At 44.1% G+C, this 288,358-nt stretch overlaps 2 protein-coding genes across 5 annotated transcripts; one reads left to right on the forward strand and one right to left on the reverse strand.

The window, feature by feature from the left end:
• Positions 1 to 18,614: 18,614 nt before the first annotated feature.
• Positions 18,615 to 155,779, reverse strand: LOC147886935 (protein ENHANCED DISEASE RESISTANCE 2-like). Of its 2 annotated transcripts, XM_087394851.1 has the most exons (23): positions 155,084 to 155,779; positions 154,933 to 155,007; positions 102,042 to 102,095; positions 101,659 to 101,724; positions 101,392 to 101,498; positions 100,951 to 101,015; positions 100,643 to 100,762; positions 100,480 to 100,517; positions 100,012 to 100,112; positions 99,752 to 99,847; positions 92,176 to 92,240; positions 92,000 to 92,071; positions 91,511 to 91,669; positions 77,027 to 77,247; positions 76,900 to 76,945; positions 74,011 to 74,171; positions 73,826 to 73,927; positions 71,745 to 71,789; positions 39,116 to 39,259; positions 38,853 to 38,948; positions 38,514 to 38,615; positions 19,970 to 20,039; positions 18,615 to 19,821 (listed from the first exon to the last, which is right to left on the reverse strand). In XM_087394851.1, the coding sequence occupies exons 1-23, from the start codon at positions 155,261 to 155,263 to the stop codon at positions 19,799 to 19,801; spliced, it is 2,208 nt and encodes a 735-aa protein (XP_087250977.1). In that variant the 5' UTR covers positions 155,264 to 155,779; the 3' UTR covers positions 18,615 to 19,798. The 2 variants fall into 2 exon arrangements, with proteins under 2 accessions (XP_087250977.1, XP_087250975.1); XM_087394849.1 differs by having other exon boundaries at positions 18,615 to 20,039.
• A 17,730-nt stretch (positions 155,780 to 173,509) lies between these two features.
• LOC147886936 (uncharacterized) lies at positions 173,510 to 262,664 on the forward strand. Of its 3 annotated transcripts, XM_087394854.1 has the most exons (10): positions 173,510 to 173,742; positions 185,233 to 185,310; positions 246,814 to 246,944; positions 247,072 to 247,170; positions 247,366 to 247,516; positions 253,175 to 253,359; positions 253,538 to 253,655; positions 261,705 to 261,806; positions 261,940 to 262,044; positions 262,164 to 262,664. In XM_087394854.1, the coding sequence occupies exons 1-10, from the start codon at positions 173,587 to 173,589 to the stop codon at positions 262,167 to 262,169; spliced, it is 1,131 nt and encodes a 376-aa protein (XP_087250980.1). In that variant the 5' UTR covers positions 173,510 to 173,586; the 3' UTR covers positions 262,170 to 262,664. The 3 variants fall into 3 exon arrangements, with proteins under 3 accessions (XP_087250980.1, XP_087250979.1, XP_087250978.1); XM_087394853.1 differs by lacking the exons at positions 261,705 to 261,806; positions 261,940 to 262,044; positions 262,164 to 262,664 and having other exon boundaries at positions 247,378 to 247,516; positions 253,175 to 253,634; XM_087394852.1 differs by lacking the exons at positions 261,705 to 261,806; positions 261,940 to 262,044; positions 262,164 to 262,664 and having other exon boundaries at positions 247,072 to 247,161; positions 253,175 to 253,634.
• The last annotated feature ends 25,694 nt before the right edge of the window (positions 262,665 to 288,358 follow it).

Below are 288,358 nucleotides of genomic sequence, written 5' to 3' on the forward strand. Positions count from 1 at the left end.
TTAGAAGGATTGTAGCTTTTGACCCTGACTATTTTCCATTCTTCCTTTAACCATGGTGTTAGATTTTGCAAATTTTGATCCTCATTCATTAGTTTTCCACACTTACAACCAACATGTGAGACCCATGCCTAAAAGTGTACCTTACTTTCCATCTCAACCCTGCATATGGACTAGAAGACATGACCCATGCCTTGTTCATGCACCATATTGTCAACAATAGTTGCATTCCACTCACCTAAAATGCTAGAGAAAGGTGGAGGCCTCTCTCGACTGGCAAAGGATTCTACTCTGGTAGCAAATGCTATGAAGCCTCTTCTAGGACATACCATTTACTCATAGTTATTTGATGACTATCATGAACCTTCGATTCTTTGTCAACATGAATATCATAGTCATGATAGTGATGTTGATGACTATCATGAATCCCCAATTCTTCACCTACCTCTTTTTTTATAGTTTCAAGGTGTCCAAGGACATATATAGGGTCATTTGTCAACCCCTGTAACACCAATAGTAGATTTTACAAAGTTGATTGCCGCTGCCTCCTTTCCCTCGCCGGCTCTCCTCCCCCACCTCCGCTTCACTCCTTCGCTTCTCCTCTGCTCCCTCCTCCTCTCCTCCTTCCTTCTCTCCCTTGCCATCTCCTCTGCTCCCTCCTTTCTTTCACTGCCCTGCCACTTCTTCCACCTCCTTGCCTTCTCGTCCCCTCTCCCCTTTCGCCTTCTGTCGTCCCCCCTCACCTTCCTTGCCTTCCCTCCCGCCCTCTCCACCTCTCTCCCCTGCCTCTTCGCCTTCTCTTCCCCACCCCCCACCTCTCGTCTTCCTTCTTCCACCTCCTTTCTTGCCCTCTTCCTCCTTCACCCAGCCTGTCCTCATCTGCCGTGCCTCGTCTCTGCCTCCCCTTTGACATTCTTCCTCCTCACCCCCTCCCCTTTTTTCTTCTTCCTCCCTACAGCGGGAGCATTTGTGCTTGTTAAGATGAAAGAAAATCTTGGTGGTGACCCTTGGTTTGGCCAGAGGGGCTCTATGGCAGCACCCTCAAATCCCACAACCATTAAGGCTCTTCTTTCTCCAGCTGACAAGCAACAGGTATAGCAGGCAGTTCAGTCCCTTTAGGACAAGGCAATCATGGGCAGAATTGTGGGCCTCACTCCTACAAGGAGACAAGTTCGAGAGTGGATCCAGGCGAGCTTGGCATTAGAGGGTGACCACATCCACATCTTTCCTTGGTACCATGGCCCACATCTAGTGTACCTCTTTTCTTGGTACCATGACTTTACAGTGGAGGACATGGACATGACACACCATGTTCCCCGTTTTTCAATTACGCTCTACTTCCCAAGGCTCCCAAAGGAGTATCCAGCCACCCTCCCTCCATTGGTCGGGCATTTGACACCGTGCTCGAGTCTCTGCTAGAGTCAGTCACCTCAGTTGTAGCAGATGATGGGGTCCCCAGGATCAAACTGGTGGTGGAGAGCCCAGAGTCCCTCCCACAGTTGATCCTCCTAGAGACCCTCGAAGGGGGCACACTACGCCCCAGCAAGTGGAGATTTATGGGTTACCAGGCTAGTGTCTTCATTGTTGCAGACAAATGGGTCACCTAGAAGATTGCCCTCGTGGCCAAGGTCGAGCCCCTCCTCCCCCACCCCCACAGATTAGACAGAGTTAGCAGGCCAAAGCCTAGCACCCCCCCAGACAGGAGCAGCAGGAGTCTCAGACCCCCTAGGTGACCCCCTCAGAAGGGGACTGGACCGAGGTTAAAAAGAAAAAGAAACCAAGCAAATAGATCCGCAAGTGTCGCAGGCAGAGGGCTAGATGCAGAGAGAGAGACAGTGCTTTTCAAGAGGTACCTGAGAAGCAACAGCAGCAGGAGCCCTAACATGGAGATCCACTTCCACCAGCGAAAGGGGCCATTGCCTAGCCAAAGAATCCTCCCGTTGTGGAGGTTCAGCAACCGTACCCGCCCTTGCATCAGCAACGAGTCCCAAGAGCTCTTAATGTGACGAAATTTGCAGATGTTAGCCCGTCAGCAGCTAAGGAGGAATGAGTCCAGAGCCCTGATGAGCTTGATCAGCAAGGGGGGCCTATGGCTGCTCCTACTCCCCCCTGCCCCCCTCCCCCTCCAGATCCCGCTTCCTCTCCACTACCCCCCCTTCCTCCTAGTTTCCCCCCTCCCCCTCCCCTCGCCCCTCCGACTTGATCACCCTCACCACCCGCCCCCCTCCCTCCCTCCCCCTTCCCCCTTCACCCCCTCCTCCACCTCCTCAGCAGGTTCTTCAGCCTCCCACCCCTCCCCTACCTCGACACCCCTGCCAGCAAGCAAGGGTAAGACGACGTCCCCTTTCGCTTCCTCACTGCAGCATCCAGACCAAAGGAGCTAGAGGAAAGGGGCTCGGCCTCCTAGTCAGCAGCTCCCAATCTTCAGCCTGCGCGTCCCTTACCACAGGACTTTAGGAGATTGGGGCCTTGAAACTATCTTGAGATTCCAGACTCACCCTCTACCCCTGGAGATAACGCTAGTGCTCTTGCAGCTCTGGAAAGGAGGTTCGATCAGTGTAGTGAGCTCTTAGACACACCCAGTTTGCAGATTCCAGTTTGCATCCATAGGGTTGGAGAAGTGGTCCCCAGTGATGTTTGATGCTATTATGGGAGATCAAATTTCACGCATGATGGTAAGTTTTCAGCTGAGCTTCACGCAAGAAGAGACGGTGTGTGGTTTGGCGATAGGAGTTATCAGATTGTCGCTTGAGGAAAAGGTTAATCAGGCATACTATGGGCCACTCCAAAAGTGTGTGGAGTTGTTTGGGGTGGAACTCTCCTTCATGATGAAGTGGGCATGGAAGATCGGTATTGAGCCAATGTCTACTTTAGTATGTCGTCGTACAAACACGGACTACTCGCCCTCCAAACCCACGACAAAGTCACATAGGAAAGTCTTTATGGAACAGGCACCCACTCACAGGAGAGCCTTGTGTTCTACATCCCCGTCCTCATGAGTTGGACCATAGTGAGTTAGAACGTGCATGGGCTTCATGACCGTGCGCTCATACTTAACCGCAATACTTGAACGTTCGATAGGAGTTACAGAGGGCAGTGGTAGGACGGACAATGGACTTCCTTTTGATTCAGGAGCATATGTTCTAGCATTAGACATAAGACGACGACACCACCTCCTCCTAGGATAGGAGAGTCCAGGATTGGGATCCTGAACGTGTATGCCCCAGCATGCAGACAGCACCGTCTGGCTTTCTGGAGGCTCTCAGAGTGTCTTCTGGATTGTTGGAGGGGACTTCAACAACCTGGAGTTTGGGGAGGACAAGCAAGGCGATGCCGCCTTCTCTGAGATGCCAGTAGCAGACCGGAGCGCCTGGGATCAATTCATTTTCATGATTAGTGGCATAGGCCCGTGGCGGAGCTAGATTTCAACAGGATACCTGGTAGTGTCCTCTTCTCTTTTGGACAGAGGAGACAAGATGGACTGCTTGAGAGGCTAGACCGCTTCTACGTTGGGGACTGGGCACTTCATAGAGGCGGCTCTAATGGGATTCTGGTAGGTACCACGATGTCAGATCACTCTCCAGTAGTACTTCACTTAGAGCAGCCCCGCAAGGGTCTCCTCCAAAAGGGGTTTTGCATTCCAGAGGACCTCCTGTAGGACGAGCAGATCCAATAGGTCATGGCAGGGACTTGGCAACAACCAAAGACGGCACTATGTCAGGGCTAGGCTTCGTGGGTGGCCGATGTGATCCAAAGGAGTAGTGACAAGCTGCAGGCTTATGCCCTTAGGCGAAGGAGGGTTCTTGAGGAGCGTGAGCATGCACTAAGGAGAGACCTCGCCTCCATAGAGAGTCTCAAGGAGCAGGACTCAGGATCTTAGTGGCTTAGGGACAGGTTTGAGAGCGCTCGCCTTGAGCTTTAGGACACGGAGAATTGACAGGATGAGTTGTCCTATCACTCTTCTCAAGCCCGTTGGGTACAGTAGGGCGATAGGATGACGACGCAAATTTTTTAGACCACTGGGCCATGAACGGCAGGCATGCAACGTCTCTGAGATCCGAAGGGAATTATGCACACTGACTCGCACGAGATTTTAGACCTGACCACAGGTTTTTATAGCCAACTCTTTCAGACAGAGAGGATGACTCCAACTAGTCTTGTGACCCAAGAGGTAGTTTTGGATCACGATCCGATGGTAGTCTCGCAAGATTTGTGCAGCAGTCTGGAGGAGCCTTTCATGGATGAGGAGCTCTGGGAAGCCCTCAAGGCTCTCTCGACCCAAAAGTGTCCTGGCAAAGATGGCTTGACTTTAGCCTTTTTCAGGAACTTTTGGGAGATGATCTCCACCCCTTTCCGACTAGCTTGCCAAAAGATTTCGACACAGGCTCCCTCCCTCAGTCCCTAAGCAAGGGGTGGATTTGTTTGATCTCAAAAGGGGGAGATAGGTCCTATGTCTGATAGTGGAGACCGATCACCTTGCCAGGAGATTTTCGACACAAGCTTCCTCCCTCACTCCCTGAGCAGGGGGTGGATTTGTTTGATCCCACAAGGGGGGGATAGGTCAGATATCCGCGAGTGCAAAGCGATCACCTTGCTTGATACTGTATACAAGATCCTCGCCAAGGTCTTGAGTTTATGGTTACGGCCTCATCTTGCTGACATCATTCACAACACACAGACCGGGTTTGTCCAGGAGCATAGCATCCTGGACAACATTTTGAAGTTATGGGAGGCAGTGAATTGGTCCAGGGAGGAGTCACAGCCGTTGGCCATCCTCTTGGATTTCGAGAAGACTTATAAGAGGGTGGAGTGGTCCTTTTTGGAGGATACTCTATGGAGATTGGGTTTCTCAAGCACATGGGTCAGAGTAGTTTCTACACTTTATGCGGGGAGCTCTCGCCAGATGCTGGAGGACACACGACAAGGCCTTTCCTCTCTCTCGCTCGGTTTGCCAGGGCTACCCCCTCGCTCCCTTCGTCTTCTTGTTTGTGGCATAGGCTCTAGGCTACTACTTGAGATCACAGGTGGCAGTCCGCATAGGGTTGAGGCTCCCAATAAGGCAAGGGGAGGAGCTACTCGACTCTGAATTTGAAGATGACATGGCCTTGTATGTAGAGGGCACCACAATGAGTTTGGAGAGAGTCAAGGGAACCCTGGCTATCTATTGTGAGGCCTCGGGTGCACGGATAAACTTGACAAAGTCCATAGGTTTCTTCACAAGCTCTGAGGAGACATGGGAGATCCGTTGGTGGGGGAGCGACTTTGGCTTCAGATGGATACCACGGGGCCAGATAGCAAGATACCTCGGATGCTAGATCAATATCAACATTACAGTAGAGCAGTAGATCGCCCCGGTCCTTGAGAGTGTATGACGCAAGCTTCTCTATTGGAACTCGGATAAACTCTCCCTAGAAGGTCGTACCTTAGTGGCAAACTAGATCCTTCTTGCCACAGCCTGATATATTGCCTCTTGCTAGTGTTTTCACAGAGGGTGCATCGGGAAACTCTAATGGTTGGTTCGGAAATTTCTATGGGCAGGTTCAGACGACACGTAGAATACTAGAGCTCGGGTCGCTTGGCAGACAATGATCATGCCGCAGGCACCGGGAGGCTTGGGTATCATAGATCCAAAGATGCAGAGCAGAGCCCTCTTGGGCAAGTTGGTTGTTCGCGGCCTCACCCCAAGTGCAAAGCCTTGGAAGCTCCTCTTACAGCGAGGGCTTCTCAGGAACACCCCATGCACTGGGGGGCAGTGGCAGCTTTCAGACAGATGGATCTTCTTAGAGGCTCCCCTTACGGGGAGGGTTCCCACTTGATGAGGAGCCTCCATAGGTTCTGGCAGAGATTCGTAGGGGGCCTCATTCCTGCTCAGCCCAGATGCAAAGAGGAGTTCAAGCGTCAGCCCCTTGTTTGGCACCCTGAGATCCGGATCACAGGAGGGTTGTATGCTCAGATAGCGAAAGCACATTGGTTGGGCACAGTGGGACAATGGACTGGTCAGTTCCTTTGGCAGATGGAGCAGATTACCCATGGAGGCAGAGACGAGGCTTAGCGCCATAGCGCATCTGCGAGGGGCAAGGCAGCAGATGAGAGAGATTGACCTAGCCATCCCTAAGTCCTGGAGGGAGGGACTTCATATGTGAATGGACAACAGATGATTGGGCCAATTTTCTCTTACTGGTGTCCCCTTGAGGGCTTGCTCAAAAATCGTCATTAGAACCTAATAGAGTTAATCTCATTGGATTTTCTCATTAATTTCACTCATATTTGACACAGTATCTATAGTAGTCGAGGCAACATCAAAGTTCAGCACCTTAGCGACTCATCTGGCATAATGGTCTCTTTTGGCTATAGGACAATTGCATTCTTTTGCACTTCACATGCCGTCCATGTAAATTCATTTTGTTGGTTATAGGACAAGTGCATTCTTTTACACTTCACATGTCATCCTTGTAAAGCCATTTGTTGGCTATTTTGGTTACCACACATATCATCCTTGTAAAGGTCCTTGGCTATTTTTGACACATTATTTCCATATATTATAGCAAGTTTTGATCTTTTGCATTTGGTCATCCCATCATAGCTTCGATCAGACCTTACTAATAAGAACCTTTCTCATGTCCGCATAGGTGGGACTACGTTTTACAAAATAGCTTGTTTTGAAAAGCAAGTTGAACATAAGTCCCATAGAGGTAGCTCAGACTTCTTAACTTTTGGCCTTGCTTAGGTCTATGAATGCTCATAGATCAACATCCCTTATGGTCCAAATTTCAGCAACACCTTCCACATTGAAGCATCTCAATGTTCTCATGGGTAGATACTCTCAACAGGAGATGGGTAAGCCTCTACCATAAAGCCCTAAACATTCATGTTGATGATACTTTAGTCATGACTCTAGATGAAATTCTTCAAAGGAAAGAGAAACTAATTCGATTCAAAGCTCATAGGTCTTGAGAAAGCAGAAGCAATCCCTACTATCTCAAATGAACCAATTCAAATGCAACAAATTCATCTCATGCATGTATAGACTAGACCACTTTCTGATCATGCAAATTTGCTGATAAGATTTTAGCGTGAGGCCCTTCTATTTACATCACATGTATGCTTTTTATAGTTGCATATATAGACCTCAATGTTTTCATCAAGCAGGTTATAGATAATTCTTTAACAAGAGGCTCGTTCATCTATGTTAGGTTTCTAAGATTTATGCCATAGTGCATCATTCCAGTATCCAATTTTCACTACCATGTGTGATCATCATATCAATCCTCAGGATGAGGACATCTTAGCAATATCTCAATCCTACCATAGTACAGTTGGTATTATTAGTTTTTGCCAAAGAGTGAGTTGGGGAACGATCATGCATTCATGAATATTTTGAACAAATATGGAGAGAGGAGAGGAGAAGAGTGGAGATTTGGAGAGAGGGCATAGCTAGAGAGCACACCAAAATGACTAATTGTACACTAGATTTAGTTGAAAATAAAGAATATATACAAACCCCTTTAGGGTTAGGGTTTTTAACTTTCCTCTATAGCACTCTTTTGGATTAGTGCTATGCACATATCAAACATGATGTTGAGATGAATCCTCAAGATCAACATCATGAAGTAGGCCTTCCTTCAAGATGATAATTCTAGGGAATCGAAGAAGGATTGAGCATTGCATTCCATCACACCCCTTTAATGGGAATGTCCTTCGTCTTCATCAAACCAAGAGCTTTCGGTGCTTCTCAAAAAGCTCTTTCCCAAGTAGTTTAGTAAAGATATCTATAATATTCTCTTTGCTGTCACAATGTTGCAATGTGATATTGCCAACAAGTAACACTCTTTCTTTAATGAAGTGCTCTCTGACATCAATGTGCTTTGTCTTGGAGTGATATAGTGGATTCTTAGCTAATGCTTGAACCGATTGATTATCACAATATATTGTTGTTGGCTTTGATTCATCAAAGTAATCTGTTTCTAACAATAGTCTTCAGAGCCATATAGCTTCACATGCACTTGTTGTGAGTGCTCTATATTTTGCTTCTGTTGAAGACAAAGAAACAGTTGGCTGTTTATTTGACAACCATGATATAGCACCTTGACAACAAGAAAATGTGGATCATTGAGTGGATCTCCTGGTCTCAAGTCGAGCTTTGTATCTTTCAATGCTTCCATCTAGATTGTACTTCAGTTTGTGCCATGACATTCATATGGAGACTAGTAAGTGTCAGCAAGATTTGCATTCGTGCTCAACAACAAGAAGATAAATTTTGGAGTGTTTATTTAATTTAATATTTATGTTTGATTAATTAAACCTAGTGATTTGTTAACACTTCCTGTTGATAGGTTCTTCAAAGGAGAGAAGTACAATTTAATATAGAGATCATAATGGGAATATTGAGATAAATCAAAAATAATAATTACAGCTACTCAAAACTAATGATTATGTACATGTAAAAGATAAAGAAGTGGTATTTTTATACTCTATTCTAAAAGTCAAATAGAATGCTGATTCTCTGTGCTAATCAGCTACTTCTTTTCAGGCAATTCTTGAGGCAACAACTGATGCTATGGGGGTCCTGATATGGAAGCTAATTTGGGGGAATATGGTAAATAGACACTATCACTTCTTGGATGCAAGGTGATTTACGAACACAATGGACTGCTCATTCTTTGTAAACTCTATTGAAGAGCAAGAATAGCAAAGATCCCACTGGCACCTGTACAATGACTTTGTTAATATATGGATTTGTGTGTGGTAAGTCACTCTCTCATTGTAATCTCAACATTGTACATGCTTTTTAAATATGTTTCCATATTCATGAGTCAACTCTCTCTCTCTCTCTCTCTCTCTCTCTCTCTCAGGGCCATTTCAAAAGCATTTTACTTTATGATACATGTGTGACTGTCAAAAGAAGTTGACATATGTTAGAATCCAATATCATCCCTCAAGGGCGATTAATGTGCCATCTAACTCATGTTTCAAGCTGGCCCTTAGTCATATGATCATCTTGAGATGCAATTTGGCATGTCCTGAGGAAATTGTTAACCCTATGTTGGGTCCTTAGGTCCAAGCTCAGTATGTTGAAGTGGAATCTGGGTATCCTTATGTGGAGGATATGGTGCAGGGTCCTGCACATATACATGAGGCTCCTCAACCTGCTTTGGCTCCTCAAGTGAAGGATGAGAGTCTAGTTGTTAAGAGATCACGCTTAACATCCTGTGATCATATGTGCATAGTAGTAACCCAATAGAGTGCTATAAGGGAAAGGGTTAGATGCCCTAACCCTAACCCTAAATGGGTTTGTATATATTCTATATTTTCAACTAAATCTAGTATATAATTAGTCATTTGTGGTGTGCTCTCTAGCTGTGCCCTCTCTCCTCATCTCCACTCTTCTCCTCTCCCCTCTTCATATTTTGTCATGGTATCAGAGCTCCCTTGCCTTCCGCTGAAGAATTGCGACCCTTGAGAGAGAGATCGAGAGATTGAGAGATTGAGTGCTTTCATTCTTTCATTCCGTTATTGAAAGATTTCCGTTCATTCATTCTTGAAAAATTCCGTTCATGTAGGAATTTCCGTCCATTGAGTGAGAGAGAAAGGTTTCCTTGAGATCTCTTGTTCATTCTGAGAGAGAAAGAGAGACTTCTGCTGAGAGCAAGAAGAGATTTCCGTTCATCATTGGTTCATTTTCTATTAGAGAGAGATTTTTGTGTGAGAGCTTCCGAAGTTAGGGGGAGAGAGTTTTTTAATATTAGTCTATAGCTACTCAAGCAACATCTTCAAGGGACTACAAACATAGGCGACTACTACGCTCTACTTCACAGCCCCGAGCTACGACCTAGGCTCTAAAGCGACTACAACACATTCAAGTCAGAAGGGTGTATTGGCCTGTAGGATATCATCGAAGAGTGTCTCGTTTGTGGTACCCATGACGCGGTTAATGATGCAGCAAATCTGTGTCTACAACGACCAGTGAGTTGTGTAGTAGCTCAGCGACTGCCAATAGCTTCCACCAGAAAACACCCACGCGACTCTGCAGCACCAACGAGACTGCTTAGAAGCCATGCTCCAAACGCGAGCCCAAACAGCAGTGTCAACTGCAACACGTCGTACTGCTACAGCAAAGGCTCTCGAGACAAGGCGGCCACCCTCAACAGTGACTTCAGCAAACAACGAGCCACAACTATGACCCGCCAAGCTCCACTCCACTGTAGAAGCTCCCGTACACGCTACAGCCTCAACCAAGCCGCAAAACAGTTTGAAGCCAACGCCTTCCTCAGCAGCATGCGCCTCCAACTACTTCTAAACACAGCGCCTGACCACAGCACATAACGAGCCGATGGGAAACCAGCTCTCCAAACGTCTCCAAGTGACAGCGCCTCCATGAAACGGACCCTTCAAGCCCTTCCTGCCAAGCCCGAGCATATAGACAACCCGGTCTCCATCTACAACTCAGGCTATCTACAGACGATTGGCCTCACAGACAATTGGCAACTCCCAACTCACAAAGTCTAAATGACCATCTCGAGCGAAGGGCAGGCTACTGCAACCTCGCCGGCCCGCTCCATCCACCGACCTCGCCATAAGCCTCAACGACACGCCTGCGTGAGCAACCGGCGAACAGACAGCCCGACGGAATCTATACAATTCTGTCAGCATCTATCTCCTCCCTCTAAGGTCAATTAGGACTAACACGTGTCTCCCCTATTTGCCACATCAGCAAGCGGGCCTATCCGTCCACATCATTGTTGACCTTTGTCTGCCACATCACACCCTATCTGCCACATCATCTAGCACCTTGCGTGCCACATTAGCATCCAAAAGCTTATTTGCCACGTCAACAACCAGGTCACCGAGGCCACATCAGTTAGTCGAGTCAACTGCCTCGTCGATAGGTTGACCAATCAACGTGCCATCAGCCACATCAGCAGTGCCATGTCATCATCCCAGTCATCCTCAACTACTACATGGACCATCCACCTCAGCTGACCAGTCAACATGCCACATCATCAATTACCACCTCATCATTTGCCAAGTGGCACCGACCCCTGCAGGCATAGTCTTCCGCTACCAACTGTGCTTCACAGGCACACCTCTTCACAAAGGACAGTTTACATGTGATCCTCACTGCTACATCACTGAGCACATTTTCAAACTTTTTACCCCTCCAACTCGATCAAGTCATATCTCTTGATTCAGGAGGAATTTGAGGGTGCTACAAGAAGGTAAAATGATCAATTTTTTGTGCTCTACGCATTCATCACCTCATGCGCACATTTTGGTGCAAGTATGACTCACTTTTGAGCCTCACTGACAAATCCACTTCCTACACGCACATCAGCCTCTACATTGACGCATCTGACCCAGCACATAAAAAGAACCAAAGAAAAGAAATTATTTGATGTTCTTTCATCGATCTAACGGTTGGTATAGATCTAGATTAGAGTAGACTAGATCGCCATAGAGGAGACGCTTTGAATTTCTCTAAGTTGCCAATCTAAGCCATTTTCAAAATTCTCGACTAGTTCCTACTCGGAGTCAGCAGTCCCTATGCTCAGATACGGTTTCACATCATCACATTACCTTAAACTTGACGTTCATCAGTTCAGTGAGCAGACTTCAGATTGTTTAGAGGCATTACCGATTGATTAGTGGGCAGATAGCACATGATTTGATTTCACACACACACGCCATCATTGTAAAGCCTATTTAGCTATTTTCACGGCACTGTGCACTTTATTCTAGCCTTGTAAAGCCCCTTGGCTATTCTCGACAACAGCATTTGCCACAAGCCTTGTAATTCAGATCGAATTATATATTGCAGTTCTACCTTCACCGACAGTTTAGATAGTGATTTTCACGACAATGTTTTGTAGTTGATTCAGACAGTGATTTTCACGACACTTTGAGCACCATGTCTACAACTAGCAACCTCAATCTGGAGGCATCTGCTAAGCTAGACGACTCCAATTATGGCACATGGAAATACCGAATGGAGACCATTCTTGTACTTTAGGACAAATGGGAGTATGTCGATGGATCTACACCTAGACCATTGGATAGTCCAACCAGCAGTAGCTCTACTCCACTTATTGTCACAACACGAGTAGCGGGATCTACATGGGATAAGAAAGATAAGTATGCATATCTATGATCAAGCAGAATGTGCAAGATGTCATGCTAGGATAGCTCAACACCGTCAAGACATCAAAAGAAGCATGGGATAGCTCTCTACGAGTCCAGGAACACTTCGAGGATTCTCACACTGAGAAACCAAACCAACCAGAGTTTCCGCAACAGTAGCGAAACCGATCATGCTTATGTACTTCGGATCAAAGACTACAACAATCAATCGCAGCAGCATGAGAGACTATGAATCCAGCAGAAATGGTTCAAGTCATCCTGAATGGACTAGGAGAGGAATACGAGAATCTAGTAGATGCCAGTGCTTCTAGTTGGATGCGTTAGATCTTATAAAGGATGGTGGGAATTGCTATTCATTACCCTCTAAGGCCTCTTGTTGCTGTAGCTCTAGTCTCCTCAAGCCTCTTCCATGAGCCTTCTCTCCCTCTTGTAGATATTCTCTTATGTAGACTCTTGAGTCCATCCCTCATTCTCTCTATGAGTAGTCTTGGAGCTTCCACTCCCTCTTGTATGTATGAAACCTCTTCTTCTCCCTTGTGTTTGTGTATTTTGAGTGTCATTGGAGTGGAGTCTTACTCTATTGGTAATGGAGGTTTGTTCAAGTTCTCTCTCTTGAGTGTCTCTTCCCTTTTTCCATTGTTTTCTCTTCCAAGAATGATTTATTCATGTATTATAAAAACTATATTGCAGTATGGTCCTATGGGTGGAACTTTCATGTGGAATGAATTGATATAAATATCTCAAATAATTAAAAAAATTCATTTTAAACATATGTGGTCTTTAAAGTATGGATTATTTTGATTTGATATGGTTGTAGGTGGTCAAATTTCTAGCCAAAGTAGACTAACATTTGAAGATAGAAACTTCACACACCTCTTCACTTCTTATTGCCTTTGAATTGAGTGATAGAGATATTCATCAACTGGAAAACAAACATTAACTCGCCTGCCATCCAAGACAACACCACTCATCATTCTCACATGATCCCCACTGAGCTTCGACATTGGGAGGATATGCATTCTTTCTTGCATGCTGAAGATTTACGGCTCTCAACAAGGGATAGAGATATGGGTTATACATACCATCACAATGCCTTTACTCATTACTGGGCTCGACTTGACAGATGGTATTTGTTGCATGCTCAGCAGTATGCTAGTTTCACATGTGCACTATGGGTTGACCATTCCCTCTTGCTATCTGATCACTTTCCAGTATGCTTGACATTATCTATAGCACGTTTGACAGATGATATGCCTTTTTTTGGTCATCGCCTACTCCATGTTAATAGTGCTTAGTTGCTCCATCAACAATTTCAGAACATGGTGAGAGTGGATGTCCGCCCCCTCCTCTTACATGCTCAAGAGGACATGGATTCCGCTTGGATCAGTCTTGCCCATCGCTTGCAGGCTGTTATTCAAGATTATGGACGGAGTTACATGGAAAACCTCAGGCTTAAGCTGAAATGGGCTCAATCTCACAAGCAACAAATGGATGTAATCAGCTTTTATAGGCAGCTCACCTCCTCTGAACAGGATTCTTGCACTTATGCGGTTCATATCATCCATCAAAATGATCTTTGCAAATTAAAGAAGTGGCAAATCCGAGCTCGCATGAAACCCCTTTTGGATAAGGGCTGCTCCTCCAAAGCCTTCTTTAAAAGCCTGCATGCGAATAGGCGAAAGGAGGATATTTGCAGGATCAGGCAAGATGATGGCACCTGGACCACCTCCAAATCAGAATTGGAATCGCAATGCTCTAGTCATTTCCAACATCTCTTTTCTCCTCAGCCTGATCATTCGATGCAAGTGAATGCAGCTAGGTCTCAATTTCTTATGCATGTTCAGCCTGTATTGTCTCGGGAACAGGCTGATGCATTGGAGCAGCCCTTTATGCTTCATGAACTGGATGATGCTTTGAGTCATCTACATAAAGGCAGCTCTCCTGGTTGGGATGGATTGACTATTGAATTTTTTCGTGCATTTTGGGGTGATCTCAAGAACACTCTTCTTCTTATGATCAATCATGCTTGGGCAGAACAATCTCTTCCTCCTTCTTGGAAACATGGCCTTGTCAAATTGATCCCCAAAAAAAGGTTGTGTGAGACAATGGCTGATTGGCGGCCGATATCTCTTATGCCAGTCATTTACAAACTCATTGCCAAAATGATTGTCCTCAGGGTTCGATTTATCTTGCAAGCAGGACTTCATCCCAGGCAGTATGGGTTTGTTCCCAGAAGGTAGATTACTGACAATATCTCCAATGTTTTGAGTATGCCAAATATTCTAAACAAGATGTTCTCATTCTGTAAGTGGACATTGCGAAAGCATTTGATACTGTCCATTGGGATTTTATTTCTCAGACTATGCATAAATTGGGATTTGGCCCTCGGCTGGTCCATATTATTTACTGGTTCTATTCTCATGCCACTATGCAGTGTTTGCTTGGTAGTGGGTTGTCAAGGACATGGACTATGACCCATTCAGTGAGATAGGGTTGCCCTCTTAGTTCGCTACTGTATGCCATTGCTACTCATCCGTTATTGTTGCATATGGACCATCTTGCAGATATAGGGCAGCTTCATGGCTTGCAAATTCCAGGGGCACAGCCGTTTCTTGCATAGGCATATGCTAATGATTCATATTTCATGCCCAGGAATTCTCAAAGTGACCTCTCTCATTTGATGCATACTCTGAATGACTTTGGCATAGCTACTGGACTGCATATCAACTTTCAAAAATCGAATCTTCTAGCATTGAAAGAAGCTGATTGGAATGCACTTCTCTGGCCAGGCCACATTATTTCTTCCCATACTATTGTGAGGCATTTAGGGTATCCCATTGGCTGGAATATTACCCCTCAACAACAGCTCAAATGGGTGCTTCAAAAGATTAACAAGAAGATGGAATACTAGCACTTGTCCACTTGGCCTCTACATGTTCGACTTCGGATAGTACAGTCTATCATTATGGCATATGTGCAATTTTATTTGCCTCTTCTTCCTTGGTCTTTTAAGCATTTGGCTTCCTATATGTCCCAGGCTATGGAGATATTTAGGAAAAGCAAATCTCATAAAAAGGCTTTGCGACTACTTCCCATGCAGTCTGTTTGTTCTCCTAAGACTCATGGGGGAGGGGGACTGAATATTCTCAATCTTCAGTTTCATATGTTGGCAAGAAAGAGCACTATGATTGCTGATTTTTTTCAGCAAAAACAGCCATGGGCTATTATGTTAGCAGCTATGTGTGGAAACATGACGTCCCATGCATATGGGCATTGGATTACAGATCACTGGGAAGCAGTCATGACCACATTTCAGGGAAAATTCCTGGTTGTCCTGTTTCTACTGCTTTTATTCATGATTGGAAGAGAATTCTCTCTTATGCTAAATGGTCAGGTGCTTCTTCCCATCATGGTAATTCTCTTCGCTTGGAAAGCATCCATTGGAGCAAGGCGTTTGAATCGCCTCTTGCTTTACAGGCACCTATTAAAGCATATAATCTTATGAAATTGAGCATAAGATTTGTCAGAGATGTTGTGGATCAACATGGTTATGTGCTTTCATTTCCACAAGCTTGCAGGACATTCCCCTTGGGTCTGCATCATAGGCCCATTTGGAGAATACTTACAACTGTTGCAGCCATTTGTTCTTGTTCCTCCACTGTTGTATGTACAGGACAGATTACTGGACTGGAATCTGACTTCCTTATCTCCTGCTACCTGTTCACTTTCAATGCATAATTTGGCCTCCTCAATGGTCTACAGATTTCTTCTTCCACCGCCATGGATTGATAAGCATGCCAACACTCTTTGGAATTTGGATAGACCTTTATCTTGGTGGCAATCACAACTCAAGAAAATTTGGAAAGCTAAATTGCCATTGAAACAGAGGCTTTTCTTTTGGAGATGTATAGTGGGAGCTTTTTCCATTGGGGTGAAATTGGCAGCACGTCGTATTGCTTCCTCTTCCTGCCCCCGTTGCTCTCATCACCGTGAGACAGTTCCCCATTTGTTATGGTCTTGCCCGCACTCTCAGATATTGATCACTCATGTCTCTCATTTGCTACGGCTTCAGTTTCCCTCTATCAGATTCGGGAAACTCTTCTGGATGTTTGGATGCTTCTCATCTCAGATGTCTCCATTCCTTCTTTTCTTTCACTGGGCTCGTTTTTGGGTACTATGGACTATTTGGATACAGAGATTGCATTTTAGGATGGGACAACAGTTTCCTCAGGCATATGCTTTCTTCAGAATGTCCCTCAAGCAATCTTTATATGATAGTTATGCTGCGAGGGACTTGGATGCTACTAGCCTTGAAGTGTTTTCTGACTGTTTTTGAGTTCTTCCATTAGGCTCTCTTTTGGAGTCTAATGTCATGTACATTGATTTCATTTTAATTTTATACTTACTAGCCTCCATGGAACGGCTGACAAAAGTAAGGGCTCGTGAATCTCTCTACAAAGGATAGAGCACCATAGGCTCTCATACCATGTTCAAGGATAAGGTGAAAGAGAGAGAGAGAAATGCACAAACAAGATGTCTAATTGTACACTATTGCATTATCTACATGAGGATTTGCCCTTAGCTTGTGGATTCAAATGTTTTCTTCAAAGGCTCTTGAATAACTTTGCTTGCTTACTTTTCACCTAATCTCTTCAACCACAACACAACTATGCCAATCAATCGAAATTTATATTATCAAAATTGCATGATAACTAATTCTTCATCTACTACTTACATTTACTTGCTTATTTGATTAGCTTGTCTTTGATTTTCATGTAATCATCTATTAGTCTCTGTCACTTCTTTTAATTAGCTTTTGTCTAAAATCCATGAAATCTTGATGTTGACAACTTAGTTTAAAAAAACACTTTTCTAAAATTCATATAGGAACAAATGGCATGATGGATGTGACATCCATTGACGCTCATAGAACGATTGGCGTGCTTAATATGTTCAACCCTGCTCTCTACTATTCTTATTTATTTTTTCACTCTAGCTATGTTCTTCCTCATCTAGGAGGCAATGAGGGTTTCTATGTTCTAGGTTAGTATGGAGAGAGGGCCTCGTTGTGGGTGTGCCCACCCCCGTGTGAGGGCAAAGTAAGATAGAGGTCATGATTGTACTGTTGCTCTTATTTTCTAAGTCATGATTGCAACACATTTCCTTCTAAATAAATGTGATGTTATTCTCTCTAGATAGCATTATTTGTTATAGAATGGTGGTTGCAATTATTTACCTTTTCTTTGTTCTCTTGATGCATTCCATACTATTTACCTTCTCTCTTAATTTTGAAGTCATGATTGCACTACATTCCCTTGTAAATACATGTGCCATGATTCTCTCAATATAGCATTATTTGTTATAGAATGGCTGTTGTAATAAATGCCATGTTAGCCATAATAATTTTCAATTTTGATTATCTATATTCCCATTCATGATGGATGGTGCATAAACCATGATCCAACTTTCCATTGGAAAATAAATGACCAATTTCCATTTTGTAATGCTAGAGTAATAACCTTCTTCAAAAATTTCCCATATTTCACTCATCAATAATGTCAACACTTGCTAAATCATGTGCACTATTTTATGTTAGTTGACTTTTGGTTTCATGGATGGATGAGAACACATATCTAAACTTTGGAGTAACTTATATAGAATCACATGTCTTAAATTTGGAGTAACATATAAAAACATTGTGGAAGCCATTGTATATGGGTTTACACTTTATTGTGCATAAAATTTCTTCTTTAAAATAATATTTCAAATAATTGAAGTCTACTGAACTTGCCAATCAAACGTAGACACAGAAGCAAGCATGCACACATGAATCCAACCAATCATTTATACGTAGCAATTTGTAGTAACATCGATATTTGGAAATGCTAACAAGGACCTAGCCAATCATGACTGTGGACAGAACATAATCATCTATAGCTATTAATTTAGGGCTCAATTGGGTAACTATACTCAATGGCCAAAATTCATATCGAGACTTTATTGCCACATATAAAGATATGAAGCAAATCGCATTGTTATGGCTAATGGATACAACTTGATTGAGGAAATTATATTATTTAAATGTTGGCAGCCAAAATCTTGCAACTACAAATATTCGATATATATATGTAGGCACGTTGCCTTCACTTATTGATTCATTTATCTTTGAAAAGAGAGCTGGATTCAAGGCATTGCAAAATAGATGCATACTATGTTGACAATTGGTTTTGGTGAACTATGTACCACCATGTGAACCTAATTTTACCTTTGGATTATAATTTGTACTCATAAACAAAAAATGTCATTCATAAATAAGAAACCTTGCAACATTCCTTGATAGTACAAACACATCCACCAATTCCCTTGGACCTCGATGGTACTCACATTGATTAGCCAATGCTCCGAAGAAAGATTATGGATGTCATAGCCAATGCTCCGAAGAAAGATTATGGATAACATACATCACCCTTGCATATTATTAAAGTGACAAACATACATGCTTTATTGTAAGGACCGTGAACTTTGCCATACATCTCCATACAAATCATGGTAAGCTAAATGATTAATTGTTGTGAACATACATATTGCATTTTTGCCGATCCTGAACAGCTCACTCATGGCTTTTCATTCACAAGCTTTCTATTTCAAAATGTCCAGGTATCCTTTCACAAATGTAAAACACATATCCTCAATGAATTGTTTGAGGTTGAGCATGCTTGATATCAATGCATTTTCTTGTCAATTACTTCCTTGAGAAGCATTCTAAAACAATGTTCTTGACCTCGTTTTAGCATGCCCACATCCCATAGTAACATCGTCAAGCATGCTCCATATAGGATAACCCCGTAGTCATCAAAAATCCCAGATGCAGGGATTCGTACTGGATTAAAGATCCCTTGAGAGGCATTTCACAAGTAGGCATACAAAAAGCATAGCTCCCATCGGTTTTGTGAATTTTTATAGGTGAATTTGGGGAGGGAACCTGCAGGAAAGAGCTGTCTTGTCACAAATACAATGTCTACATCTCCATCCAAGGTCAAAGGTTTTGGCATCATATTAATTCAATACATTTTTGTCTTAAAATTGACCATTCCTTCTACCAGAGTAGCAAACATTGTCGAGTCGTGCATAGGCTAATGCAAAACAAGTTTGGCTTCCAGCTGGCTTTGTATCAAATCCAACATGCTCTCAAGGAAAATTTCAAAGGGAAAAAGAATTTGCAATAGATTTACAACTCATCTATGCCTCACTCGGCTAGACCTAATAACTTTTCACATGTGCATCTCCTTCCGTTAACAGTGTAATATATTGCAGAGAAAAAGCCACAGTTCTTGATGGCCAGGACCACGTGGTACGTCTCTTGGAAATGGTGCTTAACCTTTCCAAACACAGCACCTGGTTCCATACTCTGCACCTATCTACTTAAGGTCTCCATACGACCCATGCCTGCAGTCTATAACAAATCCTGCCAGAATGTTGCTTGATGTTTGACATTCTGGCCAGCATAAGCACTCACCCAGATCCAGGAAGTGAATATGGTGCTTACATCCTTCTCATTGTTCCAGGGAAGGGTTTATTTGAATGATAAAAGAATAGGAAAAATATCAGCATCGCCATGAGATGATAAGAGAAAGACCAATCTGTTTGGACTAGACAAGAAAAAGGTTTACATGTTGGAACCCTTGTATCCTGTAAGGTGAAGTAAATTAATTTTATTCGACAATCAAGGAGTTGCAGAAGCATCATTCAAATTGAAATTAAGTGTACATGAGAACTTCCTATGAGAATGGCAGAAACCAGTTGATTAAATCTCATTCAAGGCATGGAGAGACAGCACTTGAAAGCTCAAGTCGTGATATTCGGACAGTACCAATCAACCTTTCAGGTAGCTCTTCCATAGAATTTCCCTGCAAAGTAGAATCGAAACTTCCAGTTAAAAATGGACCCACCCTTGTGACCAACCATAGAGACTTGATACCCATAGAAATCTACAATTGGAAAATTCACATTGTACAAATGATGCCTACATTGCTTCATGTAAAATTATTCGGTGATAAGCACAAATAAAGATATGCAAGTATTCCTTACGTGAGATATACTACTAGCATAAACATTCTGATAGGAAAAAAATGGACAGATCATAGAGAAAGCATAACTGTTCCCCAAGAAATTGAAATGGATGTGAAGGAATATCATTAAGAAGGCTTCTAGATAAACTTGGATCAGCATAAAGGGACGCTACCACAACCTTTTAAGACATAAGAGAACAATTGCTTTAGAGGCGAAGCACATCAATATGTTCTATGATTCCATTTTCATCAAACCAAGAAAGCCCTATCCATCATATAAACTGGGTCCGCCCACTCTGTAGGAAAGGTGGGCTGTTTGGGGCGAAGCAACTCTTTGCAGCAAAGATTGATCTGACAGTCTTCATCAGAGGGGCTAGCAAAGGAAGACAGAATCAAGAGGAAGTTGTGCCTGACCATTGGGCTTCCTTCACAGCAGCAAGGAGGTCAAGCATCCACAAGCAAGCACTACCTTACAATAGGCTGTCCAGGATGAGCAACAGGAAGATGTGTTTGCGGGAGACACATATGAGGCCCACATAAGCTCTAGGAGAGCAACAAAGGCCAAGTGTTTTGACGGTGTCATGAGGAGTAGGAGAACAGTTTTGCCCCCCTCCAAAGAAAAGAGTTCTATTAAGTATGAAAGAAGCTCCAAGAGCAAGCTCAACGGGAAAGTACATCATGCGAGGCATGAAGAAAAATACCCTAGTAGGGTCAAATCACAACTCTGTGAAAGAGCTAGAGAAAATCCAAGGTTGAGGCTGAAAGTGCCACCTCAACCCTGTGGGGGGGCTCCGAGGACAATGGAGAACCGCTCCACTTTGAAAAAAACAATCCTCATGGTCACTCCCAAGGTCCACATCTAGTCAGCACTCTGTTGACTAGATGGTGGCACGCTGACTAGACGGTGGCATGCTGAGAACACCTTTTGTATATGATTTGGTCCACATTGGATAAATGTATATTGTTGTTTCTATACGACACGACCCTAGCAATCCTGAAACCTCTGACCTGCAAGAACAAACCAACCGTGAGGAATCTGAGCAGGCTGCTCACCACCCAACCATGACACCTATGGGATATGATCCCGAATCAGGAGATGTCCCCTCCGAGCGAACTACCAACCAGATCCTGACCAGCCTGGTGTCCCATACCACCAGGTGGCGCCTAGAGGCCTTGGATCTACTGCTGGGCCTTGGGCTACGCTAAGATGCAGGCCCACATCCACGACTTAATCCCGCATCACACCTAGCACTAGGGAACGAGACTTGCTCCCATCGGCTCTCTGAAAACTGAACCTCTGGGCCCCTTATATAGACTCGGCCCCAATGCACCAAAAATAGTGAAGATCTCTATCTGGTTCGTACCCTTGCCACTCAACTTGATAATCATGCCTGTCTAAGCCCTAAGCCTCCCCAGGCTACCTGAGCTAGTCTTGTGTACCCCATGGGGTACACTCCGATACTAATCCGTGCACATGACACTATCTCTCTATTGTGCATTGTTCATTTACTGTCTGCAAATCTACATAGTACACACTAAGCAAAGGACGTAAGATTTGAAATTGACACAGTGTGATCCTGGGCACTATCTTGTTTTATTTATCTTTCACTGCGGGGAGTATAGGCCTTAGCAAGCAGCCTCCACCCTCTGTTTTCTAACATCTAGCCAAACTCACCTGCTATGCTAGTCTATGCCTTGAGCGTAGAACTTTTGACATGGCAATTTATTAACAGACATATTCAGCATTCTAATCAAGTCCTCTACTTCTAAGCCACCATTTACAATGATGGATTTTTGTTCACTCTTAGCCAATTGCCATGATGCCGATCGATATTTGATGTCGACTTGGCTTGAATTCGAACCCCAATTAAAAATGGTTTCAAGAATGGCGGCTTGCATGCAAGATTGTGTCATAGTGGTTTGTAAGTTGGCAACCTCCGTGCACCCCTCGACCCCACCATTCACCAAGTTGCTCCATACTACTCTCTTAGACCTTGGTTCCACTGCCTTGGATAAATACGTTCACTGCCAATCGGTGCCATTCTCATTGAGGAAGGAAGGAACCTTTGATTTTCCTCCATGTCCTCACAATGGCTGCCATAAGCTGTGATGAAAGACTCCTAATACTTGCAGAAGTAAAGATCCACATGGTGCTCTCCTTCAAATCACCGCTCGAGAAAGGAGTGGAATAGCAATTGCACCGCAAGACAAAATCCTTCCACCGCTCTTGCCTCAGCATAAGCCATCTAAGCACCGGCCTACACTGAATATTTGAATCTATAATATACCTTCTGGCCTTGCCCTGGCATAAGCCATTCAACCATCGACCTGCAAGACAAGATACTTCCACCTCTCTTGCCCCGGTCTAAACTGAATATTTGGATCTATAATATACCTTCCTCCTCTGTGTGGGAAGTGTCAAGATCTCCCAAGCCAACCTAGCTCTAGTACTTGCAGATCCATCTAACCCACTCTAGAGGAAATTTATGATTGATCTTTTGAGCTGTGCAATAGACTAACCCATGAGTGGCACCAACATTAATAAAACAACCAGATGGTGGCTACAAGCACTTGGTTGACCACAAGCACCTGAGGCAAGATCTAACCACGCAGAGCTTCAAAAAAAGAAGCTTCCTCTTGATGCCCTCAAGTGATGGAGCCATTTGTTGCTTGAAGGAGATACCAATACCAACTTGACATTCCAAGTAATTAGCTGAAGTACCTATCTGAACCCAAGTAAATCCAATATCGGCTCTCAAATCAAGAGATGGCTCATAATTGACCCAAAACCTATCGATTTGTGCCAATTCATTTGGGCTCCTATTGCCAAACAAAAGACATCCGAGGTAGGTCTGAAAGAAGGAAGAGTGTGAGGTGAGGCATCCAAATAAATTGCAGAATCATCAGCAAGCTTCTTTTGCACAAAGCATGTCTACGTGTTGTGAATCAACTCTAGAAGGAAGGTCTACAAAGAATAGCTGATTGGCTTGGCCAAGATTTTATGAACTATGCTCAGTAAAGTGATCGGCCTCCATTATATGATCAAAGTCCTATTCCCTCCCTTGGGAATGAAATGAATGAGATCCTTAGAAAGTGAAAAAGGCATATTACTAAAGTCCCAAATGCCCGGGAGAGCTGATATGACATGATCTCGATATCATACCAAAAGGAAATAAAAAAGAAATATGTCAATCCCTCTCAATCAGGGCCAAGTGAAGCATCTTTAATTCTGTGTTGGTGAAAGGTGCATCAAGAGAAATCCTCATATGAAGACTCACCAACGACAAAATCGTCTCCACAACCCTCCTCTATCTGGCACCTGTCTCTATATCAATAGAGTCTTGGTGAGCTATGAGGAGGGAGGCATAATATCCACAAGCTATCTGTAAGACTCTCTGAGAATTTGACTGTAAAGTACCATCTGAGTCAAAAAGCTCCGCCACATTCCTTGCCATATTTGAGGCCCAAAGCAGAGAAAAAAACTTGCTTGACTCTCCCCCAATCTGAATCCAAAGAGACTCTTGTGCATGAAATGAGAAGTCAGCTCTTTGCTCCAAAAGCATCTGTTGATGAACCCTCACTGCAGCAAGATGCTCCTTACCCAAAGATCTGAAGGCCTCTTCTACTCTTCCGTCTGCAAGCTTGCTTGATACTGACGGATGACAACCTCCTCTCTAAAGAAAAGTAGGATCGTTGACTAGAGAGCAAAGAGTGAAGATCAAAGTCGTATTGCAGGAATGATAACTGAAAGTACAATGTATAACCATAATAACCTGTCTTAGGACTAAGTGTCCTAACCCTAGATAGGACTAAAAATACTAAATGTACTAATTGTCCTAAAAGGGCTGAATCTAGCCTACAAGGCTCATACCATGGAAATGTGGCAACAACCTCCCTCCATGGTATGGCTTAAGTATCCTGGAAATGTCACAGAGATATTTGGAAACTAAATCGTGGTTGCATATGTTCATCCACAAAGGATATAGCAACCTATGTTAGTACAGGGACAACAATATCACGTAACAAAAGGAACCAAGTGTAAAGCTTTCTGAAAAGCTTCAAACTTGGGCCACGGTAAAGCCTTCATGAAGAGATCTGCCAAGTTGTCTTGCGTCGGAACATAAGACAACTGTATATCTCTAGCTGATAGTTGCTCCCTGACATAATGCTAATGAACCTTGATGTGCTTGGTACACAGCCTGACACACTACACTGTGGCTGTAAAGGTTGCCCTATACTCAGCCTCACAACTCGAAGTAGCAACTGTGGGCTGCTTTTGGCTGAACTAAGATATGCATGAAGTCCCAAGCATAAAATAAGTGCCACTATGTGACACCCTAGTGTTATAACAACCGGCCCAGCCATTGTCCATGAAAGAATGCATGGTAAGTAAGGACTTGTCATCATATAGAAGTCCCTACCTCTGGCAATTCAAATAACGGAAAACACGTTTCACTACTTGCCAATGTTGTGTACTGGGTTGGTGCATGAACCTACTCAACTAGGAAATGACATATTGAAGCTCTGGCCAAGTGTGACAAATAAATCATGCGACCAACAGCTTGCTGATATAGAGTGGCATCAAACGGAAAAATGGAAGCCAGGCCCAAAAGTGTCGAAACCAGCTTACAATCCTCAAACTGAAAGCGGTGCAAGAGCTTGCTGATACAGAGTGGCATCAAATGCATCATTGCCATCCTCCGAGGAAAAACGGAAGCCAGGCTCCAGAGGTGTTGAAACCGGCTTATAATCCTGAAACTAAAAGCGATGCAAGGGCTGTCCAATATACTTAGACTGGCTCATCATAATGCCACACTGAAAGTGAGCAAATTGTATGCCAAGTTAATAGTGCAACTGACCCATATCGTTCATTAGAAAAGACTGCTGCAAATCGGCCTTAAAGGCTGCAATTTGCTGAGTAGATGGCCCATTTATAAGCATGCCATCCACATAAAGAATAAGAATGAGAAAATTTGCTGCACACTTCTAGGTAATCCCAACCACTATACCTTTTGATCAGCTTGTCACATTGCTGTTGCAGGAAGAGCAAAGCTGTGCAAATCGAAATCCCTCCATGAATGCAGATTAAGCATTTGCAATTGACCATAAAGGTAATCTTTCACTATATGTGCCTCTACGACAACCTCTCTCTCATAAGAATCAGTCCTTTGATAAGTGTTCCAATGAGTACAATGTTGTTGCTATTGTGCCTAAAGTCATACATACCACAAAGATAACCATCAAAGATCATTGTATAGCCAGCTGTAGCAAGGCTGAGATAAAATTGGATTTTTCTTAATATCTGAACATATAAAACATCCAATAGAGTGACTATATCACTCAAGACTGATGTGATTTCCACATTGTAAGTGCCTCTAACTGCATATGAAACATTGTTGGCACATGTAACTATGCCCCCCCCTTAGGTGCATTATCCAACAATATAAACAGATTCTTGCAAGATGTGATGTGCTTGGAAGTACCACTATCAAGGTACCATGTGGACATAGAATCGGCCGTAGATAAAAGTGCATCATTCTTGGAAGGATCATACTGGCATGTGACAGCACATGCCCAATCATCATGAGCAATACTTGCCGCCTCACTGCTCTTTTCATTGGTAGTAGGAGCATCGAAAACTGCAGTCGTGACTGCTTTTTCTGCATTCTGAAATATCATGCCCTAGCTTCTTGCAATAATTGTATGTCTTTCTTCTTGCCATCACTTTGCCTAGAAGCAGCTGTCCCCCTGTACCTTAAGGTCTAAGCCAAGTGTCTTTACATGCTTCAAGCGGATACTTGCCATCGTTGGAAATGAGAGTGGTCACAAGTACTGCTCCTTATGCACCGCACAAGAAGGAAGTTGCAAAGAACTAGACTCTAATCGAGATGGCCAGGTGTATGTTAAAGGGTAAGTCTCTGCCCATGAAACTTTGGTTGGATGCAATTATGTGTGCAAACTAAGTGCTGAATAAAGAACTAATCAGGGCATTGAAGACCATTACACCCTATAAGCATGGACATGCCGTAAACTAGTGATTTTACATATAAAGGTCTTTAGTTGATTGGCATATGCACATGTACCATCTCAGCTAAGGCACAAGTTGGATTCTGAAAGATAAGGAACTGAACTGTATTTTCATTGGCTATAGCTCAGAAAGTAAAGGCTATAGATACCACCCTAGCACTAAAAAGGTGATTCTCAGCAGAGATGTTGTCTTTCCTGAGCTCTCAGCTTTGCCTGGGCTTGACTGTCAAAAACAGTTAGATGTTAATGCCTCCAATGTCTTTCACACATTGCTGCCCCTTTTTAAGTCCGGTACAGATTTAGATAAGCCATTGGCGACCGCAAACGATTCTCAGGACAATGTCATTGAGCAAGCAGTTACCAAGCAAGTGGCTGTATTAGACAGCATAAAATGGTCCCGAGATGGTTCTTGGAACACTTAAGGACAGCAAGCAGGCTGAACCTTTGGCTGCCCATACTAGAGGTGCACACCGTTAGATGCATGCCCATGTTTTGGATGTTGCACTGACTGGCACAACTTGTAACGAACAACCTTTATGCCACAAGGATGCCTTTGATAGCAAGGAGTAGATGGATGCTATGCAGTCAGAGTTAGATTCCATTCCCTTTTTTTTTGTGAGAAGAATATTTTATTGCTGTGAAATAATTACATTCATAGGCACTCAAAAGAGGAGTAACTACTACTCAACCGAAAATCTCAATATAAGCCATATATACATCATGGTCAATCAAGTGAGTCTGAAAGCAATCATAAAACGATTGCCGCAAAGATTGTTTGAAAAAAACAAAAGATGAAAAAGTAGGATCACCAAAGACTCTATGATTTCTGTCCATCCATAGAGTCCAAAGTGCCCAAAAGCGCACCCAAACAAAAAAAAAATCAAAACCTTGTCTAGCTGGATGAAGACCAAATAACCAGAAGAACCTGCCAAAAGTAGCAGTAGGAAATCTCGCTCGAAGCCCCTGACGAATGAGAGTGAGGAAATCACAAGTATGTGGACAGTGCTAGAAAATGTGAGGCACAGATTCAACAGAATGTAGACATCGGTGGCAAAGATGTCTATGCGCGACTAACTGCCCAGATGGAAAAATGCCAAGTAGGACTCGTCAGAGGAAAACCTGTTGCCGAAGAGGGACTTTATAATGCCAAAGGAGACGCAGCCGCTTTCTCCACCACTTTGATGGGCGATCCATATGCCAAACAAAATTGGCTCTGTTAAAAACCCAAGATGGAGGTAACAACACTTTATATAGAGAAGGCACTGTGATATGTGACAACTTCAAAGGACGAGCTGAAGAAGAGGAAGAATGGAGAGTCCAATCCTCAAGCCTATCATGAAGTTTCAAACGAGGTACCGGCAAGAAAGGTTGAAGCATTTCTGAAATTTTGTGCCACAAAGAACCATAATGAGCTCCCAAACCATACTTGCTAGCAGCCGCTAAAAAAGATAAAAGACTGCCATCATCCTGAAGTACATCCGCCACAGAAGCAATACCTTTGAAAGATATAAAATAAGAACACCTGGGTTCTTGTATAGCCAAAGGAGGTGGAATACTTTGGACCAATAAATATTCTCAGCCCTCAAGGAATTTCCCAACAAAGAATCCCTGCCATTCCATTCCAAGTGGGATAAAATATGCTTCCAATCAAGAAGCAAACGAGAGACAAAAGGACAGACTCTGATCTTGCCTTGAATAGAGCCAAGTAGAAAATCCCACTATGTAGGCTGCCAATGCCCAAAAGCAGAATTACCAATATGCAACAAAAGAGAGCGGATCATGAAAGCCCAAGGTTGATCCCCTTGCATAAACTGCAACATCATTTTCCCCCAGTGAGCAAGTATATGCACTTGAATATCGAGTATGTTCAAACCCCCGTGCATCTTTGGAGAACAGAGATGATGCATAGAGACTAATCTGAGACTTTTCTTGCCATTTTTTGAATGCCAAAAAATCTCCATGATAGCAGACATAAAGGAAGCCAGATCTGCCTTAGTAAGCATAATGAGGGGCAGATAGAATTGTATGTATGCTATCAAAATGGATTGCGTTATTCACAAACGAACATATAATGGCCAAGTTGCAAGCTTCCAATATTCAAGTTTTTTCCTCAACTTTGTGAGCACCCAATTGGTTTGTTGAAAACGAGTGAGCCCCCAGGCCAAGTTGCAAGCTTCCAATATTCAAGTTTTTTCCTCAACTTTGTAAGCACCCAATTAGTTTGTTGGGAACGAGTGAGCCCCCAACCTAGAGGATAGTCAAGATGTCGAATCAATTGAGAAGGTGGAACAATTTTCCCAGGCCACAAAAGACTATGCCAGTGTTTAGCATGCAACGGCAAGAGCTTAGATTTCTGAAAATTCACATGAAAACCAGCAGCCAAGCCATATGTGGAAAGAGCCTGCATAATCAAGGAGAGATCGCTCTGAGTATTTTTCGGGGTAAAGAAAGAATCATCAGCATATGCTTGAGCGATCATGCTGCGTTTGCCAGAAATTTCCAATCCATGCAACATGCCAGTGTCCAAAAGGTGGTCCATATATTGAAGCATTGGATGAGTGGCTATGCCAAATAGTAAAGCACTAAGGAGACAGCCTTGCCAAACAGAACAACCAAGAGTCCAGGATGTAGAAATATCCCTTGAAAGTATGTAGGCAGCTTTACTATCTTAATATAGCCAATTGATAACTTGCTGCATTTTTTTGCCAAATCCCAAGGCCTGCATTGTTTGTGAAATGAAGTCCCACTGAACAGTGTCAAAAGCATTGGCAATATCAACTTGCAATAGCAAAACATCCTGCTCATATATTTGGCATATTCTATTCCAACATAGGCATTAGCAATGTTGTCTGTGATATGCCTACGAGGCACAAAACCATATTGCACAGGATGCAACCCATCATGCAAATAGCCTTTATCCGATCAACAATCATTTTGGTGTTGGTGAACTAAAAGGAAAGCATGAAGAATGAAGAATTCTTGCTTATAGAATGAAGAAAGGTGAGGTCCTTAAGTAGGCACCTCTTACATGATCACTGACATCACTGATGAACTCTGAGCTCCACAATCATCTCCTCAATCTGCTCCTAGATTCTCTCAATCATCCTATGTGGCTTCTACCACCACATAACAGTGCTTATGGGCACCTAACTATGCCTCTAGCACACACACATAGAAACCAAGGTGTGCCTGGGGCATACACCTTGAGATATCCCATCAGACCCCCCCTCAAGGGAATGCCTCACGCTATGTCAAGGATACATCTAGTCTCATAGTTTCTCATGCCATCTCATGGTGGTCAAGGATAAATCTATGGCTAGGTTCTCATGCTAGCAAGGGGTTCCCAAGGGTGCGAAGTAAACAAAAGGGATACAAAAGACCTTCCAATGGTTATCTCCCCTGCATGTACATGCACACAATGTCTGCAGGAGGTACCATGGAGCAAAACACATACACATGGCCTACATCATATGGTGACCAGAGGTGTTTACAAAACACACAATAGTTTATTTCATTCATTTTGGAGGACTATCCAGGCTGAGTACCTTGACTCAACATAAAAAAGAGAGATCTGGAGCATATATGGAGATGATTCAAAAAGCATAATCTTCATAGGATACCTCATCTTGTGGAGGCACATCAACTGAAAGTAGATTGGCAGTTTCCCACTTTGTAGTTGCTTCCTTTTTGGCAACCATTATCTTGGCAATCTGCAGCAAGGAAGCCATGTTGGCATTCTCTTTCATTGTAGCATAACAAGACATTGCTTTATGATTTGGCTTTCCACATATTTTGCATAAGCAAGCCATGAGAGGGTCTAACCCAAAATGGGCAGTGTCTAGTGCTTTATAAGATGGTACCATGATAAAAGAACAAGTGGATCTGAAAATCATATCCTTTGAGAGAACAATTATCTTGTCATCTCCATAGTTGTGTAGAGAAGCATATCTTAGGTATCTGACCTTCTTCTTGTTCTTGTACTTGGAGTCAAATGAAGGTGCCATGAGACGGTAGATATCTGTCAAACTGATCTAATACAGTCAAGCAATAATAAATGCAGCTTTGACAGTCAAATCTTTGAAGAAATGCTGACCTTTGACCACAATTTTTTTATGCATATGCTTGTAAAACTGTCAAACTGCAGGAAGGTGCTCCAAAGATGCAACTCAAATGTGCTCTAGATCGCATTCAATGATCAAACATCCTAAAGTGATATAATTTCAGAACTTTCTATCATGAAACCTCTGGAGATAATTGCAAGCGGAAAGAGAAATCACAGTTATCCCCAAATTGAGCAGTTCGAGGCTGGAGGCCGAAATTGGAGCAACAAAGTGAAGCACTCAAGGGGCTTTATCGAGCAAAAGAAAGCTCTCATTGAGGAGAAGATCCAACACAGAGGTTGGGCGAAATGGCACGCTGTTTTGCCCGGGGGAGTTGCTGCAGGCTGAACCTGTGTTTTGACGTTTTCTCCTTCGTTATTGAACCAAATGGGCTGCAAAGTGACTCAAAATGTTCGTCTTGAAGTCGCCCATCTACTCCTAAGAGGGCTCGAGCAATGGTGCAGCAGGCAGGGAGTATTCTGCAACAGAAAAATGACGAAAAAATGCGCTATTTGGGGAATGGCGACCAGCAGAGACGTCTTTTCTTTAATTGCTTGCAGGTGGAAGTTCGCCCAAACGAGGGGTATCTCCAGCAGAAAGGGCTTAGAGAATGGCGGAGAACCGAGGAAGAACAAGCTTTAGCAAGATTTGGGAGAAAAGGGAAGAAATGGTGAAGATGAAGAAGAAGAAGATGGAGAAGAAGAAGATGATGTGGCACAAATGGGCTCAAGGAGAATCAAAGGGCTCTGATAGCATGTTGGTGAACTGAAAGGAAAGCATGGAGTAAACACAAACTGAGAATTCTTGCTTATAGAATGAAGAAAGGTGAGGTCCTTAAGTAGGCACCTCTTACACGATCACTGACATCACTGATGACCTCTGAGCTCCACAATCATCTCCTCAATCTGCTCCTAGATTCTCTCAATCATCCTATGTGGCTTCTACCACCACCTAGCAGTGCTTATGGGCACCTAACTGTGCCTCTAGCACACATACATAGAAATCAAGGTGTGCCTGGGGCATACATCTTGAGATATCCCATCATTTGGTAGTAATTTTGTAAATAACGGGCATAAGCGTGATAGGTCTACAATCAGCCAAAGATTCACAAATTTGCTTTTTTGGAAGGAGTTTAACAAGACCTCTCTTCCATGTATCTGGCATTTTTTGATTTTGCCAAGCAGAATTCACCATATGCAGCAAAGTATGCTTCAAAAGAGGCCAATATTCTAAGAAAAACTCAACTGTAAAACCATCCCATCTTGGAGATTTCCATGTACCACAGGATTTGATTGCATCTGACAATTCCCTTTTAGTAAAAGGTTCCTCCAATTCCAAAGCCTGAGTAGTGGAGATAATAGGAGAAACAGGCTGTAAGAGCAAATTTCTTGCAGACAAAACCTGCTGTGAAGGAGGATCTGCATAACCAAACTACTGAGAGAAATGATGTACACAAACAGAAGCAAGCTGTGACCTTGATGTAGTCCATGAACCATCAGGCATAAGCACCCTGCAAATGTTTGTATTTAATCTCTTTTGATGCAAGCTTTGAAAAAATTGTTTGGAAGAACAGCCTTTATCTACGAAAGCTCTTTGTCTTGCTCTGGTCTCCCATTTGGCAAGTTTCCTGTGATCATTGATTTGGAGATAATGTTTAGCTTCACATAGTGTTGTTTGCTCATGCAAGAACAAAGGACAAAATGGACTGAGTTTAGTAAGGTCTTGGCAAGACAATTTAGCCTCAGCAACAGTTTCCCTCATAGTCTTCATGTAAGACTTGCCATAACCTCTAATTACAACTTGCATTTTGGAAACAAAAGAATCCCATACATTATCAATATCAAAGTGGGTTTGAGAAGACACAGATTGATAGGCATTAGTAACCATTGCCTTGAAAGTAACATGCTGCAAATGGCTATCAGATGTCGCCTTTGAGGCAGTCTATCATCTGGCATATCATGAAAAGATAGCCTCACCCATAACGGTGCATGATCTGAATGCACAAAGGCATAGTCAACCCACATTTTGCATGTGAAAGCATCATTTTGTTGCGGGGCTACGCTATACCAGCAATCCATACGTGCCTGGTAAGAAGAAAGGGCATTATGTTGAAAAGTGTAGCCAGGTGACAAAGGCTGCAATTCTTTCCAAAGATCAACCAAATCAAGATGAATCAGTAATTCGAAATGGCACTTGGGAGCTATGTGACTTGCCCTCTAGCAAGTGTGCCATTAGCACAAATTTGGTCTATAAATTGAAGCGAGAAGTTGATGGCAGTCTTGACCACTACAAAGCCCACCTTCTTGCTAAGGGCAAGGCTCAACGACAGGGCATTGACTTTGAAGAAACTTTTGCCAAGCATCACTACTATCCATTGTGTCATTGCTATTGCAGCTCACAGGCATTGGGAAGTGCATCAGCTCGACATTAAGACTGCATTTCTTCATTGTTGGTGATTTGCTTGAGGAGGTATATGTCAGTCAAACTCCAAGTTTTGAGGTTAAGGGCTCTGAAAATAAGGTATGCCCGCTGTGTAAGGCCTTATATGGATAAAAACATGCACCCTAGGCATGGTATGAAAATAAGGTATAAGGCCTTATAAGGATTGAAACAAGCACCCCGGGCATGGTATGCAAAGATTCATGTGCATTTGATTCACCTTGGTTTTCAGAACAACCCTACACAAACAACACTTTATGTCCATGTCCAGCAACCTCAATGTAGTAACAAAATCCTGATATGAAACAGGAGTCTACTTAGAGTAGTAGACATAGCTTGACTGTCTGGAACAATCTCATCTCATCAATATTAATCAACTACTCTCTATAGTCCTAGACCTTTCTCAGGTAGGCATCCAAGCTTTCCCCTTCTTCCATTTTGACACCATCCAACTGCTTACACAAAAAGGCAACACTGGCCTCGTTCCTTATCTGATATAGGGATTCGAGAAGCCAATTGATCCCACACAGCCTTTGCAGTCGTGCAAGACCCGATATGAGGGACAATAAATCTCTTCACTGACAAGGCGATCAAAGCATGTGCTTGTGCATCTCTACCATCCCATCTGATCTAATCATGTGTGGGGGATAGGGCAGCAATAGTGCTGGACGAAGAAGAGTTCACAGCATTTCTGCCACCTAAATTACCAGGTGCAGTAGTAGGCACTGATGGTGGAGGTCTCACCTCAATTCTTGCAACAATAGCCTACATGTTCTTGGCAACCAACACCTGGTGCACCATATATGACCACATAGCACAATTGGTGCCATCGAGCTAATCCTCAGCTCCAAGCATCCCAAATAAATGATTGCCTGCCATTGCAATTAAGCAACAAGGCAAAAAATCTCCAAATGCAAATGTATATTTGCCCAATGCAGCTGAAATAGCCTCAAGAATTTGCCTGCACAGTTTAACTGCACGAAAAGCCCACTTCTGCCCACTGAAAGTGAGTGCTTGTACCTGAAATGAAAACCTTCAGAGGCATGAGGGCCTATGCACAGCAATAGGAGCAAAGCCCCTAACTTTGCAAAGGAAACTTCACCAGAAATAGGGAGAAATCAGGGTCAAACCTTACCAGGAAAATCTCCATTGGAGTGAGCAGTCAAAAGAGGCAAAAGCCCGAATTTAGTTGACCAATGCCACTGAATGTCAAGGATTTTACTGAGAAGTCCTGTTTGCAGCAAGTACAGTCCATTGTAGTTGACCAATGCCCCAATTTTACCAATGCCACGGAATGTCAAGGATTTGACTGACAACTCCTGTTTGCAGCAAGTACAGTCAATTGTAGTTGAATTTTTAGTCAATGACAGACAATATACAGTCAAAGGATGAGTGCAGCCACAAAAAATTCAGTCGGAATCTCCTCAAGATGTGGGCAAAAACCTTCAAATCAATAGTGACAGCAGTGCCGGCCACCTGGTCAAAATAGCTGTTTCTAGACGTGGTTTTGTCAAACAGCACCAGAAGCCTCCAACTTGACCATGAATCAGCAGAATAGATCTAACCAGTGGCGGTTCTGAAGTCGACCAACTGTGTTTGCTGTGAGGGCAAAACCAAAATGATAGGGGTGTCAATTTCTGTGCAGGATTAGTCGTTTAGGATTGATGATGACCAGCAGATAAGGCATCGACTTCTACTGTAGAAGGCGGACTGTTTGAACTGATTTGAACTGAGCTGCAGGTTGTGCACAACCAAGGCATCTTGAACTGAGTGAGTCAACCAGCAAGAGGGCAGTAAATATGTGGCTGAGTTAGGCGACGATTTTAGGGAGAAGTGTCAACCAACTAGAAGGGAGTCGACCAGTACAGAAGAGGCAACAAAAATCTGATCCACCAACCAACAGTGGCACAACCACCTCCAACAAATGGGTGGGGCGACCAACTAGTCTGAGGCTTTAAAAAATGTGCCCCTCCTGAGGTAGATGGCGACCAGCAAGAGCTCGTGGGTAGGGAGAGGATCGATGGGTCTCAGCCAAGATAGCTCTGATACGACTGCTGAGTGGAGTGCAAGGAGACTGAGTTAAGCTCAAAGTCGGCTGATAATTGGAAGTACAATGCATGACCACAATACCCTATCTTAGGACTAAGTGTCCCGAGTGTCCTAACCCTAGATAGGACTAACAGTACAATGTACTAATTGTCCTACTCAATACCCTATCTTAGACTGGACTAAGTGTCCTAAGTGTCCTAATCATAGATAGGACTAACAGTACAATGTACTAATTGTCCTAAAAGGACTAAATTTGGCCTACAAGGCTCATACAAGGGAAATGTAGCACCAAGGACTATATATACCTTTGTAAGACTATCCAATCATACAAATTTAGACTTTTTGTTGTTCTAAAGTCCAAAAATCTATAGAGAAATAAACGAAAGAGAAGAAAAAAGAGGTAACAAAAACTTTTTGAAAAACAAAAGAAAGATATACTTAGCAAGCAAAGCAACACTTATGTTGTCATTGGTGCCCAAGGAGCAGTTCTACTGGGTTCCTAAAGACCCGCAGAGTCTCTTGGGCAAACCTCGTGCTTACTAAAATACGTCAAAGAAACAAAAGAGAAACAAAACATGAAATAAAAAAGAAAGGAAGAAGGTGACTAAGCAAAAATAAAATAAAATCAAGAAACAAAATCTTCCAAAAACCAAGAATAAAAGCTCTCTCTCTCTCTTTTACACTTATGTACCGCTTCCTACAAAGATGCAAAACTACAATCCTAACTTAGAAAGCACATGCATACTCAATCAAACTCTCTTTTGAAACTAAAAGAAAAGTGGGCTATTCAACTCCCCGCTTTTTGTTTTCAACCTATGTTCAATCATTCTAAACATGCCTAAGGCCGATACACCATAGATAAAAGACTTCATATCTAAGATTGTGTGTACTTTTTTCATTATTTTTCTTGGATTATCCTCTTGTGTATTAGTAAAGTGATCAAATTACTACATTAAGTGATGAAAGACTCCTTAGCTGTACAAAGGCGGAAAAATCTATGTAATTGGGAAGAAATGACTCCATATTTTGCCAAATCAGAAATGTTTGAGTCAATATGAGGCACTTCTATAATCTGTAAACCACTATATTCAGGTTGTTCATGTTTATCATATATATCAACCTCTAATCCTACGGAAGATTGAGAAAGTCTAAGATCTAAGAAAGCACAAGAATCCCCTCTTGAAGTGCAGTTCAATTCACAAGAGCTACGAGGATAGATTCCATCTCCAAAAGCACAAGTGTTTTTGTACATAAAGTCTTGAAAGTCAAGAACATCTGGTACAAATAAATCATCTATAAAACACCTAACTAGGCTAAGCTTATATAAAATGATAGGGCAGGTATTGATAGAAATAAGACGTTGTATAAACTCAAATTCATAAGTGAAAAGATAAAAGTTTGCTAAAAAGACAACATAATTAGTGCCTATGGGGATTCCTATAATTTGTTGAAATAAATTATAGGAATCCCCATGGACTTCCTAACTTGTATAATATTGTATACAAACTAGCCTTTCGAGAGAGAGATTAAGGACATATTTGTCAAGACTACATGTCCATCTAGACATGCGTAACATTCACTATGTCCTTCTAGACATAAATGAGGTCCACTATGTAAAGGTAAATCCTAACAATAGTATCTTGTCAATGTACTTTACTTTGTATGGGTACAAGACACGTGAAAGTAAGCCCTTACACTATGTCTTACTTGACAAGTACAAGTTCCTGGTCCGTATACTTTTCACCCTCTAGATACTAAAAATAGGCCAGACCTCACATGTGTTAAACTTGCATAGGTCCTCAATGAGGAACTAGAAGAGGGATAACCCTTAAACTTACCACTAGGTGTCCTTGCGATTAAGAAACAAACAAATTATTTTTTCTTAAATGGGTAATCCGGAACTTCCCACTGGGCTCTCTGCCAACATGAAACAAGCAATTTTCATTAAACTTGGTTTACATGAGAGCAGAAACTTGGTTACTTGACTGAGAGCAGAAACTTGGTTACTTGACTGCCATGCATAAAAGCATTAAATGGATTTCAGAAAAAAAAAAGCTGTTTTCCAAAAAACTCCCATAAAGGACTGAAGATATCTTTTTAAAGAGAAAATCCACCAAATACATAAAAAGTGATACCCCAAAAACGCTTCATCACAAATATCCACCCAACACATTAAAGGTGGTAGCCTTAACAAGGCTCCATCACAAATATCTACCCATCCTTCTAGAACTATGATAAAGTTGGCCTTCATTACATCAGTTTAAGACTGAGGGTCTTTGGCTAGCAATAAAAGGCAGCAGGGAGGACTCAGCGTTAGCAAAAAGGGGACTCAGGATTTGTGATCCAATTCTGTGGGGACATGGGCAGGCAACAAGTATCAAAATGGCCGTTGAGCAGCTGGGCAACCAGCTCTCACTTTAAACTGTCCATCCCCTCTGACTTGATAAGACTGCAAGCTATAAAAGCATTCCCTTGATAAAAAATAGTTCTCTGAACTGATCCTGGAACTCGCTTATCTCGAAGTACTGGCCTAACTTTGTCTTTACATTAAGGCTACAAAAAGTAAGTTCTGCTTTCCCTCACAAGACTGTAATGCCTGCCAAAAATAGCTCCCATGACCTCCTGCTTATCTCAGCCCATACTCAAGGGCTGGTATCGCAACAACTAGAAAAGCTTCCAGCTGCAAATCAATGCTGATACACTTACACCTGTGGCCCAAATCGCACTGAGCTGTAGGCTTACTATCCAATATTTTTACTGCAAATTCAGCCAGCAAACTGAAATTCGCTCCAGTCTCTTCCATGGCTTAGATAGCACCAAGACTTTAAATTTTGTTTGTTCAAAAGCTCAGTACCAGATATCATTTCATTGTCCATGAAGGACTTGATCACAATGAATATTCTATGCAATCTCCTTGGCTGCACCTGACTAGGACCTCTCCCCTGCCCTCTATGTCAAACGTTCCAAAGCTTGCAAGATTGATATGCTGCTCGAACGGCATCAAGCTCCTTCTGAGCACCAATCAATTGAATACTGATCAAACTACCATACTTTAGAACTACCTGCCCACACAGTCCACTCACAGTTCTGCCTCGTAAGGATCCACTCCTCACGTTTTAATTTGTTCTAACCCAGGCCAAATCATATAGGCCTCGAGGAAACTACCTGTAGATCTGCTAGAGAGCAGAGCTTATGGCGAATTCAATATAGTGCTGGCACATATAACCCTTTTGCTCTCAATGGAGAAAACATCCAGACTAGAAATTCCTTTCTAGAGACTTGGATGCAATCAGAGCACTTGCCCGTAGCTGGGGGGTGTGGCAGAGCTGTACACTGACTTGCCTTTTTGTTGATAGTAAAGAGGGTCACAGTTTTTTCTCTCACTTACAATGTTTTTGAATAAAACACACTTTAGTTTAAAAAATTGATGGGCTCAAACTAGTCCTTTAGTTAAACCAAAAGAAAGATGACAAATAGAGAAAGCATATACAGTTGATTGGCCAAACAAGCTTGAGCCTTCCCCATCCCCAAAAGGGCAGCATCTCTGATACATAAAAATACTTGCCAAGGGGCCAAAGGCTTATAATCATCATTGCCTTGCTGTTGAAGACTCTCAATGAATAAACTTTTTAGGCCATTTGAATCTGTTGAACTATGGCCTAATTGAACACAAATGTAAAAAAATGTAAATGTGTACCTGAACAAGGAATGCCATGTCCACCACCAAGGACGTTATCACACCAAACACTAATCCAAGGACTCCATTAGCTACAGTGGATGACCCGATGTCAACATCTACCTGCATGGCATCCCATAAAGAAAATATGCAAATAAGTACTCATCCGCAGATTACCATCTTGGATACCCAGATGTCAAGAACTAACCTACGCAAAACGTATCTACTATTTTAATGATGATCCACTTTAGAAACTTGGCCTGGAGGCTGGGTCCACTTCTAACGCCCAGGATTCATCAATTCAAGGACAACATACATCCGCCAAATAGAGCTGTTACTTGTTGGGATGGGAAACAGCACCTCTAGGTACTTTTTTCCTCGATAATAATTGCAATCCACAGCCTTTCCAAGTATGCAAGGTGTACTACCTACACTCTGTCTGACTATCCAAGATCCCTGAGGGTGCAGAATTGTTAGCAAAACTCTACAAAAAAAAATTAGATCCACACATTGAATTAGTAAATGATAATAACCGAGGACAACAGCTAACTTCAAGATTTCAAAGACTTGCTACAAATCTCGACAATATGCCAGTATACAGAACTGCATGCCTGCGAGATTACCTTAGGAACTGATGGGATAAGTTTTAATCTACTGTTTCTGAAACCGTCATCTCCATCCACAAATCGCTGCAACAGTGATGTAGGAGGAATTGGCCTCTTTGCCACAAAGTACAGAACCATGCTATAATGTGCAGAGGCCGGCACCTGTACCAAAGAAATAGAATTATAACACTATATGCCAATTTAGTACTTGCTCAGACACAGAACAAAGAAACATAACATGTAGTACACAAGCTGTAGTTCTTTAAAGCAAGCAAAGCTAACATGGTGCTCAAGAATGGGGTAAATAGATGGGTATCAAAACTATGCAAAGTTAGAATGATGACAAGTGCAGACTGATATTAACATTACAACTGAATGTAAGTGGTACTACTTATGCAGGATCAGAAATCAATGCCCCATCCCTTCCTCTCTGAAAAAGCATCTCAGAGAGCGCAGCTAGTGGCGTAGACATGGACTTGACAACAGACTGTCCAAAAAACTCTATCTAATTTTGAATTATGAACGCATCCCTATGTTGACCTAAACCAAATGTAGGCTAACAAAAGCCCTGCTGCCCACTTTCCATAACCTAGGACTACAGCTGTTGTATTAAGACCAAAAAGATAGCATGCTTGTCCCAAACATATCTATAAAACTTGATGCTTTTAGATAAAGACTTAGTGTGAGAATGTGAGCTGTTTAACGAGTTGTATCAGCTCTCAATTTTCTATCTGAAATAGCAATCATGGAAACTTCACCAATAAACCCATTGATTTTTAGTGGTTGGATACATCAAAGGTTGTTGGAAAATAATTAGAACCTGTATTTGGTGCCCAATTGCATTTAGAATAATGTACAAGGGCAACACTAGACATTTTATCAAGAACAAAGATGATAATATACAAAGTCACTTATCACCTCTAATCGATTCTCTTGTTTGCCCAGCTGGTATGCATGACAGGCCCTTCTAGGGCTCAGACCTATCAGAGGCAAACTGGTCCCCAGTAGAGAGAGGCTGCAGGTTTTATTGTTCGCATGGATGATCCACATATGTCGTTGGTCCCACATCAGATCGCTACCCCACAGCTTGTTGCAGCCTTTCAGTTGGCCACGTACCTCCATAGAGATAGGTACTTAAACACCACAACATCAGGATGGAACACGCTGCCCTGACCCTTGGTTGACCCTAGCATCGTCTATGGCACTAGCGGAGGAGGGAGACTTACAGAGTGGGTATGCTCAGACATGCAGATGGTTTGCAGACTTGGGGCTCCATATGGACCATTTTAGTGCAGCTTAGAGGCCCCATCTATTCCCACTCACCTGTCCTGAGGAGAACCAATCATCAAGGAAAATCTCCTACAGCTCCACACATACAAGAACATGCACCATCGTCCCCATGATTAATCCAACTACCAAAATTAATTCATAACCCAAGCATTGACTACCAATCAAACTGATACATTTCAACCAAAGCAACTTTTTCATTAGCTGAAAACTCCATCATCTTGCTTTGCCAGGCATAGCTTTTTTTTTTTTTCTCTGGCTAGTCACGAAACATATGTCCTAGTTGCATGCATGTATAACACATCTTCTTCTTCCTCCCAAGTCCCTTGCATTCCATTCACTTTTTCCACGTGGAACGCTTCTTAAAAAGAGAAAGAACATGAGTGGAAGATGAATCATTGCTGGCAACAAGTCATGTGAAACTTCGCTTTTTATATTTGGGAAATATTTCGAAAGGAAGTTGTATTTCCTTGAGATCTTGGACATAGTTACCGGAAGCTTCTCAAAAGACCTTTCAAAGTCAACCCATGTCTAGGTTTCTCTACCATGTGAATAAGTTTTCTTTCGGATGATGTTACACTTGTGCGCTTCTGATACTAATGCATATCCAAGTAGGTGGTATGGCCATCCATCAACATACTCCTATGTCTTTCACCAAAAAAAAGATTTTGGCCGAAAAGATGGATGTGTGAGCCCATAGAAATAGAAATGTAATTTTCAAGAGCAAGAACAGGATCCCTTTGAATATGCATTTTTAGCAGTAAAGCAACTCGGAAGGAAATCAGTGTCTGAGTCAATCCACTCTCAATGTAATTGCAGGCCACAAGACTCGTGTTACATAATCCCTTGGGTTTGATGATGAAACAAAAACAGCTCAGCCAAAGAGTTGGTATTCACTCCTGGGAACATCTAAACACAAAGGAAGTTGTATTTCCTTGAGATCTTGGACATAGTTACCCGAAGCTTCTCAAAAGACCTTTCAAAGTCAACCCATGTCTAGGTTTCTCTACCATGTGAATAAGTTTTCTTTCGGATGATGTTACACTTGTGCGCTTCTGATACTAATGCATATCCAAGTAGGTGGTATGGCCATGCATCAACATACTCCTCCTATGTCTTTCACCAAAAAAAAGATTTTGGCCGAAAAGATGGATGTGTGAGCCCATAGCAATAGAAATGTAATTTTCAAGAGCAAGAACAGGATCCCTTTGAATATGCATTTTTAGCAGTAAATTGTAAAGCAACTCGTACAACTGCTATGCATATACATACATGAAGGAAATCAGTGTCTGAGTCAATCCACTCTCAATGTAATTCCAGGCATCACAAGACTCGTGTTACATAATCCCTTGGGTTTGATGATGAAACAAAAACAGCTCAGCCAAAGAGTTGGTATTCACTCCTGGGAACATCTAAACACAAAGTTGTATCTTCTTTTCTATTAGTTTGCCTGTCCGTTTTGAGAGTTCTACAGTTCCTCTTCATGAAATTCTCTTAGTCCTGATTCTCAAATAATATTCACAGAATGACAGTTAATTGTTCTTCTGTAATTCTGAAGCTTTCCCTTGCCAAAGTATGCAGTAGTAGTTATCTCTATTATTATTATGAATTATATAGAAAGGGTGTTGGTTTCCCTTCAGTTTTTGTAGTTGTTTCAAGATAGTTGTTATCTTGTGGATCTGTGTACACAGGTGGTCATCTTCTATTATGCAAAGGTAATATAGTTGTGCCTTTAAATTGTTTGCTTAGGGCCAAATGAGGTGTCCTCGTTACTTTAAACCCTATTATGCTCTTGAAAAATCCAAGCAATTAGCTCGTCCAGTTAGTGACTACACTCCAGATGGGTCTCTATCGCAGCATAATACAGATCTGAATTTTGTTTCTGCAGCTACACAAGAAAAGAATGGAAGCATGTAAACAAGAAGTTTGGAGAAGAATTATGAATCAGCCCACCCTCATGCTCGAACCTATTTGAATTTGTGATTTTTAGCACAAGTAAAAAAGACTCTGGGATGAACCGAAAACTTTGCATATGTGGAGAGCAAATGAGTGACGACTTGCAATTCAGCAAGGTTAACACAATGGGTGATCGTCAGCACTGCAGAAGGAAGGAACTTTCTGGACAGAAATTTGCATCAAGTAAAGTTTACAACAACTTTAGATGAAATTGCACCATCTACACCATTCTGCTCTTGCCAAAAAATTCAATTACACACAATTTTTTTTGTGAAAACAAAGATTTCATTCCAAAAGAATGCATATTCATAATTGCCTTACAAAGGGAGCAACCACTACTCCAAAATTAGAAGCAGTGATTCCATCTGGGGCATAGCAAGGTCTCCAAGAAACTGAGCGAGACTGATGTAAAGAGACACAAAAGAAAGCATAAACATCGACCAAGGAGTGCCCGTACAGCCGAAGGTTACACTTTTTTTTTTTGGGGGTGAAATCATTGATTGATTATATTATATAAGTAGCAACCTCAAAAAAAGGTGCTACAATAAATTCAACTGAAAATTTCAGTATATGCCAAAAAGACCTCATGATCTATGCAGCGGGTCTGCAAGCAATCAAAGAAAGATTGCTGCAGAGAACGCCTAAAAAAGCCAAACAGAGAGAAAGTAGGATCACCAAAGACTTTACAATTCCTATATGTCCATAAAGTCCATAGTGCCCAGTAGCGAACCCAAACGAAGAAAAGATGAAACTCTGGTCTGGATGGATGAAACCCAAATAGCCAGAAGAACTTCCCAAACGGAACAAATGGGAATCTCACTCACAGGTGCTGTCGAAGCAGATCAAAAAACTCACGAGAGCACGGACAATGCCAAAACAAGTGAGGCACAGTCTCCGAAGAAGTAGAACATCTATGGCAAAGTGCAGGAGCAATGTGTCGATGAGCTAATAGCTGTCCAGATGGAAACACTCTCAAAAGAACTCGCCAAAAGAAAACCTGTTGCCGAAGCGGTACTTTATAGGCCAAAAGTTGCTGTAATCTTTTCCTCCACCACTTGGCTGGGCGATGCATTCGCCAAACAAAATCGTGCATGTATTGCCATGGTCTCCCACAAGGGATTATCAGGCTTTAATCCGACATAGATGCCCGGTCTGGGTTGAAGTTGTAGATTTCCCACAATGCATGGCCTCACTCTTGCCTAAAATTGCAGCTTCTTTAGGCAAAGTGGTCTACCCACCACAGCCTAATGGCAATTCAAATCGATTTTGCATTCTTTGGGATACTGATAATCCCAGACCGGACTCTTATTCAGTTACGGTGAATAATGTGGACATGGGAAGTGCCTTTTACAAACTGAAATGGGGATTATTTGCAGGAGCTTGTTTTGACTGCAAAAAATTTGGACACATGGCTTCACAGTGTCCAATGAATCAGCATAAAATGCCTCCTGCTGTTTTACCACTTCAAATGCCTACCAAGGATGCTCCTACTTCTATTGCAAATAAAAACAAAGAGAGTAGACAGCTTTCTGGATTTCAGGATAAAGGCAAAGCTCCAGTGGTTTCAAATGGGAATGTTTCTTCACATTCACCTCCTGCTATTCCACCCTCAACAAAAGGACAGAAACCTCCAATTGATGGATGGCAAAGTCCAAGAAAAGTTATTTCTGCTAGAAGACTTCCACCCCCTCGTACTTGGAATGGTGCGTCTTCCAGTGGAAACACCCCAGAGGTCAATACATGAATTGGGATCACATGGGCTGCAGTGACAGCCAGTAGAACACTCTTCCCTGAAGAAGAGGTTGCTACTCTGCTGTCTACACCTCAAGTGGATATTTCTTCTCAGGGGAGAAACATTAACCTTGAGATAGAAATGCAGGGTTGACATCATGAAATTTACTGTTGTACATAGTTGTTATATTACTATAAATATCTGTAAATATGACTGCTCATATCAAATGTTTTACACTCAATGTCCAGGGGATGTGTGACAATAGGAAATGGAAAACAGTGTGGCTGTACATCAATAGATTTCAGCCTGACATAGTGTCATTACAAGAACATAACCAACATGTCTATGCAGGAAAGACAGGACACCACTGTGGCTATGACATTTTCTATGCTGGAGAGCACTCTTTCTCAAGGGTGGTCATTTTGCTGCTGTTCAGCCTTGCCAAGCTCTTGCACAGGCTCGCGCCCTGTCCGTACAGGTGTACGGACGCCGTACGTCCACCGTACGACTGTACGAGCAGCCCGCTTCCTCCCTGCGCGGCCCGAGCGTATCCGTCCCTCTTCTAATCGTCATCTCCTAGTCTAAATCCCCTGCTGTATATCCATACCCCCCTGCCCTTTTCCGTACAGTTTAGTCCACTGTGCTCCGTCAGCATCCCCGCTCACCTTTGTTCTCCCGTACAGCTCCTGCGCACCCTAACAGCATCCCTATACGACTCAACCTCCTCCGTACAGCCTCTTCCGTACACCCGTACGGTCCGTACAGCCCGTACAGTCTGTACTGTCAGTACTCCTGTCCTGCACTTCGTCCGTACTCTTTGCCTGTACAAACCCTGTTGTACAGTTTCGTTTCTCTTCTGCAACTTCATCAATCCTGCCCTGCTTACCTCCATGGAGGATCAGTTTAAAAGCTATTCCCGCAAGGAATCGACCCGGGACTCCAAAAGACATCAAGTTGATTTCTCCACTGCAGCTTCCGTAGATGCTCACTATGTTTTTGACATGCTCAAAGATGAATTTCATCACAGCCGGAAGGAGTGGGCTAAAACTCCCCCAGCCCTCAAATATAAGTTGAAGCTGCCCTGATTGGTCGCTCCCCTTCGAAAGTTCTCTCAGCAAGCAGTTATCATTTTTTTCCCAGGGAAGTTACCTTCGGCAAATGATGTGGCTCAGTGGGTTCAGGCTTTGTTGGGAGGTTGCTTTGTTGAAGGAGTATACTTTGCTTCTCGAGGTTTTTATGAAGTGCACTTTTTGGATGCCTCATATCGTCAGCAGATATTGGAGATGTCACCTCTATTCTATGGCAGACAAATGGTGCATGTCATGCCATGGTCGCCAAATAATGATTATCACGGTCTCATTCGACATCACTGCCCTGTATGGGTTGAGGTAGTGGATTTTCCGGATTATATGAGAGCTGAGTTACCAAGTTTGGCAGCTACTTTGGGGCAAGTTGTATGCCCACCCCGTCCTTCGGGTAATCGCAATCGGTTTTGTGTTCTTTGGGATACACATCACCCAACCCCTCCTTCCATTGTGGTAGAAGTGGAGGATGTTCCCCTAGGTGAAAAATATTTTGACTTGAAATGGGGAGTATTTGCAGGTGCTTGTTTCACATGTCATAAGTTTGGCCACTTAGCCTCACAGTGTCCTGCATCAGCTCCCACCTACAGCTATTGCTCCAGAAAATACTTCCCCCCCAACTTATGGTCCGGGGCCTAAGGCTATGCCTACCAAGGTGGGTGATGTGGCATCTAAATCTGTCTCTCCCAAAGAAAATGTGGTTCAGGTTTCAGCCAACCAAAAGGATAAGGGAAAGGGCAAAATTTCAGAATCTCATGCCTCTCCCCAGGGTGCCTGGCAGCAACCCAAAAAGGTATTTGCACTCAAACCACGACCGTTACAATCTCGCCATTGGGATGCTTCAACTTCCACCCCTGGTCAGACCTCTACCCCTGCTGATAGCCTCACTTCTCAACTGTGGGTTGATGTGTTAAAGAGGGGCATCCCTGTATGTGACAATGATGAGGATCATAGAGCTAATGATCCAAGAGGCCAGGTGGATGTTGATGTCATGGCTGAGGCCTGACAGATTATACTTTTACTATGCTTTTTGGTTTGACTGTACATATCTTCTATGTCTACTTCAATTACTTGCATTACATACAATGTTCAGGGTCTTTGCAATGTCAATAAGTGGAGACTTTTCTGGCACTATGTACATAGAATGCACCCCGATGTAATCTCTTTACAGGAACACAATCAACACTTCTTGGCTGGCCAGCAACGCCACTATGCTGGTTATGATATCTTTTATGCTGGTACAAAGCATTTTTCGGGGGTTTGCATGCTAGTAAAACATGATATGCACCCCACGGTTGCTTACAATGACCCCCAGGGTCGATGGATGGTGATCAGATACATCTATCATGCTGATCTCTATGAAATAGCATCTGTTTATGCCTCTCAAACTTGTGCGACTAGAGCTAGAATGTGGGCCTCCCTCAAACAATATCCATGGTCGTCCAATGCCTTTTTGTGTGGAGACTTCAATAACTCGCCTACCATTCAAGACAATACCACTCATCGTTCGCATATGATCCCCACTGAGCTTTGACATTGGGAAGATATGCTCACTCATCGTTCTCATATGATCCCCACTGAGCTTTGACATTGGGAAGATATGCTTTCATTCTTGCATGCAGAAGATTTATGGCTCCCAACAAGGGATAGAGATATGGGTTATACATATCATCACAATGCCTTTACTCACTACTAGGCTCGACTTGACAGATGGTATTTGCTGCATGCTCACCAGTATGCTAGTTTTACATGTGCACTATGGGTTGATCATTCCCTCTTGCTATCTGATCACTTTCCAGTATGCTTGACATTATCTACAGCACGTTTGACAGATCATATGCCTTCTTTCTGTCGTCGCCTACTCCATGTTAATAGTGCTTATCTGCTTCATCAACAATTTTAGAACATGGTGAGAGTGGCTCTCCGCCCCCTCCTCTTACATGCTCAGGAGGACATGGATTTAGTCTTGCTCATCCCTTGCAGGCTGTTATTCAAGATTATGGACAGAGTTACATGGAAAACCTCAGGCTTAAGCTGAAATGGGCTCAATCTCACAAGCAACAAATGGATGTAATCAGTTCTCATGGGCAGCTTACCTCGTCTGAATAGGATTCTTGTGCTTATGCGGTTCATATCATCCATCAAAATGATCTTCGCAAATTAAAGAAGTGGCAAATCCGAGCTCCCATGAAACCCCTTTTGGATAAGGGCTGCTCCTCCAAAGCCTTTTTTAAAAGCATCCATGCGGATAGGCGAAAGGAAGATATTTGCAGGATCAAGAAAGATGATGGCACCTGGACCACCTCCAAATCAGAATTGGAATTGCAATGTTCTAGTCATTTCCAGCATCTCTTTTCTCCTCAGCCTGATCATTTCATGCAAGTGAATGCAGCCAAGTCTCAATTTCTTACGCATGTTCAGCCTATATTGTCTCGGGAACATGCTCATGCATTGGAGCAGCCCTTTATGCTTAAAGAACTGGATGATGCTTTGAGTCATCTACGTAAAGGCAGCTCTCCAGGTTGGAATTGATTTACTATTCAATTTTTCCGTGCATTTTGGGGTGACCTCAAGAACACTCTTCTTCTAATGATCAATCATGCTTGGGCAGAACAATCTCTTCATTTTGCAAGCAGGACTTCATCCCAGGTAGTAAGGGTTTGTTCCCACAAGGCAGATTACTGACAATATCTCCAATGCTTTGCTTGCAATTGAGTATGCCAAATATTCCAAACAAGATGTTCTCATTCTGCAAGTGGACATTGCGAAAGCATTTGATACTGTCCATTGGGATTTCATCTCTCAGACTATGCATAAATTGGGATTTGGCCCTCGGCTGGTCCATATTATTTACTGGCTCTATTCTCATGCCACTACGCACTGTTTACTTGGTGGTGGGTTGACAAGAACCTGGACTATGACCCGCTCAGTGAGACAGGGTTGCCCTCTTAGTTCCTTGCTGTATGCCATTGCTACCCATCCGTTACTGTTGCATATGGATCATCTTGCAGATACAGGGCAGCTTCATGGCTTGCAAATTCCAGGGGCATAGTCATTTCTTGCAGATGCATATGCTGATGATTCATATTTTATGCCCAAGAATTCTCAAAGTGACCTCTCTCATTTGATGCATACTTTGAATGATTTTGGCTTAGCTGTTGGACTGCATATCAACTTTCAGAAATCAAATCTCCTAGCATTGAAAGAAGCTGATTGGCATACACTTCTTTGGCCAGGCCACATTATCTCTTCCCATACTATTGTGACGCATCTAGGGTATCCCATTGGCTGGAATATTACCCCGCAACAGCAGCTCAAATGGGTGCTTCAAAAGATCAACAAGAAGCTGGAATACTGGCATTTGTCCACTCGGCCTCTACATGTTCGACTTCAGATAATATAGTCGATCATTATGGCATATGTGCAGTTTTATTTGCCTCTTCTTCCCTGGTCTTTTAAGCATTTGGCTTCCTATATATCCCAGGCTATGGAGATATTTTGGAAAAGCAAATCTCATAAAAAGGCTTTGCGACTACTACCCATGCAGTCTATTTGTTCGCCTAAGACTCATGGGGGGCTGAATATTCTCAATCTTCAGGTTCACATGTTGCCAAGAAAGAGCACTATGATTGCTGATTTTTTTCAGCAAAAACAGCCATGGGCTATTATGTTAGCAGCCATGTGTGGAAACATGACATCCCATGCATATGGGCATTGGATTACAGATCACTGGGAAGCAGTCATGACCACATTTTAGGGGAAAACTCCTGGTTGTCCTGTTTCTACTGCTTTTATTCATGATTGGAAGAGAATTCTCTCTTATGCTAAATGGACAGGTGCTTCTTCTCATCATGGTAATTCGTTTCGCTTGGAAAGCATCCATTGGAGCAAGGTGTTTGAATCGCCTCTCGCTTTACAGGCACCTATTCAAGCATATAATCTTATGAAATTGGGCATAAGATTTGTTGGAGATCTTGTGGATCAACAAGGTTATATGCTTTCATTTCCACAAGCTTGCAGGACATTCTCCTTGGGTCTGCATCATAGGTTCATTTGGAGAATACTTTCAACTATGTTGCAGCCATTTGTTCCCGTTCCTCCACTGTTTGTACAGGACAGATTACTAGACTGGAATTTGACTTCCTTATCTCCTGCTACCTATTCTCTTTCAATGCATAATCTGGCCTCCTCGATGGTCTACAGATTTCTTCTTCCACCGCCATGGATTGATAAGCATGCCAACACTCTTTGGAATTCGGATAGGCCTTTATCTTGGTGGCAATCACGACTCATGAAAATTTGGAAAGCCAAATTGCCATTGAAAAAGAGGCTTTTCTTTTGGAGATGTATAGTGGGAGCTTTTTCCATTGGTGTGAAATTGGCAGCACGTCGCATTGCTTCCCCTTCCTGCCCCCGTTGCTCTCATCACCGCGAGACAGTTCCCCATCTACTATGGTCTTGCCCGCACTCTCGGATATTGATCACTCATGTCTCTCATTTGTTGCGGCTTCGGTTTCCCTCTATCAGACTCGGGAAACTCTTCTGGATGATTGGATGCTTCTCATCTCAGATGTCTCCATTCCTCCTTTTCTTTCACAGGACTCGTTTTTGGGTACTATGGACCATTTGGACACAGAGATTGCATTCTAGGATGGGCCAACAGTTCCCTCAAGCATATGTTTTCTTCAGAATGTCCCTCAAGCAATCCCTATATGATAGTTATGCTGCAAGGGACTTGGATGTTGCTAGCCTTGAAGTGTTTCTTGACTGTTTTTGAGTTCTTCCATTAGGCTCTCTTTTGGAGTCTAATGTCATGTACATTGATTTCATGTTAATAATATAGTTACTGGCTTCACAAAAAAAAGTGTGTGTGTGGTGTGTGTGTGGTGTGTGTGTTTTCAACAAGAGCAGCCTTGGTCTATTATGTTGGCAATTTTGTGTGGACAGATGACCACAAATGCTTATGGACATTGGCTAGTTGATCCATCGGAAGTAGTACTGGGCAAATTTCAAGGTAAAATACCTGGCTGTCCATTTTCTAATTCCTTGATTCATGACTGGAAGCAAGTACTCTCGCACATCAAATGGTCTCCCCATCCTGCTTCTATAGCTTCCTCACTCAGAATGGAAAGTATTCATTGGAGTGCTGTGTTCTCCTCTCCCCTTGCTGTTCAACAACCCATCAGAGCTTACAATCTTATGAAAATGGGTATCCGGTTCATTGATGACGCGGTAGATATGCAAGGAAATATTCTCACTTTTCCGGAAGCATGTCGACAATACAATCTGGGGATGCATCATAGACCTATTTGGAAAGCTATTGCTGATCTCTTACTCCCTCTGGTTCCGATTCCGACATTGAATGTCAGAGACAGGCTTCAAGATTAGCACCTTCAGTCTTCAAATACAAGCATTTCCTCTAGTCCTTTGCATTTATTGACTTCTATACAGGCTTATCGATTGATATTACCTCCTCCTTGGATTGCCCATCATGCTAATTCTCTATGGCATTTGAACAAGTCATTAGCCTGGTGGAAAGGAAAATTGCAATTGATATGGAAGGTGAAAATGCCATTGAAGCAACGACTCTTTTTATGGAGATGTATTGTTGGTATTCTTCCAGTAGGGGTGAAATTGGCTCAAAGACGGATAGCTTCACCTCTTTGTCCAAGATGTCACCTTACATCTCAGAGTATTCCGCATTTACTGTGGTTTTGTTCATATTCCAGAAACCTTCTGGACAGAATCTCCTATTTCTTATCTCTCAGATTTCCAGCACACACGTTCTACAGGTTTTTCTGGATGTATGGCAAACTATCAGCTTCTTTGTCACAGTATTCTCTTTTCTTCCACTGGATCACATACTGGGCCTTATGGACCCTCTAGCTGCAACGCAATCAAGCATATCTGAATTCTCCCCTTCAGCATCCATATGAGTTCTTCCGAGCCTCATTGCGGCAGTCTTTATATGATGCCTTACATGAGGAAGATTTGGATGTTTCTTGCATTCAACTTTTCTTTTACTGCTTCTGATGGATAGGGCATTGGCTCTCTTTTGAGCACTGCCCAGATGTAAATGAATGTTTCATAATATAAGTATCTTGGTTTCACAAAAAAAAAGTGTGGGGTGTGTGTGTGTGTTGTGGTGTGTGCTGGTAGAGAGAGCTCGACGCCTCTGTTGTTTAGCCTCGTCAAGGATCGCGTGGCGCCTGTCTCCCCGTCCGTACATCTGTACGGCCGTTGTACAGTTCCCATACGGCAGTAAGAACATATGCGTCACATGTGGCTTACCTCTTCGCATCTTTGAACCGAGCTCCGTACCTACCTGCATCGCCGTACCTTTCCTGCAGACTACCTTCCCAACGTCCGACAGCCCGTCAGTATTTCCGTGTAACCGTCACCGTCAGTCTTCCTGTACACCCGTCAGTCTTTCCGTACAGCCTGTCAGTTGTTCCGTACAGCCTGTCAGTCCTTCCATACAGCCTGTCAGTTTCTCACGTCCGTACAGCCTGTCAGTCCTCACGTCCGTACAGCCTGTTAGTCTTTCATGTGCCCCGTCTGCTTCTCTCCGTTTGGTACCTGCTGAATCCCTTAGCCTCCATGGCAGAAACAAGCAAGTATTATGTCAAGAGAGCACTCTCTCCTGAACCTAAAAGACAATCAAGGGAAACTTCACCCCCCATAGCTCCTTCATCTGAACATGCTTCCTATGTGTTTGACATGTTGAATGATGATTTTCAACAAAGTAGAAGAGAATGGATTCTACCTGCTCCGGAACTCACTTACAAGATGAAGCTGCCTTCTCTTGTGCATCCTTTGAAGAAGCTCTCTCAAACTGCAGTTATCATCTTTTTCCCAGGCAAAATACCCTCGGCTAATGATGTGGGACAATGGGTGAATTCTCTCCTAGGTGGATGCTATGTAGAAGGAGTCTATTTTGCCTCCCAAGGATTTTATGAAGTTCATCTTTTGGATGCCTTGACAAAACAAAAGATGCTGGAAATGTCCTTTACTTTTTGGTCATCAAATGGTGCACATCATGCCCTGGTCCCCTAATAAGGACTACCAGAATCTCATCAAGCATCATTGCCCTGTATGGGTTGAAGTGGTTGATTTTCCAGATTACATGAGAACAGAGCTTCCAAGCTTAGCCATGACATTGGGACAAGTGATCTGTCCCCCTCGTCCCACAGGTAATAAAAATCACTTTTGCATCTTATGGGATACTGATAGACCAACCCCCTCTGCTATTGCAGTTGAGATTGAGGGTGTTGATTTGGGAAAAAAATATTTCACTTTAAAATGGGTCATTTTTGCTGGAGCTTGTTTCTCTTGTCACAAGTTTGGGCACCTAGCTTCTGAGTGTCCCTCTATCCTTCATCCGCCTCCTCCAGCAGCCATTCCTTTGCCATCTAATAAAGGAGGTCAGAAGACATATGTGGAAAAGACTGAAGCTAAAGGAGTAAAGCCTTCAGTTCATACAGGGAGCCAGGCCAATTCAGCTCAAAATAAGGATAAAGGAAAAAGAAAGTTAGTGGAAAATAATTCATCTTCTCACGAGGGATGGCAGACTGCAAAGAAGACGGTGCCTTTCAAACAAAGACCTCTCCAATCTCATAATTGGGATGCTTCTGCTCCTTCTCAGGGTCAACCTTCTACCTCTTCGGGCAACCCCATCTCAAAGGCATGGGTTAATGCAGTCAAGAAGGGTCTTCCACTTTGTGAAGAAGATGATCTAGTCAGGGAATTGGATTCTGAGGGTCAGCAAGACCCTGTGGCAATGGCAAAGGCTTGATGCCTCCCTTTCTTTTTGAGGACTGTTCATCTCTTGTACATATTTTCATGCGTGCTTCTCTTAAATGTATTTCTTATAATATACAGGGCCTCTGCAAGCAGAATAAATGGAGGCTCCTATGACATTATATAGATAAAACTCATCTAGATGTTGTGTGTCTGCAAGAGCATAATCAGCATTCTTTTGCTGGCCAGCATGGGTTCTTTTCAGGATATGATATATTTTATGCAGGATCTGAACAATTCTCTGGGATGTGCATTTTAGCCAGACATGATGTACAGCCCTCGATAGCATATAATGATCTTGGTGGCCGATGGATAATTATCCAATGTATAATCAATGGAGAGCTTTTTGAAATAGGCTCCTTGTATGCCTCTCAAAATTCAGCTTCTAGAGCTCAAATGTGGGACTCCATCAAGCAATATCCTTGGTCTTCAAATGCTCTCCTTTGTGGTGACTTCAATAATTCTCCTCACTGGAAGGACAATACCATGCATAAATCCCATATGCTGCCCTCTGAAACCCAGCAATGGGAACATATGACTTCATCACTTCAATTTGCAGATTTATGGACAGCAACTCACCCTTCAGTTATGGGATTTACATATCATCATAATGCTTTTACAGAATATTGGGCCAGGCTTGATAGATGTTATCTTATTCATGCTCAGCAATATGCTGAATATACATGTCAAATGTGGACTGATTATTCTCGACGACTATCTGATCACACTCCACTTTGGCTCACCCTTTCATTTGGAATGCCTCTGGATGACATGCAGCTCTCTTCAGTCAGACATTTACAGGTCAATCAATTATATCTTTCTCATGAAAAATTCCAGCAAATGATCAGACTGGCTTGCAGGCCATTGTTATCCCATGCTTAGGAGGATCTGGACTTTGCTTGGAACTCTTTTGTACATCGTATTCAAAATGCCATTAAGGAATATGGAAGATGGTACATGGCAGAAACCAGACACCATATCCAGTGAGCAAAATCATACAAGCAGTATTTGGTATAGATTAGCCATCAAAGGTCTCTATCTGCTTCTGAGCAGCATTTATTGTCTTGTGCTTCCTCCATAATTGATGCCAATGATAAACGCAAGCTTTCCAAATGGCAGACCAGGGCTAGAGTTAAACCTATGCTAGATAAGGGTTGTTCCTCGAAATCTTTCTTTCGGAATTTACATGCACATAGACAAAGTCAATCTATCATGAGGGTCAGGAAACCTGACGGTCTTTGGACCCAAACTTTATCTCAACTAGAAAAACAATGTCTGGATCATTTTCAGCTTCTTTTTTCTCAGCCATCGTCTTCTACACCTCAGGTTGCATTGGCTCGGAACAGATTTATTGAGCTTGTTTCTCCTATTGTTTCTTTGCAAAAAGCTTCAATCCTGGAAATATCTTTCTCAAATATTGAATTGGATGAAGCCCTCAAGCATTTGGGTAAACATAAATCCCCTGGCTAGGATGGTTTGACGGTTGAATTTTTTGTAGCCTTCTGGGCTGAATTGAAGGGTCCAATTTTGAAGTTCATTAATGTAGCCTGGCAGCCTCAACATCTTCCCTCAGCTTGGAAGCATGGTTGGAAGCATGGTCTGGTTAAGCTTGTGCCCAAAAAACCTCTATGTGAGACAATGGATGACTGGAGGCCCATCACTTTGATGCCGGTTATATACAAACTTATTGCTAAAATGTTGGTACATCCGATAAAGGATATCCTAATACTCTCATCGCAATGGAATATGCAAAATATTCAGCTCAAGATGTTTTGGTCATGCAGGTGGATGTGGCAAAGGCATTTGATATGGTACAGTGGGATTATGTCTCTCAAATCATGTTTAAACTTGGTTTTGGGCCAAAGCTAGTTAATGTCATATATTGGCTTTACTCAGATTCCACTGCACAATGCTTTATAGGGAATCATTTTTGTCTGAGTCTTGGACTCTGGAACGATCAGTTCAACAAGGATGCCCTCTCAGTGCTTTGCTCTATGCCATTGCTTCACATCCTTTGCTTCTTTATATGGATCATCTGGTTGATACTGGACAGTTAGTGGGGCTTCAGATTTCTGGTTCACGACCTTTCATTGCACAGGCTTATGCAGATGATTCATTCTTCATGCCAAAGAACAGTCCTTTGGAGCTTCGCCTATTGATGGATACCCTTTCAGATTTTGGGTTGGCAGCTGGTCTTAAAATTAATTTTCAAAACTCTTGCCTCTCAAGCATTGTGACAAGCATGCTATCCTGTGGCCCGACCAGATTATTTATCCGGAAAACATAGTAAGACATTTGGGCTATCCCATTGGCTGGAAAATCAGAAATAGGTAACAAATATCATGGGTGTTAAACAAAATTCAGGACAAATTAGAATATTGGAAGATCTCCACTTGGCCCCTGCATGTACGGCTTCGAATTGTCCAGTCCATTGTTCTAGCTTATGTCCAGTTCTACCTTCCTCTATTACATTGGTCATCTCGAGATCTCACTTATTTTATGTCTCAAGCCATGGAGATTTTTTGGAAAACTAAGCTTCATAAAAAAGCTTTAAGGTTGCTCAAAATGGACTTGCTTTGCTCACCAAGAATGCATGGTGGTTTGAATATAATAAACATCGAATTTCATGTGTTGGCAAGAAAGATCACTATGCTCAAGACATTTTTTCAACAAGAGCAGCCTTGGTCTATCATGTTGGCAATTTTGTGTGGTCAGATGCGCACAAATGCTTATGGACATTGGCTAGTTGATCCATCATAAGTAGTACTTGGCAAATTTCAAGGTAAAATCCCTAGCTGCCCATTTTCTACTTCCTTGATTTAGGATTGGAAGCAAGTTCTCTCTCACATCAAATGGTCTCACCATCCTACTTCTATAGCTTCCTCACTCAAAATGGAAAGCATTCATTGGAGTGCTGTGTTTTCCTCTCCCCTTGGAGTACAACAACCAATCAGAGCTTACAATCTTATGAAATTGGGCATCCGGTTCATTGATGACATGGTAGATACGCAAGGACATATTCTCTCTTTTCCGGTAGCATGTCGACAATACAATCTTGGGATGCATCACAGACCTATTTGGAAAGCTATTGCTGATATCTTACTCCCTTTGGTTCCGATTCCAACATTGAATGTAAGAGACAGGCTTCAAGATTGGCACCTTCAGTCTTCAAGTCCAAGAATATCCTCTCGGCCTTTGCATTTATTGACTTCTATAAAGGCTTATCGATTGATATTACCTCCTCCTTGGATTGCTCATCATGCTAATTCTCTATGGCATCTGAATAAGTCATTAGCCTGGTGGAAAGGAAAATTGCAATTGATATGGAAGTTGAAAATGCCATTGAAGCAGAGACTCTTTCTATGGAGATGCATTGTTGGTATTCTTCCAGTGGGAGTGAAATTGGCTCAAAGAAGGATTGCCTCACCTCTTTGTCCAAGACGTCACCATACTCCTGAGAGTATTCCGCATTTATTGTGGTTTTATTTATATTCCAGAGATCTTCTAGACAAGATCTCCTATTTCTTATCTCTCAGATTTCCTGCACACAGGTTCTTCACATTTTTCTGGATGTATGGCAAACTATCAGCTTCTTTGTCACATTGTTCTCTTTTCTTTCAATGGATCAGATACTGGGCCTTATGGACCCTCTGGCTGCAGCGAAATCATGCATATCTGAATTCTCCCCTTCAGCACCCTTATGAGTTCTTCCAAGCCTCATTGCGGCAGTCTTTATATGATGCCTTACATGAGGAAGATTTGGATGTTTCTTGTATTCAGCTTTTCTTTTACTGCTTCTGATGGATAGGGCATTGGCTCTTTTCTCGAGCACTGCCCTGATGTAAATGAATGTTTCATAATATAATTTTCTTGGTTTCACCAAAAAAAAAAAAGTGTGTGAATGGATCATTTCAAGTGTGTTACTCTCAATGTATAGGGAATGTGTGATGGCCGCAAATGGAAACTGGTCTGGATGTATATCAGGCAATTGCAGCCTGATATAGTTGCTTTGCAAGAGCATAATCAGCATATGTATGCTGGTCAAATAGACCATTTTGCTGGTCCACATCAAATAAATGAACAACAGTGGAATTTTGTGAGACTCATCCTCGTCCTCATCCTCATCATGCTGATCCTTTTGGAACAATCACTTATCATCCTCATCCTTATTAATTAATTCCACAAATACATCATTTTTCACTCTTAAATTAAAGACAATGGCTCTACTTAAGAACCTTGATTTTGATGAGAAGTTGTGAAGGCTCTCTAAAAAAAAATGTACACATTCCTTCACTTTTTGCACCTTTTGGAATAATTTTGTTTTAATTTTACAATCATCAACATATTTGAATTGATGCATGTTAGCAATTCGATGAAGGTGATCCATCTTGTGGCATATATTCGATTTTACTTGCCATTGATCATGTTCACTAAGGCAGATCTTACATCTTTCATGTCTGTCTTTATGGAAATCTTCTGCCGATCCAAACATGGCAAAAAAAGTCTCAGGCTACTTTCGATGCACCACATTTGTTCTCCCAAGATGCATGGTGGATTGAACATCACGGATATTCATGTGCATAATATTGCCCATAGGGTGAAAATGCTGCTGTAATTTCTGCAAGGTGATCAGCCTTGGGCTCTTATGATTAGGACTCTGGTCACTCATATCAATATTTTTGCGTTTGGTCATTGGCAACTTGATCACTGGGATTTCTTTTTTGGCTGCACTCATGGCACTTTGCCTAGCTGCCCTTTTGTCTCCCGCTTGCTTCTTGACTGGAAGCATGTTCTTTCTCATCTGGAATGGAATGGACGGCAATCTTTGCTTGGGAATTCTTTGAGAGCTGAAAGCATTCACTGGTCGAAAGTCTTTCAGCCTTTCTTGGCTTTATAGGAACCTCGACGTTCCTACTTTGTCTCGTTTGAAGGCATTACCTCGGTTGCTGATGTTATAGATGATGCTGATACTGTGCTCCCCTTTTCTCTAGCAGCCACTACATATGGATTGGGCTCTCATTATCGTCCTTTGTGGTGACAAATTACTTCTATGCTTTTGCCTTTTGTTCCGATTCCTCCTTTGGAACTCCAGGACCGGCTGGAAGATTGGACTTTGACTTCTCCAAGGTCCTCTTCTCGTCCTTTGAGGCTATCTCAATTTCTGTACCTACATTATATTAAATCCTTTTGCCTCAACCTTGGGTTTCAGAGAGAGGTGATTCTATTTGGCAAATGCATCGCCCAGCCAAGTGGTGGAGGAAAAGATTACAGCAACTTTGGGCCTATAAAGTACCACTTCAGCAACAGGTTTTCTTTTGGCGAGTTCTTTTGGGAGTGTTTCCATCTGGACAACTATTAGCTCATCGACACATTGCTCCTCCACTTTGCCACAGATGTTCTGCTTCTTCGAAGACTGTGCCTCACTTGTTTTGGCATTGTCCGTGCTCTTGACAGCGCCTGCGAATGAAATTTCCATCTATGCCATTTGGAAAGTTCTTCTGGCTATTTGGTTTTCATCCATCCAAACTGGAGTTTCATCTTTTCTTCGTTTGGGTTCGCTACTGGGGCAGTATGGACTTTATGGACATATAGGAATTGTAAAGTCTTTGGTGATCTTACTTTCTCTCTGTTTGGCTTTTTTAGGCGTTCTCTGTAACAATCTTTCTTTGATTGCTTGCAGACCCACTGCATAGAACATGAGGTCTTTTTGACATATACTAAAATTTTCAGTTCATGTAATTGTAGCACCTTATTGGGAGGTTGCTAGTCATATAATATAATCAATCAAAGATTTCACCTTTTAAAAAAAAGTGTGTGTGTGTGTTTAAAGGCATCACCTTGGTTGCTAATGTTATAGACGATGTTGGTACTGTGCTCCCCTTTTCTCTAGTAGCCACTACATATGCATTGGGCTGTCATTATCATCCTTTGTGGCAACAAAATACTTTTATGCTTTTGCCTTTTGTTCCGATTCCTCCTTTGGAACTCTAGGACCAACTGGAAGATTGGACTTTGACTTCTCAAGGTGTGGGAATAGGGAGAGAGCAAAGTGTGAGAGAAGGAGCAGGAGAGAGAGAGAGCTGAAAACGATAGTTGCAATTAGATGAGTGTGTTACAACTGAATAGAGTGATAGGTTTTGTCTAAGTGACAAAACCTTATCCTTTACTAACCGTAGTTAGTGAACTAACTGTGGTTAGGGAGAAAACCCTCTTAAGTGAGTAAAAAGTGCCCCTAACCTACTTATTACATTACATTGGTCACTGCTAAATTATAACAATAATTCTAACACCCCCCTGCAGTGCCAATGTCATGTACAAGGAAATGATCAATCACCAAAAGGAGAGAAGTTCAGGGCACTGCGAAATGCCTCAAACTTTTCACGTGGAAGTGCTTTGGTGAAAATGTATGCAACATTGTCATGTGTTGACACATAGATCATACTGATCTCTCCTGCATGCAACTTCTCTCTGACGTAGTGATACTGAACCTCAATGTGCTTCATGCGAGCATGAAACACAAGATTCTTTGCCACTGCAATAGCACTCTGATTATCAATGAGAGTTGGAGAAAGACCCTCCAATGAAAGATGAAGATCAGCAAATAAACGCCGCAGCCAAAACATTCAACTGTCGCTGTGAAAGCTGCCCTGTACTCAGCTTCACATGAAGAGGTAGCCATTGTAGATTATTTCTTGCTCAACCAAGAAATACAAGCTTTGCCCAAAGAAATACAAGCTTTGCCCAAAAAGAAACAATTGCCACTTATGGACTGCCTAGTGTCATAGTCTCCAGCCCAATCTGAGTCACTGTAGGCATGCATCTGCAAGTCACCCCCCCTGGGAAACATCAAGCCAAAAGACTTGGTACCTTGCAAATAATGGAAGATGCGTTTTACAGCCTGCCAATGCATAGTCTTTGGGCTGTGCATATATCTGCTCACCTGAGAAACTGCAAACTGAATATCAGGTCGTGTATTGCAGAGATAAGTGAGGCATCCAACAACCTGACTGTAGAGTGTGACATCAAATGATTCACCTGCTTCATGCATTGTAAGCTTCAGCCCCGACTCCATGGGAGTAGCTATGGGCTTACAATCTTGCATGTTGAATCTATCCAAGAGTTTTTGCACATACTTGGATTGAGACATACCGATGCCACTTTTCTCTTGAGTGCACTCGATCCCCAAATAAAAGTGTAGCAGCCCCAAATCTACCATGTCAAAAGTGGTCTGCAATTCAGCTTTAAAATCTGCAATATTATCTTCATTTGACCCTGTGAGCAGTAAGTCATTTACATAAAGAATGATGACTAAAATATCCCCCCCATCCTTCTTGATGTAGAGGGTGCTTTCAGTTGGACTGTTGTGCAGCCCCTTGCTAGTCAGAAAGGCATGAATTTTTGCATACCATGCACGTGGGGCCTGTTTCAGCCCATACAAAGCTTTATTCAGCTTGCATACCTGAAGTGCATTTCCTGAAATTTCAAAGCCTGGAGGTTGTTTGACATAAAACTCTTCCAACAAGTCTCCATTAAGGAAGGCTGTTTTTATGTCCAACTGATGAACATTCCATTGAAAATTTGCAGCCATTGCTATAACTGACCGGATGGTTGTCATTCTGGATGTAGGAGCAAAAGTCTCCTCATAGTCTATGCCCTTTTTCTGAGCATATCCTTTTGCGACGAGCCTTGCTTTGTACCTGTCAATGGTGCCATCTGGCTTTCTTTTAACTTTGAAAACCCACCATGTACGTATGGCATGTTTACCTGGTGGCAAATCGACAACTTCCCATGTCTGATTTTTCTGAATGGAATGCAACTCATCGTGCATGGCATTCATCCAATGCACATTATCATGTGCCTCTTCAAATGTCTCAGGTTCCTCCTCATCAAGAAGAGTACCTACATAAGCTGATTCAACTGAAAGAGCACCTCCCCCATGCCTTACAGCACTCCGAGTTCTGCCAGGTTATGGAGCATCAATTTTACTCTCCCTGAGAGTTTGTAACAGCCAATTTGGGACTGTTTTTGCTGCATGTATATCTGCAATTTCTTGCTAAACAACCTCTTCCACTGCTTGTGGCGGTGGTAAGACATCTTGTAGCTGAATCGGAGCATGTGGAGGTATCTGAAAATTCTGATTTGCATCAGATATATCAGCAGGGGAACCCAAGGCAATGGGTAGTAACCCCTCAAAGACATCATCGGAAGAAGAAGGCAAATCAAATTCAGCTTGAGTGTGAGCTGAATTTTCTGAAAATATTACATCTCTACTGACAATAATCTTGCGTGTGACAAGATTGTAGAGACGGTAGCCCTTGCTCTCTGCACTGTACCCAACAAAAATGCATTTGATTGCCTTATCAGACAACTTATGCCGAAACTCAACGGGCACATGAGCATATGCAAGGCATCCAAAGACACGGAAATGATCCACAGAAGGCTTTCTCCCTTGCCAAACTTCATAGGGAGTCTTGGTCTTCAAAGATTTTGTGGGTGCCCAATTCAAAACATAATTGGCACACATGAGACCTTCAAGCCAAAATTTGTGAGGCAATTTTTTGCTTTTTAGCATACATCTATCCATCTCCATAAGAGTACGATTTTTCCTCTCAGCTTTGCCATTTTGCTGAGGAGTTAGCCTCACGGTACTGATGTACAATGCCTTTGTCTTTCAAAAAAACATCAAAAGCTGCAGACAAGTACTTCCCTCCTCTATATGTGCGTAATGCCTGTATCTTGAGTCTGGATTCATTCTCAACTATGGCTGCAAAGTGTTTGAAAACCATAAACACTTCTGATTTGCGTTTCAGCCCATAAACCTAAGTGTAGTTGGAGTAGTCATCTATAAAAGTGACAAAGTAAAGATGACCACCCAATGATGGAGTCCTCATGGGACCACAGACATCACTATGGATAAGCTGTAATTTTCGAACAGCTTTTACTGATCCATCCTTTTTAAAAGGAGATCTGTGCATTTTACCAAGAATGCACCCTTCACAGGCATGTGGAGGAGGTGTTTTAAGAGGAGGCAATGCACCAACCATGGCATGTTTTTGAAGCGTCATCAAGCTGCCATAATGCATGTGTCCATATCTGGCATGCCATAACTCCGCATTCTGCATAGCAGCAGTAGGAGTGGAAACTGCAAGAGCATGTGGTGATCTTTTCTCATACATGTCAAGCTGAAAAAGACCACGTAACAAAGTGCCAGACAATCTCAAGGCATAGTCATGCTCTCTGTCATGGACTGCACACTTGTCATCTTCAAAAATGACCTGAAATCCAGCTCTATTAAGAGTGGACACTGAAAGTAGATTTTTTGTGATACTAGGCACATACAAGACATCAGAAATTCTGAATGTTGAGCCATCAACGGCGGTAAGTTCAACTCTCCCGTACCACGGACTGAATAGGAGGAGTTGTTGGCACATGTGACCTTTTTACCAACAGGTGGTTGATGCAGAGATGTGAAGAGACACTTCCTGGAAGTGATATGCTTTGAGGCAACGCTGTCAAAATACCATGTATTTTGTGTCTCATCGACACTGAAAGCTGATGCATCCTTGGAAGAATCATAACTGCATGTCAGAAAAGCATAAGTGTCATCATTACAAGTGGCTGCACTATCCCGAGCAGCCAACTGAGAGTCTGAAATGCAAGACAAGAAGGCATAGTCGTGCTCCACAAAGTTGGCTGTAGCTTGCTCATTGTCAGATGCATGAGGAGCTGAATCTGAGACAGCCATACCGGAGCTGTTTTTCTTTTCTTTTGCAAGCCTTTTCTTGCATTCTCCAATGTAGTGACCTGGCTTTTTGCAGTAATGACATATTCCCTTCATCTTGGGCTTACCTGCATCACCCTTAGCCTTTTCAGAAGGCTGTCCAGAACCACTGGAAGGCTGATTTGCTGAAGTCTTTGCCTGTCCCTTTACTTTAGGCTTGAATTTTGAAAGCATGGCATGTTCACCTGCTCGTGAAGCCATGTTTTTCCTGGTCTACTCTTCCTGCAACAGAAGTCCTATCAACTCATGAAAATTGGGAGGATTTGCACCCCCCCTCAACGACAAATTCAGCGAGGTATGAAAGCTGAGATAAGACTCAAGAAGAGAATTCAAAGTAGTGGTAATCATCTCTGAATCAAGAATGATCTCATCAATATTCAGCAACTGCTCTCGTAAATCCTGTAGCTTTGTGACGTGCACTGACATGGAGTCACCCTCTTCCATATGTGTATGAGACAATTCTCTTTTCAAACAAGACACCCTGGCATCATTCCGAGCTGCATCCATCCTCTCCAAAATATCCCATGCTACCTTTGAGGTCTTACACGACCGGATATGTGGAATGATGAATCTTTTCACTGAAAGAGAAATACACGACAAAGCTAAAGCATCACGTGAATCCCATCTCTTCTCCTCTGGAGTGGTAGGTATAGCTGCACCAATAACTTGTGCTACAGCTGTACCCTGTGCACGACCTCCGCCTCCTTGTTGGGGAGGGGTATTAGGTGCCACATTTGCTGGCCAGAACTCATCCCCATTTACATAGTCCCACAAATTACGAGAAATCAGAATATTGCGTACCATAAAACTCCAAAGGGAGTAGTTGGTACCATCCAGCTTATCCTCTTGTGAGAGACCACTTAAACTGAAATCATTCTGATTTTGCTGGGCCATGTCTGAGGATTTGCGATGGCTGTTGGTCTTGTTGGGCCGGGGTTGTGCTACGCTCATATTGTAGAAGCAAATATTTACATCATGCCCTGCAGCATTGCAAATGGGGCACCATAAGCGTGGGGTCTGAGCCACTTCAGATGGGTTGAGTTTGTTCCTCAAGATTGGGCATTCATTGGCTGTATGGTTGGCCATACAATGTGGGCACCAGACATTTTCTCACCGTGGATATGTCTGAGTTGGCAACTGAGACAAGTGAAGTTTTTGTTCCATGGCCTGCATCATGTCTTCTTTCAGCTTCCTGGTCATGGCCTCTAGACGATCTTCATTTGATGTTTCGGCAGTGGACTTTGATTTGCCCTTTTTTGAGCGCTTATCTTGCGCACTAGATCTGCTATCATCACTGCTAGTGTCTAAGTTGGTCATGCCATCCTCGATGTCAATGGTTGTTGCATGAGCAGCACTGAACGTTTCATAGCTGCTTATCTTTTTCATATCCTTTCGGATTTTCTTTCTTAGTCCTGCAATGTACAGCAAATGCAAATCTGAATTCCCTTGCTGAGAATGGAGTGCACAAATCCCAAAAAATACAGCCAAACATTGGCTAAAAATGCAACTCAAATCTCTGTAATGTCTCTGTCAGAAATCTGCCAGAGCATCCAATCTCTCCCAAAACCTGCCAAAAGTGCTTCAAAACACTCACAGAAAGGTAGTGTGAACTGAAACCTGCAAAATTGCTCTCCCAACACAAAAGCCCCAATTTGTGGCTTCAGATTGCAACCAGAAAGGGGCAAATGGTCTAAAAGCCCCAAATGTTGCACAAATTGCTCTCTGTCTGCAAAAGCCCTAAATTTCACTACGAAATTGCAGTGTCATTGCAAAAGCCCCAAATGTTGAGGTGAAATTGAGTTGAAATTGGGGCAAATCCAAGAAAAGCCCCAAATTTTGCAAAATGCCCAATTCAAAGAATATGCTCAAATCTGCCCAAAAAACTGCTCTGCCGAACAATGGCTTTCTATGTACCTGCAAAGAAAATAACATGCACAGCGAGTCTTCTCTAGCATAACACCTGCAAACGAAGCAGTCCCGTACTAGTTGTACGGACTGCTCCATGAAGATGTGTACGGACACAGAACGGCGCAGCTGGCAAGTGTACGGTCAAAATTCGTATACCTGTACGGATGTACGGACCTGTACGGCGTGGTGACCGTTTGTACGGATCTGTACGGAGGCTGTACGGCTGGCGACGAAATGGTACAGTTTGTACGGATCTGTGCAGCGAGCGACGACGAACTGTTCGGATTGTACGGATGGCGCTGTCGACGAGCTATACTTTGTACGTAATGGGGCTGCAGGCTATACGACGCCTATGTACGAAATGGAGCTGCATGCTGTACAACGCTGCAGTTGTACGGGCAACGAGCTGTACGGCTCCGCAGATACAATACGGGCTGTACGGAATAAGTCCGTACAAATTGTACGGACGATCTGTACAGACGACGAGCTGGGGCTGGAGGACAAGAGCTTGCAAGATGAGAGCTGGAGGCGAATGTGCAGCAAGAGCAAAAGCACGAAGAACCCACTCTGATACCAAATGTGGAAATAGGGAGAGAGCAAAGTGTGAGAGCAGGAGCAGAAGAGAGAGAGAGAGCTCAAAACGATAGTTGCAATTAGATGAGTGTGTTACAACTGAATAGAGTGATAGGTTTTGTCTAAGTGACAAAACCTTATCCTTCACTAACCGTAGTTAGTGAACTAACTGTGGTTAGGGGGAAAAACCTCTTAGTGAGGGAAAAGTGCCCCTAACCTACTTATTACATTACATTGGTCATTGCTAAATTATAACTATAATTCTAACACAAGGGTCCTCTTCTCGTTCTTTCAAGCTATCTCAAATTACTGTACCTGCATTGTATAAAATCCTTCTGCCTCAACCTTGGGTTTCAGAGTGAAGCCAAGTGGTGGAGGAAAAGATTACAGCAAGTTTGAGCCTATAAAGTACCGCTTCGGCAACAGGTTTTCTTTTGGGAGTGTTTCCATCTGCACAGCTATTAGCTCATCAACACATTGCTCCTGCACTTTGCCACAGATATTCTGGTTCTTCGGAGACTGTGCCTCACTTGTTTTGGCATTGTCTGTGCTCTCGTGAGTTTTTTTATCTACTTCGACATCGCCTGCGAGCTAGATTCCCATCTGTTCCGTTTGGGAAGTTCTTCTGGCTATTTGGGTTTCATCCATTCAGACCGGAGTTTCATCTTTTCTTCGTTAGAGTTCGCTACTGGGCACTATGGACTTTATGGACATATAGGAATTGTAAAGTCTTTGGTGATCCTACTTTCTCTCTGTTTGGCTTTTTTAGGCGTTCTCTGCAGCAATCTTTCTTTGATTGCTTGCAAACCTGCTGCATAGATCATGAGGTCTTTTCGGCATATACTGAAATTTTCAGTTGATGTAATTGTAGCACCTTGTTTTGAGGTTGCTACTCATATGATATAATCAATCAAAGATTTCACCCAAAAAAAAGTATGTGTGTGTGTCATCCAGTTCACTGCTTGTTTATTCTATGGACTCTACCCTACTGGTTTCCGGTCTTCGACAGGCTCAGCAATTTGGGGTCTGTCTCTACTTTATGGGCAGGGTTTAATATGTAGCTCAACTTCGTCATTGGGCTGAAGTTGCAGTGGGTCAAGATTGCCTTTCCTCCTTTGTCTTTTTGGGCAAAGGTTTTTATTATGCCCACTCCTCTTCGACTGATGTAGTGGAGCGACTTGTCAGTAGTGCTGGTATTCAAGGGACTGGTTTCTTTGCTTATGTGATGCCCTGGGATCCACTTCTTGATCCTTCTACCTCTCTTCTGACTCACTGTCCGGTCTGGATTACCCTCAAAGCCATTCAATGAGGCTGTTTGCCTTGGCTTCCCTGAAGAAGTTCAGGATCCGACTCATGTTTAGCATCAGCCTCCTTCTCCTCAAGATATGCATGTGCCCCTTGCAGAGGGGATCATACATAATGTTGCACATGCTTTTTCTCGGGTTGATCCTCGAAGTGAAGATGAAATGCTGAGTCCTGCTTTATCACATGCAACTCTTTCGTCCAAGGATACAGAGATTGATCTAGCTCCTTTGCCTATGATGCATGTGTCTCTGCGGGATGCAAATGTGCCCTTTTCACTAGATTCTTTTCATCCCATGTTACACCAAGTTTTTGAGCCTGTGATTCAAAAATTTCGGGTGCCTACCTATATTAAGAAGAATCACAAGGGCAAAAAACAGCTTGTTTTTATTGATGGTGTGGTTTCTAGTGGGGTATTTCACAGAAGAAAGCATTTACTACGCTCAAAGAGAAGTTCATTGCAGTGCCATCAGTTTTTACAAAGCAATAATTTGAAGCTAGAGAATGTTGTGTTTGATCCTCCTCCAGGTTGATATGTAACTTTTTACTTGGCTGCCTCATGACTTTTGCTCTGAGGCTTTACTTGTAAATTTTTTTCCTTATACTTATTGGTGGGTTTTTACGTCTTTTGGGGTTTCCCACACAGAAATATAAGATTTCACACCCCAAAAAAAATGTGTGTGTGTGTGTGTGTGTGTGTGTGTGTGTGTGTGTGTGTAGTGTGTGTGCAAATTTTGAGACCCTCATGTAAATTTTGCTGATAATATAATCATGGATTTACCAAAAAAAAGTGTGTAGTGTGTGTGTGTGTGAGTGATCTGAGTGTAGGTGAGATGCGGTGTGTGCGATGGAGATCTCCTCCTCTGCACAGCCAGCCTCGTCTTCCTCCCTGATTCCGTCCGTACAATCCCCTGCCACGCCCCTGCTGCCTCCTCCGTCTTCCATGCAACTGCTGTCAACTATACGGATTTCCGTACCTCCTTTGCTCAGCCTGCCTTCCGTACCGCCGCCCGTACAATCTCCCGTACAGCCTCATGTACTTTCCCCATTCGCTGTGGACCCTCCCGTACACTCCTTCGTCCCTGTTGTATGGTCAACTGTACAGCCCGTACAGTCCCCTGCACAGCCACCTCCCTCTTTTGTTTTCTCTGCTTCGGCACCTCCTTTTGCCTCTGCTCCTACTCGTGTGTTTCTTCGCCGAAAACATGGTGGTCTGCCTGCCTCTCCTCTCGTCAAATCCGCAAAGCTGGATGGTTCTGATGGCCCTTCTTCTTCACTCCAGCTGGATTTTCTTCGCCAATTATGCTCTGCCTCTGTCACAGAAGTTCCTTCATCGAGTTTCCCGCTTGTTTGCTCCTTGGATTCTACCCTTTTGGTCTCTGGTCTTCAACAGGCTCAACAATTTGGAGTCTGCCTCTACTTCATGGGCAAGATTTTATCCTCAGCTCAGCTCCGTCATTGGGCTGCTGTTGCAGTGGGTCTGGATTGTATTTCTTCCTTTGTCTTTCTAGGCAAAGGATCTTACTATGCCCAGTGCTCTTTGATTGAGGTGGTAGAGCGCCTTGTCAATGATGTTGGTGTTCCTGGAGCGGGTTTCTTTGCTTATGTTATGCCCTGGGATCCACTTTTTGATCCTTCTGCAACACTTCTGACTCACTGTCCGGTTTGGATTACTCTCAAAGTGCTGCCTGTGTCTCTTCTTCAGCATCTTCCAACTCTTGCAGCTTTTTTGGGAAGGCCTCTCCATATTCAGAGACAGGAGTTCTTGCAAGCCTCCCGTGATGTTCGTCTTTGCATTCTACGTTGGATCTTGATCTGGGATTTGCTCATCTGATGCGCATTAGGCTCCATTTTGCATCTTTCCCCACTGCATGTTATCGGTGCGTGCTTGCCCTTCCATATCTAGGCCCATACCACCTGCTCCTCCTTCAGCTGTCAAGGTTACTCTCCCTTCTCCTCCAGTTTCTGCTATGGCTTCTTTGGTGAAGTCCTCTACTGCTCCGAAGCACTACTGCAGGAAGGTTGATAAATCACAGGGAAATCTTCCTCTTGCTGAAGAAGCCCAGGATTGCACTCTTGTTGAGCACCATCAGTTTCCTTCTATTCAGGATATGGATGTAACCCTTGCAGAGGGCAAATTACAGGATGATATGCATGCTATCTCTCAGGATACTGACCCTGCTTTTATTCAAATTGATCCTCCGAATGAAGCTCAAATGTGGAACCCTATTTCATCAGATGTAGCTTCTTTATCGGAAGACACGGATGTTGAGCTAGCTCCTATGCCTTTGATGCCTATGCCAGAGTTTACTTCTGTCAGGGATGCAGACGTACCTTTTTTATTGGGATCTTTCCATCCCATGTTACAATAGGTTTTTGACCCTTTGATTCAAAAATTTCGGGTACCAGCCTATATCAAGAAGAATCATAAGGGCAAAAAACAGCTTGTTTTTATTGATGGTGTGGTTTCATCACTGCATCAGTTTTTACAGAGCAACAATTTGAAGCTGGAGGATGCTGTGTTTGATTCTCCTCCAGCTTAATATGTAATATTTTACTTGGCTACCTCATGACTTTTGCTCTGAGGTTTTACTTGTAAAAACTTTTTCCTTGTACTTATTGGTGGGTTTTTACCTCTTTTGAGGTTTCCCACACAAAAATATAAAGATTTCACTAAAAAGTGTGTTGAGTGATCTGAGAGCTCAAGAGCTTCAGCCCAAGCCCAGCCCATGTGATAGCTACCATGACCTCCTGCGTCTTTTTTCGGTTCCCGCGTCAGCCCACGAGTCCAAGTGCTGCCTCTGCTTTGATTTTCTCGCCCTTTTTGATCTTCGTTGTTTTGTTACAGGTCCCGTCAAAACACCGTACTATTTTCGTACAGCCTGTACGTATTCTGTCAGGTGTCCGTACCCTATCAGGTGACCATAGTGTGTCAGTCTTTAGTACTGTATCGGGCATCCATATAGTTTCCCGTATAGGTATTCCGTGCAAGTATTCCGTACAGATTTCTGTGTAGGTATTCCGTATAAGTATTCTGTATAGATATCCTGTACATGTTTTCCGTACTGTTTCAGGTCTCCATACAGGCTTCCGTATAGGTTTACGTTCAGATTTTCCGTACTGTGTCAGGTATCCATTACAAGTTTTACGTTCAGTTTTTCGTACTGTGTCAGGTATCCATTACAAGTTTCCGTGCCTTCTGGCCTTTTCCAGGTGCCTACTTGTAATCTTTTTAATTTTGTACTTCATGGTGGGTTTTCACCTCTTCTGAGGTTTCCTACAAAGAAATATAAGATTTCACTATTAAAAAAAAGTGTGTGTGTGTGTGAGTAAAATGGTGAGACTTTCTCATGATGTAATTGTGCTGCTTTTTTTCGGCTCTGTAATATAATTCGTCATAGTTTTCACCCCCCAAAAAAAAGTGTGGGGGTGAAAGAAAGAAAGAAAGCCTATTAACGTCCACTGGAGACCAAAAGGTCTATGGGACAGCAAGAAACCCTCTAGTACATCTGCCTTAGGGAGGGCACATGGCAGCTCCCAAGGAGTGCAAAAAGCAACCCCAATTATTTAGAGTACCTACATGATATTCTGGAGAGTAAACAGCCATACATCAGTTTAAGACTGAGAGTCTTTTGGTTTTGATTTAAAATCTCTGATTAGTGCTACCCCTTCACGGTAAACGGCCCATTTTCCATCCTTTCTGGCAGCCCTGACTTTAGCTGATTCAGTTGCCTTAATCTTGAGTTGATTTTGTGTAAGCTCCTCTACTATCCATACTTTGGTGCCCTTCAACTTGTAAGATTGTCGAAGAAGCTTGATCCGCATATCTTTTGACTTCAATGTAAGGATTGCATGAGCTCTATAGTGCAAAATAGAAGCTGGCCTGGAGTCGTCATCATCCTGCTCATCATCATTCACTCATTCGATGTTGGGCAAACTTGATTTGATCTTTGTCAATATTTCACTATATGTATCCTCCTCTTTGTACCAATCTTTTGGGAGCCCCCCTATTCTAATCTTCAGCGCATTATCACATCTAGCTTCGTGTTCTTTAATCTATGCTTGGATATCAGACTTACTTGCTTTGTTGTCAACTTCCACAAACACTTCCTTCCTAGCAGTTTGTACTTCAGTGTGAACAAGATCTTTGACTGTAGAGACTAGCTACGGGGTAGGGGGGGAATCCTTACAAGATTTTACAGCCTCATCAATTACTCCCTGCTTACCAGGCCCTTCCAAGATGTGAAGTCGGGCCTTTACTTCTGCCAGCTCCAATCGTAGCTCTCTCACTGCCTGCTGCAGATAAAAAATATGATCCTGTTGCCCGAGGATGGGCCGTTTTGAGCCTTCTTGTTGGTAATTCCGTGCGTATGGAGAGGGTGTCATGGCTGCAACTGTAGAGTACGGAACCCTGATGGATGTTGAAGGAGTTGAGGGGGTTGAGGGGGACTTGGAGGAGAGGGTAGGCCAATCCATAGTTGGCTAAGGGTGAGTAAAACTGATTTTGAACCTCCCAATGGCAAAGCTCGATATCAACCTCCTCTCCCCTCACTATGATCTCACCCTGAGCATCTCCCTCTTGGCTCTTGAGTCTCCCCTCTCCATCTCCATCAGGTGACAAGGCTCAAGCAATCTCCCCTCCCATCTCTCTCCCTCACCAAGCATCAAGCATCTCCATCTCTCGTCTCAACAAGTTTTAGAAGCTTGTACGACTACCTACTCTAAAACTCTAAAATCTGCCTTTTTTGTTGTATCAAAGTACCATCGGACGTACGCTGAAGATTTTTTAGTTCATTTAGTACCGCACTAATATCGAACAGTACACATCAGATGTGATCAAACATGTCTACCATGCCCCCCTTCCCGCATGGCTATAAAGAATGTACTTGCCCTATTATGATAAGGTGCAGGATGGCTGATCATGAAGAGAATCCTAACTGAGTCACCAAAAACCTCAACCTGAATTACATGTAAGCTCTCCAACTAAAATTAACTTAGTATCTAATTGCTCAAAAAAAGAATTGTCATTAAATCCCTCTCAAAGCCATGCCAAAATATCCATTCGTGAAATGGATTATAATGAAAAAGGCTAAATTACTCTTAATGACATATGCATAAACAAAAATACATATATAACACACTCTTGGAAAACTAATAATTATAAAATGAAAATAATCAATAAGGATGGACCTTTCATAAAGGATTGGCATTGTGAAACACTGGTACCTGTAAATTGAACAATAACGTGAAGAGACCTTTCTCGGCAGCCACCTAATACACACCACATAAAGAAATGAGATGAACATGTACAATAACTTAGAATTTGTGTCAAAGAAAGGAAGATCCCAAACAAATGAAGAGTTACAACAATCATAGAACAAGGAGCCGACATAATTACAAGACGAGAAACAAGGGCATAAATCTAAAAAGATCCACCAGATCATTAGAGACAATTTATGGTAAGTGTACATCTAGAGGATTTGGGTGACCCATAGAATCACATTACCCCAAAATGTCCTTTTATGGAGACCATTTCCTCCGCTTGACTGAGGATGCTTTTGTCCAAACATCAGGGATACTTGTAGCTCCACCTATCACATGCTGTACGTGTAGAGCTACAGGCTGATTCCAGACCTCATCTCATCAATTCCACATTGAAAGGAGGTGAGAGGTTGAGGGCATAAGATATCGCTAAGAGCTAAGACTCTGCACTCTATGTGAAACACAAGAAGTGAAGAATATGAACCATGTGCTATCCAAATGTCCCTGATATTATGAGGTGATACCATTGTCTATTCTGAGAAGCCCTTATCTGCATAGTGGATTTTTTGAACAACATAGCCCCCAATGTCCTTGTCAACCAATTTCCAACATCCGAAGCAACATGTCTGGAAAGAAAATGATCACAGCATTGTTTGCATACACCCTTACTGGATCAACGATCTCATTAACCTCAACTGATATGCCCACAGAAGGCGGAGGCTCTTTCCAATCGTTCCTGGTATCCTACAGCCCCTCGTGCATCACATCAAAAACCAATCTGGTTTCATCTGAGGCATGAACTGGGTGATCTGGACCCACAACCAATTTGAGAGGATTTGTCCCTGCTGTCTATTGAAGCTGCAGCCATATTGCCTCACACAACCACTCAGAGAGACCGCTTTAAAAAAATGCAGAGCAGCAAGCAGCAGCAACTGCGCACAGGAACAACGCAGACAAAGCAGCCCAAAACAGGGGGGCAAACACAGGTCAGTGTATTTTCATGAATAAATGAATTTGGGCACTTAAGAAAATGCACACGAAAAGGCCGAAAATAGGGCCAAAAAACACAAGGTTGCAGGAGCGGAAAAATGAACAGAGGGGCGCTGCAGACGAAGCTCTAAACTTCAAACCTTTCTCACTGTCACTGTCTCCTGAACATACATACACTGGGCAGAGAGCAAAGCAAAAGAGGCATTGAAGAGAAAGCCATCGGGGCAGCAACAAGCACTAGAGCAGCTGATATTGTGCGACAGAAAACCTCTCCTTTTGATGACACATGAGCATGGGATTCGCCAGGCCAAAGGGATGGGATGCCAGGGTTGTAGATGGGAGAGGGAGAAATCAGCAGGAGCTCCACCCACACACACCCACACCCAACCCAACCCCCTAAAGTTTTAATTTTAGTTTACGAGGGAAGATTGGATTTGTGCTTGATTTTTAGGCCCAAAACAAAGAACTACATCCCAAATCTGTTAAAATATGCAGTTTATCACCTAAAACTGCATCAAAACTATAAGCCTTTTTGTAGGTGCATCAAAACTATAAGCCTTTTTAGAGAAGTATAAATTATATAGGGGCAAGGAGTGGAGATATGGAAAAGAAGGCAAAGGACTGCAGGATTATACCAACATGCGCTGTCAATTCCTAACGTCAGTGTCCCAAAAAATTGTATGTGAGACAGCCACCCAGTACTGGCCTCTGCCCTTCTTATGCGAATCCTCAAGACCAACTAGGTCATTTATGCCTCATGCAGAAATTTGAGGGCAATTATCTGTGGATAGCATCTCTGTTCATTCAACTTCCTAGTAAGTATTTTACCTCTAGAACCTAAAAGCTAGAGAAGGAAAAAGGGTTCCCTCGGAACAAAAACAGTTGTATTTAGATGTATCTTGCCTCATAACCATCTGCTCCCACAAGTTGTGTTGCACACAAACCTACATGCATAATACATACGTCCATACACGCATACACGCAGTGCAACACGGCCTTGCACAAGTGTGCACATGTCTGTATATCACTGCTGAATCCCACCCCAAAATCGTTACCTGTGCAGCACATCCTTTGCGCCGAGCAAGATGATCCATTCGCTTATTGTCTTTGAACCAGTCTACTGACACTAATTGCAGCAAAGTTTCTCCCGCTGGCATCTGTGTTCAATTTCATCATGCATGCTTAAAATGAATAAAAAGAAAAGTTAGAGTAATCAAGGAGATCCATTAACACCACTAACCTTCGAACGATCAAAAGGAAATCGTTTGCTCCGAATACGAAAATTATTTCCATTAGGAATGCTCCAGCAATTTCGAGCATTGTCATGATCGTCACGAGCTATTGTACTAGGGAAAGCTGACCCATCCAAGGTATCCATTGTCTCCTCTGCAGAAGTTGTCACTGCAATAACCAAAAAGCTTCAAATCGCAATTTAGAACCAAATCCAATCTTAGTGTTGGTGCCAAGAAATAAATGTCAAAAACTCAGATGCATCTAAACCAACATCAACTTATCAAATGTGATTGGGTGTTAAGTTAGAAAAAGCACATACGATTTTTCAGCAGTTCTCTTCAGCCTTTCAACATTTATATTGTGCTTCAATGAGAAACGTGGGATTTTCTTCAAGTGATGCAACACTTTCATATTCTATCTAAAATGGCATCTAAACGGGTATTACAAAGCCATGATAGACAAACATCACATTGTCAAGTCAACATACCAAATGTGCAAATCTTTCCTCGCCCCTACTTCTAAAAGCTTGGTTTTTCCATATCATACCCATGGCCTGTGTGCTAAACAAGAAGAAAGTTGAGTGTGTGTGGTTTAGACTTATGATACAAAGAATGCTTTACCCTTGCTAACAAATCATTAACCAGTAGAACAGCTATGAGGATTTAAGCTTTGGAAGCCTTTTTCGTATAGATAAACCCTTCGGGTACACAACACAGCAGCAAAATCAAGACAACATCCAGTTGTCTAAAACAGAAAATATAAGGTATCACAGCCATGTCAATCTTGAAAATCTCATTTCAGTTTGAGAGAAAAGAAAGAAAGAAAGAAAGTCTACTTTGAAATTTTCTTCAGGTTTGTAAGCGAAGAGCTGTTATTATTCTTATTGTGAGCTTTGAGAAGCTTAGAAGGCTAGTGTCAAGCTTTAAGAAGCCTTGTGACTTGTACATTGTTAACACTATTCTCGAATCTCAAGGCTTTGTGACTTCTAAATTGTTAACACTATTGTTGTCAAAACTTAATCTTCATTCTTAAAACTTGTTGAACATATCCGCTCAAATACACATCAGCTACCAGGAGATTCACTTGTCTAAGGGCGTGAGCGAGGCCTTGCCTTGGTCACATGATTCTAGACCTGGGTCGACTAAACTCAAGTACAAGGAGTATGGCACATCTTTGCTCTAGGTAAGCGATGTTTCTGCTCATATTCATGTATCCATTGGTGAAAAAGTAATTCTGCCTCATAGTACCTAGGGCATTGTATTGACATGCTCCTAGGTCTCCACCTCATGTGTCTCACAAAGAGTATAGAGCCTAAGATCTCTATGGTGTCACGTGGTTACAATCTCGCATACTCCCTTGATTTGGAATCTGTGGGATGAGATCCATAGCTGACCCATGATGATATGTATCCCACTCTTACAATCGTCATCACACCAACTATATATACCTTCATAAGGCTAGAATATATCCAATCTTACAAATTAAGGTTTTTAGTTTCTAGGTGACTTTAAACAAACTTATGAATCAATGATAAAATAAAAATAAAAAATAAGTCAATAAGCAAAGCTACATTGATGTTTTCATCAGTACCCAAGCACAACCCACCATTTGGGTTCCAAAAGATTCCAAAATCTCTTGGGTAAACCCAATGCCTACTAAGTTTTGAATTCGCAACCCAAACAACAAAAACTTTGAAGCCAGAAAGAAGAACAAAGTAGCAAACAAGAGAAAGAAATGAGAGAGAGAGAGAGAGAGAGACTACTGGAAAATATGGCTCGGGGATGCATTATCGCCTTGTATGGCAGGCTATTACTCGTATGCTTCACTCTTTTCAGCCGGTTCCACCCCTAGCAATTCAAGACATGCTTTAGGATTGGACTCTTCTGCCATTAAATTCATCCATTCGTCCTTTGAAGTTGTCTCACATTACAATGTCTTCTTTATATAAAAGTCTATTGCCTCCACCTTGGGAGTCAACTCAAGCAAATCAAATGTGGGGATTGACTCGTCCTCTCAAATGGTGTCGTCAACGCTTGAGGCAGATTTGGCATTCCAAGCTTCCTCTTCGACAACAGATCTTTTCTTGGCGCATTTTATTGAAGGTTTTTCCTTATGCACTCTTGCTCTCATGCCGTGGTATTGCTCATCGTTGCTTGGCACCCAAAGTGTCTGTTTCTCATATTTCCTGGCATTGCCCTTACACATGTGGCTTCATCGGCATTCTTCAGCAGAGATTGCGATTACACTTTCCTCATACTACTTTCTGCAGGTTTTCTAGCTTTTTGGGATTTATCCTCACCGACCGAAGTTTGCCTTGTTCTTTTCTTGGGTTTGGTATTGGGCAATTTGGACTCTCTGGAAAGATAGGAGCCATAGAGTCTCTGGTGACCCTAGTTTTGCTAAATTTGTTTTCTTTCGCCACTCTTTGCAGCAATCTCTTTTTGATTGCCTACAAACTCGCTATATAGAGTATGATGTATATTTGTCCTACACTAAGATTTTCTCTTGATGTATTTTCCAGCTATGTATCTTTTAGCTTCCAAGTTTTGGGATAGCTTCTTTTCACCAAAAAAAGTGTGGAGAGAGAGAGTGCCCTACACAACAATGAGCGGGATCCACGGGCATGATAGATGGAGCTCTAGGGCAGGATGTGCTCAACGGAACTGGGTCTCACACACACACACGCACACTTTTTTTTGTAAAAGAACTTTCATTAAGAAGAATGTACATTCATAGCTGTCCCAAAGTAAGACAGCTAGTACTCATAAATTAGAAAAAAGCAAAGCAAACCATCAAATGTATACACACACGCACGCACGCATGCATGAGAGAGAGAGAGAGAGAGAGAGAGAGAGAGAGAGAGAGAGAAGGGTGCGCAAGGGTCTTGAATACTTACATGAGAATGCACTCATGTTGTCCTTGATGGATCTTTCAGAAAATGCCTGCAAAAAGAAGCCTAATGTCACCACATTACTACAAACTAGCACAATAAGAAAGCAGCACTACACAAGGCATGATCTCACCTCTGGATTGATCATTTGCCCATCATCCTCATCATCAGACTCATCTAAATCTTGCATATGGCTGTCGCTCCCACACATTTGACTCAAGGGAGCAACGGGCTGGGTGGCTGGTTGTCGCATCCTTCCTTTCCTCGTACGTGTGAGTTCCGAGTCCATCTTCATTATCTGAGTGAATTGAGGTATGATGTGTCCATCATTTTGGGCAAACCATTCACGCAAGCCTGAATTCCAATAAAACAAAAAGTAGTAATTTTCCTCCTTCGAGCGTGAATTGTTGAACAAATGAAATAAGAACTATATGTCCAGCCATGCAGATTTCTCATTAGATTATCCTCGTCACCAAATTTGAAGTTAGGCCTATCTCAAGCTGTTTCGACCTTTCTTAGATAACATGCACATTTGGCCAAAGAATACCAGCACAAAATGAGACTAAAGAAGCCATGTTGCAAATTTAATTTTAATAAGAAAAAAATATCCACCTGTCTACAGAGAAGCCCCCTGCATTAAATATCTAGCCAAAATCATACATGCAGAGAAGATAAACACTTTTCACTAGGTCAGGGCTGATACCATCACATTACCCTGGTGGTATGGAGGAGCATAGAAGGGCCCAACAACCCCAAAGTATAGAAAAGGGAAGCCTTGCAATGAAATAGAACATCCCCATCAATTACATTAACACAACTGGTCACAGCATCCAAAATCTTGAAACCCACTAAACCTTCCAGTTCCAAGTGAGTAAATTGTGAAGTGTGATGCACATAAAAGCACCGATCTGGAAATCAATCCAGCGATTTATTCTAATTCAATTTACCCAATGATGCACTAATAATGTGGTCCTTAAACTATCCTTGCCTATTCCTTAAAGTCTCCCATCATTTTGCTGATGATGAAAACTACTTTTTACTGATACCATCACGTTACCCTTGGTGGTACGGAGGAGCATAAATGGCCCAATAGCCCCAAAGTATTGAAAAGAAAGCCTTGCAATGAAAAAGAACATCCCGACCAATTACGTTAACCCAACTGGTCACAACATCCAAAATCTTGAAACCCACTAAACCTTCCAGTTCCAAGTGAGTAAAGTGTGACGCACATTAATGCACCGATCTGGAAATCAATCCAACCTGTAAAGAGTTTTATTCAAATTCGATTTAGCCAACGATGCAGTAATAATGTGGTCCTTAAACTCTCCTTGCCTATTCCTGAATTCTCCCATCATTTTTGCTGATGATGCAAATGCAATGTATTTCTTTCCCTTTGTGATCACAAATTCTGGTAAGAGGTGCAGCTGACATTATGACTTCTCTTGTAGTTGCATGCGTTTGAACTGGCAGGAATATCTAATAACTGATTTCAAAATGATACTTAATCTAAAATGAGGAAAACATCATAAATACTATCTTATGGATGCATTAATTTGAGCTAACAGGTCATTGATGTACCTGTGAAATTATAGAGAGGGATAGCATTGCAATGCCAAAAAAGACACTGGCGTGAAATTACTACAATATTGCAAAAAAGGAATCTCAATCAAAAGTTCAACTGGATAACGTGTGCAGTCACAATCTCACAATTGTCTTTTAATACAATGCATGGTGTCTCCTCAGAATAACAGATTTTCCTCCACATATTACCCTGACAATCAATCATTCACGTCTTGGTTACTGCTAGATGCACAGGGTGAGAGAACATGCCCCCCTCTGGATATAGAACTTCAAGAATACAATCAAGCCTAGCATCTCCATAAACCTAGCAAGGGGACCAACAAGAAAAACTTTAATGCAATGTAGAAAATATGGATTAGTGATCTGTTGAGGGAATAGATGATTCTAACCAACCATCCTTTCTAGCTATGGAGATAAGTGATGCTACATTTAAAGAAGTTCCAATCCAAGAGGAAAGGCTAATCACCTTTGAAAGCAAGAAAGTTTGACCTTCCTGTAGAAATTAGCCTACACATTAAAATAGTTATATATCATTGTCCTGCTTTGAAGGCATGCAAATAATATCTATAGGTCAAAATGTTTGTGCAAACATTGATGACATACTATGGGACGTTTTTGAAGAAGCATGACTACCAAGGTGCATGGGAAAATCATCCGAGAGTTTCCAATGCACATTCAATATTAAAGATGAAAAGTTGATGTACTGTCACACATCACGCATGTCATGAATCAAAAAGTTCTACAATTGCCAAAGTAAACGAGACTTAAAACTGCACAAGTATGTCCAAAAGCTTTAGTCTAAAGGTACATGGATTAGATCCCTGATAGAAGATGAGCTGGCATCCAAAGATGGCTGCATTATGAGAGATAAATCATACAAAATGATGTGTCGTAAGGTCATTTACTACTCTATAGCTATTACAAATCTATGGTCCACCCTATTGATGCACTCCTCACAATGAAGATGCTTCAATAGCTCTCATGTCGTAGCCCTCTGGAATACTCTGGTATCGGCATAGAGTCTTCTCCTGGCTTTTCAATCACTCGCTCCTGCTCTACCATGTCCGATTCTGCTTTCGCACACCAGTCTTGTATATAGGTCCATTTTTGGCAGCACCTGATGGCATGACCACCAGTCATGAACCCGCCTTCAAACTCAAGGTACCTGCATCCTCCAATTGTCCCCCTCATGATGGGTGAACAGCCTGGCTGTTTCAACCCATCCTTCGTCTGGCTAGGTCTGCAACCAAACAAGATACCAAAGACATCATATCCCAAGCATAAATCCACATTACCCAGAGAGTCAAGCTCCAACTGTGGTTTTGTGTTGCTGTCCCCCTCTAAGTCACGGCCTCCGTCTGACCTTAAGTCCTCAGGCCCTGTCAAAGAATCCCCCATTGCTCCAATAACACCAGTCAAGCACCCAGATGACTCAAGGCACTCATCATTGTCCATCACCTTCACAAAAGATCCTAACTCCTCTCCTGTCGAATTCTCAATGTCTAACATTCTAACAGTAACAACAGGGTCCATGTACCTAATCTCAGCAACACTCGGAGTTGCCACTACAAAAAGTACCTCTGTCACCAACTGAGTTGACCCATTTGACTCTGAGCTGGCACCCTTCTTCTTCTTATCAGCCTTCTTCTTTTTGCAATCTTTCACAAAATGTCCTAGCTCATCGTAGTAGAAGCACTACTTCTCTTTCTTTCTCTTTTTCTCGTTGTCTTCATCCGAAGAGTCCACTCCATCATCAGATTTGGGCTTGCCTTTACCAGGCTTACCCTTGCCCTTGCCTTTGCTCCTGTCTTGAGCTATTAGGGCCTTGTCATCCTTATCTGTACCATCGTACTTCTTTTCCCGAGCTTCTTGCTACAGCAGCAATGAAACCAGCTCCTCAAAACTATAGCTATGGGGGAGCATTCCCAGCAACAACCTTGCCATCCCGTTCGAGCTCGTCCTTTGACCAACTGCCGCCAGCTGATCCCGCACCACCTTCATCTTGGTGATGTGTTCCTATACCGATTCCCCTTCATCCATCCTCATGCCATACAGCTCTGTCTCGAGGTCTAAGATTCTCGCCTCATTGTCAAGCTCATATATATCCCTCAATGTCCTCCAAGCCTCCATCTATATGTGCAGAAGCATTGCATCCGCCGTCATACCCACAATGATAGCAAGGCTTCCGCATCCCGGATCTACCATGCTCTCACTAATATAGGGTCTATTGGCGTCAGCACCGTTGACGTGGCTGAAGTAGTCACCGGTGGCCTCGGGTATCAGCTCCATCCCCCGTCGCTATCCCCTTAACCAAGTGGATCCGAACCTTCATTTTCCACAACGGGTAATTGGTTCCATCGAACTTGCATGTCATCAAAATTTGGGATCTGATATCTATTGGCCATGATAATGAACTGAAACAAATAAGGAGTTTTAGAGTGCCGTACACCTATCTGAATCTCATCCTCCCACCTGAATACAATCCTTCAAGTGCTTGCCTAAACTCGAGCCTATCCTTTAGGTCGTCCTTCAGCAAGGTCCTTGCCAATTGAGGTTTTGATCCTAGCAATGTAGTCCAAAAGGGACTCATTCTTATTATGTTTCACCTCATATAGCGAGAACTTCCATCAGGGCTCTGATACCATATTAGAAAATGAAATTCTGCCAAAGGGTACCCCACAGCAGAAGACTGATAGATGGGCCCAGGAATTACATGCGGAAGTGTTTCACTATGGAATCAAGCTTCATCAACATGTGTGTACTTCACAACCATTCATGTGTGTGCAAGCCACTTATATATTTCCGTCCGTCCACAAACTGGACACAATACAATACCAAAATGTTCTCTATGCCTGGCACCTCTAGATCTCTGAGCCCACGTGCTCCACTGAGCTTATGTAGACTCTCTGTCCAAAGGATCCCTTCCAACTTGCTGTCTGGAAAGCCAGCCTAGGCGGGCAGTACCTTGAGCTAAGTTCCCCCCCCCCAACATGTGGCTAGATTTGTAGGTCTCCTTCACCTCCTATGTATAGGCCCAAGGATGATCCTCCGCTGCTCCTTCCTGCTCTTGGTTTTGCTGCTTCAAGTGATGATGAATGAGGCCCCTAGGGCCCCCTTTTATAGGGCTGAAGTCCACCCCCTACTGGCCGACTTGTTGCCCCCTACCAACCGCCTCAGCAGCCTGCCAACCGACTGGAGGGTTTGGGGGCTTGTAAATGCCCCTTTGGGCTCTCTTTGGTCTTTTTCTGGCCTGCTTGGCCACATGGCATCCAGCCACTGACCCAGGCAGTTCCATCCTTCGTTCTTAGCCCCAAGCCTGCCCATAGGGTCCCATAAACTTTGCTGAATTGGTTTCCCTGTGCACATCAGTCATCTTCATGTTTGGGCAGCATCTAGGCCCTTCTCTGTCATATCTGCCATCCATGGTGGATCTCCTTTGCCAAGTACTTGTCCTCTCTCTCTGTGCTGCCCACAAGGCAGCCCATGTGCTGCCCATGTGGCAGCCCCTGTTAGAATTATAGATATAATTCAGCAATGACCAATGTAATATAATAAGCTAGTTAGGGGCACTTTTCCCTCTTTAAGAGGTTTTTCCCCCTAACCGCAGTTAGTTCACTAACTATGGTTAGTGACTACTAAGGTTTTGTCACTAGGACGAAACCTTATCTTTCCTTCAGTGTGTGGTACTCTCACACTCTTCTATTGCAACTAAGCTTTTAGCTTCCAAGCTTCCAGCTCTCACACTCTCTCTTGCTCTCTCTCACTCACTCTCTACTCACATTTGGTATCAGAGCAGGTTCAAGAGCTTCGGGCTCCCTGCTCCCTTCAGTGCCAGCCCTTTGCCTCAAGCTTCAGCCTGCATAAACTCGTCCGTACAGTCCGTACGACTGTACGGAATCCCAACGTATAGTGCCGTACAGTCTCTGTACTGCCTCCGTACAGCTCCCGTAAAGCCTCCGTACAGTTTTTGTGCAGCGCCGTACAGCTGACGTACAGTTTCCATACAGCACCGTACAGATCGCCGTACCTACGTCGTTTCTCCCCGTACAGATTCGCCGTACAGATACGCCGTACAGTTTCGCCGTACAACGCAATACAGCGTGTATTGTACCTGTCATACAGCGTGTATTGTACTTGTCATCGTACATGCGTTCCGTACCTGTTGCAACCGTACTTGCGACACCTTCCGTACGTAGTTGTACCTGCAGTACCTGCTATCGGTGTACTTGCGTGTACACACTGTACAACAGGTAGTTGTACCTGTTTCCGTACAGGTTCCTCATTTCGTACACCTTGTCATCACCGTACGGTTCTGCATCATCAGTACTTTGTCGTACATCCGCACGAGAGGCATATTTGTACCTGCAGATCCGTACAGGATTTCCTTCATCTGCAGGTTCACAGTTACTTAATTTCAAGCACGAAATTTGGGGCTTTCAGTTCTGCAGTACAATTTCTTGAAGAAATTTGGGGATTTTGTGATTACACTGCAATTTTGTAGTAAAATTTGGGGCTTTTGCAGACAGAGCGCAATTCTTGCAATAGTTGGGGCTTTTGTTCAATTTGCCCCTTTCCGGTTGCAATTTCAGGCCTATTTTGGGGCTTTTGTGTTGGGAAAGCATTTTTTGGAGTATTCAGTTCATACTGCCTTTCTTGGAGTGTTTGAAGCACTTTTGGCAGATTTTGGAGAGTTTTTGATGCTTGGACAGATTTCTTACAGTGCAAGTACAGAAATCTAAGTTGCATTTACAGCCCTTGCTTGGCTGTGTTTTTTGGGAGTTGTGCATTTCATTCCCAGTAAGGGAATTCAGCTTTGTATCTGCTTCAATCTTTTTCTAAGAAATGGCCCATCAAAATCAGAATGAGTTCCAGTTTGGTGGTCTTTCACAAGAAGACAAGTTGGATGGTACCAACTACTCCCTCTGGAGTTTCATGATACGTAATATTCTGATTTCTCGAAATTTATGGGATTATGTCAATAGGGATGAGATCCGACCAGCAGATATTGCACCTGCTACCCCTCCTCAGCAAGGAGGTGGAAAAGGTCATGCACAAGGTGCAGCTGCAAGACAAGTTGTTGGTGCAGCTACAGTCAATACTCCAGAGCAGAAGAGATGGGATTCACGGGATGCCTTAGCTTTGTCATGCATCTCTCTTTCAGTGAAAAGATCTATCATTCCGCATATCCGGTCGTGTAAGACCTCCAGGGCAGCGTGGGATATCTTGGAAAGCATGTATGAGGCACGGAATGATGCAAGGGTATCTTTCTTGAAAAGAGAGTTGAGCAATACGCATATGGAGGAGGGTGACTCCATGTTAGTCCACCTCACAAAGCTACAGGATCTCAGAGAGCAATTGTTAAACATAAATGAAATTATTCCTGATTCAGAGATGATTACAACCACTCTGAATTCTCTTCCTGAGTCTTATCTCAGCTTTCACACTTCGCTGAACTTATCATTGAGGGGGGGTGCAAATCCTCTCACTTTTCATGAGTTGATAGGACTTCTGCTTCAGGAAGAGCAGACCAGGAAAAATTTGGCTTCATGTGCAGGTGAACAAGCCATGCTCTCAAAATTTAAATCAAAAACAAAGGGACAGGCAAAGACATCAGTAAATCAGCCTTCCAGTGGGTCAGGACAGCCTTCACAAAAGGCTAAAAATGATGCAAGTAAGCCCAAAAAGAAGGGTTTTTGTCACTACTACAAAAAGCTAGGTCATCACATAGCAGAATGCAGGAAAAGGCTTGCAAAAGAAAAGAAAAACAGCTCAGGTATGGCTGTTTCAGATTCAGCCCCTCATGCATCTGACAGTGGGGATGCTGCAGCCAACTTTGTTGGACAGGATCATGCCTCTTTATCTTGCATTTCAGATTCTAGGTTGGCTGTTCCAGATGCTCGGGATAGTACAGCCTCTTGCAGTGATGATACATATGCATTTTTGACTTGTAGCTCTGACTCTTCTACAGATGCATCTGCTTTCAGTGTTAATGAAACACTGAACACATGGTATTTTGACAGCGGTGCATCCAAGCACATCACTTCTAGGAAGTGTCTTTTTACTTCCTTGCATCCACCTCCCGTTGGTAAGAAAGTCACTTGTGCCAACAACTCGTCATATTCAGTACGTGGCACAGGAGAGGTTGAGCTCACTGCCATTGATGGCTCAATTTTCAGACTTTCAGATGTCTTATATGTGCTTGGCATAACCAAAAATCTCCTTTCAGTGTCCACTCTTAACAGAGGAGGATTTCAGGTCATCTTTGAGGATGACAAATGTGCTGTCCGAGACAGGGAAGCTGACTATGCCTTAAGGTTATCTGGTACTCTGCTGCGTGGGCTTTTCAGCTTGATATTTTAGAGAAAAGAGCAGCCCATGCGCTGGCAGTGTCTACCCCTACAGCTGCCATGCAAAATGCAGAATTATGGCATGCCAGATATGGCCACATGCATTACAACAGCTTGATGACACTTCAAAAGTTTTCAATGGTTGATGCATTGCCACCTCTTAAGATACCTCCTCCACATGCCTGTGAAGGGTGCATTTTAGGTAAGATGCATAGATTCCCCTTCAAGAAGGATGGTTCAGTTAAAGCTGTCCGCAAATTGCAGCTTATACACAGTGATGTCTGTGGTCCCATGAGGACTCCGTCGTTGGGTGGTCATCTCTACTTCGTTACATTTATTGATGACTACTCCAATTTTACTTGGGTTTATGGGCTGAAAAAGAAATCTGAAGTGTTCACGGTGTTTAAACACTTTTCAGCCATGGTTGAAAATGAAACCGGACTCAAGATACAGACACTGCGCACGGATAGAGGTGGGGAATACCTATCTGCAGAATTTGATGCTTTTCTCAAGGGCAAGGGTATTGTGCATCAGCTCACAGTCAGGCTGACCCCTCAGCAAAATGGCAAAGCTGAGAGGAAAAATAGAACCCTCATGGAGATGGACAGATGTATGCTGAAAAGCAAACACATGCCTCATAAATTATGGCTAGAGGGTTTGATGTGTGCCAATTACATTTTGAACAGGGCTCCCACTAAGGCTTTAAAAACAAAAACTCCTTTTGAGGTCTGGAATGACAGGAAGCCTTCAGTGGATCACTTCCGAGTCTTTGGATGCCTTGCCTATGCACATGTGTCAGTTGAATTTAGGCACAAATTGTCAGATAAAGCCATCAAATGCATATTTCTTGGGTACAATGCATAAAGCAAGGGGTACCGTCTCTACAATCCTGCTACACGCAAAATCATAGTAAGTAGAGATGTGATATTTTCTGAAAATTCAGCTCACACTCAGGCTGATTTTCAAATGCCTTCGTCTTCAGAGGATGTCTTTGAGGGGTTGCTACCCATTGCTTTGGGTTCCCCTGCTGATTTTTCTGATCCAAATCAGAATTTACAGCAACCTCTAGATGCTTCAGTTCCGCCACAAGATGTCTTGCCCCATCCACAGGCAGTGGAACAGGTGGTGCAGCAAGAAATTGCAGACATACATGCAGCAAAAACAGTCCCAAACTGGCTGTTACAGACTCTCAGGGAGAGTAAACTTGATGCTCCGTTATCTGGCAGGACTCGCAGTGCAGCAAGGCACATGGAAGGTGCTAATTCAGTGGAATCAGCATATGCAGGTACTCTCCTTGATGAGGAAGAGCCTGCCACATTCGAAGAGGCAAAGGATAATGTGCATTGGATGAATGCCATGCACGATGAGTTGCAGTCCATTGCAAAAAATCAGACTTGGGATGTTGTGGACTTGCCATAGGGTAAACATGCCATTGGCACACGATGGGTATTCAAAGTCAAACGGAAGCCAGATTCTCCATTGACAGATATAAGGCCAAGCTGGTTGCTAAGGGCTATGCTCAGAAAAAGGGCATAGATTATGAGGAGACATTCGCTCCTACATCCCGGATGACCACCATCCGATCAGTACTTGCAATGGCTGCACATTTTGAGTGGAATGTTCATCAGTTGGACATAAAAACAGCCTTCTTAAATGGGGACTTGCTGGAAGAGGTGTATGTCAAACCACCTCCGGGCTTTGAAATTACAGCAAATGCACTTCAAGTGTGCAAGCTCAACAAAGCTTTATATGGGCTGAAACAGGCCCCTCGTGCATGGTATGCCAAGATACATGCCTTTTTGACTAGCAAGGGGCTGTTATGTCTCAATCCAAGTATGTTCAGAAACTCTTGGACAGATTTAACGTGCAAGAGTGTAAGCCCATAGCCACTCCTATGGAACCGAGGCTGAAACTCACAATGCATGATGCAGGAGAATCAGTTGATGCCACACTTTACAGTCAGGCTATTGGATGCCTCATATATCTCTGCAACACTAGACCTGATATTCAGTTTGCAGTATCTCAGGTGAGCAGGTACATGCACAGCCCAAAAACTATGCATTGGCAGGCCGCTAAGCGCATCTTCCGTTATTTGCAGGGCACAAAGTCTTTTGGCTTACTATTTCCCAGGGGGGGTGACTTGCAAATGCATGCCTACAGTGATTCAGATTGGGCTGGTGATTATGACACTAGGCAGTCCACTAGTGGCAATTGTTTCTTTTTGGGTAAATCTTGCATTTCATGGCTGAGCAAGAAACAATCTACAGTGGCTACCTCATCATGTGAAGCTGAGTAAAGGGCAGCTTTCACAGCAACAGTTGAATGTGTCTGGCTGCGACGTCTATTTGCTGATCTTCATCTGTCTTTGGAGGGTCCCTCTCCAATTCTCACTGATAGTCAGAGTGCCATTGCAGTGGCAAAGAATCCAGTGTTTCATGCTCGCACGAAACACATCGAGGTTCACTATCACTACGTCAGAGAGAAGTTACATGCAGGAGAGATCAGTATGATCTTTGTGTCCACACATGACAACGTTGCAGATATTTTCACCAAAGCACTACCACGTGAAAAGTTTCAGGCATTTCGCAGTGCCCTGAACTTATATCCGTTTGGTGATTGATCAGCCTTGTACATGACATTGGCACTGCAGGGGGGTGTTAGAATTATAGATATAATTCAGCAGTGACCAATGTAAGAGGTTTTTCCCCCTAACCGCAGTTAGTTCACTAACTATGGTTAGTGACTACTAAGGTTTTGTCACTAGGAGAAAACCTTATCTTTCCTTCAGTGTGTGGTACTCTCACACTCTTCTATTGCAACTAAGCTTTCAGCTTCCAAGCTTCCAGCTCTCACACTCTCTCTTGCTCTCTCTCACTCACTCTCTACTCACAACCCCATGCCTGTTACTACTCTATGGTCCACCCCCCCAATGCACTCTCATATGGGGGCTCTCAGGTGGAGGAGACCAATCCTATGCGAACAAAAGGAGAGCAAGAGTGAGCAAGAGAGTGAACTGTACTCAGCCAAACACATTCAACTGTCGTTGTGAAAGCTGCCCTGTACTAAGCTTCACATAAGCAAGTAGCCAATGTAGATTGCTTCTTGCTCAGCCAAGAAATGCAAGCTTTGCCCAAAAAGAAACAATTACCACTAGTGGACTGCCCGGTATCATAGTCTCCAACCCGATCTGAATCACCGTAAGCATGCATCTGCAAGTCACCCCCCCTGGGAAACATCAAGCCATAAGACTTTGTGCCTTGCAAATAACGGAAGATGTGTTTTACAGCCTGCCAATAATTTGTCTTTGGGCTGTGGAATATCAACTCACCTGAGATACTCCATACTCAATATCGGGCCTAGTATTGCACAAATAAATGAGGCATCCAACAGCCTGGCTATAAAGTGTGACACACACTAATTCACCTGCATCATACATAGTAAGCTTCAGCCCCGGCTCCATGGGAGTGGCTATAGGCTTGCAATCATGCAGGTGGCTACACATGGGAGTCAGCCTTCAAGGATGAGACAAGGGATAGAGGAGCCAGGCAGGGTCACAGTATTGTACAGGTCTTCCCTCGCTGGAGCCATCTCCATTGAGAGGAAGGACGCACACTCCCGATTCATGTGGATCTGGATCCGACGCACAGACACCCGTGACCTTTTCATAGCAATATGCTACTTCCCGCCAGACACATCCCACTTCGCCAGAGTGGCACGAGAAGAGGGTGAGACATCGCCATATGCACCCTTACACAAGATATCCCACACCTTTCAGCCCGCGGGGAAGTTCTCCTTGTTGGGGACTTCAACGCCAGAATGAGTACGTGACAAGCACCACTCCTGGACTTCCCAGACGACTCTATCATGCTACCAGACATGGACCTAGACGGAGCAGGTATGACCAGGACCTCATCGGACCGACACAGGCCTGTTACACCATATGGACACGCGCTCCTTGATTTGGGCAGGATGCATGATCTCATCATCTACAATGGGCTCAACCTATGGCCCTCCTCAGGTGGTTTTACTTGCTTCCGACATGGGGGGGGCACTAGTGTAGTTGATTACATCATGGGATCCCCTGCCTTCACTTCATGTATCACCTGACTTCACCGTAGCACCACTCCCTCCAGGAGCTGATCACACATACCTATTCTTCACTATCGCCACCCCATGCTTAGCCACACCACACACACCCCACATAGGAAGCACGACACCTACCACGACATACACTTTGATCACAGCCTCTCACCGGCCTACTCTGGATGACTAAACAGACTCCTAACCTACATCGATCACATACCACTCATAGAGGACCGTGCTGCCCTGATTAGTCGCACACTTCATGAGGCTGCCCTCCAAATCTTTCCCCACACCACACGGTCCACTAGACCACCAACTCTTGGTTCTGTACCCTGCAACAATTGGTACGATGCGGAGTGCAAGGCATATCGCCGACAACTCCGACTTGAAACCAGATGCCACCTCCTGAGCACACAAGACACGGTACCCAAGTACCGACATCTCGTACGTCGAAAGAAGCAGGATTCACGAGGGAGTCCGACATAGAGAGTACTTACTCAGGCGACGGGGCTTGGCCACATCATCAAACACCTCTCACAGTAGGATCACAGAGTTCTTCCCATCGAGTGACATTGATCGTCCAGTCTCTAGCTGCAGACGTGACAGAGACCCCAACCCGACGATCGCAGCACAACACACGAGACATCGACGAGACACACAAATCACTCTGGGGGACCTCCCATCATTGTTTAGACCCGAGATACGTCCCACGGGAGTCACGGTTGTTCTGGTCTTGCGTCAAGCCTCGTCCAGGAGACCGTCGCACGGCACCCCTTGACGGGCACTAGCGTCCCATCACCGCATAGTTGCACGAAACGGCCGTTTCGTGGCTGGAAACGGAAACGGCGAAACGGAAACGGCGTTTCTTGAAGAAACGCCGTTTCGTAAAACCTGTTTTTGCCCTAAATCCCAAAAGTCGTGATTTCGCCGCCTAGCTCCATTTTTCGCCGCCTCCCACCGATCGCACTCCTCCTGTGCATCCTTGTTGCTCTCTCCACCTTCTCTAAGCTCTCTCCATCCCTCCATCCTTTGCTCTTGGACTCTCCATCCCGTTTTCCTCGGACCTCCATCCTTCTCTCTCCATCCTCTTCATCCTTTGCTCCATCTTCTCCATCCTGCAAAAGCTGCAGCTTGGCAGCCTGCTCTCCATCCCTCCATCCTTCTTCTCTCCATCCTCTCTTTAATCTTACCTGTAACCTCTCCATCCTCCTTCACTTCTACCTCTAGGCTCTGATCCTCCAGGCTCCTTCCACCTCTCCATCCTCTTTTACCTCTGAGCTCTCCATCCTCCTTCTACCTCTCCATCCTTTCTCACTTGTGACCTCTCCATCCTCCTTCTCACCTCTCCATCCTCCTCAATGCCGAGAGATGCTTATTGGGTCCATGTCTCCCTCCTAGATAGTTATAAAGGAGGCACTGGCTCCAAGAAGTATGAATGATGCATTGATGCTTGAAGGCTGAAGCTTTAAGTATAGATAATTGTATTATGTATGATTTGCAAATTGCACTCTATTGATAATTATATTATGTATAAAAAATAAAATTTTATACATAAATTGTATCATATTGCCGTTTCTTCCGTTTCCGTTTCGGCGGGGCCCGGAAACTCCGTTTCTTCCGTTTTTTCCGTTTCCGTTTCGACTGGTAACTATGCATCACCGGCTATGCACCAGCCAGGGCGACATGACATACGGAGGATTCCGCTTTGCTCCAATCCTTTTCTTTTCATTGTTACATCCAGATGTATTTTATTATGTATGATCAAACTTAGGATTCAGCACGGGTGATGATGCTCGTACCAGTAGCTCCACCCTTACTGTGATTTGTATCAGGTTTTCTTTTAGTCTCATAGACCCATCGGTCTTCCGAAGACTCTAATAAAATTTCTTTCTTTCTTTCTTTCTTTCTTTCTCACACACACACACACACACAAGTACTTGCTCACACCTGATGCTCAAATTAATCCAATCATGATGGCACACTTGCCCATTCTATTTCTTTGCTTTCAACTATTAGACATCTCACATCTTTTTTAATCCAATGATGGCACACTTGCCCATTCTATTTCTTTGCTTTCAACTATTAGAACCTCACAGCTTTTTTAATCAGCAATAAGCTGGTGTTAAACTAGTGTAAACTAACTATAAATACTACAATCAAGAGATACTCGAGTAATTTTAATCCTATAGATTGGTGATAAACTTCAGTTGTATATTACTAACATCTTTTTAACTACACTGCTCTCAGAATCAAGCCATCCATTCTCAATAAGGTTCATAATCCATCTTTGGACATGTTCCTATAAATCAAAGATCAATATAAAGTTCGATGAAAGTATGCTTTAGAAACTCCACGTTCCATTTTGTTTAGTTAGATATCAATGGAAAATTTGCAAAAATCATGGAATATCAATAATGCTCTCTCAAAAAAAATGCATTATGCCAAAACAAAAGCATACAACTGATACTAATTTTTAGGATTGATGATTCTATTTTTTCATCACATTGACCATCCTACGAATTAAAAAGTTTTCAAGAACAGTTCATACGTTATTGGCAAGATCTTGTAGAAAATGATCACGTCTAAGAGAAAGACCAAAGTTTTACCAGCAACACTATTGAGCATCTGTAACAAACAATGGTGTTGATAGAATGGGAGATACCCAACACCCCATCCTTGCAAATCAATATGGATTTGGTGCTCGACTCTAGCTCGATGCCCTCCTGAGCCTACACGTCGTTTTAATGGCGAAATTGTGAAGCCGCCTGACACCATGGCAAAGATGATATGTTCCTCATGTTATATTTTCAAATATATCTAGCAGATTTAAATAAACAAATAAATTATGGAAGGAACCATGTAAAATGAATAAGCGTGGAAATAAATTGAAGGCCTAGAGTTACTGCAGAATACTTGTTCTCCTCATTCATGTCTCTCGGCTTTAACCTTTTTTAAACAACAAAATCATGCATACATACTTTTGACATATTCGCATGCAGACAAATTGGCAAAATGAAGGAGTTGACATATTAAGAGCCAAACTCAACTACACCTTCACATGGCTCAGCTTTTGTTAAAAAGATTTCGATACATACTCTCAATCTCTGCACGTACACAGCCAGGCTGAGGAGGACAATGTGGATGCTCTTTTGAGCGGAACACAACAACTGCAATGCAATTTGGAAGTGCATCAATAGGACTCCCGACCATAGCTACCCAAAAACTGTACAGGAGGAAATTGAGTAAACATGGGATACTTTTACGTCCATACCATAGCTCCCATCCTCATTGCGTCGCCAATATCTTACATAGCACAAATCACGAGGCCATACTAACCTACAAATCACAAGCACAAACGCGGATAATTCTATCAAACCAAAGAAGTAAACCGTAACTCTTAAAGCAATTTATGATGCAAGAGTTTCTCATCACAACCAAAACTGATAGCAATAGAATACTCTAAAAGCACAGGGAAACACTAACTATGAAAAAAAAAACAGTGGCAAAATATAACATGTCATAACTTCAATTGAGCACGATGGTATAACCCTTCTAGCATCTAAATGACACACATTAAATTTTGCAATACATGTCAATCTCTTTCAAATCTAAAGACAAGTAAAGTAGAATAATTATTTACACATTAGCAAGTGAGTGACAGAGAAGGAGAGAGAGTTAACATCTATGTCTATTGAGACATAGAAAGAACAAAGACCCAAGGGAGAGCCTAATTGTCCCCCACCTAGTGCAAAAAGCAACAAAGAGGAATCCGTATCTTATGTGAAGTGCAATAGAACATGAAAATAGCAGGGACGCAAGAGGGACAATGTGCATAATGGCAACATGGTCAAAATGCATGGTCTTCCATCTCAAGAATCTCTACAATCTGATTTTTGCCGCTAGATCCCTTACCTGATGTAACTAGCTTGAGTTGGAATCAATCACGCTACTTTACAACATGAATGCAGCATCCTGAGCTACACACGAGAGAGAATCACAGCAAGGAAACCTAGACGCGTGTCTACCAATAGAGGATACGCTATGTTATAAGATATCTAATGAGGTAGGGAGCTAGTGACTACCACCCAGCCATAGGTTCTAGATACAGGAACCACCCTCAAGCCTTCCATCTTTCTCGGCCATGATCTGCCTCCCATACCACAAAAGCCCACAACCAAGAGCTGACTACTCCCAGGCCCATTACGTCTATGCTTGGAAGAGAACACTACCCAAGATCCCTAAACAATCAGTCCTCCACTTGGAACTATACGAGAAGCCTTCTTTTCACAACAAGCCCTTCTCAAGAAAACTAGATTTCGTGCACCTAGCTTTGATCTAGGTCTCAAGTTGTTTGTACCAACCACTGATTCAGACTATGCCCATATCTCTGGATCAATATAGGTCCCAGATACATCTGGCATGCCCTGAGCCTAGCTCATATAGGGTTATATCAACAGTCCTTACCCTTCAAGGGGTGCATCGTAAATTAGGACATGATGACTTAAGGTCATACACCCACTGTTGGCACTCATGACGTCAATGGGGATGTCATAGAAGCTAGTCCTTGCTATGCGTGATGGTTTTCAACCTTAGGAGTGACTATCAAGAGATTGAAACTGCATTATGTGCTGTGTTTTTAGAGGATGAGTTTGGGCACGTTCTTGGATTCATCTAGATTTATAACTAATAATGTTCTGGATTGAACCTTGGGAAATTAGAGCTTATTTTAATATTAAAAAGAGACAACTACATGGAGATTCTGTAATGGGGTTCAACATGGTAGGAAAATAGGAAGACAATATGCTCTCATACATACAAATCCACACACCCACACATACTTCAGCATCCATTTATACAACGGTCTTCCTACTGAGTTTCTGTCAGCACTCCAGAGGTGAAGGGCAGATTCAGCTGTGAAAAAGGCTAGCACTAAAGGAGAAGGCTAATCAAAAAGTAGTCCTCTTCAGAACATTGTTAGTTAACTCATATTCATCCTTAATATTACTAGTTATGGAAGCGTTTGATCACTTAAAAACAATCAACTCATAGAAACTATTTAAATAGAGTAATATCCAGCAGGAAAGAGAATCACAAATTAGAATCAATTCATCCAAAGAAAACAAAATACAAGCACGTATAGTGCTGAGTAGAATCGCCTCCATGAGAGAGAGCATCAACGCCCTATTATCTCACCATGAATGTTCATAACCACCTTGTCTCCATCTATGCCAAATAATTTGGATCAGAGAAGTCACAAAAAGTGTGCCCATGAAAAAAGATCAGGAAATTCATAAAAAGTGTGACCATGTCTTCTCCAAGTATCTCTATAAAGATATTAAGTGAAAGGTGCGTGAGAATTTTCTCCCAAGAATGCTAGCAATCATTGCTTAAGAGGTTGAATTACTTTTTATTTTTGCAATAAAAGCTCTCCTTTCAGCACACGAATCCCTCGTATTGTACCAAGGTTTGGTTGTCAACGAAGAGCCTTTGACCCTCCACATGCAAGAAACCCACACCACAAAGCTTACAATCTTTATTATACAAGCACTTTGTGGACAGTCCTTACTCAATGGTTGTTTGTAGATTTGAATCTGTAGAGGTAGGATTGACATGCGGCTGTGTGTAGAGCTTCTCTAACACCAATAACTTTGGCTTCTAATGAATGAAGCATGTGCACTTGTGATACAGTGCACAAATTGTTTTCATTTTTGGGCATGATGAGTGCAAGGGGGCGGGGGGGGATTTGACAACATGGGTTAGCTAATAAGGGTGAAATAGAAGCTTGAATGCAATACAACACATAGCCATGCTCTCCTTTGTCCTGGATGTCCATAACCTCCTAGCAATCTCCTAAATTGGGAGCAGTGATGGACAATCTGCTGCAGATGATGAGCACACACTTGAGGTCACTTGGCTGATGAGAGTAAGTGTCTAAGATGTGATGGAGACAAGGGTGTGACCCCTCCCCTTTACAGCCCATGGACGGGGTACGGACAGGCAGACTAGCTCTTTTGCTCAACAGAGCAAGGGCAGATTGCACCATTTTAACTATAAGAAAGGATCTTCTCTTTACCACCCAACCATAGGACCCCATGAACCCAACTTGCCCCTTTCTTCTGCAACGATAGTATTCCCAAGTGATCTCTTCCTCAATTGGGTTCCATTCTCAAATCCTCCCCCACGCTCAATGCCTATATGTAGAACTCCTTGTGGATGCCATAAAGGCCCCACCCTTTTATCTTTGGTGGTAAACCATTATCTGATGATCCCGTCATGTACTGTCCCACGCCTTAGACATTGCAAGCCTTCATGGCTCCCGCAGCCTTAGTATTATAGTTGACATAGCATTCCCTTCCCCTTAAGAAATATTTTACAAAAACCAAAAACAAAAAACCTTCTTTAGAGATCGCTTCCCTTCTCCAACGTTGAACTCTCTTCTGGTCTACCTTTCCACTTAGCTAGAGACTCAATATGTTGTGTCTTATTCTTTTTTCTTGTCTATCCAAAATTCTTTCTCTGAACTCTCTTCTGGTCTACCTTTCCACTTAGCTAGAGACTCAATATGTTGTGTCTTATTCTTTTTTCTTGTCTATCCAAAATTCTTTCTCGATCATGCAGTAAAAGATGATGGTTCAATGAGTTCAACTAGGACTTCTTCATAGATCAAATTATCATTATCACCCAACTAGGACTTCTTCATAGACCAAATTATCATTATCACCCAACTTTAGTTAAAGTCTACTTATATAAAAAATGGCATGAACTCTTCATCCTTCTACTAGAGCTAGTTTGTAAGTATGCCAATTCTCTTAAGGATTAGGAATGTCCACAATACTTAGGAGATAACTTTGAACATTTACCTATTTCAAGTTTTTGAAGATTCCGATACTTTGAGATACACTCTCCTCTTTTGCAAATTTGACCTTTCTACAGTATGGATCTACATAACTTCTTACCCTATGGCTAACTCCTTTCAATGCTATTTTTGGAAAAATCACTAGCTACCAGAATCTTTTGCTTTTAGAGGCCCATTGTAGTTCTACTTTTTGGTTGAAATCCATACATCATCTCATGAATAGACTAAAGCTTGGCATTGTTATATGCAACATCTATTATGAGTAGATACTCATCCAATTAGTTTGTCATTGACTTGCATATGCTCTAAGCATATCCTCTATGAATGTTCATAAATGTGATTAACGTAATTGGAGCATTCCTTACATCAAATGGCATAATATGATTAGTTTGTCATTGACTTGCATATGCTCTAAGCATATCCTCTATGATTGTTCATAAATGTGATTAACGTAATTGGAGCATTCCTTACATCAAATGGCATTACTTTGAACTCATAATGCCCATACCAAGTTCAAAAGTTTGTCTTCGACACATCCTTTGCACCTAATAGATACTTGATGATATCTCGAGCTTAACTTGAATTTCATAAGATATTTTACTCCTTGCAACTAGTCAAAGAGCTCATAAATGTGAGGCATTGGGTATTCATTCTTTTGTGAGTTAATCAATGCCCGATAATCTATGCGTAGGTGCATAGAACCATCACAATGGAGTTGGTGAAGCCTATAAGGATGAATTTGACCTTTTCTAAGATATTCAACTAATTGTTTTCAACCTCCTCTTCAGTTTTACTAGGCCTATAAGGGGCTTTACAAACAAGGGTAGATGCAGGAAATATTTCTATACTATGATCTACATCTCGCTTTAGAGACAAAATCACAAGCAAATCATTTGGAAAAACATCTTTAAATTCAATCTAATAACATATCAAGGGAAACTTGCCAAAACTTGAAAAATCCTTTTCCTTTTCAATAGCATGATAAAATCAACGTTCAAGATTTTTCAAATAAATAAGAGGAGAGTTTGGTATATCATGTGTGCCTTGAATCTGGACCTTGCTCTCTTTTTCAAACATGATTGAGTTATTGAGATAACTCTCTATAACATATTGATGGGCTATAGAGCCATTCCCTTCCAAGAACGACTTCTATCCTATCAACATGCATAGAGTTAGAAATGTTGGACATCGTTGTACCCTTGGATCTCCACTTTGACACCAAATAGAATGTGTCCCAAAACTTTGTCCTCCTTGCTCTTAGCTAAAGATACAGCATACTTATATACACTTGGGGTTTCACGCAAATTAATTTCTTAACTAATGCATAGTTTGAGAAATTATGGGCATACTTTATGCTCTCTTATGTTTGCATGCATTCCAAATATGCACTTTCACATTGCTAAGGACAAGCCACACCTGTGGATACTATCCTGGCGATAAACCTCCACTTCTTACCCAATAACAACAACGCTTGTACCATACGCATGTGCTTTTACAGAGATTTATCAAGAGTATCAATAGTCTCTACCATGCACCTAAAACACATTTTTCCTTGTTTTGCTTTCTTTAAATCGTCCCATTTAAAAAATGAATATCCTTCTCTTGATTTATTAGGTGGAGTCCAAGAAATCTCCTTTCTGAATGGCTCTTTACTTTTTTCCTTAGCGAAAGCAAGTGGTCTTGCATAAACTTAGTTTTGGTCATTGTTTGAGTCTACATCTTGTTTGACTCTCATTGAGCCCCGTTGGTTTCACTATGCCAAAGAAAAGCGACATTAACATCGAAGACAAAAGACAAAGGCAAAGGACAATGAACGAAGGTGGTAAGGTGAATGCGGAGGAAGGAGGCACGAAATACCAACAACAAAGGCAAAGTGGTGAGGCAACGGACGAAGGGACCAACGAAGATGAAAGGCCAAAGCACCAACCAACAAAGCAACAAAGCTAGCACCAATCCAACGGAGGGGCAATAGAGGCCAACAACCAAGAACAAAAGACGGTGGACCAGACCCGCACTAGAAGGCGGGATGGGAGGCGAATGAGGCCAATATCACAAGCACACATCAAAACTGAATCCAATGGATGCGGCTGAAGTAGGCCCAAAGACAGATCGAAGGAGATCATGGACCACACCAGCACAAATTGAGGAACCACAGCTCTGAGGGATGCGGCCTCCAAAACCAAACCATGCTACCTTGAAGCATCAACGAAGTGTACTTGACTACGCGAGACCAAGAGAAGGCCGCCGGCATGGACATGAACAAAAGGTGACTTTACAATAACAGGTTCATGAAAGAGAGCACCGAGTGAGGACCATGAGGAAATGGATGAAGTCTCTACTCTTTGAGAAGCTTCCGCTACGTGTACCCTCTATTATCCTCTGTTTTTATAGAGAAGCAATTGAAAAAATTGCCAGTTGTGATATTCGACTTTTGGGCAAAATTTTCTTTCAAGTGTTCTTTGACTTCCCAGAGATTGCCACAGCAATTTTGGCAACTCGCCCTCTATCCCTCAGTTTTTCTCCAATTGCTCCACCTTGGGATTTGATCTGGTGGAGAAAGACAGGTAGGTTCTCTCTCTTTTCATTCTGTTTCCTAGCGTTCGCCAAGCCTATCGTTGATTTCTTTCCACCATTGATGATCATATTATCCTTCAGTGCAAAGGATGCTCGAACGAGGGATTGAAAGCTTCAAACTATGAAGTGGGTGGGTTGCCCTACAAAGGCATGTAAAGAAGCAAAAGAAAGGACAAAAGAAGACGCCACCAGTGGAGGCTGAGAGAATTCAAAGGAAGAACCAACTGTACAAGGCCTTGCTGCTACTTGTACCCTAGCATAGCAAAATGTTTACGTGGCTGAGACTGCGTGGCTGACCCATGACATGGGATGTAGGATGCCCACGATAGTATGATCCCTTGTAGACGACGAATAAAAGAGGGAGAAACTTCCACTCAATCATTGCCAATGCCATTTGGAAAGTATCTCTTCTAGGGTTGCACGCATTAGTGTCCTGGAAAAGAAGTACCTCAATGAGAAAAATCTAACCACACACCAACCAAAGTTACCTGAAAGGGACTGATCAACATACAGATTGTACACCAACTGAGCAGCTAAGTACAAGAATGTCTATGGACTAAACAAGTGACATGATTTACTACTAGACTTACATGATTTACTATTAGATGGATCCCACTTAGACTTACATGACTTACTATTAGATGGATCCCACTTAGTACTAGAAGACTCGTAAAAATGAATTTACTCGTAATAGCTGTGTTTGAAATTCAGAGTTGCTCTTACGAAGAGAAAGCGGACAACATATTTGCTGGTTAGCAAATGTCTTAACCAATTGAAAGAATTCTGTAAAGGTCAAATTAAAAAAAAAATTTAAAACTTATTGCAATTTGTTCTATTTGATACAATTCTAACAATGTTTGGTGTGTACAGGTTCAAGTATCCTGCACTTTGGAACGACATTTTGTTTTGATATTTCAAATTTCTCTACATCATGCTTTAAGAAGCTAAAAGAAAAGATTTTGAGTTACTCTCGCATGTGGATGGAATGTTTTGTGAAAAGAATGAAAATAATCTCTCATTTCTTCGGTCTTGAAGTTGAGGATAACTTTTGCTTTTCAAGCAAGAGAGACTTGTCACTGCTCTGAAGACTTTTCCTTAACTGATGATGTCCAGAAAATACATGAAAGATTGTGATCGCAGTCTCAGATAGAGCGCAAGAAAAGAAAATTCAATCAAAACTATTAGTTTTAGACATCCACTGAATTTATCCATTTTTATATCATGCACAATAAGCCGGAATGTATTTCAAATACTATGTGAAAGAGGCATTTGTGGTACATAACTCTTTGTAAGCTTCTAAAGCTTGAAAAGAAGCCACCTTACCAACCATTTGGAGAGACATAAGGGCAGAGTTTGAGTACTCTGTCTAAGAAATTTAAGGAACAATTGCATACAGACTGATCCCATGGATACTTACCAGCTACACCAATCCAGCTGCAGACGGTGGTACAAAACTGCTGTGTGCCCATTCACTTCCTCTACCAACAACCCATTGTGAAACGTGCTGTCCCATCTGCAACTTCAAAGAATTGGCATCCAATTGCTAATGGTGTTTGAAATTTCAAGAAACTGACCAGACTCCAAAAGCACTTCGAATTGCTTATCTTATCAATGTAAACCAGTCCCCTCTCATTGACAAACCTCAACATGAAAGAGAGAGAACTCAGTTTGACTCACTCGTTCCGGATATCATCCATTCCCATGACCAAAGAAAATATGTCCTCACATTTCGCCTCTACCACACCAACTGCCTTCATCGCCCTGGTATAACCCTGCAACTGCAGCCCTGGGCTTTCTTAGCATGCATCCAGCCTTTCCTCTAGAACGTAACCAGCGGCTTGAAGAAGCACAAGAAATGAAAGCAGAATGGCATCCCTTACATTAGGAAGAAAGAGAGAGAGAGTTTATTAAAGTCTTCAAAAGACCAAAGGGTGTATGAGACTCAAAAAACAGATACAATGAGAAGAAACGTGAATGGGTGGGACCACCAAGTGGGCATCCATACAGAAGAACAAATACTAATATCTGAATCATGGAGAAAAAATAGGTATACAACGCAGTATCAAATTGACGGTCCTCTATATGCTGTTTGAGGAGCCAGATCCAACACTACAGCCATTTTAAAAGGAAAGTTCAGTAGCTTACACTATAATCATCTGGAATTTCTTCAAATATCCGTAACCCTGCAACTTGCAGAAAGTATTAATATGAGAGACTGCACTAAGTAGCATCCAAACATCTGTAGAAGAACTCAAACCTAACATGTTCCAATCATGACAGTATTCAAATTATGAAGCAACAAAATCACCATTCTGGCATCGGACCAGCCGCCAATGCCTTCTAGATCCACCACTTATTTCAGATAATGTTGGATAGGCAAACCTCGGATCTGCTCCATTGCTCATGTCCAGAGATACATCCCAAAGACCTGCCAGATCAAATCACCGCTGCAGCAATTACTTATAATAGCGTGGCCTAGAGAATGACAAATAGAACAATGGGAAATGAATTTAGCTATCCTTCTCTCCAAAGTCCAAACTCCTCCTTCCAGAATGACACAGAACTGCCTGCATCTGAAACATTTGAACATATACAGGCATTATATTTTTTTCGTACCATTTCCAGAATCCCTGGTCTGGGCAAAGTTTAGCTGCTTCTCATCTTCTTGTGCAGTAAGGCCCCTTCACAAATATTAATACCACATTTAGCATTGTTAAAGGGAAAATGGCAATCAGAGACAACACGTTTTCCTCCATCTAAAGAAATATAAGATCAGCCCATTCTTCCAGGCCTGGGGAGAAGAATGTCCACAAAGTATGCAACGTAAAAAATCCCATCATCCTGGTCAGCAATTAGCCAGTTTCAAGGCTTTAAACAATGGAACCAGGCCTAAACTCTCAAAGAATGGCATTATTAAGCTGTATCATACAGCCACTTTCACAACCATAAAACATACCAAACTCCATAACTCATACTCAGATTGAACTCAGTCCAAACATTCCCCGGATTTCAAAGCAGAAAAGGACACCAGTTTGAGATGTATAGACATAGACTTACTGGCTTTCACCATCAGATGGTATAGTTGTCCTCTCAGAAGCAGTGTTTCCTTTGGTTTCAACATGAGGGACTTGATTGTTCCCATTGTTGATTTGCAAGAGTGGATACTGCCAAGATTCAATTATAAGCCTAATTTTTTTGAATGAAACTCGAAAGTCCCTCACCAAATATTCTACTCCCATTTGTTAGGCAAAGCTGTGGGCCAACAGATCACCACGGAATATGCGCTCAACTGAAATTGCTATTTGGGGATGAGAAATAGTTCACCTGTTCAATCACTTGTTCAATGGATTCTTTCCACATGCAAGCCTCATTATATTTGAAAGCTGCCATCTGCAGATTGAATATATCCAGATCAAATGTGTCATCCCATGAGACCTAGGCAGTATCAGCAAAATGATTTGACAAGAAAACAACTGATGGTTTGAACATAGGCCTTATCAAAAGTCTGGACATTTAAAGGTATTGAAGGGATGAGTGTAAGTCTAAAAGTCCTATTTGACTATAGAGGCATAAAAGGAAAAACAAACACTAAGGCTTGCCTTTGATGGCAAGGCCAACAAATGATTTTTTTTAAAGAAGTTATCAGATAATATTCAAAGTTTGATGTCATACTTTAGTTTTTGAATTTTATGACAGAGGTGAAGTACCGTTATCTGGTTTGACTTATCTTTCTTGTTGTAAACACAGAGAACATAAACTCCCTGCAAGAAAGAACAGGATCAGTTTCGGTAAATAATTTGCAAAAGTTCCAGCATAACTATGCATGCTTCGAATTCCTCAGATATTACTCATCAAACCCATAGTTTTTTTTTTTTTTAATTGCAGTCCCTCTCTTTTCTTTGAGACAAATTGAGATCATTTTGGTACCATCCCTAGAATCCAAAGTATTCCAATGCTGATAACTCCATCGCATTTAACACTCACCCAACGAGCTTGCTGTGCCATGGGTACAGACTTATACATCAAAGAGCTTATGAGACAGCAGATTGCAATGAAAAATCCCATCTGAAAAGCGCAACCACCCTGCCAGACTCACTCACTCACACACTTTTTTTTTTTTTGTGAAACCAAGATACTTATATTACGAAACTTTCATTTACATCTGGGCAGTGCTCAAAAGAGAGCCAAAGCCCTATGCATCAGAAGCAGTAAAAGAAAAGTTGAATACAAGAGACATCCAAATCTTCCTCATGTAAGGCATCATATAATGATTGCCGCAATGAGGCTCGGAAGAACTCATATGGATGCTGAAGGGGAGAATTCAGATATGCTTGATTACGCTGCAACCAGAGGGTCCATAAGGCCCAGTATCTAATCTAGTGGAAGAAAAGAGAATACTGTGACAGAGATGCTCATAGTTTGCCATACCTCCAGAAAAACCTGTAGAACCTGTGTGCTGGAAATCTGAGAGATAAGAAATAGGAAATTCTGTCTAGAAGGTTTCTGGAATGTGAACAAGACCACAGTAGATGCGGAATACTCTCAGAAGTAAGGTGACATCTTGGACAAAGAGGTGAAGCTATCCGTCTTTGAGCCAATTTCACCCCTACCGGAAGAATACCAACAATACATCTCCATAAAAATAGACGTTGCTTCAATGGAATTTTCAACTTCCATATCAATTGCAATTTTCCCTTCCACCAGGCTAATGACTTGTTCAAATGCCATAGAGAATTAGCATGATGGGCAATCCAAGGAGGAGGTAATATCAATCGATAAGCCTATATAGAAGTCAATAAATGCAAAGGCTTAGAGGAGATGCTTGTATTTGAAGACTGAAGGTGCCAATCTTGAAGCCTGTCTCTGACATTCAATGTCGGTATCGGAACCAAAGGGAGTAAGAGATCAGCAATAGCTTTCCATATAGGTCTATGATGCATCCCCAGATTGTATTGTCGACATGCTACTGGAAAAGTGAGGATATTTCCTTGCATATCTACTACATCATCAATGAAACGGATACCCATTTTCATAAGATTATAAGCTCTGATGGGTTGTTGAGCTGCAAGGGGAGAGGAGAACACAGCACTCCAATGAATACTTTCCATTCTGAGTGAGGAATCTGTAGAAGTAGGAAGGGGAGACCATTTGATGTGCGAGAGAACTTGCTTCCAGTCCTGTATCAAGGAATTAGAAAATGGACAGCCAGGTATTTTACCTTGAAATTTGCCCAGTACTACTTCCGATGGATCAACTAGCCAATGTCCATAAGCATTTGTGGTCATCTGTCCACACAAAATTGCCAACATAATAGACCAAGGCTGCTCTTGTTGCAAAAATGTCTTGAGCATAGTGATCTTTCTTGCCAACAAATTATATTCAAACCCTCATGCATTCTTGGTGAACAAAGCATATCCATTTTGAGCAGCCGTAAAGCTTTTTCATGAAGCTTAGTTTTCCAAAAAATCTCCATGGCTTGAGACATAAAGGAGGTGAGATCTCGGGATGACCAATGTAATAGAGGAAGGTAGAACTGGACATAAGCTAGAACAATAGACTGGACAATTCGAAGCCGTACATGCAGAGGCCAAGTGGAGATCTTCCAATATTCTAATTTGTCCTGAATTTTGTTTGACACCCATGACATTTGTTGCTTATTGCTGATTTTCCAGCCAATGGGATAGCCCAGATGTCTTACTATGTTTTTCGGATAAATAATCTGGCCTCGCCACAGGGTAGCATGCCAATCACAATGCTTGAGAGGCAAGAGTTTTGATTTCTGAAAGTTGATTTTAAGACCAGCCGCCAACCCAAAATTTGATAGGGTATCCATCAAAAGGCGAATCTCCAAAGGACTATTCTTTGGCATGAAGAATGAATCATCTGCATAGGCCTGAGCAATGAAGGGTCGTGAACCAGAAATCTGAAGCCCCTCTAGCTGTCCAGTATCAACCATGTGATCCATATAAAAAAGCAAAGGATGTGAAGCGATGGCATATAGCAAAGCACTGAGAGGGCATCCCTGTCGAACTGAACGTTCAAGAGTCCAAGACTCAGACAAATGATTCCCTATAAAGCATTGTGCAGTGGAATCTGAGTAGAGCCAATATATGACATTAACTAACTTTGGCCCAAAACCAAGTTTTGACATGATTTGAGAGACATAATCCCACTGTACTGTATCAAAAGCCTTCGCCACATCCACCTGCATAACCAACACATCTTGATCTATATATTTTGCATATTCCATTGCAATGAGAGTGTTAGAGATATTGTCATGTATGTGCCGTCTTGGAACAAAACCATATTGCCGGGGATGAAGTCCATCATGAAGGATATCCTTTATCCGATGTACCAACATTTTGGCAATCAGTTTGTATATGACCGGCATCAAAGTGATGGGCCTCCAGTCATCCATAGTCTCACATAGAGTTTTTTTGGGCACCAGCTTAACCAGACCATGCTTCCAAGCTGAGGGAAGATCTTGCTGTTCCCAGGCTACATTTATAAACTGCAGAATTGGACCTTTCAATTCAGGCCAAAAGGCGTCAAAGAATTCAACCGTCAGACCATCCCAGCCAGGGGATTTATGTTTACCCAAATGCCGAAGAGCTTCATCCAATTCCACATCTGTAAAAGACATTTCCAGCATTGAGGCTTTTTGCACAGAGACAATAGGAGAAACAAGTGCAGTAAATCTGTTTCGAGCTGCAACAACCGGAGGTGTAGAAAAAGATGGCTGAGAAAAAAGAAGCTGAAAATGATCCAAACATAGTTTCTCCAGTTGAGATAGAGTCTGGGTCCAAAGGCCATCTGATTTCCTGATCCTCAGGATAGATTGGCTTTGTCTATTTGCATGTAAGTTCCGAAAAAAAGATTTTGAGGAACAGCCCTTATCTAGCATAGGTTTAGCTCTAGCCCTGATCTGCCATTTGGACAGCTTGCGTTTATCATTGGCATCTAATATAGAGGAAGCACAGGACAATAAATGCTGCTCAGAAGCAGATAGAGATCTTTGATGACCAAGCTGTACCAAATACTGCTTGTTTGATTTTGCCCAATGGATATGCTGTCTAGTTTCTGCCATGTACCATCTTCCATATTCCTTTATGCCATTTTGAATACGATGTGTGAAAGAGGTCCAAGCAAATTCCAGATCCTCCTGAGCATGAGATAACAATGGCCTGCAAGCCAGTCTGATCATTTGCTGGAATTTTTCATGTGTGAGATATAATTGATTGCCCTGTAGATACCTGACTGAGGAGAGCTGCAAATCATCCAGAGGCATACCAAAAGAAAGGGCTAGCCAAAGCGGAGTATGATCAGATAATTGTTGTGAATAATCAGTCCACATTTGACATGTATATCCATCATATTGCTGAGCACAAATGTATATCCATCATATTGCTGAGCATGAATGATATAATATCTATCAAGCCTGGCCCAATATTCTGTAAAAGCATTATGATGATATGTTGGGTGAGTTGTTGTCCATAAATCTGCAAATTGAAGAGATGATGTCATATGTTCCCATTGCTGAATTTCAAAGGGCAGCATATGAGATTTATGTGTGGTATTGTCCGTCCAATGAGGAGAGTTGTTGAAATCACCACAAAGTAAAGCATTTGAAGACCAAGGATATTGCTTGATGGAGTTCCACATTTGAGCTCTGGAAGCTGAATTCTGAGAGGCATACAAAGATCCTATTTCAAAAATCTCTCCATTAACCATACATTGGATAATCATCCATTGTCCACTAAGATCATTATATGCTATCCAAGGTTGCAGTTCATGTCTGGCTAGAATGCACAGCCCGGAAAATTGTTCAGATCCTGAATAAAATATATCATATCCAGAAAAAAACCCATGCTGGCCAGCAAAAAAATGCTGATTATGCTCTTGTAAACACACAACATCTGGGTGAGTTGTATTTATATAATGCCATAGAAGCCTCCATTTATTCTGGTTACAAAGGCCCTGTATATTATAGGAAAAACATTTAAGAGAAGCACGCATGAAGATATATACAAGAGATGATCATTCCTCCAAAAGAACGGGAGGCCTCAAGCCTCTGCCATTGCCACAGGGTCTTGTTGACCCTCAGCATCCAATTCTCTGATAATATCATCTTCTTCACAAAGGGGAAGACCTTTCTTGACTGCATTAACCCATGCCTTCGAGATGGGGTTGCTTGGAGAGGTAGAAGATTGTCCTGGAGAAGAAGCAGAGGCATCCCAATTACGAGATTGGAGTGGTCTTTGTTTGAGAGGCACCGTCTTCTTTGCAGTGTGCCATCCCTCGTGAGAAGATGTGTTATTTTCCCCTAACTTGCTTTTTCGTTTTTCCTTATTTTGAGCTGAATTGGCCTGGCTCCCTGTATGCAGTGAAGGCTTTGCTCCTTTAGCCTCAAGTTTTTCCACATATGTCTTCTGAGCTCCTTTATTAGAAGGCAGAGGGATAGCTGCTGGAGGAGGTGGATGAAGGATACACGGACACTCTGAAGCAAGATGCCCAAACTTGTGACAAGAAAAACAAACTCCAGCAAAAATGCCCCATTTTAGAGTGAAATATTTCCTTCCCAAATTAACACCCTCAATCTCAACTGCAATAAAGAAGGGGATCGGTCTATCAATATCCCATAAGATGCAAAAACGATTTTTATTACCTGTGGGACGAGGGGGACAGATGACTTGTCCCAATGTCATGACTAAACCTGGAAGCTCTGTTCTCATGTAATCTGGAAAATCAACCACTTCAACCCATACAGGGCAATGATGCTTGATAAGGTTCTGGTAGTCCTTATTAGGGGACCAGGGCATGATATGCACCATTTGTCAACCAAAAAATAAAGGGGACATTTCCAGCATCTTTTGTTTTGTCAGGGCATCCAAAAGATGAACTTCATAAAATCCTCGGGAGGCAAAATAGTCTCCTTCTACATAGCATCCACCTAGGAGAGAATTCACCCATTGACCCACATCATTAGCTGAGGGAATTTTTCCTGGAAAAAAGATGATAACTACAGTTTGAGAAAGCTTCTTCAAAGGATGTACAAGAGAGGGCAACTTCATTTTGTAAGTGAGTTCCGGAGCAGGTTGACTCCATTCCCTTCTACTTTGTTGAAAATCATCATTCAACATATCAAACACATAGGAAGCATCTTCAGATGAAGGAGATATGGGGGAAGAGGTTTCCCTTGATTGTCTTTTGGGTTCAGGAGAGAGAGCTCTCTTGACATAATACTTATTTGCTTCTGCCATGGAGGCTAAGGATTTTAAACCGATATCAAACGATGAGGATGAGTTAGGACTAAAGCACTGTGCGAAGGAATGGGGAGCTGACAGAACTGTACGGACGTACGGAGAACCTGAATAAACTGTACGGAATGATCACACGGAAGATCTGACAGAAAGGTATGGAACAGAGTTGCTGACGGGACACAAAGGGGCAAATCTATACGGAAGAGTCAGGGATGTATAGACGTACGAAAGAGACGGTGAACTCGTGCACTGTACGGACGTATGGATTAGCAGACGGAGCAGTACAGAGGTTTCACACGGAGTATCTGACAGGACTATATGGAGCAGAGATGCTAACACTAGACTGTACGGAAGATTCAAGAAAGTACGAACACACGGAGGAAACGTCAGAAGGGAAAAACGATGGCAAGGTAGAAAGCAGCGGGATCTGTCAAGGCTCTGCGCAGGGATGACGAAGTCTGTTTGCACCACCGTACGGTGAGCGTACGGCATCCGTACAGATTTTACGGACGGAGAGGGGAGCTGTACGGGGACCTACTCTCTGCGTCGACCTCCTCGCTCTCACGCTGCTTCACCTCTCACACACACACCGGACTCGGGGCGGACACACACACACCGACCACCACACACACACACACTTTTTTTTTGTGAAAGCACATTACTATATTAACATGAAATCAATGTACATGACATTAGACTCCAAAGGAGAGCCCAATGGAAGAACTCAAAAACAGTCAGAAAACACTTCAAGGCTAGTAGCATCCAAGTCCCTTGCAGCAAAACTATCATAAAAGGATTGCTTGAGGGACATTCTGACAAAAACATATGCCTGAGGAAACTGTTGACCCATCCTAGAATGCAATCTCTGTGTCCAAATGGTCCATAGTACCCAAAAGCGTGTCCAGTGAAAGAAGAGGAGGAATGGAGACATCTGAGATGAGAGGCATCCAAACATCCAGAAGAGTTTCCCAAATCTGATAGAGGGAAACCGAAGCCGCAGCAAATGAGAAACATGATCTTGCCCACACACACTTTTTTTTTTGGTAAAATCCAGTGCACTGTATTTCTTGCCCACACACACACTCTCACTCGCTCACTCACACACACACATCCACACACACACACGGATAATACCAATGATTTCTAGTCTAATAAAATCATGGTGCATACATACATACATACATGTGTGTGTCAATGTGCATACGCATGTATTTCACACAAAAATGTGTGTGTGTGTGTGTGTGTGTGTGTGTGTGTGTGTGTGTGTGTGTGTGTGTGTGTGTGTGTGTGTGTGACTTTTTTTTTTTTGGGTAAAATCCATTGTATTTATATGCTCATAAATTGTGTGTGTGTGTGTGACAGTATTGCTGCAAGGGATTTGGATGCTACTTGCCTTGAAGTGTTCTCTACTTGTTTTTGAGTTCTTCTATTGGGCTCTCTTTCGGAGTTCTTTGCTAGTGTGTGGGAGACCTCCCATATTGTAAATTTATGAGCATATAAATACAATGGATTTTACCAAAAAAAAAGTGTGTGTATGTTTTTCAGCACAAAAATGCAGCAACTCATTAATTGGCTATATCAAGATAGTGAAGCTGCCTGTATACTTTCAGGAGATATTTCTCCATCTTGGACTCTTGCTTGCTCTGTCAGACAAGGTTGTCCACTAAGTGCTTTACTTTTTGCCATAGCCACTCATCCACTGCTTCAATATCTGGATCACCTCTTAGACACTGACCAGCTGCACGGTTTGGAGATTCTTGGCAGTCGCAGCATGATTGCTCAAGCATATGCTGATGATTCTTTCTTTACTCCAAAAAATACTCGGGCTGATCTGTCCATGATTATGCATGCTCTTTCTACATATGGATTGGCTGCTGGCCTTCAGGTCAATTTTCAAAAATCAAAATTGCTGCCTTTACATGCACAGGACTGGCACAATCTTTTGTGGCCTGGGGAAATTGTCCCTGCTTCTCAATTTATTCAACACCTTGGTTATCCTCTAGGCTGGGGACTCACCCGTTCACAACAAACTGATTGGGTGTTAGTAAAGTTAAGGGCAAAACTTGAATATTGGAAGCTTGCAACTTGGCCATTACATGTTCGTCTGCGAATTACACAATCCATTTTGATAGCATACATACAATTTTATCTGCCTCTCACTATGTTCACTAAGGCAGATTTGGTTTCATTTATGTCAGCTATCATGGAAATTTTCTGGCGTTCAAAACATGGCAAGAAAAGTCTCAGATTACTCTCCATGCACCGTCTCTGTTCTCCAAAGATGCACGGGGGTCTGAACATTCTCAATATTCATATGCATTTGCTTGCTCACAGGGGAAAAATGATGATGCAGTTTCTACAAGGAGATCAGCCTTGGTCTTTTATGATCCGCTCTCTCTTATTACATCTTCATACATCTGCTTTTGGGAATTGGCAGCCTACTCAGTGGGAATTTTTATTTGGCTCTATCCAAGGCAAGATCAGAGGATGCCCTTTTGTCTCTTCTCTGCTTCTTGATTGGAAACATATTCTATCCCACTTGGAATGGAAAGGAAGGGACTCACTCTCGGGCAACTCTTTGAGGGCAGAGAATCTCTTTTGGTCCAAAGTATTCCATCCACCTTTGGCCATACAAGAACCCCGTCGTTCTTATTTTCTCTCCTTCAAAGGCATTTCATCTGTGGCGGATGTACTTCAGGATGATGGCACAATTCTATCTTTTTCTTTGGCTGCTCGCAAATATGGCTTGGGAGCTCATTATCGTCCTTTATGGCATAAAATTTCAGCAATGCTCCAACCGTACTTGCTGGTACCTCATTTAGAAATTCAGCATCGGCTTGAGGATTGGAGTTTATGCTCTCCTTCCTCATATGTTCGTCCTTTAAAGCTCTCACATATTACAGTGTCATCACTATATAAAGTGTTAATACCTCCACCTTGGATTTTCAACAGAGTAAATACTGTTTGGCATATGGATCGTCCAATGAAGTGGTGGAGGAAAAGGCTGCGTCTCCTTTGGCATTACAAAGTCCCTCTTCGACAACAGCTTTTCCTATGGCGAGTTCTCCTTGGCATTTTTCCATCTGGACAGTTACTCGCACGCAGACATATTGCTTCAGCTGTTTGTCACCGATGCTCGCACTCTACTGAATCAGTGCTCCATATCTTTTGGTCCTGTCCAAACACTTCTGCTCTCATTGCTCTCATCAGACAGAGGCTTCGACAACGATTTCCTACTGTCACTTTTGGCAGATTTTTCGGGTTGTTTGGATTTCATCCTCAGAGACAAGGTTTTGATTTATTTTTTGTATGGGTGAGATATTGGACCCTATGGACTTTATGGCTGGATAGAAATCACAGAGTCTTTGGTGATCCACTATTTTCATCCTTTCTTTTTTTCAAACGATCTCTGCAACAATCATTCTACGATTGTTTTCAGACTCGTTTGATAGATCAGGATGTGTATACAGCTTATACTGAGATCTTTTGTTGAGTAGTAGCTACTTCGTTTTGAAGCAGCTATGAATGTAATTATTTCATCGAAATAAAAGATTTCTTCTCACAAAAAAAGTGTGTGTGTTTTTCAATACAAGAAACATCCAAATGATGTTTCTTGTATTCAACTTTTCTTTTACTGTTTCTGATGGATAGGGCTGTAGCTCTATTTTGAGCACTGCCTGGATGTAAATGAATGTTTCATAATAAAAGTATCTCGGTTTTACAAAAAAAAAAAGTGTGTGTGTGTTTTTCTATGGGACTGTTTTTGTAATATTATGACTAATGGATTTCACTAATAAAGAGTGTGTGTGTGTGGGTGTGTGTGTGTGTGTGTGTGTGTGTGTGTGTGTGTGAGGGGCTTCAGATTTCTGGTTCACAACCCTTCATAGCTCAGGCCTATGCAGATGATTCATTCTTCATGCCAAAGAACAGTCCATTGGAGATTCGCCTCTTGATGGATACCCTTTCAGATTTTGGGTTGGCAGCTGGTCTTAAAATTAATTTTCAGAAATCAAAACTCTTGCCTCTCAAGCATTGTGATTGGCATGCTATTCTCTGGCCAGGCCAGATTATTCAACCGAAAAATATAGTAAGACATTTGGGCTATCCTATTGGCTGGAAAATCAGCAATAAGCAACAAATGTCGTGGGTGTTCAACAAAATTCAGGACAAATTAGAATATTGGAAGATCTCCACTTGGCCTCTGCATGTACGGCTTCGAATTGTCCAGTCTATTGTTCTAGCTTATGTCCAGTTCTACCTTCCTCTATTACATTGGTCATCTCGAGATCTCACATCTTTTATGTCTCAAGCCATGGAGATTTTTTGGAAAACTAAGCTTCATAAAAAAGCTTTACGGTTGCTCAAAATGGACTTGCTTTGCTCACCCAGAATGCATGGTGGCTTGAATATAATAAACATCAAATATCATGTGTTGGCAAGAAAGATCACTTTGCTCAAGACATTCTTTCAACAAGAGCAGCCTTGGTCTATTATGCTGGCAATTTTGTGTGGTCAGATGCGCACACATGCTTATGGACATTGGCTAGTAGATCCATCGGAAGTAGTACTTGGAAAATTTCAAGGTAAAATCCCTGGTTGTCCATTTTCTAATTCCTTGATTCAAGATTGGAAGCACGTACTCTCTCACATCAAATGGTCTCCTCATCCTGCTTCTGTAGCATCTTCACTCAGATTGGAAAGTATTCATTGGAGTGCTGTGTTTTCCTCTCCCCTTGCTGTTCAACAACCCATCAGAATTTACAATCTTATGAAATTGGGTATCCGGTTCATTGATGACGTTGTAGATATGCAAGGAAATATTCTCCCTTTTCCAGTAGCATGTCGACAATACAACCTGGGAATGCATCATAGACCTATTTGGAAAGCTATTGCTGATCTCCTACTTCCTCTGGTTCCGATTCCGACATTCAATGTCAGTGACAGGCTTCAAGATTGGCACCTTCAGCCTTCAAGTCCAAGCATTTCCTCTAAGCCTTTGCAGTAATTGACTTCTATACAGGCTTATCGATTGATATTACCTCCTCCTTGGATTGCTCATCATGCTAATTCTCTATGGCATCTGAACAAATCATGGTTAAAACTGAAGCTTCAACAGGGCAAGGAAACTCCACCATTGCCTCATGCTGCAAAAGGGGTATCTGAGGTGGATTATGGGACAAAGTGAAGGTTCAAGTCATGGACCGAATTCCACCCGGCCTTGGAGGTTTTACACAGTCGGTTCAAACATGGAGGGAATGGAATTTATACATAATGTGTACCAAGAGCCAATGGCAATAGGGGTTGCTTTTTTGGATGTAATGTATGGACCAAGGAGAAGTAGAAATTGGAATGAGGATCGCTTTGAGTGTTTGTTGAAAAGCTTGATGACAATCGCTTCTCCCCCAGTGCAATTCCTTCTTGTGGTGTTCTTGACCATGGATCATGTATCATGTCTGAAGAAGCATTAAATAAGACATGCGGACAATATAAAATACACTTTGGTTGCCTTAATTTTGAAACTGTAGATATATTTGTCACTGGATCTATGGATGGCTTAATTGCCTGTGTACTGGTAAGCAAGAAAAAGCATTTCAATGATATTGAGTGCTATACCAATGAACAATGTGCCATCAAGATATGTTGCAGATGAAAATCATGAAAAATCAAGTGGTGCAAAAGAATCAGGTGATGAGGATGATGATGATGAATTTGACATTGAATTGTCCTTGAGAAGAAAACGTTCAAGTATCATGAAAGACATGATCATGGGTTTCTGTCGAGAAGATGAGTATGAATTGGACTTGTTCTCTGAGGGGCTTGCTGCAATAGAGTCTCTTTCTTGTAAGAGGCGTGTTGTTTCAGTTGTTGAGACTTATGAGGAGTTGGCAAAGGTGGAAAGTATTTGTTGCACATATGCTTACAGTAATCATGAAATTCGACAATGGGCTGGCTTGCAAAAACCAATATTGGCAATAGAGGGGGTACCAAAAGAAGATGATACAACTGAAGGTGGAGGGGATAAAGAAATTGATACCAAACCACCCTTCAATGAAGAGCAGCGTGAGCATTTACAAAAACACGCTTCAAAGTTTTGGGAAACAGAAGAGGAAGCAACAGGTCCTTGAAATTGTCCCTTTATATGGTGTTCATGTTTTCCATATGTTATCTTGCTATATTCTCCATATGATGTATTAATTTCGTTCCAAGGATCTTTTAATATTACTTGGAAATTTCTTATATCTCATAACCATAATTCAAACATGAACATATGTATTCTTGAATATGTTTTGTGATGAATGAATTAGAGTAAATTGTTGTTTCTATCCTTATTCACTTCATATGAATGCTCAAATATGTTTTGGCTGCTTGGCCAAATCTTTTCTTAGTGGGAACACTTGGGCAATGCTAGATAATGTTGGACTCCACTCTATCTATTATGCAAAGGTTTTTGGCATTGTAAGGATATGTAGTTTTGGGGATTAAAATAACTTGAAAGGGTATAGATTCAACAACTTTAGGGGGTATACTATGCATATGAACATGAATGCTTTCTATCTTTTAGTAATCCAATTTTGTTTTGGAAAAGAAAAACATGAATGCTTTCACTGAAACAAATTTCATTGAGAGCACACAACCTAAAGTTTGATAATTCAGTTTTCCAACTCAATCTTCAGTTTGTTTCTACTTATGAATTTCATTTCCTTGTTTATCAACAGATCTTGGCCCTCTCAATTTCACATCGCTAGAAGCATTGCCTGTATATGTGACACCTGATCCAATGATTCGTTATGTGCCTAATTTGAACATTAGCATGCAAGTTCCAAGCTCAACATGGTTGATTGAAAATGTTGAGGCTGCAATGTCTGGAGTTAATGTTCCATTGACAAATGTGGATGCAAGCTTAGAAGGTAAAGGAGAAGATGCAATGTCATTGTATGAAGCCAAGGTACAGGAAGAAATCTTAGAAGGTAAAGGACAAGAAATAATGTCACCCTCAAAAATAATGTCAAAAGAGGTGATAACAAAAATAAGACTAACAGTGATAATAGATTTGAAAGGGTTATTGCTCGAGCGTTGTTTTTCGAAGTCAAACAAACATATGAGCTTGCACAATGGAAAGCATTGGTTTGTTCTCTATCCTAGGTGTTTAGAGTTTCTACAATGGTTGCTCGATCACTGCCATGTTGGAATTTGGTCCACTGGAGGAGAAAAGGGCATGGTGCAACACATGCTGGACACTTTGGAGCATCATGTTAACAGAAAGTTACATTTCTTCATGGTTTGGGGTGCGATGGCATGCCACAAGCATACAAAGAGTAGAATCATTCGACTAGATAGGATGAATGTGGAAGCGGAGTTTAAACCATTAATGAGAGTGTGGTGTTGTTTCAAAGAGGAATGCAAACCAACAAGAACAGTGTTCATTGACCTTTCGCCTTACATGGGTTGTGTTAATCCAACAGAAAATTGCATTTTCCCTACAAAATTCGATATAGATTGTGGTGATTCTATTTTGCTTCATGAGTTATTGCCGTACCTACAGATGCTAGATGATGCAATAGCTGTGCGTAGTGCCATCTCTTCTAACAGATTTGGTCAAGCTCCGATTGTCGAAGGGCATGATATGTTCTATTATTTTCAACTAGTGATCCTTGAATTCAAAGAAAGAAAACAAAGAAGTGCTTGAAAGGATGAATGTCGAATCTCATATGTCTACTCGTAGTTCAGAAAAAGACACAGAGAAAGGTATTTCTTCACCTATAACCAAAACTAGTGTAAGAGGGACTTGTCCTACTACAAGAAGTATGGTGCATGCTTAACATGTTACATTGAATGAAGAGGAAGAATGCATGCTATGAAAATTTGCCAGAATGGGGCCGTTGAAAGATAGTGAGGCAAAACGCTTTGCCATGGTTCTTGGATGCAAGGAAAGGGAAATCATTGCTAATGCTGCAAGGGCATTCTTAGCCAACTTGATTCAATTTTATTGCATAGACAACCCTTAGTGAATCTGTCTGATCTTGTTAATTAGAGTTGCAGACACAAATGCTCAGCTAAAACATTTGTACCTACATTTTGATTTATATTTGGACACTATTTGGTTAGATTCGATTTGCAAAACATTATGTTTCAATTTGTTTTGTGAAAGAATTAATAGACATTGAGTTAGTACCTTGTGCCAAAAATTCTTTGTGCTTTGTGATGTGAGTTTGTTTTCCTCCACTAAAAGAATGATTCTTTGATTTAAAACATATGATAGGTGTTGCAGATTGTCCTAAAAAGTTGAAGAGCTATCTTATTACAAATTTTGATCCTGCATCCAATGGTTTATGGAAACATGAATTGCCCATACCCATAGAGCACGTGTTCGAAATGAATGGCATCCATTATGAATTAAAGAAATCAACAATACTTTTTCTTTGAAGATGCATGACGGGCACATTGTCAGTGGGAATCACACTTGCCAAACGTCACATTGCACCATCCACATGTTTACGACGTCAAGCTCCTTCAACGACTATCCCTCATTTGCTTTGGCACTGCTCGGGTTCTAGGAACCTCCTTGGGAGAATTTCAGATCATCTTCGGCTCCGTTTCCCGAGTCACAGATTTGGGAAACATTTTTTGTTATTTGGCAGATTTATGCAGTCTTTGTCTCAATACTCACTATTTCTCTCATGGGTGAGATATTGGGCTCTTTGGACAATCTGGAGTGAGCATAATTTGGCATACTTGGGTCGGCAGATTCACAAGTCATATGAATCTTTCCGAGCCTCATTGCGGCAATCCTTATATGATGCCTGCCATGAAGGTGATATACATGCTTCTTGCATAGAGCTTTTCTTTTTATGTTTCTGATCTCTCGGATACTCTCCATTTTGGAGACTTCCCATCTTGTAAATTTATGAGAATATAAATATACTGCACTGGATTTACCAAAAAAAAATAGTGTGTGTGTGTGTGTGCGGCAATAGTTAAAATGGATCTTCCAAAGACTTCAACATAAATTGGAATATTGGAAAATCTCTACTTGGCCACTTCATGTCAGGCTCAGAATAGTACAGTCCATTGTAATGTCCTATGTTCAATTCTTTCTTCCTTTGCTACATTGTCCTCTAGAGATATTTCAACCTTTTGGCCTCAAGCTATGGAGCTGTTATGGAGGACAAAAACTGCTGTGAAAGCATTGAGACTGATGAAGATGGAAATGATGTGCTCTCCTAGGATGCATTAGGGACTCAATGTTCTCAATATAAGATATCATGTACTTGCAAGGAAGGCGACTATGCTCCATACTTTTTTCCGTCAACACCAGCCATGGACTTGTATGATAGCATCCATGTGTGTCAACATGAGGACATCTGCTTATGGCCATTGGACTACTGATCATTGGGAGGTTGTCATTGGGAGATTTGTAGGGAAGATTCCTAGCTGCCCTTTCTCTACTGCTCTAATACTTGACTGGAAACAAGTACTTTCCAAGGTCAAATGGGATCCTGATAATTGCTCGGGAACAAACTCAATGAGGAAAGAAAGTCTTCATTGGAGTGCCATCTTTGACATTCCACTTGCTTTACAGGAACCTGTTCAGGCATATAATCTCATGAAATTGGGAATTAGATACATAAATGATGTGGTAGATGATCAGGGCTATGTCTTATCTTTTCCTCAGGCCACTGCTTCCTATGCATTGGGAATGCATCATAGGTCGATATGGAAGAAAATTGCTGATTTGTTACATCCTCTTCTAGCTGTTCCTCCTGTGGCTGACACAGACAGGCTTATGGATTGGCAATTGCAACCCTCTGCTACATGCTCTCACCCTGTACCTCTGCCTGCCTTCACCTCCATCAAAGCCTACAGGCTTCTTTAGCCTGCTCCATGGATTCAGCAATATGCTAATACTCTGTGGCATATCAGGAAGCCCCTCTCATGGTGGCGGAAGAATCTCCGGATATTATGGAAGTGTAAAATGCCTTTGAAACAAAGACTTTTTCTTTGGAGATGCATGACCGGCACATTGTCAGTGGGAATCACACTTGCCAAACGTCACATTGCACCATCCACATGTTTACGATGTCAGGCTCCTTCAGAGAGTGTCCCTCATTTGCTTTGGCACTACCCGTGTTCTAGGAACCTCCTCGGGAGAATTTCAGATCATCTTCGGCTCTGTTTCCCGAGTCACAGATTTGGGAAACATTTTTGGTTATTTGGCAGATTTATGAGGTCTTTGTCTCAATACTCACTATTTCTCTCATGGGTGAGATATTGGGCTCTTTGGACAATCTGGAGTGGGCATAATTTGGCATACTTGGGTCGGCAGATTCACAAGTCATATGAATCTTTCCGAGCCTCATTGCGGCAATCCTTATATGATGCCAGCCATAAGGGTGATATACATGCTTCTTGCATAGAGCTTTTCTTTTTATGTTTCTGATCTTTGGGATACTCTCCATTCTGGAGACTTCCCATCTTGTAAATTTATGCAAATATAAATACACTGCACTGGATTTTACTAAAAAAAAAGTGTGTGTGCGGCCTCTGCTCTCCAGCCTCGCCAAGGATCCCGTACAGGCTCCCCTTTCGTCCGTACATCTGTATGATCGCCATACAGTTTCCGTACGACCGTACAGATCCGTGATTGTCTGCATCGCCGTACTCTTCTGACGTCCGTACAGCCTTGTTGGTACTTCCATACAGTACAGTCCTTTCCGTGCCCTTTTGCATCTCCGTACAATCCAAGCCTTTCCGTACAGTCCTGTTGGTATAATCCCCATACAATCTCCGTACAATCCAGGCTTTCCGTACAGTCCGTACAATCCCGTATCCTTTCCGTACGATTTCTGGGTCTTGCTCCTGTGCATTACCGTAAGTTCTCTTCCGTACAATCCAGGTTTTCCGTACAGTTCATACAATCCCGTATCCTTTCCGTACAATTTCTGGGTCTTGCTCTTGTGCATTACTGTACAGTTCTCTGTCTCCTTTTCTTTCCCTCTATACTTCTCCGTATAGTCTTTCTTGCCTTGCCGTATTTCAATCATGGCTTCAGCTTCGGATGTTTGTACATATGCTCGAAAAGAAAGACCCGCAGATGCCAAGCGCCGTCCTTCACAGCCTGCATCACAAGATGATGAACTTACTATGGAAGCTCAATACGTGTTTGATACACTCAAGGATGACTTTCAGCAGTCACGACAGGAATGGGGCAAATCAGTTCCAGAGATCATTTACAAATTGAAATTGCCATCCCTCGTGAATCCTCTCAGGAAGTTATCTCAAACTGCAGTAATAATTTTCTTTCTAGGAAGAATCCCAGCAGCCAGTGATGTTGCACAGTGGATTAAGTCCATCCTTGGAGGATGCTTTGTAGAGGGAGTGTATTTTGCATCTAGAGGCTTTTATGAGGTACATTTATCAAATGCTTTGTGCAAGCAAAGGCTACTTGAACTTTCTCCCCTCTTTTACGAAAAGCTGATGGTACATGCTATGCCCTGGTCCCCAAACAAGGATTATCAAAGTCTTATACGACATCATTGTCCTGTATGGGTTGAGGTTGTTAACTTCCTGGATTATATCCATGAAGAATTGACTGGCTTGGCTGCTTCCTTGGAACAGGTCATTTGTCCTCCACGCCCTATGGGAAACCGTAACAGGTTCTGCATTTTCTGGGACACTGATACACCTACCCCTCCTTCTATTGCAGTGGAAGTTGAGGGAGTGCAATTGGGAAAAAAGTATTTTGAATTGAAATGGGGTGTGTTTGCAGGAGCTTGTTTTGCTTGCCATAAGTTTGGGCATCTAGCCTCTGAATGCCCAATGGTTTTGCATCAGCCCCCTCCCAATGCCTTTCCGCCCCAGACACGGGAAAAGAATGAGAATTTGCAAGCTAAGACAGCAAATAGAAATGGAGCAAAGAATGCCAAACCAATTAATCACGTGCAATCACTTGCTGGAAAAGGAAAAGATAAAGAAAAAGAGAAGATGAAGGAATCTGCGGGAACTGATCGGGATGGTTTTCAACACCCTAAGAAGGTAGTTGTATTGAAGCAACGCCCCTTTCAATCTTGTCAATGGGATGCTTCTTCTCCCTCACCAGGACAGGCTTCTACTTCAGCTCCTGTCCTTCAAAATTGGGTGGGGGTTTTGAAGAAGGGCATCCCCATATGTGATTCTGAAGAAGGGGAGAATGCTATTTCTTTCATGGATCATGAGGGAATGCAGCCCATGCAGCCAGAGGCTTTGCCTATCTGACATCTTGTTCTATCCTTATACTTTACTGTATATACCTCTTTCATGCATCAAACACTTAAGTGCTTTACATACAATGTACAGAGCCTCTGCAATGTCTCAAAGTGGAGGCTTTTATGGAATTATGTACATAAAATGCAGCCAGATATTGTTTGTTTGCAAGAGCATAATCAACACTCTAAAGTTGGTCATCATGATTCTCAATTAGCCTTCAATGACAGCAGTGGCAGATGGATGGTCGTACAATGTAATGTCAATGGTGATATTCTTGAGTTTGCATCAGTCTATGCCTCCCAGACCTCTGCCATGAGGGCTTCTTTATGGGATTCTTTAAGCAAATATCCATGGAGATCTAATGCATTCATCTGTGGAGATTTTAATAATTCCCCTCTGCAAAGAGATAACACCACTTCAAGATCTCATATGCTATCATTGGAAAGGCAGAAATGGGATAGCATGCTTCTTTCTGTGCAAGCTGAAGATTTATGGCTGCTCCTCCAAGGGTCAGTGCCTGGCTATACTTTTCATCACAATGCACTTACTACCTACTGGGCAAGGCTTGACAGATGGTATTTCTTCTACCCATAACAATATGCAGATTTTAGCCCTCATCTCCTCGTAGATTTCTCATTGGGCTTGTCAGATCATGCCCCATTATGGATGAATCTGCACCTTGGTATGCCACTGGATGATTTGCCACCCCTTTCCAGTAGATTATTACATGTTAATCAAGCTTATTTCCGACATCGCTATTTTCAGCTAATGATCAGACTAGCGATTCATCCCTTACCTTTGCATGCCCAGGAGGACATGGATGTTTGGGACAGCCTTGTTTCTCGTATATAGAATGTCATTAGGGAGTATGGAAACTGGCATATGACTAAATGGAGGAATGAGGTTAAATGGGCAAAAAGGACAGCACAACAATTGACTGAGTTTTCACAATTGAGGCCTCTCTCTGAATCAGAAAATGATTCCCTTTCACATGCTCGGATTAAATTGACTGCTAATGATCAGAGGAAATTCCACAAATGGCAAATTAGAGCAAGAATGAAGCCCTTCATGGATAACGGCTGCTGATCAAAAGCCTTTTTCCAGGGCTTGCATGCGACTCGAAAGAAAAACTCATGTCTAAGGGTAAGGAAGCTAGATGGCTCTTGGACGCACTCTTTCTCTGATCTCCAAGATGAATGCCAAAATTATTTCCATAAACCGTTCTCTGCTCCTGGTTCCCCATCAAATCAAATGACTGATGCGAGGACTGAATTCCTCCAATATGTTTCTGAAATAGTGGAAATGGATGATGCTCTTACCTTGGAGAGGCCTTTTACCGATACAGAACTTGATAATGCATTGTTCCACCTCAGCAAATACAAGTCCCCTGGCTGGGATGGCCTTACGGTGGAATTTTATATTTCTTTTTGGGATGATTTGAAAGATATCCTCTTGCTGGGATGGCCTTACGGTGGAATTTTATATTTCTTTTTGGGATGATTTGAATGATCAATGTTGCCTGGCAAGACAATCAGTTACCGCACTCTTGGAAGCATGGCATAGTCAAACTTGTGCCCAAAAAACATCTGTGTGACCATATGTCAGATTGGAGGCCTATTACTTTGATGCCTGTAGTTTACAAACTCATTGCCAAAATGATTGTGTATAGGCTTCACGGGATACTGAATGCGGGCCTTCATCCTCATCAGTATGGGTTTGTGCCGCGAAGACAAATCCATGACAATATCTCCAATGTATTGACTGCAATTGAATATGCCAAGTACTCGCATCAAGATGTGCTCATATTGCAGGTAGATATTGCTAAGGCATTTGACACTGTTCAATGGGATTTTATCTCTCAAATCATGATAAAGTTGGGCTTTGGTCCAAAGATAGCAAATGCAGTTTACTGGCTTTATTCTGGCTCTACTTCTCAGTGCATTCTTGGGGGTCATCTATCTCGGTCATGGACATTGGGTAGATCAGTTAGACAGGGCTGCCCTCTTAGTGCTCTCTTCTATGCCATTGCGACCCATCCCCTCTTAATGTATCTTGATCATCTTACAAACACACGACAGATGACTGGTCTTAAAATTCCTGGGGCTGCATCTTTTTTGGCACAAGCATATGCTGATGATTCCTTCTTTATGCCACAGAATTCTCCCCGCGAAGTTCACATGCTTATGACCACTCTATCATTGTATGGATTGGCAGCGGGATTGCATGTCCATTTCAACAAATCCAAATTGCTTCCCGTGAAACAATGTGACTGGCATTCTATTCTTTGGCCAAGTCAGGTGGTGCATTCCAAAGATGTAGTCAGACATTTGGGATATCCTATAGGATGGCATATCACCAGGAAGCAGCAATTAAAATGGATCTTCCAAAGACTTCAACATAAACTGGAATACTGGAAAATTTCTACTTGGCCACTTCATGTCAGGCTCAGAATAGTACAATCCATTGTAATGTCCTATGTTCAGTTCTTTTTGCCTTTGCTATATTGGTAATCCAGAGATATTTCAGCCTTTATGTCTCAAGCTATGGAGATGTTATGGAGGACAAAAACTGCTGTGAAAGCATTGAGACTGATGAAGATGGAAATGATGTGCTCTCCTAGGATGCATGGTGGACTTAATATCCTCAATATAAGATATCATGTACTTGCAAGGAAGGCGACTATGCTCCATACTTTTTTCTGCCAACAACAGCCATGGACTTGTATGATAGCATCCATGTGTGTCAACATGAGGACTTCTGCTTATGGTCATTGGACTACAGATCATTGGAAAGTTGTCATTGGGAGATTTGTAGGGAAGATACCTAGCTGTCCTTTCTCTACTGCTCTGATACTTGACTGGAAAAAAGTACTTTCTAAGGTCAAATGGGCTCCTGACAATTGCTCGGGGACAAACTCAATGAGGAAAGAAAGTATTTTTTGGAGTGCCATCTTTGACATTCCACTAGCTTTACAGAAACCTGTTCGGGCATACAATCTCATGAAATTGGGAATTAGATATATACATGATGTAGTAGATAATCAGGGCTATGTCTTATCTTTTCCTCAGGCCACTGCTTCCTATGCATTGGGAATGCACCATAGGTCGATATGGAAGAAAATTGCTGATTTGTTACGTCCTTTTCTACCTGTTCCCCCTGTGGTTGACACAGACAAGCTTATGGATTGGCAATTGCAACCCTCTGCTACATGCTCTCATCCTGTTCCTCTACCTGCCTTGACCTCCATCAAGGCCTACAGGCTTCTTCAGCCTGCTCCATGGATTCAGCAATATGCTAATACTCTGTGGCATATCAAGAAGCCCCTCTCATGGTGGCGGAAGAATCTCCATATATTATGGAAGTGTAAAATGCCTTTGAAACAAAGACTTTTTCTTTGGAGATGCATGACAGGCACATTGTCAGTGGGAGTCACATTTGCCAAACGTCGCATTGCACCATCCACATGTTTATGATGTCAGGCTCCTTCAGAGACTGTCTCTCATTTGCTTTGGCACTGCCAATGTTCTAGAAACCTCCTCGGAAGAATTTCAGATCATCTTCGACTCCGTTTCCCGAGTCACAGATTTGGAAACATTTCTGGCTGTTTGGCAGATTTATGAGGTCTTTGTCTCAATACTCACTATTTCTCTCTTGGGTGAGATATTGGGCTCTTTCGACAATCTGGAGTGAGCATAATTTGGCATACTTGGGTCGGCAGATTTACAAGTCAGATGAATATTTCCGAGCCTCATTGCGGCAATCCTTATATGATGCCTGCCATGAGGGTGATATAGATGCTTCTTGCATAGAGCTTTTCTTTTTATGTTTCTGATCTTTGGGATACTCTCTATTTTGGAGACCTCCCATCTTGTAAATTTATGAGCATATAAATACAGCACTGGATATTACCCAAAAAAAAAGTGTGTGTGGAGCGAGACGACCTGCTCCACGTTTGCTTTGAACTATCTGAAGCCTATTCGAAGCCCTTACCTCTACTCGCGGGAGATTTCGGCCATCTTGTGTGCTCTCAAAGCCACCCTCAGTGCCTCGTCTTTAGTTTCCTCTCTAAAGCCCGCTCTGTAAGTGCGTAGGATACGTGTAAGTTGTGTGTGAGAATTATGCTGTTGCAGACACACTACATCTGGATGAGTTTTATTTATATAGTGCCAAAGGAGCCTCCATTTATTCTGGTTGCAGAGGCCCTGTATATTGTAAGAAACACATTTAAGAGAAGCATGCATGAAAATATGTACAAGAAATGAGTAGTCTTCAGAAAGAAAAGGAGGCATCAGGCCTCTGCCATTGCCTCAGGGTCTTGCTGACCCTCAGAATCCAATTCCCTGCCCAGATCATCTTCTTCACAAAGCGGAATACCCTTCTTGGCTGCATTAACCCATGCCTTTGAGATGGGGCTGTCAGAAGAGGTAGATGGTTGACTAGGAGGAGGAGCAGAAGCATCCCAATTACGAGATTGGAGAGGTCTTTGTTTGAGAGGCACTATCTTCTTTGCAGTCTGCCAACCCTCATGAGAAGATGGATTATTTTCCACTTGCTTGCCCTTTCCTTTATCCTTGTTTTGAGCTGAAATGACTTGACTCCCTGTATGTAAGTGAAGGCTTTGCTCCTTTGCCTTCTGTCTTTTCCACATAAGTCTTCTGACCTCCTTTATTGAAGGCCGGGAAATGGCCGCTGGAGGAGGAGGATGAAGTATAGAGGGACACTCAGAAGCCAGATGTCCAAACTTGTGACAAGAGAAACAAGCTCCAGCAAAAATTCCCCATTTCAAAGTGAAATATTTCTTTCCCAAATTAACACCCTCAATCTCAACAGCAATAGATGGAGGGGTTGGTCTATCAGTATCCCATAATATGCAAAAGCGATTTTTATAACCTGTGGGATGAGGGGGACAGATCACTTGTCCCAATGTCATTGCTAAGCTAGGAAGCTCCGTTCGCATGTAATCTGGGAAATCAACCACTTCAACCCATACAGGGCAATGGTGCTTGATAAGGTTTTGATAGTCCGTATTAGGAGACCAAGGCATGATATGCACCATCTGACGGCCAAAAAATAAAGGGGACATTTCCAGCATCTTTTGTTTTGTCAAGGCATCCAAGAGATGAACTTCATAAAATCCTCGGGAGGGAAAATAAACTCCTTCCACATAGCATCCACCTAAGAGGGAATTCACCCATTGGCCCACATCATTAGCCGAAGGTATTTTTCTTGGGAAAAAGATGATGACTGCAGTCTGAGAGAGCTTCTTCAGAGGATGCACAAGAGAAGGCAACCGCATTTTGTAAGTGAGTTCCGGAGGAGGTAGCATCCATTCTCTTCTACTTTGTTGAAATTCCTCATTCAACATGTCAAATACATAGGAAGCATCTTCAAATGATAGGGCTATGGGGGGCAGAGTCTCCCTTGACTGTCTTTTGGGTTCTAGAGAGAGCGCCCTCTTTACATAATACTTATTTGTTTCTGTCATTGAAGCTAGTCGATTCAATGGAGAGATTCAAAGCTGAAGTTGCAGTTAGGTTACAAGCTATGAGATAGAGGGGGATGAGGGCCAAGACGAAATAAACATGCTGAACAGAAAATTCAGTTGGGGCAGATAGCAAGCAGAAAGAAATAGACAAGCTAAGCACAAAGCAAACGAGAGAGGGAGTAACCAAACAGTATACGAACTAAACAGATTGTGTTGAAACCAAAATAAGGACAGCGACGCTGTAGCAACTGGGCACGGGACTTGGACAGAAAGGCGCAAAACCTGGACAAGAGGGCACGGGAATCTGTCGTGACTAAATTCCTTGTAGGAAGAGCATTCTTTTGCTGGCCAGCATGGGTTCTTTTTTGGATATGATATATTTTATGCAGGCTCTGATCAATTCTCTGGAGTGTGCATTCTAGCCAGACATGATATGCAGCCCTATGTAGCATATAATGTTCTTTGTGGCCGATGGATGATTATCCAATGCATGATCAATGAAGAGATTTTTGAAATTGGTTCCTTGTATGCCTCTCAAACTTCAGCTTGTAGAGCTCGAATATGGGATTCCATAAAGCAATATCCTTGGTCCACAAATGCTATACTTTGTGGTGATTTCAATATTTCTCCTCACTGGAGGACAATACCACACATAAATCCCATATGCTGCCCTCTGAAATTCAGCGATGGGAACATAGGATTTCATCACTTAGTACTGGAGATTTATGGACAACAACCCACCCTTCAGTTTTGGGAGTTACATATCATCATAATGCTTTTACAAAATATTGGGCTAAGCTTGATAGATTGTATCTTCTTCATGCTCATCAATATGATGATTATACATGTCAAATGTGGACTGACTATTCTCAACAACTATCTGATCACACTCCACTTTGGCTGAACTTTTCATTTGGCATGCCTCTGGATGATATGCAGCTCTCTTCAGTCAAACACTTACAGGTCCATCAATTATATCTTTCTCATGAAAAATTCCAGCAAATGATTCGATTGGCTTGCAGGCCATTGTTATCTGACGCTCGGGAGGATATTGACTTTGCTTGGAACTCTTTCGTACATCGCATTCAAAATGTCATCAAGGAATATGGAAGATGGTACATGGCAGAAACCAGGCATCATATGCAGTGGGCAAAATCACACAAGCAGTCCTTGGTACAGATTAGCCATCAAAGGTCCCTTTCGGCTTCTGAACAAAGTTCATTGTCTTGTGCTTCTTCCATAATTGATGCTAATGATAAACGCAAGCTTTCCCAATGGCAGACAAGGGCTAGAGTTAAGCCTATGCTAGATAAGGGCTGCTCCTCAAAATCTTTTTTTCGGAATTTACATGCATATCGACATAGTCAATCTATCATGAGAGTCAGAATATCAGATGGTATTTGGACCCAGACTTTATCTCAGCTAGAAAAACAATGTTTGGATCATTTTCAGCTGCTTTTTTCTCAGCCATCTTCTCCTACTCCTCAAATTGAATTGGCGCGGAGAAAATTTATTGATCTTGTTTTTCCTATAGTTTCTTTGCCAAAAGCTTCATTGCTGGAAGTGTCTTTTTCAGATATTGAGTTGGATGATGCTCTCAAACATCTAGGTAAACATAAATCCCCTGGCTGGGATGGTTTGACAGTTGAATTTTTTGTAGCCTTCTGGGCTGAATTGAAGGGTCCAATCTTGAAGATCATTAATGTAGCCTGGCAGCATCAACATCTTCCTTCAGCTTGGAAGCATGGTCTGGTCATGCTTGTGCCCAAAAAACTCAAATGTGAGACTATGGCTGACTGGCGGCCCATCACTTTGATGCCTGTTATATATAAACTTATTGCTAAAATGTTGGTTCTTCGGATAAAGGATATTCTTCATGATGGTCTACATCCCAGGCAATATGGTTTTGTTCCAAGAAGGAATATACATGATAATATCTCCAATACTTTCATCGCAATGGAATATGCTAAATATTCAGCTCAAGATGTATCGGTCATGCAGGTGGACGTGGCAAAGGCATTTGATACCGTACAGTGGGATTATGTCTCTCAAATCATGTCTAGACTTGGTTTTGGACCAAAGCTAGTTAATATCATTTGTTGGCTTTACTCAGATTCCACTGCATAATGTTTTATAGGGAATCATTTGTCTGAGTCATGGACTCTGGCACGGTCAGTTCGACAGGGATGCCCTCTCAGTGCTTTGCTCTATGCTATTGATTCACATCCTTTGCTTCTTTACATGGATCATCTAGTTGATACTGGACAACTAGTGGGGCTTCAGATTCCTGGCTCACGGCCTTTCATTGCACAGGCCTATGCAGATGATTCTTTCTTCATGCCAAAGAATTGTCCTCTGGAGCTTCATTTATTGATGGATACCCTTTCTGATTTTGGGTTGGCAGCTGGTCTAAATATTAATTTTCAGAAATCAAAACTCTTGCCTCTCAAGCATTGTGACTGGCATGCTCTCCTTTGGCCAAGTCAGATTATTCCTCTGGAGAACATAGTAAGACATTTGGGTTATCCAATTGGCTGGAAAATCAGAAATAAGCAACAAATGTCTTGGGTATTCAACAAAATTTAGGACAAATTAGAATATTGGAAGATCTCCACTTGGCCTTTGCATGTTCGGCTTCGAATTGTCCAGTCCATTGTTTTAGCTTATATCCAATTTTACCTGCCTTTATTACATTGGTCATCGCAAGATCTCTCTTCTTTTATGTCTCAAGCCATGGAGATTTTTTGGAAAACTAAGCTTCATAAAAAAGCTTTGAGGTTGCTCAAAATGGACCTGCTTTGCTCTCCAAGAATACATGGAGGTTTGAATATTCTCAACATCAAATGTCATGTGTTGGCAAGAAAGATCACTATGCCAAGGGTATTTTAAGAGCAGCCATGGTCTATTATGTTGGCGTTTTTGTGTGGCCAAATGCGCACAAATGCTTATGGGCGTTGGCTAGTTGATCCATGGGAAGTAGTACTTGGCAAGTTTCAAGGTAAAATACCTGGTTGTCCATTTTCTACTGCCTTAGTTCAGGATTGGAAGCAGGTGCTTTCTCGCATTAAATGGTCTCCCCATCGTGCTTCTATAGCTTCATCTCTTCGACTAGAAAGCTTTCACTAGAGTGCTGTCTTTTACTCTCCTCTTGCTGTACAACAACCAATCAAAGTTTACAATCTCATGAAGTTGGGCATCCGGTTCATTGATGCTGTGGTAGATACTCAGAAAAATATTCTCTCTTTTCTGGCAGCATGTCAACAATACAATCTTGGGATGCATCATAGACCCATATGGAAAGTTATTGCAGATCTCTTACTCCCTTTTGTTCCGATTCCATCTTTGGAAGTAAGAGACAAGCTTCAAGATTGGCAACTTCAGTCTCTAAGTCCAAGATTATCCTCTCAGCCTTTGCATCTATTGAATTCCATACAGACTTATCGATTGATTTTATCTCCTCCATGGATTGCTCATCATGCAAATGCTCTTTGGCATCTGAATAAGTCTTTAACTTGGTGGAAAGGAAAATTGAAATTGATATGGAAGTTGAAAATACCATTAAAACAGAGACTCTTTTTCTGGAGATGTATTGTTGGTATTTTTCCAGTGGGAGTCAAATTGGCTCAAAGGCAGATTGCCTCTCCTCTTTGTCCAAGATGTCATCATACTCCTGAGAGTATTCAGCACTTATTGTGGTTTTGTTCAAATTCCAGAGAACTTCTGGACAAGATCTCCTATTTTTTATCTCTCAGATTTCCAGCACACAGGTTCTCGAAGTTTTTCTAGATGTTTGGCAGATTATCAGCTCTATGAGACCCGCGATGCAGGCCCGCTTGAGTAGAGGGTATGCCTCATTGGCCAGGCTAGAGAGGCAGTGCTTCCGCTCACACTTTCAGGATCCACGCACCAAGGGGTTGCTTTTTGACTCCTTGGCTCGCTCAGCGGGAATGTACGGCAGTCCTTGTTGGGGGCCATACAGCTAGATGCTACATTTTAGGTCATCACATATCTGTACCAAGTTAGGGAATATGGGGATTATACCTCGGGGCGTAGCAAGCTACCATGGATAGCTCTATCCTCTTCTATGGCACTTGCAGCAGCAGGAGATCAGAGGTGCTGGTATGCACGTACAGAGAGATGGTTTGAGCGACTGGGGCTCCACATGGATAGACTACCTCCCTTCCAGTATAGCATGGATGCTCCGTTCTCTCCCCTCTTATCACACGAGGTCAACCAAGTTATCCATGAGGATCTACTACAGCTACACACTTTTCGGACCTGGTTGGAACCGAGTGAACTCCCAATGAAGCTTAGCTTCTACAGATATCACTTCTTACATATCACAGCGGAGGGTTTCATTGACCCACCAGGATACACACAGATTCACCTACCCCACTTGATGAGGATCTCTCTTGGGCAGTTCCGGGTCTCTTCACACGGACTTCGCATCGAGAGCAGTAGAGCAGAGCGACTACCCAGGGAGCGGCGCATATGCACACTATGTGACATACAGGAGGATGAGACAGAGGAGCATTTCATCTTCAGGTGTCCTGTGTACTATGAGATCCGAGGACGTTTCCACTGTCTCTTCAGAGATAGTTATGGGATTTTAGCCCATTTCCTCTCCTACCCAGACCAGCGGTGTTTGGCAGGTTTCATTCATGAGGCACTTGGACACCGCGAGAGGATACTCCAAGCACGGAGATAGAAGCAGACTTCTTCCTCGATCGATCCCTCTCAGAGCTCTATCACGAAGTTCTTTCAGCTAGATCACATGGACCCCAACGAGACGAGGCCTCGACATGACTGTGACCGGGAGCCCGTGACCCGATAGCTCAGACAGAGGGTCGACACGCAGATCACACTTGGAGACATCCCCTCCTGGTTTAGAGTTGGAGCCCGACTGACCGGGGTCACAGTAGCCCTGGTTAGACGCAGAGCTACGACCAGGAGACGTGCCCGAACCGCACCTCTGAGTGGCCGACAGCACTCTATTGCCGACTTCATGCCTCACTGCCTCATCCATCCTGATATCTTGCTGTTGCTGGGGATGATGATAATATTGATGATGATGCTGAGATTGATATATAGTCGACCATCGACATGACTATGTTATACTTAGGACTTAGTACTGCCATTCTGCATTTTTTGCATTTTTTGCATTTTGCATTTTGCATTGGTCTGGACGCTCGTTTAGTAGCTCCACTACCACAGCTCGTTGTATCAGGATTTTCACAGTCTCATAGACCCATTGGTCTTCCGAAGACTTTAATAAACTTTCTTTCTTTCTATTATCACTTTACAGGTACCCCCTTTTTGGGTTCCATCTTCTTCAGAAGACATGGCTGAATGAAAAAACTTTTCAAAAGGATCGATTGGTTCAATGCAAAAAGCAAAAGCAAGCTAAGGGTCAGCATGACCCAGTGCATGATTCTGTTGAAGCACAATTGGTTTATGATGTCATGCATGAAGGATTTGCAGACACAAGGAAAGAGTGGAAAGACTCTGTTCCATCGGTTGGTCTCATGGTTCAAGTGGATGAAATTGTGGATCCAGTTAGAGAATATGCCAAAAATGCAGTTACTTTATTTTTCCCAGGTCGGATGCCACCTGCTGCAGAGGTAGGCAACTAGTTGACCCACACACTGGCTGCCTTGTTCGTTCAGAAGATACACTATGCAGCCAGAGGTTTTTTGGAGGTCATTATGGTAGATGAGATTCACAGGCAAATGCTTTTGGAACATTCGCCACTCTTTTTTGGGCAGCAAATGGTGCACATTTTGCCATGGTCTCCCACAAGGGATTTTCACGCTTTGATCCGACACAGATGTCCGGTCTGGGTTGAAGTTGTAGACTTCCCGCAATGCATGGCTTCACTCTTGCCTAAAATTGCAGCAACTTTAGGAAAAGTCATTTGCCCACCGCGGCCTAAATCGATTTTGCATTCTCTGGGATATCGATAATCCCACACCAAAGTCTTATTCAGTCACGGTGAACAATGTTGACATGGGAAGTGCATTTTATAAATTGAAATGGGGATTATTTGCAGGGGCTTGCTTTGAATGTAAAAATTTTAGAAACATGGCTTCGCAGTGTCCAATGAGTCAACATAAAATGCCTCCTACCACTTTGCCCGTTCAGAGGCCCAATAAGGATGCTTCTGCCTCTATAGGGGATAAAAATAAAGGTAATAGACAGTTTTTTGTGAATCAAGATAAAGGCAAAGCTCCAGTGGTTTCAAATGGGATTGCTTCTTCCCCTTCGTTTCCTGCTATTCAACCCTCAGCAAAAGGACCAAAAACTCCAATTGATGGATGGCAAAGTCCAAGAAAAGTTATTTTTGTTCGACAACCTCCACCCCCTCGCACTTGGAATGGTGCAGCCAGATATAGTGGCATTACAAGAACACAATCAACATGTCTATGCAGGAAAGACAGGTCATTACTGTGGCTATGATATCTTCTATGCTGGCGAGCACTCTTTCTCACGTGTAGTCTTTTTCATTAAGCATGAGCTTCAGCCAGTTATTGCTTTAAATGACCAAGGCCCTTCTGGGCAAGCTGGTGGTTCGTGGCCTCACCCCAGGTGCTGAGCCTTGGAAGCTCCTTGTACAGAGAGGGCTTCTGAGAAACAATCCATGCATGAACCTTTTTGCTTCTACCGCCTCCTGGGCCTCTCCTCTTGCAAAGCTATAGCTTTCTGTTGAATTTCAGGCATGCAAGCCACAGCATATGCTCCCATGCCTAATGTTCAGCCAAGCATGGCTCTCCCTAGTGAAGGGAATGCTGCAAATATACAGCCATCTTTGGGACAGCCAATATCAAATGTATATAAAGAATTTAAGGATGGTGGTTCTCATGTCAAGTTTGATACATATAATGGAGTACAGGACAGGTACAAAGCCCTCACATTCCTTCAACAGTTTGATGCTGCATTTCTTGGGGGTTTGCTTACAGAAGCATCCAAGATGAGGAAGGTTGCCACATTTTTGAAAGGCAATGCACTTAAGTGGTACATCAACCTTATGCTTCATGGAGATGCACCTGCTACTTGGCTGGAATTTAAGCAAGTGTTCTCTTCTACTTGGCTTACTCCAACTTTTGAAGTTGAAGTACTTTCACACTGGCATGACTTGTCATACAAACTTTGCAAGAATCTTGATGATTACACCAAGAGGTTTTGGGATATTTTGCTGCCATTGGGCTCTTACAGGCATGTTTCTTTGAAAGAGCAAATAGAGAGGTACTGTTGTGCATTGCCTAGTGAGCTACGTGATTATTGCATCAAAACCAAGGTGGGTTCTATGACTCAATTAATTGAGAATGCAAGGACAGCATATGCATGGATGCAGGAGAAAAATTTGGGCTTTATGGACAGCAAGAAAGAAGACGACAAACGGGCTGCCAAACACCAGGATAAGGACATCAAATCTGAAAATAAAAATTATGGCAAACGACCGTTTCAAAAGGGAGGAAAAGCCCAATTAAAAGCTGGTCAAAGGCATGGACAGCCTAATAAACAGCCCCGTATCAAGTTATCTGATGAAGAGAAAAGTCACTCATGGAGCAAAACAAATGTTTTATATGCAAAGGAGAGGGACACCGCTCTTATGATTGCCCATTCAAGAAAAGAGACAGGTCAGATGATGATAAGAATGGTGATAAACAGGCTAATCGGAAGGGCAAAAAGCCTAAACCTTCCGCAGGACTTCTTCCAGATGTGATTGGGAGTTTGCCACATGCACATGATGAAGAGGAAATGAAAAAGACTGAGATGTGCAGAGCATGGGGAAAAATCAGAAATCAGAATTGTTTGTTTTTCTTTGATTCTGGGGCAAAGGCAAATTTCATAACTCCTGATATGGCAGGAAGGCTTGGCATCAAGCCTGAGGAAATGGGGCCATCCGGCATTTGTGATATGGCCAACCCTGAACTCAACACACCTGTCACTCCTATCATTGGCAAGTTGAGGATGCATATCCAGGGATATCAGGATACAGAGGACTTCTACATTATGCCTTTGCCAGAGTGTGATGCTTTGCTTGGGATGCCTTGGATGTACAGGGTGGGGGCTGATGTGCAGATGAGAAACAAGAAGATTTCTTTAACTCATAGAGGCAAAAATCATGTACTTGATGTAAAGTTGAAAGGGGAGTCCATCCCTGTAGTTTCAGCTTCTTGTATTTCCAATGTAATAAAGCGTCATATTTCAGCGTACTTGATTTTGAGGACAGCCAACCAGTTCAGGAAGGCTCTACTCTTTCTGCTTTAGATAGAGAAAGGGTTGCTTTTATTTCAGATTTTCAGGATTGTTTCTCAGATGCACTTCCTCAAGAATTACCTCCCAAGAGGCCCGAGGATCATCAAATTGATATAATTCTAGGAAGCTCACCGCCTAATATACCTCCCTATCGTGTCAGTAAGGCACAACAGGAAGAGATAATGTCACAAGTGAAGGAACTCTTGGAAAAGGAATTAATACAGCCAAGTAATTCTCCTTACTGTTCCCCTGTGTTGCTTGTGCAAAAGAAGGATGGCAGTTGGAGAATGTGTATTGATTATAGGGCTTTGAATAAAGTCACAATTAAGAACCGTTTTCCAATTCCACGCATTAATGATATATTGGATCGGTTGGAAGGTTCCTCAATGTTCAGTCGTATTGACCTTAAAAGTGGATACCATCAGATAAGGATACGGCCTGAAGATGTCTACAAGATTGCCTTCCGCACTTCATTTGGCTTATATGAGTTCCTTGTGATGCCTTTTGGTTTGACTAATGCACCTGCCACTTTCAATAGAATGATGGACAGAATTTTTAGAGCACACAGAAAGTTTGTGGGCACTTTCTTCGATGACATCATTGTGTTCTCTAAAAATGAGCAGGAGCACACGAAACACCTCACTATTGTATTTCAAGAGTTGAAAAGACACAAGCTATTAATAAACACCAAGAAAAGTGAGTTCTTTATGCATGAGATTCATTTTCTCGGTCATATAGTGTCAAAGGATGGAGTCAAGATGGATCTTGCAAAAGTTGAGGCCATAAGGAGTTGGCCAATTTTGAAAAATCTGCATCAAGTCAGAAGCTTTCTTGGGTTGTGTTCATACTATCGGAGGTTTATAAAGTACTTTGCAGAAATTGCTTCTCCCTCGCATGCTTTACAAAAGAAAGCTGTACCGTTTCAGTGGGGACCAAAGGAAAATGCAGCTTTTGAAGAGCTGAAGCAAAAGTTGTGTTCTGAACCCGTTATTATCTTGCCAGATCTTGCAAAACCCTTTGCTGTAACTTGTGATGCATGTGGAAACAGCATAGGAGGCACTTTGATGCAAGATGGCAGAGTGATTGCATATGAGAGTAGAGTTCTCAAAGATGCTGAATTGTACTTGCAAATATACGAGAAGGAAATGTTAGCAGTGATACATGCTTTGACCACATGTAAACATTACCTTCTTGGGGCTGATTTTTATGTGCAGACAGATCATCAGTCACTTAGATATTTTCTCACGCAGAGAAAATTATCTGAAAAGCACATGAGATGGGCTAACTTCCTCTCAATGTTTCATTTTCAAATTGTACATGTGCCAGGTAACAAAAATGTCGTGGCTGATGCACTTTCCAGGAAACCACAGCCTAAAGCAGTCTCCAAGAAACCTAGTGTTTCAGCAGTGAGCATTGCTTACAACAATGTGTTAGATGTGATGAAAGATCAATATGTTAATGATGCTGATTTTTCAACTATTTATGATCAGCTTTCTGATGGTCAAAGGCATGATCATATGTTGAAAGAGGGTTTCATTTTGATGCATGGACGACTCTGTGTCACTGATCAGATGCGACAGAAAGTCATAATGGAAAGTCATGCTCCTCCATATGCAGGACATAGGGGAATTACAGCAACAATTACAGCAGTGGAGCAATACTTTTATTGGCCATCTTTGAGGAAAGATGTGGAAGAATATGTGAGAACATGCATGGTTTGTCAGAAAGTAAAGTTTGACATAGGCAGAAGGCACCTGGGTTGTTAGACCCTTTGCCGATTCCGGATAGACCATGGCAAAGCATAGCTATGGATTTTGTGTTTGATCTTCCACGTACTCCTACTGGACATGATGGATTGTGGACAATAATTTGCAGGTTTAGCAAACAAGCCCACTTTGTGCCAGTAAGAAAGAAAATTACAGCAGATCAAATGGCCAAATTGTTTTTGCAGCATGTCTTCAAGTATCATAAGATGCCTGAATCCATAATCAATGATAGAGATCCGAGGATGACCAGCCTCTTTTGGAGAGGACTGTTTGAAAATATGGGCACTACGCTGAATTTTTCGTCATCTTTTCACCCTCAATCTGATGGACAATCGGAGCAGGAAAACTCTACCATCTTGGATATGTTTAAATGCTATGTCTCAGACCACAAAAGCAAATGGGAGCATTATTTGCCTTTGCTGGAATATGCTTACAATAATACGGTGCACACATCCACAGGTAAAGCACCTTTTGAAATAGTGGAAGGTGCCAGGAAGATACCTCCCATTTTGCATACAAAAGAGAAAATCTTCGAAGCTGATCGTTTTGTGGAAAGCCTTGAAGAGGCTTAAAAGAAGATCAAATGTGCCTTGCAAAGAAGTCAGGACAAGCAGCAAAGAGCAGCAGATAAGCACCGCAGGGAATTGGTATTCACAGAAGGTAATTGGGTTTTGCTGCATTTTCAGAAGGCAAGACTGAAAAATAAGAAAGGCAAGGAAAGGTTGTACACAAAGCTGAACATGCGTTACTATGGTCCTTTCCAGGTTTTTGAAAAGATAAATGAGGTAGCTTACAGGCTGAAGTTGCCTCCGCATTGGAAGATACATAATGCCTTTCATGTGAGCTTATTAAAGCAATATCATGGAGATATTCCCGAGGATTTACCTGATGAGGGGCAGCCTGAAGTGGAAGAACAGGATGAACTTCTGGTCCCAAAGCAAATTCTAGCACACAGAGATAGAAAGCTCAAGGGTAAAGTTATCTGTCACTACTTGGTAAAATTTCAAAATTACCCATCACTTGATGCGAAATGGATGGAGGAAGGTGAACCGGCAGATTCACCTGGGATATTGCAGCTTTACCTTGATGCTTTCCAATTAGAGCCGACTACGGTCCGGGCTCCTACAGGTAGTTCAGCAAAGCGAGTGTCTGGAGCATTACCTGATGTTCGAGAGGGAAGTAGCACCTCCACTCCCTTAGAACACACGGGCTCACCGTGATTTCATGAGGTCGCTTGATGACGCTGTATGTTTCATCCGAGATACTGAGCTGACGGTATTTCTGCTGTGAGACTTCATGATATTGATGCATCTTGACTATTGATCGCCGAGGATCACATAGATTTTCAGCAGTGTATATGGATGGATGCATGCCTCTCCTAGCCATATTTTAATTGTCTCTGTATACTATAGCTGCGGCTTTCTTGTATACTCTTTTATGCTATATTTCATGCTCGCTCCTGTGTTTTGGGGCAGCAAACTGTGGTTTGCTGTTTCAAGAGAGGGGAATATCACGGGGGCGTGAAATTCTAAGTACTTTAATGTACTACAAGACCGTGACAACTTTGGTTTTAAAAGTCCAAGCGCGGGCTTAATAATGTGTAATTAAACGCGGCATGGTGCCTAGCACATAAGCGTAATTAATCCCTAGGCCCAAAGGCATTCCAAGGAATTAAAAGAGTGGTTGTTGGGAAATGATGATGTAGCATTTTTAATGGGCCCCCCTAGAGGGCCATGTACCTTCAGTGGCCCCCCTAGAGTTCCAGGTGGCTCTAGTGCCTTCTACATGCTCCTTGGCCATTCCTTGACCTTCCTGGGCCTTCTAAACTTCACATGTGTGGTTTTCTCTCTCATCTTCTCCCTTTGTTGAGATTTTGGACTAGTTTTTTAGCCTCCTTCAGCTGAATTCCGTTTTTCTTCATAACTCCTCACCCGTTTGGATTCCTCGACTTCCGTTTGGCCCGATGGCTTCCCCTCTGCCTCCCCTTCGTAGTGATATGCTTTTCCCTCTGTGCGTTTGGTAGAACGGGCAGAGCTGAGCACTTCTTTTGCTGGTCGAATTTGCAAAAGTGGCTTTTTCTGGACCTTTTTTTCGAGTTTTCAGGGCTTGGTGAGTTGTGATTTTGCTACTGCAATTTCTTTTTGCCATAAGCTATTGGTTGGCCTCGTGTGCCGCCTCTTTCTTGGCTCACAGGTGCACAGGCAATGCTACATGAGTCATTCTTTGGTTGGGTACTTTGCTGATTTTCTTTTGGAGCTTTGAAAAGCTTTGTGAATGCCATCTGGAAACCACTCAAAGAGAGTGCAGCTGGGGTGCAATGTGATTGCATCTGGACAGCCAATGGAATTGCACTCGGAAAAGAGAATGCCTTTGGGTTAAGCCTATGGGTTAAGTGCACTTATGTGATGGTGTTCTATGCTTGAAAGCCTTGCGAAGGCTTAGTGAATTAGGGCTGCGTGCTCGGTTGCAGGGAAGGTCTCGCAGATGCAACTTGTAATCATTTCACTGTGAAATATAAAGAAATACCGAAAGGGACGCCACGGTGTTTGGGGCCAATCGGGTGCACTTGTCTATGTCTGTTGAGCAGGGGCATTCTAGCCTCCATCAATTTTTCAGTGGTTTTGTTTGTGAACAAATGGGTAAATGCCAAATGGTGATCATGCAATGGTTAATGGTTGTGATATATGCTTTGTGAGCCGTAAATAAGTGCTGAAGTGATTAAAGGTTTAGTTCCACTGCCCTCTGAGTGATTAGAGGCCGGTTTCAAGGCTTGACGCCGTAGCACATTCGAGAGGGACAGGGCAGCGGATGGGTGAGATCGACTTAGCCATTCCTGAGTCGTGGTGGGAAGGACTTCACATTTGGAGAGACAACAGATGGTTGGGGCAGTTCTCCCGTACTAGTGTTCCTTCGAGGATTTTGATGCAGCGCGGCAACACGCATCCCGGCTTCTTCCATGTAGGACCTGGAGGCCTACTGCAGCCCCTCACTGGGAGTGACCCTGAGATGGATGGCAGTCTTGATGGGATACACTGGCAGATGATCAGAGTGGTAGGACGCTTGGGGAAGGAGTGGCACATCGATCCTTCCAGTATCTCTGAGCAGGACGCCTCTAGATGGCGCATCTGGCTATGGGAGGGTAGACCCCTGAGGGAGGTCCAGTGGGACTCGAGGGAGTGGTTCTGGCCCTCCAAGGGCGGCCTAGCTTAGATGATAGATGAGGTGCCTTTCTTTTCCTACAACACACGGATTGGCAGGAGACTTTAGATGGACTCGTTGAGATGGACTCCCTCGAGGGAGAGACACTAGGAGACCCAAAGAGTGCCCCGGGATGTTTGCTCTAGGTTTTGGACGCGGTTGTGGTCCAGCTTGCGACCGAGGAAGATTTCTTACTTCTTCTGGCTGGCAGCCCACGGAGGCTTGCCCATCGGCTCATGGTAGGAGCAAATGCGAGTGGAGGGGCAGTGCCATTGCTGCTCAGATGGTGTCCTGAAGACTATCCCACACTGCCTATGGAGCTGTCGTAGCGCAGCGAGGATCTGGATGAGAGCCCTCAGGATCATGACACGCATGTAGAGTCTTCACAGTGACTACGCTTGGGGGATGGTGGCTTGGTTGACAGAGGGTGGACAAGCGTTCCAGATTGATGAGATCTCCCCAGCCTACCGGATACATGGTCAGAGCATTAAGAGGATTGCACTCCACGAGGCAACCCTCCCTGACATCCTAGCTCCTCCTTCCCCTAGGGAAGAGAGTGTTTGGGAGGTAGTAGCCAACATCACGGCTTGGAACATTTGGGTGGCCTACTGCAGTCTTGTGATGGGAGAGCACCCGACCCTCGGCTACCTTGGTTGATATCTGGCGGGATATCATTTACACTCTACGGCTCCACCTAGAAGCATGGGACTCCAGGCTCCAAGGCGACTATTGAGAGGCGTGCTTGTTTCTGCAAGGCTTGGCCTGCAGGTGTTTTCTACATCTCCACTCTGCGAGGGATTCATTGGCTATATAGTCCCCCCACTTGGCTGTTAGCCCCAATTCCCGAAATCCCTTAAGCAGTGAGCTAGGCTTCTCTGGAACAGGCCGGTTTTTCTTTCAACCTTTTTCGGTTTTTTCATCCTCAGCACCTTCGGGGCTGTTGTCTTGCATGAAATCTTTCAAGCATTAATAGAAGGTTGCTTTTTTTGAAAAAAAGAAAAGAAAAAAAAGCAAGAGGGCACTGAGAAGCCATGTGGCCAAACTTATTACATTCAAAACATGCCCCTGCAAACAGGCCCCACTTGAGCTTGTAAAAAGCATTGTCCATATCCACCTGATTCATCATAACAGAATAGGAGTCAGGAGTGGGATGATCAGTATCCCACAAAATGCAAAATCGGTTGGAGTTACCATTTGGCCGCGGAGGGCACACCACCTTACCCAACGATGCTGCAATTTTGGGTAAGAGAGAAGCCAAGCATTGAGGAAAGTCAACCACTTCCACTTATACCGGACGACGATGGCGAATTAAAGCCTGATAATCCTTGGTGGGCGACTAGGGCAAAACATGCACCATCTGCTCCCCATAAAACAAAGGGGAGTGTTCAAGAAGCATCCATTTGTGCAGTTCATCTGTCATAATAACCTCAAAAAACACCTGGGTAGCATAATGCACTTTCCGAACAAAACAACCACCCAGAGTCCAGGTGAGCCAATTTCCCATATCTGCTGCAACAGGCATGTGTCCCGGGAAAAAAATAACAATAGCATGCTTGGCGTATTCACGCACAGGATCAACGATGTCATCAACGTCCACCATGAGCCCAACAATGGGAGCAGAGTCCTTCCAATCCTACCGCATGTCTTCAAAGACCTCATACATAACATCAAAAGCCAGTTGAGCCTCAAGAGAAGCATGCATTGAGTCATCCTGACCCGAGTCAAGTTTCTGCTTCTTGTGCATGTAGGTCTTGACAGTTTTTATGGGAAAAAGAAAGGAGTAACAAGGAGAAGCTGAAAGGGAAAGACAAAAAGAAAACAGAGAGAGGCTGAGAACTCTTTCTACAGACAGCATGGACTGAATGTACCAATTCAACTGTACGGAAAGTACGGATTTTTGTACGGAAAAATCTGATAGTATGGAATTTCGTACAGATGTACAGCGGTTGACCCAAAATTTTTTTCCTCTGACAGAACGGATGTACGTACGGCTGACCAAAAAAGGACGGATGTATGGGATTCCGTACGAATGTACGGACAAGTGACTCAAAAAAAATTTTCCCCATGGCAGTACGGATGGATGTACGAACGTGCTAGCACGAAAATTTACAGACAAGCACCCGCAGCAGGGGAGCACAAGGACTGGCACGAAAACCAAGAAAAGGAGCAAGAAGGGGCGTGTAGGATGCTGGCTACAAGCTGGTCTCCTCCTCTCATTAGAAACTCACCACACCACACACACTTTTTTTTTTGTGAGAAGAATATTTTATTGCTGTGAAATATTTACATTCATAGGTACTCCAAAAGAGGAGTAACTACTACTCAACCGAAAATCTCAGTATAAGCCATATATACATCATGGTCAATCAAGTGAGTCTGAAAGCAATCATAAAACGATTGCCGCAAAGATCATTTGAAAAAAACAAAAGATGGAAAAGTAGGATCACCAAAGACTCTATGATTTCTGTCCATCCATAGAGTCCAAAGTGCCTAAAAGCGCACCCAAACAAAAAATAAATCAAAATCCTGTCTAGCTGGATGAAGACCAAATAACCAGAAGAACCTGCCAAAAGTAGCAGTAGGAAATCTCGCTCGAAGCCCCTGACCAATGAGAGCGAGGAAATCACAAGTATGTGGACAGTGCCAGAAAATGTGAGGCACAGATTCAACAGAATGTAGACATTGGTGGCAAACAACCGAGGCAATATGTCTATGCGCGACTAACTGCCCAGATGGAAAAATGCCAAGTAGGACTCGTCAAAGGAAAACCTGTTGCCGAAGAGGGACTTTATAATGCCAAAGGAGACGCAGCCGCTTTCTCCACCACTTTGATGGGCGATCCATATGCCAAACAGAATTAGCTCTGTCAGAAACTCAAGGCCGAGGTAACAATAGAGAAGGCACTGTGATATGTGACAGCTTCAAAGGACGGGCTGAAGAAGAGGAAGAATGGAGAATCCAATCCTCATGCCTATCCTTTTCCAAACGAGGTACCGGCAAGAAAGGTTGAAGCATTTCTGCAATTTTGTGCCATAAAGGATGATAATGAGCTCCCAAACCATACTTGCTAGTAGCCGCAGAAAAAGATAAAAGAGTGCCATCCTCCTAAAGTACATCCGCCAGAGAAGCAATACCTTTGAAAGATATAAAATAAGAACGCCTGGGTTCTTGTATAGCCAAAGGAGGGTGGAATACTTTGGACCAATATATATTCTCAGCCCTCAAGGAATTTCCCAACAAAGAATCCCTGCCATTCCATTCCAAGTGGGATAAAATATGCTTCCAATCAAAAAGCAAACGAGAGACAAAAGGGCAGCCTCTGATCTTGCCTTTAATAGAGCCAAATAGAAAATCCCACTGTGTAGGCTGCCAATGCCCAAAAGTAGAAGTATCAATATCTAACAAAAGAGAGCGGATCATGAAAGCCCAAGGCTGATCCCCTTGCATAAACTGCAACATCATTTCCCCTCCTGTGAGCAAGTATATGCACTTGAATATTGAGTATGTTCAAACCCCCGTGCATCTTTGCAGAACAGAGACGATGCATAGAGAGTAAACTGAGACTTTTCTGTGCACAGTATACTACGAGACAAAGGTCGATACCACTCCCTACCCAGTTTCTTATCTTACTCAGACCCGAGATGTTAGGCAGCATTCATTCATGAGGCCATATGACACAGGGAGCGGTTGCTCTCAGCAAGTAGGGGAGATCATGGCACACATCCAGACTCCACCTAGAGCATGATCACCGATTTTTCCAGCCAAATAGTACTGACCAGCTGGTGTGTGAATCTGCAAAAACCTTGTGGTAGGGCGCTTGTATTTGTCAGCACCCTTACTGGCTTCCACTCAGAGAGTTTTTCCCTTCTATGTACCAACGCCATTATGGGCAAGGTTATCGATTATGGATTTTGTATTTGTCCTAGGTGTTGATGCATGTTTAGTGGCTCCACCCATCAGTTTCCTTGTATCAGTTTCTTTCAGTCTCATAGACCCTTTTTGGTCTTCTGAAGAATTTAATAGACTCTCTCTCTCTCTCTCTCTCTCTCTCTCTCTCTCTCTCTCTCTCTCTCTCTCTCTCTCTCTCTCCCGTCCGTACAGCTCGTCGCCCATCAGCAGCAGCCCATACCTCTCCGTTCGTATCTCCGTCAGCAGCCCATACCTCTCCATTCGTATCTCTCCGTCAGCAGCCCGTACCTCTCTATCAGCAGCCCGTACCTCTCCGTCAACAGCCCCTACCTCTCCATACAGCCTGTCAACAGCAACCCGTACCTAGTCCGTACAGCTCGTCAGCCCTTTATCTCAGCCAGCAGTTACCTCGGCTAGTAGCAAACACACTAACCCTAACCCCGAGTTGGGCTAAACCCCCAACCCAACCCGACGGGGGTAGGTAAAGCTAGGGCATTCAATAGATAGCCAATTATGGGCCTACCCTCTCCTCCAAGTCCCCCTCAACTCCTTCAACCTCCATCAGGATTCGGTACTCTACAATTGCAGCCATGGCACCCTCTCCATATGCACGGAATTCCCAACAAGAAGGCTCAAAACGACCCATCCTTGGGCAACAAAATCAGATTTTTTATCAACAGCAGGCAGTGAAAGAGCTACAATTGGAACTGGCAAAAGTAAAGGCTCAACTTCACATTTTGGAAGGGCCTGGTAAGCAGGCAATAATTGATGGGGCTGTAAACTCTTGTAAGGATTCCCCCCCCTACCCCGCAACTAGTCTCTACAGCCAAAGATCTTGTTCACATTGAAGTACAAACTGCTAAGAAGGAAGTGACTGTGGAAGTGGACACCAAAGCAAGTACGTCTGATATTCAAGCAGAAATCAAAGAACACAAAGCTAGATGTGATAATGCACTGAAGATTAGAATAGGGGGACTCCACAAGATTGGTACAAAGAGGAGGACACATATAGTGAAATATTGGCAAAGATCAAAGCAAGCTTGCCCAACATTGAATAATGAGTAGGATGATGAATTTGATCTCACGACCAGACCTCCCTCTCACAACCAAACCTCCCGCCGGGGAGCCCATTGGGTTTACCTTGTCGACGTGTCGACTCTATTACAAGGAAAAGCGATCATGTGCTATACTCCAGTGATCATTTGCCAATCGGGGCACACAAAGACCCATTGTGTCCCAAATCACATTCCAGTTCATTCTTCGCCAACAGAGTGCCTATTGGCCCGGACGACTCTAGGCCAGCTTCTATTATGCACTATAAAGGTCATGCAATCCTTACACTGAAGTCAAAAGATATGCGGATCAAGCTTCTTCGACAATCTTACAAGTTGAAGGGTACCAAAGTGATACAGGTCCCCAAACCTCGAGGGCTTCTCTTTTGCTAGTCCACCCAACCACGAATTCTTTCTGGAGTCTCCCCCCACGTCTCTGAGGTTCTCTCCCCCCAAAGCTCCTTTCTTTTTTTGCTCCCTCTAGAATCCACCCCCCTAGCCCACTGCATGCCATGTGGACTTCTAGATGCCAAGTGTCCTTCTAGGGGACCTTAGTCTTTACCTCTTCTTGACATCCCTCTTTAATGCTAGGCCCCGCTTGTTCCTAGCCACATTTAATTACATCCACCGTTGCAATGTCAAGCCCTCTTGGTTTCCCGTCTCACCATAATCGCACCAGTCGACTCCGAGATTATGGCTGACATAACATTCCCTTTCCCTTAAGATTGGTTTACGTCCTCGAAAACAAAATTAGGAAACCTCCTCTGGAGATTGCTTACCCTTTCCTATGTTGAACTCTCTTCAGATCTATCTTTCCACTTAACCAGACATTCTTTCCATATAGTATGTCACGTTCTTTTTTCTTGTGTATCTAAAATTCTTTCTGGTTCATGTGGTAAAGATGCGGGTTCAATGAGTTCAACTAGGACTTCATTTCCAATGAGATTATATCCTAATTTTCTTTTTAGCCTACTAACATGAAAAACTGGATGTACTCTACATCCCTCAGGTAAGGCTATTTTGTAAGCAAGTTCTCCAATCCTCTTAAGTATTGTGAATGGTCCACAATACCTAGGAGACAACTTCGGACATTTACCTATCTTTAAAGATTCTGAAGATTCAGGTACCTTAAGGTAGACTTTCTCATTTACTTCAAACTCCAACTTCTACGGTGGGAGTTTGCATAACTTCCTGCTCTATCTTGAGCTCTTCTTATACTATCTTTAGGTAACTTAAGCATTTGATTCATATCCTCAAGAAAGTTTTTGGCCACTTGAACCTTCTCTTTTTCGAGTCCCATTGTCATTGGGGCTCTTGGTTGAAATCCATACATCATCATGAATAACCTAAAACCTATAGCTGAATGTTTGGCATTGTTATATGCAAATTCTAATATGGGCAAATATTGTTCCCAATTAGTTTGCCGTTTACTTACATATGCTCGAAGCATATCCTCAATGATCTGATTGACCCTTTCAGTTTGTCCATCACTCTGTGGATGATCCGTGGTGCTCATATTCAATGAAGTTTCCAACCTCTTAAACGCAGCCCTCCAAAAATGGCTGTTAAATTTGCTATCCCGATCACTAACAATACCGGCTGGTAGCCCATACAGTCCATAGATATGCTCCACAAATAGCCTAGCTAATTTTGGAGTTTTAACATCTTCACTGACAAGAATAAAATGAGCCATCTTGGTCAACCGATCCACAATTACCCACACAAAGTTGTGCCCCCTTTGTATCCTAGGTAATCCTACTATGAAATCCATGGAGGTGCTTTCCCATTTGCCAGATGGAATCTCCAATGGGTGTAGGAGACCTCCTACCTTAAGGCATTCAGCCTTGTTGATCTAGCATTTTTGGCACTTCAATACATAATCTTGGACGTCCTTACCTATTCCAGGCCAAAAGAATTGTCTTTTCAGAAGCACATATGACTTCTGAATTCCCAGGTGTCCAGCACTCGGACTATCATGACATTCAAAAAGGATTTGGCGCCTAATGTCATTATCTTCCGGGACACATACTCTACCCTTGTAGAGCAGGTAGCCATCTTCTATAGTAAATTTTTGCCACTTGAGTCCTTTATCACCAACCTGTGGTGTGTCGCCATTTCCATGCGACTCCTCAGTGAAAGCCTCTCGATTTGTTAGATCCCTATTTTTAATTGCTTTCCATATTTCAGAGAAGTGAGAATCAAACTCACATTTCCCCTTTAAGGACTCTAGGAAATCATTTTGAAATTGAGTAAAACTCAATTCATTAACAATTGGCATTTGGCTAAGAGAGTCTGCTACCACATTGAACTTCCTTTCCTCTATGTCAATTGTATATCAAACTCTTGCATTAACTCAGCCCATCTAGCTTTCCTACCTTTAAGCTCTGGCTGATTACAAATCCACTTATTGCTCTCCTGATCAAAGATGATCTCAAATTTTGCACCATATAAATAGTGCCTCCACTTTTTTAAAGCATAGACTATAGCATAAGTTCCTTCTCATATGCTGAGTAATTCCGTTGGGCACGATCTAACTTTTTGCTTTCAAAAGTCACTGGTCGACCTTTTTGTATAAGTACCGCCCCAACAGCAAAATCACTGGCATATGTCTCAACCACGAATTGTTCATTGGGATCCACTACTTTTAAGACAAGAGCTGCCACTATAGCTACCTTTAATTTTTCAAAACTTCTCTTTTGAGGTTCATCCCATATGAAGGTGCTTCTATCAAGCCCTCTTGGTTTCCCATCTCACCATAATCGCACCAGTCGACTTCGAGATTATGGCTGACGTAACACAAAGTATGGATAGCAGAGGAGCTTACACAAGCTCAACTCAAAAATAAGGCAACTGAATTAGCTAAAGTCAGGGCTGCCAGAAAGGATGGAAAATGGGCAGTTTACCGTGAAGGCATAGCCCTAATCAAAGAGTTTAACTCAAAACCAAAAGACTCTCGATCTTAAACTGATGTATGGCTGTTTACTCTTTCAAACTATTATGTAGGTACTCTAAATAATGGGGGTTGTGTTTGCACTCGTTGGGAGCTGCCATGTGCCCTCCCTAAAGCAGATGTACTAGAGGGTTTCTTGCTGTCCCATAGACCTTTTGGTCTCCAGTGGACATTAATAGACTAAAGTATTGCAGATACACAATAACCAACACCACAACCGGTGATCAAAGTCCAAGACTTGGTTACAACTCAACTCCAATCAGTGAAACAGGAAATAACAGCAACATTGGATACTAAAGTCAACTCTTCTCTTCTCTCTCTCTCTCTCTCTCTCTCTCTCTCTCTCTATGTAGAGGGTGCTTGGCATGCTAGTTATGGAGCCCTGTAGAAGCTTAGGTAGTGCCACGTCAGGAATAGACTATTCCTTTCAAAAGATGTCTCCCTCTCAAGAGGTGCCTCCCTCTCTCTGTCCCTATAAAACAGAGCTTCAAAAGCTCTCTACCTCTAAAGCAAGAAATCTCTCACAAAGGTTCTCTGAACAAAAAATCTGTGCGAGGTGAGGAGCTCCAGTAACTGACGTCCCTGATCTGTGGGCTGTACTGTGCAGTCTGATGAAGTCCGACAGAGGCTATCATTGTGAGATGCCGGAAGTATGACCGGATGTGTTGTCCTTGCCAACACATCCTACCAGAGCTTCAGCACTTTCAGACCCACCTCCGAGATGCCCTTCAGATGCTTCACAGGAAGGACGAGACCATTGCTCTACTTACAGCTCAGGTTGCATCTCTTACTGATCGAGTGACACAGCAGGACCGGGAGATCTTGTCTATTAGAACAGATCTTCAGGTCTTACAGGCGACCCATAGGACTCTTGCTGGAGAGATTCATGGACACACAGAGCGAGTGCAACAGATCGAGACTCGCGTTCAGCACATAGACACATCTCCCACCACAGCAGTAGCAGCGGTTGAGGAGCGTTTGACCTCCCTTCAGACAGAGGTCCAGAGAGCCACAGAGTGGGTGGATGTCGTCCGCCGTCAGCCATCACAGCCTCAGAGATCGACTGTATCAGCTACATTGGCCGAGTCACAGCAGAGGGCCACAAAGGCCCTCAACATTCGCATTCGTGGTATCTTGCCCTCGGAGACAGAGTCCACGATGACACAGGCTGTGACCTTTGTCTCTCAGACATTGGGAGTACAGGATCATGGCATAGTAGGAGCATATAGAGTCGGGAGAGATCGTACTAGAGAGCAGCCCCTCATTATCAGATTCAGAGATGCCCAGGCACGTCTAGCTGCCCTCAGGAGGAGAGGGACACTCAGAGACCACCCACAGATTTCCATGGACGAGGATCTGACTCAGATACAGGTTGAGGAGCGCAAGGCGCTCATGCCTCAGAGAGACGCAGCCCGAGCTCAGGGCAAGTGGGCAGTGATCAGGGATGGCAGACTCATCACAGGCACCTTGAGGCGTGCTCCCACAGTGCCTAGGGATGACAGACCAGCAGATATGGCCCCACCTCCACCTCCTGCTCCGACTGCCTGACGGGACAGGGCTCATGGGACACACCACCTGTCAGATAGTCTACGCATCGCTGTATGGAACTGCAATGGTTCTTTTACAGCACAGCCAGGCAATCTACGGGGGGCTTTCTTTGGGAGAGATATCATCTTTTTCACAGAGACACACGAGAGTCCAGAGAGACCTTTGCCACGAGTGACAGGATATACATGGAGATCTGCCTTCAGACAGCACACTCGAACATTTGGAGTGAGAGGATATGGAGGAGTGGCCATTTTGTACAGAGAGCATCTCGATCGGATCATCACAGTGGAGAGAGCGGATTCACATGCCCGATTCTTGTGGGTACGCATCCACCGCAGAGCCTCTCAGCGAGATCTCTTTATTGCAGTTTGCTACTTCCCCCCGGCGCAGTCGTTTTACTCTTCCACTGGACCAGGCCAGTCCATATTTGAGGATCTCTCAGCGGACATTGCAGATTTTTCACATCGCGGAGAAGTCATCCTCTTAGGAGACTTCAACGCGAGGACCTCAAACAGACAGGCCCTCACTTATGACTTCATGGAGGATCCGGTCATACTTCCGGCATCTCACAATGATAGCCTCTGTCGGACTTCATCAGACTGCACAGTACAGCCCACAGATCAGGGACGTCAGTTACTGGAGCTCCTCACCTCGCACAGTATGGTCATTTATAACGGCTTGTCCAGGTGGCCACAGTCTTCCATGCCTACATTCTCTTCTGCTTCTGGGCGTGGCACTAGCGTGATCGACTACATCATAGGTCCCCCGACTCTAGTCCCTTCCATCCATAGCCTTACTGTTAGCCCCTTCATGCCCTCTGCCGACCATGCACTCATCCACTTTACTTTGACTCATGTCTCCCATGACCCACCCCCCCCTCGTCATCACGACCGCCAATCCTATTATGAGGTTCATTTCGACCACCAGTTCGATGATGTATATAGCCAGAACCTCAGCCGCCTACTCCCTCCTCATCTATTAGATGCTCTACCATCCACGCAGGACAGGTGGGAACTTCTACATTCTTCACTCGTTTCTGCCGCCCACATGTCCTTCCCTGCCACGTGTCATTCGTCTAGTCCCCCACCGGTTGGTCTTGTTCCTTGCAACGGTTGGTATGACGAGGAGTGTAAGGAACTCCGCAGGAAACTTCACCTTGAGACCAAGGAGAAGTCTCCCCTCCTTACCGAAACCAAGAGAGACTACAAGTGGTTGGTTAGGCGCAAGAAACGCCAATTTCTAGCCCAGAATGAGGAGGAGCTAAGAAGCTTGCTTTTCAGCTGTGACTCCAAGGAATTCTGGAGAAAATTCCTCCGCTCGAAGTCTCAGAGCCCCCTTACAGATCCACGTGTCTGGTCTGCATATACTTCAGCTCTATACGATGTTCCAGATCAGCCAGCCATCGATTTATCCCATTCCCCTAGGCCAGCTTCATCTATTCTTTTCACACCAGAGAGTGTCCGTGCAGCAGTCCACCGATTGAAGAACGGGAGAGCTAAGGATCATGATGGATTGCAAGCGGAGTATGTAATCCATGGGATTGATGCCTTAGATTTTGTTCTTTCCCGTCTCTTCAATGAGTCTGTTTGTACAGGCCTACCACAGTCCTGGTTAGGCAATACCATAGTACCTATCCACAAGTCGGGGGACCCTATGGAGCCGTCGAATTACAGGACCATCATGATCGGCCACGTTATGGCCAAGATCTTTGCATCAGTTTTGGAAAGCCGTATAAATGACCATGCCGAGACGACAGGACTCAGAGCCAGAGGGCAGGCTGGATTTCGTAGGGATCATTCGACACTTGACCACATCCTCACACTTAGGGCACTGGTGGAGGAGGCGAAGTCACGAAGGCAACGGCTTTATTGTTGCTTCGTGGACTTCAGGAAGGCATTTGACACAGTTCCGCGATTCAGATTGTTTCAGAGGATTCGCCAGATGGGCTTTAGTGGAGAGATACAGTGGGCTATCATGGCTTTGTATGAGAGGGTCACTGGTCGGGCTCGGACACGTGAGGGGCTCTCAGAGGAGGTATGCAGCACGATTGGGGTGAAGCAGGGCTGCCCGCTCTCTCCCACTCTCTTTGGATTATATATTGATGAGCTAGAGATGTTTGTACAGATGACAGGTGGTGTGGGCTCTACTCTCTCAGGATCCTCCATTCCTATCCTCCTGTATGCGGACGATGTGGTTCTCATTTCCTCTACTGCTCAGGGCCTCCAGGCACATATTGAGGCACTCCACAGGTTTTGCCAGGACAGGGGGTTGACCGTAAACCTTGACAAGACCAAGGTTATGGTTTTCAACACCTCTGATCGTATTTACAGCACGGATGAGTTTTACTTCACTTATGACGGACAGCCCATTGAGCTTGTTAGAGAGTACACTTATTTGGGGGCAGTTTTCAGGGGACCGGTCTTCACCATGACATATGCAGCACGAGATAGGATTAGTAAAGGGTATGCTTCGTTGGCTCATCTCGAGCGTCAGTGTTTTCAGTCCCACTTTCAGCATCCCGATACGAAATCCTTGCTTTTTGATACACTGGTGAGACCAGCTGCGATGTATGCAGCTCCTTTCTGGGCAGGAGACCTCGGCGCTGCAGATTGGAGACGAGTAGAGAGGTTACAGATCATCATGTTCTCTCGGCTCATTAGGGCCAAGGCTACAGTTCCGCACGAGATCATGCTAGCAGAGTTTGGAGCTACTCCCCTTGCATTGGATGCAGCGTTTCAGTCGGTCATGTATCTGCACAGGGTCAGGCAGTTTGGAGACTCAGCAGCAGGCAGAGCTCGGTTGCCATGGTTAGCACTTGCATCTTCTATGGAGTTGGCATGATCAGGGACCCGATACTGCTGGTACTTCAGACTCACTAGATGGCTCACATCCCTTGGACTAGACATGGATAGACTGCCTCCGTTCCGATACAGCATAGATGCCCCTCATCTCGAGTTGACTCGCCACGAGCTTAGCCAGGTCACGAGAGCAGACTTGCTGCAGCTTCATACGTATCGCACTTGGATTTATCCCACGCAGCTTCCGGTGAAGATGGCCACATATCGTGACCACTTCCTTCGGATCTCAGAGGATGGATTTGTCATCCCACCAGGCTATACAGGTACCCACATGTCCCACTCACTGAGGATTGCCCTCGGCCAGCTTAGAGTCTCTTCGCATCAGCTCGAGATAGAGGCTGGTAGGATGCGACGCATGGAGGATGGACGGCGACCAGGCTGAGAGACCAGGATCTGCCCTTGTTGCACCATGGGAGAGGTGGAGTCAGAGGAGCACTTCATTTGCAGATGCCCGCTATATTATGAGATCAGAGGTAGATTCCACTGTCTCTTCACGGATGGCTTTGGACCTCTCTCACGAGTGATGGACTACGAGGATCAGCATTGCCTAGCCCTTTATGTCAGGGAGGCCACTATGCTTCGGCGAGACTACCTCAGAGAGCACAGACCGGAGCGTGATAGAGCCCAGCCTCATAGAGCTCAGGCACACGCCATACCAGAGGACAGAGACCAGGAGGAGCACGAGGACGGCAGAGCCCACACAGGACACATGCCTCCACCATGTGGATGTACATATGAGATGGTTTGTAGACGCCGCAGGATCTTGTTACATAGGGGACGTACTCGCCGCTTCATCTCCAGACGATCCAGGATGATGGCAGCATTTCGGAGGAGACTCACTCATGGAGATCTCGCCCCACCAGCCGCTCACCTCACCTTTGCCCAGATTTGTACTCTCATAGCAGGAGGCAGAGTCGATGGACAGGATTTCCAGTATTATTTTGGTTCTCAGACTCCGTGACACCTGGACTTGTATCTTTGCATTGGCATATTGTGCTCATCCCCCCCATTTTGCACCCGGGGGCGGTTTCCTTGCATCTAGTTTACTCTGTATTTAGGCTCAGATTTGACATTATGTACTTTCACTTGCATTATATTGCGTAGCACTTAGATGATATTCGACGATGCCTCTTCTTTGGGGCACGTTGATTTTGTGCTATCTTGTATGCAGAGTTCTTGATGTCCCATGGGCCCATTTTGGCCTCTAGTGGACAATAATACACTTTCTTTCTTTCTTTCTTTCTCTCTCAAAGAATGAGCAACTCACTCCCTCTCACAACCTAAATAAGTGGAATCCTCACAAATCTCTCCCACAGCAATCTCTCTATAGAATGACAGAAATTTCTCGCCAATGGACATAAATTCTCTCAACGGAAGCGAATAGCTAAACTCGCGAGATCTCACTCAAGAACTCTCAATCGTTCAATCTCTCACCCTCTCATACAGATCGCTCGGATGTATATGAAGAAGTACAAGAACAGGAAAAGAGGGTGGCTAATGCATGACTCATACGCATAGGGGGGCTACCAAGGGCTGGTTTGAAGGAAGTCAAAAGGAAAAGCTTGAAAATATCATAGAAAGAACCCCACAAATAGAGTGGGATGCCGAAGATGTAATAGCTGTCCTACAGGAGGGGACACAAGCCAAAGTATGCTTTCAGAACAAGATGAAAAGAAGCAAGATTCTCAAGCAAACCAATAAGTTGAAAGGTACTAAAATATGGATGGCGGAGGAGCTCAAACTGAAGGCCACTGAATTGACTAAAGTGAAGGATGCTCGAAAGGAAGGAAAATGGGCTGTGTACAGAGATGGAAAAGCACTAATCAGAATTTCAAATCCAGACCTAAAGACTCTCAGTCTTAAACTGATGTAATGCAGGCCGATCATCTTTTGTAGTAGACCGTAGTTAACCTACAATTAACTTTGTGAGTGCTACTCACTCCCAAGAGACTCTCAGTCTATAACTGATGTTTGGTATTTACCTTTTTGGTGTATATTTTGTCCCATAGGCCCGTGAGGCCTCCCGAGGACATTAATAAATCTTTCTCTCTCTCTCTCTCTCACACACACACAATGATTCATATGCTTCCAGCCGCTACTAGTCCATGGTGATTTCTCTCGAAGCCAAGCGAGTACACTCGAAAAGAGGTTTAAGAAAGAAATTCCAAAGAAAATTCTAAGGATCCAAGAGGTGCTTGAGGGCATGATCCACATCATCCAAGTGTTGGAAGACTACATAAGGCAAGCATTGCTTGCTGTCAGGAGGAATTTACAGCAAGGGGGGCAGCAAACCCTCAAGATTTACGGAGTCTTTTGGACAAGGAAAGGTGATTATTTAGTTGTTTTTTGGACAGAAAAATCTTAGTCCTAAGTTATTCTACTTACAGAAAGAAAGAGATTTCCGATGGCAGCAAAAAGGTATCTTCTCCTCTGTAACATCAGGAAGGGAAACCTAGACGGCCCTAACTGCCTATTGTAAAGAAGAAGTCGAGTGTCTTGAGATCATGGACAACAGAGGGTGACAAGCAGTACCTTTTGCAAAGCTCCAGCCAACCAGGACAAGCACCACAATAGGGGCCCCAGATCGAGCTGATGCAGGCGTTGGAGGAGAAGAACGCAGACACATTTGCCACGCTATCCCCGTTAATTGCTAATGTGGTGACAGAACCAGAGGATATCTGGTATGTGGATACCGGTGCCACCCTGCACGCGACCAAAAAAAAAGGAGTGGTATCACAGGTGGATCCGACATCCGTCAAACTAAGGAGCAACTCCAAGTGCCCTGTGGACGGCATACACAGTGCACCATTCATGACAAGCACAGATTATATTTATGTGAAAAGCCCCCTTCAAGCCTTCAAAGGTGTCAGTTCCAATTTTCAAATGCTTTATGAAAGTTCCGGCAAGACAAAGCTCGATGCAAAGCGTCAGGAGTTCATCTTCACTAGAAAGAGTGTCAAATCAAAAGGATATTGACTATACGATCCATCCACCAGAAAGATTGTAGTCAGCAGAGACGTGTTCCAGGAACACGACACCCAAGAAAGAGTTGAAGCCCCAATTGAAGCACCTGCTCTCGTGAGACAGGCTACAAGGGAGAAGACGATGACAAAGGGACGAAGCACAGCTTCCACGAGGCCCCTAGCCACCATGACAGACAACCCCACTCCTCAGAGGACACGGAGATGATGGATCTAGGAGGACCAATCCCACTTGGTTGTTTATAGTCTTGTGGATTTTCGGAAGCAGCTTGGAATAGACCAATGCAGTAGTCCAAAGATTTGACATTGAGGGGTAGGGCGAATCAGCCATCTGTCAGCAGATAGATGGACTAATGATGTGAATTCTCTTGCGTCCACTGGGCCTCAGACATGCTGGCTACTGACATGGCAGCGAGATTTGATGGCATGACATCATGCTGATGTGGTGGGGTTTTGCTGACGTGGCACAAGGTGCAGCCCTTAATCCAGATAAGTTTTTCGAGCCTTAACGACCATGATCCTCAGAGTTTGAGGCTCACACAAAGCGACGCCAACTAACCATAGTCAGATTGGTTCCAGTTGGGCACTCACACGCAGCAAGAAAAAGTTAATACAACATTGCCCCAAAGATGCCGCCGACGACAGGTATTCATTAATTTCTGCACGCCGGGTAGGAAACTCTCACCCCCTGCAGTCACTCTTTCGACAAGCAGGAGAGAAGAGATTCCGCATCTTTTACCCTCGTTAAAAGCGCCACCATCTGTTACAGATCTTCTTTAAAGACGAATATCGGCGTACTTAAACACATAAAAACGTGGGTTCAAAGTTGCTCCGCTAAAATGTCGAAAATTAGCGATTACATAGCCGGTACAAGGAACAAAGAATTTAAAATCATAGAGACGCGTATTTAATGGAGTCCACAATTTCAGGTTCGTTCTCATCAGAAGATGCACAAATGCCATTCTCTCGTTCCCGAGTAATCACCGATACATTTTCGTTCTCGAATACTCTATCCTCCAGTCAAACAGCGCACTCTCTCGTTTCCATCGTTTCGTTTCAAGCATCAATCTAAACCCGAAAAGCACTTACATGACCATGGTGAGTCTCGAATCCGCGGTCCTCAACCCTGTAATTTGGATCAATGGGCAGTGATTTGATGGGGACCTGCGCGAATAAGTAGCCTTGTCAATCTTTTGGCCAGCCTGAGAAGATTGAAAGCCCAAACTGTAGGACAACTCACCTCGTTCTCTGATGGCTTCCTTTTGTAATAAGCAAGCAGCCTCGGTTCCAAAACGAAGTATCGCTTATGAAAGAACGATCGGCCAGTTTTCCGTCGCCCATACCTAACCATATATCCCTCTTGCTGGATGGTTTTCGGCATTCCTGTCGCTATGCGAACCTTCCGATCAAAACAGGTCATTCGAATGGCGCCACTTGATTTACGATGTTCATCCTGTCTACTCTGTAAACCGTCCTTATTTTAACCGAACTGTTATTCCTATTGTCTAATCGAATTGTCGACTTTGACTACTATGGATGGAAGCTCCCCGCTTAGAATGGGGACTTTCCCAGCCTGATCTTTTGAGGGAAAACTGTAGCGGATATTCTGTGGAAGGCGCGAATACGAAAGGCTTGCTAAGGAATCGCGAGAGGAGAGAGAATTCGGTCGATCTTGCGATGCGAAAGCCTGAAAAGCAATAATCAGATATTGGCGCAGCAAGTCGAAAGACCGGCAGCGGGTTTGACGGGTTGAGGAAAGAATGACGAGGAGACCTGCGATACGAAAGGATCAAAACAGATCGAGTGAAGACAAAAATGCGGAAAAGGAGGCGAGTGGGTAGCAAGCGAGGAAGGCGAGAGCGAGAGCGAGGGCGAGGGCGACGGAGAGGAATGCGGAGAGACTCGGTAGGAGCTACTAAACAAGTTTCATATTTAAAGGAGGAGAAGAAGCAGCAGCCATGGCCAACCTCTAGGAGGACTCAGGAGTCATCACCTTGTAAAATTTTGAGAGAGTTTAGTGACCCTCCCCCTCTCTTTGACAAAAGCATCGCTCATCAAGACTTTTTGTTCACGACTAGTCATGGTTGAAGAAAAATCAACAGTAGGTTTGTACGAGTGCCCATGGGCTGTGGCCTCAAAGGGTTTGTCAACCCATACTACAGCACGAACACTGGTGCGGGGTTGAGGCTGCCCACGCTCATGATCACCCCCCATTTCGCAGAGGCCACATCAACTTCCACCCCTCTCGCCCACACTTGGGCAGTTGGTGTGTAAGTGCACTTCAAAACTGACTTCCAAGGTTCGTACGCGATGCTTGGTGCACCATTCAAATCTCCACTATCTTTGTCAAATCTTCGCTATCTGTCTCACATGTCTCTTTTTGGCAAGGATCCACATAATTTCTACCAAACAATCCAGACAAGAATTTGACTTTGCAACACCACAAACACTTATTCATGGATTCATCCTCACCTCAAACACTTCATCTTGGACATTCTAGCAAACACTCATGATAGCTTGAAACCACTCTACCTTCGTTAAAAAATTCAAAATTGCACTCCCAACCCAACAATCAATCACCCATTCCTAAATTTTACTCTTGAGAAACAGCTAAGCCACTCTCCACTTTACTTTTACTTAGGGTAGAAGGTAGGTTAGTACATTGTTTATTATAGTCATCCATATGTTGACGTCATTGAATTACCATGGTGTATTTATGATGAATGTAACTATGCAACCTCTCACACACTGATTATGATGATTTAGTCAAACAATGTAGTATATCGCTTTCTACCGACTAGCTTGTGAGATGGGTTCAGGAGTGGCACCCAAATGGCAAGGCCATCACAATGACATTTTTGCATGAATTAGGGTAACCACACCTACAATCATCGACTGATGCTTATCACCATCAACTACGATCTAAGATTGAAAACCATATAGTGTGGCCCACAGTGGAATGTTCACCTCCTTGAGTTGATGCTTGTGTTAAAAGGTCAAAACATGCTATCCATCATCAGATATGAACTAATCCCTAGAGGGATTTCAAATTCAGTACAATTCGTAGGAAGCCAGTTTGGGACCACTAGCCTCAAGAAGGACGTTGAAGCAAGCTTGCTACCATTACCTACCCCATCTCTGCATCATAGGTATGATAGGGATGCCACATAGGCCAAGCACAACACAAAGTTGAGAAACAAGACCCCACTATCATTAGCTTGAGTCTAAGGTGGGTTAGATTGATAAGCCATAGGCCATTGGTTCTACTTCAAATTATCTGCCTTGTACCTTGTGATGTCATTTGCACCAGGACCTCCCATCAAGGATCCATGTAAAGCATCCTTTACTTTGAAAAACCCACCATGCTACCCCATTCGATTCTAAATGATCGCATAGTGGGCTTGTTGTTTTTAATGCTTTTGCCACACACCACAAGGTCAATGCAACGCTCTCAAGATTAGAGTTGATTCCAAATAACTATCGTCTCTCCATCTTAACTACAAATCATCTTTCCTTCCTCCTTTTATACCTCCCATTATCCATCATGCATAGTTGCCCTCCTTTTCGGCTTTCCTTGTGAGCTCTTATAATGTCTACATCTAAATACATATCTGTATCTCGAGGGAAGAATACAAGACTAATACTTCTCTATGCTCGAGGGTTCTTAAAGCTTCTATTTTTCATTTAGGCATGCATAGACCCTTGTCAAGCTAGCCTAGGCAAGTCATTGTGAAGTGTTGAAAGTGCATGTTTAGGCTCACATAAATTGAGTAATTTTGAAGGTGCAAAATTTGGCTAACAAAACTTATGATGCCAATGCCTTGTCAAAGTCAAATGGCAAAGTAACTACCTTATCGTTGTGAGGAGGTCTAAATTGATAAATGCTCTATCATTGCATGTCATGTGATGTGTGGTGGCATTTGCACTTCATGTTCTCAAAATGTCATTCACTTGATTGCACGCACACAACAAGTCACATCCAATTTGAGGATGAATGGTTCTTACAATAAAGTTTTTGCACCCACCATAATCCATTCAATGGCGATTAAATATGGACCTCCTTCACCATGTCTTCAACTTCTCTTTTTAATAGCTACTATTAGTATCATTGTTTTCTATGAGAATCCTTGTATCTACATTCATCATCGTCAATAAACATCCAAATGTAGCTTTCATGTAATGATTCGAGTAGGCTATACAATAGCTCATGATAAATAATAGATACAAAGGAAAAAAGAAGGAATAACAAAAAATGGAAATCTAATACTCACTAGATGAGCAAGTATTGTAGATCTAAATGCATATAAGCGAGACTGTGGGTGGAAAAGTTGAAAGACGGTAGAAACAGAGTTACTATGAACATCCTCAATCGCAGTGTTAGGAGTGGAGGAACACCAGCCAGTCATGGCTACAACGACCAAAAAAGGCCAAGCGAGCAAAGTAAGAGTAAGCAAAACCAAACGTAAAGACAGCCGTCACTGTAGGAAGAAGAAAGCACTCACTACAATAAGCTGAAGAAGGAAGGGCATACCTTAGACTAGATGGTGGAAGCAAGTACGAAGTTGAAAGCACTGACCGGGGAATTAGTAGATGCCATTGCGCAATGTGGACACGAAAGAAAGGAGGCAAGCAAGTTGGAGACAGGCTACCACAACGAAGCGGAAGAAAGGCATGATAATATGAGCAAAAGAAGCTTGCCATGTGAGTATAAGAAGGTTAAGGAAAGTGAATGATGTGGCAATCATGGTTGGTGGTCCAAAAAAACAGCTCCAAAGTAAGGGAGGTGGCAGTTATTTGAAAGGTAAGGTTAAATTAAAAGGAAGGTAAGGTTTAGGGGGGATTTCATTTCATTAACGTAGCTTTCTTAAAAGTATTTTTAGCTATATAATCTCCTTAATTAAAAGCATCCACTATAGAGTTAGAGGCTTACAATTATGAAGTAAAAAGGGTGGGGTTTAGAAAAGAGAAACTCAATTGTAAGTAGTTAATCATAAACCAGTAGGAATTATTTAACAAAGTCTTATTTTTTTAATTTTTTTTAAATACGGTAGTCTTTAAAAGTATTAGTAACTAAATGGGAAAATTGTGGCGAGAGAAGTCCCGAGTGTAAAAGGAAATATATATAACTAGGTAACGATACCTGTAAATTTAGGGATTAATGAATAAAATCAAACATCTTTTTTACAAAACTTGGTTTATTTATGTTATAAGGGGGGGGGGGGGGGGGGGGGAAGAAAACATTGAAAGCTCGTTGTTCAATTAAATCTATAAAACAGTGGGTCCTAACAATATTGTCCTAAAAAACTATATGCTTAGAGAAGATTAATAAATAGCAGTTTAAAGGTTAACTAAAGACAAATTGAATGTATAAAGAAGGAAAAGTTAGTTAGGAAAGCATTTAAACAAGGGAATCAAACCAAGAAAGGTCAATTAATTATTTCACAATATAGATTAAGGGGACGAGCAATTATAATAACATAAGAAAGGCACAGGCGTAAGACTAATTGTATTATTGCAAGGTCCAAGGTAATGCAAAAAAAAGTTGTGAAAACCATAAGTTTAAAACTAAAACTGAAGCAACTATAAGAACTGATCACACCCAAAATTTTGGATCCATGTACAAGCTTTCAATCTTCCATCAAAGCGCAAGTTGCCATAACCACCAAAAAAGTAGAATCCATGATCTTGATAGCCATAAGATGTCAAACATCCATTAGAGAGATAGTTCCCTGCACATATAACCATAACAGGTTAAAAAAGAACTATTAAAAGGTTTTGTAAACAATGTGTGTGTGTACCAAATGCTAGTGCATGTGTGTGTGTTTGTGTGAAAAGCAGTAAACTTGTATGTGTGTGTGTGTGCATGCATACGAAGGTGTGTGTGAGTGTGTGATGTTTGGTGGGCGTTTCTTCGGTGGGAGTCACTTTGGGCAAATGTGGGATTGCAAATCCTTATTGTTTGAGGTGTTCTACTCCTGTTGAGATAGTTCCACATCTTCTTTGGTTTTGTCCTCACTCTAGAGCACTCTTGAACAGTTTTTCCTGCTGCCTTCGCTTGATATTCTCAGGTCATCGATTTGGGAAGTTTTTCAAGTTATTTGGTAGATTAGACTCCGGCACAAGTCCAATATTCTCTCTTTTTCCATTGGGTCATATTTTTGGCGTTTTGGACTATTTGGAAGGAAAGGAATCAAGTCTTCTTAGGCAATCCATTGATTCAGCTGTTTGAGTTTTTTAAAGCATCATTACGGCAATCTTTGTATGATGCTTTTCATGAGAATCACTTAGATGTATCTTCTTTAGAGGTGTTTTTTAGTCAGTTCTCCAGGCTGTTCTCATTGTAAAAGGTATTTCTTATTAAAAATTCAGTGGTTTCACAAAAAAAAAGTGAGTCTGTTATGAAATTTATTATCCATTATCATTTTCAATCGATAGAACGACACCAACCGTGGCAAGGCTAAAGGATGCATTATGCACAATATAATTGGGAATGCCTAATTAAATGTAGGTGTTTCCAAGCTAGATGATTGGTATTTTGGGTGATTCCATCTTAATGCTAAAGTGATTAGTGTGACTGATGTTATAGTAACTGGATGCATGGTTGTGCATTTTAATGGTTGTATATCGAGGGTAAGTTTGTTGGGAGTAATTGGTGTGATGAGTCACCAATTGTTTAATGTGTCCGTTGAGTGGAGTGGTCGAGGGCCAATATTTGTAAAGACTAGGAGGGTACCGATTGAGGTATCATGGAGTATCCCAACCACGTGCCACATTTTTTAATTTGTATTATAATGCGATGAGGTAGATTGCATGCAAACATGGAGTAGACTAGTGCATAGGATTGGGCAGGCATTGTTCACAAAATTAAAAGCATTTAAACTAGGAGACATTTCGCATTAGTTCTATTGGTAGAGGCATGCTGCTTGGAGATTTTAAACCAGTGATTATGGAGAACAAAAAGGCTAGTGGGATACTAGTGACATTTAATGGTAGAAACTTTCCTTCTTGGCAACTAGCAACCCGACTTCTATTCATGCAAAAAAACTTGTGGAGCGTGGTTGTGCTAGGACAAAGAAAAGACCGAAGGAGAGGTTGCATGATGCTGACAAAATCCTAGCATGGGAAACAAAGAATGAAAAAGTCGTTGGCTACATGGGAAGAGCCTTGGGTTTTGAATATTTTCATCATCTCAGCATGAAGCTGATAGCAGCTGAAAACTGGCAGATTTTGCAGTCTCTCTATTCAAAGTCCGATTAAAGCATTCAAAGGCTATTCTCAAACAAGACTTGTTCAATGGACCACTCACAGTCACTTGGAGTATTTCTCAACCCCATGCAAGCTTTGCTATGACAACTGAACGGGCTAGGAGCCAAATTTGAAGATGAAGACAAGAAAATGATCCTATCGAAGAGCATGCTAGTCGAACAATTTGGTGACACAATACAAATCACCAAAGTGTTAAGGGGAAACACTGTGATGTATTCACAATTACATGTACCAAAACTAAAGGAGAGTGAGAAGAGAAGATTCATGTGCGAACGGGAACTCCCACACATAGAGATGTAGAGTGAATATCATAGATCTCAACATGGGTCCTTTGATACAAGGGCTTCTTATGATGGCATAGGTGGATTCAAGCCTCAATGGTCACTCACTTGGCCTTCAAGCCTCATCAGCCATGGCTTGCCTCCATATCCTTTAAAATACCATTATTTCCCTCTTTTGGTTGCAACTATGAGGCTATCGAAGGGTACATACCCTTTATAGAAAACTTAAAAAAGACATGGATTTTTCTGAATGTTTATTCATCTTAGATCTTGATTGTAGATTTCATCCCCTTCAAAAAATGTACCAAAGTATTTTGAGAACATAAACATGTGAATCTCTACTAAATATTTGGATCAATGTGGTTCAACCCTCTCATGAGTAAGAAGAATCGTTGTCTCAAAAACCCTAGCTCTAGTGTTTTCATGATCTTGCAACCCACTCCGAATGAATTTTATATTGAACCTTTAAGCTTGCAATGCATCCTTGTGAATGGCACTAGCAAGAGCAAACAAACCAGAGGATTGCCAAATACCTCATTGACCACAACCATTCTAGACTACATATCTCCACAAAAAAGTTTTTTCATAATATTTTCTTAACAAGATCAAACTACTGCATGGGGTGGGTGTCAAATGTGGATATCACATTTCATAATACTTTACTAAGATGCCTCTTTGGATCATCTATTTGATAACATCATGTCTCTTGTTCCCAACAACTAAATGACAAAAATCAATGGTATGAATGAGCATTGTTGTTAGAGCAGGGGCGATATAAGCAATCACCCTATAAATAAGAAGCCTAAATCTAGAGAATAATCATTGTAAGCTAACTAATGGCTCTATAAAATTCTTAAATTCTATATCTTCACAACCATCCATCGAGTTCACGTAGGATTTTTTGCATCAAGATTGTAATTTTGATATCTAATTGCCTACGCATTCAGACATTGCATTGCATCTACCAAATTGTTTGGATTTGCAAGATTCCCTTTAAAAAATACTTGTTAACTTTAACCTAAGTTCCTAATGTAATAAATCTAATCTAACCTAATATAATCACTTTAACTAACCTAACTAACCCTCCCTCCCACTTCCCCTTTTGTCGATGTGGATCTCTCCCCCGCCCCCTGCGTCTACACCTACCTGCCCTCTCTAGACTTCCTTCTCCTCCATCTCTCCACCATGCTTCTCTGCTCCTATGTTAGCATGTGCCACGTACATTTGCAAGGCCTCTGGATACAAGCAAGAGTGAAGATGTCTGTTCTTTACTATAGATTGAGTGCCAAGGGTATTTTCTCCCAAGATCTGAACCAAAGATTTGGGCCAAACTATGTGAGAAGCTTGCCTTCGTTGGTGTATACGAATCAATTTACCTCGGCTCCACTGAGCACAATAGTAGGACTGAAGAAGATTGAAGTCCTAAAGAGAGGACGATGTGACATTCAACGAATTCTCTTCCTGTATTAGAGTGTAGACTATGCAGATAAAGAAGGGTCTCACCAATGAAGGTGAAGCTAGAGGTGCCAAGAGGAAGAGGGTGGTGGGGGGGGATAATGGGTTGTTTCTTGCTTGAAAAAATAGCGATAAACAAGAGGGAGGTAGTGGTGAGTGAGGAGGGTGTCAAGGGCCTGGCAACCCCTCTCCCCTCTCAAACCCCCTTTCCTTTCACGAAGAAATCCATGGAGGTTTTCGTGCAAACTCAAGCAAGCTTGTCTTTTGACTTCAGTGAATAGACACGAGATTGCTCCTATTGTGCAAGGTCTCTTGCATTGTCATCTCTGCTCATACTCTAGTCCTTGCTCCTTGCTCCTTGCTCCATGTCCACCATGCTGATTTATTCCATCAATACGTGAACCCCTGCTTTCATCCCCCACTCTCCTACATTCATGTGCCGAAACTGCCTCTGTCTCCCCCCCTTGCAAATCCGAATGCCAAAACTACCTCTTTCATATATAACGAAGGGCAAGGGAGGAACCTCAGCCAGCAAAGGATAGGGGAAAATCAGGATGGCAAGGGACGAACCTCAACGACCCTCAATGGCAGCGAAGAAAAGAAGGCAAATGCAAATTTATTGTTGACCCAAGTCGATGCAGGAAGTTCCAGAAGGAGCCAAGGGGGCCACACGTGGCACATGCATAGCCCCCCCAAAATACCACTCCCCTCCCCCCCTTTTCACCTTCCCCCCATGGGCTAATGGATTTTTTTCTCTCAAAGCCCCCCTATTTACACCTTTAAAGTCCACACCGAGCTGTTTAAGTTTGTGTTTAAGCCACTATTTTATTGTGACCCTGATAACAAGGCAGGGGTGTTTATGACACCTGTCTTCCCAATTAAAGTTAAGTTGGTTCTTACCATGTTTTCTTGCTGGATGGTGGTAGGTATGCAGACTCTCCTCTTCGATAAAAGAGATGCTTATGAGGACTTCACCAAGCTCGAAAATTTTTCCCAAAAACATTATTGTCATTTCTTGTCAAAGCTCTTATATACTTTTTATGCAATTTCATAGGTGCTTTACCTACATACTCAAACTCTTCCTTAATTCTATAATGTTCTCTTTTTGTCCTTTACCTCGACTCTTTTGTCTTTTCACTATGCAAAAGGGGTGGTTGTCTTGTCTTCCACACACATGTCCTTTTGCTTGCAACTTTGAATGGTTGCACATAGTACACTTAAGTCACTAAAGCTTTTTTTGGTTTCTTGACTCCTTTCTCTAACTTGTATCCTATTTTACTTTCAGGAATTTTCATGGGATTTTTCACTCCAATCAGAAGCTCTCAACAACCCTCTTTCGGCTCCTTCTCCCTCATCTCAAGCATCTTTGGATGGTTGCACTTATTACATTTAAGTTATCATGGCATTGCCTTTTAACTCAATTCATTGCTCGTTGAGCAATTTTCTCTTTCTTTTGGTTTTTTCTTCTTTCTAAGAAGTCTTCCACCCCAAACAGTTCCCAGATTTTCCCACTCCATCCCTGTTATGGCTTCTATATAAACTCTTTTTCCCTCTGGTTACTTGCAAACCAACAACTTTCATTGCTCCAAAATCGCATGTCTTACTCAAGCACTTCTCTTACTCTTTTTCCACTGCTTATTTGACACTTCTAAAACATTACTAGTCCTTTTTGGGTAGACAATTCTCATTTTTCTCTTGCATCCACTTAATTTTTTGATTTTTCCTTTTCCTACTTTTTCTAATTCTTTTTCCTTCTATCTCACAAACACTCCCTAATTTTTCCTAATTCCTCCTATTTTTTTTTCCAATTTCTTTCTTAAAGCTCTAAAATTTTCTCTCTCACCCCCCCGACATCTTTAACCAATTTTCTCCTATTTTCTTCCTTGTTTTTTCCTCTTCCTTCCCTCCCCATAATTTTTCCTAATTTCACTTAATTTCCCACCAAATTTTTTAATTAATTTTTTAAAAACTAACTTTTAAAATCCTTTTTCCTTTTTTTCAAAATTCCCTCTAGCCCCCTATTTTTACACCTTTAAAGTCCACGTCGAGCTATTTAAGTCTGTGTTTAAGCCATTATTTTATTGTGACCCTGATAACAAGGGAGGGGTGTTTCTTCCCAATTAAAGTTAAGCTAGTTCTTACCATGTTTTCTTGTTGGATGGTGGCAGGTATGCAAACTCTCCTTTTCAATAAAAGAGATTCTTATGAGGACTTCACCAAGCTCTAATTTATTTTGCAAAAATGTTATTTGCAAAAACATTATTGTCATTTCTTATCAAAACTCTTATATACTTTTTGTGCAATTCTTACCTACATACTCAAACTCTTCCTTAATTCTGTAGTGTTCTCTTTCTATCCTTTACCTTGAATCTTTTATCTTTTCACTATGCAAAAGGGGTTATTGTCTTGTCTTCCCCACACACACACACACACACACATTATTATTTTTATTTTTATTGTGAAAACAAAAAAGTTGCATTATGGCAACAAAGTTTATAGATAATAAAATAAAAGAAATCGGAGTATGTGACGAGCACAATGACTTTGTAGTAGAATTCTATACATAAAGTACAACTTAATTATTATTTCTTGTCTTAAGTTATAGCTATTGTATTCCAAAGCTATTTTTAGGCGTATAAGGACTTGTTAAGGGAAAGGGGATTATTGAAGATATCGACAAAGTTGTTCTTGTGTCAATAATGAATAAGGTTGATTTCCTCATTAATAAACTTTTCTCGAATGAAGTGATAATGCACTTCAATATGCTTAGTTCTAGCATGAAGTATTGGATTATTTACTAGTTGAATGCTATGCATATTTTAAAAATGTAGCATAGTGGGTTCTTTTGAAATAATTCCAATTTTTAGATGGAGTCTTGTGAACCAAATTGCTTCACATGCGGCATTGGTTGATCCTCTATGTTCCATTTCTTTGGAGATGAGGCAACTATTGGTTGCTTCTTACTTTGCTAAGACTAAGCTATTCAACCAAGATAAAATTGTATCCCCTTGTACATCTTTGTTCATCTACTTTGCTTGCCGAATCAACAGCAGTGAATCCATGAAAATTGATATTTGCTATTTTATCATATTTTACTTCATAATCCCATGTACCTTTCAGGTACTTGAGGACTCTTTCAACTATAGGATTTTTGTAAATTTTCATGAATAACTAAGTACAATAATTTAATAATAGATATGTAGCCTTGTGCTTGTTATATAAATATTATGTGATGACTGAGTTTAAAGGTTGAAATACCATGGCAAGAAATGATTGTGAATTCTTGCATTCCAAGCACATGGTGCTTTTCTCTATCCATAAAGAGAATTTTGTAGTTTGTAGACTTTCTTTTCCATATAATTGACAAGAACATACCCTTCAGGTTGTGTCGTGTGTATTTCTTTGTTTAGATGTCCTTTAAAAAAACATTCTTAACATTTGTTTGATGGATAGGTCAATCAAAATGTGAAATTAGGGTAATCACCATTCTAATAGTGGGCATCTTTGCAACTATTGCAAAGGTCTCTTCATATTTATTGCATACTCTTGAGCATATCCTTTTGTAACCATTTTTTCCTTTATATTTTTAAATTGCCTCTTCATAATTGATCGTGGCTTTGTGATACACATTTGCAACTAACGGGATTCTTTCAATTCGTAAATTTGTCAATGACCATGTTTGATTTTTCACAAGGGCATTGTACTCCTGATCCATGCTATGTTGCCATGTGGGAACGATGCACTATTGCTTTGAATGATGTAGGTTCATCTATCTCCATGAATTTGATGATAAAAGCAAAGTTGCTTTTGTATGTCCGTCTTTGTGGCTTTGTCTTTTCTTTGGATTATCTTCTCAAAGTGTTGATGATGACTATGGTTGCTGCAAATCCATAATTTCTTGCATTTTCTACTTACATTTGCTTTGTGTCGTCAAAGTGGACTAAAGATTTAAATGTGGTGGTAAAGCATAAATTTTAGTGGTTGGTATTGTTGAACATAGTATTGGACAATTGTGGGTTTACTAAAGTATGAGGCTATCTCATCAATGATCACACATTCAAAAAGAAATTAATGTTCTTTGAACTAGATCCCATAATCGATATGCTTTGGGTTGTCCAGTATATCATGTCAAAACACATTTGATCAATTTAATATCCAATTTGTTACTGAGTGTCTAGAAGGTGTGCATATGCAAGAGAGCCCAACACAGTTAAATGATCAAATAAAGGGTTTACACGTGTAATATCCCTCAAAAGTGATTTTCATCAAAATTGCAATTGGAATTATGTTAATAAAGTAGACTATAACTCTACATGCTTCATCCCAACATGGATGGGGAATTTCCTTTTCATATATCATGCATCTAGTGGATTCTACTATGACTCTATACTTTCCTTCTAAAACTCAATTCTGCCGAGGAGTATATTTGCAAGTAAACTTTCTTTGGATGCCATGATGTGTGTAGGATTGATTTAACTCATTTGATTTATAGCCTCCTCCATTATCACATCATATTATCTTTATATACTTTCCGTTGTGCTTCTCCACCAAAGCTTTCAAATCTATAAATCATACAATGCATCTGAATTTTGTTTAAGAAAGTAGATTCATGTTTTCTTGAGTAATCATTAGTGACGGTGATGAAATATAAAATTTTATTTCATGATAAAGTTGAGGCATAACTTGCAACATCCAAATGGACGATCTGAAGTAATCAATGCCCCTAAACCAAGAATTGGGAGAAGGTTGAATATGTTGCTTTCCTATGAAACATAATTCACATATAAAAGTATAATTGCAAGAAGGCCTTGAATCATATTTGTTTGATTGATTGAAACCAAGCTTTAAAATTTGAGGTGTGCAACTCTCTTTTGCCATATTGTGCTTAGGCATCATGATTTAGATTAGAAGCTTTTCGGGCTCTTTGAATGGACAAACATTAAGAAAGTTTAGACATTCTTTCAAATTTTGCACCTTTTGCTATTGTTTGGATTATACAAATCTTGGACTATGAAGCCTAACTTGTTGAATAATAATTTGATGTCTTTTTCAGTCATTTGACTAGCCCATAAGAGATTTTGAGCCATTATCTATACAAAGAAATCATCTCCTATTGTCACTATGACATGGGATATTCCCCTTTCCTTCAACCTCGTGAGGTGTATTGTCACCCATGATTATATTTTCTTTTGCATTATATTTGGATGGATTAAAAAAAAACATTTTTCTTCATAAATGAGTGCTTACACCTAAGTCAAATCACATTGAATATTCAAAGATAAGAACTTGATGCTGAACTTTGTTATCCTATGGCTAATCTTGATTTCGCTCATTGGCAAAGTCGGCAGATTGCTATCTTTGACCTTTATGGTGGTGCTTTTGTAGATTTTTGTTTGCAATATATTGCCAATTATCAAATTTCCTTTGGTTCTTGGTTCTCAATGGCTCAAAATGTCATAGTAAATTTTGTTACATGTACATCATTTTGGAAAGTTGGATTGATAACTTCATGTACTAAAGTCACCTCTTACATCTAGGAATCCATGTCCCCCTTTGGTTGGAAGACCATGGTGCTAATTTGATGAAGATGATGACCCGTGCTACTTGTCGAAGTGTCTCTAAGGTTTATGTAAATAGTTCCCTCTAGCATTACGTCATTTAGCATTGATTTGGCCTCTGCCTCCTTAGACACATTAGCCTCTGCTTGGGAATGCTTGCTCATGATTATTTAGTGGAATTTCTTATTCGCTCTTGCATTAAAATGGCAAACATGACTTCAAACATTGATGGAGGGTCTCCTCTGACCTTTCTATCACAAATTGTTTTATAACCCTTTCCAATATCATCTTGTGCAATTTGAACTGCTCTTTCATTCTTTGTTTTCTAGCCAATTTACGTCAATTGGTATGCAATATCTTTCAATAAACACAATAATCTATACTATTTTGTATTACTGTGATTATGGACATGTTCTTTGCATTGAATGCATTTTCTAGTGCTTTCCATCCATCAACTACTACTTGTATCTTTTCATGATGATTGGGATCACTGTCTCCTTGACATTGAACTTAATTAAATTAAGTTCCAATTGAGGTTCCCAATGTGTTTTATTTCATTGAGTTATCTTACTTGATCTACTATTAAAGGTGCTCTTGATGTTTTTGCTAGCCCTTCGTGTATTTTCTCTTGATTATTAACAATAATCCACAACTTCTTTAGTTGGAAGATATCTGACTAATATGAACTCTAATTCCCATAGTTATTGCTATTTTGGTCCAATAAAATTATGTCATTATCATTTTTGGGTACGATTGTGAACTTTGATGCTAAAATGTCAAGTTGAGGATTTCAAGGCTTTGAAATTGTAGCATTTAGTGTAGGGATACTATTTGTGAAAACACAAATTAGATTCTTATAGAATTGATCTTTCATGTCATGAGGTGTTTCTCTCTTTATTTTTTATTTGTACCTAAAAATGTGTGATAAGGAATTTCATCTTATGTGGTAGGAATATTTGGAGATGAGTGCACAACAAAGATGGCTAATTGTACACTAACATTATAATGAAGAAAACAAACATATATGCATCTTACCCTTTAGGATTAAGGACAAGGGTGTCCCCTTTTAGGCTCCTATCCATACCTTAATTTATGGTGCAATTCACAACACTCGCAATATACAAACCCAACATTGATCTTGATGTCTTACAATCTCACTCTTCTATCTAAAAAGGGAGACACCTAGTTGTTGAAGTAAAACATGGTTGTCCCTAATGAGAATTAGAAACAATGACTCTAACATGAGGCATCTACATTGATACCTCTAACATTGGAGTGATCATACCAAATAAGGCTTTAATTGTGGGGAGGAACTAATCCTAAACTTGTCAAAACCCAAGAAACTTTAGGAAGAGAGAGTGATCTTCCAGAGGGTCAAATTCTAAAGTGAGAGGAAAGAGAGAGCCATTTTGGAACTAAGGGCTAAATGGTCAGCTACTAACATTGTTGAGAGAACTTTAAAGAGTCAAAGAATACTTGAGAGAAACCTCTCCACAATAGGAAAAAATCCATAAGGTGCATATAGAGGCTATGGGGAAGGGTTGCACGCATCTAAGCTCTAGAGACCCCGGATGCAAGCAAAAAGAGTGGTTTAACTCTTAGAGAAAGAGTTGCTACAACTCATCTTTATTAAAAAAACACCTTTTGATGGCATGCTAAGAGGTGGAGTAGAATTGACTAGGGATGAATCTATTTTCCAATAAAGGTTAACGTAAAACCTTGAACATTTGCCTCCATCACTTATAAACCTCCCTATAGTGCATCAAGGCGAGAGGAAGTGATGGTGGTAGGGATGTGTGAGTGTGTGAAGGTATGAAAGTGTGTGATAGTATATGAAAGCATGTATGAGTGAGTAAATATAGGAGCAAGTATGTAGGTGGAAGGTGAAGCAATGTGAGTAGGACGGTTACAAAAGGACTGATGTATAGCTTTTAAAGGTATGCATGTGTGAGTGTTTGAAGATATGAATACGTGTGGGAGTATATCGATGCATGTATGAGTGAGTAAATATAGGCACAAGTGTGCAGATGGAAGGTGAAGCAGCGTGAGTAGGAGGGGTACAAAAGGACATGTGTATAGCTTGCATACACAATGGGGAGATCGAGGAAATAACGGTGGGGCAAGGTACAGCAATGATTGCAGGGACAACCATATAGCTTATGGAAGGGAAGGATATTAAGAGGTATGGAAGTGCATAAGGATTAAGGTGATGAACAAGGGGCATAGAGGGTGCTATTAATGGGACTGCATAGGGACTATATAGGGTGTATGGGTACACACCATATAGCTCTACAACAAGTGGGAGGTTGGGGAATGAAGAGAAGAGGGGATGGTGGGCAATAAGGAAAGTGGGGGGCTAAGAGGCAAAGGGTAGGGGAGGAGCAAGGTGATGGGAGGACAAACAACTCTCTCCAGCGCTTTCTTGGATGTCTTAACCACCTTTCTTCTTCCTATGAGCAATTGGCCTGCGATCGGTATGCCCTTCAACTCTGCCTCAGGAAAGATGGCCAAGCATGGAGCCAGCTCTAGACCCAAGCTATCCAACGAATCAAAGACAGGGTGCAGCCCCTTCTTGCCCTCAGCATTCCCTTAGAGCATGGTTTGCTCATCGTCAAAATGGATGCTTCCAACAATTTCTGGGGCACTGTCCTTCTTGAACACACTCCCACACAAGAAGTCATATGTGCTTATAGGTCTAGTACCTTCCAAGGCACTGAATAGAATTACCATTCCATTGAAAAAGAAATCCTGGCCGTCAAACGCACAATCCAAAAATTGGAACTCTTCATTGTCAACAAAAATTTTATTGTCTACACTGATAATCAAAACTTCAAAACCTTTTGCACATGCAACACTTTTTAGGAGAAATAGAACAAGAGCACCCTAGAAACAATATTTCAATTGAAATTAATGTAAAACGTGACATCTTATGGGCCCCTACATTAAAATTATAAAAAACAATTAATTAGTTGGAGGAAAGCCCAATGTGCGAAAATCTTTATCAAGTGAAAAGATCAGCCATATGCTAGAATTTTATAACCAAGTTGCCCATTTACTATGGATGGGCTTACATTGGATTTTTTGGATAGGCTTGAGTTTAAATTTGTGGAGATGGCCAATGCTTCTTTTGTGTGAGGGTCTTTACTTGAAGATATGAATGCCGGATTAATGAAGCTTTTCTAGAAACATCTAAATAGGTTTAAAGTAGAGATTGGGCAGCCTATTGCTATGCTCAATCATTTGCTACAAAATCGTGGCCATGTTAGTGAAGGAAGATGACAAGGTTAATAATTAAGGGAGGCATTGCTCCTTTTTTGTGAAGTATCAGGCTCAATATGTAACTTTGAGAAGACATTTGCATTGAGAATAGAAGTGGCTAGTAAACTAAAGTGGGCTAAAGATTTGCCCATCAAGTGGGAGAGGTGTGGTTGTCAGGTATTTGGGTGCCCCCTTGGTTTTGATATTACATTCTTAGAGTGGTCTAAAGATACGCTAAAGGAGAAACTTATGGTTGGCAGGCTAGATGGAATGCCCAAATTTTGTTTTCTCTTGGTGGCTACAATCTATGTAGCCTCCATTGGTGGGATGTGGCATCCTCTCTTAACCCTTTGCCCTTCCAGAACAAGAAAGAACCCAACACCTTTGATGGCATCAAACAGCCCAAAATTTATATTAGAACCCATCACCTTCAGTAGAAAAAGGAGTGCAGCCTATCATACCAATCCCTATACTGCCAAAGTACCCACTTTCCTTCCCTTGCCATGTTCTATATACTAGTTAGTCACCTCAAACCATCGGGCCTCGCATTCAAATAGTTTGGGAAACCATTTAGTTTATCAGGAAGCATAGTCCCATAACATCCATGATTTTCAATATCTTTAGGTTCCCACGGGAAGATCTATTCCTCAATCCTCGCCAACAAACAATGTGGTATCCATTAATTGGAGAGTACACCGATGATTGTTGGATAGTGAGTGCTAAGGAAAATATCGGCTAAAAATATGTGAGGATGCTTCTTAGAGAGGAATCTATGATTCTTGAATTCCAAATGGAACATGAGAAGGGGGCTTACTATTCTTTACTTTTCAAGTATCAAAAGGATTGTCCTTTTTGTTTTTGGGAATGTGTGATGGAAAGTGTAAGTCAAATGAAAAGGGAAAAGTCTACAGCAAGTGTCAAATTGAGTCAAGAAGGGCCCGTGATCTTCAATAGAATTTTTACAGTACGAAGTGAAACTTTGTTAGGCTATGGAAGATTAACTTTATGCTTTGGAAAGTTTTGCACAACTGGTGCATGTAAGAGGGAAGTTAGCAAAGCGGTTTAGTGTCAGTCCCTTCTATTCTTTTTTTAAGGGTGGGGGCACACCACCTGCCCGCCCATGGGGAAGGAAATAGGATTGGAGGATGGTTGCTAGGTGTAGTGGGTCACACCCCTTCGCGGTCATTAGGCTACTAATTTATATCACCAATGTGTGATTGGTGTAGCGGTTGGAGGAGATGGAATGGTTTCCAATCATGGAGTGGTTAGAAGAGTTGGCCATGGAGTGGGCGGCTTTTATGGGCATACACAAATCTTTTGTGTCGGCCCATCCCTCCTATTAGCCTGAGTAGGAGGTTAGTCCTTCACTCTCGTTTTTTGAGGATGGCCGCTCTGTGTTGTGAATTGGCCTACGAGAGTGGTCGAAGGAGGGTCTCGACTCTTCTATGAGTGTCTAGTTGGGTTGATGATGGTATTAGAAAAGCACCTTGCTTCAACAAATAGAGAGTTATTTTCATTGGTGTTCTCTTCAACTATGGTGACCGTCTAGCCGTATATAAGAGCTTCGGCCATCCTGAGAGTGAGAATAGGATGGTTGCCAAGTGTACATGGATCTTGGGTATGTTGAAAAACTCTCTCGTGGATATAAGTGTGGCAATCTCGGAAAAGGATTTCTTGAGGTGGAACTAGCCTAGAAAGTTGAAAATCGACTAGCCAATCAGCTCCCGGCCGTTATTATTAAGGCGCGGTCACATCTAGCATTACTGGAGGGTCTCACGGAGCCAACAGTTTCCATTAATGCTCCTGTTTGTGACCAATAAGAGCTCCCTACCTCCAATGAGTCATAAAACGAACTTTGAGTTCAGCCGAAGTCCTCTTTGTATACGTACCGAGTGCGAAATCGGTGGAGATCACATGCATCCACGATGGTCTCTGAAAGGGAGCCCGGCTCCGGCTCTATAGAAGAGCTGAAAATGCTAGCAGAAGACGACACTTTTGACGGGGAAGCGAGTGCCATGGAAAGGATCTCCGTCCGGCAGTTGCTTTTACATAACGCGGCGCTTCGTCGAAACTTCGAGCATGTGAGAACTCAAGTCTTACCCTTCAGCGAGATTTGTGACGATGAATCATTCTTTGGGTCACGAAAAGGCCATCAAAAGCGATCGCTTGCTCCAGATCCATCTCTGTTTGGAGGGTGAGGAATGCAGAGTAATAGTAAGAGAATGTTGAACGGCATCAAGTCGCACAGGATAGTATTTTCAACGTAGGGCGATTATTCCTTCTTTTGCCAAGAGAAATCTCGGAGGTACACACCAAAGCCGCCCAAAGATGGGCGGCTGATGTGCTAAATCAAAGTTTTTAAAACCTGACCCTGTACACATCTACAAACCTCTTTTCAAGCTGGCAGCTGACTGGTAAGTAAATTATTGGGTGACTATCGCGTGACCACGGGCACCCACTTACCACTAAATCAAATTCAAAGTTTCGGTTCTCCATTTAAAATTGTTAACTACAATGCATTGAATACCAACTTTTTAAAAGATTCCTGGTTGGGCCGTGTGCAAACAGCCTGCCCTTTGAAGATTACCGCCTCTTGCTTTCCATTGGGCACAGATTGGGCGGTGTGTACTGAGCTTTATCTTCAGCCTCCCAATGGGCATCATACATACGCACATATGTACGTACATTCGTGTATAACTTGAGCCTGTAACAAATTATACCATAATTAAAGACACAAACCCCTGGCAACCCCCCCCTCTTCCCCAGCCCCCCTTTCCTTCTCCTGCCCCACCTCACCCCCCCCTTCCGCCTGCCTCCCCCCCCCCCCCCGCTGGGGAGCTGAATTTGAGCTTGTAACGATTAAAAAAAACTCACCACCATTTTGTTAGAATGTAGGTAAGAATGTATGTGTGGGAAGAAAATCCACAGCCTCTTCCACAATATAATTCGCGTGTTGTGTAAAGGGTGACATTTTTTCAATTCAGCTGTATCTCTACCGCTGTCTCTGTCACCATTTAGTTTTCATCTGTCATATCAAGTATTTCACATACCTTAATGGTGGAAATGCCGATGTTTTACTATGAGCAACTCCTCTTTACTGATCTTTCACAGCCCTGATCACACGATGTCCAATTCTGTCTCTGTGCTGAGGTGGATAGCTGAGACCAATTCCTGACAATTGAACCATTGGTGCATTGGACAATCTCTCAATGTCAGAAACTAAGACAATTACACCTAGGTCTGCATACTTGGTCTCAGCAACTCTCGGAGTCCAAGAAAAGCTTTCCTTTTTTCACATTTGTTACCATGCTTGCTGATGATTTTGACGACTCTGGCTCTCCTTCTTGAAGCCAAGACTCTCACAATGAAAGTATATGCCCGGGAATCAGACAGTGCATCTGTCTTGTGCACAGTGTTACTGAATTTGACACATGGATCTAGATGGATAGAGAGCCATGTAGACAACCAATAGAATGTATACTATGTCCCAAGAGAGACAGAACTATATGCAAAATACCTTGTTCAAAGTGTGCCACGCCAACAGCTTGCTGCTGCCCCACCGTGCACCAAGCAAAGGGCTTCACCTCCTGTCCTATTGCTGTTCAAATACCTTCAGATGCGTGTCCTATTGCTGTTCAAATGCCTTCAGATGCATGGCCCAAAAATGGCCATTATTGTAAAAGGATTTCAGGGAAGGACTGCGCTGCTCCTATGTGTGCACTCCCTCTCCTTTCTAAAGGATTGCAGACACCACGAGGGTCACACTATATGCTGGGCTCCTAGGCCTCCTTACTGCTCGGCTATGCAGGCTATGATGAGGCACACAGCAAGTACCAAGACCCCCCCAGTGGAGCCCTTTTTATAGGCCTTGATGCCCTCATAGATCTGGCCGAGCAGATTGTCTAACTTCCAAGCAAACAGGCCTACTGCTGACTGGTCTGCCAACCCTGCCATATGGCAGGCTCCTATTGGCCCCTCCTGCTGTACTGCCAACCAGCCCTGGTGGGCTTGATTGTACCTGCAGTCTGCCGACCAGCAGAGTCCTCTCATGTCCTATAATGTGTTAGAGACTCACTGTGCCCACCTGTGAGCCCCCGTTTTGAGGGGACAAGGGGCAGTGAGAGGTAGGAGGGATGGGAAAGAGAGACCCAGACAGACATCATAGGCAACCAGCACACGGGCTGGTTGCTGTCTGCAAACAGCAGAGAATTAGGGGGGGCCCTGTGCCTCCCTGGAAGCGTCAACAGTCCCATGGACTGGCTGCACAGGGCACCCTTTTATAGGGGCCTGTGGCAGGGCCAGTTGGCCCAACCAGGGCCACCGACCAGGGCCGACCCTGGTCGGATTTCCAGAACATTCTGGTCGGCCACCAGTCAGGGGACCGACCCTGCTGGTCGGCCAGTCCAGAAGGCCTGGGCAGTGCCTATAAAAGGCCCACTCTTTCCTTCAATCCAGCATCCAGTGCAGGACAGAAAGCCTCAGTCATAGGCTGTGCTGTGCACTCAGAGCTGGTCTAGTCTGACAGAGAGAGTTCCATCAGTTCTCCTCAGCACTTGGCTGAGTTTTGTATTGCTCCCCTGGAGCCAGTTTTCTGCCCACCATCCGGTGGATGAATATATTCTCTCTCTCTGTTTAAGTTATCTCTGAGTGAGTGTTTATTGCATCTGTGATCAGTTATCTGAGTTGGGTGTCAAGAAGAGCGGGAGAGATCTTGGCTGGAGGTTTGAGTGATTCATTCCCTTCTATTTTTCAACAATATGCCCATCACCACTTTGTGGCTGCAATCAGCCCTGCATGAGCCTTTAGGTTCTGCCCATGTGGCAGCCTGCATTGCTGCCCACATGCTAGCCACCATAGGATCCTGTGCTCCTCTTTCTTTTCTCTCAGATCTGATGCCGTCGTAGCAGTTTTCTTCTCTGGCCATGTGCATCTCTCTGACCTCTTCGACACATCTCTCAGACCACTTCTGCTGCTACAAGTCACCCTCCCCCATGTCCTCATTTGGGTGGAGGTGACCAACAACTTCTTGTCAAATTAACCAATTTTGTCTTTGTGCCAACCTCACAATGTCAGAGGGTTTGTCCTTGGCCTTGCCTTCGTCATGACATTTGAAGAAGGATACGAGATCAAGGGCCGTGAACATTTCAAGAAGCAATACGAATTGCATAAAGGACTTAATTAAACATCTTAAGTGATTACGATTCAACAACCATGCAAAATCAATTGAAATCGAAGTCACAAGTTAATCCAGCCATTCCTGTGGACATTAATAGCCAAAAGACTCAATTCAAATATAATTTATCAGCAACTTAAATCACAGATTGTTTTTGAATCTCCAAATAAACATAGACGCTGTGCTGGAAAATGGTTAGATGATGGAGGTCCATCCATTGGTAATCTGGGACTTCTCTGTTGGCTTGTAAGCTCAATGTCCAAATAAATGGTCTTTCTCTTTCTGTACTGCTTGGTTTTTGGTAGCTCAATATCCCTGATTAGCCAAGCTCTGTCCATAAACTTAGAATTGTACAACTTCTGCTCCACTTAGGTTCAAGCCTTTTTGCAGAGTATTCAAAACGATTTTCTTCCTCAAGTTATCCATGTACCCTTTGTCTTTCAGGACATCATCTGTCACCATCAATCTACGTTCTTCCTATACAACTTTTTCTTGTAACTCTAGGTTGTGGGTATCAAAAAGTTCATGCTCTTATTGACTTTGATCAAAATGCCCTTTTCCTTCCATGGGTCTGTTGGCTATGAATTGTGGCCAACAATAAACTTTGTGTCGCTCAGACATGCATTCAAGCTGCATGCTTTGGGTTTTGTGAAGGCAATTGCTCCCTATATTTCAGAGTCCTTGGGATATATTCATTCATTCATTTAATGAAATTTTCAAAAAGGAAACAAATCATGAGTAAAAATCTAGACACAAGACACGACACAGGGTCCATTACAACCCCATCCTCCTTGCAAATGTCAGGGCAATATTTTATTTTACTGACTTGGTGATGTGCAAAGATTTGTGCCGTTTAGGAATTAAAGCTCAACAAATACATGAAGAAGTCCATGCTCTACAGGAGCTTAGAATTTGTCCTTGGTTGCAACGTATAAATATTGTGACATGGACTATCAGCATATGAATTGTCATCCTTCAATCGTGCATCCAACTTGGTTGTCTTTTCTCCCTCACATCGAGAACATGCATTAAAAGAGAGGAATGCTGTAAGAATTTAGATGAAAATAAGAAGTTTTGTGTGAATGAGTAATTAAACATATTTGTATGATAATATATAATAAAATTATTATAATCATACATAGTATGGGTAGGGAGGCCAAGCACTTCCTTCCCCAAAGAATTATAATCTGAGGGAAAGGGCCCTTCCCCATGCATCAAGATTGAGAACATCGAGAATATTACATCGAGTAGAATCACAAGTAAGTTTCGTGAATGGATAAGATATCGACACTAGTACCAGATGGCCCAACTGTCATGCCGTGTCCACAACCCCATTGAAGATTGTCACGGGCTCTGCAGCCCCTTGTATGCTGCAGACAGTTGGCAGCCGACAGCCACTATGTGGCGAAATAAGTGCCATGCCACACAGCTGCCACATGGCAGTTGAATTGCAGGTCGGCTGACAACAGACCTGACCTTGGGTTGGCACAGTTCCTGGCCTCTTGGTACAATTCCAAGCCCTAGGGGGCCTATAAAAGGAAACCCTCATGGGCTCATTCTTCATGCACATTGAAGGATGGAGTTGGGCAATTCTCTCCTCAACCAGCAACAGCATATTCTCACAGGATTAGGCCGGTTCAGGCAGCCGCAAATCAGCTTCCCTCCTGCAGCATCGATAGTTCTACAGTCAAGTTCAGGCACAAACTCCTGACAGCAGCAGCAAGGCGGCTTCATTGCAGCCCCTGTCTCCATCAGTTCACAATCTTCTACAGGAGGGATCAATGCCCTCCATGCAATACTTTTCTCCATCCTTTTTGCAGTGAAGGATCCATCCTTCCATGCAGTCTTTATTCTCCATGCTATTACAGTTGTACTCAGCCCTTTAGACAACCCTAAAATACAAGATAGAAAGTACACAGGCTGGTCGACAAGTCCATGGATCTGGTCAGTTAGATCTGCGAGGCATTGGCCTTATAAAGGCATTGGGGGGGTCTTGGAATTTAGTTATGCCTCACTTGTGGCCACTAATCTTCGCCAACGAAGAAGAGCAGCAGGAGATCTCCACCAGGGAGGAGCATCTTGGAGCTCTTCTGAACTGGCCGACTGGCCAGTCTGTCAGCTCACCTCTCCAGGGTTAGGCCAACATGACCTAGGGTATAATGGCCCCTCTTGTTGCCTAGCCTGCTTTGGACTGCCGCCTAGTAGTCTGTAAGACTACTGACTAGCTAGACAACTTTTCTATCATATAATAGGCCATCCATGTACCTGTGCAATCTTCTGATCTTTTCTGGCCCTGCACACCAGGCCACCGATCTACCCTTACTCTGGGGCCTATAGCAGTGTCTGCGTAGTTTTGCATAGCAGCCAACGTGGCAATGGATCCACTGCTCTTGTGGATTTCCCAAGAGGGCCCGCGATTGCTCTCGTACTACTTGCACCTGCCCACTAGAGTTCTGTACTTACTTTCCCAAGAAGTGTGTGATTGCTCTCATGCTACTTGCACCTGCCCATTAGAGTTCTGTACTTACTGCTGCATCAGACATACTGTTCCAGGCTGCATACATGCTGCTGTACCATCGGTATCTGCAGTACTATAGTCCGTATCTACTGCATGCTGTGCACAAGTTTGCCCTAATCTATAGCTCCTTCCCACCTCCAACAATGGACTATGTAGCAGCCCATATGGCAGCCCATTGTGATGCCCACATGTGATATAGGCGCTGGAATGGGTGTGTCTGGTCTGCACAAGGTTGGCAGACTACAAGTATAGGCCAGCTGTACAGGGGGGGTCTGCAATACAACTCGGGCCAGTGGCAGACTGTCACATCTCAGTTGGCATGCTCAAGATAGAAAGTACACAGACTGGTCGGCAAGTCCATGGATCTGGTCAGTTAGATCTGTGAGGCATTGGCATTATAAAGGCATTGGGGGGGTCTTGGAATTTAGTTATGCCTCACTTGTAGCTGCTCATCTTCACTGACAAAGAAGAGCAACAGGAGATCTCCACCAGGGAGAAGAGCATCTTGGAGCTCTTCTGAACTGGCCGGCTGGCCACTCTGTCAGCTCACCTCTTGTTGCCTAGTCTGCTTTGGATTGCCAACTTTTGCAGTCTGTAAGACTGCTGACCAGCCAGCTAGCTTTTCTGGCCTATAATAGGCCATCCATGTACCTGTGCAATCTTCTAGTCTTTTTTGGCCCTGTACACCAGGTCAGCAATCTGCCTTTATTCCGGGGCCTATAGCAGTGTCTGCGCAGTCTTGCATAGCAGCTAACGTGGCAGCGGATCCACTGCTCTTGTGGATTTTCCAAGAAGGCCCGTAATTGCTCTCATACTGCTTGAACCTGCCCACTAGAGTTCCGTACTTATTGCTGCATCAGACATACTGTTCCAGGCTGCAACATGCTGCATCAGACATACTGTTCCAGGCTGCATACATGCTGATGTATCATCAGTATCTGCTGTACTATAGTCCGTATCTATTGCATGTTGTGCACAAGTTTGCTCTAATCCAGAGCTCTCCAACAATGGACTATGTAGCAGCCCATGTGGCAGCCTATTGTGCTGCCCACAGGTCTGCCTTGTGGATATCTTTCTCCACCTACATTGGTACCATGTCCTTATGTCCTCTCAGATGGGGAGGTAGGACAATGGACCTCTTTTTCCAAACTGTGGTCCCACAATGACCCAAAGATGCATCCACTCCATCAGCTTCCTTCCAGAAATTCTTAGGAATAGATTGAGAATTGTGTCAAAATCCAATCTCAATACCAGTGTATGATGCACCTTCTGCTTTATCCTTGCACTTTCAGAACCAAGCCAGTACATAGGTAAGATCATAGTACCATCCTTCAATGGAGTCATCAAACGTCGTCAAGAATTGATCAGGTACAATAAACCACTCAGGTATCCTCTAAACTTGGGAACCATCTGGGCCAAGTCTCCCTGTTTGGTTTTGTTGACGGTCTTTTCCCTTGTTCCCGAGTTGACTGGCTAATCACTCTTGGCCGAGTTCTTGTGCACACAAGCTCACAAATGAAGATGCTCACTCTTGCAATCCACGGGTTGCTGTACAGGGCTAGAAGTCATCACAGAAACAAATGAAATAGACGTCGGAAACTAACATAGGGTGACACACTGAGTAGGCAAACTATATCAAGACATGCAAAGAATGCTCAAGTGGAAAGAGACAGCGAGTTGAAGAACCCAGCATCAACTATATTATCAAATAGTGTTCTGTTTACAATAGCTCATGGCTGCACAGTCACACAACAGTTCTACTCAGTCATTCACTCGCATGGACTCACCTTCCCTACGCCTCAATTGGGCTAGTAGCTCTATGAGCCCTTTTACTACCTAGACCCTCTCCAGCACATTACAGTGTATCTCTGTCTCTCAGATCATACACCAACTTTTGTCTCTATTACGACTGAATCCTCTATCTAATAAGAGCTTGCCGACTACCTAAGGCGAGTCCACTGCCTTCTAAACTCCTTCTAAACTGGTTTAGCTAATTCAGTGGACCGCACTCCACCATTGGTTGGCCTTGCTGGAATCTTGCCTTCGTCTTGAATCTTTTGAGCTGGTCCATGTCAGCACCACTTGGATCCTTGCTGCTTCCTCATTGCCTGCCACCTCAACTTGATAGTCCGATTTTTGCATTCCGAGTTCACCATGGTTGAGTCGTTTGTTAACCAAGGGTTAACACTCACCTTGACTATCCTTCAAGCCTGGCCCTCACTGCTCGTCTCAGTCAACTCGTTCTAGCTGTTGTTCAAAGGATAGGGTACCCCTGATAGGGCACCTTCGGCTAGATGAGTGTCGTCGTCGTTTCCTTGGAGGATCTCCGCGTTCTCTATGTGGCTTGGGCGGAGGAGGTCTTCTTAGTGGAGGTCTCCTTTGGTGCATCAATTCAGCGGAGGCCAGGACAGCTTGCCCTTCGACCTCCTACTCAGGTGGATCCCGTGGAGGTGACTGTCGAGGTGGCGTGGGCCATGGGGAAATGGCAGGGATCTGCCAGTCAATCTTCGTCTTGTAGCTTGGAGACTCTAGAGGCCATGGGTAGATCCCTATAATATCTACTGGTGAGAATGTCGAGTCCGGCCTATCACATCTTTCCTCAAGGGAGGCTGACAAATATGAGGGGTCACTCTGGACATAGTTCAGTAAACTCCGCATTCAGACATGGCAGTGGAAGACCAATCAACAGCCCCAATTCTTCTACTACGAGATCCCGAGCACTAGGTGGGAGAGGCACCATATCTTGTCGACGCCAGCACTCAAACGTCTCCCCCTCGGTTAGTGGAATAGGAGTTCGTGCCTGCTAAAGATTTTGTATGCAAGGAGGAGTCACATTTTGAGGACGTGGATCTGTATGCAGAGTACACCCGAGTACTACTAGAGCACGTCCAAGTTTTGACACGAGTAGCTCCCCCTCGGCCTTTATTCTTTACAGAGGAAGAGTGGGTGGATATGCCAGCCCATGATATATGGTTCTAGTCAACATTTTTTAATCCAAACTGTGATCCGGTCAAGAAGGTCTCACATTATGAATGGGCAACTAGTGCCTTTGACAACACAGTGCTGGCATACAAGCAGCAAGACGCTTTGCAGCTCAACGAGGAGCAATCGTGCATCACCTTGTCAACAACCCACCTCTAAGCATGTCCCTGTTGCCGTCCTATTTTGCCCAAGTTTTGCGCCTTATTGAACAGTTTCTTGGTAATTCCGTAACATAGGCTGAAACTTATTTTTTGCACATCAAGCAGTTATGCCATCCCTCCTTATGAGAAATGCATCAGGCCAAATGATAGGGCTTACTGCCAGTATAATACAATGTTTGAGAACTGAGCCTGAATGCACCCTGACCTCAAGCTGGTTAGAATATAAACAGAAGCGTGGAAGCATAGTGTGCTCTGGTTGCTCCCCATCTCACGTGCGGTCTCTGAATCCCTCTCTTGGTGGCACCGTGTCATCTCTCTCTGCTGATCTGGGCTTCCCTCATATCAGCTAGCTCCTCCTCCTCTACTTTGTTGTACTGACTCAAATGCAAAGAAGTATGTGACTCGTCGCTGTGCTTGGTCAGCCTCTGAATCCTGTGGCCTAGTCGTCCCTTGCTGCTCTCTGATCTGTCATAGTAGTGTCTCCTTGTGTCGGTGCATCTCTATCAGATAGAACCCAATGCAAACCTGGTCATATAATTGGATCAGCCGTGAGAGTGGGCCGAAGCTGCTCCCCTCCAAGTAGAGGCAGTGGTAGCGTCCTCGGATCTCATAATAGGTTGGGCAGGCACAAAGAAAACGCTCCTGTGTCTCAACCACCTCCAATTTGCATAGCATGCAGATCCGCTGCTCTTTGGGTATACCTACTGCTCTCTTTGCCTCAATCCTCAACTGATGGGATGAAACCCGCATCTGTCCAATGGCGATCCTCAGTGCATTTGAGACTCCTCTGTCCTTGAGTTACTGGGTCTGATGATGAATCCCTCCTTCGATACTCTTAGGAAGTGGTCACGATAGGATTGGCCCAAGTCCGAGATGTATGAAGTTGGAGGAGATCTAACCGTATGATACGGGTGAAGTCATCTCGTGCAATCGAATTAGGTGACGCGTCCATGATGTATTGAAAGGGGGGAAGTCTCTCTATCTGGATACCATGCTTGGCAAACCATGGGGATATACATGCATACCATGTGTCTGCTCCACTCTATGCTAGTCGTCTGGATGACTCGGGCCAGCCTCGGTAGTCTCCAGTGAGGTAAGTTCTAAACTTTGTGGATGAATGTCACCGTTTGAAAGATTGCATCAACCTGGAGAGGTGTTATGGCGAACTCTGCTTGTACTATCTCATGTGGGACTGAGGGCTTACTCCAAATACCTCTAGGGCGTCTAGATGTCTCTGCAACCCCTCCGCTAAGGATGATATGAGGATTATGTCATGAGCTTATAGCAATATATGTATCATGAGGTTAGCCAGTAGTGAACCCTCGCTCCCTAGGCGGTCTATGAAGGATGTGATGTAGAGTCCGAAAAGAATCGGTGAGAGGGGGCATCCTTGGTTCACCCCTATGGCACTCTTGACCCAATCCGATAAACCTCCTGGGGCACGAACTCTCCCTCTGACAGATTCATATAGGCTCATCACACCCCAAAGCAAATATGCATCTCTTGTAGTCCCCTAATTATGCGGGATCACGGGACAGTGTCAAAGGCATTCCGAAAGTGTACAAAGCAAGCGGAGACTTTCTGGTGTATGGACTTCACCTCCTCTATGATAGCCCTCAAAGTGAAGATGTGATCTAGAGTGGAATGTTGCCTCTGGAATCTTGCCTGTCGTAGTGCCCGCTGCCCCTGAGCCTCTGTATGACTGCTGATCTCCCTCTCTAGTAGCGATCCATAAATCTTGGCCAATGTGTGGCCAATCATGAGGGTGCGATAGTCCCCAGTATCCATGGGGTCTCCTGCTTTGTGTATCGGTACAATAGTGGTAGTGCTCCAAGCAGGTGGGAAGCCGTGGCATACATCATGGTTAAACATCTATGCTAGAACTGGGGCTAAGACCTGCCCATGTGCAAAATGCGCAGTCCGTAGGCCCTCATGATCCTATGCTTTCCCGTTGTGTGGCCGATGGAGAGTAGTCCGTACATTCTGTGCAGTGAACAAGTGACAAGTAGTGGGCCTGGGCATAGAGGACATGCCCGTTGGTGTCTACATTGGAACATCATATCGAGAGCATGCATAAGTGTGCCACACATCCGGATCAGTGATGGGAATAGGTGGCTTCCTTTTCAATTGAAGCTTCCATCTAGTGGTCAGATCTCCTCCTCAAAATGATCTGATAATCTCATCCACCCTGTGTGTGAGAAAGGTTGCCTCTTACGATGCGTCAATTTTTGGAAGATCTGTTGTGCCTCAGATTACGTCAAATGGCCTAGGGCTCGCTTCAGTGTGAGGTGGGCTCTTGCCGCTCTGCACTCGTCATCAAACCAAGGGTTTTGAGGCATCTTCCCATCTCGGGTCTGTGTGGATCAGGTCGTGAAGACGGATCTGGTGGCAATGTCTTGTATCACTGAGACAAGGGTGTCTGAGGAGTGGACGGATCTGGAACTGCCCTAGGCGGTTGGTAGTAAGTGGCATAGATGCAATGGCGGGATCTAGGGAGGTAGGCGACATGAATTGATGGGAAGAACTATGAAGGCTGACGAGAACATTACCGTTTTTCTACATGGGATAATCCTTGAGGATAATGTGTTATCTTGCTTGCAGGTGTCATCATTTTGCACAGCAGAAAGAGTGCTGCTCGATAAATTTGAAATATTGAAATTGATTTTCAAGTGCTAGTCTACCACATGTTGATACATTGCATACAAAATTATAGTGAGTTATTGCTTTTGTCTTGCAGCTCAAGGAGCTTCATTTGAAACTATCACAAGCCAACTTAAATTTGAAAGATACATGTAGGCAACTTCAGTTAGAAAAGGTGAGTTCTAATTTCCACTTTGTCTTATTGTCAATTTTTCTCTCAAGCATGACAAACTATGAATGGCGATAAAGTTCTCGCTGATTTTTTATATTGATTTTTGTTCAATAGATTCAATCACAAACAATAGGGTCAGTGTTGGACAACAACGAGCATGACAAAAGGCATGGTACACAACGGTGTCTTTAAGAGTGTACATTTTTGAATTTCAATGGTTCAAATCGATATAATAACATTCAAGTTGGAAATTAGTTTTAAAATTTTTTGGTTCAACATAGATTCCTATGTGATATAGCTTGACATATCTTGGGATCACGCATCCAAGATTGGGAGCGAAATGTGGGCATCTAACTGAGTTGAGCTCTTGTAGAACACAAGATCCAATGGGGTGCCCATAAAGTCCCAATATTGTCAAAAGGAGATTGGAGAGAGCCATCTTATTGTGGACGTTTTGCAATAGGAGGGCCTTCAAGGCCTCAAGCAGCTCATCATTTATAGAAGGGGGCCTCAAGCTGACTGATCATGGGCGGTGAGACGATTGAGGGGATTTGAGGCCACACTTCCTCAACTTGAGGCATGGGCTCTTTTGCACAGCATAGTTGACTGTAGAAGGAAGTAGCAATGTCCAAAATCTCTTAAGGACCCTTCTTGTATGCAAGGATATTGTTATATCTACACATTGTTTCAGCTTTGCTATGTACTAGACAAGTGTATGTATGTTTTTCAACAAATCTACATCAGCTTGGTTGAAGACACAACAAGGAAGGGCCCCAAGATTTAGGAGGCTTGACTAGAGAAGCTGATCTACATCAGACGGGACAGCAGGACCCTCTAGACCGAGCCGGCAATTTAGGAGAAGAAGCTACAGCAAATTAAGGGCAGCAAGCCCTAGATCCAGTTGGCCATTTGAGCAGAGGAGGTATTTCAGTTTGCTGTATTTTTTGGACAGCAAGCTTCTAGCCTTTTGTATCTAATTTTTTGTAGCAACCAGAAGATAAGGAATGGCATTAACAAAGTACCTTCTCATCCCTAACGTTGGGGAGGGTAAGCTTGATGGACCTTACTACCCCTTGTAGAAGATTAAGGTCAAGAATCTCCTCCCTTCTTGGAGACTATGGAAGGTTATAGACGGTACCTTCACAAAACCTAAGGCATTAGGGACAGGTGCTATAGCAATAACTCCAAGTCCAGCATTGTTGCAAGCATGGGAGGAGTAGGATACAAACACATTCGTAGAGCTCATATAGATCACAAAGGACAGTGTGATCCCGTTGACGTATTTGGTAGGTAGTGCCCATGCTGCTTGGATCATACTGATGAGTTGGTACAAAACTGACAATCTCATGAGGATCTTGAATCTCTAGAATCTAAACACAAAGAGCGAGAGGCTGAAAGAGTTCCTCAACAATTTAAGGTGCTTTAGGACCAGTCAGCCTCGATGGGGAGGACATGGACACTTAGAACTTGGCAAGGCTTGTGAGCAAGTTGCTACGAAGTTACCAAGGATTTGTTTTACGGCACTGACTACAGTGAGAGGAAAATCTAGATCACATAGGAACTTGAAGTCATGATGTTTGAAGAACTTTGGATGACGATGTATGATTGCATGGACATTGACAAATCTCTAAATGTCTAAGGTAGGGGCGGAGCAAAGGAAAGTCAGCATTGAGCAAAGAGAGGACAAGAGGATGGATCTTTTGATCAAAGAAGAAGAAGGTTAAGTGCTTCTTTTGTGGTAAGACGGGGCACCATGCCAAGGAATGCAAGAAGAAAGCGACTGATAAAAAGGAAAACAATGAGAAGCCTAAGGAGGAGACAAAGAGTAATAGTGACATCATCATCGAGAATCATCGATAATTATCGAGGAGATGCCACTAATAGCCAAAATGGTAACAAAACCAGAGGATGTCTGGTATATTGATACCGGTGTCACCCAACACATGACCAACAAGAGGGAAGGGTACAATTCCATAAGGCTGGTGAATTCTATGTCATTAGTCACAATTGACAACTCGAAGTTCCAGTGGAGGGATACGTAGTTTTCCCTTCATCATAGGAAAAGGAGAGACCAAGGTATTACGTATGTGCTTTTTGTTTGTAAGCTTTGCACACATCTTCTCTCCGTTCATGATGATTATAAAAACTGGAATGAAGGTAGAGTTTGACCATCAAATAGTTAGGATTCTTGATTAGAAAAGGAAGTTGGTTGCATGGGGAACATCAGACAACTATCTCTATAGAATAACAACCTTGATAGCTCAAACAAATACAGGCTTTGGCAGGCCGTGGCATGGGAGATAAGGGCAAGTGCATATGGACGTGCTCTGCAACATGTAGAAGAATGGTCAGGTGGATGGTTTATGTGCAATCCACTCATCTACTGATATTGTGCTTCTTGCGTAATGGGCAAGCAAGCAAGGCAACCTTTTCCCAAGGAATTCACATTTAGGGAAATTGGTGTCCTCCAACTTATACACTCAGATATTTGTGGAGACATGTGTACATAGTAAATTGGAGGTTCAGTATATTGTCTAAGCTTTCTCAAGAAAAAGTTTAAGGCGTTTGACAAATTTAAAGAATGGCTAACAATGGTGGAAAATGAAACTAGAAAGAAAGTGAAAGCTATGAGGATAGATAGGGGAGGAGAATTCTTGTTGAGAAAATTCAATCAATTTTGTAGCTCAAGGGCATTAAGCCTCAGCTTACTCCATCTTTGAATTAACAAGAGTTTTTTTCCCCTCCAAAGACAAGACTTCTATCAATTATGAAAGAAATTCCGAGAGCAAAGCTCTAGAGAAAACTAGGGTTGAGGCTGAAAATGCCACCTCAACCCTCTGGGGGCCTCCAAGAAGAACGGGGAGCTGCTCCACTCCTTGAAGGAAGCAATCCACTTGGTAGAGGCTGACAATGAAGGCTTGGACTTGTTTTGTATTACATCAGGTGCTCACATTAATTAGCACAAGTCCAATTGCTTTTGGATCAATGACGATGACACCTAGGACTGGGGGGCTGATTTGGGGTTCACTTGGATGTGTCAGTCAGATACCTAGATGCCAGGTCGGTAAGGGTATCTCCCCTTCGCAACAGTTTGCTTCGGTGTTGGCGAACATTAGGAGGAAACTCTTTTTTAGGAGTTCAGCCAGGTTGGAGCTTGCATCTAGGGTGGTGGTTGTTAACAAGATTTTGCTGGCCACGGCTTGGTATGTTTGCTCTTGTTGGTGCAGCTCCAGGGATTGCATCACTCAGCTCATAATGCCTACAAGGAATTTTTTGTGGAGTGGGCTAGATGGCATAACAGACAGTATTGCCAGGGTGGCGTGGGAGACTCGATCCTTCCCACGCAGGAGGGGTGTCTCAACATCATAGACCCAGATTTGCAGTGTAAGGCCTTGCTTTGCAAATTTGTGGTTAGAGGTTGTATGCCTGGGGATGAGCCATGTAAATTTTTTCTAATTCATTGCATCCAAACCTGCAGTTCCTCCTCAGGTGGAGACTGGATAGACAACACCAGATGGATTTTCACTTCAACCCATCTCAGATCTCCTTGCTCCCCGCTTTATGGTCGCCATTCTGAAAGCTTGGGCCGGCTTCAAAAATACCCTTTGGAGAGTTTTTCCCTCCTCTCTCGAAGAGATTGACAGGCAACCTATCATGGAATAGAGACTGACAGGCAACCTATCATGTGGAATGACAATATACTTGATGAGCCTTCAAGAGGCTTCTAGAAGATCGCCGTTAATAGTATTTGGTCAGTCGCTTCAGAGGAAGTGCAGGGAGGATACTTCAGATAGATGCAGCCTTACCCTTGATTGGGTGGATATAGATGATAGGCCTATAGTCTGTTCACAGTGGATGGAGGCTTTTTCAAGTACAGGTATTCCTTTTCAGGTCATTGCTTTTTTGGGAGCACAGGAGGATGCCTTGGTCTTTGATGTACAGTCAGGTGTGTACAGTCAGGTGACATGCTGTCTATTTCTTCAGATGATATTCTTTTGGGCATTATCAAGATCATAGGCTATGTGGAACAGGGCAAGGACTCTACTTGGCATATAGATTGGACCCCGGAGAGTGGGAATGGATTGTTGTAGGGAACCAAGAGAAGAGTCTCCCTTTCTTTGGTTACACGGTCTGTATTGCCAGGAGGTTCCAAATTAGTTGTAGAGGTTGGAGACCTTCCAAAGCCCCTCATTGGGAGAGTGATCAGGTTTCTTTTGGAGGAGACTTTGGAAATCCGAAAGAAATAGAAAGATCACTTTATATTTTCTAGCTTTCTATTCACAGAGGGATTGCAGTGAATAGGTGGAGGTCCAGGTTTGGGGCAGACTCCACTTGTCCTAGGTGTTCGTCTGTGGAGGAGTTGGTTCATCATTGCTTATGGGACTGCAGACATGCAAGAGTCATATGGATCAGTACTTTTGTTCCTTCTCGTTTCTTCATGACTTGGGGATCAATGGCTTTGTCACATGCACTTCTGCACTTGGGTGCAATGTGATACAATGGTTACATCGACAAGTGCGTTATAGTTCCCTAATAGGAGATTTTGTTGTATGCTGTGACCCCTTTGTGAGCCTTGTCCAGGGACAGTCAAGACAAGCTACGTAAGTCAGTCTCTCAGCCTTAGGTCAAGTCAAACAGATCAGTCCTTGTTTAGTGGTACCCATTGGAGAACAGTAGGTTAGTGTTTCCATCTTAGGATTAGAGATAGGTCTAGGTCCTAGGTCTAGGTCCAGGAGCCCTTCGGGGCCCCCTCAGGGCTGGAACAAGTGAAGGAAATGGGCTGGGGAGGGGCTGCCTTTATAGGCTGCCCTGCACTCCTCCCTAGGCCACCTTATGGGGCCAAAGGCCCAACCAACCATCCCAAAACAGCTGACTGAAAAGTCAGCCAGTTTGGGAAGGTTGGCTCAGCCCTCCAGCCCCTATACATAGGTGCCATCCATGCCTTCATTCCTCACTTAGCCTCCCAGCCTTCAGCACTCCCAACAGATCCCCTCCAGCCGCTCTTGTGGAGCCCTGACACTTCCAGAGTTTGGCCTCTGATCAGCCTCAGCTTTTGGCCTCAGTTCAGCCCTCCTGGAAGGTGCCTATGCAGCACAACAGTCGGGGAGTTGGACCAGCAAAGGGAGTAAGGTTTGGGTACCGTTTCAGCAGCTCTTTACAATTCTATTTACAATTTTGCACAGTTCATTTCTCACCTCTATATTTCAGTCATCTCTCAGCTCTCTTTTAGAATCAATTACTCCTAGCTTTCACTCTCTCACTCACACAGTAACCCTGCATATCGGTGGACAGCACAAGCCTCTTCCTTGCCTTGCAGAAGCGCCCTACATCGTTAGCATCGACAGCATCAAGGTCTCGGTATTGGTTGGCGTTGCCTCTCAGATCTTTGGGTCTACAACACGTGTGCATAGTGTACTCTTCAGAAGCACGTCTCCGTGCTCTCTCAAAGAGTGCTATTTGTATCGTTCAGTTCTCCAAGTATAAATCAAATTCTACCCTGATTGGGGGAGGGGGCCGTCAGTGGGCACAGGGGCCTAATCGGTTGTCGTCTCCATTCTCTCTCTACCCTCATCTCTGGAGGATGTGCCTATTTCCCGCTATAGACTAGTACATGCTGATGTGGATTCTGCTTGGGAGATACTGGCTAGTATTATGGCTTGGCTAGATGCATAGAGGCCGTAGATGGATCTCAAGTCCACCCTTCCCACACCTTGGCTAGTATTTGGGCTGATAGCATTCACACATCGATGGCTGGTTGGCCAAGCATGCAAGGATCCTCTTGGGTAGCCTTTGCTAGGAGGGTCATATTCCTTACGGAATGGAGGGGCTCCCCCTTTTTCTCAGAGGCTACAATAGGGTCGAGGTGGCATTTTCAGCCTCAACCTTGGTTTCTTTCCAGCTCTTTCTGAGTTTTTAATTTACTCCTCTAGAGTATTTATTTTCCTCATGCCCACATCACGATGTATTCCACTTCGAGCTTGCTCACGTGGGTTTCATAGAAGTCTTTTGCATGGAAAAATAAAAACAAGGACCTGCTCTATTTTTGTTTTTCCTGCTCCAGTGAAAATGCCCTCAACAGCTCCAAAAATGGGTTCTATTTTGGCTTCTTCTGCTTGACCAAAACTCAGTGAACAGCTCCAAAAACGGGATTTTACAGCTTCATAACTTGCAACAAGTTCCAGCCTTAATAGTTCCTTTATTGAAATTCTCTTGCTCAAGATTCAAGCCTCAGTTCCACGACTTGTTGCTGCTTCAATTTTTAATTTACTGGTTGCTCCTAATCGGCGATTTTCTGCAAGTACCTCTTCAAGTCGGCCTTTTCTATTATCAGCCCTGAACCCTACCCTCTCAGCCCCTCCCTTTCAACCCCCTCAGCCCCTCTCTCTCCCCTTTCAACCCCTAACTCCGCTTCTCCTTCTAGGTCTCTCTCCTTGGAACTCCCTTAGATTCCCTACCTCTCCTCCTAGCCCTTCCCCCTAGAATTGCCTTAGGTTCCCAGCCTTCCTCCTCCTCGCGTCCCTCTCATTCGTCTCCAAATGACAGACAGATCATCATCTGTATGAGTCAGCCTCCCATCCTTGATTGGCGAATGGAAACCCATCCAGTCAATCCTCCTCCACTTTCACCGTCCATGAGAACGTGTATGTTTTCGAAAGACGAGCTGCTGCAGTTGCAAAAGGACATGGAGCTTGAGAGATCTACCACTCTGTTTGCATGAATCCATAGGTCCCACCCCTCCAGATCACATGCTAGGGACTGGATGCTTTGCTGCCTTATCTAAGGACGTCGCCGCCATCTAGGGGCATCCTGCTCTAAGATACTCGGAGGATCAATGTGCCACTCCTTCCTTAAACGTCCCACCACTCTGATCATCTGCCAATGAATCCCATCCAGACTCTGGGTCTCTCTCAGTGAGTTCCTGGAGTAGGCCTCTAGATATTACACGAAAAAAATTGGGCTGTGTGCTGCCTCGCTGCATCATCATCCTCAAGGGGACACTAGTCCGAGAAAATTGGTCCAACCATCTGCTGTCCATCCACACGCAAAGTCCCTCCACCCAAGACTCAGGGATGGCAAGGTCAATCCCTCTCATCTGCTGCCCTGCCTCTCGCAAATGTGCTAAGGCGCCAAGCCTCATGTTGGCCTCCATGGGTAATCTGCTTCATTTGCCAAAGGAGCCGGTTGGTCCACTGTCCCACTGTGTCCAACCAATGTGAGTCCGCTGCCCGAGCATACACCCCTCTCGATCTTTGATCTTTGGGTGTCAAACAAGGGGCTGATGCTGGAACTCCTCTTTGCATATAGGTTGAGCACGAATGAGGCCCCTTGCTAATTTCTGTCAGACCTATGGAGGCTCCTCACCAAGGGGGAACCCTTCGCTGTAAGGGGGGCCTTTGAGAAGATCCATATGTATGAATGTTGCCACTGCCCCCTAGTGCGTGGGGTGTTTCTGAGAAGCCCTCGCTGTAAGAGGAGCTTCCAAGGCTCTGCACCTGGGGTGAGGCCGCGAACAACCAACTTGCCCAAGAGCGCTCTGCTCTCCATCTCCGGATCAATGATACCCAAGCCTACCAATGCGTGTAATGCCAAGCAATGCGGGCTTTCCTTGTGCCATCCCATCATGCCCAAAGGAAGTTCCGAACCAACATCTGCAAACTTAGAGTCCAGCAGCTCCTCCTCCTGTCTGATTGGGAGCCTCAACCCTGTGAGGCCCATCAGGTGTGATCTCAAGTAGTAGCCCAAAGCCTCCGCCACAAACAAGAAGACGAAGGGAATGAGGCGACAACCTTTGCGGACCGAGCAAGAGAGAGGAAAGGCCTCGCCTGTGTGTCCACCAATAAGCATCTGAGTAGAGCTCTCCACCTAAAGTGCAAAAACTTCTCTGATCCATCTATGTGAAAAACCCAATCTTTGCATAGTATCCTCCAGGAAAGACCACTCGACCCTATCATAAGCCTTCTGAAAATCCAAGAGGATGGCCAATGGCTGTGACTCCTCTCTGGACCAATCCACTACCTCCCAGAATGTGAAGACGTTGTCCAGGATGCTGCACTCTTGAATGAACCCGGTCTGTGTGTCGTGAATGACGTCAGTAAGATGGGGCCATAACCGCAAACTCAAGACCTTGGTGAGTATCTTGTATGTAGCATCAAGCAAAGTGATCGGTCTCCACTGTCAGATGTTTGACCTATCTCCCCCTTTGGGAATCAAACAAATCCACCCCTTCTCAGGGAGTGAGAAAGGGAGCTTGTGTTGAAGTGCCAGAGATTGCTCAAAGTCAAATAAATTACTGTCATGCTCAGGAATTCTTTGGATCCAGATGGGAGGAAGAGTCAATAAACCATTTTTCTCTACTCTTGGCCCGAGACATGGTAGAAAGAAAGTTTATTAAAGTCTTTGGAAGACCGATGGGTCTATGTCAAAAACCTAATACAATGAGCTGTGGTAGTGGAGCTACTAAATGAGCATCCACACCAATGCAGAATGCAAAAAATGCAAAATGGCACTACTAAGTCCTAAGTACAACATAGTCATATCCTGACTATATATATCAATCTCAACATCATCGTCGGCATCATCATAACCATCATCATCATCATCATCATTAACAGGACATCAGGATGGATGAGGCTGTGGAAGTGGAGGCATGAGGTCAACAATAGAACGTTGTCGCCCCTCAAGGGTGCAGTCCTGGTATGTCTCCTGGTCGTAGCTTTGCGTCTAACCAAGCCACTGTGACCTTCGTCGGTCGGGGGCTCCGACCCTAAACAAGGAGGGGATGTCCCCAAGTGTGATCTGTACCGAGTTAGGGAGTATGGGGATTACCCATCCGGGCGTAGCAGGATACCATGGCTAGCACTATCCTCTTCTATGGCACTTGCAACAGGGGGAGATCAGAGGTGTTGGTATGCACGCATAGAGAGATGGTTTGCAAGACTAGGGCTCCACATGGACAGACTACCTCCTTTCCAGTACCGCATGGATGCTCCTTTCTCTCCCCTCCTATCACATGAGGTCAACCAGGTTATCCGTGAGGATCTACTACAACTACACACATTCCGGACTTGGTCGGGCCCGAGTAATTTTCCAGTGAAGCTGGGCTTCTACAGAGATCAATTCCTACATATCACAGCGGAGGGTTGCATTGATCCACCAGGATACACGCAAATTCACCTACCCCACTCGCTGAGGATCTCCCTTGGGCAGTTCCGGGTCTCTTCACACAAACTTTGTATAGAGAGCGGCCCAGCAGAGCGGTTACCCAAGGAGAGGCGCATATGCACACTGTGTGACATGTAGGAGGTTGAGACAGAGGAGCATTTTATTTTCAGGTGTCCTGTTTACTATGAGATCCGAGGGCGTTTCTACTGCCGCTTCAGAGATAGTTATGCGATGTTGACCCATGTCCTCTCCTACCCAAACCAACGATGCTTGGCTGGTTTCATTCATGAGATGCTCAGACACCGCGATAGGATACTCTGAGCACGGAGACATGAGCAGACTTCTCCCTCGACTGATACTTCTCAGAGCACATAGACCCCCACGAGGCGAGACCTCGACATGACCGTGACCCGGAGCCTGTGACCTGACAGCTTATATGTAATGACCTGAAATGCAGCATCTAGCTGTAATGGGGGTGACCCAAACTCTGCCTGAATGATCTGGTGAGGGACAGATGGCTTACCACGGATCATCCATGATAACATGAGAACCTGTAGCCACTCCACCCTGGCCCACTCTGTATCCGACAAATCTGGTCCCAGCATGGGCTGCCATGCATCCCTGCAAGGTGGACCAAGGAGTCAAAAAGCAACCCTTTGGTCCATGGATCCTGAAAATGAGAGCGGAAGCACTGTCTCTCTAGTCTAGCCAATGAAGCATATCCTTTGCTCAGGCGCGCCTGCATTGCTGATCTCATGGTGAAGGTGGGTCCGAAAAAGACGACCCCCAGATAAGTGTATGATGAAACTACCTCAACAGGGGACCCATCAAATGTGAAATGCTCATCGCGCATGACGACTCAAGATGTATTGAAAATCATAACCTTGGTTTTACACAAGTTGACCTTCAAATCATGAGACTCACAAAAGGACTGTAGTGCATCCAGGTGTCTTTGGAGCCCCTCTACTGAGGAAGACAAGAGAGCCATGTCATCTGCATAAAGTAATATTCGGATCAGCGTGCCCGTGAAAGAGTAGCCTACCCCACCCTGTGCCTGCATCAGTGTTTCGAGCTCATCGATGTAGAGGCCAAACAAGGTAGGTGATAATGGGCACCCTTGTTTGACCTCGATAGTCCTCATGATCTCGTCTGTCCATCCAGATCCTGTCCGGACTCTGCCTGAAAAACTCGCTCATAAAGTGTCATGATAGCCCAAATGATCTCCTGGTCGTAACCCAGATCCTGTAGGCGTTGTATGAGGCGGGCTCTCGGAACGGTGTCAAATGCCTTGCGGAAATCCAGAAAGCAATAGTAAACCCTCTACAAGATTTTGGCTAAATCAATCAGTTTGCGTTTGCATCCCATTCTTCCTGATCTTATTCATGATATGCAGATTGGCTTCATGCATGGTAGAAGCTTTTTTTATAATACTATTTCCTTCTGGGAAGCTTCTAACTGGGCTATGCAGAGTGGCTAGTGTCTTGCCATTCTACTCTTGGATTTTGAAAAGGAATATGACAGAGTAGATTGGAAATTTTTGGAAGATACCTTGCACGTTTTGGATTCTTAGATACATGGATTAGATGGGCTTCCTCTTTATACGAAATAGCCCACAGCCAGGTACTCACCAGAGGATAAAGGGGAGAGAGATTTCAACTTTCTAGATCAGTCCTGCTCTCTTGTCCTTTCTTGTATTTATTTGTGGCTGAAGCAATGAGCAGATTTTTGAGATCCTAGGCGGAAATTGTTGGGCTGAGACTTCCTCTCAGACCAGATGAGGAGCTCTTGGATAGTGTGTGGAAGGGGAGAGTGGGAGCACACCGACACACACAAGCAGGATAAACACAAGAAGTGTGGGGATAAAACATATGTGTGTACCTCCCCTAGCACACAGTCAACCTTTTATATGAAAGGATAAGGTTACAACACTAAGTACGGTGTACTTAGTGTACTAACTGTACTTGGGTGGCCATAGTGCCTTTACCCCAACAACCTCCCACTTAAAGGCAATATGCCCTCAAGTGAAAATAAATGAGGCTCAACCTATACCCATCAACTGTCGGCAATGTGCAAACCGCTCTGCAGGCAAGCCTTTTGTCAACAGATCTGCTGGATTATCATCTGTGTGAATCTTGACAAGCTGAATCAGCTTATCATCTATTACCTCCCTGATGAAGTGATACTTCACATCAATGTGCTTTGTCTTTGCATGAAAGACAGGATTGTGTGCCAACTGAATAGCACTCTGACTGTCACAATGCAACAATGGAATATCACTTGTAATACCCAAGTCTCCCACTAGCCGAGATAACCATAAGGCCTCCTTGCATGCCTCTGTGGCTGCAATATATTCAGCTTCCGTGGTAGACAAGGCTATGCACTGCTGCATCCTTGACATCCATGACACTGCACCTCCAGTGAATGTATAAACATAACCGGTAGTAGACTTCCGGTTATCCGGATGACCAGCAAAATCTGAATCCACATAACCATGCACCTTTGCATCTCGCTTGCCAAAGCATATGCACAACTCCTGTGTGCCCTTCAGGTATCTCATGATACCTTTCACTGCATTCCAATGCTTCTTGCCTAGATTTTCCATATACTTGCTAACCTCTCCCACTGCAAACGCAATATCAGGTCTGGTAGCAACCATGGCATACATGAGACTGCCACAAGCTGAAGCATACGGAATCTTGGCCATTTCAGCCCTATCAACATCTGAGTGTGGGCTGTCCATTGCACTGAGTTTCACGTACGGAGGCAATGGAGAACTAAGGGTCTTCCCCCCCTCCATATGAAACCTGTGCAATACTTTGCCAATATATTCGGTTTGAGACAAATACAACAAACGCTGTCCCCTGTCTCTTCGTATCTGCATTCCCAGTATGTGATTTGCATCACCAAGGTCCTTCATATCAAAGGCCTCATGCAATATTTTCTTAAGGTCATCAAGCTCCTTACGAGCTCTACCAGCAATAAGCATGTCATCCACATATAAAATGAGAATGATTAAGCTGCCATTTGCAGCCCTTTTGGTATATAAGCAGTGATCGTCATCACTTCTCCTGAAACCTTGGGACTTCATGAAGGTATCAAATTTCTTATACCATTCCCTTGGTGCCTGTTTCAGCCCGTAAAGGCTCTTTTTAAGCTTGCATACAAGTGACTCCTTGCCCTTGACTGCAAATCCTTCTGGCTGCTGCATGTAGATCTCCTCATGAAGATCACCGTGAAGAAAGGCTGTCTTCACATCCATTTGGCATAATTCCAAATTCTCACATGCAACCAAAGCAAGTACAATTTTGAGTGTGGTCATCTTAACCACTGGAGAAAAGATCTCATCAAAATCGACACCATACTCCTGCTTAAACCCCTTGGCAACCAACCTGGCTTTATACCTTGGCTTAGCTCCAAGTGTGACTTTCAATCTATACACCCACTTGCATGGCAGTACTTTCATGCCCTTAGGCAACTGCACCAATTCCCAAGTGCCATTTTTATGGAGACTGTCCATTTCAGACTTCATGGCTAGTTCCCATAGCCTTTTATCATGCATTTGCACGGCTTCCTTGTAACAGGAAGGTTCTCCACAATCTGTAAGCATAATAAAATCTGCTCCTGGAACAAATCTGTCTGGCGGTTTCATTTGTCGAGTGGACCTTCGGACCCATTGGTCTTGCTGTCCAACTTGCTGCTCACCTAAAACAGGTTGCTGTTCTAGTAGATCAGGCTGCAGAATTATGCTTGGGAGGTCTTCCAAAGGTGGCATGTCCCGTAGTACATCTTCCGCCACTGCGGGCTGTCCATTTGGATCTGCTGCAGCATCATGCATTGGCTGATTACCCTGCTGTTGTGGCTGATTCGCAGCCTGCCCGAATTGTACAGGATGTCCCGAGTCATCAATGTCAACCTTTGAAGCATCAGAAGGCTTATCTGCTGCCTTAAACATACATGACTCATCAAATAAGACATCATTGCTGCGTATTAGCTTCTTATTCACAGGATCCCATAGGCGGTAACCCATCTCACCACTGTCACCATATCCAAGAAAAATGCATTTAAGAGACTTAGGATCAAGCTTGCTGCGATCTTCTCTGCGTATATGCACGTACGCAGTGCAGCCAAAGACCCTCAAGTGTTTATAGGAAGGAGGTTTTCCTGTCCAAAGCTCCTCTGGCACTCTGCCATCTAGTCTTTTATTTGGTGACCTATTGATGAGGTGTACTGCTGTTTTTACAGCTTCAGCCCAAAATCCATGAGGTAAAGCAGCATGTGACATCATAGAGCGAGACTTTTCCTGTATGGTTCTATTCATACGCTCTGCAGTGCCATTTTGCGCTGGACTGTAAGGAGCAGTGAGTTCTCTTTTAATACCTCTAGCATCACAAAATGCATTGAATGCATTAGACATATACTCCCCACCGTTATCTGACCGCAAAGCCTTCAGTGTTCTGCCTGTTTGGTTCTCAACCATAGCAAGCCATTTCTGGAACACTGGAAAGACATCACTCTTCAATCGAAGTTCAATCGAAGAGGATACACCCACACCTTCCTTGTGGAATCATCTATAAATGTGACAAAGTACCGTGCACCTCCAAGTGAAGGACTAGGCATCTCACTCACGTCTGTATGCACAAGCTCAAGTTGAGCATCTTTATGTCCTAATCTCCTTTTATGAGGACACTGTAACTGTCTACCATATATGCAGTGCTCACAAAACTTTAAATCAGAAAATTTAAGAGACGGTAAGTAGCCAAGGCGAGCCAATTGCTCCATTCCACTTATGCTCATATGTCCCATCCGGCTATGCCACATAGAAATATTCGGCAGCTCGGTGGCATGAATATCAGCATGATTACATACTTTAGCATGAAGAGTATACATTGTGTCAACCTTAGAGCCTCTGGCAACAACCAGGGCACCTTTGGTGACCTTCCAGAAACCATGACCAAAGCTGGTCACAAAACCTTCGTCATCCAACATGCCAGTAGAAATCAGATTTTTCTTGACTTCGGGTACATGCCTAACATTGTGAAGCATAAGCTGAGTACCATCAGCAAATACAAGCCTGACATCTCCAACACCAACAATACTGCATGCATGATTATCCCCTAGAAAAACGACTCCATTACTGCCTGCTGCATATCTTACAAACAATTCTTTGTAAGGTGTAACATGGAATGAGGCACCTGAGTCAATGATCCAAGAGTGCATGTCTGCAAAATCTCCTGCATGGAGAGAATGAGCATCCAAAGTAGAGAGAAATAGAACCTCTCCCTCACTGTCATAACCGTGTGTAGAATGAAGCTCTTCAATCTTCACACTGCTCTTGCCATTGCTTACTGGTACAATTGCTTTTGCATCTGACGCATTAGTGTTTTTGGCTTTGTCTCTCTTATCATTTTTCAGTTTAAAGCACTGCTTTTTGGTATGTCCCTTTTTGCCACAGTAGTAGCACTCAACATCTTTGTTGGAGCGGGACTTGCTCCTCCCTTTTCCCCTTTCCTGAGATTTGCCTCTTTGCTGACTTGTCCCCCTTGCATTTAAGGCATTGTTAGGCTTTACTGCATCTTGAGCTTTCAGCTTCTGCTCTTCTTGCAAAATCAGCCCTGTGATATCTGAAAAACTTATGAAAGTGTTTGCATTTGTTACAGCTGTGGTGAATGTATCCCAACTTTCAGGAAGAGAGATCAAGAGTGCCATACCCTTGGTTTCCTCATCCACCACATATTTTTGATTTGCAAGTTGAGTGACAATTGAATTAAACTCATTGAGATGTGCATCCATGGAGGTCCCTTCCTTCATCTTCAGATTGAAGAACTTGCGCAGCCAATATATCTTTCTGGCTACACTCTGCTGCTCATATGTGTCGTGTAGCTTTTTCCACACACCCCAGGCTGTTTTTTCACCATCCACATTCCAAACAACACTCTCATGGAGTGACAATTCAATTATGGACTTTGCTGACAGATCAGCTAGTGCCCAAGCATCATCAGATGTGCCAGTGGGCTTCACACCTTTGTGTATAATAGGAGCATGAAACTGCCTGAGAATTAGCACATTCAGGACCATCTTTTTCCACATTGGGTAGTTAGCAGCACCCTGCAACTTTTTAATATTGAGAAGAGAAGATTCCGAGGATGAAGCTATTACAATCAGCAAGAAATATAACCCACACTTGGGTGCCTGACTCCCTGCAAACTAAGTGCACAGATGCACTTGTAGTTGTGCTCAAAAGTTAATTCCTGCAATGGAACACAGGACCTGCAACTTTCTCCCACTTAACAGTAAATACTGTCTGTTTCCTGCCTGCTGCAGATCCAGAACAGCAATACTTAATGCATTAATTGATGTTCTGTAGTACAGTACAGCAGTACCTTTATTTGACACAATGTATGTCCCTGCTGTAACAGTGAAAACAGCACTATTTTTATGCACTTTAAACTTCAGTAAAGTGACTGTTTACAGTCCAAAAGTTGACTCCGGACAGCACCTGACTGTACTTTCTAGTACAGCAACAGAAATTGACTGTATAACTGTCCAAAACTGTCAGAATTAGACTTTCTCTTGCCTCTATAACTGTGTTACACAGTTTAGAACTTGAATGAGGCAAAAGCCTTTAGAACTTGAATGAGGCAAAAGCCCCTTGACTGGAAGCCAATTTTTGAAGATTTTAGTGCATACACCGCTTTCCCAAAGCTCCACTGATCACATAAGGCATCTAGGTGTTTCCCCCAACACTGATATGCATAACAATGTCAAAAGCCCCAATTCATATGCATCTGCCACTGTCCCGTAAGTCATAAAATGCATCAAATCCTTGCACAAATCAACTCCAATCAGGAGGATATACGCAAACAAGTGCGTGTATAAGCCAATGCTTTGCTGTGGCTACAAAAGCCCCTTGATTCCGCAATTCAAAGAAAATGAGAATTTCTCTCACATAGGAGGCATAGATCTGCAGATCTACCTCACTGACAATACATCTGACCCACAATGCTCAAGTATGAGCTCGGAAATTGCGTTGGGACAGAAAATAACTGAAGGCTGAAGGAACCAAAAAAAAGAAGCGGATGAAGCGGGCTGCTCTACGATGTGTTGCGAATCGTGAACGTCTCCGAGCTCTCCGGCGATGGCGATGGCGAGGACAAGCTCCTGTGGCCACTTGTGGCACTGATGGCAGAGTTGCTGGCGCCTGTGGCGCTGGTAGCGCTGCTGCTGGCGCTACTGGCGCTGGTGGCGCCGCTTCTACTGGCGCTGGTGGCTGCTGGCGTCGCTGGTGGTTGCTGGCCGCTGGCGTCGCTGGTAGCCTTGGCGCTGGCGACGAACAGCCTCAAAGGCTGATAGCGCTGGTAGCGCTAGCAGCTGAAGGCGCTGCTGACGGCTGCTGCTGCTGGCGCCGCTGCCTAGCGATGGCAGTGCTGCTGGCTGCCTAGCGATGGCTCTGATGCTGGCTGCCTAGCGATAGCTCTGATACCAGTTGTGGAAGGGGAGAGTGGGAGCACACCGACACACACAAGCAGGATAAACACAAGAAGTGTGGGGATAAAACGTATGTGTGTACCTCCCCTAGCACACAGTCAACCTTTTATATGAAAGGATAAGGTTACAACACTAAATACGGTGTACTTAGTGTACTAACTGTACTTGGGTGGCCATAGTGCCTTTACCCCAACATAGTGAGCTGGCTGGTGATAATGCTATTTTTTAGGATGCCATCACACAGAACCTCACATCCTTTAGAGCAACGTTTTGCCTTGTCACAGGTGCACATCTTTCCATTGGTGGAGATTATAATAATAGCACCAGATGAATCTTTACCGCAACCCATCTCAGAGTTCCTTTCTCTCCTCTTATGGCTACTATCTTGAAAGCTTGGGCCAACTTCGAGAGCACCCTTCAAAGACTCTCCCCTTCCTCTCGGGAAGAGATTGACAAGCAGCCCGTCATGTGGAATGATTGTATACTTGATGATCATGGCAGACCACTAGGTATCTCCCACTATATGTAGTGGTCCTCATGGGAGAGAGGTCATGCTTCCTCTGTAGGTTCTTGGAGGATCTTTAGATGCCTTTTAGATGATCAGAGATTCCCTTTAGTAAGTCACCTCATAGGGAGTGCAAGGAGAATCTAGCAGATTGATGCAACATACCCTTGGATTGAGTTCTTTTGGGTGAAAATTTTCACTCTAGTGACACATGGCTAGGAGTTTTTTCGAGATCAGTGGTCCCCCTTTAGGTTGTGGGATTATGGGGACCGGATGGGGATGCCTTGGTATTTGATGTTCACTTTGGGGTTAGGCTTTCTAGATCAGTGGATGATATTATTTTGCATATTGCGTTTTTGACTGTCATGGTCATAGGTCATGTGAAACAATGTTTTTTGGAGTTAGGATGATACTTAGACCCTAACCTAGGTCATGTTCCCTTGGGATGATGGAGACATTGGCTCTATGGAGGTGTGCCCATAAAGTACTTGCAGGGGGACCCCGAGAAGTGGAAATGGATCGACATGGTTAGTAATGCCTGGATTGGTATAACACTGACATGCTAGAATTCACAGGTTGTTCATATGGCAAATGCCTCATGGAGTGTTGTACGATGATGATGTGGCTATAGGTGTTGCTACTGACATGGCAAACTACCATGTGGCATGTCAATAGGTCGATGTGGTGGTCGATTGTTGCTGATGTGGCAGTCAGCTCGCCACATGTCAGTTGGCTAGCTGGTCGTCAATTTTGCATATTCTATTAGATTCATAGACATTATACTTCCGAGTGTAGGTATTTCAAGGTATTGAGGAAGTTTCTACTAGAGGTTTCTATGGGAGAACCACGTCATCGCTATCCAAAGGGCATCACTATGATGGCACCAATAGTTATTCAACTCATCAAAGTCACCTATACGCTACTCTTGCCCCATCCCCCTCGACTCCAAGCCCTTGCAACTAGTCATGTGGTACACCTATTCTATTACCCTCATCCATCTTCTCCACCTATCAACCATAGGTCCAAAATGTGGATTGTAGTACCTTGCGGCATACGCGGGGTCGATACCTGGGAGGTCGAGGAGGACTAGGAAGAGGTACAAATCTTTGATGCCTATGTGCTCTATAGATGCTAGAGAGTATGGCCACTATCAGGATGAATGCACTCAACCTTTTGTAGGACCATCTTGTACGTATTGCAACAAAAATGGTCTTCATAGCATGGATTGTTTTAATGCAAGATTAAAAATCTCACTGGAAGCTAGCATGTTTGATAGTGGTGGCAGGAGGTAGACACTCAACCTATGATCAGAGACACGATGGGTGCACTAACCAGCTCATAATCAAAAGAAGCTATATCAAGTGACACTTGTCACCTCATTGAAGACCTTATCCACCTCCAAAACTAACACCAATGAGAGGACAACTCATCCAAGAAGGCATAGTATTCTTCTTTAGCAAACAACTCACCTAAGAAGACATTCTGCTTTCGTTCTGGAGAACACGTCTGAGGGGGCAATGCCGTTAAGCCTGGAGAATATCTCTAAGGGGGAAAAGTCTTTTGCTTCTAGCTTGGAGAAATTGTCTAAGGGGGCAAAGCATGGGGAAGACATCTAAGGTGGCAAAGCCATCCAAGCCCATGGTGACTTCCAAAAGAGATACTTCCAGAGGTGATTAAAGTATGCCTTCGTGATTCTAGACCATGGTCAAGGGCATCACACGAGACATCCGATTCATCTCTAAGGAAGAGGGAAGCACTCGGCAACTATCCTCTTGGAAAATTCTTAACGGTGAGATTTGCACTTGACCTAAGAAATACAAAGGCAAAAAGAGAAATTATGGACAAAGAGGTGAGCACAATGCCTTCCAATTGTACAAACAACATGTGCTAACGTGTCCTTGTTGTTGGAGCATAAAGTGGGAGAGGCCTTCATGGGGACTAAGTGTTAGGTTTAGTAACTTGGTATGGCCTCTTGTAGGCTAGATCTAGCTAGTTCTAGTTATATTGGGACTTAAGTCCACTTACTTTAGGACTATAAGTCCGAGGGTTATTATAATTGTAAGTTGTACTTTCACTTCAATTTATTGCTGCAATACTCCACATACGAATTATTGCTCCATTGTGTGTCACTTTAGTGTTTGACTTCTTGCGGAATCTATCAGTGATGTTAGAGCAGGTTTTGCTCTATTCTGCCCTGACCGTGACATCCTCTCAAGCCATCGCTCATTCACGGGTCATCAATCTTCAACTTCTCCTGTCACGCCTTCACTTAGTCTTGGACATAGTCAATCACGCTTTCACCCGAGCAATGACGCGTTTGCTATGCCTATCGCTACCGGCCGTCGCCTCTTTTTTGAAGTGCATTTTCTATTGTTTGCTGCTAGTCAAAGCCATTTCTAACAGCATGTAGTGGAACTGCTTCTATGAGTCACGTTGAATTAGACATGCTTGTCAACACTTGTCCATACAATCCGTACAGACTATATGGAATCTGGTAGGTACTCTTGATAGCATGCTGCACATAGTTTTTTTAAAAATAATTTGCAATTGTTTCAGAGTAGTTCTGCTTAATGTGAACTTTAGCTTACATTTGCACAGTAGTCATCTATTATAGTCAAAGGTTGACTTCAATCAACTTTGTTGACTTTTATTTTCCCCGTAAAAAAGACTTCTATTAAGTATGAACAAACCCCGCAAGAGCAAAAGCACAAGGCGAAAATACATCATGTGGTGCATGAGAAAACCCTCCTTAGAAGGAGGTAGAAAACAACCAAGGTTGAGGCTGAAAATGCCATCTCAACTCTGTAGTAGTCTCAGAGAAGAAAGCGGAGCACCCCTCATTCTCTAAAAAATATAGCTCTCTTGGTAGAGGCTGCACATGAGAACCCTTGCATGGTTGCGCAGATGGCCATCAGTGTATGTACAGTGTCTGTCCATACTAGCCAAGATGTGAGAAGGGTGGACTTGGGATCCATCCAAAGCGTTTGTGCATCTGGCTCTCCAAATATGCCATGCTGTAATACTCGCCAGTATCTCCCAAGAAGAGTCCACAGATGGATGTACAACTCAAAAGGTGAAGTAGGAACATAATCCAAAGAGCATAGCTCAACTAAATAGCAACGAATTGATCAAGCCCAAGATGAGTCATGTCTCTCATAGAAGACCTGGGGCCCTGAGAGAGAGAGCCAAGCAACTGAGCCCCAAGTCATGAAAGATGGGTGATGAATAAAGGTATTAAAAATCCTGGCTGTCCCCATCCAAATAATCTTGGCCTTGGATGGATAGTACCAGATGGACCCATCTTAGATCTCTTCCTCCCCTCTCATGGCAGCTATCCTGAAAGCATATGCCAGCTTCAGGAGTTCTCTTATGACATCATTTTATATGAGCATGGTAGACCACTAGGTGCCTCTCGTTACATGCAGTGGTCCAGTTGGGAGAGGGGACCTACCTCCACTATGGGTGCCTGGCTTTCAAAAAGCTTCCAGAGGATAGGAAAGCTCATATGGTTAGTCATCTCAGAGGGAGTGCAGGAAGATTCAGCAGATCAAGCAGCCTTGCCAATGGATTGGATGGAGACAGATGATATGCCTATCAATTGTTGCACTTGAATGGTCGCATTCTCCAGTACGAGCATTCCAATTCAGGTTATTGCAGTTCGAGATGTACATGCAGGATGCCCTAGTTTTTTATGTGCTTTTGAGAAGCAGGCTGTCCAGATCTTCTGATCACATCTTGCTAGAGAGAGCACTTCAGCCAGCCAGGATTGTAGGCTATGTGGAGATTGGTTTTGACTTCAATGGTATTTGGATCCTGATCCTCATTTTCCTGCGATCTTGTTTTATGGAGGTGTACCCATAAAGTTCCTTCAATGGGACCCAGGAGAGTGGGAGTGGATCGACGAAGGGCACTGAGAGAAGAGCCTCCCCTTCTTTCGTACATGGTTCGTAATGCTAGGACATTTCAGCTCAGTTGTAAAAGATTGGAGGCCCTCTAGAGCTCTTCATTAGGATGCCCTTCATATTTCTGCAAATCTGAAGAAAAGCTTTTGGAGGAGACTTTGGAAATCCCATAGGAATAGAAATATCACTCTCTTTTTTTGGCTTTCTATTCATGGTGGGATTGCAGTGAACCTATGGAGATCGAGCATATCAGCGTGGCATATATGGAGAGCCAGATACACAAAGGCATTGGATGGATCCTAGGTTCACCCCTCTCAGACTATGGGACAGATACTATGCAAACACTAATGGGCATTTGGACGGGCATGCAGGGGCCGTCTCGAGAAGCTTCTGCTAGGAGGGCTGCTTTCCTCAGGGAATGGAGGGACTCCCCCATCTGCTGTGAGTCTTCCACAGGGTTGAGATGGCATTTCTAGCCTCAACCTTGGTTATTTTGTACCTCTTTTTTAGGATTCTTTTTTTCTCATGTACGGCATGATGTATCATCACTTGCTCTGATGGGTTTTATTCATACTTAATGGAATCTATTTTAGCCCAAAAATAATAATTCTGGCTTGTTTGCAATTCCAAAGGCAATGATGAGCTGACTCCATAATATAAAGGCGTCGCGTACAAGTATGGTCAGCTCCGAACCTGGATCTCCAAAGGTTCATGGCAATCTCTCCATGAATAGAAAACAAAAAGGATAGAGTGATTTTTCAATTCATGCGGGATTTCCAAAGTCTCCTCTAGAAGTTCTTTTGTATGTCAACTAAAATCTCATAACACTCCCAATGGGGTGCTTTGGAGGGCCTCCAATTACTATAGCTCAACTGGAATCTCTTGGCATTACTAACAGTGTAACAAAAGAAGGGAAGGCTCTTCTCTTGGTGCCCTTGATCAATCCATTCCCATTCCCATTCCCATTCCTGGCATCCCATTGCAAATACTCCATGGGAACACTCCCATAAACCCACAATCTCCACACTCCGAGAGTAACAAGACGTTGAGGGTCTAAGTACCACTCTGTATTTGAGCCACGACCCACGAATCCAACAATCCTGACTGGCTGAAATGGGATATGTAATAAAACATCATCTGTCGATCTAGACAGCCTGCCACCCGAAAGGACATCCAAGACTAGGTCATCCACATCCGCACCATAACCTGTAGAGGAATGCCTGCTCCAGTGAATGCACCCATCCAAGTGGAACACGAAATAGGCATAGCATCTATTTCCATCCAATCCACTGGAATGACTGCATCAATGTGTTGAATTCTGCTTGTGCTCCCTCTGTGAGGCGGCTAACTATTTAGGCCTTATGGTCCTTTGGAAGCTGTTTGAAAGCTTTCTAGGACCCCACTGTGGAGGCAGGGCCCCTCTCCCACTTGGACCACTGCATATACCAAGTGGTCTGCCATGATCATCAAGTATGCTATCGTTTCACATGACAGGCTGCCTATCTCTCTCTTCATGAGAGGAAGGGGGAACTCTCATAAGAATATTCTTAAAGCTAGCCCAAGCCTTCAGGATAGCAGCCATAAGAAAGGACGAAGGAGACTCGAGGTGAGCTGAAGTAAAAATTCATTTGGTAATATAAGTCCAGTCTGTGGGAGAGGAGAGCACACACAAAGGGGTAGGAGACACCAAAAGTGGTGGAGCAAAAGCTACTCCAGCTTATTCCTCTATCATATAAATATGAGTATACATGGGCACTGTACAAGTGGGTGGGCACACTGCCCTTTACCCCAACAACCTCCCACTTAAAGGCAGTGTGCCTTTAAGGGAGTATGGTACACATATAATACAATCAGCCATAGGCTGAAAAACAAGATGACCAGACCGTCATCCTATGCCCATCGGCACTTTACAATGTGCAAAGTGCATAGAGGATAAGCTGCTAGCAAACATCAGGTTTGCAGGATAGAAAATGACAAGCTGTAGATGCCTGTCAACCAAGATCTCATGCCAGATCTCACTGGGAGAGTGAACTCTCACCACCACGTGCTCCTGTGCTAAGTCCATAGCACTCGAACTGTCACTGTGCAGAGAAAATGTCTCTATACCACCTGTGACCATAAGCACATAACCTACAATAGACCTCTGTTGGTCTACCCAACCTGCATCACCTGCATGCTGCTCCTGGAAGCATAAGGACTTGATGTCCACAACCGCTTCCCTACTGCCAAAATCTACCATAATCATGCTACCAACTCCCACTGCAACGAAAGCAAGAACTGGAAGTGTAGCCCCAATGGCAAACATGTGAGAACCAAGTCTCAACACAGTCATGGATGCATGAAGTACTATGGCTGCCATATCAACCATAACTTGCTGCTCAACTGATCTGTGATCGTCAAACCTACTGTGTTTCAAGTATGGAGCCAATACAGGCAATGGAGTACTCAATAACTTCCCCCTCTCCATACTGAAACAACCAAGTATCTGACAAGCATCATCAAGACCATGCAGCTCCCACTGCAAAGCATCCCTGTCCATAAGGAACCATATGGCAAGTAATCTCAGAAGGATAGCAACCTCCTGAATACTAAGACCATAACCTGTCTCACTGCGCATCACATCCTGAGCTCTCATAACGGTATCAAACCTATGAAGCCAAGCTCGAGGGGATTGCTTCTGGCTATGAAGGCACTTACGAAGCAAACATATCAATGATTCCTGCCCATGCGCAATATGACCCGAGTCAATAACTGCAGAAACCACATCTGTCCTGGCATAACCAGCCAATGGATCATACCGGGCATCATTAGCCAAGGTATCCTCCTCACCATGCATAGCCTCATCCTCATCTGCAAGAGGCACTCCGCATCCTGGGAGTAAACTGTAACTGTCCATAGAAGATGCATCAACAATCTCCATAGGAGTATAAACCTGTGGAATACTAGAGACATCTGATCGTCTCTGACCAAAATCAGAAAGTAATCGTGGCTGTCCCAACTTTATAACCTGCTCACCGTGGGAAAAACCTCCCACTCCAAGGGATATGGGCTGCCCCTGCAAAGAATTCGGAGGTATCAGTGTACTTACACCCTCCTGGAACACCACTCTCCTGCTATCCACAGTCTTGGGCTGTCTAAACATAGCATCCTCTCTGAAATAGACATTATGGCTGCGTATCAACTCTCTAGTTGAAGAATCCCATAACCTGTAGTCCCTACTGGACTCACTGTATCCAAGAAAGATACACCTCCTCAATCGGGAACCATGAGCATAAGCCTCGCAGCCAAACACACGTAAATGCTCATAACATGGTGCCCTGCCTGTCAAGAAGTCAAATGGCACTCTACCATTCAAAGATCTCCTGGGTGACCTGTTAAGCAAGTATGCAGCTGTCTTACATGCCTCAGCCCAATAGCATTTGGTAAGACCTGCATATCGTAGCATGCTACCAATCCTGTCCAATAGAATCCGATTTATGCCTTCTGCCAAGGCATCATGAGCAGAAAGATGAGGAGTGGTCAACACCCTCCTAATACCAAGTGTATCACATAGATGCTGAAATCTAGAAGAGGTAAACTCTGCATCACCATCAGTCATCAAGCTCAATAGCTTCTTTCCTGACTGATTTTCAGCATTACCCAAGAAGCGCTGAAATGTATCATATACATCATGCTTCTGCCGAATCGGATATACCCATATGTACTTTGTAGCAGCATCAAAAAATGTCACAAAGTAAGAGGCACCACCTAGTGAAACGGTAGGCATAGGCCCACAAACTGCACTATGAACCAACTGCAATGGCTCAAGATATCTCTCACTGACTATCTTCCTCACAAAGGAGGATCCTGACTGTTGACCATCATCACAATCATGACATAAAATTTGAGAGACATCCATAACAGGAATGTATCTCAATGTTGTAAGGGCTTCCATACCTGCAGTAGACATATGTCCAAGTCTGGCATACCATAAACTAGCTGATGGCTGCTTACTAATCATAAGCATCTTATCCTGGACACCTGATACATGCAATGCATAAGAGAATCCAACCCGTGATCCCCTAGCCATAACCAGATTGCCTCTAGCAATCTTCCATGCATGATCACCCAAAGAGACATGATAACCTGCCTCAACCAACTGTCCAGTACTGATCTTGCTCGTAGCAAGTCCTGGTATATGTCTAACCCTATGTAGAACAAGAATAGAGCCACTAGGCATAACAAGGTGGATATCCCCATAACCATAGACATCCATAGAATGATCAATGCCCATCAAACCACTCTCCACAATGCATTCCTGATATGCACTGAACCATGACCTATGAGGGGTCATATGACATGAAGCACATGGATCTAACATCCAATCACCGAGAATGGGTACATCAGTGGCCAAGAAGGAGGTGTCAGACATAGACAAAAGAATGCCTTCATCACTGCTACTGTCAGTGGAAACCCTGGCATCCATGCCTTGAAGCTCAACATGCTTCTTCTCCTTCTTCCTGTCATTCTTAACCTTGCTCTTCTTCTTGCATTTTCTTAGCCATTTCCAGCAATACTTTCTCATGTGGCCATACTTTCCACAATAGAAACATTTAACACAAGTCTGAGAGCTAGACTCGCTCTTAGAATTCCCCCTTGAACATGACCTGTTTCTACCAATTGATCTATCTTTGGAGTGCATATCAAGGCTGTATTTCAGCCCATCAGGACATTTCAGCCCATCATGCTGTAACATAACACTATCATGGTCATACATCCGGCATATACGAGTATAAAACTCATATGCATGGTAGTCTACACCCTGTACACCATCCTGTACCTGCAAGTAGACTGACTTCGAGAGTGATGATTGAATGATAGAGCATGCTTGCTCATCCATGTCATCCCAATCACTCTGTTTAATGCTATTAGGCTTGATACCTTTGCATTGAATGGGCTTATGCTGCCTCTTCTGCACTAACACATCATAAATCTGCTCTTTCCAATACTAAAAGTTTGATCCATCCAACCTCTCAATATGAAAGAGGGCACTACCAGCTGTAGATGCCATATCTGTGGCACAATAGCTCACAACTAAAGAGCAGTATAGTGTAATAGGCAACCCAAATGACCAAAAAATATAGTGTTGTCCAAACCAATTAGGTCTCCAAATAAATTGGCTGATCCAATGCTCAAAAGCACTCAGCCATAAAGAGGCATAAACAAGAATATATGCAGCCCAATAACCTGCCAATGCCTAGCAATCCAAGTAAGAAATGCACTAAACCAAATGAGCAATGCCTGCTCAACCAATGGCAATAGGAGCCCAGCTCAACTATCCATAAACATCAGTGCAGCATCCACCAATGCAAATCCGTAATGCATCGAAATGGCATTTACTGCATCACCAATGCATCACCTCAAGCGCGCAATTGTTTGGCAACAAAATCAAGCATTCACCACTTGCCAAATGTGCCAAAGTGACTTGCCAAAATGCCAATAATGCCCTTGGACTGAAGTGAGATTCCAATCACTTTCTGTAATTTACTGTGAGTTCCCAATTCACTGTTGTGCAAGAGAAATTCCTACAACAATACCTCACAGCCACTTTGGGCAAAATAACACGCTGTCCCTGTTTTTGAACAGCGATATCTTTTCACTGAAAGATCGGATGCCAAAGCTGTAAACAGCAAAGTTGTAGCTGGTAGAAAGATCTACAACTTATCAGTTGACCTCAAGAGCCAAATCCTTGTGGATTCTCAGATATTCTCACCTGAAAAACAGCTTCCTGCACATTGGTCACAAATACACAGCAGACTGCAACTTTTTGTGGTTTTGCAGAGGCTGTAACTCATGCAGCTTATACCGGATCAACTTGCTTCCAAAAGCAAAGTTGTAGTATGTTCTGTGAACTACAACTTTCCAGTTCGGCACAAAGTGCAATTCCGCACCAGGAAAGAGATATTCAGTCCTGAAAATGACTGTTTTGTCATAAAAACAGCAACAGCAGCTTCCTTGAATGTTTGCTGCCCTTTACAGCACTCATCTGCTCCGGCAAAAAACAGCCCCAAAAATGGTCAAAATACATCCAGTAGATCACCCAGTATGTCAACTGCAACACCAGCAAAATGGCAAGTACAATGCCCAACCAAATCAGCCCCAAGAATGCTCACAGATCAGCAATAAAATAGCCCAAAAGCACTGGCAAAACAGCCCCGAAATGTGCTCCAAATGATGCTAATCTGACAGGATCTCAATACATCACCGTACCACCATATGTATCCAACATAGGCAAACAACCATGCATCCAACGAACTGTCAATGCATCTCAACCAGGCATGTACCACTGTCAAAGCATGTGTCAATGCCACTGCCAAAGTGATGTACAGATCGAAAGCTCCTTGTGCAAGACTGCAAAATGGCATATGACCAGTCCCGCAAAGTGCCCAAGCAACAGCCTCAAATCAGCCTATCCACAGCTAATGTCCACAAGGCGTACTTCTACAAAATGTCCAGTGCAAGTCGTGGGAGGGGGCCGGAAAACAACGGTCTCCATATTCGACATTGTGGTCGGAGATATTGTAGAGCTCCGTATCGGCGATCGAATCCCCGCTGATGGATTGTTAGTCGCAGACGCCAATGCCCAAGATCTCCCTCTACAACTTCGTGTTCAGAGAGGCTTCATAGCCTGCGCCGGCCACGAGCCCATTCAAACTATAGGCTAGCCTACTTCGTTGCAATAAATAGCAGCGTGGCGATTGCTCCACCAACCGTGACTTTTTCTAATAGCCATAGTCCACCGCCATAGTCCAGCGCTCAACGTAATGCTCTTGCAGCCCGACAGCACGGTAGAAGTTCGACACAACCTTTAGCTCGTAGCTAGAAGGACCGCGCCTTCAACGCCAGAACATAGCAGCCTACTCCCGATGGACTCCATTACTCCAGCCTCTCCCCAGCATACATAGTACCTCTACGGCTCCATCGACACCCACGACTCATAGCTACGACTCACAGCCACGAGCACCACTTCGCTCACAAGGCCAGCCAGCTGCAACACTAGCGACCTCCAACAGACTGCCAACGTCAAGCGGCTCTCCACACGCCTTCAACGACCAGTGCCCGGCAACTTCATCTATGTACATGCTCACCGACTGGGCTCTTTGTAGATCGAATACCATGGGCTCTGATACCAGTTGTGGGAGAGGAGAGCACACACAAAGGGGTAGGAGACACCAAAAGTGGTGGAGCAAAAGCTACTCCAGCTTATTCCTCTATCATATAAATATGAGTATACATGGGCACTGTACAAGTGGGTGGGCACACTGCCCTTTACCCCAACACAGTCTCCTCTTGAAGTTGGCGTAAAGGTTTGCATGCTGCACATAAAGACATCCTTCCACTGCTCTTCTCCTGGCATAAGTCCTCTCACAATTTTCTTGCAAAGCAAGGCCTTGCACTGTAAATCCGGATCTATGATGTTGAGGCCACCTTCTTTTGTGGGGAGGATCAATGTCTCCTAAGCCACCCTGGCTATGACATCTGCCATGCCATCAAGTCCACTCCATAGAAAATTCCTTACAGGTCTCTTGAGTTGAGTGATACACTGACTAGAATGGCACTAGCAAGAACAAATTAACCAAACAGTGCCCAATAGAACCTGATTGACCACTACAACCTTGGATGCAAGATCAAGCTTGGCTGAACTCCAAAAGAGGAGTTTTCTCCTTGCACCCTCTAACACATGCGCAAACTATTGTGATGAAGAGATACCCATACCGATCTGGCATTGCAAATACTTGACAGGAACACCCCTCTGAACTCAAGTGAAACCAATGTCATTCCCCCAATTAGGGGTGTCCTCATCATCACTGATCCACAAGCCATTGGATTTAGGCCAATTGATGTGTGCCCTCGCAGAAGTGCAAAATATATCCAAGGCTTTCTAGAAGTGAGCGTATGTGTGGTGGCATCCTGAAAAACAGCAGTATTGTCTGCGAGCTCACTGTCGAAGTTCTTCATCCCGTTTGAGGGAAAGTCTCAGCCCAAAGATATCACCTTGAGATCTGATATAGATGCTCATCGCTTCAGTCCCACGAATAAAAAGAGGAATGGAGCTAGAGGGCATCCCTGGCAGACTGATCTAAAAATCTGGAACCTCTCTCCCTTGATCCCACCAATAAGCACCTAGTTGTGGGCTGATCTGTATAAGGAGGGTACCTCTCAAATCCGTGCATGTGAAAATCCAAAACAAAGAAGGGTGCCTTCCAAAAACCCCAATCAACTCCGTCATAAGCTTTCTCAAGAGTAGAATGACCAATCTCTGTTTGATTTGCATAGCCTACTCAGAAGCCTCCCAAAATGAGAAAATATTATCAAAGATGCTCCTGCCATGTACAAAGCTCATATGAGTATCATGAATAAGATCTCGAAGCATGGGCTGCAAGCATAGGCTGATCACTTTTGCCAAGATTTTGTAGCAAGTGCCCAAAAGAGTAATCGGTCTCCACTGAGACATTAAGTTCCTGCTGCCTCCTTTTGGAATAAGATGAATGAGACCATCTGTAAGTGATTTTGACATCTCACCAGACCCCCAAATGCCGTGTAGGGTTGAGGTAGTGTGATCCCCAATTGTATCCCAAAAAGTAATAAAAAAGGAGGGGGTAAGCCCATTCGAACCCGGGCACTTGCCCTTATGAAGGGCAAGAAATGCAGTCCTAATTCTATGTTGATTAAAGGTGCATCTAGGGTGGCTTGCACATCTGGTTTCACCAACATAGGAATATACCACCATACAACATATCTAGCATCATCTCTGGCCTGTGTGTCCGCAATATTTGTCAAAAGGGAGGCATAAAAATATATAGCTATGTGCATGATGGCATCAGAATCAGCCTGTACAACCGTGTTTGAGTCAATAAGCTGCGAGACACATTCCCTACTATGTTGGGGGCCAAGAGTAGAGAAGAAGTGCTTATTGACTCTACCTCTCGTCCGAGTCCAAAAGGAGTCTCATGCATGAAGGGCATACTCTGCTCTCTAATCTACAGTGTCTGCTAATGAGCCCTACAACAAGGCGCTCTTGAATCCAAGCATCTGTTGGCCTCGTTTGCTCTTCCCTCTGTAAGGCTGCCAACTGTCGGCGAACTCCAATCTCACATATGATAATGTCACGTCTCCTAGTGCTAGCAACCGAATGGTAGAAATCACTAACACCAGTGAGGGCTGCAACAACATGTGAAGGCGACGACTGTCCACCTTGAGTGTGAGAAACGTAGATCTGTAATGCTGTCTCTGTGAGGCCCTTCTCTGCATATAATGCATCTAGAATCCTAAGATTGGCAGAGCGTCCTCTCAAATGAGGCTTTGAAATCATCAATATAATTGGAAAGTGATACGAGATGGACACCCCAACTAAATCGCATACAGATCCGCCTCTATCCAGAGCTCAATAATCAACTATCAATCCATGCATGGATGGGCTCCTATTCAACCATGAAAATAGGAGAGAGTGTGTCTGTGTGTGAAAGGCATCATCGAACCATGTATCTTTGCCACTGAACGGAACAAAAACGCATCCTGAGCTGCTAACTCCAATGAGGGAATACCACCTTCTCTACCCCTTTCTTATCTGAAGGTAACTCCACCATATTGAATCACCTCCAATAACCCATGAATTTGCAATGGGGGCCTAGGAGAGAAGCTCCTTCCACATAAGGACACAATCCCCTCTATTGTTGGGGGCGTATAGGTTGAGAAAACCAACCTTACGTCCTTCAATCAATAGAAGCATCCATTGAGCTATGGAGGGGATAACGCCTTTGTGTCCAACAACCAAGGGAAGAAAAGATGCTAAAACTGAAATGCATGTACCACCCCTAGTGCCATGTGTACCATGTGTAGGTGTGTAGCCTTAAAGCATCTTACCTGACTTAGTACAATCCTTGGCATCCAATTTGTGTTCTTGAATAAAGGGAATACCAATAGTGCTCCTAGTAACACCTGGAAGAAGTCCGGAGTGCAGTAGAGGTAGGTGGCTGCTCGAGTAGATGACTAGGAGTCCGTGTGTCTGGATGCGTGCCATCACTGGTCCTAACCACGGCTAAAAATGAGGTATCTCTGGCAGGAGATGTGGCATTAGAAGGCCTCTCATTAACTGTAACTGAAGGAATGGGAGCCTCGGTCACAACCAAGACAAGAATGTCTTCTATTGCAATCGAAGGAGACCCTAGGCCATAAGAGGTGTCCTCTTGTGCTGGTGGAGTGACAACCCTAACTGCAACTCAACGAGGGACGATAGGTGGAGGACGCGAGGAGGGTCTTGGACGTGCTAAAGGAGCTGGCTATTTGGTAGCACGCTTTGCAAGACGAGTAGGGCATACCGAGGGAGCGGGATGAGGAGGAGCTGCACTCGAAGACTTCTCAGGTCTTTTTTTCCTCCTTGGGCAGTCTCTAGCAAAGTACCCATGGTCCTGCATAGTGTGCACTGATCTTGTCTACCCTCACTCTGTATCATTTGGAGGATCCATTTGGTCGCTAAAACATTATGTAGTCATCCATGATGTTGGGGTTAGAGACAATGATCCTAACTCTAGGCACCCCATTGGCCTTTACCGCCTCCACAACTGAGGAAGAAAGCATGCTTGTAAGGGGAGGATCTCTGTGACCACTCCAAAGGAGGCTCTAATAGTAGCAAAGGTGTTGATGGTACACTTGAGGAAGGACACGTAGTTTGATATAAAGAGAGATTTGACCCTATTGTTCTCTTGAACAGGATCAAAACCCAGAGTGAAAGGTGATAGAAAAATCCTCGTGGAGGCTAGCACCAAGGGATTAGCCTCGAGCAGCGAAGTCGTGGCCTCAGGAGAATCTAAAACCACCTGGAAGAAGCCTCGACCAAGTAAGCATACATTTGACAGGTGAGGACCGAGGTCTTCCGATAAAGCCACAAGCATCCAGTCCCTAGCTTGCAATCTGCAAGGATGGGACCCATGGATGCGAGCGAAGAGCGAGGTAGAGCTTTCTATCTCCACATACTTTTTGAGCTGCTGTAACTCGTCCTTTGAGAAAATATTTGTTTTTGCGGCCGGCGGAAGCCGACGACGATTGACTGAATGTGTATCCATCAATCGAGGTGAGGGGGATGACTCGAACACGGTGAAGCTCTATCCGACACTCCTTGCTGCAAGAGGGGCTAGAGAAAGAAGATGCAAGAAAGGAGGAGGGAGGAAAGGCAAGGGGGGAGGCTGAGAGTGAGGGTGACGGGAGGGGCTGAGAGGAAGGCTACGGTACGGGGGAGGCTGAGAGAGAAAGAGGAGAGGAGAGGGGGAGGGAGAGCTAGTAGGGGAGGGACGAGGCAGCTAGGGGGGGAGGCGGGATAGGTAGGGAGGAGTGATGCAGCTAGAGGGGGAGGTGGGATAGGTAGGGAGGGGGCGAAGCAAAGGAGGGGGGGCAGAGCAGAGCAAGGTGAGGCGGGGACCAGTGGTGGCAGATGGTCCCTTGATATTTCAATATTGGAAGGAGATGTCGAATGACTATGACCTTGCTATATGTCACAAATATCTTTGTGAGAGAGAAGGCCTCTAGAGGCCAAAGATGAGGAATGGTAGTGGCCAGTGGCAGATGGTATCGAAAAGACATGCACGGCAAATATGTTGGTTTATTGCATTTCTTCAACTTGGTGGGTATATGGAAACATGACAGTCGAACAAATGCACCTGTTCATTTGTTATGCCTGTTGATGTCAAGCTGTGCAAAATTGTACGCTGCTTTGTCGGTCATTTGAGTGTGCGTGTTGTTCTTACTTTTTGAGTAGCCTGTTGTAATGATGTAGCTTGGAATGGACACCTTCCAAAGCTAGCTACATCATTTGGAAAGTAGAATAATGAAAGCCTGCTTCTCCTTGAGAAAGCAAATTATTGACATGACGGTATAAAAAAGAGGCATGTAATGGAGAGACGTGGAAGCATTGATGGAGATTGTAGCTACAGCATGGGGCAAATGCAAGATTAGTAGACCTATGGGCGATGATTTGTAGCGATATGCATGGCGATTGTAAGCTCAAGGGTCTTTCAAAAGCTGATGGAGCAGACTATACAAGAAACAAGGGCAGTATATACAAATCAGCATCCCTGACCTTAGATAAGCTTTGATCTGTGAGCGGACTTTCACCAAGGTTGTTAGATCATTGTAGACCACCATGCAATCATATTCCTTGATGGAGGATTTGATGGAGTTTGGACCCAAGATCATGCTAAGGCAACTATGCTAGCATGCCTACAAATCAAGGGTAAGAGACCATCACATTTTTGAAAAGGATGTTAGGAGGTTGACAAAAGGTACATGCTCAAGATGAGGATCATGAACACGGTCCCATGGTGAACCATTGTTTAGCTTATGCCTCTCTCACAGGTGAGCAAACTATGGATGTGGAAAAAAATGGGGTATGTTTGAAGAAGGTATTCTTGGATGGTAGAGAAACAATCAACATCATGTCCAAGAGTACCATGGTATAACCAGATTTTAAGTCCCACAAAATCAGTGCATTTTTAAGTCATACTAGCTGTCCAACGGAGGATTGTGCCCTTGTGAGCCATCAAGGGAGTTCCCATCCACATTGATGGGGAGCTTGTAAATTCTTTGATGGACAAGAAAGAACCTTGTGGATTATGCAAAAGATGTCTTATGCTTGTAGACCCACCTTGAAAATGTCAACTTGCTAGGCCAAGAGGAGATGCAAGAGGGAGATGGAGACAATTATTTTGCTTATCATAACTATTATATCTTTTCAAAGCATTCGTCATTGATATATATGGTACATTGTTCACGAAAATGTGATCTTGTTAGTTTCCAAACGCACAAAATAATATGTCATATGTATTTATTTGTTCATGTAAATTATTTAATCGAATACATAACCAACCATTGCTTGAACTAAGATAGTCAATGAACTAAGATAGTCAATAAGTGTATGAGAACATCCATTGTATCTACTTGTGTTGGGATATTGAGAAAGTGGTTTGTTGCATATTTGTGGAAGACGATGAGAATTGGCTCTTTCTACTTGTTACTTTCATAGTTATCATCTTGAATTACTAAATTCACATGTGACTCTTTTAATACTATATAGCCTATGCATATACTTTTCCTTTTTGTGTTAATAGTGTTTTTCTACAAATGTTTGGAAATATTCTCAATTCAAAGAACGTACAAGTGTTTACTTCGATAATTTGATGTCATTTGTTAGTGTTATCATATAGTTTTTGTATATAGTATCTTAGAGATACCAAGCAATCATCAGCCATGAACTTAAGTTTTTTGGTGTCCCAGTAGCTCTAGAAGAGATGAAGCTAATGCAAAAAAGGAGTATGTTAAAGGAGAGTACTCTGACTTGGTGTCATTAGATGGAGAAGACAAATTATTTCGAGAAAAGGCTGAGGAACTTGCACATAAGGTATATAGGCAATAGAATGGTATTGATTTATATCTTGGATTTCAAAGCAAAAATTGTAGAATCTTAGCAGATGGTGCAATTTTGATTTATCTTTCTTGGATTTGTTTTGCTATTACCCAACATCTAGGAGTTGACTTCTTCAGTACATGTACTCATAGGAAACATTTTAATAATCATCATGAATCAATAATCTTGCATTAAGGAAATTTCAAATGCCTCAGCTACTTGAGGCATGAGAAGTAACAAGTTAAAATGTTATATTACAAATCCGAAATATCAAGATTCATTAAAGCCTTGAAAAGTAATAATAACCTAAATAGTGTGAGTCCAAGACCTAAGCCATTAGCCAAGGGCAAGAAGGTCCCATAGAATATGCTACACCCAGCAACCAAGTGAAATACTTATAGTAAAGACATAATAATAAAGTTGAAACTGCAAGTAATGCCCGCCTAAGTAGGAATACATGTATGATGCTCGTTGCTACTGTGTAGTAACAAGTTGATGCTCATGATGGACTTCATCTCGTCCCATCACCATCATGTGAAGAGTGACTAGCAAAGGGTGAAGAAAACCCAAAGTCTCCCTTACTAGCCATGTTTCCCTCACCAACATCCTAAGGCTCTCGCTCTGCCACCTCTTCAAGACCCTCCAATGCCTTCACCTCTACAGTCTCCTATGGCACGGGAGCAAGAAGAAGATCAGAGAGGTGATCATACCCACATCCACACCCTCGGTCGTGCCCATGCCCATGTCCACGTTCACGTTCTCTGCCTCAACATAGTGGACATCACCAGCTCAAAGATTAACATGTGTACTCATATGACCATGAGTGCAAGTCACACACCTATCCATAGTCTCTAGATCCCTATGAAGCTAGGCATATCTCCTCGTGCTCCCAATCGACTTTGAGCAAGAGCATCATCTGGGGGGTGAGCTTGACATGGTACGGTTTCAAGATCTGGGTTCACCTGCATTGTTGCAAGTTACAAATTAGCATTGGACATACCTTATTTAAACAAATAACCAGCCAATAGCATCGTTTGGGGTGAGTTTGACATGGTCTGGGTTCAAGACTTGGGTTCACTTGCATTGTTGCAAGCTACAAGCTAGCATGGGCTATACCTTATTTTAAAAAACAACTCTCAACTTACGTGTTAGCATTGGTTATATTGCATTGGTCCATCTAATGACCTCAGCTTTTGTACACACCTAAGGTTTGTCCCATAAAGTAACGTTGTTGGTTGCTCAATCAAATTCTGCTCTTTGTATTCATGAGCGTGTAAGCATTCTACTTTCTCTCACAAGCTCCTATAGAGCAAGCCAATTGTGCACAAATAGACCAGGTATTCACGGGGATGGGTATTCCTTTACAGGTTATTGTCTTGCAGGATGCACATGAGGAGACCCTTGTCTTTGATGTTCAGTCGGGAGGCAGACTTATTAGATCTTCAGATGATATTCTTTTGGAGGTTGCCTTCCAGCATGTTAGGATTGTAGGTTACATGGAGTGGGGCACGGACTCACGATGGTATCTTGATCCTGACCTTGTTCTCCTGGCAGTTGGGTCTTGGAGACTAATAAAGACTCTATCTCTACTGAAAGAAACTCTATTCCTTTGTTGACACAGATCACGGGCGATGGCATGTGTATTTTCCTCCCAGCCTACTCTCGTAGATCACATGTATTCTCATTAATTCGTTCCTTTCTTTTCCTCATGCATATCCACGAGACCCTCATTTCCCTAGATAGTTTCCCTTGCCAAATGTCATCATTTTAGCCTTTCCACTTGGTGCACCTTTTACCCCTCTCTTGGGACACATTTAAAACCACTTGCCCCTTGGCATTATTGCACATTTAGGTGCACCTAGGCCTTAGCACTCAGAACTACCTAGTCAATGCCATTTCACCCTCACCTAGGACCTTGGCAGTTACTTCTCTTGACCATTTCATTTACGCACATTAACTATTACAAAAGTTGGTCATCTAAGAGAAAATGCCCACCGATGTTTCCGAGGTCATGCTATCTCGGCTAGAGCATAACATTCCTTCCCTCTTCAAGCATCAGCGTCCTCGATGATGAAATCTGGGAACACTCTCCGTAACTGGTATATGGATTCCCAGGTAGCTTCCGATAGAGGCTAACCATGCCATGCAACCAACACCGTGGGTATCTTCCGATTTCGTATTTGCATTGTTTCTCGGTCCAGGATTCTTGTTGGCTTGCGCCTTGCAATATCCTCTATGTCCTGAAACAAAACCACACCTTCGATTAGTGAGTCACCTGTATGCAAAAATTTCTTTAAGCGCGAAACATGAAAAACCGGGTGCACCTTACACCCCTGTGGCAATTCTAATTTATAGGCTACACTGCCTATTCTCTTTAGAATTAACCACGGCCCACAGTATCGAGGTGATAACTTAGCACACTCTCCTGCAGTCAGTGACTTCGAGTGCGAAGAAGGAACTCTGAGAAAAACTTTTTCTCCTTCCTTAAATACTCTTATAGACCGGTTTTCATCCGCATACACCTTGGCTCTATCCATAGCCTGGCGGATATTAGCTCTCGCAAGTGCTAGCATCTCCCGCATCTGAACTACAAAGTTCGCGGCACTAGGCACTTTTTGAGGTACTCCAACTATAGTTGGATTTGCTGGTCTATAACCATAGTTCAGTTCAAACGGACTGAACCCGGTAGAGGAATGTTTTCTATCATTGTAGGCAAACTCCAACAATGGCAACCACTTGTCCCACGTATGTTGCCTAAGTGACACATATGCTCTCAGCATATCCTCTAAAGTCTGATTGACTCTCTTCGTCTGACCATCCGTCTCAGGATGATCCCCACTACTCATTCCCAACTCAGTCCTTAGTGTCTCAAATACCGCCGTCCAAAAATGACCGGTAAACCTGACATCTCGATCTGACACAATGGATCTAGGCAATCCATGCAGACGAAATATATGTCTAATGAACAAATCCGCCACTTGTGGGGCACTAACAGACTCTCTAGTCGGAATGAAGTGAGCCATCTTGGTTAGACGATCAACCACCACAAGGATAGAATCATACCCTCCTTGCGTCGTAGGCAGCCCTACTATAAAGTCCATGGAAATGCTCTCCCACTTACTTAGTGGTATTTCCAAGGGCTGTAAAAGTCCGGGTGGCTTCACCCGCTCGGCCTTACTTACCTGACACGAGAAACACCGTGTCACATATTCATGAATATGCTTTTTCATCTTTGGCCAAAAGAAATCTCGCTTCACGAGATCATATGTCTTCTCGACTCCTGGGTGTCCCGGACACGGGCTATCATGGCACTGTCGAATGACTCTCTGCCTGAGATCATTCTGACTAGGTACTACAAGTGGCCAAACCAAGCAGGTGAAGCCGGTTGAGGGACCAGTAAAAACAAGTACCACCGTTGGGTTGAAAAGGAAAATAACTCCAATGGCAGCCCGGGCTTGGTCAAAGTTCTCGTTGACCCCTGAACAAAAAGAGAAAGCTAGAAAAGAAGGATTGTGCTTCGGCTGCCTTCAGCGACATCAGTGGAAGGATTGTCCACTGAATAAAGACCGTCGCATGGCTAATATGATAATATCTGAATGCGAGCGACGTGGAAATGCATGAGAGTCCTAATGCGGAACATATGCAGATGCAACTGGCGAGACCTTCTCAGAGGTTAGTACCTTGTTTGTTATGTGTATCTGTTGCTAAGTTAGTGACGAGTGCACCTGATAACATCCTATCTAAGCCCGCAGCAACGGGGTATACGGCCTTTAATGATACGGAGTTAATTAAAATGAAAGGGCAAGTGGCCAGTCATGATGTCATTGTGTTGTTTGACTCGGCGTCAACTCACAATGTGATTAACTCCAAGCTCGTGAAGAGGCTGAAATTAAAAACAAGCCCATCTGACTATGCGTATATAGTCAGAATGGCAGATGGAAGTTCAACTGAAGTATGGGACCAAAGGGTTACCTAGTTGGAGCTTCGGATTCAGGACTATGCTGAGAAGCTTGATTTTGAAATGACCAAGCTTGCTCATGCAGATATAGCCTTGGGTATGGCGTGGCATTCTAAGAAGAATCCAGCCATTGATTGGAAAAAGCACGTATATCAATTCAAGATGGATGATGTGCTTTATGTCTTGCGAGGTGAAAAAGATATACCTCAGGGACCGTTGGTCTCCGTGATGGAAATCAGAAAAGCTCAAGTTTGGCCAAGCTGGCTAATCTCATAACAAAGGAGTTCTCTGAATGTTTTAGGGATGAACTACCTTATGGGTTACCTCCAGAGCGGAAAGTTCAACATAAGATTGAACGGGCAGAACCTGTAAATAGACCTCCCTATAGAATGAGTTTTGCTGAAGAGGCGGAGGTGCGTAGACACTCCCGTGTGTGGGACACCCAGGAGTTGAGAAGACATATGATCTCGTGAAGCGAGATTTCTTTTGGCCAAAGATGAAAAAGCATATTCATGAATATGTGACACGGTGTTTCTCGTGTCAGGTAAGTAAGGCCGAGCGGGTGAAGCCACCCGGACTTTTACAGCCCTTGGAAATACCACTAAGTAAGTGGGAGAGCATTTCCATGGACTTTATAGTAGGGCTGCCTACGACGCAAGGAGGGTATGATTCTATCCTTGTGGTGGTTGATCGTCTAACCAAGATGGCTCACTTCATTCCAACTAGAGAGTCTGTTAGTGCCCCGCAAGTGGCGGATTTGTTCATTAGACATATATTTCGTCTGCATGGATTGCCTAGATCCATTGTGCCAGATCGAGATGTCAGGTTTACCGGTCATTTTTGGACGGCCGTATTTGAGACACTAAGGACTGAGTTGGGAATGAGTAGTGGGGATCATCCTAAGACGGATGGTCAGACGGAGAGAGTCAACCAGACTTTAGAGGATATGCTGAGAGCATATGTGTCACTGAGGCAACATACGTGGGACAAGTGGTTGCCATTGTTGGAGTTTGCCTACAATGATAGAAAACATTCCTCTACCGGGTTCAGTCCGTTTGAACTGAACTATGGTTATAGACCAGCAAATCCAACTATAGTTGGAGTACCTCAGAAAGTGCCTAGTGCCGCGAACTTTGTAGTTCAGATGCGAGAGATGCTAGCACTTGCGAGAGCTAATATCCGCCAGGCTATGGATAGAGCCAAGGTGTATGCGGATGAAAACCGGTCTATAAGAGTATTTAAGGAAGGAGAAAAAGTTTTTCTCAGAGTTCCTTCGCACTCGAAGTCACTGACTTCAGGAGAGTGTGCTAAGTTATCACCTCGATACTGTGGGCCGTGGTTAATTCTAAAGAGAATAGGCAGTGTAGCCTATAAATTAGAATTGCCACAGGGGTGTAAGGTGCACCCGGTTTTTCTTTCTCCTGCGCCCTAAACTCCCAATTATAAAATACTCTGAACGTTCCTTTTACGGTGCAGAAATAGCAGGACCATATAGAAAAACTGTATCGAAAGAAGGTGCTCCCTGATTTCTTGTTACACCGTCAATCAACTAGGATCTCTGTAAGCTATAGATGACAACGTTCTGATGGAGGGAGGCCTGCGTAAATGAACGTAAGTGCTCGTCAACCATGATCCCAGGCCTTCATTACGTTCCACCTCCTAGTATCTGCACGCAGTCGTTCGTCAACATCCCATGCACGCAGTCGTCCGTCAACATCCCACGAGGTAGATAATGCGCTGACTAGAGGAGGTCCCGTAACTCGTTGACGGATCACGTTCCTGCAGCAAAGGTGCGTCGATCCTACGCCTTCGCAGACGAACGTCCACGTCACGATTGCTGTAGCGCCCAGGCCATCACCTTCCCGTGGCTTCGTATTTATCTGGTCAGCCACCTTGTACCGACGTCGAAGGACTACCCAGGAACCTTCCGCTCCAAATTCAAGGACATCGCAGGTTACTAGCCGCTGCCTTACGTGACCCCCAACCTCTAACCACAAAACAGAAGCCTCGTGCGTCGTAGATAACGTTCGAACTCGTCAAAGGCCCGTATGAGATCTCCGTCCAGATAGTCTACACCAAATGATACATAGGCCAATTTGTTCGTCGTCACCACGTTACACCGACAGTCAGTCCATCGATTTGGCGCTGAGGTCGTTCGACGATCCCACTTCCATCTCCTTCGTAGCCTCGACTCTGATACCAACTGATAAAGACTCTATCTCTACTGAAAGAAACTCTATTCCTTTGTTGACACAGATCACAAGCGATGGCATGTGTATTTTCCTCCCAGCCTACTCTCGTAGATCACATGTATTCTCATTAATTCGTTCCTTTCTTTTCCTCATGCATATCCACGAGACCCTCATTTCCCTAGATAGTTCCCCTTGCCAAATGTCATCATTTTAGCCTTTCCACTTGGTGCACCTTTTACCCCTCTCTTGGGGCACATTTAAAACCACTTGCCCCTTGGCATTATTGCACATTTAGGTGCACCTAGGCCTTAGCACTCAGAACTACCTAGTCAATGCCATTTCACCCTCACCTAGGACCTTGGCAGTTACTTCTCTTGACCATTTCATTTACGCACATTAACTATTACAAAAGTTGGTCATCTAAGAGAAAATGCCCACCGATCTTTCCGAGGTCATGCTATCTCGGCTAGAGCATAACAGAGACTCTGGTTATTTGGTGGTTCCCCCATTAGGTTCTTGGAGTGGGACCCAGGGGAGTGGGAATGGATTGATGAAGGGCATTGAGAGAAGAGCATCCCCTTCTTTTGTTACACAGTCAGAAATGCCAGGAGATTTCAGCTTAGTAGTAGAGGTTGGAGGCCCTCCAGAGCTCCTCATTGGGATAGTTTTCAGATTTCGGTAAAGGTGCATAAAAACTTTTGGAGGTGGCTCTAGAAATCCCTCAGGAATAGAAAGATCACTCTTTTCTTTTGGCTTTCTATTCATGAAGGGATTGTAGTGAACCTGTGGAGATCTAGGTTTGGGGCTGACCTACTTGTCCTCGATGCCACGCAGCAGTTGAGTTAGTTCAGCATTGCCTCTAGGAGTGCAGACAGGCGAGGACGATCTAGAAGGGTGTTGCTAGGATATTTAGCATATTTCATAAGCACCGTTCTTCATGACTTGGGGATCAGTGGCATGGTTATCTCTTACTGGCCCTCAGGTGTTTTTTGAGGGACATGACTCAGACTCAGCCTTGATTATACGACGACACTCTGTGGAGTCATGTTCTCTCTAGGATGTTCCCTTCACTCTTTCCAGAGCTGCTCATGCCACGGTAGACACATCATGGGAGATTTTGGCTAGCATTACAGCTTGGCATATTTGGAGGGCCATGTGTACAGAGGCGATGGAGGGTTCCCAGGTTCACCCTTCCAGTCTATGGTCAATATATGGACTGATACTATACACACATTGATGGCCATCTGGGCAAGCATGCATGGAACCTCGAGAGCAGCTACAGCCAGGAGAGGTACTTTTTTCAGAGTTTGGAGAGGATCTCCTTTCTTCTCTAGGTCTCTTTGAGGGTTGAGGTGGCATTTTCAGCCTCCGCCTTGGATTTTGTTAGCTCTTTTTTAGTGGGTTTTTTTTCTCATGCATGGCATGATGTACTTCCGCATTAGAGCTTGCTCTTGCGGTTTGCATTCATACTTAATGAAGTAATCTTTATGGAAAAAAAACAAATAGACCAGGTCGCCACATTCCCAAATTATTTTCACAATCTCAGTCTTTTGCCAAGCTAAGAATAAGATTCAAGGGGCAAGTCTCTAAGGCTTATGCCACATGGTAATGTCAAATGTGCTCAATGGCAGATGTTCACTTGGGAAAGGATGTGGAGTGAAAAGTCCCATAAGTTCAGAGTGCCATGGCCATATGTGTCCCACCAATCATTGAAGCACATGTCTCTCCTCTATGAGGTAGCTCGAGAGAAAGCTGAACCAAAAGGGAATTTTGACAGGTTGAAAATTGTGTGTCTATTAACATCTACGCTTCTTCACTGAAGACACAAGTCACGTAGCCGTCTCTATTGGACAATAGAGATGAATTAATGAATGACTTTGGAATTTGAATAGTGGATACAAAAGGATAGCCATCCCATGTATGGGATCTTTCATCCATGTCCGTCTTTTGGCAACGCGGACCTTGATCTTTTGCAACCTACATATTTTAAAAGTCACAATAGTAACATGTGAAACTTAAAGCTATTCTAATCAAGACTCAAGAGTTGGATTGCAGCTTGCTCTTCACTAAGCATGAATCTATTAAAGTGATAGGAAAGACTCAAGAGTAAAGAGAGCTTGGACAAAATACATGTCCACCTCAAGTTTTGTACAATTTTGCAACTCATTTTTTATCTTCATCGTAAATTGATGAAGAAGAACCAAAGGTACATCCCTCCATATCTGTGATATGTAACATGATGAAGCCAGGCCATAGAGCTCTTAACATGTGGCCAAAAAGTGTCAGTAAGGCATATCCTTTGGACAGCCCTGGGGGGTTCACTTGCTTTTCACATGGCGGTGGGACAAGCACATGGACTACCTATTGGGCCCATTAGCTTTTGCCTTGTGGATACGTGACCTCACAGTCCCTCGCCCACCAGGAGCCAACCACTCATATACAGCCTTTTGTATCTCTGCTACTACGCTAGTCACACAGGGAGAGCTCTTGCCACACCTTCTGGGTAGAGCCATCCTCCCCTCCATTGGTCGAGCATTTGGCACCGTGCTTGAGTCTCCGCTAGGTTCGGTCGCATTAGTGGTGGTAGATGACGGGGTCCCCAGGATCAAACTGGTGGTTGAGAGTCTAGAGTCCCTCCTAGAGACCCTTGGAGGGGGTACACTTCACCAGCGAGTGGAGATTTCTAGGTTGCCAGGCTAGTGTCTTCGTTGGAGACAGATGGATCACCTAGCCAGAGATTTCCCCCATGGCCAAGGACGCGAGCTCCTTGCCTCACACCGCCGCAGAGTAGGCAAAGTCAGCAGACCAAAGCCCAACACCCCCCAGACAAGAGTAGGAGGAATCTCAAACCCCCTAGGTGACCCCTTCAGAAAGGGATTGGACCTAGGTTAAAAAGAAAAAGAAACCAAGCAAACAGGCTCGAAAGCACTGCAAGTAGAGGGCTAGATGCAGAGAAAGAAAGAAAGAAAGATATATTAACGTCCTCGGAAGACCTCGCGGGTCTATGGGACAGAGTGATACAACATCAAAAAAGATCTCATACAAGCCTCTGTGGGCTGGGGTAGGGGGTGAGCTAAAGCCCCTGCCAAGTACTAATCTAGTGTCTAAATAGAATAGAATAGAGACAAAATCAGAAACTGAATCAAGAGTCAGGATTGTCCAGATCAAGTCAAGTTAGGTCTCTCCGCTAGGCCATGAAGATGTTGCGTATCTGTAACTATCGAGCCGTCTCGCATCTAGGTGGTGGCTGCGATCGCCTCGATCACAGTACCCATCGGGCTACGTCGATCGTGATCCCTCGTCTCTGGCTCTAGCGGTCCCCTACAAGTAGTGCTGTGATGGGACGAACCTCAATGGTGTGTGCTCTAGTAGTCCGAAGAGTCTGGTGTGACCGACTACTGATCCAGTCTGCTCTCATGTCGACAATCTCATCATCCTCAACTCCACTGTGTCCAGGAGTCGCGTCTCGAAGGCATAGAAGTCTATAACCTATCTCTGACTTGGGTTCGGCTCTGTATCCTGTAGTCTGTCTGATGCTGATAGTGCTCTGGCCTGTCTCAGTAGTGCCTCTCGGTGTCGACGCATCTCCATCAAGTACAACCCTACACAGACCTGGTCCTGGAAGTGTATCAACTGAGAGGGCGGGCCGAAGCTGGTCCCCTCCTGATAAAGGCAGTGATATCGCCCTCGTATCTCATAGTAAACCGGGCAGCTGCATAGGAAGTGCTCCTCAGTCTCAACGGTATCCATGTCGCATAATAATGTGCAGATCCTGTGTTCTCTGGGTAGACCTGCAGCTCGGCCCGCCTCAATCCTAAGCTGATGGGAGGAAACTCGCATCTAGCCAATGGCAATCCGGAGTGCATGTGAGACTGCTGTGTCCTCTAAATAAGGATGTTGGATAATGAAACCGTCATTAGAGACTTTGAGGAAGTGATCATGATAGAACTGCATCTTGGTGGGGAGCGGCTGGTCCCTCAACCAAGTCTGGGATGTGGTGAGCTGGAGGAGGTCTAACCGTATGATACGGTTAATCTCATCGCGCGTCTGTCCATCTGAATGCCATGGCTAGTCAGCCATGTGTCTGTGCGTGCATACCAGGTGGCTGCTCCCTCACTTGCTAGGCGTCGGGATGATTCTAAAGCTACCCTTGGTAGTCTCCAATGAGGCAGAGCCCATACCTTGTGAATGAAAGTCACTGTCTGGAAGATAGCATCGACATATAGTGGCGTCATGGCAAACTCTGCCTGTATGATCTCATGTGGAACTGAGGGCTTACTCCGTATCATCCTGGATCCCATTCAGAATTGTAGCCTCTCAAACTTCCTCCAATCTACTGTTGGAATGTCACTCGCCAAGAAGGGCGCTGCATACATGGCGGTCGGCCGTACTAGAGTGTCAAAGAGCCAGCTCTTCATCGGAGGATCTTGGAAGTGTGCCTAGAAGCATTGTCTCTCTAGTCGGGCCAGAGCGCTCCGGCCTCGTGTGAGTCGTGCCCTAGCAACCTGGGTCATCGAGTGAAGACCGTGCCCAAATATGTATAGAATTGTACTATCTCAACTGGCTCCCCTCTGTATGTGAAGTTGTGTCGAAGAAGCGCTGGACATGAGGTATTAAAGATCATGACCTTGGTCTTGCCAAGGTTGACAGTTAGGTCCCTCTCTCTGCAGAACACCTCAAGGGTGTTTAGATGCTTCTGTAATCCCTCGGCCGATGAAGATAGAAGAACTAGGTCATCGGCATATAGTAATATCTGAATTAGGAGGTCAGCCAATGGTGAGCCTCTGCCCAGTCGGGGTCTAGGAAGGATGTGATCTCATCAATGTAGAGTCCAAAGAGGGTCGGCGAGAGAGGGCAACCCTGTTCACCCCAATTGTGCTCTCAACCCAATCTGATATACCTCCTGGGGCTCGAACTCTTCCTCTGACCGACTCATATAGGCTCATAACCCCCCAAATCAACGTCTCTGGGATTTGTAGCTTGTGCAATCTCGTGATGAGACGGGCTCGTGGGACATTGTCGAAGGTCTTCCGAAAGTCTACAAAACAAGCGTAGACTTTCCGGTGTTAGGCTTTGGCTTCCTTGATGATGGTCTGCAAAGTAAAGATATGATCCAAAGTGGAGTGCTGTCTCTGGAAACCCACTTGCCCTAGTGCTCGCTACCCATGGAGCTCTGTGTGGTTGCTAAGTACCCTCTCTAGTACTGACCCATAGATCTTGGCCAATGTGTGGCCAATCATGAGAGTGCGATAGTTCCCTGTGTCCATAGGATCCCCTGCTTTGTGTATTGGGACTATGGTGGTGGTGCACCAAGTATGTGGGAAGCTGTGGCATACTGCGTGATTAAACATCTGTGCAAGATGGGGGTAAAACCTCATGGCCATGTGCAAAGTGTTCCGTCCATAGTCCCTCATGATCTTGTGCCTTCCGATTATTCAGCCGTCGCAGTGCATCCTATATATTCCGTGTAGTGAATAGATAACAATGTGTGGGCCTCGGCATAGATGACATATCGGGCTGAGCCTGATCGGGGACATCATATAGGGAGCATGCATAAGTGTGCCACGTAGATGGGTCCATGATAGGGATAGGCAGCTTCCTCTCTATCAGGAATCCCCATTCCTACATCTAACTTTCACACTAGTACATTCAATGCTTTGCTATGCTGTCTCTTTTCCTCCTCTAGGGTTTCAGAAATTAGCTCCCTCTTGGGGGCTGTTGTACCCTTTTTTACCACATCCTTCCATGCTAGCATGTCAGCCTTCCCCTTTGTGATTTGCTGTGTAATTTCAGTGTGTTTTCCACTAACATTGGCCTGTAGTGCCTTCATTTCTTTCCATAGTTGGGCATTTTCAGATTTCAGCTCAATGATGAGTTTATCATTCTCCCCCAATGATCCTGCATGGTCCTCCTTTTGCTTCTCTAATTTCTTGATTTGTCCCCGGAGTGAATTCAGCTCATCATGGATAGATGATTGAATCTCCCCTTCTTCCATTGTATGCCTTGATTTCAGTGACTCATTTTCCTCTTGAAGCTTTTGGAGGTGTTCTTGTAATTCACGTATTTTTGAGGCATTCAGGTCTATTTCAGTTTGCATATTCCCTATCATAGTTTTCATGAATGTTTGCATTTCAGTGTGCCATTTGCTCATCCGGAGCTCATTTTCTGCTTCATATTTTTTGCCTTGCATTTCCCAATCAGCATATATGGATCCCTTCTGTTGTAGTGATTCAATATCTCACTCTCAAGCATTTTGACAACCTCCTTTATTGCGTTCATGCATCCCTTTGTATTGGCATCTGAAATGTTTTGTCCCTTGGCCCAAATGGCATTGATCTTTCTGTCCGGGCTTTCCATGATGTATATACTTCTTCACATGAATCAAATCAAATCAAATTAAATAAGATGAATGAATCAGTCGACTTAGATTGAGGGGGGGGGGGGGGGTTCCTGGTGATGCAATCGGTGGCGCTGTGGTGGCGTTGTTGCGCTGCTGTAGGTGGCGCAACTGCTGCTCAGTGGCGCTGATGTTGCTGGCGCAGCTGCTGGCAGCGCAGGGCAGCCGTGCTGCCTTAGGCAGCTGTCTTGAGCAGCTGCTAGCAGCTGCGGGTGGAGCGACATGGACAGCAGCTCGGCACGGGATGGACGGCCCACTGGGCGGGCGGAGCAGCAGAACCGGCGCAACAGCTGCGGCACATGCAGGCAGCGCAACCCCAGTGGAGAGAGAGAGAGAGAGAGAGAGAGAGAGAGAGAGAGAGGCAGCGTAGCTGAGCGGAGAGGCTAGCGGGTAGAGCAACGTAGGTTCACAAGAGGGCAGCGTAGGCTAGCGGGTAGAAACGTAGGTGAGCGGAGAGGCTAGCGTAGGTGAGCATAGGTGAGCGGGAGAGCAGCGAGGAGTGACGGACGTCAGATAGGCAAAGGCGAGCAGCAATGAGCAGAGGGGAGACGGACGATGACGATGAACGACGGACATGACAATGTGAGAGAGAGAGAGAGAGAGAAAGAAAGAAGAAAGAAATTTTATTAAAGGTCCACGGAAGGCCATACATGGCCTATGGGACACAAAATCATCCGAAAGGAAAATACATCATCAACGATGCGCCAACTAGGTGGCCTCATCGTAATACCGCTAAGATGCCAAAAATGGCTACAAAAATCCTAGATACAAAATGAAATGAAATGAGAGAGAGAGAGAGAAAGAAAGAAAGAAAGAAATTTTATTAAAGGTCCACGGAAGGCCATACATGGCCTATGGGACACAAAATCATCTGAAAGGAAAATACATCATCAACGATGCGCCAACTAGGTGGCCTCATCGTAATACAGTAGGAGAGAGAGAGAGAGAGAGAGAGAGAGAGAGAGTATTTTGAGAGGCACCTGAGGAGGAGCAACAGCAGGAGCCCATACGTGGAGATCCACCCCCCCAGTGGCAGGGGCCATTGCTGAGCTAGGTGATCCTTTCGTGATGGAGGTCCAACCTCCGCATTCACCATTGGATCAGGAGCAGTAGTGAGCCCTAGGAGCTCTTGATGCTACAATGGCAAAAGCTGCGCACGTTAGCCTGGCAGCAGTTGAGGAGGAGTGGAGCCAGAGCCCCAACGAGCTTGACCAGCAAGGGGGGCCTGGGGTCGCCCTTACTCCCCCAGCCCCCCCAGATCCCTCTCCCTCTCCACTCCCCTCCGTTCCTAAAGGCTCCCCCCGTCCCCTCCCCCCCCCCCCCCCCCCTCATTCCTCCTGCTATGGTCATCCTCACCACCCGTTCCCCTCCCTCCGCCTCCCCCTCCCCCTCTGCCCCCCCCTCCACCTCCTTAGCAACTTCTTCAGCCTCCCCCCCTTCCCCTGCCTCGACTCCCCTACCAGTGGGCAAGGGTAAGATAGTGTCCCCTTCCGCTTCCTCATGGCAGCATCCCATCCCCTCTCTCCATTTGGGGGGCCACAGGGAAGGGGCTCGTCCTCCCGGTCAGCAGCTCCCAATTTTCAGCGTGGGTGTCCCTTACCATGTGACTTCTGGAGATTGGGACCTTGGAATTATTTAGAGATTCCGGACTCTTACCCTCTACCCTTGGAGGTAACGCTTGTGATCTTGCAGCCCTGGAAAGGGGGTTCGATCATCGTAGTGGGCTCCCAGACACACCTAGTTTGGAGATTCCAGTTCGCCTCCATAGGGTTGGAGAAGTGGTCCCCTGCTATGCTTGGAGATCAGATTTCACGCATGATGGACGATTTGATGGGGCCACAGGGACTGGACTTTTGATACGCCCATGGTGCTGGGGTGGATTTTCAGTTGTGCTTCACGCGGGAGAAGCCGATGTGTGGTTTGGTGGTAGGAGTTATCAGATTGCCGTTGGAGGCAAAGGTTGACCAGGCATACTACTGGCTACTCCAGAAGTGTGCGGAGTTGTTCGGGGTGGAAGTCTCCTTCATGATGAAGTGGGCATGGAAGATTGGCATTGAGCCGGTGTCCACCCTAGTACGCCGATGCATAGACACGGACTACTCGCCCTCCAAACCCCTGGCAAAGTCACATAAGGTAGTCTTTTTGGAACATGCACCCACTCACAAGAGAGCCTTGTTTTCAGCATCCTTGTCCTCATGACCTAGACCATAGTGAGTTGGAATGTGCGCAGACTCCATAACTGTGCTCGTTGTCAACCGCAATACCCGATCCTTCGGCAAGAGCTGTAGAGGGTAGTGGTGGGGTGGGCAGTGGACATCCTTTTGATTCAGGAGCATATGTTCTCAGCATCAGACATTAGATGGCGACACCACCTCCTCTAGAGGCCCGGAGGTGTGGTCCCCTGTAGTAGGATGGAGCGGAGGGGTTTGCATCTCGGTCTCACAGACCGTGGCTCCAAAGGTTTATGATCAGGGCGGGCTTATCCCAAGACGAGCAGTTTGGATGGGAGAATCCAGGATTGGGATCCTGAACGTGTTTGCCACAGCATAAAGATAGCATCGTCTGGCATTTAGAAGGAGGCTGACAGTGTGTCTTCCGGATGTAGACTCCTGGATTGTTGGAGGAGACTACAACAACCTGGAGTTTGGGGAGGACAAGCTGGGCGGTGCCTCTTTCTTTGAGATGCTAGCAACAGGACGAAGCACTTGGGAGTAGTTCATCTTCATGATCAGTGGCAAAGACCCGTGGCGAGAGCCAGAGTTCAGCAGGATACTTGGCAGCCTCCTCTTCTCTTTCGGACAGAGGAGACATGATGGACTGCTTGAGAGGCTAGACTACTTCTACGTTGGGGATTGGGCACTGCACAGAGGCCGTTCTACTAGGATTTTGGCAGGCACCACGATGTCAAACTTGCGACGGGAAACGCTCGCGGAACCTGCAAGTCCTTGAAAAACACAGCAACACTCTTCGAAAATATGCACAAACTCTCAAAACTCACAAACGGAAGAGATAGAACAAGCGTGCTGGGTACAATCTCCCCCCATAGGTGTGGTGCTCTCCTTCCACCTCCTATGTATTTATGTATATTTCTCAAAAAGCTTCCGAGCAAAAATCATACAAAAGCCTCTGTGCTTTCCTCCATGCACCCTTTTTACAAAAAGCCCATCCACCTTCTAGAATAGCTGACTTTTTCTAACTTTAGTTTATACACTTAGCCAAGCCACTAATATTCCAAAATTCAAGTATGTACATAAGCTTTTGTAATATCAAAAATTAGGCATAAGCCTTATTCATCCCCACATCAGTGGAGTTGCACCTACGCGCTCAAAATATGGCGGATCATGCTTGCCAGATGCCATCGCCCGATCAATTACTCTTTCCCTGGATTCACACGATCAATAGTAATAAAATATTTCAAGCATAAGATAACCTTGGATTTAATCACCACAATCAATCAATCTTTCAGTATTATAGTAACACGAAATCAATAAATCACAGATGAATGGTGCACACATGCAACACATACAATCTCATGGTGCACCTGATGCTACACATGAATAAAATCGTACGGATGGTGCACACATGCTACACATACCATCATCGCGTAAGTGGTGCACACAATGCTACACACTCATACACAGCCGCAGCTGTATATCCAACCATGTAGGAGCACACATGCATCACTATGGAGCAGCGAGCACACATGCATCAGCTGTGCGACAAAAATGCTAGATCTCACTAAACTAAATACTGAAGGATTAAATTAATGGGATAATTCCAATTCTCCTAACATCCCTCTTGCTTGAAATCGCAATTGCCCTCAATTGCGCGACAAAAAAAGTAGTCAATAAATCAGGGAACTGGCGAAAATATCGCTCGGACATCTACTTTGCATCCTCAACGGGGTGGTTCTTAAATGTAAGAAGATAAATAGGATACGAGTTTCCACGTCTCGTTTGAGTGATTTGTTGATCAATGATCTGGTCTGGCTCTAAGAGCTGGGTCTCTCCTTGAAGCAACGGTGCATCGTCTAAAATAGGTCGAACTGGTGGGTCTCCATGGAAAGGTTTCAGGAGGTGCACATGAAAAGAATTATGAATTTTCCGATCGGGTGGTAATTTGAGCCGATAGGCATTGTCATTAATGCGCCTCAAGACTTTATAGGGACCATAGGATTTAGGAGCAAACTTAACTACAGAGTGTGTCTCAATACTCTTAAGTCTGCGCTTCTCAATATGTAACATGACTAGGTCACCTTCAGCAAATACAACTTTCTTTCTATCCTTGTTTGCACGTGCAGTATACACAACTTGAGCATGCTCGATATTCTTTTTGACAGTAGCCAAAATGCTAGAGAAATCTTCAGTAAATCGATCAACAACCTCTACTTGGTGCTTAAGGCGGGTCAATGGAGTAGGAATGGTCTTTTCATAGACAATTTGGAATGGATATTTGCCTGTAGCAGAGTGCTTAGTGTTATTGTAGGCAAATTGTAATCTGTGTATAAATTTGTTCCATTTGCCTGGCTGACCAGACACGTAAGCACGTAACATGTCACAAATAGTATTTTGTGTGACCTCGGTTTGGCCATTAGACTCGGGATGAAAAGCAGTGGAAAAATCTAACTTCGTACCAAGATTGTCAAAGAGTGCGGTCCAAAAGTTACTATAAAATTTACTATCCCGGTCTGACACGATTACTTTTGGAAGGCCATGGTGTATAAAGATGTGCTTGATGAACAAATGAGCAGCCTGAACTACGGTCAAGGTCTTCTTACAAGGAATAAAGTAAGCCTGCTTGCTAAATCTATCAATGATAGTCCAAATCATATCAAAACCTGAGCTAGTCGTAGGAAATCCAGTAATAAAGTCCATAGAAATCTGCTCCCATGGGCCATCAGGAATTGGTAAAGGCATAAGTAAACCTTGATATTTACCCTTGTAGCTCTTGACTTTTTGACAAATAAGACATTGTGCAACAAAAGTTGCAACATCAACTTTAAGCTTAGGCCAGAAAAAATCTTGAATTACAGTCTGATACGTAGCAGCAACGCCTCTATGTCCCATGTAGGGTGGCTGATGTATCTCTTCTAGTACCAAGCGTCGAAATGGTGCAGTGACACACAAGCGCTTTTCGTAGAATAGATAGCCATTATGAATGGAATACGAGGCCATAGGAGTGCTATTAGCTTGCTTAAACTTATGCCAAATTTCTGAAAAGTCTCGATCAGTAGGATAGTCCACCTTCATAGGCTCAAAAGGGTCTCCCTCAATGACTAAGATATTATTTTTTATGCTAGGTCGACGGCTTAGTGCATCGGCAACTACATTGTCTTTGCCTGGTTGATATTGGATCATCGGTTTAAAGTTGTCAATAAAGGCAGCCCATTTAATGTGCTGATCCGAGATCACCGGCTAAGTAAGTTCTAAGACTCTGGTGATCAGTCTTAATGAGTAACTCGGAACCCATAAGATAGTGTTTCCAGAGTTTAAGGGCATGTACCACAGCGGCTAATTCTTTATCATACGTGGAATAGTTTTAATTTACGTGACTCGAATGCAATTGGATGGTTATCTTGCATGAGCACAACCCCAAAACCCTGTCCACTAGCATCAATAACCATGACAAAGAAGGATCTCGTAAAGTCCGGCAAGGTCAAAACTGGTGTGAGCGTCATTGCACCCTTAAGTCATTGAAAAGCTAAAGTGTGCAGCTCACCCCAAGAGAAAGCACGAGTCTTACGCAGTAGTTCGGTCAATGGATGTGCCTTGTGTGCAAAATTTCTAACAAATCTGTGATAGAAACTACATAGACCTAGAAAAGATCGTAACTCATGGATATCTTTAGGCTGTGGCCAGTTTACTGTCACTTCTATCTTCTTGGGATCTACTTGAATGCCTTCAGCTGAAACAATGTGTCCAAGATATTCAATTTCAGGCTGGAAAAAAGAACTTTTCTCCGGGTTGGCATACAGTTGGTTCTCACATAAGAGAGAGAAAACAAGATCCAAGTGTTTCTCATGTTCCTCCCGACTCTTGCTATAAATCATGATATCATCAAAGAAAACTACCACAAAGTCTTGATAGGGTAGGAAGATACGATTCATCATCCGACTAAATGTGGTAGGTGCATTGGTCAATCCAAAAGGCATAACAAGAAATTCATAGTGACCAGTTTGGGTTGTAAAAGCAATCTTGAAAATATCGGGCTCGATCACTCTCACTTGATGATATCCTGACTTAAGATCGATCTTGCTAAAGATTGTGGATCCTTTCAACTTGTCAAGTAGATCATCAACTCTCGGAATGGGGTATCGATTTTTCACTGTGATTTTATTTAAGGCACGATAATCAATACACATTCGGAAAGTTCCATTTTTCTTCTTGACAAGAAGAACGGGTGCCCCAAATGGTAAGCTACTAGGTCGAATTGGGCCTCTAGCCAAAAGATCTTCTATTTGGGATTGAATCTCTTGCTGCTCAATAGGATTGTGTCTATATGGTGATTTACATGGTGGTGCGCTACCTGGAATAAGGTCAATCTTATGATCCTCATGTCTAGATTGAGGTAGGCCAGGGGGTAAGTCTTCCATAAAGCAATCGTCATAAGTAGCTAGAAAAGGATCCAAAGTCTCTTGCTTAGTTTTTCTTAGTCTCACGACTAGCCTCAATCTTATTGACCATAACCAGATATGTCTTCTCATGTTTAGGCAAAGCTCATTTAGCTTTGGGTATGTGACAATATAGGCCAAGAGGGAAGATTCTTGTTGCATTCTAGAGTCATGGTCTCAGTGGCTTGAGTCACAGTAATGGTACGTTCAAGATAATTAGGTCTGGCATTATGATCGACGCGCCAAGGCATCCCTTGAATGAGATCTTGCTCAGGCAAAGGAGCGACTAAGAAATCACGGCTCTCAACTAATGGCCCTAAAGTCACCTCAAGATCCTTAACCATTTGCAAACAATTTTAAATCGATCCTTGAAAAGCTGATTTGGCTTTATATTTTGTTTTGATGGTTGCGAACCCTAGCTTTTTAACTAAACGTTGCGAAATGAAATCATGGGTGCTTCCATCATCAAATAAGACACTATGCTCTTTTTCGTGCAATAGTGCAGTCATATGTAACAAAGAAGTACGAAAATAAGATGCACTTTTACCTGAATAACACTTACCTAAAGAGGTGTAGTCGGCATCTTCAGTGTCGTTGTGCTCATCCTCGCCCTCTTGCTTGAAAGATTTATCATGGGATCCATCATCAATGTAGTTGATCCGTGCGGAGTTGTTGTGTTGACTATTTCCGTTGGTACGTCCATTGGTTCTCCCTCCATTGCCTCCGTTGTTGTTGGTAGCATTCTTTGCTTGGGTACCTGTCTTGTGTGTAGCAAATGGAATCTTTGTACATTCATAAGAGTAGGGTCCCTTCTCTTTGCATTCGTAACATGTGACAAGTTCTTTGGTTCTTCGATTCATACGTGACTTAGCAGGTTTTCAATTAGACTTACTATTATATCTACCAACTTTACCACTTACACCCTCCTGCTTGAAGTATGAAGTACGCTTCTTTGTTCGAGAGGTGCGAGTAGCAAAGCTTCTTCTCTGCTTTCTTTCTGACTCTAATGCCAAATCCATAGCATCAGAAGCTATAGATGGTCGAAGCATACGTACATATGAATAGTAGGGCATGCACCCTCAACAAAGGTATGACATTGCTCCTTTTGGGACACTCTCAATGGTTTGCAATTGAAGTAGAGAGGAAAGATATTTCTTGGTGTATGCGTCCACACTCTCATTATCCAACTGCCTCAATCTTCACCATTGCCTGCAAGTATCCTCTTCAAACTGTGTACCATTGCCTGCAAGTATCCTCTTCAAACTGTGTAGGAAGGAAGCGCTTCTTGATTTTATCTTTGAATGCTTCCCATGTCTTTGGAACATGAGTGCGCTTTTGGCAACCACACTCACCATAATTGTGCATTGCTTGTCATGCGACTTGCAACAAGTTTTACCTTCTCGATCTCTTCGTACCGTTCTTTCAAAAGTATTGATTGAAAGAACTAATCCACACAAGTAAAGCTTGTCCATCTCTTTTACCATCATATTTTGGAAAAGAAAAAGTTTTGCGATTAATCTTACCAGACTTCTTCTTATCACGAAGCTTGAGTGCTTTCAAGATGGCCTTTCCCACATTGTCTCTATCACTGGACTCATGTGAAGGAGTAGTATCATGATGTCGTCGCACTGAAGTCTTCACATGTCACTTCTTCTTCCTTTGATGTCTCGTCTTGCTTCTTCCACGCTTACTATCGCTGGTGTCTGATGATTTGTTGCTTTCACTTTTTTCATCATCTCTATCCTTCATACGCTTCTTTGTGACTTCAGTCATCTCTTTTAACACTCGATTTGCGTGTTCTTCGTTGGCTTTATGCGTGTCGCACATTGTTCGCACTTTTGCCTTGAAGGATATCTTTATGACTTGGAACTTCAAAGAATAGAGCAACAAAGTGACTTGACCTAGTGGATAGTCACCAATTGCTAAGCGGACTTGAGCTAGAACAGTACCAGGATGGGGGACCTCCCGGAAAGTTTTAAGAGCAATCTCCCAAGGCTTCCTCACGCGCAGCCAACGGTGCCAAGTATGCCAAGGACTATGCCTTGGTCGCTGCCTTTGTCGTACGCTTGGAGGAGCTAAGGCGCAGGTGTGCGTTCATAGACTTCGACCTATCTACGTACGGCCTACTTCTTTTGCTGCGATTTTTTTTTCTTCGTCGCACGTTTTCCTGCCTGTGAGCCGTTCTGCGCTATTCGCTTATGCTGCTTCGAACTTCATTGCACTCTTGTACGCGGTGTCTGCAATCTGATGTGTGCTACGGTTTCTTGTTTGGGGACGTGGGGTGCGTGTGCTTCCCGTGTTATGGACGACGAAACCTTGGCTCTGATACCACAAAATCGTACGGATGGTGCACACATGCTACACATACCGTCATCGCGTAAGTGGTGCACACAATGCTACACACTCATACAGTCGCAGCCGTATATCCAGCCATGTAGGAGCACACATGCATCACTACGAAACAGCGAGCACACATGCATCAGCTGCGCGACAAAAATGCTGGATCTCACTAAACTAAATATTGAAGGATTAAATTAACGGGATAATTCCAATTCTCGTAACAAGACCACTCTCTAGCAGTAGTCCACTTAGAGCAGCCTTGCTGTCGAGGTCTTCCCAAAATAGGTCCGCATTCCATAGGACCTCCTGTAGGATGGGGAGATTTAGCAGGTTGCAGAGATTTGGCAGCCGTTAGAGACGGCACCTTGCGAGGGTTGGGCTTCGTGGGTGGCCGATGCGATCTAGAGGAGCAGTGAGGAGTTGCAAGCTCATGCCCTTAGACGGAGGAGGGCTCTTCAGGAGCGCGAGTAGGCACTGCAGAGAGACCTCGCCTCCATAGAGAGGCTTAGGGAGCATGACCCAGGATCCCAGTGGCTTAGTGGCAGGTTTGAGAGCATGCGCCTTGAGCTTCAAGACACAGAGATTCGGCGGATTGAGTTACTCCTCTCGGTGGGCCCGATGGATACAGTAGGGGGATAGGATGTTGAAGCAGTTCTTTCAGACCATTGGGCCCCGATCGGCAAGCACGCAGTTGCAGCATCTATGGGATCCACAGGGCACCATGCACATTGATCCGCAAGAGATTTTAGACCTGACCACAAGTTTTTACAACAAGCTCTTTCAGATGGAGAGGATGATTCTAGCTTGTCTTGGGGCCCGTGAGTTAGTTTGGGACCACGTTCCAACGGTAGTCTCGCAAGATATGTGCAAGAGTCTGGAGGAGCCTTTCACAAATGAGGAGCTTTGGGAATCCCTCAAGGCTCTCTCGAGTTAAAAGTGTGCTGGCGAGGATGGCTTGACTCCGGCCTTCTTCCAGAACTTCTGGGAGATCATCTCCACCCCTTTCCGCCTAACCTGCCAGGAGATCTTCGAGCTCCCTTCCTCAGTCCGTGAGCAGGGGGGGGATTTGTTTGATCCCGAAAGGGGGAGACAGGTCAGACTTTCGGTAGTGGAGATCGATCACTTTGCTTGATATTGTATACAAGATCCTCGCCAAGGTCTTAAGTTTACGGTTAAGGTCCCATCTTACTGACATCATCTACGACATAGAGACCGGGTTCGTTCAAGAGCGCAGCATCCTGGATAACATCTTCACATTCTGGGAGGCAGTGGATATGTCCAAGGAGGAGTCACAGCCGTTGGCTATCCTTCTCTTAGAGATTGAGAAGGCTTATGGCAGGGTGGAGTGGTCTTTCTTGGAGGGTACTGCGGAGATTGGGTTTCTTAGATGATGGATCAGAGGAGTTTCTGTGCTCTGTATGGGGTGCTCTCGTCAGATGCTTATCTGTGGAAACACTGACGAGGCCTTTCCTCTCTCTCGCTCAGTCCGCCAGGGCTGCCCCCTTGCTCCCTTTCTCTTCTTGTTTGTGGTGGAGGCTTTGGGTTACTACTTGGGATCACAGGTGGCGGGCCTAACAGGTTTGAGGATCCCAATCAGAGAGAGGAGGAGAAGCTGCCAGACTTTCAGTTTGCTGATGACACGGCCTTGTATGTAGAGGGCACCACAACGAGCTTGGAGAGAGTCAGGGGAGCCTTGGCTATCTAGTGTGAGGCCTCGGGTGCGCGGATCAATTGGACAAAATCCACAGGTTTCTTCACAAGCTCTTAGGAGACACAGGAGATTCGAGAGTGGGGGAGTAACTTTGGCTTCCGCTGGATACCGTGGGGCCAAAGAGCGAGATATCTCGGATGCCAGGTGCATATTGATATTACAATAGAATAGCAGATTGCCTCGGTCCTCAAGAGTGTTCGGCACAGGCTTCTGTACTGGAGCTCGACCAAACTCTTCCTAGTGGGCCGTGTCTTAGTGGCAAATCAGGTTCTTCTTGCAACAGCCTGGTATATCGCCTCCTACTGGTGTTTCACGGAGGGTGCATTGGGCGCTCTGACTGTTGGTTCAAAACTTCCTTTGGGCATGATAGGATGGCACGAGGAATACTAGAGGCCAAGTCGCTAGGCAGAGCCGCAGGCATTGGGAGGCTTGGGTATCATTGATCCAGAGATGCAGAGTAGAGGCCTCTTGGGCAAGTTGGTTGTGCGCGCCCTCACTCCAGGTGCAGAGCCTTGGAACCTCCCTTATAGCGATGGCTTCTCAGGAACATCCCACATACTAGCGAGCAGTGGCAACATTCACACAGATGGATCTTCTCAGAGACCCTTCTCACGGGGAAGGGTTCCCCCTTGATGAGGAGCCTCCATAGGGTCTGGCAGAGATTAGCAGGGGGACTCATTCGTGCTTAGCCTTGATGCAGAGAAGAGTTTAAGCGTCAACCCTTTGTTTGGCACCCGGAGATTAGGGATCAGGATGGGCATATGCTCGGGTGGTGGACTCATATTAGTTGGCACAGTGGGATAGTGCATTGGCTGGCTTCTTTGGTAGATGGGGCAGATTACCCATGGAGGCAGAGGCGAGGCTTGGTAGGACAACGGATGAGAGAGATTGACCTAGCCATCCCTGAGTCCTAGTGGGAGGGACCTTGGGTGTGGATGGAGGGCAGATGGTTGGGTCAGTTTTCTCGGACTGGTGTCCCCTTGAGGATCGTGATGCAGCAAGGCAGCATGTAGCCTGGTTTTTTCCATGTAGGACTTGGAGGCCTACTCCAAGCACTTATTGAGAGAGACCCAGAGATGGATAGGAGTCTGTATGGGATACATTGGCAGATGATCAGAGTGGTGGGACTTGTGGGGAAGGAGTGGCACATTGATCCTCCCAGTATCCCAGAGTAGGATGCCCCCAGATGGTGCCTCTGGTTTTGGGAGGGTAGGCCTTTGAGGGAGGTCCAGTTGGATCCGGGAGAGTGGTTCTAGCTCTCCAGGGGCGGCCTTGCCGAGCAGGTGGACGAGTGCCCTTCTTTTCCTACACCACACAGATTGGTAGGAGGCTTCAAATGGTCTCTTCGATCTGGACCCCTTCTAGGGAGACGCATCGGGTGGGCCCAGGGAGTCCCCCAGGAGGTCCGTTCGAGGTTTTGGATGTGGTTATTGTTTATTTTGCAGTCGAGGAAGATCTCCTACTTCTTCTGGCTAGCCGGCCACCCACGGATCGCCCCGTGGTTGGAGCAGATTCGGGTGGAGGGGCAGTGCCATTGTTGCTCCGCTGGTTTCTGGAGATGATCCCTCATTGCCTTTGGAGCTGTCGTAGCACAGCAAGAATCTGGATGGGAGCCCTCAAGATTATGACCTGTATGCAGAGTCTTTAGAGGGACTACACTTGGGGAGGGTGGTATGGTTGACGAGGGAGGACACGCGCTCCAGATTGATGAGGTCTCCCCAGCTTACCGGATATAAGGCTAGAGGATTCAGAGGATAGAGCTCCATGAGGTGGTCCCTCCTGATAGCCTTGTTCCTCATTCTCCTCTGGAGGACAACGTTTGGGAGGTAGTAGCCAGTATCACAGCGTGGAACATTTGGGTTGCTCGTTGCAGTCTAGTGGTGGGTGAGCATCCGGTTCCACCCTCGGCTACCTTGGTCACCATCTGGCAGGATATCATCTACACCCTCCGCTCCACTTGAGGCTGTGGGACCCTAGGCTCTAGAGAAATAGTCACGAGGCACGCCCGATTTTGCAAGGCTTGGCTTGCAGGAGTTTTTTACATATTCACTCCGCGAGGGAATCACTGGTTGTATAGTCCCCCCACTTGGCTGTTAGCCCCAATACCAGAGATCCCCTAAGTAGTGAGCTGGGTTTCTCTGGAACAGGACAGTTTTTTCATCTTTCAGCCTTTTTCCAGTTTTTCCATACTCAGCACCTTCAGGGCTTCTGTTTTGTATGAAGTCTTTCAAGCATTAGTAGAAGGTTCCTTTCTTTGCAAAAAAAAAAGGGAAAAAAAGAGTATTTGTTAATACTATGGTCTACACTAACTGTTGGGAGTTGAGGACATCGATGGGGACATCATAGTAGCTAGTTCTTGCTATTTATGATGGAGTTTATTGTTTTCAATCTTATGATTGATCTTCCTCAGATTAAAATTACACTGTTTGTTGTGTTTCCAAAGGATGAGCTAGGAGGTTTCAAGTCAGAAGTTTTACATATTCTACTAGGTTCAAAAGGATGCATGGGATCAGAGAGGCAGACCCTTCTGTCCAACTTGCCACCTGCCTGTGAAGAATGTGTTTCTGTTGGCAGTTCTCTTTAGGAGATGGAGGCAGCAAAGGAAAGCTGTAATTGAAGCACTTGCACAGAGGTGGCAGAGCTGCCCCATAGACATGAGATGCTAAAAAAACTATGAGAGAACTAGAGAGAGGAGATTTCAGTCTTGTGCAAAAGAAGTACTAGGCTTAACAAGATCACAAGAAGAATTGTGAACATATGCAAAGAATTTTGGATGGCCGAAGAAAGCGAGGGAGAGCTACCACCCATAATTCCAGGGAAAAATTTGCTGGCCCTGCAGATCACCCACCTGGAGGATCTGCACTTGCAGCCTACCAAGATCCAGTCCATGCATCCCATGTCACAAGGGGCAAGCCTCAATTAAGGCTACAGGTGCCAAACACCTGTGTCTTATCTAGAGCAAGCTTATAAGGATGAGGAGCTGGTGGACAAGGAGGACAAGAGATTGACAGTCACTTACTGCGGAGATAAGGCACAAACGATCAATGACACTGGGAGGGGAGGGGATAAGGAAGAGGAGACGAAAGAAGATGGTGGGAGGAGGTGGGTTAGGGAGTGAGGAGAAAATGACTGAGCTATGAGCTTCCTAATGCAACTATAACCTTGACAACCAGTGTATATTCGTACATCTCATCTCTTGGAATGGCAGCCAATGGCTCCAACTCTTCCTTCCTTTCTCCTCAACGTCTTGATGCACTTAGCATTTTTGTTTATATATTTATGAAGTACTTAAAGAAGTCTTGCCAGGCTGAATTAACTTCCATGGGCTCCTCACCTAATTGGCCTTGGCTGCTGGTAACACCTCTGGAAGAGGTACTTATTTATGGTGTAGTATCTCTGGAGAAGAAACCACCCCTCACATAGGCAGAGGGATCTCCTTCTTGCTCAAGTGTGGCTATAGCCCGATAGTGATACTCTCACAAGAGTTCAACCCACCCCTCAACACTAGCCCTTTCCCTAAGGTCACTAATCTTGATTAGTGCTTGGCTTAGCTTACAGATATCCTCCTAGATGACATACAATGGAAATTTCATGATCCAGTAAATTGAAGGCTAGCACTCAATGGGAGATTTATGAATATAACTTCCAAGCTTTGGACTGCAGCAAATTTTTAAATTTAGATACTTTCCCAAAGCTTTTTTATTAATGCCATGGGTAAGTGTTTCAGATCATATATTAGCTTCTGGTTATATTCTTCTTTATCAATCACCCTATCTCTGTATCTATAACTTCAGTACAATTGTTGGCAGTGCAAACATTTAGAGACTGATTTTGAAAATGCCTGCACTGCTGGCGAGGCAGCACATGAGCAACTGTTGAGAGTGACTTATGAGAAGGACGTTGTCATCTTGGATCTGGAGCAGGTCATACAGAAGCTTGAGTAGGTTTTCTATATAATTCTAAGTACTGGTCCATTATTCAACTAAAGATCTGAATTGTAACATTAGCTCTGGAATATATCATAGTTTAAATTGGTTTACAACTGATTTCATGTCAGTTTTTCAAAGGGAGGACATCTGCAAGTTGGGAGAGGAAAGAGAAGCTGATCAGAAGGCTTGGGACCTGGAGAAAATTGAAATCCAAAAGCTTGTGGTTGAGTACGAGAGGTTTTACATGCACACAATTTTTGAAGTTATTACAGTTCTGAAAACTCAGTGATCTGCTATCCTAAACAATTTTACTCTATCATGCCTTTTGAGCTGAAGGCATAATCAATAAAAGAGATTAGTTGTTAGTCATTTCATGCATGTCTTTGGTGAGTTTCCTAAAATAATAGGAAGGCTTGATTTTAAAATCATCAGGAATATTGACAGAGATAAAGCCAAGCATGAAAGTATACATAGGACTTTGGAGGGTCAAGTTGCTGATTTGAATGGAATGCTCACTGCTATGGAGCAAGCTAACCACGATGCGGAGTCAAGACATGCATATGAAATTGAACTGGCAATGAAAGTACATGTAATTTTTCTCCTTTAAAAAGTGTCACTACAGGAAGTCCGGGGTCAGTGTCTTATCGTTTTCCTATTCCTTTCCCTCCCCCTCATGAATAATTCTTTTGTAATCACATAAATACTATTTTTCTAATTGCTAGGTGCTAATCTGCTCCTATACTTGATTCTTCTTCTCGTTTTTCTCTGACCTTCATCCCTCCAACATGGATTAGGAGATGAATGTCATCCCCCACAGTTGGAGGGATAACCTACACAGATCTATGCTTAAGTGCACATTTGCCACCTCAGACCAAATTTGTGAAATTTAATGTCACATCCCACATCATGGGGACTCCTTATGTGTCACTAAAACCAAGAATTGTCTGAGAATCTTCCTTATAAGATGGCTCAATATGATGACCTGGCATCATGACCCCTGACACACCAACATTGAAAACCTCCAAAAAGTGCACATTTTGGGACAATGATTGTGAGAACTCCACAATGTCTCTTTAGTTGGTCCATTTATAGCCTTGTCTGTTCATGCACTTGCCAAGTAAATTCAGGACAGAAAAACACCTGAAGAGAAGTGGCCTCATGTGAAGTTCAAAGAGCTTGGGGAACACTTCCAACTATACTGACTTCATTTGATCATAGGGGCCGCCTCTTGAATTTGCTCCCCCTCTAAGACATTGGTATTTGGAGCTGCCTATATTGCCCCTGCAGTTCAACCATCCCACCATGAAGTTTGCGAAAGTGGCTCAATTCAAGCAATATTGTGGTAGGAAAAAAGCTTGATGTAGCCAGTGCGTTCACCTACAATGAGGATGCACATTGTCTCTGCTCAGTTTAGAGAAACTTCATTGTCAATACCATCACAGCACTTGATGCTCTTCTCGTGGGGGAGAAGCATGATTTTGCACTGCCGACTCCTTTTGCAGCATTATGTCTTTGCCTCTTCCATAGAGCTTGCAGAGGTGGCCATCAGTGTATACACCTGTAGTGTTGCATACAAGGGCAGCATGTGTCCGTGTCATTCCCTTCCTAGAAATTCAGGATACATATTTTACCTCGTATCTCTCTGCTCCCCCTCCCGTAGCCTCTCTGCTCCCCCTCTCCCGTAGCCTCCCTCTTCTCGCTCTCCTCTTCTCGCTCTCCACCCCCCTCTTCTCGCTCTCCGCCCCCCCTCCCGTAGCCTCTCCGCTCCCTCTCCCGTAGCCTCTCCGCTCCCCCTCTCCCGTAGCCTCTCCGCTCCCCCTCCCCCGTAGCCTCTCCGCTCCCCCTCCCGTAGCCTCTCTCTCTCCGCTCCCCCATATTTAGCCTCTCCGCCCCCCTCTCGTAGCCTCTCCGCTCCCTCCATCGTAGCCTCTCTCTCTCCGCTCCCCCTCCCGTAGCCTCTCCGCCCCCCCCTCCCGTAGCCTCTCCGCCCCCCTCCCATAGCCTCTCCGCCCCTTCTCCCGTAGCCTCTCCTAGCTGTGGGCTGAACCCCCAGCCCAACTAGGGGGTTAGCTCAGCCAGGGGGTAACAGGAAATATGGCCAGCAAAGCATGGCCCAGCCTACCTTCCTCCTCTTCACATTCTCTCTAACCCCGAGTTGGGCTAAACCCCCAACCCAACCCAGGGGTTAGGTTAAGCCAGGGGGGTTCATCATACAGCCAACTATGGATTGGCCTACCCTCTCCTCCAAGTCTCCCTCAACCCCCTCAACTCCTTCAACATCCACCAGGACTCGGTACTCTACAGTTGCAGCCATGACACCCTCTCCATACGCATGGAATTACCAACAAGAAGGCTCAAAACAGCCCCTCCTCGGGCAACAAGATCAGATTTTTAATCTACAGCAGGCAGTGAGAGAGCTACGATTGGAGCTGGCAGAAGTAAAGGCCCGACTTCACATCTTGGAAGGGCCTGGTAAGCAGGCAGTAATTGATGAGGCTGTAAAATCTTGTAAGGATTCCCCCCCTACCCCGCAGCTAGTCTCTACAGTCAAAGATCTTGTTCACACTGAAGTACAAACTGCTAGGAAGGAAGTGTTTGTGGAAGTGGACAACAAAGCAAGTAAGTCTGATATCCAAGCAAAGATTAAAGAACACGAAGCTAGATGTGATAATGCACTGAAGATTAGAATAGGGGGGATCCCAAAAGATTGGTACAAAGAGGAGGATACATATAGTGAAATATTGACAAAGATCAAATCAAGTTTGCCCAACATAGAATGGGTGAATGATGATGAGCAGGATGATGACTCCTCCAGGCCAACTTCTATTTTACACTATAGAGGTCATGCAATCCTTACACTGAAGTCAAAAGATATGTGGATCAAGCTTCTTCGACAATCTTACAAGCTGAAGGGCACTAAAGTATGGATAGCAGAGGAGCTTATACAAACCCAACTCAAGATTAAGGCAACTGAATTAGCTAAAGTCAGGGCTGCCAGAAAGGATGGAAAATGGGCAGTTTACCGTGAAGGGGTAGCACTAATCAGAGAGTTTAAATCAAAACCAAAAGACTCTCAGTCTTAAACTGATGTATGGCTGTTTACTCTCGAGAATATCATGTAGGTACTCTAAATAATTGGGATTGGTTTTTGCACTCCTTGGGAGCTGCCATGTGCCCTCCCTAAAGCAGATGTACTAGAGGGTTTCTTGCTGTCCCATAGACCTTTTGGTCTCCAGTGGACGTTAATAGACTTTCTTTCTTTCTTCTCTGCCCTGGTTGTTTCTACTATGCATGAATGCAGATCTTCTTGGGGTGTACTCACAGTCCACACAGCAACATAGGTAGAGGTGATTGAAGCTCTACAAGAGTCTTCTAGGCTACTTCTAGGTGCAGAGGTTTTGGGAACACAATACAAGAGGGCATGTAGCAAGATGAGGATCACAGAGTGGATTTTCAAGGTCTGTCTCAGGCTGAGGACTAGAAAGGAGATGTGATCCACCACATATGCTATGAGAAGCAGTTTGACCATTGGCGGTCATGCCAAGTACAGGGAAGCAAGAAGGCTTAATGTGTGCACAGAAGCAACAAGAACAACATGCCGGCAAGCTCAACAAGAAGCATCAGAAATACACAACAAGAGGCCATAATCGAGACCAACAAGAACTTTTATATTGTGTATCCCTGTTGACAAAATGAGTTGCAAGAAAATGTGCAAGAAATGAGAAAATGTTCAAGCAAAACAAGGTCTATTTTATATTTTCTAGAAAAAATAAAATTTCTACCAGTGCTTGGAAAATACCAATACAAATCAGCTTCCGAAAGTAGCTAATAATGGAAACTAGCCTGTTTCCAGAGAACCCAGCCCAATGCCTAGAGAATATCTGGAAGAACAATGGCTAACAGCCAGGGTGGGGGTCTGTACATCTAGGGAATGCCTTGCATGGTAAAAGTGTAGGAAATGCATGCAGGCCAAGCCTTGCAGAAACACTCCTTCCTTTCGACAGTCGCTCTCGATCTTGGAGTCCTGCGTTCTAGTTGGCACGAAGCATATAGATAATGTCCTGCCAAATGGCGACGAGAATGGCTGACACAAAGGCTTGCTTACCTCCTATCACCAATCTGCAACTAGCCACCCAGACATTTCAGGTGATGATGCTGGTTACTGTCTCGCAAACAATATCCTTCAATGACTACAACAGTTGCTGCCGGGAGTGCGGAACCCCATCATATGCCCTTATCATGAGAATCTATTGCCCATGAATCTTGTAATCTCGGGAAGAATCAATAAAGAAGGCGTGGCCCCCCTCTGTCAGCCATAAAAACATCCCTCATGTGAAATCCCTTTGCATCCTCTACGTACTGGAGAGCACCCATTTAGATCATCTGCATTGCTAGGCAGTCCCAAATGTAGTGGGGATCATCTCTAGATGTTTGTCTGTGTAGTAGGGGCATCTGCCATTCACATGCCAGCTCCAACCAAGGCCCTATGGGCAAGCCTCCATGCACTACCCTCTAGAATAAGTAAGATATCTTTAGCAGCATGAGACTGGACCATAGCCAAGACCAAAAATGTGAGTTGACCTCACGGGGAACCTGTGCTCTACCCAGTCTCTCTCTCACGAAGGGGTCCAGTCAGCTACCTCCAGCTGAAGGCGTTGGCCAATATGAGTGGTGTAAGAGAAAAAGGGAACCTCCTCCCTTGGATCCCATCGGACCTCCCTAAGAGGACAGCCCTCCCACATACTTGTTTGCCCGCGAGACAAAGGAATTGGGTCAATAGTCCAGTCCTTGCTCCTGCATCCCAGTACACCGGTCGTCTACCACTCCAACACTTCCATAGCTGTGTCCGCCTCTAGGTCCTCTGCCATGTTTGGTTGAACCCCCTCCAAACTCTCTGCTGAGCCCTCCACGGAGAGTGTTGTGTCATTGGCAAATCAGAGTCAAGAAGCTCCTTCTCTTGGCAAATTGGGAGGTGCATCCCCCTGACTCTTGATGTGTGAAATCTCAAGAAATGGCCTAGAGCCTCTACCACGACATAAAACAAAAGGGAGCTAAAGGCCAACCTTGGTGGACTGAACGGGACGACGCAAAGGGCTCCCCTATGTGACCACCAATGAGCATCTGGATGGTGCACACTACATACAAGGCATGACCCCTTGAATCGACTTTGAGAAGCCCAACCTCTACATGGTTCCCTTTAGAATGGACCACTCCACCTTGGGCCTTCTCTAAATTCAAGAAGAGGATCGCAAGAGGTCACTCTTCCCAGGCCAATCAATAGCCTCCTAAAAAGTGCAGATGTTGTCTAGGATGCTACGCTCTTGAACAAAATATGTCTGAGTATTGTCTATGTATTCTACACTCATGGGTTCATATACTCCAATTGCTTAGGTGACATTAATGACACACGTTCCAATTCTGGCTTTTTTTTTTCATGGGGATTAGCTTGCATTTCATGTAGGAATGAATAAGTCAAGGTTTCTCTTTCTTGGAGTGAAGCTAAATATAAAGCAGAAAATGCAGCCATTATGGATTGCATGTGGTTAAGGAAGTTAATCTTATTGAATGCACGATCTACATTATCGGCATGATGGGTGGTAACTCCCAATTACGTGACAATCAGAGTTTCATTTACTAATGGATTCATTGACCTCTTCTATTCTCCATTCGTGTTGTGATGGATATCTTCACCGAAAGCATCTGCACTGATACATTTGTTTGACTGTGAGAAGGCTTGGGGATATTATTAAAAATGTCAAGGGCAGTAGTAAAACGAAAATTTTGGTTTGTACTCCCAAAGATTTTGGTTAATCCCATAGGTTGCTATATCCTTTTGGGATGATGTTGTGCAACCACGGTAGTTCAAAGGACTCTAGGTAATCCAAAGAAGTTTCCACATGAGCCATACCATAGTGAGAGGGCCTAATAGGGACATTTACAATGGTATGATAATGCAGGTTATTCAACTGTAGATTTAACTTTTATGGGTTTTATATACAGCTTACCTCACTCTTGTAGTATCAGTTGTTGGTTCATTGTGAAATACACAATTTGTGTCTTGCATACTCCACTCTTGCACTCCTCTTGCAATCTCAGTGAGGAGGGGGTCACCTTGGCTACTATGCTATGTGTGTTGTATTTTCAAACAAGCTCTGCCATGGTTTATTTCATTATAAAACGATAAGATCAATCCATACATATAAAAATTGATAATGGATGCATTGTTTTCTCCTCCTCGTAGGAAATCACCTTGCTTCAGGAAGATCTGCAAAGATGTAGGAAAGACTGCAAGCTGGCCGAAGAGTCTCTCCTTCAGACGCAAAAAGAGGTTACAGGACTGCATGTAGAGGCTAGTGAGCTCCGTGCACAACTTCAGGTTGCTTTGAATGATGCTCATCAGTACCAGCAGGACGCTTTACATTGCAGGTTTATAGAAGTGTCGTTGTACTTGTATCCCATTAACAATCTTTTGATATCTGCTTGTAACTACAGGCTACTTGATCCATTGGTGGCACTCTTTTTACTTCAGAGGTCTAAACCTGTAATCTGTAGTAGTATGAGTTGACATTTCAAACATAATAATTTGATCTATTCTTGAAAATAGTCATATGAATGAGGAGCTACAATTGAGCTTGGTAGGAGCTCAAGAAAACATTTCTGAACTCATCGAACTCAGAAAAGAAGATGAAAGACTCTTTATACAGCAGCTGGAAGAATACCAGGTTTCTTTTCTTTCTTTAGATGAATATTATATTTTTTATTTTGTAAATAACTTCATTACCAACACCTTCTTTCCTATAGATTTCAGTTTAGGACAGCAAGAGCATCACAACAGTACAGAAGCTAGAAACGGTTTGTTGTGATTCAAGTATGAACCCTGAAAGGGCTATGGTCCCCTGCAAAAACCTAGTGGTCATAATAGCAAGCTTGCCTGATCTTCTAGACCTTCGCATCTTTTTAATATTTCTTTAATCTCATCGAGGTGATCATTTTTCCCAGATAGTTCAGATTGCCTTCAAAAGCCTTCTTTTCAGTATCTCTAATTAAGTAACCAACATTTTAGACGCTCGAAACTCTTGTTGAGAGGCATGTCAAAACTCAAGTTCCTGGCTTGCAAAGCTCCTGTCCTCGATGATGCATCATAAGATCATAAAGAGGCAAGGACCACCAGGTCCCAATTCCGGGACACGTACAGCCAAAGTCCCCTGATCCCTTCCAACGCTGAGCTGCTGCTCCTCCCCGCTCCCTCCCTCTCTCCTTTGCCCTCAGCCCCTCCCCCTCCCTCAGCCCCTCCCTCCCTTCTCCTCCTCCCCCTTCAGCCCGCCCCCTTCCCTTCAGCCCGCTCCCTCTCCTCCCCCTCTCAGCCTGCGCCTCCGCCCCCTCCCTGCGTCTCAGCCCGCCCCTTCCTCTCCCTCTCCTCTCCCTCTCAGCCTGTGCCGCCCCCTCCCTGCCTCTCTGCCTCTCCCTCTCCTCTTCCTCTCAGCCTGCGCCGCCCCCTCCCTTCCTCTCAGCCCGCCCCTCCCTGCCCCTCCCTCTCCTTCCTCTCCCTCTCAGCCTGCCGCCGCCCCCTTCCTCCCCCTCCTCTCCCTCCTCTCCCTCTCCTCTCAGCCCCGCCCCCTCCCTGCCCCTCAGCCCGCCTCCTTCCTGCCTCTCCTTCCTCTCCCTCTCCTCTCCCTATTTTGGTTCTCAGACTCCGTGACACCTGGACTTGTATCTTTGCATTGACATATTGTGCTCATCCCCCCCATTTTGCACCCGGGGGCGGTTTCCTTGCATCTAGTTTACTCTGTATTTAGGCTCAGATTTGACATTATGTACTTTCACTTGCATTATATTGCGTAGCACTTAGATGATATTCGACGATGCCTCTTCTTTGGGGCACGTTGATTTTGTGCTATCTTGTATGCAGAGTTCTTGATGTCCCATGGGCCCATTTTGGCCTCTAGTGGACAATAATACACTTTCTTTCCCCTCTACCCCTCCCCTCCTCGCCCCTTCCCCCGCTCCCTCCTCACCTCCTTTCCCTGTTTTCTACCCCCCTATCTCCCGCAGCATTTTTTGGAGTAGAAGGAGCCTCCAAATTGTCAGAGTCGGCCTCCTCCTCACCTCGATTGGCGATGGATACTCCGTCAGCCAATCCTACTCCACCTCCACTGGCCGTGAAAACTATTACCTTTTCTAAAGACGAGTTGCAGCAGCTCAAGAAGGATGTAGAGATTGAATGCTCTACCACGTTGCTAGCACGCATCTTCAGGTCTCACCCCTCTAGATCCCAAGCCAGAGATTGGATGCTTGAGAGATTGGATGCTTGCGGCTCTCCCCCTAGACCTCACTCCACGATTGTTAGATGTTCGTCTTCTGGGACGAGGTTTTTTCCAGGGTTTTTTTGACACTCCAGAGGCTGCGAGCACTGTGCTCAAAGCTGATTTTTTACACCTGGGACACAGGAAGATCTTCTTTGAAGCCTTTCATATTGTTTTCGACCCAATGGAGGCAGATAAGAAAATCTTTTCGCTCTTCATCAAATTTCCCGGGCTTCCCCAGGTTTACCATTGACTTCTTTCTGTTATTGGGGAGCATTTTGGCGCGGTTGCTGAGATCCCACCCCTCCCTGGGTTGCCATTGACTGTAGTAGAGGCAACCAAGGCTGATGGGGTACCTAGAGTTAGGGTCCTCTGTAAGGATCCTAACCTTAAGATGGACCATGTTATGATCCAACGCCCGGATGGTTTCTTTTTTCACCAGAGAGTAGAGATTTCAGGCAGACAGAACCAGTGCAGGATATGCATGACCATTGGACACTTTGCCAGGGATTGCCCCAGGAAGAAGAAAAGGCCCAAGAAGCCCTCTGGTACAGCTACCGCCCCATGGCCTCGACAGGGGGGTGGTACAGGTCCAACACTTGCTCCTCGACCTCGACAGAGGGGTGGTACAAGTCCAGCACCTGCTCCTTGGCCTTCGCATGGTGGTCCTCCTCAGGATGGTGGTGGTACAGGTCCAGCACTTGCTCCTCAGCCTCGACAGGGGGGTGGTATAGGTCCATCACCTGCTCCTCGACCCCCACCTACCTTAGGGGCACACGATGCTCTCCAATGGGTTCCGGCACGTGTGCAGATCCCTCCTTCACTTCACGAGGGTACATTAGTGGACTCTACTTCACCTCAAGCTGTCCCTCTAGTCTCACCTCGCACAGTTCGAGACACTGAAGCTTCGATCTCCTCCCCGGTTGCAGCTTCTTCCCTAGAACCAGCGGTGCCAGACGCTCTTCTTGAGGCAGTAGAGGTCTCCGCGGCTAGGCAGACACAGGATAGAGAGCAGTCTTCACTTCCTCCCTTGGATAGGGGGAAGGGGATGGTTTACACTATTGATCCTCTTCCCTCAAAAGGGATCCTTCGCACTCCGGTGTCTGGCTTGCTTCACAGGAACTCATTTTCAGCCCTGGCAGATGGTTTAGATTTCCCAGAGGAGGAGTTTGTGCCCGCTACTTTTGGGGAGCCAGTGATTGGGTTTCTTGTTGACAGGGCTTCTTCTTGAGGTGGCAGGGTTCTTTTCCCTGTTGATTTTCCGCAACTTGGTTCCATTCCTCCCTCCTCGAGCAGGAGGTCTTCCCCTGTTGAGGGGTTTGTTTCCGCCACTAGGTCGGGTAAGGTGTTCCACTCTACATCCTCCCGTCGATGAGGATTATTAGTTTGAACATACAGGGCCTAGGTGGGCGTCCCACATCGCCGCCATAGACAGCTGATCCAGGATCAGCTTCATCCAGCTTCATACTGGGGGTTCCATTGATATCTTATTTATTCAAGAGCACAAACTGGATTCTAGAGATTGTGCCAAGTCAGGCGAGTTGCTTTCTGGCCATACTTTTTTGTCGCCTGCCTTGGGCACCAGGGGGGGCACTTCTATTTCAGTTTTGCAGTCGGTTCTCCCCTTAGTTGTCGGACACAGAGTCATTATTCCCTCTAGAGCTCAGTGGATTATTCTTTTGATTGGAGGGCGTAAGGTTGGTTTCCTTAACCTGTATGCCTTCAACATTAGAGGGAAACGTTTCCTTATGTGGAAGGATTTGCTCTCCTGGGCCCCCATTGCGGATTCATGGGTGATTGGAGGTGACTTTAACATGGTTAAGTTACTGTCAGACAAAAAAGGGGGTAGAGAAGGCGGACTTCACTCTTTGGAGAGAGCAGCTTGGGATGCCTTCCTTTTTCACTTCTGTGGCAGAGATACTTGGTTGGACGATGCCTTTCTTATTCAGCCACAATCCCTCTTGTTCTCTTGGTCGAACAGGAGGCAGGAGATGCCTATTCATGCACGCATTGACACATTCTATGTAGATGATTGGGCACTAGACAGAGGTGGATCGATATGCATTGCTGCTGGGGTTTCCACTTCAGACAACTTTCCTGCTGTGCTGGCTATCTCAGAGCCTCACTTGAGAGGCCGGTCTGCCAGCATCAGGATTCCAAATGCCTTTTACACAGAGGAGGACCTTACAGAGGCAGCCCTGCAGATATGGGTTTCTCATGTCCAGGGTGGGCAGCCATATCCATCACATGTAGCTGTTGCCCTTTCTACCGCTCAGTTGCTTGTACCAGGAGACGAGATATTCTCAGACGTGAGATTGGTGTTCGCCAGCAGTTGGGAGCTTTGCAGAGGGAAGAGCAGAAACGGCCTTCAGATGCTTGGATTCAGGAGTGCCTTGTTGCAGCAAGGGCTCATCAGCAGATATTGCTTAATCAGAGAGCAGAGTATGCCTTTCATGCATGGGAGTCCTTCTAGATTCACATGGGTGGTAGAGTCAATAAACACTTTTTCTCTACTCTTGGCCCTAGACATAGTAGAGAGAGTGTATCCCAGCTTATTGACTCACATGGGGTTTTACAGACAGAGCCTGATGATGTCTTACGCATAGCTTCAGATATCTATGCCACCCTTCTTACTGCTGATCTTGAGACACATGATAGAGAGGATGCTAGACAGGCTATTTGGCAGAGCATCCCTATGTTGGTGAATCCGGGTATGCATGTTTTGCTCGATGCACCTTTCACCAACACAGAGTTCAGGACTGCACTTTCAGCCCTTCACAAGGGCAAGTGCCCAGGTTCGGATGGCCTCACCCCGTCTTTTTTCATTGCATTTTGGGATATGATTGGAGACTACATTACTTCAGCCCTACAGGCCATTTGGGACTCTGGTGAGATGCCTGGGTCGCTTACAGAGGGTCTCATCCACCTTATCCCGAAAGGAGGTTGCAGAAATTTAGTGTCCCAGTGGAGGCCTATCACACTTCTGTGGACTTGTTACAAGATTCTGGCCAAGGCAATCAGCCTCTGATTGCAGCCCCTTCTCCCTGATCTTATTCATGACACTCAGACGGGATTTGTGCATGGCAGAAGCATTTTTTATAACATTTTCTCTTTTTGGGAAGCTTCACAGTGGGCCATGCAGAGTGGCCAGAATCTAGCCATTCTACTTTTGGATTTTAAGAAAGCTTATGACAGAGTAGATTGGGGTTTTTTGGAGGGCACCCTGCTACGCTTTGGCTTTACTGATGCTTGGATCAGAGGTGTTTCCTCTTTGTACAGATCAGCCCACAGCCAGGTACTTATTGGTGGGGTAAGGGGTGAGAGATTTCAGATTTTGAGATCAGTCTGTCAAGGATGCCCCCTTGCTCCTTTCCTTTTTTTGTTCGTGGCCGAAGCTATGAGTATCTATGTTAGATCTCAAGCTGATATCTTTGGGCTGAGACTTCCCATCAGAAGGGAAGAGGAGCTACTTGACAGTGAGTTGGCAGATGACACAGCAATTTACTTGGATGCCACTCCACAGACGCTCACTTCTTTCAGGACAGCATTGGATTTATTTTACTTGGCAGCAGGGGCGGAGATACATTGGCATAAATCCAATGGCTTTTGGATCAGTGATGAGGACACTCCAGTTTGGGGGCTTGACATAGGATTCACTTGGGTTCAGAGGGGTGTGCCTATCAGGTATTTGGGCTGCCAGGTCGGCTTGGATATTTCTTCCACGCAGCAGTTTGCTCCCGTTTTGGAGAGCATCAGGAGGAATCTTCTTTTCTGGAGCTCAACCAAGTTGGATCTTGCCTCTAGAGTTGTCGTGGTCAACCAGGTCCTCTTGGCCATGGCTTGGTTTGTTTGTTCATGCTGGTGCCGTTCTAGGGATTGCATCATTCAGCTCAGAAGACCGATCAAAAATTTTCTTTAGAGTGGGCTTGATGGCACTGCAGATGCCTTAGCCAGGGTGGCTTGGGAGACCCTCATCCTCCCTACACAGGAAGGGGGTCTCGATATTATTGATCCAGATTTACAGTGCAAAGCTTCTTTGCAAGATGGTGGTGCGAGGACTTATGCTAGGGCAGGAACTGTGGAAGGGCTTTCTTATTAGCAGCATACAGAGGTGCACACCTTCTTCAAGAGGAGATTGGATGAGCAGTGTTAGGTGGATCTTCACCACAGCACACCTCAGATCACCTTTGTCCCCTCTCATGGTTGCCATTCTGAAAGCTTGGGCCAGTTTCACAAGCACTCTTCGGAGGATTCCTCCTTCCTCTCGTGAAGAGATTGATAGGCAACCCATCATGTGGAATGACAGTATTTTAGATGATCATGGCAGACCACTGGGTGCCTCACTCTACATGCAGTGGTCCAGGTGGGAGAGGGGACGTGCATCATCTATGGGGTCTTGGAAAGCTTTCCGCAGGCTTCCAGAGGAGACCAAATCAAGGTTGATAGGACATCTCAGAGGGAGTGCAGGGAGGATCTTGCAGATTGAGGCAGCCCTTCCAGAGGTTTGGGTAGACACAGATGATATGACACTCACTTCCTCCACTTGGGCAGGTACTTTTACAAGAGGCGGTGTTTCGCTTCAGGTTTTGGCCTTTCGAGATGCACAAGAGGATGCTTTAGTTTTTAGTGTCTAGGATGGTGGTAGATTGCTCAGGTCCACAGAGGATATCTTGCTTGAGTCTGCTTTTCAGCCTATCAGGGTTGTAGGTCTTTTGGTGCAGGGATCAGATTCAGAGTGGTTCCTAGACCCAGACCCCCCGCTACTCTCCACCGGGTCTTGGAGGCTCTGGCTCTATGGGGGAGTTCCCATCAGGTATTTGCAGTGGGACCCCGGAGAGTGGGAGTGGATTGACGTAGGGCATCCAGAGAAGAGCATCCCCTTCTTTCGTTACACGGTTGGTAATGCCCGGAGATTTCAGCTCAGTAGTAGAGGTTGGAGACCTTCCAAAGTTCCTCATTGGGAGACATTTGATATCACTGCGGATCTGCAGAGGTGCTTCTGGAGGAGACTCTGGAAATCCCACAGGAAAAGAAAGATCACTATCTTATTTTGGCTCTCTATCCATGGTGGGCTTGCAGTGAACCTTTGGAGGTCCAGGTTCGGAGCCGACCCTACTTGCCCTCGCTGCCTCTCTGCTTCGGAGACTATTCAGCATTGCTTATGGGATTGTAGACAGGCGAGGATGATTTGGATGGGGGTAGCCAAGATTTTTAGTCACTTTGCCCACTCCCCATTCTTTATGACATGGGGCTCACTGGCTTGGCTTTCTCTTACAGGGCCTCATGTATTCTATGAGAGATTTGACTCCTCTCGGGCCATTTCGGTTCGACGTCATCAGACTGAGTCCTGTTCGTTGAATGTGGTACCACACCTTCCTTTTACAGCTGTACAAGCCTCTGTGGATACTTCTTGGGAGATTCTAGCGAGCATAGCATCCTGGCATATCTGGAGAGCCAGATGCACAGAGGCTTTGGAGGGTACTCAGGTTCATCCCTCGCACACATTGGCTAGTATCTGGACAGACTATCTGGACAGACACCGTACATACTTTGATGGCCGTATGGACGGGTATGCAAGGAGACTCCCGTGCAGCCTCAGCTAGAAGGGCTTCTTTCTTCAGGGAATGGAAGGATTCTCCTTTCTTCTTTGAGACTACTACAGGGTTGAGGTGGCACTTTCAGCCTCAGCCTTGGTTGTTTTCCACCTCACTCTAAGGGGGTTTTTTAATTTATCCTCATTATTTCATGATGTATTCCGCTTTGAGCTTGCTCTCGCGGGTTTTTTCTCTTACTTAATAGAAATCTCTTTCTTGAAAAAAAAAAAAAGAAAAGAAAAAGACACAGTAACTGACATGAGACTATGTAGTACCACTAAGGGTATGAATCAAGGGATGGACATAGTTTATAAACGACCTGAATCTTAGGAAAAATGATGACCTTAGATCCAATGTCAAGACCCTCTAGTGGAATCCAGTGAAAAACCCCAATATTTCAACACAGACTAATCTTAAGTAAGCATTTTATCTTAAGAAACAAAAGCTTCCATGAATAACACACATGGAGTTGTGGTTTAGGAAAGGGTGCAACAAAATGATGATGGCGTGTGATGGCTGCCATCCCTTCCTTTATGATGTACCCCAAGATATTTCTATGCTATAAAGTAGAGGAAACAAATTTGGCTTTAGAGCACTGGATAAGTTTCTAAAAGCCCCAACTCCAAAGGAATTTTAAAATAGAATTGCTGAACATGTCCGTTTGTAGAACCAAATGAACTCTAAACATTTAAGTTCATAGGGAATATTAGAGTTGAATTAGATTCAATGACGTAGATAATCGATGCTTTAAATAAGAACCAAAGAGCCAGAATTGGGAAAAATTGACAAATCTCTCTAAGCCCACAACATCTATGTCTGGAACCAACAGGTCAGTTTTTATTGCTAATAGTTCTGATATGCACTAATTATACAGAAAAATTGGGAAGCGGAAAGACATGAACTATTCCAACAAGAGACTGCATGCTCTGATGCGCAAATTGCAAAGCTCCTTCGAAAAAATCAGATGCTTAAAAAGGTATTTTTGGAACACTAATAAAATTTGAGAAAGTATAGATTTTCCTATGGGTTTTTTATATGACAGGTCTTTTAATAACCCCGTTGTGATAGTATAATGCCTGCACTTGATAAAACTCCTTCCTACTTAGCAGAGACTGAAACAAAGTTACAAGGTTCTAGCATTGATGACATCTGACTACAACAAATTGAAGGCTCATTTGCAAGAGCATAGATGGAAACTGAATAATACTCCGAAGGTAAAATATTCCTGGCCCATTTCATATCCCTTTCTATTTTCCTGGCTTTCACTGACATCAAAAATCTTCTTTGTAGTTTCTGCTTCCTAACAATGAGTTTGCTATATATAAGCTATCAGATCTGACGTGAAGGAAGGGATATGTATAAAGAGTCACCATTAGGTCATATAGCCAAGCACTGAGTCACCATGATGCATTCATTTTGATTTTGCATGGATTCTTTTATCATGGGCAGTGGCTGTCTTAATACCCCCATGCCTCATCATCTTTTAAGTAGCAACGGTTGGTATCTGCGAGTCTGTAACCATAAGGACCGGATTGAAGGAAGCCGACGCAAGTGGACCTTGGGTTAAGGCCAACAAAGAAACTTACCAATACAAGAACGAGCACAGTGACTATAGGTGGTGTCAATGCATCTCATTGGCTAACTCTTGTTGCAAGTGGTCGCGGGTGGTGATACCTTATTTAACTTCTAAATGGCAAGTATCGGAAGCAAAAAGTGGTGATTTTGTCAAAGCAAATGACTAAGGGTAGTCGACCAATGATGAGCAGCCGTGCAGCATGCCAAGCACGCCAACTTTAGAAGGAGGTTTTGTAGTAGTTTAGAAAAGCATTGTAACAGGGAGAAGGGAATAGAGAGTGACATTGTGTGTTTTACGCTCTTCCTCACCTGGCTTTCTAGGCTAGGAAGCTTGTTACTAAATATGCATTGCATGCCGAGGTGGCTTGGTTGTATCAACCTTTAATATAATAGTGTGATTTCCTTTCCTATTTGCCTATGATGTCTACAGTCCATGTGGTGTTAAGATTCTAACTGTAGTAACTGGGTTCTCCTATCATCATACAGTTTCTCCTTCAACAGCAACCCCGACCTCCGAGTTTTCTTGTTGACAACTATCGCGTCACCCCAAGCACATGCAATCTGCACTTATGGAATGTAGAGCGAGCATCGTCACCCGGGCACTACACAGGGTTGGGATGTTTACGAGCATTTGTGAGTGAACCTGCCAGGAGTGAGCAAACCACAACATCAATAGCATCCTCTGAGTGTCTCACTTCCCCATGCGTGCATTGAAGTCACCAAGCTAGGAGAAAGAAAGAAACAAACAAAGTTTATTAAAGTCTTCAAAAGACCGAAGGATCAATGAGACTGAGAAAACCATATACAATATGCTGAATGGGGGGAACCTCTGTGGGCATCTACACCCAAGACAAGTACAACATAAACACAAAAAGACACTAATACAAAATGTTTGAGTCCATGGAGAGGAGCTGTGGTGTGGCATCACTTCGGTGGTCGTTGGAATGTTGGTAGAGGAGTCAAGTCCATGGTAGACCCTGATGATGTGCGGGGCATAAAACTTATGATAGAGCACTAGCGACGATGTTGGTATGTGTGGTCCGTTTCCTGCATCAGACAAGTGCTACTGTTAGTCCTAGCAGCCATGCATCTGGTCTGGCAAATATGGAGGGAAGATCTCCGAGCCTGATCTAACCATCGACATGCTGGTGGGTCTGTTGTATCTCATGCTTTGGGCCTTGACTACGTTGCCTCCATGGGGCCTACTGGTCCATGTCATCTAGTTGGAAAACTCAATGATCATGCTTTGGGTGGATTCTGGCTGAGCAGTAAGCGCCCTGATGTCGTCTATGTGCTGTGTGCTGTTGGTCTTCGTATCATATAGCCTCATTAATGAAAGGACACTAGACATCTCTGATCTGGGTAAGTCAAAAGGCTGGAGATGGGACCGAATCTGAACAGACAATGGTAACGGCCTGCAGATCTCATAGTACATAGTGCATCTGCTGCTGAAAGCAAACTGCTGCTCTAACTCAATCTCTGTTGGTTACACAAAGTGTAGATGTGACCCTCCATAGGTATGCCCTTAGCCCGGCCACTCTCAATGCATAGTTGGTGTGATGAAACACAAAACTGTCTGATGGAAGTTCTTAATGAGTGGGGGAGGCGGATTTGTGTGTAGCCTGGTTTTTTGATGAATCCCTTCTGATGTCTGTAATGGTCTCCGTAGAAGTTGAGCTTCACGAGAAGCTCGCAAGGGGCTAACTAGGTCTTGAATGTGTGCAACTGTAAGAGATCCTCTTGGACAACCTAGTTAACCTCGTGGTAAGTGAGCAGAACAGAGGGGGCCTCAAGGCTATACTGAAAGGGAGGAAATCTGTCCATATGGAGTCCCAGGCTCTCGCGTCTACACATTAGTAGCTGAGGGTAATTAGAGATATTGGTAATGCCTAGGACAAGGTGAGCCATGGTAACTTGTGTCGCCAAAGGTCGAGGAATGATAGTCTTCGTAAAGGTACGTGATCACCTAGAACGCTACAACTAGTTGTACAACGGATCCTCCAAACTCAATCAAACTGATATGGTGTGGGACCGAAAGCTTACTACGGATTATCCGTGACAACTTGAGAACTTGGAGCCTCTCCACCCGAGCCTAATCTACTGCTGATAGATCAAGCCCCCAACAAGGGCTGCCATACATACCCACTAGGCGGACCAAGGAGTCAAAGCAAAGAGGCTTGTTCCGGGGATCTAAAAATGGGAATGAAACTCAAGTCTAGCGTTTGCGGCATATCCCATGCTCAATTGGGCCTGCATCGCTAGCCGCATCCCGATCGACCAGAGAAAAGAACCCCCAGGTATGTGTAGGATGCGATGACCTCCACTAGTAATCCGTCCAGTGTGAACTGCTCTATGTGCATGGCTGCTTGGGATGTGTTGAAGATCATAACCTTGGTTTTACCATAGTTGACCTTCAGATCACGTGTCTTGTAAAAGATATGGAGTACATCCAAGGGTCGCTAAAGGCCTCAGCTGAAGAGAAGAGTAGGACCAAGATTGACCTCCAGATCATGTGTCTTGCAAAAGGTATGGAGTACATCCAAGGGTCGCTGAAGGCCCTCAACTAAAGAGGACAGTAGGGCCACATTATTTGTATTAAGGAGAATATGAAGCGAGGAGCCGGTGAGAAAGCAGCCTGTGCTCATCTGCAGAGGAGTTGGTTCATCATTGCTTATGGGACTGCAAACATGCGAGAGTCATTTGGATAGGGGTTACCCGGACTCTCCACACTTTTATTCCCTATCCTTTCTTCATGACTTGGGGATCAGTGGCTTGGCTCTCTTTGTTAGGACCTCAAATTTTCTATGAGTGGCAGGATGCGTCTTGGGCCATCTCCATTCGACGACATCTAGCTGAGTCTTGCTCTTTGGAGGATGTGCCTATCTCCCGGTGATAAGGAAAAAAAAGGAAAGACAACCAGGAATTATGTACTTCACCATGTCAGATAGCTGAGACTTCATAGGGATCAGCTGCAATGTGGGCTCGTAGATGATGAGCTTATGAAAACTGACTGAACATGGATCACACAGACTCAAAGAGAGCCAAAAGACTACACAGCCCGAAATAGATAAACTTGGAACTGAACTTCCCCCTAAAACTCAGAGAACAGCCAGCCTCAGAATACTATGAACCCACAGCCCACACTCCTAAGCTTCCATTAAGGACAACAGCACGTAACTCTCCCCAAAGCTGCAGTCAATGACCCAAGAGTGAAAGGGACTGGCAAATCAGGTCGCATTAACCATCTCTGCATTACAAACCCACTTCCAGCGTATGTATTCTTCTCCTGCCCACAGAGTACTCCACGCTCATACTTCACGCCGCCAACAGTCCTTCAGATGATTTAAACCAGCCCATACATTCCTCATATCAGCTCACGTGCCAACGACGATGGTCCTGCCTGTAAGGTAGCCTTGCTCAGCCAACTACGAACAGCAGATCGCTATCTCTGGAGATCTTCAGCGCCAAGGTCTCCTCAGCATCACCGGGCACTTGCTTGGCCAAAGCCTCCCTGCTGTGAGCCTTGAAGCGAACGTGTACCCCGAATAACAGTCAGCCCATGGTCTTAGATTTTGTGGAGTTCACAGACTCAATTGCCCAAGATCCTCTCCTTCAACCGCACTATCAACACACGGCCAAAATTCTACAGGACTTCAGTAAGTGCCACTTACACCACCGAGCTCATCATCACCAAGCACCTAGTGTTCATTTGTGCCAAGCATGCAGTCGGAAATCCCCATCCCATCACGTACGTAGGCCTTTTTTTTAATGGGCGCTTAGCCTTTCGCTTTCATCTACTAGACTCCTAGTTACGTGCATGGCTTCCTCTTTTCTTCAGAAATTCTAGATTTCTCTAGACGCTCTACATTCCTTGCTACGTAGCCACCTTTGCATGAGCAGGATGCCTTCCCAATCAGTCCAGCCACCTCAGCATAATTTGCCACCTCATCAGTGACATTTTACCACTCCCATTTAAAAAGTGCAAATATCCCCCCAAGGCACATTAAATGCACATTTTGGACCTTTAGTCACACAATTCCCACACACATTAGCATGCACATTAAAGCTTGCATGCACCCCCGTACACACACATGAAAAGCCTCTTGACGTGGGAACCAAAACATATCAAATTCCCGTAGCATGCAAGTGCACATTGACTCAGAAAAATAAAATAAAGAAACCCTTCATGACTTGATTTACATGACCCCAAAAGCATTTCACTTGACCACACACTGGACACCCTTGCTTTGGAAGTCTGGTACAACCACATTGAATTTCATCATTTCCCATGAAGTCCCTGCAAAACATACTTTATTGTCTCAAAAAACTATACATTAGTCCATCATGCTTGTGAAAGAAAATCCACAAATGCCAAAAGCCCACACCTACCCTAGATGTGTACAACTATGTGCCTACCCACAGCTATATACAGTGCTCAAAAACTTGATACAGATTTTGTCCTATCACCGGTATAGACCATTACATGCTAGTGTGGATTCTGCCTGGGAGATATTGGCTAGTATTACTGCTTGACAAATCTGGAGGGCCAGATGCACAGAGGCCTTAGATGTCACAGGTCCACCCTTCTCATACTCTAGCCAGTATTTGGGCTGATACTATTCATACTTTGATGGCTAGTTGGGCGAGCATGTAGGACTCCTCCTAGGCAACTTCTACCAGGAGGGTTATATTCCTTACGGAATGGAGGGGCTCACCCTTTTTCTCAGAGACTACATCAGGGTTGAGGTGGCATTTTCAGCCTCAACCTTGGTTTCTCTCCAGCTCATTTTGAGTTTTTATTTACTCCCGTAGAGTGTTTTTTTCCCTCATGCCCAGCATGATGTATTTCCGCAAACGAGCTTGCTCATGTGGGGTTTTTTCATACTTAATAGAAGTCTCTTTTATGGAAAAAAAAGAAAAGAAAGCAGCGTGCCTCCCTAATGTCCCGATGAAGGTCTCAAGCTCGTCAATACATACCCTAAACAAGGTTGGAGATTATGGACAATGTTATTTGACCCTAATGGTGGTGGTCATGTTCTGCTCTGTCCACCTTGTAGCCGTCCGCACTCTACCTGAGACACTCTCATAGAGTGGTATGACTACCCAACTAATCTCTTGACCATACCTTAGATCCTACACATGTTTGATGAGGCAAGCTCTTGGCACTGTGTCAAAATCTTGTTGGAAATCCACAAAGCATCAACAAACCCTCTGTCTCTGTGCTCTAGCCACCTCAATGACACTTTTGAGTGTGAGTGTGTGATCTAGAGTCGCATGATCAGCCCAAAAGCCTTCTCGTCCCTCGGTTGTGAGTCCTTGGAGCTTCGCAAACTAGCTAGCACGTGTGGAGCATATATCTTGGACATGATGCCCAATCATAATATTACGTTCCCTCTTCAAGAACCTCTTCATTACTCCTAAGTCTACGATGAATCACGGTGCAGGCACACAAATGATCCTCCCAGCCTTATCTTGGCGTTAGCAAGCTCTCATGAAAAATCTCTACGCACATGAATAGCTCCTGCTTGCAAAATCCACCAAGCCCCAATTCCCTAGATGGATCTTGTATGCCACATGTCCTCATTTTAGGATACCTCTTAAATGCACCATATATCCCTATCTTGGGATATCCATTATTTCACTTGCCCCTAGGCACATTACACATTCAATGCATTTGGGACCCATAGCCTTAGACCCATCTAGTTCGTGTCCTGTCACTGTCATCAAGGACCTTGACATTAACTCCTTTGACCATTTACATGAAGCCCAATAAATATAATACAAACATTGATCCTTTAAAGGAAAATGTCGACTGACCCTTCCGAGGTCATGTTAGCTCAACTTGAGTGTAACACATAATGGTCCTGTAGTTTTTTAGGCTCATGGGGTCTCCTGCCTTGTGGATGGGAGTGATTTTGTAAAGGGTCCAGGTGTGAGGGAATCCGATACAAACCGTTTCTTGTAAAGGGTCCAGGTGTGAGGGAATCCGATACAAACCATTTCTTAAGAGCTTTGCTAAGGTCCGCGCCATAAGACCTGTTCCATATGCAATGTATTATGTATGTAGTCCCTTGTGATCTTTTAGTTAGCCATTTATGAAGCTGCAAATCTATGTGTTTGACACCATTGGTTGTGAAAAGTGTGCAAGAGGTGGGGCGAGGTAACTGTGAGAGTTCCGATGATGGCTGGTGAGGAAGATCGTACATAACAATGCCATAGAGTGGTGTCCATGAAAGGAAAGGGGGCTTGTCACTCGAGAAACTTCAAAATGTTTATCAACTCCTTGTTCTAGCAAACGAAAGCCGGTTTTTTTTGACAAACCAAATATCGATACTCGTGTATTATCTCTGCCTCACTCAAAATGTGATGCTTGGTCTCGAATCTGAGTTGATGGCGTAGAGCCTTACACTCATCATTGTACTAGCTATTGCAAGATATTGAGCTCGGAGGCAAAAAACGAGTGGAGTGGGTGGTGCGTGTGAAGGTGTGTAGGGCGGCCTCACGGAGAGATCGTGTGATTAAATTGACTTGGTCTTCTAGAAGCAAGATGTCCTCAAGATTTGTGAGTAGATTGGATAGATGTGCATAGCTTTTAAGGGAAAGGCTATGATAAAAGTGAATGTCATGATATATAGTTTGTGTGGTCAGTGTTGTGATATGCATCATCTGATGGGGGATGGATATACTAAAGATGAGATGGGGGATGGATATACTAAAGACGAGATAGGTGTGGTACTAGTGGCAAGATAGAAAAGTGATGTGCGGGGCAAAGGCAGGGGATCCCATGAGGTTGTGGAAAACAAGTGAATCCAGCCGAGGAGGGCTATTGATACAGACCATTATAAATGGCAAGATCATGTATTCTGTCCATGTCCAAGAATGCATGTCCATAGAATGTGGCTGGGCTCACCTATCTGCAAAAACTCGGGACATCCTTGTCCCATCTAGATCAAAATATGGTAATAAGATAGAATCATCCCAAAAATCCAAGAGAGATACCTAACTTGTTTTAGTCCTCGTGTTGAAGTCCCAATAAGGAGAACTTGCCCATGGCTCAAGAAATCCATGATGTCTGAGTACAGGGCTGCGAATATATTCCCGAGTTCAAATCCGCGAGCTTATAGTTCCGAGCTTGATTCCAACGACCTTTCATCATATACCCTTTCTTATAGAAATGGTGTTGTGTACCCTTTTGATGCTTCCACCCCATACCCTCTAGGTTTGTCTCCAAGGTTCACACACATACAATACCAACCTTGTAGCACCAAAAATACAATACCAACATATAGTGTGCACCCAAACCACAAACCACAAAACACTACAAATATGGTGTTATTCTTGTCATACCACAAGTACATTCCTTCAAGCATATACCAACGGTGTAAAGCTGCATATTGTAGTCATGATCATATCCATGCTTCAAAAACAAGCAAACATATCATAGTCAAAGTGTTTCCGACAACATGCAAATCTAACTACTACATTGGTCAATTGAAAATAGCATAAAACCATAACATTAAAGATATACCCTAGGGTATGGAATCCCCACACACCTTAAGGACTACTACATACCACCTAACCCTTAAACGAATGATTGGTGTGCGTAAGGGTATTCAAGGATATTAATTTGAACTAAAAACCCACCACTTGCTAATGATATCTCTCCGACTTGCCAATTCAAAGTTGGCATCATTAGCCTCAAACCAATGTGATCCCCACCTGTCTCACTATCATCTACATACTTTAGGCTTGCTCTCCTCCTTCTCATCATGATGTTGGTCTTCCCCCTCAATATCATGGAGAAGCTCTTCAAGTGTCCCACTAAATCTCTGGACTCCAACATCTTAGCTAGTTGAAGTCCTCTTGCCTCCACTCTTATTACAAAATGTAGTATTTCCTCTTTCTCTTCCTATTCCTCTAGAGGAAGAGTCTCTTTTGGTGCACTGCATCATGTATATACTCATGTTTGGCATGGTAATCCTCTCTCTCTCTCTCTCATAATGTTGGGAGGACCAGTTTTTTTATAAAATTATATTGATCATTTGGCTGGATAGAGTTCTATAAATACATCATTTGTCCTTTTTATAGTTCATTAATCTAAGCTATAGTTTTAGAGTTATGACCATCATCACGTCTCCATGAAACCTTTTGCTAGTGAAAGGGTCCTAGAAAGCTGCGAAAATTTATTTTTGAGTACACAGTCAGAGACAACACAAAAAGTACATCACATTTTATTTCTACATCTCATCAATCCAAGCTACAGTTAGAGAGTTATTAGCATTGTTGTTAACCATCATCATGATAACTTTCCATGGGTTTTGAAAGGTCACCTCCATTTATCATACCTCCCCTTAATGGAGGGGAGATGATGAGGTGAAGGTCAAAAAGGGGGGTTGAAGTGGATACTCCAAAGGAGAAGCGACACAAGTTGCAATGGAGAAGGGCTAGTAATACATAGAGAGTTGATCTTAAATTAAGGTCTTAAAAACACCCACAAGATCCTTTTGTTGGGTCTCCTGGACTTTTTCTTTGTTGTATTGAGCCTAACGAAATTAAATCAAGTTTGGTTTGAAAAAATACCATAGGACCATTTGGTCGGCAAAAAGTCCTTTGTGCTTTTTTTGTTGCATTATGCCTCGAATTATTAAAAAGGAATTGCTTAAAGGACCCTTCCACTAGTAAAGATTCACTTGGACCATTTTAAGAACTAAATTTATTGAATTATTTTCGAATGGAACAAAAAAATGCTCATAGGGCCCTTTCATCTTTCTCATGGGCTTTTTAAAGACCGAAATTCATTTATTTATTTCAATTTGAATGCATCCAAAATTTAATTACTTATTTTTTACTAAAGATCCTTCAAAACTTATGAAATTTTGGTTTATTCACTCTTTGGGCAACAAATTTGTTTGAAAGGATCTAAGGAGATATTTTTTCTTAGTTAAGATGTAGTCAAAAATAGTATTTTGCATCCTTCTAGGACCCTTTCGCCAGTGAAAGGGTCCATGGATATGTGACGAGCCTCAAAGTGTAGCTCAGATTTGGTGAGATATAAAAAGAAAAAGTGATGTAATTTTTGTGATCCATCTAAAAATGCAATCAAATATAATATTTCTTCCTGACCGCCAGCGAAAGGGTCCATGGAGACATGATGATGGTGGTGAAGAAATGGTCATAACTTTGAAACCATAGCTCGTATAATTTTTGTGCTCCATCTAACCATGCAGTTAAAAATAATATTTTTCATCCTTCTAAGACCCTTTCGCTAGAGAAAGGGTCCATGGAGATGTGATGATGGTGAAAAAATGGTCATAACTCTCAAACCGTAGCTCGGATTGATGAGCTGTAAAAAGAAAAAAACATGAAATTTTTGTGCTCTATCTAACCATGCAATCAAAAGTAGTTTTTGCATCCTTCTAGGACCCTTTCTTTGGCAAAAGGGTCCATAGAGATGTGATGAATGTAAAAAATGGTTCATAACTCTCAAACCGTAGCTCGGATTGCTGAGTTGTAAAAGAAAAGTGATGTAATTTTTGTGCTCCATCTAACCGTGTGGTTAAAAACAATATTTTTCATCGTTCTAAGACCCTTTCGCCAGAGAAAGGGTCCATGGAGATGTGATGGTGGTGAAAAAATGGTCATAACTCTCAAACTATAGCTCGGATTAACGAGCTGTAAAAAGAAAAAAAGATGGGATTTTTGTGCTCTATCTAACCCTTTTGTTAGTGTGAAAGGTGTCATGGTGGCATCCATCTAAGAGCACACATTTCCTACAACCAGCCATCTTAAACCATTGACCATTTACCCTCCTTATGAGCTATGTCCCATTGCTGTTGGTGTAGGGGAGTGCGCCTCTCCTCCACCTACGAAGGTGGAGATTCTCATCCTAAGAGATCTAGGCATGATCCTATAGAACTGTATCCCTACATAGTGTTGCAAGGCAAGCTTGACTATTAAGAGGCTACTCTCAAGTGGGTCTCCTTCTATGCACCAATCGCCCTCAATCCCATGCCTCGGGACTTCTAGGGTGGAAGCCACAAAACTGGTCCCATAGTTGATCAGAGTGGTGGACGTGCAAGGGATCCCCTGAACTAGGATGTTGAGAGCCTTATTGGCTCTCTACTACTACTCCATGATCGGGGCCAAAATGATGACTTTTGCAGGCTCCCGTTTCGTGACATCCACCTATCTGGAAGTCTATACGATAGTCGATTGCATGGTGGCTATCTACGCCTCGACCACTGCTGGCCCACTACTTGTGGCTGTCACTATGGCTGCCGTCTCTGTAGTATCTGTGACTCCAATGATGGTCCATTGCCAAAGGCTATTGGTTAATCTCTTTATAGAGTTGTAGTATCTCCTGACCAAGGCTCAATACTGCTCCATCTCTCATGCACGTAGGCAATGAAGCTCCATGATGATTTGTTGCTGAGCCTTGGTTGGATTTGGTTGTGCTTGAAGGGATGAATATTTAGTATCGTGCCAAAGGCTCCACAATAGACTGTATGATGGTCCGATACTCTTTTGGGACGCCGAGAAATTGAGCGTCATCGGGAATCGGGGCACGTGATGTGTCATCTCCATGTCCTCTATCGTGAAGCATGTTACCAAGGAATGAAGTATCGCCATGTCCTCTATCGTGAAGCATGTTACCAAGGAATGAAGTGCACCAAATGTGGGCCAAACGGAAGAGGGCTCTGCTCAATGAGGGATCGGGTGGTGTCGCGGAAGCTCAACTGAAGGGGGAAAACCCCCCTCCCATAGATGGTAACCTCTTGAATGTGGTCACCCTCTAATTCAAGACTCGCCTGAATCCAGTCGCACACCTGCCACCTTGTGGGTGTGAGTCCCACTATCCTACCCACAACTGCTTTGTCCTGCAATGGCTCGATTGCTTTCTTCACATGTTGCTTGTCTTCTAGGGAAAGGCAAACCTTGACAATTTGGGGAGTCCAAGATGATGCCATTTAGCTCCTCTGGCCAAACCAAGGGTCACTGCCAAGGCACAATCCTCAGAAAATAACAAGAATAAACTCAATGCTGCCAAGCATAATGAAGGGATGGGTGGTAAAAGGAAAGGGAAGGAAGAAAAGGCGTGGCCCCTCTAAAGCTGTCGAAACCGGCTAGTGCCGCTACAAGCGCCCTGAAGCGCGCTGGAGCTCTACCAAAGATTGCACTCCCAACCAAATTGGTGGAGCACAGAGACTTGAAACCAAGGGAGACTCCAACACTTTGAACCAAGGCCAGGCTGCTTCTATGCCTGGGCGTTCCAATAGGACTTCGGTACCCAGAAAGCCGGGCTGGTCCAAGGGATGAGGCGGAGGTGTGAGGGGCTTCGATGGCCCCTTCCAAAAGTTTCTGCCGCAACTTGGGCTGTAGGGGGCTGCCTCAGGGCATCCTGAAGGACAAGAACCAGCAAAGAAGGCACCTTGGGGCACAAAGGTAGTGGGCTGCAAGGCGGCCTGCAACACTCAGACCCGGCACCAGCAGAGGCGCCTAAGGTGCGAGAGGAAGGATGGTCTGCAACACGTAGGCAGAGTTTCCTAATAGCTATGGCGGGGGGCTGAGAGCCCAGACGGAGGGGCGGGAGGGTGAGCAGAGGTGGGAGAAGAAGGCGGGCAGAGGCGGGGAAGGAGGTGGAGGAGAAGGTGGGATGGCAGGGGCCACTGAAGGTGAGCAGAGGTGGGGAAGGAATTGGAGGAGAAGGCAGGATGGCGGGGGGGAGCTGAAGGCAAAGGAGAGGTGGAGATGCAAGGAGGGGAGGGGGATGGTGAGGCAGCACATGAGCAGGGAGGCAGCATTTAGAGCTCCGGAAGATCAGCTTCTTATCCTGCAAGCTCGTTCTTGAGAAGCTCTTTGTCATTCTGGTTGGGAAGATTCTTGCAATTGTTAATGTCATTGATCTCGCTTTTCAGCTATTTTTCAGGCTTCTCTTCCTTCTTCCCTTCTTTTTCTCCTTTTGCCATATTGCTTTGCTGTTTTTTGCTCTTTTTACTACAGTTTTCTTGCTGAGGTTTATGATGGGAGACGGGCTCCATTGATGCAAAAAATAAGTAAGATGAGGGCCACATGTGCAAGTATGTGTACCTTGACACTTGCGTATGGTACTTTGAAAAGTGGAGCAAAAGAATGCAGCAAAGTCGTATGGCTGGGTGATGAAAACGGCGTTTAGGGCTGGTCAAATACCCTTGATGATGAAAAAATGCCCCGGTGCTGTATATAGTTACAAGAAAAAGTAACAAGGGAGAATGGCCTCCTTGCTTGTCCCATCGATTGCTTTGTGACACTCGTGTCCCCGTCATTGAGATTTGCATTGTGTAAGGAAGGAGAGAAGCAACTGTGACTCCCCAAAAGCGGACTGGATTGGCAGGGTGGGAAGGTGAAGGTAAGCTAACACTAGACTAGGTGTAAGAGTGTGACGCGAACCCAGGAACTCAAAAGTGTCGTTACCCATGTCATAAGACTTGATGAAGGTCGCGCACAGCTTCCCAATCATGGAGGGAAAATGTTACGCTCTAGCCGAGGTAGCATGACCTCGGAAGAATCAGTCGACATTTCCCTTATAGGATCTATCTTTGTAATATATGTGTTTGCGCTTTATGTAAATGATCGGGAGGGATTAATGTCAAGGTCCTAGGTGAGGGCTGATAGCACCAGACTAGATAGATCTGAGACCAAGGGCCTAGTGCAAAGATTGTGCCTAGGGGCAAGGAATTAAATGCATCCCAAGAGAGGGGTGAAATGTTGCATTAGGAAGGCCCTATATGGATGACATGTGGCATCTAGATCTATCTAGGGATTTGGGGTCTACTAAGGCTAGTGAGAGAAGGATGGATGGATTTTACGTGATTTTTCGATTACAGCTCTCTCTCTTGCTTGAAGTCTTGGCAGAATTGGCTGGGTGGAAATGAAAAGGTGCTACTCCCGTGATTTGTGAAGAGAGAAGAGAAGAGATAGGTGACAATTGGTATCAGAGCAGAAGGTTGGAGAGAAACGAATCAGAAGGCTGGCTGGTCGACGAACAATAACGGGCTAACGGCGGGAGAGAGTCGTCGATCATACGTGGTGCGTGAAGGTGCTACGTCGACGGACGGTGGCTGGTGACGGATCAATCGCGGCGCTCACGTGGACCCACGAACGGGCTGATGCAGCGATTCGACGAAGATAGCGTGGGATTGGCTGGTTCGTTGGCGCAAGAGATTAGTCCGTGGGCTGGGAGATTTATCGACAAGAACGGAGAGTAAGGTTCCCATCACCCTGACGGGACAGGGACTGTTGGAAGGCACGGCGCCGATCAACTAACTTGGAGATTGCGAGGGCTTTGGCCAGAACTGTCGATGCACAATCACAAGGCCTTGCTGGGCCACGGGTGGTGTTTAAGGAATTTACAGAAGTCATTCGACGGGGAGTGCAGACTGGTCGTGAACGTTTAAGGAATTTACAGAAGTCATTCGACGGGGAGCGCAGACTGGTCGTGAACGAACCTGTGGCCCTCCAAGCTCACGTAGATAGCTCGTAGTTGGGACTTCTTTGGCCACCAGTTCCGCTTATATGCTGTAGCTAGTTGATTGCAAATTGCTCGGGCTACAAGCTGTGGGATTCGAAGTCCAGGGAGCACTCTATCTATTTTCCTTTTGGTTTTCGTTATTCCTGTTTTGTCGGAAGCAATTAGACTTTTGTGGTTTTGGCAGAGGTCGCAGTTGATGATGCTATAGCAAGAACAAATTATGCTTGAGCAGATGCCTGTGTGCTTCAGTTAGAATTAGATTGCAGGAATTTCCCTAGTATAAGGAAAAGCGCCATCTGTGAGATATGCCTGTATTAAATGCTTGATCAGTGTGAATGTGGGATTGCAGGAATTCCCTAGTATAGGGAATTGTGTTCAGAGTGTCAGTACACTGAATTGCATCAGTTTGTAAATACAGTGTTCTAGGGGTGTTTTAAAAAAAAAAAAAAAAAAAAAAAAGCCCCAAAACAAAACATCTACTGAATAAAAATGGAAGCAGAAGAAGGGGCTTCCAGGAGGGACCCTGGTGAATCAGGAGTCCGGCCGACCCAGCAGGGATCGCGCCCAGTAGCTCACACTTTATCTGGCAGGATTGCATTGCTGGAAGATGCCTTGCAACAGTTGTTAGCGCAGCAATTACAAGCCAATGCAGGGCAATCTGAACTTAGGAGAGTGCTACAGAGTATGTCTGCCAGACCTTCTCGAGAAGAGAAGGGAAAGGCTCCAATGGAACTAGAGTCTAGTGTTCATACGGTCGAGCCTAGGAAGGCTAAAGTGCCAAATATTGCCAATTACAGACCGGAAAAGTATTCTGGTCGGATGAACGACCGTAGCTCCGATGTCATTGAGACCTGGTTACACAAATGGGACGAGGCGTTCGCCATTTGTGAGATCAGAAACGACATCAAAAAGATCCGCGAGGCCACCCATATGTTTAGTGAGGCGGCGGATCGGTGGTGGATTAAACAACAAAAAGATGGCATAGCATCCACTACCTGGGAGGGGTTTAAAAGAGAGTTCAGGAAACACTTCTTACCTCCTGACGAGGCATCCCGAGCTTGGGATCAATATAGGAACCTGCGTCAGAGAAATTTATCAGTGGCAGAATACACTGATAAGTTTCGAGAGAGTGTAATGAAGGTTGACGAACCCCTGCCTCAATCAATCCAAGTGAAAGATTTCATATTTGGATTGAATGATCGAATAAAAATGGAAGTTCGGGCTAAGTACGCGAACACGCTAGATGATGCAATAGCTATAGCCCTGAACTACGAGGATGCCAAGGGCAGCAAGCCAAGTGGGTTTGCACAGGTCGGAACCCAGTATGGGTATCCGAAGAAATCTGGGTTTAAGAAGAAGTGGGCTAGTAGAGGGAGTGGTTCGCAGCCGAGTGGTCAAGCCAAGCAGGCGAGACCGGCTGAAACTCCTAAGCCAAGTACCACCATTGGAGTGAAAAGGAAAGTAACTCCAATGGCAGCCCGGGCTTGGTCTAAGTCTCCCTTGAACCCAGAACAGCGGGAAAAAGCGAGGAGAGAAGGCTTATGCTTTGGTTGCCTTCAACCTCATCAGTGGAGAGATTGTCCACGTAATAAAGATCGTCGGATGGCTGAGATGGTGATCTCAGAGTGCGACGTGGAGATGCAGGGAAGTCCCAGAGCGGAAGAGATGCAGATTCAGCTAGCGGGATCTTCTCAGAGGTTAGTACCTTGTTTGTTCTGTGTGTCTGTTACTAAGTTAGTGACGAGTGCACCTGATAACATCCTATCTAAGCCCGCAGCAACGGGGTATACAGCCTTCAATGATACGGAGTTGATCAAAATGAAAGGGCAAGTGGCCAATCATGATGTCATTGTGTTGTTCGACTCAGCGTCAACTCACAATGTGATTAACTCCAAGCTCGTGAAGAGGCTGAAATTAAAGACAAGTCCATCTGACTATGCGTATACAGTCAGGATGGCTGATGGAAGTTCAACTGAAGTATGGGACCAAAGGGTTACCTAGTTAGAGCTTCGGATTCAGGACTATGCTGAGAAGCTTGATTTTGAAATAACCAAGCTTGCTCATGCGGATATAGCCCTGGGAATGGCGTGGCATTCTAGGAAGAATCCAGCCATTGATTGGAAAAAGCACGTATATCAATTCAAGATGAATGATGTGCTTTATGTCTTGCGAGGTGAAAGAGATGTGCCTCAGGGACCGTTGGTTTCCGTGATGGAAATCAGAAAGGCTCAAGTAGAGTTTTTATACCTTTGCACAGCATCGGTAGAGTCGGTAGATGAGTCTTCGGCTAGCACTGATGTTACGCAAAGTGGTGAGATGGCCAAGCTGGCTAATCTTATAACAGAGGAGTTCTCTGAATGTTTTAGGGATGAACTACCTTATGGGTTACCTCCAGAACGGAAAGTTCAGCATAAGATTGAGCTGATCCCGGGGGCAGAACCTGTAAATAGACCTCCCTATAGAATGAGCTTTACTGAAGAAGCGGAGGTGCGTAGGCAACTGGAAGAATACCTCAAGTTGGAGCAGATTCAACCAAGTTTCTCACCTTTTGCTTCACCAGTGATATTAAAGAGGAAAAAGGATGATACGTTTCGCCTCTGTATAGATTACAGAGCATTAAATAATATCACTGTTAAGCACAGGTATCCGATGGCTCGGATTGATGACTTGCTAGATGCATTACATGGAGCCGTGATTTTCAGCAAGATAGATCTTAAGTGCGGCTATCATCAGATCCGGATTAGAGCCGAGGATGTGCATAAGACCGCTTTTAGAAGCAGGTTTGGTCATTATGAGTTTTTGGTAATGCCCTTCGGACTTACCAATGCTCCAGCGACCTTCGTCATGCTTATGAATGATTTACTACGTCCGTATATCGGAAAGTTCGTAGTACATTTTATTGACGATATCTTGGTATTCAGTAAAAGTGTTATTGAGCATTGTGAACACTTAAGGATAGTGTTCAGTACTTTGAGGAAAGCCAGTCTTTACGTGAATAAAAAGAAAACTATACTGTGTATGGTTAGGCTTGAGTACTTAGGGTTCATAATTACTGCACAGGGGGTAGAAATGGATCCGAAGAAAGTGGCTGCGATACTAACTTGGCCAATCCCTCAGAGTCTGACCGTGTTGCGATCATTCTTGGGATTTGTCCAGTTTTATAGAAGGCATATCAAAGGATATTCCGAAATAGTATCGCCATTGACTGATCTGACCTCAGATAAAGTATCTTTTATTTGGGGACAGAATCAACAGGAAAGTTTTAACACCATAAAACAAGCTGTGGTCATAGGACCGGTGTTAAAAATAGTTGATCCCCAGAAACCGTTGTTCCTAGAAACCGATGCAAGTGGCATTGCGGTAGGAGCAGTCCTCCTTCAAGAGGGAAGGCCAGTAGCCTTTGAAAGCAAGAAGCTTTCTCCCTCTCAAAGGAATTGGCCAACTCATGAATTGGAGTTGTATGCTGTTATCCATGCTTTGAAAACATGGAGGCATTATCTGTATGGTTCAGAGTTTTATGTGGATGTGGATCATGATACTCTGAAACATTTCTGTAAACAGCCTGACTTGAGGGGCCGCCAAGCTAGGTGGGCAGAGCTCATGCAGGAGTTTAATCTTACGATTCGGTACCAAAGAGGAAAAGACAATAAGGTTGCTGATGCGTTGTCTCGCATTATGCACAACCTGAGATTCACGGTATTAGAGAGTGCTCTAATGACCGAGATCAGAGAAACTCAAAAGGTGGACGAGTTTGTCCAGAGCTTATGGCCTAAGGCTCATGTGTTAAAACCCGGGGAAAATGAAAAGGATGACCTGGCATCCAGAAAAGGCCAAACTTATGCAAGATATACCATAAGGGATGGTATGCTAGTTAGGAATGGCAAGGTTGTAGTACCTGGTCAGAATGATCTCAGGCAGAGAGTCATTCGACAATGCCATGATAGCCCGTGTGCGGGACATCCAGGAGTCCAGAAGACATATGATCTCGTGAAGCGAGATTTCTTTTGGCCAAAGATGAAAAAGCATATTCATGAATATGTGACACGGTGTTTCTCGTGTCAGGTAAGTAAGGCCGAGCGGGTGAAGCCACCCGGACTTTTACAGCCCTTGGAAATACCACTAAGCAAGTGGGAGAGCATTTCCATGGATTTTATTGTAGGGCTACCTGCAACGCAAGGAGGGTATAATTCTATCCTTGTGGTGGTTGATCGTCTAACCAAGATGGCTCACTTCATTCCGACTAGAGAGTCTATTAGTGCCCCGCAAGTAGCGGAGTTGTTTATTAGACATATATTTCGTCTGCATGGATTGCCTAGATCCATAGTGTCAGACAGAGATGTCAGGTTTACCGGTCACTTTTGGACAGCGGTATTTGAGACACTAAGGACTGAGTTGGGAATGAGTAGTGGGGATCATCCTGAGACGGATGGTCAGACGGAGAGAGTCAACCAGACTTTAGAGGATATGCTGAGGGCATATGTGTCATTGAGGCAACATACATGGGACAAGTGGTTGCCATTGTTGGAGTTTGCCTACAATGATAGGAAACATTCATCTACTGGGTTCAGTCCGTTTGAGCTGAACTATGGTTATAGGCCAGCCAATCCGACTATAGTTGGAGTACCTCAGAAAGTGCCTAGTGCCGCGAACTTTGTAGTTCAGATGCGGGAGATGCTAGCACTTGCGAGAGCTAATATCCGCCAGGCTATGGATAGAGCCAAGGTGTATGCGGATGAAAATCGGTCTATAAGAGTATTTGAAGAAGGAGAAAAAGTTTTTCTCAGAATTCCTTCGCACTCGAAGTCGTTGACTTCAGGAGAGTGTGCTAAGTTATCACCTCGATACTGTGGGCCGTGGTTAATTCTAAAGAGAATAGGCAGTGTAGCCTATAAATTAGAATTGCCACAGGGGTGTAAGGTGCACCCGGTTTTTCATGTTTCACGTTTAAAGAAATTTTTACATACTGGAGACTCACTAATCGAAGGTGTGGTTTTGTTTCAGGAGATAGAGGATATTGCAAGGCGCAAACCAACAAGAATCCTGGATCGAGGAACAATGCAAATACGAAATCGGAAGATACCCACGGTGTTGGTTGCATGGCATGGTCAGCCTCTATCCGAAGCTACCTGGGAATCCGTATATCAGTTACGGAGAGTGTTCCCAGACTTTATCATCGAGGACGCTGATGTCTGAAGAGGGAAGGAATGTTACACTCTAGCCGAGGTAGCATGACCTCGGAAGAATCAGTCGACATTTCCCTTATAGGATCTATCTTTGTAATATATGTGTTTGCGCTTTATGTAAATGATCGGGAGGGATTAATGTCAAGGTCCTAGGTGAGGGCTGATAGCACCAGACTAGATAGATCTGAGACCAAGGGCCTAGTGCAAAGATTGTGCCTAGGGGCAAGGAATTAAATGCATCCCAAGAGAGGGGTGAAATGTTGCATTAGGAAGGCCCTATATGGATGACATGTGGCATCTAGATCTATCTAGGGATTTGGGGTCTACTAAGGCTAGTGAGAGAAGGATGGATGGATTTTACGTGATTTTTCGATTACAGCTCTCTCTCTTGCTTGAAGTCTTGGCAGAATTGGCTGGGTGGAAATGAAAAGGTGCTACTCCCGTGATCTGTGAAGAGAGAAGAGAAGAGATAGGTGACAGAAAAACTACTTGTCGAACTGTGAAAGGGACAGTGCTTCAATCTCCGGTGATGATAAGACGGACCAGAGTGAGAGATTGGGATCAATCCGGAGATTGAAGGCCAACTTCACCTTGGAATGAGTTGACGTGGGATAGGAAGGGGAGGTGTCGTCGGGGCCACGAGATCCTACTCCGAACCATGGTGATCCAAACTAGATGTTGAAGCACTCCGAGATGAGGTGGGTGTAGCCCCCTAAGAAGTCGGGGAAAGAAAGAAAAAGAAGAGGGGAGAAAACAATGTGGCCAGAGAGTAGATTTCATCCTTTTCCTCTCCGGGGATGTTGGAACAAGCAAAACATTCACACTATTGATTCTAGTACAGGCACTTACCAGCTTCTACTCGCACAAACAAACGTCGACCGTGGAGCTCTCGAGGGTATTGTTCCTGGCCTACTCTGGGAGGGTTGCACATGCTATTTACGGAATGACCATGCATGCAGCATTGCACCTCCAACTATTGGTGTCCTTGTACACCGCCTTATCTGCAAAGACACTCCAAACACTCTCCAAACTATACAAAAACGTTGAGCTCGTCGTCCGAAATGACCGTAATATCTGGTTCAACATCTATTCGATGTCATTTTGGACGTGGAATGTGTCCGGGGGAGTTCCTAGAATTGGTGCCTTGGGAAACCTGCATGGGGAGGGGAGAGGACCCTCGTTTGGGATCAAGATGCTGAGAGGGACTCTTGGAACTCATGGCGTAGGAGGACCAAGTCACCAACTTGGAACCCCCTGTTTCTAAGATTCCTATCATGCCATGCTTTCTGCCTCTTCTGCCATGCTTCCTGAGCAAGGATTGCTTCGTGACGATGTTTGTCCAAGGCTTCCAGATCCCATAATGGCTCAAGTGTGCATGCCTCCAAGTTATCATTCATCTCTTCCCTGACCCTAGTATTCTCCATGTGAAACTCATAGGGCATAACTGCCTCCAGTCCGTAAACTAGTTGAAATGGTGAGTGGAAAAGTTTGGTGACAAGGCATTGAAAGGTTGCCGGTGCATTGCACATACCAAAGGGCATCGTCTGGTATGCATACATCCCCCATTGGGTGACAACGGTGGTCTTTAGTTGATCTTAATCTCTGATTCGAACTTGGTTGTACCCACTGTATGCGTCCATGAAGGAGTATAGAGCATGACTAGCTACAGTTTCCAACATCCTGTCAGTGAAGGGAAGAGGGAACCTATCTTGGCGTGTGGCTGCATTCAAACTCCTATAGTAGACACAAACGCGGAGTTTGCTAGTCTCTCTTTTGGGCACCACTACAATTCCACTGACCCAATCAGAGTAGTCAACAGGGTAGATCAACCCCGCTTGCTCCATCTTTTGAATATCAGCTTGGGCAGCCTTGCCATAGTTAGGATTCATGCGATATGGTCCTCTGATCATCGGGTCTACTTCCGGATACAGATCGATGCGATGTTCCATGAACTCAACAAGGACTCCCTTTAAATCCTTATATGACCAGGCAAAGACATCGACATACTCTTTAAAAAAGTCAGACAATGCAGCAAGAAGATAATCATGCTCTCGGACCCAACTAGCTACCTTGAGATGTCGCCTTGGTCCTTTGTCCCAATGTTGAGGTACCTCCACTCCCGCGCATGGTCAACATGAGGTATGATTGTTGATGTGGAGTTTTTTGGTTTCTCTGCTCCCACTTCCCCTGTGCAAGAGTATCATCCAAAGTAAAATGCCTCGCTATTTCCATCCAAGACCTCGGAAAGGACGGCTGGCTATCTCTTGAAGTGGTTGAGATGTGGAGGCAGCACTTGGGGCCATCGCCTTTTTGCCTCTTAGTGCTTGTTTGTGCATTCCTCTGTACGGTAATCCTTCCACCTTGTATCTAGGTTCGGGAACCTCTTGTGTTAGTGGAAGGTCAGCTTCCAACAGGTACAGGTCAAGTAGGGCAAGGTCTGTGACATCTTCTTCTCCTTGTGTGCTGTGGGTTTTTCCATCACTCCTGAAGTTCCAGACACTGGTGCGAATGTAAACGGTTTCTCCAAGTCGTCAGAGTTTGGCAGAGACTAGCAGGGGGTCTCATTCATGCTCCGCCCAAATGCAGAGAGGAGTTTGAGCGTTAGCCCCTTATGTGGCACCCAGAGGTCAGAGATCAGGAGGGGCGTATGCTCGGAAACCGTACTCACATTGGTTGGGCACAGTGGGACAGTGGTCCGGCCGGATCTTTTGGCCATTGGAGCAGATTACCCATGGTGGTAGAGGCGAGGCTCGACGCCCTGGCGCATCTGCGAGGGGCAAGGCAGCGGATGAGCGAGATTGACTTAGCCATTCCTGAATCCTAGTGGGAGGGACTTCGTGCATGGAGAGACAGCAGATGGTTGGGGCAGTTCTCTCGTACTGGTGTCCCCTTGAGAGAGACCCTCAGATGGATGGGATTCTTGATGGGATTCACTGGCAGATGATCAAAGTGGTGGGACATTTGGGGAAGGAGTGGCACATTGACCCTCCCAATATCTCAGAGCAGGATGTCCCTAGATGGCGCCTTTAGCTGTGGGAGGGAGGTCCAGTGGAATCTGGGAGAGTGGTTCTAGCCTTCAAGGGCGGCCTAGCCGAGCATGTGGAGGAGGTGCCTTTCTTTCCTTACACCACACGGATTAGCAAGACGCTTCACATGGACACGTCGAGGTGGACCCCCTCAAGAGAGAGGCATTGGGTGACCCAGAGAGTGCCTCGGGATGTTCGCTCCAGGTTTTGGACGCGGTTATGGTCCAATTTGCAGCCGAGAAAGATGTCCTACTTCTTCTGGCTGGCCGCCCACGGAGGCTTGCCCATCGGACCGTGGTTGGAGCATATGCGAGTGGAGGGGCAGTGCCATTGCTGCTCCGATGGTCTCCTGGAGACTATCTTGCACTGCCTGTGGAACTGTCGTAGCGTAGCGAGGATTTGGATGGGATTATGACGTGTATACAGAGTCTTCAGGGAGTCTACACTTGGGGGATGGTGGCCTGGTTGACAAAGGGAGGACATGCGTTTGAGATTGATGAGATCTCCCTAGCCTACCGGATATAGGGTCAAAGCATCCAGAGGATAGCACTCCATGAGGCAGTCCCCTCCTGACAGCCTAGCTCCTCCTCCTATTAGGGAGGACAGTGTTTGGGAGGTGATAGCGAGCATCACGGCATGGAACATTTGGGTGGCTCGTTGCAGTCTTGTGATGGGTGAGCACCCACCCTCGGCTACCCTAGTTGCCATCTGGCAGGATATCATTTACACACTACGATCCACCTGGGAGCATGGGACTCCAGGCTCCAGGGCGACTATCGAGAGGCGTGCTCGTTTCTACAAGGCTTGGCTTGAAGGAGTTTTCTACATCTTCACCCCGCAAGGGATTTGCTGGTTGTATAGTCCCCCCACTTGGCTGTTAGCCCTAGTACCAAAGATCCCCTAGGCAGTGAGCTAGGTTTCTTTGGAACAGGCCGGTTCTTTCTTTCAACCTTTCCTAAGTTTTTTCCATACTCAGCATCTTTAGGGCTGTTGTCTTGTATAAAATCTTTCAAGCATTAATAGAAGGTTCCTTTCTTTGGCGGGGGGGGGGGGGGGGGAAACTAACCCTAATCTAGCATGTTCTACACCTAAGTGATGAGCATTAGTGAAAGGAGGTGGCAGCAGCAAAAGGTGTCAATGGCGATGGAAGGTGGAGCTTGTGGGTAGCAAGATGCTGGCGACAAGCTTGTAGGCGACAGAGTTGTAGAAAAAGGAGGGGAGGTCATGTTGGCTATGAGGAGGAGGCAAGAAGCAAAGGGGGTTGGGAGGGGGGGGCGCTTTTGCAATCAACAGCCATGGCGGCAGTCGAAGGAGGGAGGCTGAACCAAGGAGAGGTTGGCTGACGAGGAGGTGGTGGGAGGAAGGGCTAGAATGAAGGAGGGGGGAAGCGTTGAGGAAGAGGGAGGAAGGTAAGCCAACGATGAAGGAGGGGAAGAAGGCGGCTGATGGCAGAGTAGGAGGAGGTGGCCCATGGTGGAGGAGGGGGGACAACTAACAGCAAGGTAGGAGAAAGGAAACCCTAACATGATTTCACCACTTGAGGGAATCTATTGTCAAATGGTTGACAAAACCTGTCTCAAGAAAAAGCTTTCTTGGTTCTTTCATTTTACAACCACCAAGAACACGAACGACGTGGGCAATGTGTGAAAATGACAGAATGTCAACAAGGGAGGAGGATGGAGACGGAAGGTGAGAGAATGAAATAAACGTAACTTTGAAGGTTTCATCAATGGAATCCTAGACAACATCATAATTAACGATGGAGGGGCGTTTTGAGCAAGGGGTGGTGGATGGGAGGAGCTCGGTGATGAGGAGAGTGAGGTTAGGGAAGAGATGCATGGTGGAAGATGGGAAAGAGACCGAAGGAAATGGATGGAACATGATGGGAATAGACTACACTCGCCAGAACTAGAATTCAAAGCATTCAACAAAGCATGATAGGAAAAATGCCGGGTGGTGACAAAAAATGATGACAGAAATGACAAGAACAGTGATGCTACTATCAAAGAAAATGGTGTATGTGTCGTAGGTGAGGCAAAACCCAGCCCAGCCGTCCCACCGTGATCAAAGTTTTCTATATCTATAGATGGTCACAGAGAGAAATTGCTAGAAGTACTAGAGAAGCGAACAAATTAAGTTACAATTTAATAAATTGAAAATGAAAATGGAGGACCGTCTCCAGGACTGGGCTCTAATTCTTGTCTCTCAAAGAGGTCGTCCCCCAAAAGATACATTCTGCGAGGCTTGGTTGCTCCCGCTGCTCCCCCCCCGCCATCTCCTCCTCTTGCAGCCCCTTCTGCCTCCTCCGCCTTGCTCCCCCTCACCGCCTCCCCCCTCAACCTCCTCCGCAACCTCTCCACCCCACCTTCCCATCTCCTCTCGCCTACCCTCCCCGCCTCGTCTCCCCATGCTGCCCCCCCTACCTCCCCTCTCTACTTCCCTGCTCCCCCTTCTCCTCCCCTCCCCGCTGCTCCCCGCTACCCCCTCCCGCCGCCTCTACCACCTCTCCCTTCTCCGCCTCCTATCGCCCCCACCTCCGCCTCTTGTTGCCCCCACCTCCTCGCCCCTCCGCCTCCTTCTCTCCTCTCCCCCCCCCCCCGCCTGCTGCCTTCTCCTGTCTCCTCTTCGCCCCTTGCCCTCGCCTTCTCTCCCTCCTTGCTTTCTCATCCCCCCCCCTCCTCCTTCTCTGCCTTCCGTCCTCCCTGCTTTCCTCTCTCCTCTTCCGTCCTTACCCCCCCTCACTCCGCCTCGTCTCCACCTCCCCCTTTGCCCTTTTTCCCTTTCTCTTCTTCCTCCCTACAGCGGGAGCATTTGCAATTGTTAAGGCGAAAGCAAACCTTGGTGGTGACCCTTGGTTTGGCTAGAGGGGCTCTATGGCAGCACTCTCGAATCCCACGGCCGTCAGGGTCCTTTCCCTAGCTGACAAGCAACAGGTACAACAGGCAGTTCAGTCCCTCCAGGACAAGGCGCTTGTGGGCAGAATTGTGGGTCTCACGCCTACACGGAGACAGGTGAGAGAGTGGATCCAGGTGAGCTTGACATTAGAGGGCGACCACATCTAGGAGGTCACCATCTATGGATGAGGCATTTTCCTCATCCAGCTGAGCTCCCCTGACACCGCCTCAACACTTGTGGAGTAGAGCCCCCACTCCTTGGCCTGCACCTTGTCTACCTCTTTCCTTGGTATCATGGGTTCACAGTGGAGGACATGGACATGACACACCATGTTCCACGGTTCTCGGTTACACTCCGTTTCCTAGGGCTCCCCAAGGAGTATCGAGCCATCCTCCCTTCCATTGGATGGGCATTTGGCACTATGCTAGAGTCCCCGCCAGAGACGACCGCCTCTGTTCTAGCACATGATGTTGTTCCCAGGATCAAACTGGTGGTGGAGAGCCCGGAGTCCCTCCTAGAGTTGATCCTTCTCGAGACCTTGGAAGGGGGCATACTTCGTCAAAGGGTGGAGATCTTCAGGTTACCAGGCCAGTGTCTTCGATGCTGACAGATGGGCCACCTCGCCAGAGATTGCCCCTGTGGCCTCCTTCGCGCGCCTCCTCCCCCTCCTCCACAAAGTAGGTAGAGTCAGCAGGCCCGAGTTTAGCGCCCTCTCAGGCAAGAGCAACAGGAGTCTCAGACCCCATGGATTACCCCCTCGGAAGGGACTTGGACACAGGTTAAAAAGAAAACGAAAACAAGCAAGCAGGCCCGCAAACACCGCAGATAGAGGGCCAACCGCAGGGGGAGGGACAGAGTTGACCGAGAGCCTCGAAAGAGAAAAAGCAGGAGCCCCCCCCCAGAAGCGAGAGCCTCTGCCCATTTTGGAAGTCCAGCCTCAGCACCCACCCTTGTAGCAGCAGAGTGCCCCAGGAGCTCTAGATGTGGCGATAGCGGAAGCCGTAATCGCTAGCTCGATGAGGGCCGTGGAGGAGCCAATCTAGAGCCCCAACGAGCCTGATCAACAGGGGGGGACCTGGGATCGACCTTTTCCCTCCTCCTCCCCCTCCTCCCCCCCCCCTCTCCCCCTCCCCCTCCTCCTCTTCACTTCCCCCTCCCCCTCCAGGATTCCCCCTGCCCCCTCCTCCCTCCTTAGCCCCCCCTCCGATGGTCACTCTCACCACCCGCCCCCCGCCCTCTGTCCCCCGCGTCCCGACCTCTCCCTCTCCTGCCACTCCCCTCTCCGCTCTAGTAGCAGCTTCTTCCTCTTCGACACCCCTACCATCAGGCAAGGGAATGACGA

This window comes from Dipteris shenzhenensis, chromosome 23 (genome assembly GCF_047967505.1).
Source record: "Dipteris shenzhenensis isolate YYH24624 ecotype China chromosome 23, Dip_SZ_1.0, whole genome shotgun sequence".
Lineage (NCBI taxonomy): Eukaryota > Viridiplantae > Streptophyta > Polypodiopsida > Gleicheniales > Dipteridaceae > Dipteris > Dipteris shenzhenensis.

Excerpts from the sequence above, each read along its gene's own strand:
- LOC147886935 (XM_087394849.1), bottom strand. The coding sequence starts at position 155,263 with ATGACCTGTTTTGATCGGAAGGTTCGCATAGCGACAGGAATGCCGAAA. Across the intron at positions 102,096-154,932 it reads TCGAGACTCACCATGGTCAT|GGAGTTTATGTTCTCTGTGT; the intron begins GTAAGTGCTTTT and ends TCTTTCTTGCAG. Across the intron at positions 91,670-91,999 it reads TGTACGTGCAGAGATTGAGA|GCGGCTTCACAATTTCGCCA; the intron begins GTATGTATCGAA and ends CCATGGTGTCAG.
- LOC147886936 (XM_087394854.1), top strand. The coding sequence starts at position 173,587 with ATGGTCTCTGAAAGGGAGCCCGGCTCCGGCTCTATAGAAGAGCTGAAA. Across the intron at positions 247,517-253,174 it reads AAATTGAACTGGCAATGAAA|GAAATCACCTTGCTTCAGGA; the intron begins GTACATGTAATT and ends TCCTCCTCGTAG. Across the intron at positions 253,360-253,537 it reads CAGGACGCTTTACATTGCAG|TCATATGAATGAGGAGCTAC; the intron begins GTTTATAGAAGT and ends TCTTGAAAATAG.